The following is a 206,618-nucleotide window of genomic DNA, read 5'->3' as shown; positions in this document are numbered from 1 at the left end:
CAGGAAAATGAAAGAAATACAAAGTGGAAATAATGACCACAGAGCTCTATATCTGAATATGAATAAGAAGAGAGAAAAGGAATTATGTTAGCTACTTTAAAAATATAAGCACTGAAAAGCTGGAAAAACACAAAAAAGTACATATATACTGTATGACAGAATAAGAAGTGAAACTGAAGTGGTAAAGTTAAAATGCTTCAAGGTTGAACAAATATGTATCTTGTTAATATCCTTACGTTAGAAAACTCAATGAATAAGATAGCTATCAGTGTCTGAATATTTTTAATTGAAAATATTAATAGTTTCAAATAGTTGAACTCAAGATAGTTCTGAATAGTTGCAGAATGTTGCTGTCCTATCTTTATACTGGATTTTAATATTTTGAAACAAGCTTTCCTTGGATTACTTTTGCATGCATCACATTTCAGCTTTTATTTCTTAACATCTACTTGCGAACTCAGAATGATTTGATTAATAAAAAAACCAAAAGTTCTAAATCATATTGTCCTTTGGCTCTATTTCTCTCATATCTGCACTCCCTAATTCCACATTTCTCTGTTTCTGTTCAGGAGGCAAAAAACTCATAGAGAATTCATAGATCTAGTACAATAGAATTCAAAGGGACCTTGGACCTTGGTCTGCTAGTCAAACTCTCTGCTCGAGCAGGAAACCCTATACAAGGGGTGTCAAACTCAAGGCCCACGGGCCGTATCGGCCTGCAGGGTGCTTAGATCTGGCCTGCAGGGCCATCCTGAAAATACGAATGGACCAGCCCATGGAGTCTCTGCCAGCCAAAATAGGCCATGCGGGGGGGGGCTATGAGGCTCCTCCCGTGCCCCATTTTGTCCAGCATTGGCACTGTGGGCCAGTCCTTTGATATTTCCAGGCCAGCCCCACGGGCAGGAGGCAGAGTGCTGCAGGAGTTAGAGGCTGCAGCCTATTTTGGCCAGCAGAGTGCTGCAGGAGGGAGCACCTTCTTCACCTTCTCTTTAGGAGCATCTGCCAATTAGAACTAGATACCCTCCAAGATCTGGATGGCTTTGTTCAGAAGAGCCAAAAACATCTGGCTGTTCACCCAGATCTTCGATGAGAGAGAGTAAGCCCCCTCATAACACTGAGTTTGTCATCTTATCTTAATCTTAGATCAATCTGTGATTAATCTAATTGTAATTTTTTTTATTGATGTATTTTTTATTGTGAGCCACTCAGGGTCATTCATTGAGAATTGGGTGGTATATCAATTTTGTAAATTATTTCTAATATTAAGTCTTCCTCTAGAACTGTGTCAAAGGCCGTAACTGTTCTGACCCGGTCTTTGCAGATGCAAGAAACAGACTCTCTGCAAAGAAAACCCCCTCTTTATTTACACATTGGGAATTAACTGCATTCACCAACAGAAAGTCCAGGCAAGAGTTCTGCAAGGAAGTTAACTGAAACAATAATCCTTATCAGCTCGTTCTGATAAATGCAAGGCCGTGAGCTCCCAGCTGGGAGGCTGCAAATTAAGTTCAAACAGAGAAATAGATAAACATCAGTTCTGGCAAGGCAGTCTTTGTTGCACGAAAAACACAAGGAGCAAACTTTCCAGAAATGCGAATGGTTGTCTGTGACAACCAAACCACTCCCTTTTCCTTCTATTTATTCCTCAACCAGGGAGGAATACGTTTGTTTTGCTTCCCAAGCCGGCTCATTGTCCTCCGTTGTTCACCTCTTCTATCTGCTCTGCGCATACACGCAACTGGAACAGGCCCCAGCTGTTCCTCCTCCGTACTCATCTCTGACTTCAAAGGCAACTGCCTCTCTGGCTGGGAAATGCCAGGCGGCCCTGGCTCTATCTCTGTGTCTGACGCTGAGCATCCATCAGAGCCTCCCCCAGGCTCCAGAACTGGCCCAAGTTCTTCCCCAACCTCCTCATCTTCCGAGTCTGCCGCCAGCTCCACTGGCAGCTGGCAGGCCACAACAGTAACAAAGATTGATAGACTCTTGGACAGACAGTTTTTAGAGACATCTGGAGAAATTGTCAGTTCATTTATGCTCTGCTCCTATACAAAAGAGTCAAACCCCATAGCAGCTGGGGACTCTACATGACTTTATTCTCTACATTATGGAATTGAGACTATTTGTGCCAGAAAGTAAATCTCCCTTTGTCTGGAATAGCTGTTTTGAATACAAAGGGCAAAAAATGCATCTTGAGCCTGTGTCAAACACCCACCATGGCCACGGCCACCATAGCCACAGCCTACCCCAGCCACCCCTGCCCTCTGAGGTCAAACACACCCTGATGTGGCCCTCAATGAAATTGAGTTTGACATCTCTGCCTATACCATTTCAAACAAATGGTTGTCCAGGATCTTTTTGAAAGTGTTCAGTAATGGAGCACCCACAGCTTCTGAAGGCAAGCTATTCCACTGGTTGACTGCTCTCAATGTTAAGAAATTTCTCCTTAGTTCTAGTTGCTTCTCTCCTTGGTTAATTTCCAACCATTGTTTCTTGTCTTGCCTTTTAAGGCTTTGGAAAATAGTTTGACCCCCTCATCCTTGACCCCCCCTCAAATGTTGGAACAGTGTTATCATGTTATCCCTAGTCCTTCTTTTCATTGGATTAGATATACCCAATTTGTATGCTTTAGCCTCTAGCCCCCTAATCATTCTTGCTCTTCTCTGCACTCTTTCCAGAGTCTCAACAACTCAACTCTTTTATATTGTGGTGACAGAAGTGGATGCAACATTCCAACTATGGTCTTGCTAAGGCTTTGTAAAGTGACAGTAGAACATCACATGATCTTGATTCTATTGATTCCCTCTATTAATGCAGTCTGGGGTTGCATTGGCTTTTTTGGCCGCTGCCACACACTGTTGGCTCATATTTAAGTGACTGTCCACTAGGACTCCAAATCCCTTTCACAGTTAGTGTCATTAAGCCAAGTTTCACCTAGTCTGTACCTATATACCGTAGTTGGTTTTTCTTGCCTAAGTGGAAACCTTACTTTTCTCTGTGTTGAATTTCATTTTGTTACATAGGGCCCAATGTTCAGGTCTGTCAAGATCTTTTCGGATCTTGAGCTTGTCTTCTGGGATGTTGGATATTCCTGCCAGTTTAGTGTTATCTGCAAATTTGATGACTTCCTGTTCTATTCCCTTATCTAGATTGCTTCTGAACATATTGAAGAGTACTGGGCCTAAAAAAAGAACCATGGGATACCCAACTACTTACTTGGATGTAGTTCCATTGAAGACTACATGTTGAGTATGATTTGTCAGCCAGTTACAAATCCATCTGGTGGTGGTGCTATCTATCCCACATTTTTCTAGCTTGCCAAGAAGTAGGTTGTGGTCTGCTTTATTCACATACATATAAATATGTATATATATATATACATATGTATATGTGTGTATATGTGTACATATGTTAATACATATACATGAATACATATATGTAAATAAAGTGGTCTACTTTATTCACATACATATTCACAATTCACATATCACTATAGAAGCTCGCAAAAGAATGGTCTGTGCATACTAGCTATTCTGCGATCTTTTCACACAACCAGTCAAAGCAGTTTCTTACACAGCAGCTTGGTCAGTAGGACAGCATAAATAATTATATGCACAAGTTTGTTGAACAACCAGAAGTTGGCACCTTTCATGGCTTGTAGCGTTTCTAATTGTCTTTAGCATTGCAGTGCTCTTTAAACCCCATGAACTTAAATAATTATCCAGTCTCCAATTTTCTTTCTATGGATCAGGAATTAGACAGAATGATAGCATCCAAGTGAACTACAAAGGCTTCTTCTGAAGATGATTTGGAAGTTCTAACTGGTATGTAATACAGAAAAAAAATAAAGGCCTTTATTTGTTGAATGATCTCTGAATTTATCTCTGAATGATAACATTCAGATTATCATTCTCTGAAAGTGTTCGTCTGTGTAGGCTGCTTCATAAAAAGTATAGTCCTGAAAATACTGCTTTAATTTTAAATCAAAGACCTGTGGCCTAAAAACTAGGTAAGCTCTCTGAGTACCAATTTTGAAATCCCATAAACCTCCCCTGTATTTTCACGCTTTTAGCTTAGTTACTTCTTCATTTGGAAGGCATAGGAAAGTTTTGCAGGGAAAAAAATGTGTGCTTTAAACAAGATTGATTAAGGAAAGAAGAGTGAAGGACATAGTATTGTGATGCTTCTCCTCCTCTCTCCAGGGACAGTTCCAGATCATTTTCATATCAATTGAACAGTGTTTTGTAAATATTCCTAACAGTATTAACTATAGAAATTAGCTTCCCATAAATAATTTCACATCTAATTCTTTTGCTAAGTTTTCAAACTCTTGTTTCAATTAGAAAATCTACAACTTGTTTCTTCTTTCTTTATAAATCATCCCGTGTTGATATTGCAGTAGGCAGAGACAGTATTCAGTGCATGGTTTCCACAATTCATTTATTTTTAATGGGTCTAGGGAACCTGCCTTATACACATGTGTTTGGTGGAACAATCCATCTGAGTTCCTTAAGGTTTATTCCCAAATAAATTCAGTAGAACCATATCCCTAGTCTTGCTTGTCTGTAGCTGAATTGTATTTTATGATTCTAATTGGTTTCTCTTTCAGATGCTTCAGGTTTGTAACAAATCCGTATCTGTCCATTTTAATAGTGTACTCTAACTTTAATTTTTCTCAGCCATTTGATTTAAAACTGGTAAACTGGAAAGTTAATAAGATTTCTGGATACTTTCTTTTCTTACAAGGATTTATTTTTTTTAAAAGTAACTGCATAAGAAATCTTAAGAAACAGGCACTCTAAGATTGTTTTCTGCACTGGTTGGAAAGCAAGAAAAAAATGTGCCCAAGTAGTGTGCAGTAAAGCAATTTAACAATTTCTCTAAATTCTCTCTTCCTGATTCAGTAAGTATATATTGATGTACATCATAAAATATGTTTTCAGGAAAGACATAGCATATTATTTAATTCTTCACTTACAGCACTACTGAAAAATAAATCTCACCAAGTTCTCAAAATCCTAATAGCAAAAGTAGGTAGAGGATTAATGCAGATTATGTTAATCCTACGAGAAGAGGTACCTGTAATCAGTCTAATCGTATGCTGTTTATAAGTGGAATCTAATCCATAAAATCTTCTTCCTCATAAATTTTCTAATCTAAGGCACCAGAGGTTATGCAGAATTCATTAATATGTGAATCATGCAAGTAAACAAGATAATGTGTTAAATAGTAATGTGGGAAAATATTAAAAAACACACTCTACAAAATGTTCATGACTTTACACTAAAAATAAGATGAGGTTGCTTTTGTAAAATGTTGGGGAGTAAGTGAAGTATTCTTCCTTAAAGTAGTAAACTAGCTTTGCTCCTGAAAGCTTTGTATTGCTCTTTCAAAATCTGTCTAGGTGACTGTGGACACATATGCGTGTGATACAGTGGTGGGTTGCTCCCGGTTCTGTCTGGTTCTATAGAACCCGTAGTAAAATTGGCGGGAGACTCCGCCCACCCGCCTGGACGTCATAAATGATGATCTGCGCATGCGTAAAAGCTTCTGCGCAAGCAAAGCGAGCACACGCGCGCCCCCGTTACGAACTGGTAATAAAGGTAAGTAGAACCCACCCCTGGTGTGGCAGGAACTTACAATACTTTTGTTAGGAGTACAGCAAAGTAAAGTTATTGTGTTGGTATATACATGCAGACAATAGTGGGTTACTTTAAGACCACTTGTGTGAGCATTACATAGGATGCATCTGCTTTAATGCTTTAAAGAAGGATTTTTTGCTCATGCCAATGTATTCTGCAAATGTATGTATTCTGTTTATAATCTGAAGTAATTATCAGGGACTCAATTCTGAATCAGGAGTATTGTTCTCAAAGAAGGAATGCTCAAACTAGAAATCAGCAACCTTTCCAGATGCAAGATACACCATTGTAAGATTTCACATTGTGTTATCAGAACAAGAACTCAAAATTAAAACAAAAAACAGAAATGACAATTATACATTTACAGAAATTTTAAAAAAATCAAAATGGCCAAAATATCATGATGGAGAGACATTTCCAAATATGTGTGCATGTGCATATGTGTCTGTGTGAATATATAAACACACTTTATACACATAGGTCATAATCTAGAACAGGGCTGTCAAACTCGTGACCCACAGGCAGGATGCGTCACATACTGGCCACATCCCCGCCCAGTTTAGCGAAGGGGAAAAAAGTCCCGATATGTCACGTGACACCACCATGACAACGCAATTTTGACAGCCCTGGTCTAGAAGATATTATGAATACTTTCCAATTTTATTTCAGTTATGGATAAAAGTATTGCTGATTGACTATTAGCAACACAATAAGAGTTGGAGAAGTAACTAAAATTTATCTCCATGATGTTAATCCCTAATGTGGGATTTTACACATACTCGAGTTAGATTTATCTTGTTTATCTCTAACAATTCTTCTGGATGTGTCTTCTGAAATTTCATCTCTTCTAAAGTTCCTAAGAAAACCAAAGAATCTACCCTCCCTCCCAACTGATGTCCACAGAGAGACCACATAGCCCAATCCAAGGCCCCAATCAGAAAGTCCCTAAGACCTAAGCCAAACAACCATCAGATCCTTGGACGAAGCCCTACGTGCAATCAGAAACCCCTCCAATATTATTAATAAGACTGAACATGGTTGAAATATTCTAATAAGTGGGTTGAAGTCATAACAGCATCTAATAACAATACTCAGAGGGAGAGAAACAAAAATCATAAATCAGCTGTAGTTCATGCTGTGCGGTCTTGATTGCTTGATTTTTAGAAGTTTAGGCTGTTGTTTTGACAACGTTTTGGACTCAGCATTACTGTTTGCCTCACTATCTGGATTTCAGTTTCACTTATAATTTCACCTTTTGTTTCTGATTTCATCTGCTGCTTGATGGGATCTTAGCAATTTGCTTTTCAGATGATTACTACTAGTGTAGTTGATTTTCTCCTAGATAAGGAAAACAGTACTGAACGTTTTGAGCAGACATCAGCGAAAAATAGTGGCAAGGGCAGCTATTTGTAAAGGCATATTATTCAGTGTGGAAGGCTTGTAGATTGATTTATTTAGGATCTCACCAGCTTTAGCTGATTGTTGATGGTTTACAGTCATTCAAATCAACTCTGATACAATAAGAAACGACAAATAAAAAGCAATAAAAATAAAGGATGATATTGCATAATCGTTCTGTTGGAAGTTAAATCTGGTCTGTGTCTTATTCCAAGCCGGGGGAGAAATCCAGGCAGAGGAAAATAAGTTTGAGGCAGTCTGCAGTTGGAAATGAAGTTTATTAGGAGATAGCAGTGATAATAGCAAGCATTTCTGGGGGCAGCTGGCAAATTGGTTTGGTCAGTAGATGAGTTTTTATCTGTTTTGGGGGCTTTGAAATTGAGACTATGTGTCCTTTATTGTTTAATTGCATTGCAAGATTTCTATTATGGTCTGTAAGGTCCTGACCAGCCCTAAAGGTAAAGGAGAAATGAAAATCCTAGATGTTTGTCTTCCTGATCTAATCCTATCAGATTAATCTTGTCTGTTTCACTTCCTGGTCTACTATGCCATCTATTTGGCGATCACTTTAGCCAAGTCCAGTTTTATAATGTATACATTGTTTTATGAATGTGTTAAATTTATGTTTTATTGACAAAGACATAAAGGGAGATTAGTATAGATCTATTTCAAGCTATTTAGCTCTCATCAGCTAGCCATACCCTTATGGGATTCGAACCCGGGTTGCTTACATATTAGGTCCGTGATGACAAATCTATGGCACGCGTGCCAGAAGTGGCACGCAGAGCCCTATCTGTGGGCACACACACCATCACCAGCTGCTCTTCTGGTTTCCTGCACGCACATGTGCACTGGCCAGCTGGTCTTTGGGTTTCCGGCGCTCCAGCACACATACTCACATTCCGCTGTCGCCATCACTGGATTAGGTAGATGTATTAAACGGAAGCAGTATGCTCCATCCCATAATTGGGTAGACCAGGTTGCCCACTGGAGAAAAAAGTACTTAATTGTTTTATGAATGAAACTTAGTTTCCTTAAACTGTGCCTGCAGACTGTTTTAAGCTTAGTTTCCTCAAACTTTGCCTGCAGGAAAGACTGAAGCTGCTTTCTGCCTTTGTTAAGGAGATTTTTCTCCTCCTCTCCTTTAGGAGAAATATTCTATTCTGTTTCTTAAAATATTATGTGGAATATTTTATTCTGGGAAGGGATAGGCCTTCCTACAATTCACATTAAGGTCCAAATAGCCTACAAAAAATCTCTACTTTCGAGGCCTTTCTAAATAATGCCAATATAGATACAACCAGTGGTGAAATCTAAAATCTGTTACTACCGGTTCTGTGGGTATGGCTTGGTGGGGGTGGTGGTAATGTGACTGGTTGGGCGTGGCCAATTTTTTTTTTTAACTTTTAAACCCATTTTTTCTACAACCTCTTCAACAAAGAGGCTGTAAAAAAGTGCTTTCAAAAGGCTCTGACGATCCCAGCTGAGTTGCCTGATCATCAGAGGCTTTTTTTCTTTTAAATGCCTCTGACGATCAGGCAACTCAGCTTGGATCGTCAGAGGCATTTAAAAGAAAAAAACCCCTTTTTTCTTTTAAAAAACTTTGACGATCCCAGCTGAGCCGTGCAATCATCAGAGGCTTTTTTTTTTTTTACTTTTAAAAGCATTTTTTCAGCCAAAGAGGTTGTAGAAAGAAATGCTTTTAAAAGTAAAAAAAAAGCCTCTGATGATTGTGTGGCTCAGCTGGACATGGGGGGGCGGGGGGCAGGGATTTTTGCTACCGGTTCTCCGAACCACCCGCCTCTATCGCTACCGGATCGGGCGATCCGGTCTGAACCGGGAGCATTTCACCCCTGGACACAACTCAATCAATTCAATTCAGAGTACAACATGTGTACAATGAGATTGGCTGAGCCTCCCTTCACGCACCCCCCCCCAATGCAATACAACTAACAGTGAAAGACAAAAAGAAAATCCCTAGCCCAGTGAATCTTACTAACAAACAGTCCTATTGCACCATGTGAATTTATTGCACATTGCGCCAGCCCCACAAGTCAATCGTACTATGTTGTTGTAGAGTTATTTTTCATTCAGGAGTCTGACAGCCCACAGATAAAAACTGTTCTTCAGCCTGTTGGTGCAGCTTCCTATGCAACTGACTCTTTGGGAGAAGGATGTCCCAGAATATAAGAGTCATAACAGAAAAGGAATGCCTTCTGGCCCCAGCTTCTGATGATGCGGTATCCTTAGTTTCTCTTAGCTAGGGTATCTGTTATCTTCTGGCTGTGGGGTATCCTTAGCTTCTCTGAGGTGACTGTATTAAGTCCTTCCACCTGGAGAAAGTGGTTCTAAAAACATCTCAGTGTCAATCAATGCAGGGCTTTAAAAGCATCCCCAACTAAAGTGCATTGAAGTTGACATATAAGTAATGTTAAGGGCAGATGTTCAATTCCCAGAGTTCACTTTAGAATTCCCACTGGATTCACTAAGAATTCTGTGAGGAGTGGTAGTACCAGTGGTAGCACCAGCACAACTATAGGCATCGGGAAGGGAAAGGCCGATATAAGATATAAACATTATTGGTTAAACGTGGCTGTTAACTTATGAAAATTGTACTTAATCTGCCAGGACATGGTTACGCCTCTTTTTGTTTTTTGCTTATTAAATTAAATGTGTTATTTTTAATCATCAGAAACTAGTTCTGGAAGAATAGTGAGAGCAGATCACACAACAATGCAAACTAAGTGTTAATTGTATCATCAGAGCATTAAAATTATTCAACCAGAACTCACACAGTGCATATTTAATAAAATTTCTGCAGAGGTTTAGTTTAGCAGCTGGGTGGAGTCAAGGAAGTTTACTGGTCTTGTGTGAATTATATGCATTTTAATGGCTTAAAAAAGTGAAAGCTGAAACCCAATCCGGATCATTGTGAAGTATCAACCATGCTTCTTCCTCCATAACATGCTACTGTTTATTTCTTAAATATTGATACAACTATTCATATATAGCAACTTGTCTTGGTTGATCCAAAAAATCTAACAAATTAACTTTTATCAAAGGCTATCAACACAGAAAATATTTGATTATTTTGCCCAAAAAAAGATAACATTTACAAAGGTGGATAGGTGTTGTTCATTATAAAACTTTTATGAGGAAGCAACCTTAAAATTCTCCCTGCAAACAGTAGAACTGCAATCAACCAGCAGCTGGTATTTAAGAAAACATTTCACCAATAAGTTTATTTTAAACAAAAGCCATTAAGTCATTTGAAAAGTGAAATTCCAGTGAATGCTATATATGAAATGCAATCCTTATTTATACTAAAATGAGGAACATCTGAAGACAGAATCAGAAATCAAGACAGTGTTGCAACATGTAACTGAGGCCCTAAAACTTTTTTAGTATGTATTTGCATATGCTACATGATAAAAAAAAAATAGTAGAGGCTCCAAATGACTCCACTAGGACCATATTTTATTGAGAAAGGCTACAATAATTCCCTCTCATATCCAACCCCATTGGATAAGTGATAAAGGGGGCAGGCATTCGGAGTGTTTTTATAATAGTTTACCAACTCCCTGGACTTAATGCATATTTCTGCACCTGTTGTTGTCCTAATGGCTTCTGTATATCTTCTCTAAGACCTTCTCCGTAGCTGCTCATAAAACTGCACTTTTTGACTTTCTGTCAGGGTTCCAAGTAACATACCCACAGCAAAGAAAACTCTGAGACAGGTAGATTCCTCATAGAATAGTTTTATTGGATATGCCTTATTGGCACACGCTGGTGAAAACTGACTCTAAAGGTTCCCACAGTTTTCACCTAATTAAAAGTAGAAGTTTTTCACTTTCTCAAAACAATCAGTCACATGGTCCAATCAGGATACAGTTGCTAGGTGACCTCAGTCCCCTCCTTCCAAGCATCTGCCAGAATGTCCTTGGTTCCCAAGACAAAGTATTTTGTTTTGGCTACAAACTATCAGCTATCTCTACTCCCACTTCCCTATCCCTCAGCTCCAGTTGTGGCAGCCCTGAAACCTCAAAATGGCCTCAGTCAGGGTTGACACTTTCCATTCCAGGGGAATATCTCAAAATGAAATCAAGATTCAAATTTCACATTTTTTATCACCCAATGAACTTCTTTCACTTGGACAAAAGAGATGGTTTCTACCTCTTCCTTGGTTAGGGTAATAGACTAGTCTGGTTTCCCTATGTCTGCTTCTGACATTACAGTAATGTAATGCAAAACCTGAAAAAAATAAAAGTAAATAATTCTCAGATACTTGAGAGAACATAAAATTGTCAGAAAATAGTCATCGAGTTTTAAAATTAATTAAAGAATGAAAAGTATTTTAAAAAAGGAGTAAGTAATACACTTCCTACAAATAGAAGGGCACGGTGGCTCAGTGGATAAGACACTGAGCTTGTCGATTGAAAAGTCGGTAGTTCAGCGGTTCGAATCCCTAGTATTACATAATGGGGTGAGCTCCTGTTATTTGTCCCAGCTTCTGCCAACCTAGCAGTTCGAAAGCATTTAAAAAATGCAAGTAGAAAAATAGAGACCACCTTTGGTGGGAAGGTAACAGTGTTCCATGAGCCTTTGGCATTTAGTCATGCCAGGCACATGACTATAGAGACGTCTTCGGACAGTGCTGGCTCTTCGGCTTTGAAATGGAGATGAGCACCGTCCCCTAGAGTCGGGAACGACTAACACATCTGTGCGACGGGAACCTTTACCTTTATCTTACAAATAGATAGAAGGACTTTTGACCTCTTGTCTTTCAGCTGTTGTCCTGCTAGTAATCTGTAATAATCTATTGTGTGCTGTAAAACACTTTAGTTTATCAATATACCCTCTTTGGAAGAACCAGATGATTTTTTTCCAATATCATATTTACAATAATTGATGCTTCTTGTTTGCATGATCTTTTCAATACTGCTGACTTACAAGTTGTTATATTGATAGATATATCAATAAAAAGAAGGGGCTCACAGATACAGGGCACAGGGTACTTCATATCAGATTCAACTTCTGGTTAAATATAGCTTAATTCATGAGGATTTTACTGACTGTATTTTTAGTAAAATACTCTGAGTGCTCTATCATGTGCAGTAGTTGTGTGTGTTGTTATATGTTTATATTTAACAATTATATAGATGGGTGGCAAATAAATTATATTTGTATAAATTTATTTGCCACCCATCCATATATTTGATAAGTATATATTTCTTATATATTTGAATATATATTTGTTAAAAGTATATATTTGTAAGAGTATACATTTGGCTATACAAATTTGTTAAATAAATTTAGCAAGGTCACCCAAAGCATAAAGGTCATCCCAGCTGCCCAGCTAAAGTAAACAGGAACCTATATTGGATAGTAGCAATATAGGAAAATCCTGGATGTAAATGATCATTTTTGTGACAATGGCAAAGGCATCAATTCATACTGTACTGAAGAATGCAATAGCAAACCACTCTTGAATTTTACCAAGAAAACCACATGGATAAAGAATATAAAACGATTGATAAGAAATTGACAGAAATACAATGAAAGCATGGAATAGCAATAGCAATAGTATTTAGGCTTATATACCACCCCATAGAGCTTTACAGCACTATCTGGGCAATTTTCAATGTCAGCATACTGCCCTTAATAATCTGGGTCCTCATTTTACTGACCTTAGAAATATGGAAGGCTAAGTCAACCTCGAGCCCCATCAGAATCGAACTCCAGGCTGTGGGCAGAGTTAACCTGCAATACTGCAATTTAACCACTATGCCACCATGGATCCTGTTGAAATTTAAGAAGCATGAACATGGAAAGCTGGACACAGTAAAACATGTTGACAATTACAAATTGACATATTAGGCATTAGAAAATTGAGATGGATTGGGATTAGATACTTTCAGTCTGATCACTATGTTTATTATTCAAGACATGAAAAACAAAAAAAGAATAGCATTGCTTTTATAGGTAGGAAGGTATAGCATGAAAAATACTTGGCTACAATACAATCAAAAATGAATACTATCAATTAAATTTCATGACCAGCCTTTAACAGGATAATTATCAAAATCTATGCTTCAAGCATTAATGCAGAAGAATATGTTAATGAGTTTTATGACCACGTTCAATTTGAAAACAACAAACATGCAAGTGAGATGTGCTGTTTGTGATTGGAATGCAAAGTTGGAAATATTAAGTTGGATTCTATGGGTTGGAAAACCAAAATAAAGCAGGATAACAACGATTTCAGCCAATCCAATTATTTCTTCATTGTTAACATTGTCTTCAAGCATCCAAAACAACACTCATTGACATCACAAGATGAAGTGTATAGAAATCAAATTCTCTGCGTGATTACTAAAAGAGTGTGAAAGAGTTCAATTATAACATCAAAGAAAACGCCAGATGCTAACTGTTGGACAGATCATGAACTGCTCACATGCAAGTGAAATTAAGAAGAAGAAAGCCAACACTTTCCACAAATGATCTTAAATATATCCACTGTTTTCAAAGAGAATTTCAGGAATCACTTGGAAGTCCTGAGCCACTTTGACACAGAGTCAGAGAAACTGGAATTAACTTAAAGAACTCATTAAGCAGGAATATAAAAAGAGACTGCCAAAGATGAGAAAATAGGAAACTTGATCTCAGAATAAATTCTGGAAATTGTAAACAAGAGAAAAACAAAGTCATTAACGACAAAAAAAAAATAGGGATTTGATAAAGAATTTTAGAGTACGGTTAGAAGAGATAAGAAACAGTGTTTCAACAGCAGCGGTAAAAAACTGAAGATGCAAAGATAATGGAAAAACACTAGGTGACTCAGTAGCTAAGACACTGAGCTTGTCGATCAGAAAGGTCAGCAGTTCGGTAGTTTGAATCCCTAGTATAGGCTTCCTGTGTGAGCAGGGGGTTGGACTAGATGACCTCCAAGGTCCCTTCCAACTCTGCTACTGTTAACGTCCTCCAAAATTTTGTGAACTCAGAACTTCTACCCTTAAATTAAAAACTGTATTTTAAATATCTCTGTTTGTCTTGTTATGTGACATGATATATAAAGAAGCCATTGTTTAAATTTAGTCAGAACTTCAGTCCTGAATGTCTAGTGTTAATTTTATCATTGCTACATATTCCCGAAGTATGATTTTCCAATCTGATATTGTCAGCAAAGTATTTCTTCTTCAACACTGAAGCTAAATTGTTAATTGTTAATTAATTTACTTTTTTCACTCAAACTTTAGGCCACACTGCTGTATGAATAACTAAAGACACTTAACTAATTGACCTGATAGATGTTTAGATGGAGCTAGAATCAAAGACTAAGTAATGATAAATAGTTTGCTTAAAAAAGACATTATTATTTCCTCTATGTGTGTGTATAATATTAATTTCTTAAATTATACTAAGATATATTTGTTGTAATCTTTATACTTTAAGAGATGCTATCTGGCATTTTTTGTATTTTTCTTTCTTGTTTCCTCTGTGTGAAATTCACTTTTGTATAAAAAGCTATATAAAGATCCAATTGGGTGCAGTTGTCAGGTACAAGTAACCAGGTCCACATGTTCAAGCTCACTACTTCATTATATTCTGTCTATTATACAAGAATCTTCCCTGACTGCCAGCCTCCTCTGGGAACAGATAAATAAAATGCTATGGAGCTTAAGGGAGTCAGTTCTGGATCTCTTGTAGCTAGGAGGGTAATTCTATGGCCATTTCTCAGCAATAGTAATTAACATGCTGGCCTTGCAGTTCAAAGATACGTGGAGGGCACTAATTTACAACTTCCTGAATCATAGCCTAGCTTTAAACTGGGACACTAGAGAAAAAACTAACAACTAAAATCCTGTATGAAATAAATATTTTGAATCTTGCCTGGTTAGATGACTGAAGAGGGTGGCATTCATTTACTATAATGAAATTTCATATAAGGACTCAAGGTGACTCATAAAGTACCAAACTAATAGATTTTAGTTTAGTACAATGGAATTTCCTTATCTATATATATCACTCTGTGATTGCAAACAAATCTTTGAACAAATATGAATCTTCTAATTTATTTGATAGCTGGAAAATATGAAATTGGAGAAATGAAATAATAAACATGACAAGATATTGACAGATATGAAAATGAGCAGCAGTCTAACAAGCAGTCACATTGAAAAAAAGTATAAAGGATTCAAATAAAATCAAATCAAGTTTATTACAAAGACCAGAGACCAGAACAAATAAAAACACTCAATGAATATCCAGTTAAAAATTCTAGAATAAAATAATAAATAACAGATAAAATCTATATTAAAATCACAATTTGGCATCCAGTCTGTCAGTTACACATTTATTTATTTATTTATTTATTTATTTATTTATTTATTTATTTATTTATTTATTTATTTGGTTTATATGCCGCCCTATCACCCAAAGGACTCAGGGCGGCTCACAATAATAAAAAGACAAGCCACAATACAAAATAAAATCTAAAATCTAAAAAATTTAAAATTTACATGGCCTAACTATACTATAATATCAATCCATAAACTGTGAGGCTCATAAGTCATTAAATACTAAAATGCAAAAAATAGTACTGCAAAAGGGTTTGCTACATTAGTTGTGTAAAATAGCTATGGTAGATTAAACACATGTTTCCAACGAATCTCTAGTGCTGCTGCACAGAATTTAGCCACTTGCGCTGTAGTCATAATCTGTTCATCCTTAGGTAGCCACTGAAGATAGACAGTATAGGAACAGTTATGATACCTATCAATTATTGGGAGGATATGGTTTTTTCGAATACCTGTATAGAAAGAGCATCGAAGGAATATGTGTCCAACAGTTTCCAACTCTCCTATGCCACAGGAGCAGAATCTTTCAATTCAATGGTATCTTTTTATATTTAGAATAGAATAGAAGAACAGAGTTGGAAGGGACCTTGGAGGTCTTCTAATCCAACCCCCTACCCAAGCAGGAAACCCTAACCACTTCAGACAAATGGTTATCCAACATCTTCTTAAAAATTTCCAGTGTTGGGGTATTCACAACTTCTGCAGGCAAGTTGTTCCACTTATTAATTGTTCTGTCAGGAAATTTCTCCTTAGTTCTAAATTGCTTCTCTCCTTGATTAGTTTCCACCCATTGCTTCTTGTTCTATCCTCAGGTGCTTTGAAGAATAGTTTGACTCCTTCTTCTTTGTGGCAACCCCTGAGATATTGAAATACTACTATCATGTCACCCCTCGTCCTTCTTTTCATCAGACTAGACATACCCAGTTCCTGCAACCGTTCTTCATATGTTTTAGCCTCCAGTCCCCTAATCATCTTTGTTGCTCTTCTCTGCACTCTTTCTAGAGTCTCAATATCTTTTTTACATCGTGGCAACCAAAACTGAATGCAATATTCCAAGTGTGATCTTACCAAGGCATTTTAAAGTGATATACTTGCTATACAGGACGGCCGATGGAAGCACATGGCACCATGCGAGCGAAAATGCTTTCTGGTGGTTTGCTAACTCCAACTGGCTAAGATAACTGGCAGGAGTAACAACATATCTAATAGCATCTGGAGCCAGAAATAACAGAGCTTTCCCTAAGTCCGTTTGCCTCTCGATGTCCTCTACCTTTTGTTGCAAGGTTTGTTTTGCTTGGTCATAGTCCAACTTGAGTATTGAGGCTGGAGAGAAGCCTAGTTTGGCAAGGTTGGACTCAACAGCCTTGATCCATGAAGTGGAGAATTTGTCTTGGACGATTAATGGAGCAAGGCTTTGTAGAAAGAAATTAAGCTTTAGCCAGAGATTTAAAGAAGCTGTACAGATTCTTGCTTTGACATTTATGAATCCTGTCTCCAGGCGCAGAAGTGCACTTGAGACACAACGCGGCATCTGGAGAATTGCTGTAATAAATTTGGATTGGACTGTTTCCAATGGTGTGAAACATGAAGCTGAGGATTCGAGTAGGCTCCCGTAAAGAAGCTGTGCTAGTGACTTGGCCAGAAAGAGCTTAATTGCGGCAAGAACATAGTATCTTCCCTTATGCGAGAAAAAATTGAGGATGCGTTCACTAATTTTTGGCCAAAGGATTATATAGTCATAGAAGTATAGTTTTACTGATGAAAGCAGAGATCAATGATAAATGGTAGATGATAGATGACATAAATACAACAAAACACAACACAAAGCTTTATTATTGAGTATTTCACAATCTATGAATTAATGCTTTTTGCAAATACGAAAAAGACTTGCCATTTTCAGAACTTAGGTTTTTCATGATAATTCATGAGCACAATTAATTTAAATTGGACAGGAATTGGTCTTTTTCTCTTTTGCTGTAGTCCCAGTGAAAACCCCCATCCAAGAAAGGCAATCCAGATTAGGGAAAAAAACTATTGGTAACATTAGAGTCTCTTTTTATTTCCCTAATATTAATTATCACTAAAGGGAATTACTGTTATTGTGAATACTACTAAGGAAGAAAGGATTAACTTCTGTCCATATTCTCCAAAATCGGTTCGACTATGCCTAGCAAAATTGTTTTTTCTATATAAAAAAACTAGTTATGGCTGCTGAACATATAATGAAATTAACATCTGTTTGGTCTTTGGTGAGAATCAGATAATTAAGCATCAAAATTCTCCTTTTTAATTTCAACATGAGCTACATATTGAGACTGAGCACAGATGGTTCTAGAGCAAATATTTGGAGTCCCCTGTGAGCTGCAAGATGGCTAAGGAACTGAAGAAGACAGAAAGGAAAGCTTTTTGCTTTCCTTCTCTCCTTCAATAATACACACAAAAAAGAAATGTTCCAGTATATGCTGCTCTTAAATGTTGGGGGAAGGAAAAAAAGAAATTTATTTCTGATATAATGGAATAATTGCTACCTATATGACGTTAATCTCCACAAAACAAAATGCAAATGCAAACTATAACCCATTGTGCCACGTGCCAATTTTGCAGTGTTTATTTATATTCAATCTTCTTTTTGACAGTTCCCATAAACATATATAGAGAAAAAAGCTATGTGCCTGATCAATTATACATATAACCGATGAACCACAGCTGTTGTAAACTTTTCTAGCCAGAAGGGTTCTTTGTATATCATATTCATCACATTCTTTTAAAATTGTCAACAGGCTTAAACAGGGAGCTTGAAACCAAAATAGTTTTCTATCCTTTTTTTTCTTCTATCAAGTCTACCACCACCCCATTTAATACTTACTCATGATATTAATTGTTGCCCTTTTCTAATGCATGTTTGTAATTTAAGGTATATTGTTAGTTAGGAAGAAATGGCAAGAGTTCCTAATATTTTTAAACTGAAATATTGAATGCTACAAAATCGAATAAAATATGAACAGCAGAAGTGTTTTACTAATCAGGCTGACACAAATGTGTCCCTAGCATTTCTATATCCCACACTGAGAACAGTAGGTGAATATATCCAGAGGAATTAATTAGGCATCAGACCAGTTATTTGCTCTTCAAATATTCTTAAATGCGATCTTTGATCTCATAAAAATGAATTACATTTATTTGCTTTCCATCACCTAGAATAGATGTTCAGATCACCTAATGGTCAACAAGGGGTCTCCATTAGTTATACAGTATAAAAGTTTTAATATGTAATTCAGGATCTTCCGCATTTTATGTAATAAGACAGGCATTCTTTGCCAATAACAAACTAATGGAATATATTTTCCATAACTGTATTACAATTACATAAGTGCCCCTGATCCTGTCTTACAGACCAAAGCAATATTTCTGTTCTGCATTGCAAGACAGTTCCAACTCCTAATGAGGAAAATATCCCCAAGGCTCTTTAAGCCAACTGACAAATATCTCTTCCTAGTAACCTATGTGAGGACAAATGGTATAGCCATGGAGTTGAAGACATTCCAAGGAATAAAAAAGCTGAAGGAGCAGTGTAAAAAAACTAAGATCAGTGGAATGACTGAATTCTTTAATAATAGAATATAGTTGCAAGGATGACGGATTCCTGGCAAGAGATAGACTCTACCTGACCAGAATAAGGAAAAATGCAAAGGAACAGCACCTTTTAAAAGGATTTAACATGAATCGTGTGGGAAGAGAACTCAGAAAATAGAACACCAATACTGGGACAGAACAGGGAAGTGTATCCACAATATGGAGATATCCAGTAATGAGCACAGACTATTGGAAGGAATAGCCTAGGCAAAGAATGCAGGAAACAAACCTGAAAAACTAAATGCAGCATGGTAAAAAATATGAGTTAGAAGGCATTATTGAACCAGGCTAAAATAAAAGTTTAGTTAAAAAATAAGTCATGTGTGCATTGAAAGGTTGAAGAATATGACTTCTTCAAGGGGAATAATTCAGACAAATGAGATGTAGAGTGACATTATATGTTAAGGAAGCACACACTTATGTTGAGATCCAGAATTTGAATGTAAAAGTCCAGTTATATGGGAGCGCTTGAGTAAGAATTCAGAGAAGAGGAAACAAGAAGTCACACTATTATTAGGCAGAAGGGAGCATGCTTTGGACTACTACACCAGTCACAAATTCAACCATACCGTGTTGCAGAACCTTTAGGGAAGAGAGAATAGAAATAATGAGAGATTATAACCACCCAAATGTCTGTTGGAAAATCAACTTTACCCAGATTAGCAGGTTCCCAAATCCTTCAGTACACTTGCTGATTGTTTCACTTTCCAGTGAAATTTGAAGAAGAGGCAAAGAGATCAGCTCTCCTAGAACCTTGCCAATGTACACTGCTGGTTAAGGAGAAAAAAGCAGTAAGGAATTTGGAAGGATAGTGCCACATAATCTAGTGGGACAAGATACTATGGAAAAAGAGATTGGAACATAGTTCAGATGCTATTCCGAGTGGATGAAAGCTAATTTAAACAAATATTAAGAAATAGTAGTCAGAGACGTCTGCACAGAAATCCATAAGTCAATGGGAATACTTTAAAACTGGAAGCAAGGTATAGCTAGAGGTATGGGTACAGGTAAGGTATAGCTACTCTGTATGTCTGAGTCAATAAAAATATTAAAAAAAGAAAGGAGCATATTCTGCTGCTAGGTTAATATGGTAGGGTACTAAGGCTTGATGTCCTCAACTTTTGATGTAATTCAGTCTTCTCCTGAAACTGGAAGTGAGTTGGAATGGACCTAAACAAAACATTAACAAATTGACAAAAGGTAACCTCTTTACTTTTTCCAAGGTAATTAAAGAGATTGCTAGGGAACACCAGGCTTCATGAAGTTTAAATGTTCAGGACCAACCCAATTATGTCTGAGAGCCTTGAAAGATCTTTGCAGATGTCATTTCAGAGCCTTCTATGATGTTTAAGAAATCACGGAAGACAGACATAGCATCAGAGGAGTGGACAATGGCAAATATGGTTCCTACTTCCTATATTGAAAAAGGGGTGGGCAGGAGAGAAGACTGAGTAACTATAATGTTACTTAACCATAAACTTAATGTTACGTTGATTTTGGATACAATGTTGAAACATATTATTAAGCAGTCTATTTGTGAATATTAGAAAAAAAGGATATTGCTTGGCAACAGCCAGCATTATTTTATCAAGAATAAATCGTGCTGTGTTTAATACAGAGGCCAGTTTAGATGACCATGAGAATGCAGTGGAAAGAGTGTACTTCAGCAAAGCATTTGTCAAAGCCTGCATGACATTCTCTCAGAGATATGTCAAAATGTGCAGTGGACTATGCTATTCTTGGATGGATGGAGATAGTTGAACAATTGCTCCCAATAAGTATAAATCAGCGGCTTCTTGTCAGATTGGACAGAAAAATTGAATGATTTATGGCATGCCTACATTGTTCTATTCTGGTCCCTGCATATTTGACATATCTTCACGTTAGATAAGGGGTACATGGAGGAAGAATTAAAAATTATGTGTATCAAATTTGTGGATAGAAATAGTGGAGATAGAAAACACTTCAGAGGACTGTAGAGGTGGATCTTGACAAGTAGAACAATGGGCAAAAACCAACAAAATGATTTTTAATAGGATAAATGAGAACTATTACATTTATATAGGGGGAAAATCACAGACATGAATATAAGATATAGAGGGGGAGTCTATACATGAGAGAAGAATCTGGCTATCTTGTTGACTCATAAATCAGATTGCATTGAGAGGAGTATAATATTAAATTCAAGGTTCTCTATTCTGCATTTCAGATGGTCCTCTATTAGCAAGTACTCATGCTAATGTATACTTGTGACCATCCAAGCTTACAATGACACTGAACAAAAAATTATTATAGCAATAATAATAATAATTACAATAAAAGAAATACAAAAAAATAAAGCAACACTAAAAAAGAAAAAGGAAAAAGAAAGAGAGTAGAAGTATAACAAAAGAAGTCAAATGGATTAAGAAAGAAAATAGAGAGGGGAAAAGAAACAAAGAGAAAGATACTAAAAGAAAGAAATAGAGAGAGAGCATAGAGAAGAAAAAGAAAAAAAAGTATCTCCTAGCATTATTCAACCACCCAGAAACCGTTACGTTCATTTAAATAAAAATATAATATTTTGTTGTCTTGTTACATAATTTATTCCATTATTCCTTTCTCCAGTCTGTCCAAATATGTATCTTTTCCATTTCAATGTCATCAAAGTTATAAGTTCTACAAAGTTAATTCTGAAGCTATTCTATATATGGTATCATCATGTCCTTCTTCTATTGCCAAACACTTCTTTTGTTGCCACGTTTATTAATTCAATTTTCATTGTTCCATTTAATTTCTTCTTTTTAATCTTCAATAAATCCTCCAGTGAACAGATTATGTATCCTAAATCAAGTTCTCTGAGTCTTTTCCTCAAAATAGTTGTTTAAATAACAAGCAACAAAGTTTCTCTTTTCAAGTAACAAGCAGCCTGGAATTTACACTTTCACTTCTCAGCTGGCAACCATTTTATCCGTCTATGTTTGTCTTTTTCCTTTGCTTTTAAAGGCATGATTATTTCCTCTTCTCCTTTCTCTCTCCCAAACATAGTGCAATCTCATTTATCCATCAAAAAGTAAAGAAAAAATATATCCAAATCTGTAGTCAAACATTTCCAAAAAGTCAGTAATTTATGTTATCGTCCAACAGGTCTTTTGTCTTTGTGCCCCGATAGTACTCAGCCACTGTTAAGGCTGGGGCAAACTAATTGTAATTCAGCGTTTGTGGGCAGTTCCTGCCTGGGTTGATATCCACTCACCCAGCATGCAAACTCCCGGCTCCGCTCTCCGCTTCTCCTCTACTCCTCCTGTGCATTCTTGTATCCCGGTTGCCGCGGTTTCAGGGCAGCCGCCATGGCTGTCGTTCCACCGCTGCTGGCGCAGAGGGCAAGCTTCCAGCCCCGAGGAACCTGCAGTTCCTCTCGGCCGTCCAAGGGATCCTCTCTATTCCCCTATCCCTACAGGACAGGGTAGGTCCAAAGGCCTACCGGCGGGGGCTTGGCAGACGGGGTTTTCACGGGGCTCCGAAGAGCCCGCTAATTCCCCATCTGCATCTCCGCAGCGCCAACCGGAAGTTCCAGTATTTCCTATATTATTATTAACACGCTCTGATGCTAAGGAGTTCTACTTTCCCTCCCCACCTGAAAAGAAATCTGTTCCATGCTCTGATGCTAAGGAGTTCTACTCCCCCTCCCCACCTCAAAAGAAATATGTTCCAAATGCAAAACACAAGCAGTGGAAAAGAGTTTCAGTTTCAGTTTTACTTTCACAGCAGCAAGCAGGGGATAGATTAGGATAGGCTTCTGTGGGGCAAGCCTGAGGGAAAGAAGGGGATAGGATAGGGGAGGCTTCTGTGGGGCAAGACTGAGGGCTAGAAGGGGAGAGGATTGGAGACTTTCTGTGGGGCAAGGCTGAGGGACAGAAGGGGTGAGGAGAGGCCTATCGTAACTACTCATTAAGTTTCAAGCTGTAACTATCAATTTATCAAGCCCCATCACATAGTTTCATAGTGAAGCATGGGTATCCAGCTAGTATTAAATAATCCTGAATTCAATCTCAAGATTGCAGTACCATGCATATAAAGGTCTCTGAAATCTGTGCATGGATTTTTGAACTATTTCTCTATAAGAATTTCTTTGTTTTGGAAAAAATATCATTTCAAAGATATTTCCTTACCTAAACAGAGAAACAGAATTAGAAATAGAAATAGAATTTGCCCACATAGTGGGCAAAAAAGCAGTGGGAGTGGAAACGGCTTCTGACTTCTTGCCAGTTTCTCTATTGAGAGGAGATTGGCAGGAACATGAGAAATCTTCCTTCCTTCCTCTCTCCCTGCTACTTTTCTTTCCTTTTTTTCTTCTCTCTATTTCTTTCTTCCACCTTCAGATAAAAGTAATCCCTAGTGAATTGAAATCCCTAGTGAAATATATATTTGAGGGGGGGGAATGTTCCCATAAAATACATATCATTATGGAAGTAGCTAATTAAGAATAGGAAAAGCCAGTCACCCAAAATGATGGCATGTTTCCAATCCTTCACAACCCAACTCTTTTTGCAAGTTATGTCTGTTAAATTAAATTATTTGCTCCTTAAGAATAACAACATAGGGACTATATTTCATAGATTAATAGAAATATTGTGTAAAGTAAAATAAATCCAGAACAAATTTTGAAGAGTCAAAAGTAAATGAACTTCACAAAAAGGAGATACAAAATGTAGCTTGTTAATCATAAGCAGTTTTATAATTAAATCAGAAATTTAATTGAACAATTTAAAAAAGAATGGGAGAAGTCTGTAACTCTGGTAGGAACACATCTTACAGGTACATCTGAATATTATACTAAAATGTTGGAGCAAATGACTGATGTAGCTAAAACAAAATCCATGGAATAATTTTTTAAAATTTAAAAATACATTATTGTACAGATATTAGGACAAGTTTAACATTCTAAAGAACTGCAGCAGAATGAGCAACCTTAGAATCATGGGTTTATAGAAAAAATAGAAAATACTGATAGGATTTTTTTATATCCTTGCCAAGGGTATCAAATGTTCAAAATTATACATCACAAGAATGCAGAAGCTTAAAGTTACCATAATCAGATTTCTTAATGCTGCTACAACACACAAGATTCTTCAGAAAATTCCTAAGATAAATTAGGAAACGGATAAATCACTTTTTGAAAATGTTAAGAAATTCATTTTTCAAAGAGAAATACAAACAATTAAGTCAGTAATAGAATATAAGTGGGAATTTCCATTGACGTTTATAATTTTTAAGTCACAAACATAGAAATAATGGCTGCAATTGAAAGAATGAGCATAGTCAAAGTAGATCTCAAGAAAGCAATCTGTGAACCTAATTGAATAAGTAAATGTGGGATATTGGAAGCTTCTTCACAGATAAAAGAATAAAAGATAAAAAGGGGAAAGCAAATATAAAGCTAGTAAGTACAAAAATTGAATTACCTTTTTGTTGTGTTGCATTTTTATTTGTTTATTATGTTAATATTTCATGTTAACTTTAAACCGGTATTATTATATTTGCAGTATGCTGATGCAGTTGAATATAAGACAGTTAAAGGAAAGGGTAAAACAAAAATATTGTATATAGGAAAGGAGATGGAGGACAAGGACAATAAATATACATATATATTTTCTTTCATTTATATTTTTTTTTGTTAGTAGAACACCATATGCAAATCCTCTGTTTTAAAATACTTAGTATCATTAAGTAGATAGGGAATAGAGTAATAGACTGTAGGAAATTCCTAATGAATGATTGTTGTAAACTAATTTTTCTGAACATAAGATGTTTAGGTGGTATGGTTAAGACATATAAACATCTAAGACTTTTAGATATACAGGAGAATAATTCTGAATAGATTACGAACTTTATTTTAGGCTAGTAGTTCTTAGATCTGTCATACATTAATTATTTGAAAAGTAGTTCAAGAAAATGTGGACACAAATTTCTCGGGCTGTGCAAATCCCAAAGCCTTCTCAATCCATTCTTTGAAGTCATCACAGTTGCTTCAAGTTCGGGCATCTGTTTCAAATCCTTTCCAAAGTATTCTCCTCATGCATAAGTATAGACTATGACAGTTCCTCCAAGCTATCTAGTGAAATTAAATGGAATCAAGGAACCATTTGAAATGAGTCTGGCAAATGATTTGCACAAGTTATGCGATTTATGTATTTACTGAATAGGTATTTGTAGCAATACTTAGTGTGTATACTGAAATTGATAGATTTGAGTAGCTCCCTCAAATATTATAGAATTATAGTAAATGATAATCCCAAAGAACAACACAGTCAGGAACAGTTTCTTTAAACCAGATTGCATAATCCAGAAGAAAAATATAGGGCTTTAAAATTGCCAAAAATTTGGTCATTAAATGACCAAATAATGACTCTTCCATGAATTTCAAATTTCTCATTATTTTGAAGTGGATACAAAAATGACAATTATGCCAAAATGCAGGATGGTTTTGGATTGGATTTTGGAAGCAATCAGGCTGACCCTTGAAGCTAATTTGCCTGACCTTCAACTTTGATGATAAAAGCAGCAGGAGTCCCTCAGCGTGCAGATTCAGAAAGCTTTCCACAGTTCAAAAGACTGCACCAGACTACAGAATGCATGCTTTGCATACATATCTAAGCTCAGCTGTTGGCCATTCCAAGGCAGAGCTGAGAAAACAGTTATCTGAAAACCTTGAAAATTATTACTGTTCAGAGTCAGCAATAGAGAGTAATGTGAATTTGATATAAGGCAGTTTTCTGAAGTTCCTGTTGGTGTCTGACAGGTATTAAGTTAATATTTTTGTTGTTAATTTGCAAGCTGGGTACTGTGGGAGCCATTATGAAAGATTCTGAATTCATTTCTTTCAAGAGTGTACATTCTCTTTGCATCTGAATGAGCACGAAAGACAGAAAATCTCTAGAAAACAGACCTATTTCTCTACTCTGACCTTCAAACAAGGAGTAATATTTGTAGATGGATATGTCTTCTCAAAAGGATGTTATTTACAGTTTTATGGCTGTGATATTCTGTTTCTTGGATTATTGACTCCAATTGTTCTATTGCTCAGATTGTGAAAGAATTACTAGCCTAAACTGGTTCATACTTCTAGTATTTTCTGATTGCCTTTATAATGAGGACCTAATCATATCAAAATGACTGTCCACCTAGCAGTTTAAAAGCATATAAATAAGTACCACTTTGGTGGGAAGGTAACAGCTTTCCCTGTGCCTCAAGTGTATAGTCATGCTGGCCACATGACCATGAAAATGTCTTCGGACAATGCTGACTCCCTTGGCTAAGAAAGGGAGATGAATACCATCACCTAGAGTCAGACACAACTGGAAAAGGGAAATCTTTACCTTTACTTTATTAGACCTCTTATTGATGTCAGTTCTCACTTTGTCCTATCTGGGTCCCAAACTAAAATGTGTTCAGATTAAATTCTTGTATTATTATTATTTTACTCTGCTTTGTTTCGAGCACCATTGTACTGACTTACGTTCAAAAGCACTCCAGGAAATGTGCAAGATTTTAAAGGAACAATCAGGTAAATCCATAAATAAAAGATGAGGCTGCACACCAGAGAACAATCACAATATTTAAAAATACCTATTATTACTTCAAAAGCTTCAGCAGTTGGAAGGGACTACATCTAGTACTGTTTTAAAAAATATATTCATTGTGCATAGTGAATTGTTTTCTAGGTATTTGAGGAAGTCCATAAAGTATACATGAGAAAATCTGCATTCATTTAAAAAAGAAAAATAGTACTTGAGCACAATAGCCATTTGGCAGCATAAAAAGTGTTTTAAATGAGGATCGTGAGAAAAAAATACAATAGTCCACATTTCCAAGTTGAAGTTTAGTGGCCTTGATAAGTAAATCATGGTAGCACCAAAGGGAGATAAATATTTCAATAATTTTTTCTAGTTTTCACACATGCACTAAGTCATAAAACTGACTTATCGGTGAACACCTAAGTTCTAGAACAGCTACTCTAGCCACTAAATTTCTCCAACATTCTCTTCTCTTTTGACAGAATTTTTAGAACCAAATCTCTTTCTTCAAAGCAAATAGGAATAGATAGGAAAAATACAGAATATCTCTGCCCACTCAGGAGTGAAATCCAGCAGGTTCTGATAGGTTCTGGAGAACCGGTAGTGGAAATTTTGAGTAGTTCGGAGAACCTGTAACAGAAATTTTGAATAGTTCGGAGAACCGGTGAATACCACCTCTGGCTGGCCCCAGAGTGGGGAGGGAATGGGGATTTTGCAATATCCCTCCCTTGGAATGGGGTGGGAATGGAGATTTTGCAGTATCCTTCCCCTGCCACGCCCACCAAGCCACACCATGCCCACCAAGCCACGCCAGAACCGGTAGTAAATAAATTTGGATTTCACCACTATGCCCACTGCTATATTTTTGTCTGACAATATGTTAAAAGAAACTAGCTATTAAATACTGAGATTGCAGTTTTCTGCCCAATATCTTTTTAGATAGCAATACACAATGTTAAAAATGCACATTAGCTATTTCAACTGTTTCATGTGGAAGACAGAGAGGGAGCTACTCAAATGTTGTGCAGAGAAGGGTGTGTCATACATATACCCACACATATTAGAAGCAAAAAGATTGTGGAAAAATGAGTTTTGGTGTGTTTATTTGAATGGAAGCTGATATTTATTTATTTATTTATTTATTTATTTATTTATTTATTTATTATAGTTCTATACCGCCTTTCTCCTGTAGGACTCAAGGCGGTGTACAGTCAAGAAAAATATAGACATACAAACATCATAAAATTGCTAATTAAAATTATTACTTAGTTTGGTCAATTAAATAAAACCCAGAGTTAGATAACATTTAAATATATATAATGTATATAATATATATAATCACACAATGGTGCGTATTTTTAAAAATGAAGAGTGCTTTGAAACTTTAATTACAATTGGGGCATGCTTCCAAGCATTTGCATTCATGTACATCCACATATTCCATAGAAAATGACATGTTCATGGGCTGAAGTAATTTCATGAATCATCTTAGAAACTGCTATTAGTTGTAAAATAAAGCCATGTTAAAATAAATTGTGCATATGAGTCAGAGGAGTAAACTATTTAACAATTTAATGTTATGATCACTGAGAATAAAAGGTCCAACTAACACATCCATAAGGCAACCTTTTAGTGGCTGAGTTTATATGGCACTATTAATCCAAACTAATAAAACAAACGTGGTGTTTGTATAATATGCTATACAAAAATAAGTAAACAAAAATATGGCTGAATGAAATAGAGGTAGTCTTCGTTTAATGATATCTGGGACTAACAACTCAGTTGTTAAGTAAAGCAGTTGCTAAGTCAAAAATCACATGTTCTCAACTAGTCTTAAGATTTTAGTTCTACCTTCCATACTCAATTTCTTTTACCCTTTAATGAATTGAACAAGATTTGAAAAACTTCAAAACATTTTTAAATCTAACTTGATTATCAAATTAGTTGTGAACAGAATGGCTGATCCTGTTGTCTTCTGGCACTCAAAACTGCAAAAAAAACTGCTGTCCTATGATCTCCTCAAAAGGAGCAGCCACCCAGAGCACATATGGACCATCTTCCTTCCTCTCCTTATTCAGAGGGCTTCCCAAGAACCAAAATAATAACCAGTTCCTTGTTCTTGGCCATGGTCCTCACCTCCACTTTTGTGGAGTAGTTTTCAGTTTGGCATACCTCCCTTGGAGGTCCCAGGGGGAATAAAACAATTTGTACACCAATCTTCAAAGAGGACTTGTGTTATCCAAGCCTTCAAATTGTGTTGGTTATAAATGGCCATTTGTGTGCGCTTGCTTATGTTTTTAGAAGTATGGGGATTCTATGATTTGTGGATCAGAAATGGTTCCAGCTTGAATTTGATGACATTTCTACCTAATAGTAAGGTTACTCTGTTCTTAAATGCTTCATGTTCGGGCATTGCTTTAGTCTCTTTGTGTATATAGGTCCCCCCTCACATTATTTTTCAGGAATAACCTGGTTTTATCAACTTTGAATATCTGTTCAGGTAAATGTGCTTCTGCTATGATATCATCAAGTTCAACTTCTTTATCAGTGCTTGCAGCTTCACCTGATGTGTGCATGCTATGCTAATTAAATCTTTGCTGAAATTGCATAAATCAGCCACAGCTGGGAATGAATGTTTCTAGTACTCCTCACCTCCTTGTTTCTTCAGTGTATTGAGAAATCTGTGAGTCGTAGTCTGAATGAGGACAAGGCTAATTGGCTTGCTGTTTTATATATGATCTTCCATCCAAAGTGTAAGGATTTTTTTTTCCATTTCATGGATGAGCCCTTTTCTCTGTCTTCATATAGCTGTTTTCATTGATGGTGATCTTTTCATTGCCTCTTTAACCCTTTCCTTATCATTTACAGTAGTGGAGATGGTGGAATGGACCAGGCTTTCTTCTTATGCTACAATTTTCACCTTCTTCCCAGCATAATGATTTTCAACTGCAAATCAAAATCAAAGGTTCAACCAAACCCAACCAAATGTGAGTTTGAACTGTAATATGTCTGTGGTTCACTGTAGGTTGTTGTCAGTGCTATCCTGCTACAAATTTGTGCTACCTCACAATTATCTGGTTCCGACACTGAATATACCATGTTTGTTTAAGTTGTTTTCCTTCTGGTCATTTCTGTCATGGCAACAGCCATTACTGAGGCATCATAGTCTGTACTAGTGACACAGAGGTGGCTGGATGATTACAGAAAATGCATTCAAGTAATAGGTGGGATATTGTTGACAAATCACCAAAACATATGTCAAATTAAACTTCATGATATGTGAATCTAATTTATGTCTCATGTAATTTTATTTTATTTTTTTGTAAACAAAACCTGAGACAAGCTAAAAAAAAGATTATCAAAATGAAGATTGAAGACTGGGGAAATTTTTCCATTCTGACATCATTATAAGACTTTTTTTTCCAAATGAAGATGACACTCAGAGAAGTAAGCAAGAAAGCCAACTAAAGATCATCAATTTGGTTTTAGGGCTATCAGTACCTACAAATTATTCTTCATATTATCTTGATGTGACATTGCTTTAAAAATATTACTTTGACTTCTGGATGCTCTGGAGCCCAATGATTCAGACAAAAGGATTGTATCAGAAAGAGATGCCCTAAAGAGATTATTTTCACTGCTAATGTATTGTGAACTCTGATGCATTTAACTGGCTGGAATTCTGAGATATATGTTGAAATCTGATCCTGCTTAACAATGAATTCACAGTGCACTAACCTAAAGATTGTTAAACATGACTTTTAAAAAATCCCAACAGAATTGGCTGAGTTCATACAGTTCACTAATTCATAAAACATGATTTATACAGTAGATTAATCCAACATTTTAAGCCAAAGTATACTGTAGCTAATTATGCCTTAGTTTGTTTTGAGAACAAGGCCACAGAGGCTGCCAAAAGAATTTCATTAGTAAAATACATTCTTAAGACTTGACAGTTTAGGTAAGTAGTTCACGAAATAAGTAAGAGTTCATGAAATTCTCTAAATATCAGAAACCCTCACTTTAATGCATATAATTAGAAGCTCTACAAGCTGTCTTCAAAAATGACATTTTTAATCGGCAGTAGTTTTTTTTTTTATTGTGAATCTAAAACAAGTGAAGCAGAGTTGATGTACTCTCCCTTATTAGAAATATGATGGTGTTCTAATTTAAAAGTGTTGAGGGCACCACTTCAATTAGATAAACTAAAAGATAATGTGCTACAGTAGTCAGCTCACATCGCTAGCTGATAAATGAAGGCATAAAGGTAACAAAACAGGCAAATGAAAATGAATAGAAAAAAATATACATTACATACATTAACTTAAACACATAATATATTTTTGAGCTTCAAGCTGCATTGACTACTGGTATGCTTCCAGGTGCTATTCAAGGTGCTGGTAATCACCTTTAAAGCCTTCATGGCTTGATGCTGGTTTACTTACGGACCCATCTCTCCCCAGTGGTGCCTACCTGTCCTATTAAATCCAGCAGGAGAGTTATGCTCTCAGTTGAAAGAGAGTGCCTTCTCTCGAGACATAGGAAGAGATTATTTTTGCTATGGTGCCCACCCAAAACATCATTGCTACCCTCCCCCCAAGATCAGACATGCTCTGACCTTACTAGCCTTTCACAAGGCATTCAAATTTTAGTACTGCTGTCAAACCTGGTGCCTTGAGAGTGCGAACAAGCCTTTTTTCTAGCTATGTTAATTGTGGGACCCTATGGACGTTCTCTGTTACTAATTTATGTAACTTATTTTCATGATTATTGGTTGTGTTTTTATTTTATTTAAACCTATTTTAACTGTCAACCACCCAGAATTGTTTTTGAGAGATGAATGACCATATAAATTTAATAAATACATTCAGCAGCCACTACTTATTGCTTTTTTTTTTAATCAGCTGCAGTAATCTCTTCCAAGTAATAAAAGCAGGAATCCAATGTAGGTCGGTACTATTTTTATTTTAAAGCCATAATAACAGAAACTTGCAAGTCTGAATATGTTTTCGTCTTTCCTCTATTTTTGCAAGAACTGCGGAGGAGAGTTTCTTTCTTTCTTTCTTTCTTTCTTTCTTTCTTTCTTTCTTTCTTTCTTTCTTTCTTTCTTTTAGCTATTTACTCATGTTACATTCCTGTAGGTCATGTTACATTCCTGTAAGTCCTGTCCCTCAAAGCTTCTCCCTCTTCCCTTTACTTCCATCCAGGGTCTCATTAGTAAGATGAATCACTATACAAATCAATTTAAATGAATAATAATATTTTATCCAAGACTTTGAACACCAGCAGTGATTTTTTAAAAGAACTGCTAGCTGTTGCTATATACTTTTCCTATTCCAGATGGTTTTTGAAATGATCTATGGGTTGCATTTGCACAACACACTTGATCAGATCAATTAAAGACTTGATGGTTGCATTTGCATAATGTGCTAGCCTTGGTTAGTTTTAACTTAATTCATTTCTGCAGCTTAATGAATTGTACAGAACTTGCCCGTGTGGTTAGTTTTGTGTTTATGTAAGATGCACACTGCAAAAATGAGTTGTTAGTAACCAAGTTAATCATTCTGGATAAACTGAGCCTTAAAACTATGTTTGCATGGAAGACGAGAGAGAAAAAGCTTGATGGACAAGAAATACAAATACTGTATCCCTGGGAGGAAAAAATTGATGCATACGTCTTTAGCTTTTATTTTATTTATTTATTTTATTTTATTTATTTATTTTATTTTATTTATTTATTTTATTTAACTTATATGCCGCCCTATCTCCAACGGACTCAGGGCGACTCACAACCATAAAATCCACAATAACCACAGTACAAAGTTAAAATACCTAATTAAACCAGATAAAAGTTAAAAAACCCATATAAAACCTATATTTTAGACACAGTTCTGTTAATTGCTCTAGTAGGCAGCTAAATACACAATGGGAAAATCATAATAAGCCATTCTGACGGTCTTGTCTTAATTGAGCCAGTACAATGTATGATACATCCAGTCAAGCACAGCTCATCAGCTATGTCTGATTATTTTGGCATAAATTAGCCATTTGAATTAGAAAGAACATCTGATTCTAGGTCCTATTAGGTAGAAATGGATAAATGTCTTTCTAGGCACTGCTAAGTTTAAGCTTTGTTTCCTCTGTGTGCAATTATGCTATGTCTCTTCACAACTGAAGGCATCTCACAGAGCATTCTTTTAATGAAACTCACTCATTTCCCCACTACTACTGTCTATCTAATACTGATGCTAAATTATCTTCTTTTAGTTATGACAGAAGCATCATTAGGGCTGTAGTGAGTAGGTTGGATAAGAGAGTTAGAAGTAGCAATATTAATCGAACTGGTGGGTAGCTTTTATCAAATTGTGTTATTTACTGTTAAAAAAACAATTTAATCTGTCTTAAGCAGATTGCAATTTATACACACAAACACACACACATACATATACTGGTACATACATAAACACATACACAGATACAACATATATATGTATATATGCGTGTGTTATATATTTATATGTGTTATATATAAATAAATATATTATATATTTATTTGTATTTATATGTATTTATACCAAATGGTCATTCTATACACATACACACACACACACACACACACACACAAATGACCATTTCCTATATATATTTGGTCAACCAGATAATGTTGAGAGAAATTGCCCATAAAGACTTGAATAATTTGGCTTGGAAATCTCATCTGAATTCTGTAAAGTGTGGTTCCTTTAAAATCCCTGAACTGACAAAGTTCATTTATTCACACCTGATAATGTGATGAGTTTGCCATCTTTAATTAAATGGGCTATAAAACTGGGAAGATTAAACAGCACTATCTCCTCCATAGATTTGCAATAGGCTCATTTCCTAAAAAGATTAACCATGAGTTCAAGCCTCTTTTGTAGCAAACCATTTGGCATGAACGCAAGAGCTGTCCTAACCAATTTAATCCAATTGTTTTAAATGCATCTTCTTGTATATGAATGTTTCAAATTTGTAAGACAGACTGCAAAGCTTAGAAAACATCCTGGAAGGAGACCAGAGCAATCCACTTCTGGAATGCTGGTAAGCATTCTGGATACATCTATTATGTCATCAGAAATTGGTAAGACTAGCAAGGGCATGAATAATTTAGGGACAGAGAGCTCCACCCGGAGTGAAATCCAGCAGGTTCTCGCAGGTTCTGGAGAACCAATAGTGGAAATTTTGAGCAGTTCGGAGAACCAGCAACGGAAATTGTGAGTAGTTCGGAGAACTGGCAAATACCACTCTGGCTGGTCCCAGAGTGAGGTGGGAATGGAGATTTTGTAGTATCCTTCCCCTGCCATGCCCACCAAACTACGCCCACCAAGCCACACCCACAGAACCAGCAGTAAAAAAAATGGATTTAACCACTGGCCCCACCTAACCTTTTATCTTATAGCTATAATTTACTAATCAATAGGTGGGGACTGGACAAAATTAAATTTACCCTATTTATCTCTAAATTTAATTTTTAAAAAATAGATTCCATTAGGCTGCTCTTCTACACTTATTCTTTCCTAGCTCTGTATAATCTGAATCATCAAAAATTGTTGTATAATTGTTCGATGACCATTTTTGAAGACACATTCAAAAGAAGGCACATGACTCCTTCCACCTACATTGTAGACTCCTGGTGTATGGTTTGAACAAACTAAGACCACTTTTTCTAAATCTCTGCTACAGTATTTATAAAGTTTTGTATTAGTTTCCTGAATTTACAGTTAGCTATCTTATATCCAGTGGCACATTTGGGACATATCTAATTCCTCTCCATTTCCTCCATATCCACCACCACCACATTTTGTGGCACACACACATAAACACTTTTTTTTCTTTCTTCAACACTTTCTAAAAAGCAACACTTGTATCTTTTCTTTGTCACAAAATCATAGAATTGGAAGCCATTTAGGTCATTGAATCACCTTTTCAGTGCAGGAATTGAAAAAAGGGTTGTCTAGCTTCTATTTAAACACATTAAATAAAGGCTGATAATCCAGATCTCTGGGCCATTAGTTTCACCACCAGACTTCTCTGATAGGAAGTGTTTGCTCAAGCACTCAGCCATAATTTGCTTCCTGTAGTTAGAAGATGTCATTTTCTATCCTGCACTTTGTAAAGATGAACAAATCTTGATCATCTTCTGGGTAACATTTTTCCACGTGTCGAAAAATTGACCATAAGCAACCCATCCTGGACTTCTTTTGTCAAAGCTAAACTTTCCTAGTTCCATCTATCTCTCTTCATTTGTATTACCCTAATTATGCTTGTTACTCTTTTCTGAATAATAGGATTAGATAAGGTTATAACTTTTCTTGAACTATTTTTTTGTTTTTACCTCAGATGCATTGAGGAAAGGTGCAGTCATGCTTAGCATCTGTATTTCTCAGCCTTTAGAGATGGCAACATTTCTGTTGAATAGAAAATTGGTTTCTCTTGAGCTTGAAACATAAAGATGAAGGATGCCAATGTTTAGGTGCATTAAAATCTCCTTACAGCATCCACACAGCATTGCAGACATGTTTCACGTGACATTGGGTGATCTAGCAACAGGACGGGATTTCTTCCTAAGCATTGGGTTGAATATGCAAAGATAATATCTCAAGAAGCTTAAGAGTTCAGTTTTGGGCAAGCCTATGTTTTTGGCTTTATAAAATGTGATGGACTATTACATCATCCTCAATCAGCACAGACAATGATACCTGAAGGGCCAAAACATACTATTATTGTACTATTAGGGCATGTCAATTTTTTCAACTTTCAATTTCCAAACGTCAGAAAAGTTGTGCTCAAAAGTTATGATGTGCCTTGGGAATTGTAAAGATATTTTGATTACTTTAATATAATTTAAATGTGCTTGATAAGTAATTACATAAATATCGTAACTTTTTAACATTTTGTTTGTTTCATTAGGCCTGATTGCTCTTACTGAGATTATTTATTTTGTTGCTTTTATCATTCTTTTTTTCTTATCCAAAGATATGTTATGCCAGAGCTACTGTAGGAACTGAACACTTATCATTTAGGTTTTTGGCTGCTGTTTTTATTTCCAAATCCTGACAGTAAAGCAACACAAAGATGCAAAAAGATGATAGTCCCTTGTTCTTTTTTATAGTTGTACAGATCAAGGAGTTTCAGAGTTCTCTTAGTCCATCATGACAAGCAGAGCTTGTCAAGTTTTCTTTGTGCTCAGCTATTATAGCCTATAGAGGCACTGCATTCAATTTCAGCCTGTCACTTTCCCAGCAAATGCCTCGATTGGAGCTCTGACAAAATTTATAAGCAGTGTCAGCTAGTGACATTTTCCCTTTCACTCAGCTTGAATGGAGAAGAAATTTATAACTATCCAAGGTTTCTGGAAGATGTAATTGCATTACAAAACCGTACCAAAAATAATTTTAAAAATGTTTGTAAAGTAAACAGATTATTTCCAAGAAGATACACAATATATATGTATGCAACTGATTGTGAAACATACAATGAGCTGCTTATTAAATATAGTAAGGAGAATATTTTGTTTTTTAATTTCTGTATTGCATATTGCACTTCTCCTAGGCTGCAACTCAAAGCAGTATTCTCAAGGGCTCTGCCAACATTAAACAACGACAGACTTGTTTCAGTTCAACGGGGATGCTTGAGTGTAGACTTTCAGCTCAATTGGCAAAACGATCATTTTTGCTGTGTTTCTTGGCTTGTTTTAGTAAATGCAGATGACTAACTCTCCCCTCTGGTGTATCTGTTTAATTAGAAACTAAACTTATCTAGTATCAAAGGAGTGAACGTTACTGCTTTTTATTGTTTTTATACTAGCTTTTTACCTTTGTAAATCCCTGGGAGTCACTGACATTGAGTTGGGCAGCAATATAAATTTTCTTAAATAAATAAATGAAGCTCCTTTTTTTAAATTTCAGAAAAGCATTAATATTTACATAGGATACTTTCATTTTAGACAGAATGAAAACATATCTTTAAAAAGAGGTTGATGTCTACTGGTTAGAAACTGAGATTGTGGAAACACAACCTTACTGGCTTGAAAAATTTTTAAAAAGTTGGATCACCGAAAACTTGATAAAGGCATAAATAACTCACCAGCACCATCTTCTGGTCAGCCACATATCTAGCTGTTAATATGGACAAAGATAAAGCCACTGGCCAAATATTCACATTCATTAATCCATGATAGTGTACCAAAAGTTTATTGAATAAAGTACATTTGCTTATGCTCTCAAACATGTTGAAGCATAAATCTTGGCTTACAAACCACTTAATCAAAACATACCTCAGAATTTACAAATCCTGTAGAGGAAAAATGTGGTTTTAAATAAAGGAAGCAGAGCATAAATAGGAGGAGAAAGTTCAAGGGTAAAAGCAATGTCCATTTCCAAGCCCAAAACAAGTCAAGGTTTACTAATAAGCTACAACACAATCCACAGTAGTTATATAAATAGTCAAACGATCATACTTAAAAGTATTTGTTTGTTTGTTTGTTTATTTATGGGTGTGTGATGGCTCTGGTTTGAGATCCAGCACCATACAACAAGGTGAGCTCCCATTACTTGCCCCAGCTCCTGCCCACCTAGCAATTTGAAAGCATGCAAATGCAAATAGATAAATAGGTATTACTTTGGTAGGAAGGTAAGTGTTCTGATTGCTTCAGTGTATAGTCATGTTGATCACATGACCACAGAAATGTCTTTGGACAATGCTGATTCTCTTGGCTAAGAAACAGAGATGAGCACTGCCCTCTAGAGTCAGAAATGACTGGCCCTTTCCCTTTCCCTTCATTTATTTGATTTATATGGCCACCCACTCATTCTCAGTGACTCTGGATGGCTTACAAACAATAAAAAACCAATATAAAATAATAAAAAACAGTAATCCACCACCACCACCCCTGGTGAAAACACACAAACTAACCACCTGATAGGTGCCATCCCGCTTTGGGTTCTCTAGCCTTATTGACAGAACCTGGTCTTCAGGTCTTTGTGAAAGTGGGGGCCAGTCTAATCTCTGCAGGGATGCTGTTCTAAAGGGATAGAGCCACCATGGAGAAGACCCTTCTTTTAGGTTTCGCCAGATGCACTGAGAAAGGCCCTGCAACATTCCCTGCCTCTCCACTCTACTGGATCTGTTGGAAATGGTCTTTCAAATAACCCGATCCCAAACCATGAAAGCCCTTAAAGATGACAACTAGCACCTTGAATTGCATCTGGAAGCAAATCAGTAGCCAATGACGCTCCCACGGGAGAAATGCCTCATGTGCATATCTAGATCTGCACAAAACCATGCAGCCGCTGCATTTTGAACCAATTGGAGTTTCTGAATGGTTTTCATGGGCAACCCCACATATTACACATTGCAATAGTCAAAATGGGAGGTGACTAGGGCGTGACTGACTGTGAGCAGGATTGTTGGTCCAGAAAGAACATAACTGGCACACAACCTAGTTGTGCAAAGGCCCTCCTGGTCATGACTGCCACCTACCCTTTGACCAAGAGTCATAAGCCCAGAGAACCCCCAAATTACCCACTGGGTCTGTTTGAGGAAGTTCCACCCTATCCAAGACAAAAGATGGCAATTCTCCATTGATCAAAGAATCCCAAATCCAAAGCCAGGTTTGTCAGGATTCAATTTCAGCCCATTACACCCCATTCTAGCCCTACACTAGAAGAGAGACGTCATTGCGTCGCTTAGCTCACCATAGCCTGAGACAAACAGCTGAGTGCCATCAGCATATTGATATCTCAGTCCATGGTGGTGGATTATCTCAACCACTGGCTCCCTGTAAATATTAAACAGAAGCAGAGAAAGTACCAAGCTCTGTGGAATCCCGCAAAGCAGTGGATAAGGGATAGACCTCTCATTTCCTATCAATTCTGAGAGCGGCCGCAGAGAAGTGAACCAGCACAACACAGAACCCTCCCACTCCCAAGCCCTCCAAGCCGCTCTATAAGGATACCATGGTCAATGGTATCAAAGGTTGGCGAGAGGTCAAGCAAAGCAAGGATGGTTGCACTACCCCCATCCCATTCCTGGAGATCATTAAAAAACTTGACCAATGCCATTTCCATCCAGGCCTGATATGGTCTTAAGGCATTAAGAAGCATCTTAAAATAATTCCACTTTCATTTTCTTTGGTATAAGAAAGAGGGAAAATAATACCAGACTTTCATGACTTCTGTGACTATAGACAACATAAAACAAAATTCCAATATTTCTTGCAGGGTATGTTTCCTGGCCTGACCTACCTTGAAGGGCTAACATCAATGTTAATAGTGAAAGCTTCTCTCCCCCCGCCCTTTCCCTCTGATACCAAAGAAAGTTAAAACTGAATGTAGCTGAAAATTATTTCTAATTTTCTTTAAAATGGAAAATGAGCAGAGATAGAAAAAGGGTTGGATAGGTCTGAACAAGATAAGAGATTTGATTAAATGAAATAATGTTTTTTGTTCAAAGCATTTTTTTTTTATTGAAAAAGTTTTAAAACAATTTCCCCACAGCCCTCCCACCCAACCCCCCTCCCCCTCCCCAACTTCCCAGAGCAGAACACAAGGTATTTCTATTAACTTTAAACAATAAACTAAATTGCTTAACCAATCATTAAACTAACACCCCCTAAAACAAATTCTTAACCCCCATAGATAAAATCCTACTTCTTAGACATAAAACTTCTAATATCACTTATATAGCGCTTATACAGTTAAAAGAAATCATTCATAAGCTATTTGATATTTTTTGGTCTGATACTTATTTTGAATATAATCAATCCATCTTCTCCAGTCCTGTATATATCTTTCTTGTGTATGATCCTTCAAATATGCTGAAATTTTAGCCATTTCAGCTAAATTAGTTACTTTCAATATCCAGTCATCAATAGTAGGCAAAAAATCCTTCTTCCAATGTTGTGCTATCAGCAATCTTGCTGCTGTTATCAGGTTCAAGATCAGTTTAGTCTCTGCAACTGTACAGTCCGTAGTTATACCCAGTAAAAACAACTGTGGAGTAAATTTCAGTCTTTTTTTAAAAATGTTCTGCATCACCCACCAAATCTTTATCCAAAATGCTTTGATTTTTCTACAAGTCCACCATATATGATAATAAGTTGCATCATCACAGTCACATCTCCAACATTTAGCTTGCACATTAGGATACATACATGATAATTTTTTGGGATCTAAGTGCCATCTATAAAACATTTTATAAAAGTTTTCTCTTAAATTTTGTGCTTGTGTAAATTTCACATTTCTAATCCAAATCTTTTCCCAAGTCTCCATCATTACTGGCTCTTGAAAATTTTGTGCCCATTTAATCATACAGTCTTTAACCAGTTCTGTCTCAGAGTCTATTTCCAATAAAGCATTATACAACCTTTTAATATGCATTTGTTTTTGATCTCTAATTTGTTTTACCAAATTCTCCTCATTTTGCACGAAGCCAGTTTTTTGGTCTTCCTTCCATCTAGCTTGAAGTTGACCGTACTGAAACCATGTATAAATTATACCTTCTTCTCTCAATATATCTAAAGGTTTCAAATACATTACCCCCTTTCCATAATAAGAAGCTCTTTATAGGTAATCACCTCCTGTTTTTGTTCTATACTTATATTTTCTATTGCATGTCTAGGATTTGCCCATACAGGTATCTTATAATTTAACTTATATTGATATTTTTTTCCAAACCCTCAACAAAGCATTTCTAAGTATATGGGCCTTAAATACTTTATCCACTTTTTTGTCATATAACAAATAGGCATGCCATCCATATAACAAATCATAACCTTCTAGATTCAAAATTCTCCCCTCAGTTAAGTTAAACCAGTCACTAATTTGTGATAAGACCGCTGCTTCATAATATAATCTTAAATTAGGCATTTTGAGACCCCCTCTTTCACGCGTATCTTGTATAATTTTCATTTTTATTCTGGGTTTTTTCCCAGCCCAAATGAAAGTATTAACACCTTTCTGCCATTCTCTCAGATTTTCATCTTTCTTAAGCACAGGTATCATTTGGAACAAAAATAAAAATCTAGGTGACACATTCATTTTAATTGCTGCAATTCTTCCCAATAAAGACAACTGTAATTTTTTCCAATTCTCCATATCCTTCTGTACCTTCTGCCAAAGAACCTCATAGTTATTTTTGTATAATTTTGTATTTGAAGCTGCAATGTACACTCCTAGATATTTAACCTTTTTAGCTATTTCAAAATCTATTATTCTTGCTAGTTCATCTCTTTCAAGTATAGACATATTTTTAATTATCATCTTTGTTTTATGTGAATTAACTTTAAATCCTGATACTTTCCTGTATTGATCAATTATATCCAATATATATGGAGCCGACTCTATAGGTTGGGATGACAACCAAATAATCTGCAAATGCTCTTAATCTATAATCTTGATGTCTAATTACAATACCCTTCAATTTTTCTGAGTCACGTATCTTATTCAATAGCACTTCCAAAGTCAAAATAAAAAAGCAATGGGGACAGAGGACACCCCTGCCTTGTTCCTTTCTCAATTCTAAAAACCTCTGTTAAACCTCCATTGACTATAATTTGTGCTGTTTGCTGCTGGTATATCGCTCTAATTGATTGTGTAAAATATTCCCCAAAATGCATTTTCTCTATTATTTTAAACAAAAATTGCCAGTTCAAGCGATCAAATGCCTTCTCTGCATCCAAAAATATAAACGCTGCAGGGACTTGATTATTTTTTTCCAAATATTCCAGTAAGTTTACAATTTGTCTAACATTATATTTCATTTGTCTTCCTTTTATAAACCCTGATTGGTCATTATGAAATATTTGTTGCATAACTGGCATTAATCTATTAGCTAGTATTTTAGCAAAAATCTTGTAATCAGTATTCAAAAGTGAAATTGGCCTAAAATTCTCAGGTTTGATGGAATTTTGATCCTCCTTTGGAATTAGTGAGACAAAAGCTGTTTTCCAGGAAGGTGGTACTCCTCCTCCTACCTGTATTTTATTAAATAAGATTTTGAGTGGTTCTAACATTTCAAATTGTAAATGTTTATAATAAACAACTGTTAGTCCATCTGTTCCCGGAGCCTTACCTATTTTTAATTGTTTAATTACCCCAACAATTTCCTTGGAAGTTATTGGCTGATTCAATCTCTCTCTCTGTTCCAGCGTTAATTCAGGAATATCTATTTTTAAATATCTATCAATATCAACATCTTGAATTGCGTCTTTAGCATATAACTTTGTATAGAACTCCAAAAAAGCCTTTTTTATTAAATTCTGTTGGTAAATCTCCTTACCTCTAAATTCTATCTTGTCTATAACACGTGATTTTTGTTTTTTTCTCATCGTGTAAGCCAACCATCTCCCAGGTTTATTAGCATTACAGAATGTATTATGTCTGGCATATTGTATGCTGGTTGCTATTTGCCCAGCCATTAACATATTAAATTGCTCTCTTAGGATATTGATCATATCTTTTGCCTTTTTGTCTCCTGGGTTAGTTATAAGCAATTGTTCTTTCTTTTTAATTTCCTCCTCTATCTCTTTCCATCTGTTTTGTTGTTTTAGTCTATATTTATTGTTCAAAAAGATTAATGTTCCTCTCATATATGCCTTACTCGCATCCCATACCATCTCCATCGAGGTACCTTTATTCATATTATTAACAAAGAATTCTTTCATTTGTTTTTTAATTTCACTCAAGTTATCTTCATATCTAAATAAATTCTCATTTAACCTCCAAGACCTCCTTTCCCCTCTTTCCTGCTCTAGTTCCACCCAAACCAGGCTATGATCAGTTAAAGTTCTTGGACATATCTTCGTATTCTTCACCCTAGAAAAAAGATCATTTGTGGTTAATATAAAATCAATCCTAGAAAAAGATTGATGCCTATCTGAAAAAAAAGTAAAATCACTTTCCAATACGTTCCTTTCTCTCCAAATGTCTCTAAGCTCCATATCCTCCAAAATATCAAAAAAAGATTTAGGCAACTTAGCACGCATGGATATCTTGGAAAGACTTTTTTTATCTTTCTGGGTATTTATTACCCCATTCCAATGACCCATTAAAAGTAAAGATCTATAGTCCCATTGTAGTATTTTAGTATGTAAAAGTTTATAAAATTTGTCTTGTTGTTGATTAGGTGCATATACTCCAATTACAAGCAGCTTCCCATTCTGTGTTATTAATTCAATTGCAATATATCTACCTTGAGTGTCAGCCTCAATTAAATTGGCCAATAAGCCTCTTTTAACATATATAACTAGGCCATTTTTCTTCTCTGGTGCTGATGCCACAAAATGTGTACCTAATTTCGAATTTATCAAGTATTTTTGATCTGAGGATTTAATATGCGTTTCTTGCAAACAAATAACATCATTCTGAAATTGCTTCAAGTAGTGAAATATTTTCTTTCTTTTTTGTGGAGAATTTAAACCGTTGACATTCCAAGATAAAAATTTATTTGCCATCTCTGGGCCCTCCAAGCTTTGAGAGCATCAGCTGAACCTCCTCCGCCATTTTGGACTTCAGCCTAGCTCCTCCCACTGCTTGTGTTTTTTGGACTTGTTGGGTTGAATCTTGAGGCTGTCATGCCAGATGTTGTTTGTAAGTGGCTCTTGTCAATCGTTGATCTTTTGGCAACTCTTATCATCTTTAATGGCTCAAGGGTTGGTGGTGGATCCCCACTCAACAATAAATCTTCTTCCAAATTAACTCCTCCAGGTAAAGCTTGAACATAGGTTTGTGGTTGCCCTCCATCTTTCTCTTGTTGTATCATTTCCAATTGCTTTCTAGCACCCCCTGGTGAGGGTGGCCGTCCAGCCTTTAAAACATTGGCGTAAAAATCTTTTGCCTTTCCAACTGTGTTTAAGCGATATCTTTGCCCAGCGTATGTCACTATGATCCCAAATGGGACATCCCATCTATACTGGAGCTGCTGGTTTCTTAATTCATTCACATTAAATGAAATAATGTTGATGGATGATGAGGAACAAAGAAAATAAACCATGAATCAGCATCTTTATGAAACTAGATTGTATAAACTTTAGAGTATGCTTTTCAGGTTTTTGGGTTCTTAAATATCTTCATGTAACCAAGTGATTTACAATCACACTGTATCACCTCACATTTTTAGATGCAGAGTTGAGACCTTCAGCAGTTTCAAAGCATGTCTGTTGAGAGGCAGGATGAAATTGTATTAGGCTTGTCCAAGAGTCTACATTGCTTTCTAGATCCCATAGTAGAGTGTTTCTCAATATTGGTTATCTTAAGATGTCTAGACTTCAATTTCCAGAAGTCCCCTGCCAGCAAACCTATGTGATCAGGAAGCAAAAATCCCTTTTTGTGTAGCATGGGTTAAACAAGAATGCCTGTTTAACCCCAGATAATGCCCTATTCCTGAGGCTTAATATTATTATATTAAGCAATAAATGTATCCTGCAATATCAGTATTTTCAGTAATCTGCATTGTGAAATTTACCTTTATTTGAATGCTTTTTTCCCCACCTTCAGATCATGGTTGGTAGTTTTAGCAATTTCTACCTCCCTCATTAGTTTTAATCATTACTTTTAAAAATGTAGGTGCATCCAGTAATGTTCTCACTGTAATAGTGTCATAAATATTGTTACCATTTGATGATTCATTGAGTGTCAACACCTCTGGATAAAGTTATTTTGCAAAATATAATAACAGTTGTACAAATGCTCAACTTGGAAGTGTTTCAGACTACTCTGCATTTGTCTGAGAAGCCTGTCCCTATTCATTCTTTATTCTATTGCTCAAGAAAACCGCAGCTCCTCTTTTCCATTGTCCAGCAAAAGGTTAGGATAAAGAGTAAAATAAATCACTTAAGGATTATACACAAAATGAGATACTGCCACTCCTGCTTGAAGAAGTTAAAGATGTTCCCATTCTAAACTTCAAAGTTTATTCCTAATTGAAGTACAGAACAGTATTCTCACCACACCCTTCAACATAATAGCATTAATATTGGCAATAGGACAGAAACTACGTACTATTAACTGTAATACTTTATCCTCACATAGCAGTAATTTTTTAGCTTTATGGCATTTGAACACGTCGGCGAACCAGTGCCCCTTCTCCTTTGCCTTTAGAGATATTTTACACTGTTTATTAAAGCAGGAATATCAGTTAGATATTTATATTTACTAACTTAGATGTTTCCCTCAATATGTATGTTTGTGTTCTACACAATTTTCTTGAAATAATATACAAGGCATATTATTCAATATTGATACATTTTCAAAATGTTTCTTATCTTCAGGAGAATGTAAGCATACAAAAAACCTACACTGAAATTATAAAAGACCCAGAGATTGTGAATAAAGCTTTTTAGTGGTTAAAGATAGTTCCAACAAGGTGGAAAACATTTTTTAAGCTTAAGTAAACCCGTTTATTCACAGGGCGCCTAGCTGTATTCCTTTTATTGGTCCTCAGGGTACCATAGAGACAACTTAGCCATTTAGTAGATTATAAACATTTTTAATTGTACCAAAATCACATTACATGAGGACAGTTAATGCATAGCTCACTATTTTAAATCTATTAGCAGAAATGTTCTTTACAATGAGTAAAAAGTGCAAGATATATTGTGCAAGTTTATCTAAGAGGAAATTTGGTTTTGTTTCTTGGAATGTATTTTACTTCCACTTTTGCTGAAATGGAGGGATGTTCCTAGATAGCCAACTATGAACACTATATTCTCAAAAGGATATGATATTATAGCTTTTCCTCTTCTGTGAAGAAAACAGTCAGAAACAGCAGTGGAAAACTCTGGGTAAGTTCCTCCAGGAAAACAGTGTCATCTGGGCCCACTGTGAAACTTTAGTAAGCACTAATTGCATAATAAAAGCTTTGCCTACAAGCACCCCTGATTTCGGGCTTCTGATTTCAAAAATAAAAACACATTTATTTAAAGGCACTTTTGTCAATTTTTTTTTCAATAAGGAATGTACACATGAAATATTGGGTCCAAATTTGTTCCATTGATTTTAAATTTCAATTATGTAAAATAAATGCATGAAGCAACATAACTTTCCTGGTAAGGAAAATAATCCTACGTAAGCAAGCCAGTGCAAGAAGAAGCATCATAATATGTGACTAACAACAGTACACTGCTTCTGGCATAAAAAGGCCAGCATGGATACAAACAAGACTGCAGATCTATGTAAATGCCATATAACTGGGAAAAGGCACAAGGCATGATTTGAGATTCTGTCCTCTGTGTTATTGTAGACTTCACTAGTCTTCTCCTCCACACAGCAGCAGAAGCGCATTTCTGTAGTCACCAGATGTATCTTTCTATAAAGGATCAACCAACAATGAGTCCATATATTTTCAAAAAAGGACCATTTTTCTAGTATTGCTATTTGTATGACTATTCTCTAATCATATGATGTACACATTCTATTAAAGTATTTTTGTTCATCAGAAATCTACAGCTGCAAAACCAACACTATCTACAAATACTACTAGTAGTAAATGGTATGTACTAACAAAAAAAAGTTTAAATATGCTGTTACCCTTGATATAATGCCTACACAAGAATGAGTATTTAGGTAGGCTAAGGAGGAATGATCAGGTATGTCAGATTCAAGGTCACTCTCAGCTATAGAAGCTAATTAGGTGATTTGGGAGCAATCATTATCTCAGCCCTAAATGCCAGAGAGTTGTGGTGGGTATAAATCTTGAGCTCCTAGAAGAAGAGTGGGACATACATTTTACATATAAATAAATAAAATATATAATAAAACAAACTATGATTAAAATTCTTCTCTTTTTATTACTGTAATCTAAGCAGAAACAACTCAAAGCTTGGCAGACTGTAATACATACAGAGTCTTTAAGAAAATTATCACATGAAGCAGCAGTATTTTCTGTAACAAATAATGTGAATTAATAATCATGGTTAAGATAAAATTTACCTGAATTACATGGTGCAAACTTTTTGCAAAATCCCTTCTGAATGCCTGCCTGATATCAAGTAGATCTTTTTCACTCCTTGAAACCATAATTCTGATCAATGTTTCATCATCAGTGCCTGCTCCCTAGTAAAACAAAGTTAAGTAATCAATTAAGGGCACTGGACAGTAATTCTACCCAATTCTTTCCACTGGAGCCACTGAGACAGAATGTCTTATTCAACAAACCACAGTTAAAACTAAACGATGACTTAGCATGATATATGAAATTTTTGCAACCTAAGAGGAACAATTCATTTTTTAGCTTTTATTGCTTTAATAACAAAAGTTCTTAAACTGTTGGACCCAATGACCCTTTTTCCCAGCTTTGAATACTGTCATTACCCTCAAAAAAAGCCAGACTCTGTCAGTGTTATAGTAAGGACAATCCTAAATTGGATTCTCAACTTGCTAAGAAAGCAATTACAAATTGGTCCATTAGCTTCACTCTATGCACAAGTCAGAGTCTCCTAAACCACAAGATGAATGGCAAATAAATTTGATAAATAAAAAATATATACATTAGTCCCTTGGAGAAAATTACCTGTAGTTTTAGAACCCCTGCTGTAATGCAACTTCAATGCGGGTAAAATAAAAATTGACCAAACAAAAAGACCAACAAAACTAAAAAAATGATTACTTCTACATAGAAATTGCTGCAAATTTTTAAGCAATATATTGAAAATGGATTATATAATGAACAACTCACATCAGATCAACTAATAATTACCACTCAATACTCAAATGTACATTTCAAATACTATATTGTATACGTTACAAACACCAAGAGAGCTGAAAAATCCATAAAATGAAATGTTTTCCTCATTTTGTTTTATTATCTCCTTTTCAAGTATCTCCAAGAGTAAATTGAGGCTGAAATCCTACAGATGTGTTCTTAAAATATAAAATTCATTGAATCCAATCAGCCTTATTTCTGAATAAATATACATGGAATAACAAGCAAAAATATTTGCGTGCAAGAAAGTAGATATTGTCAGTGCGAGATTGTTTAAATAGTAGCGCTTAAAGATGTTGACTTTATTTAAAAATGATAAATACTTACTTTCATTGCATAAAAGAGACATTCAGCAAAATAGGCAGGAACACTTCGGACACACTTCACTAGAAGAAAAACAATCTATTTGAATCACAAAATATTTTAACATTACTTTATCAGAAGACATACAGCTATATAAATGGCATTTATTCTCCTAAACACAGCAAAGTAGTTTTCAAGTATTTACAATAAATTATTTGATCCACAATTTCTATCACACATTATTACCTATTTAAACTGGGAATTTAACAGAAACAACCCTTGACAATTCTCTGATCAGAACTTTAGTGCAATCTTTGACACTGGATTTGCCTAAAGAAGACACAGGTTAGTTCTTCATTTAACTGAAGGGTTTATGAGTAACTTTAAGCCAGTTGTTCTCTTAATCCAACCCTCCTTATAGTAGAGGAATTGTACCATCAATACTTTGTACTATTGGGAAGTTTAATATAAACGGATTTCCAACTCATAGCAGGTACAAACCAGTTAAATGCGTTTTTGGGAGTTAAGAAATACCAATTTAATAGAATGCTACATTCTGACTTACTTAGCATTCTTCATCTTCATTTTTGGCATGTTGCTATACTTTCAAATTACTTCTCTTCCCTTCCCCTTGTCCCCGTCCTCTCTTGTTCAGCATCCCAGGTCTGAAGAGATTAGACTTAGACTAACTTTGTTGTCATTTTAAATGTACACTAGTTGGCATACATTAAAATGAAATTTTGTTGCATACTGCTCTCAAAGGGTCACCACCTCCAGTATACACTACATAAACTTGAGAAAAAAATATGCATATACCCACATATATTATATGACACAGAGAAACAACAGTCTAGTTCAGATGTATACATGTACATGGCAAAAAAAAAAAAAAGAGGAGACCCAGCAGAGCTACCTGCAACATGCATAGCAACATGGTTCTCACCAACCCACAGCCTCTCAGGGAACTTGTCCTTTTACATGGGCCAGCCAGCTAAGAACTTCCAAAGTTCCTGGCTAATATGGCCATGTCACTACCCTCCTCCATTGACTGGCTAACTGGTGACCAAGCAGAAACTTCACAATTAAAGGGACTTTTTCTGAGCAGAAATGGTGACACTGCTTAGGAGTCATCAACTACCTGGGGGGAATTAGCTGTGCTTTGGAGCATATTTGTCCCAAAACATATTTGGAGCACACACAGCCATATGCCACTAATCATGCTACTACTGCTTAGGTGACTATGGGTGGTACCTGCTCCTTGTATGGTATTTATTTATTTATTTATTTATTGGTTTGATTTATATGCCACCTTTTTCCGGAGACTCAGGGCGGCTTACAATGTGTTAAGCAATAGCCTTTATACTTTTGTATATACCTGCTTAGTAGGGCTTTCGCCCCCCCCCCCCAAGCGGTGTTCTTTTTTATACAAAGTCAGCTTATGACCATCAATTTTACAGCTGCTCAGCCCAGTGCCTCTTGGGCTTGCAATAAGAGGCTTTAAACCATATCTATAACTTACAGAGCAATAGAACTGATGTCTATAGTGCAGATACTCAGTCCAAAGACTCTATAACTTGTCTGAAGGTCTTCCAGATTGGGCAACTTCGGAGTATGTCAGCAATCCATAAACCACCCAGCCTGGAAGTCCTTTGGTCAGAGTTGCAGGAAAAAACTGACAGGAAACTTCTCCTACAACACTGTCCTGAAGTGATTTGAGCCCAGCCACTTAGTTAATAGAATCTATCTAACACAGCCCTAGTATACAGTATACAAGTTTAAGATTAATCAAGAATAGGACTATACATTACCAATTGCCAGAAGCAGCTTTTCAAGTGGACCAGATGTTTCACGATCAATTGTTTCTTCAATTTGAAAACCAGAAATAGTCATGTATTTGTCAAAAACTGAAAGAATAAAAGAGAAGTAAAAGTAGTATCTACATTTTAATTATTACATATTACTTACTTTTAGCTTCTTCAAACAAGTTTATAAAACACACATCTAAACTCATACACATTCCTCAACATATGGGCAGGACAATTAAAGTCAACTACAAAAGGAGAAAATTTAAATATACAAAAATAACATTCTAGCTTAGTGTGTATCTATCTATTTATTAAAGTCGTTATTAAAAATACCCATCACTACTCTTCTTAGTACTACTCACCCTTCCTTAAGTGAGATATACTTCGAGTTCCCAAAATGGTGATAAATTTTTCTTCATCTGTTCCCCATTTCAGTTCCCCAGCTCTAAACAGCTCCTGTTAGAATAAAAAGAAAGTTCATTGTTATTAATGAAAAGAAATAGTAAGATTTTTCTGCGTTCTACATAAAACCAAGGGTCATAAAGACAACACTTATCTTAGATAAGGGTCCAATATTAGATTATGAGTTTACCAGAGGACTTTTGCACAATCCTTAACACAACTAGTATTTTTGCATTCATTCTTTTGGCCACTTCAATATGATTCCCAATCACAGTCTTCCCAATACTGCTGCTCTCCAAATGTGAGGGCCTTCAACTCCAATCTCATTCAACCAATCTCAGTAAGAACCATTTTTGTCCTTTCTAATTTTCTCATGAGACAACAGCTTCACATTGTGGAATGCAGATGATGCATCATGTGACGCTTCATGATAATAATTCAAATAAAATGATTTTATATACATACATACATATATATATATATATATATATATATATATATACATATACATATACATATACATATACATATACATATACATATACATATACATATATATATATATATATATATATATATATATATATATATATATATGCATGCATGCAAGTTTTGGTGTATTCGGGTCTTTTCCCATGTAAGATTGAGAGTATCTTGGCGATGTTTCGACGAGGTCCCACTCGTCATCTTCAGGCTGGTGCCTTCGGCTTCGTGCCTGTGCGAGCAAAGCTCGCCGAAGGCACCAGCCTGAAGATGACAAGTGGGACCTCGTCGAAACGTCGCCAAGATACTCTCAATCTTACATGGGAAAAGACCCGAATACACCAAAACTTGCATACCTCTACCCGTGAAAATCTACGAAAACATATACACACACACACACACACACACACAAACGTATACATATACATACATACATATGTGTGTATGTGTATGTGTATGTATGTATGTATGTATGTATGTATGTATGTACTTCTCTCTAGCCAGGTTCTTCCTACGTAAACCAAGATTTTTATGCAGTCCTAGTTCAGTGAAATCCCAATCCACTAGTTTCTAGGCTTTTTTTCAGCAGCCAGCAAGCTCCCTGCTGCCCATTGGGAGACTAAGGAGACTAAGATAGATCTATTTCAGACTTATAAGCCCTAATCAATTAGCCATACCTTCATCCCATGTATCCTCCCTGTAAAAAAAAAAAAAAAAAAAAAGCCTAGAAACTAGTGGATTGGGATTTCACTGAACTAGGGCTGCATAAAAATCTTGGTTTACATAGGAAGAACCTGGCTGAGAGAAATACACATAAAGATCTACGAAAAGGAAAGGAAAGGAAAGGAAAGGAAAGGAAAGGAAAGGAAAGGAAAGGAAAGGAAAGGAAAGGAAAGGAAAGGAAAGGAAAGGAAAGGAAAGGAAAGGAAAGGAAAGGAAAGGAAAGATATATATATATTACACAAAGAAGATATTCATGTACAATTTTTTAGCTGGCACAATACTAACATCTGTATCAAACAAGGCATCGAAAGTACAGAACAAACAATGTGCGAAGGCAAGAGCAACATATAGGTGGCCAATGTTGTCTTCTTTTTTCTGTGGGAGCATACATTTCTCAACCACCTAAAACTTAAATATCTGTTGACAGAAAACACTATCCTATGAAGAAACAGTTAAATTGCTATAATTAACTGTAAAGCTTATCTGATTTAAGAAGAAATATGAAATTCTATGAGCAACAAAATTATTGGTTGCTACCACTCCTTTTTCGCAATTGTAAACCAAATATTAACAGAACAATGGAAAACATTATTCACTGGAATCTTTTGCTTCCCTAAGATTCCTGGAACACTGTATATGCTCTGAATTAAAATTACTTCGAAATAATCTTAGGCAAGTAGTTTAGCACTCCTTCTTTTAAATCCTTCATACACTCTGAGTAATATTAATTATATGTCATACATCAAAATCAACCAGTACAATACAGTACCATCGTCTCCATCTGGTGGTTTCCCATATATATTTGACTTCCAACTCCTACAATCTCAAGCCCTTAATACTGACAATTATATAATACTGATATACCAAGTTATAAAAAAAAAAAAGTGAGACACTCGTATTTAGCAGAACCTCTCTGCAAATAAAGCAAGCCTGAACATTCCTTCTCCTTTTCCTATTTCATATAAAGATATCAACTGGAGTTACAGGTTAAAAAGTAACTAGTTTTGCTGAGTAGATGCCAGCCCCAGGTAGTTACTTAGACTTCAAGAAATTGGACCTCCAAGTCTATAACAATATGGTAATGGTTGGGTAGTTGTCTCCTGTTCAAGTACTTTTAATTATGGCTGATTCAGCTCGCCTTTTTATGATCAATTAAGGTCAGTTAGGTGCTGCCACTTACTTAGATAACAATTTATAGATTTCAGTAAAAAAAATAATGTATCCTGTGCAGATCTCCAGGGCAGCATTTCAAACTGATGTCTTTTGGAGACATGAAAATGCAAAACATATCCCTTATTTCCAATTTTTAAAAGGGGATGTAAAGTATAAACTATTTAAGCTCTTATTACCAACTTTTTCATTTTTCCAGCATACCATGTTCCAGAGATATTTTGAGGAATGGAGTCAAGTGTCTCAATTTTTAATGTTTCTAAAACTAAATGTCTGCTGTCTCAAAAACCTACTTGCAGACACACATAAACATTCAAACTAGAAATAATTTACCTCAGATAGTTTGAGAATGGAACCATACAATTCAAGGAGACACTGGGATCTAGCACTGATTCCAAAAAGTGATTCATTTATTTACTTCTTTATTGTGTATATATACTTATTTAATATTCACTTATTTATAATGCAGTAATTATACAATTGTACAAAATAGCTAGAATTCCTGGCTTCTTTACAATAGACATTTAACTGAAAAAATTGCCTGTATTTTTCCATACTAGAATCAAGCTTGTTCAATCACTTGAGATCTCTTACTTTCTAATGTCCTGATGGTGCCATTTTAGATATGTTTTGGTGAAACAGAAAGAGCGAATCTTTACCTACCTGAGCATCTTGCTCAATTAGACTTTCTTTAATTTGGCCATCAGGGTCTCTGTTAGCCTAAATGGAGTACAAAAAAAAGATCTATGACTCTGTGAATCAAGACTATAATTAGATAATATTTAAAAATCAGTGGTTATTATGTCATGGTCAAGTATATATGGATTCTTTCTTTTTTCTTTCTCTTCCTTCCTTCCTTCCTTCTCTTCCCTTTCTTCTTTCTTTCTTAGTTTATGTTCTGTACATAGCCCAAGTGATTCCTGTACAATATTGGATACTAACCTGAATAAACTATGGCAAAGTGCCCTAAACTACTAGTGCTATTAAAAATGCAGCCACAACTAGAAGATATGTATCCAAAAGGACAGAAAGATGGAAGTCAACTCAAGAGATAAAAAACAAAAATATCAACACATCCATGGTATTACTTTTGTCATAATTTGGAAAAGAAAGATACATCAGGTTAGTTATCTTGCAGCTCCAGAGAGGCATGTGACTTCCAAACCATCTCTATCCATTCACCTACCCTTCCTTTCTTCTTCCTCAACAAAGCCCCCTAGCCTGCAGTATGTTTCCAAAGTCCAGTCCCAAATATCCAAGGAACACAAGTTAATATAAGAGCAGGTCAATTTCTGACCCATTTATCTGATTTCAATCTTAGGAGCTTACTTGTAGAAGAACTACCAACATTCGCTGATAGAAGCCAGAAGTATCTGATGTGATATGATCTTCTAAATCGGCTTCATATTCTGGAAAGAAAATCAAATACCATATGCATTATTAAACAAAATTTGAAGTTAAAAATAAAAACATTCCAGTTGTTAAGAGTTATACATGACTAAATGTTTCCTTTATTCAAAGGCCATTCATTTTAAATTTCAGAATGGCATAAGCAGTTATCCCTGCATAGAACATATTGTATTGAGAAAATTGGCTAAAAGATCTAAGCCTCTACAAATTCTCCACCCCAGAAACATGCCACACTCCCACACCCAAAAGTTACCTTCCTGATAAACGTGCTTTATATTCCTGATTTCAGCAGGTGTCCGAGATGCAAGAATTTCAGTCAAGACTTGTTCATCAGTTCCTGCCCCCTGAAATCAATGCAATGAGTTCATGAAATCGTATCATTTTTCTTAGTACAGTATTAACAACCAAATTGATTTACAGTTCTTTCTACAATTCTGCTTTTATGCTGCCATACCAAATCAAAAAATTTACTTTACAACCAAAATGTAAAGAAATACTAGCATAACTCCAATATGTTTGAAATAAATCCATAACGTTCAAGAATGCTTATTTCTTAGTTCAAGAATGCCTAACCATATGATCCATAAGGGTGGGGGAACCGACATAAATAGATTCCAAATGATTCATACAGGAAATGTGGCAAGGCTTACTGCTGAAATTTGAATTTCTGTTAGTCCTTTTGTCCAACAGATTTTTCTGAGCAGTTTTTTTAGTTCAGAAAAGTTCAGATTGCCTTTCTTTCCTTTATATCTTGTTCTAAGGTATTCCAAGCGTCTAGGTATGCAATGAGACAGCAAATATTTCACCTCAGATGCAGAGGTTACTATGTCCTTAAGCCCATTTTTCATTCACTTTCTATATGTACGTCTCCTGCCAACTCTTGGAGTGAATAAGAGAAAAATTAAAAACTTTTGGCAGTAGTAGAATTTTGTTACTATTGTTTATTTGTTAAATTATAAATTAACAACTGTTTAATAAAAATGGACTTTTGTTGTTATAATTAACAAATCTGTCTGCCAGGATTGCTTTTTGAACATTTGAACATTAATTGTCATATTTTTTCAGCAAGTAGTAAAACCATCTTATGTTTAATGAAGGAAACTGTATTATTTGATCTTGTTTGGTATTCCAGTCTGCATAAAACCTATAAAAATGTATACACAGATAGAATGCAAAGAGCTATATTCAGATTAGAACTATATAAAGGATTTATTCTTAAACTATGCAGATTTCTTTCTTCTAGCATCTGGCCTTCCTAAACCATTCTTAATAATTACATTAATATATTTCCATCTTCCTGCGTTTAGTTAATTGTAACTTACTTAACTGCCAATACATTTAGTTGCATCTTTGTTCTAGTACTCATATACATACAAGGAATTCCTGTGAAAGGAATATATTTTTGGGATCAGCTTTTTCTCTGACAAGTTAGTTTTGCTCTACAACTATATAGGCAATTTCATGAAGGGCAACCAACAGCAATTTATTTTCCTGCTCTGGAAATTTTGGAGTGAAATATAAATCTCTACCATATATTGGAAACACTTCTGCGTAGAATAAGTATTTTTGTAAAATTTATAGGAATGTTTCATAACTGGCAGTTGATACAATAATGGTTATAGAAGTGGGTACAACTAGAGTAAAGAGATCAGGTAGCTGTTTTACACAACTAACAGGAAAAAAAAACTATATTCACATGGTCACTATCCTTCTATTTCATTCACTTTGGAAATAACAGGTCAGTGATATAGCCTTATTTTGGATCCAGCTGTAACCAAGTAATAGTGTAGTAACTAGAAGATACAAGTAGTCCTCAACTTATAGCCACAAAGGGGACCAGGAAAATTCATTGTTAAGTAGTGCAGTCATTAAGTGGGATATCATATGACCATGACTTGTGATACTTCCTGCTGGATTCCCCATTGACTTTTCAGGTCAGAAGCCATTTGGGAAGGTCATAAAAGAAAATCCTATGACCGAGAGGATGGTATGACAGTTTAATATCATAAGTCACTTTTTTAGTGCCATCATAATTACTAATGGTTGCTAAACATTTCAATCTTGGTTTATTTGGTAATATTAATGAGAAATGGCTGGTTTCAATAACATGCAGCATACAAAAACAAAAACACCCAATACTTAAAAATTCATATTATACAAAGCGGGATTCATTTTAACTGTGGTTGATGAACAAGGGACACTGGCTGGGTTCACATATCACACTAAGGAGAATCAAAGGCGACATTACAGCATAGCACAATTTAGAAACTTGGAAAAAATGGCTAAACTTTCCAGTGTGATCTAAGGGTTCTGGAGTATCAACGGGGTTGCCAAGGGATCATATAAAACCCATTGGTTCGAAGTCACCCACTATAGCCTTGGAAATTACTTTCAGAGAATGGGATTCCAAACAAGATCTTTACCACAGCATGTAGATAGGTTGGTAAAGGAAAAAATGGCCCCTCTTCAGGTATCCAGATAACTACCATTTCTCACCCTGTCAGGATCCCATAAATGCACCTACACTTCCAAAGAGATGGATAATAGTCATGAGCTCTCCAGATGGAAACTTCCTGACAAATGTCTAGTTCTAGTTCCTGAAGTGGAAAAGAAAAAAACTAGTGCAATTAAATGGCCCGGGACAAATAGTCAATGGCTGCTTGTTCTAAACTTCAAAAGCTAAAGAGATCTAGTCACTCAGCAATCAATATGAAATTAACAGTACATTTTTAATCATTAACACAGAGTGACTGCCATAAAATTCCTTTCCAAAGTTCCCAGCTGCTTCTGTGGGAGAGAAGAGGAAGACAAATCACCTGATTTCCCAACCTACTTCTCTTCTTTCTTGTGTCCAACACCTTCTTGATGTTGTCACTTGAATAAAATCCTAAGTGTTAGGGTTTTTTTCCACTGATTCAGTAAGTTAAACTGTATCTATCTTTCTTCAAATATTAGCATTAAAAATCAATATTTGGCTGCAATACTACATACCACGAAATTACCTACTATCACAAGGTTCCATGGAATACTTTGGAATTGAATGACAGCAGAAAACTGTCAACAAAAATATTGTTATCCATGACTTGCATATTACAGAACTTGCATATTCAGTTGAATTAACCAAATAGAAGTTTCTTGCTATTATGAGCCTTTAATAATTGGGACTGCAGCAAAATGTTTCAGCATGAAATGATTTTGTTCAGGTGTGCTTATTCACCATTTAATTCCACTTTTATCATCTTTTTTTTCACCAACCATCAAATAGCAACTATCTAATGAGCATCTACCCTCTTAAGAAATTGGGGACGGCAGTGTTTCTTCTATTTGTGAATTTATTCCTCTGAATGGGTAGCATCAATACTGCTGATTCATTCATTCTACATTTATACACTTACATTCTTGGTCAATTCCTTATCACACACTTTACTTTTGTTACTGGGATTATTCAAAATCCCAGGTCATTATGTTTTGTTTAACAAAATATAATTTACAGCAATATGTAAATATAGTCCATGTGTCTGATCCTCCCTTCCAAAGATACTTTTTTCCATTCAGTTTCTATTTACTGTTTTTTTTCTTTTTTTCTTTCTCTTTTTTTTTCTTTTCTTTTTTTTTTTTTTGTCAATTCTCTGGGCACTGACCAACTGTCATTCTTTTCCAAAATCTTCTTTCCCTTTTCAATTTCATGGGTCCTACTAATCTGTCTGTCTCTCTCTCACACACACACGCACACACACAGTTGCCATTTTAATTCAGTAAGCAGAAACATTCAAAATATCCTTCAAAATATCAAACGATGGCAAAAAAAGAATAAAAGTTGGCTATTATCTTCAAATACAGTTTGCCTTTTTCTGTAAGCATTTAACCGATTCCTATCCTGGACACAGATTTCCTCTGCCCTTTCTTTACTTCTTTCTAAACAGTGTATTTAATTAATACAAAACAGTTGTAAGCAACTGCTTAAAAACCACCCAATAGATGCAAAGCAACATAAACTGAAATTCAAACATCAATGTAACTTAAAAGGTGCATTGTTATCTGAACATTATATTATCCATAGTTTTATAACAACACTCTTATTCAAGCCCACAGGTAATGCTAAAATCTGTTGATTTGAAAATATATTTTATTACAATGAAAACTAACACTATAACCAAACAGATCAATTGTCATAACTGTTAACATCAGAATTAAAAGGAAAGAATCCATTCTAAATAAACAAACTTTTTAATTTAAAGTTGTGCCATTCATTTTACCTTAATGGCATGTTTTAGTGCATGTGCATCATAAATCCGTTCAGGTCTCATCAGGGAAACCATGAGCGTCTCCAGTTTGCCTGTAAGTTCCGATTTAAGGTCATCGGTTAAATCCTAAATGACAGAATGAAGAATGAGTAATTAATGAGAAATGCATAACAATACTATCTTTCAGTTCTAGTTATTGCATCTAGAACTTGCCTTATTAATATTCCATATAAATGGAGATGTGTGTGTGTACACACACACACACACACACACACACACACACAGTTTCTCCAAAAAGATGACCAACCTTGAAAAGGCCTATCACGTTTTTGAGCACATGAGATCAAATTAAGCCCCACTCACAAAATTAGCCCTAATTAAGACCCCACCCACCCCGGGGTGCAGGGGGTGCGACGTGGCACACAGGTAAAAAATAAACTAGGGTGGGGATGGGGGGTGGAGCTGCCCTAATTACCAGGCCTCACAGACTCCACCTGCCTTGTTTTATTCTGCGGCTGCTTCTTCTTTGGATCCAGAGCTCTGTTATCGGCTGCAGATGCCTTCCACCAGGCATCTGAATGCAAAATGGAGATAAGAGCGATGCGTGCGAGTGGTGGCAAACGGCCACAGAAGTGGACCAGCAGCGGGCTCCTGCTTGGCAGGACTGTTGGTGCCACTACCACAAGGTGAGTCAATGATTAGAACCCTCCAAAAAGAAGGCCTAGCCGTTTTTTCAGTGGTCAAAAGAAAGTAAGACCCGGCCTTCTTTTTGGAGAAACACGGTTTATATACATATATATGTATCAATACTATCTTTCAGTTCTAGTTATTGCATCTAGAACTTGCCTTATTAATATTCCATATAAATGCATGGAGGTATGTGTATGTGTACACAGAAATGAAAAGTAAGAAAAATAAACAAGTAATAACCAGCCAACCAAAAACAATAACCATCGTGAAATATCTATAATATGAAAAAGAACAAATAGAATCCTTACCCGGCCAAAAAGAGTTTTAAATTGTACTGCAATTTCCTGGCGTTGAGCATTGGTTCTGCCCGTTAGAATCTTCAAAATTGGATCTTCATCAGTTCCTTAAATTATGCAAGTTAAATAAAATCATTCATTGAAAGAACAGCAATAGTTTATGAATGAATGTAAACGAACACATTAGGTATGTCCATATAGTTCTATTCTTGAAATAATCTTTCACTTGGAAAACTCTATATTAATGTAAAGGTAGTCTTTACTTCTTAAGTGACCACAACTGGGATCAGCAACTCAGTCATTAAGGAAAGCACTCACTAAGTAAAACATTGTGATTTTACAATTATTTCAGCTTTCCTTTGCTTTACATCCCTGTGAAGGCCATAAATGCAAGGACTGGTCTCAAAGCTACCTTTTTGTCACCGCTGTACCTGTGAGTCAGTTACTGCTTTTCAAATTCACTGCCTGAGCATCTTTTAAAAGAAAAAAAAAGCAAAAACTAGCAGTAGAATTTAAAGTAATTCTGAGTGACACCACATAATTAGGTAGCCAATTGGATTTAATTATGTGACAACTTTCACAACAGAAGGCATGTGTATGTACCCTCATTCAAAAACAAAAAATAAAAAACAAAACTATGAACAAGATTGCACAGCTAACTGTATTTGAATAAGCAAGCACTACTGATTAGCAAAAACTTTCATAGAAGTGTTTCCTCCACATTTCAACACGCCGTTTGCCTCCATATTTTTTGGAGACTAAGCCAATATACGTGGTGGAATCTAGACTGAACTAGACTGAAGGAAGTGTTAAGAGGGGGCTGAGCTTGGAGTTCTTGCACTGCAGGAAGTGGCACAGGTCTGACCTCCCCTAGAGTCCTTAAAAGCCTTATCCGACCATTACCAAAGAAATGCAGTCAATCTGGCAAGATTTCTTGCAACATATGTGACTAGTGATAAAGCTTCTTTTGGAGACTGTCCCCAAGTGATTCTGGATGCTTGAGCCTGACAGTATAAATCAACAAGTTTGAATAAACCATCTATTTCCTATTCACTATCTGGCCTTCAGAATTTGTTTTGTATTAATAAAAGTTAAGATAAAGTTAAATCAATATTTCTTTTGTATGACTAAAAGTTAAGATAAAGATAATGAGACAGTCATTAACTTTTCAGGAACTCCAGTTTTTAAAAAAAACTTAAACACTGAAACAACAATTCTATTGTCTTGAAAAAGATTCTACATAAGCTTTTTTCAAAAGGCAACTGTGTTTTCTTGGGTTTTTTTCTTTGAAAATATTTCACTTCTCATCCAAGAAGCTTCTTCAGTTCTTTGGGGGAAAAACTTTTGGGACAGCCATGACCTGAATGATTAAGAATCCCCATAGACATTCTACATAGTACAATTGAAATAATGTTGAAATGTAAAGGTTAATAGTTACATATACAACTACAGATTAATATTAACATATACTATAGTTACATATACTATCCAACCTGGGTAGTATAGCCAAGGAGCCCTGGTGACACAGGGGAATGCAGTATTGCAGGCTCTGCCCACAGCCTGACATTTGATCCTGACGGGGCTCAAAGTTGACTCAACCTTCCATCCTTTTGAGGTCAGTAAAATGCAGAGCCAGATTGCTGAGGGCAATATGCTGTCATTGTAAATTGCCCAGAGAGTGCTGTAAAGCACTATGGAATCTAATTACTATTCATATATGTAAACTTTTAGGCAGCGCCATTTAATAATTCAGAAAAAATAGAACATGTTCAAAGAGCAACAGTGGCAACAAGACAGTGGTGAAATCTAAAAAAATTTACTACCGGTTCTATGGTGTGGCTTGGTGGGCGTGCCTTGGTAGGCGTGGCAGGAGAAGGATACTGCAAAATCTCCATTCCCTCCCCACTCCAGGGGAAGGATATTGCAAAATCCCCATTTTATTCCCCACTCCAGGGGAAGGATATTGCAAAATCTCCATTCCCACCCCACTCTGGGGCCAGCAGGAGGTGGTATTCGCTGGTTCTCCAAACTACTCAAAATTTCCACTACTGGTTCTCTGAACTGCTCAAAATTTCTGCTACCAGTTCTCCAGAACCTGTCAGAACCTACTGGATTTCACCCCTGCATAAGGGGACTATGAAGAGATACTGAAGAAACTGGCAATGATTTAATTTGGATTCTTATACTATATAAGGATTTGTTTCAATGGCCTAAATGGTCCCTTCCCATTCTAATGACTGTTTTCTCAATGTGTCATCCTGGGCGGCTCAAGGTTGACTCAGCTCTCCATCCATCCGAAGGTCGGTAAAATGAGGAGCCAGATTGTTGGGGACAATATGCTGACCCTGTAAACCACTTAGAGAGGGCTGTAAAGCACTATGAAGCGGTATATAAGTCTAAGTACTATTGCTATTAATGTCTGCTTACGCAAATACCAATGAAAATAATGCCAAGCCAAAGCATAAAGAGAACTTGGTGACCATACTGATATATTTCTAATCCTGCCAGTAGACCATTTTAAGGTCTATTTTCAATTTTATCTCACATCCAATCAGAATCCTGTAAAGAGAAATAATCCTACATCCTTGAACATTATTTTACTCTGTCTGTCTGTCTAATGTTCACACTGCAGCAGGAAGCCAACTCTATTTCTGAACATTCCCTGAACTAATTAGTTCCTGAGCCTAGTTCATTAGGAAGCCTACACAATGAAGAGTCTCTGCTACTGAAATTTGAGCCCAAATGCACGGTAGACAGGAAGGAGAGGGATGAGAGTTCACACTCCTTTTCACACAATAGTAACTGTATATAGTTTCAATGGGGCATTATTTTGCTTCTGCTTACCCAATCCTTTCATTGCCTTGCGAAGAGCTTCAGCATCAGCTCTGGCATCAAATCCAGAGAAGTCTTTTACAGTACCTCTTGTATACTAGAAGGAAAATAAAATTATGTTCATGCAGCATCCTTTTAGTGACCTGTATTACAAAACTGATAATCAAGAAACATGAGTTGGAAAATCTAAATATTGATCCCTTAGAAAATAATCTGCTGTAAATCTAATAGTAATTAATCTATATGATCTGGCACAATTTGCAAATTTGTGCCAGGACTAAAACACTGAGAGCAAAGCTTTCTTAAATGGTAAAAGCTTGAACTCAAATATTACAAATCAGATCTTGAGCAATACAGTAGAATTTGAAGGTTTAGGAATCTGATCTGTAACAATCCCTTAGGAAGGCATTTGTGGTCTCTTCTGTGTAACAAAATGATGTGTTGTTATGTAGGTGTTTAGGGACTCTGTTACAGACAAGAAAGAAGAAAAGAACATTTTCACAGTTTACTGATAAAACAGGTGTTGAAAATTAAAAATAATTTTCCCAGAAAGCTAATAATAAGAAACTAGTTTAACAATAGCTTCCTGGCAGCTCTTTCATAGCACAATTATATTAAAAATAATTGATATTCTGTGATTAATTTATATAGGAGCTATATGGAAAACAATTGTAAAGAGTTTACCCTTTGAAAAAAACTTTGATATGAATAAAATCAGCTACTACAATTCTGATATATAATTTATAATCTGTCTAACCTGTATGTGTAAAACACAATCCTCTATATGCAACCAGTCAGTTAATAATTCTGACAAATAGTTGCAACAATTCTAAAGAGTGTCAGGTTGGACAAACTATTTTGATATGTGGCATAATTAACAATTAACATACAGGAATCATGAAACAAGAACATATTCTTAGACCTCCATTTTCTCAGTTGTTCATCTGAATCAGTAATAAACAACCCACAATACTCCAAATGCTGAACTTAAATTCCCAGCAGCCCCATTAAGCATGCCCAATCATAAGTGTTGCTGGGACAACATGTTCCACAACATGTTTAAGTAGAACAGGATTCTCGCCTTAGCCTTAATTATTCTAGATCCCACTTTGTTACAGAAAAGTGGTAGCATAAAATTGCAATTTTTCAGTCTAAGAAGGAACATTTTCAATATTAATACATTTCACTGTATAGGGCCAACTGCTTCCTCATTCTTAACTTCTCAGAAACTAGCTACATTCTTTATTTCCGGAAAGCAAACTCTGCTATCGTTTGTTCAATTATTAAACATTCACATATTAAGTCCATAATATTGTTAAAAATTAGCAAAAGGGACTGGCATAGAAAACCAGCAAAATTTAGTGAAAAGAAAATGTATAACTGCCATGTGAACATTAGTCATTTGTAATTTGGCAACAAATATATGTCTTTTGAATCCTGAAATGAATCACCATCTCCTAATGGGATAGCTATCTTGACAAACTAAAATAACCATGCCGATAGTTCTTAGGCAAGTGGAATAAATGACTAACCCTCCTCCCTTTTAGGCTGAAGAGGTACAGTGTGAAGATTCATTCCAGCAGTTAGCCAGCAGTTCTTACTCTCTCTCCAGCTCTTAAATTGGGGGATTGCTGACAAGTGTTTGGTTGCAAAGATGGAAGCTCCCAAGAGACCTCCTTTGCTAATTAGTTAGCTGCCAGGCACTTCACAAGAAAGGCATGTATTATTTATTTGGCCAATCAGAAACTAGGTATGCTTTCCTCCCAATTCCCTATAATGTCCAACCCAGATAATCTCTGACTGGAAATCTTCTACTGGAAAGGCAGTCAGGGACCTACTTTTCTGGTGGTGGTAGGAAAACTATGCTTGTCCTAATTAACAAGGCCAACCAATAACCCAAGGAAACTAGCTATTTTGGCCAATTTATTCAGTTATATTATGAATGAAAGCAAAAACTTATATAACTTGAGTGCATATTCTAGAGGTTCAAGATGGAAAAGAAAACATGGAATCTTATCTCCTATTATTTTCATCCCTACACTTTATTGAAACACAAGGGCTAGCAAATTCCAACAAAGTATTTTAAAACAGGTCCATGCATACATGGAAATACAAGTAATTCCATGCAAAGAACTATCTGAGACCCTAGTCTTGCAAGTCACTAAATGACTAGGATTTTGTTGTGTAAATACAAAATGGAACCAGTTTGGTGTAATGGTTAAGGTGCTTAGGCATGAAAACCAGCAAGGGGACTTTGGGCCAGTCACTGTAAACCCAACTCACCTCACAGGGTTGTTGTTAATGGGAAACTAGGAAGAAGGAATATTATCTATGTTCACTGCCTTGAGATACAGTAAAATAATAAAGGCAAAATAAAGAAGTCTTAAAAATATACACTAAAGAAAAGAAACAATGGAATTAATTAACTTTTAGATCTTTGCAAGAATAACCAAGTTTTTCAGGGTTGAATACCGGTCACTGTATCTATGTTTCTATTAACCAGCCACTAATCCAATGAATACTACTTGAAGCTGCCAAAAGAGATTTCAGATCAAACTATTTGTCTCTACTCAGGGAGTAGGGAGCAAGGGGAAATGCATGGAGGAAATGATAAGCCAAGACTCTCATCTCCAAACTAGAGCCCCTCTAACTGCATTCTACAATTTCTACCACCTATGGCTAGCATGACTGCCAATGCTTGCTGTAGATGATAGCTAACAAAATGAAAGCATTTGGAAGATAATGCTGGCCAAGAGTCAAAGAAAATAATGCTGGTCACTGGGTAATGCAAAGAAAACAAAAGATTAAATTAGGGCAGGACACTCTAGTGTAATTTACTAATGTTTGTTTTACTTTTAAATGAAAGTTCATTGTTGTAAACCAAAGTTAAAGCAGGTGAAATAACTTGTTTTCCTTCCTTTATTCCCATGTTATTTGGAACTCATGGGGGGAAATTATGTTTCAATATATAGCTTCTACATAGTTGAAAGAAGAAGAAGCTGAAAAATATTTAGAAGATAACATCAGGATGACCAAAGACCCATACACCCATTCCCACTCCCCTTTTCATTAATCAACCTTGTGGGATTGGATTTTATCTTGATTAAAAACATAAGTCTTTCATGAAAGAGAGAGAGAAAGGATTAAATCACTGCCTAGATTCTCCTATCCTCTGCTTTGTGCTGACCTTGAGGGAGGAAGGCATCCATAGTTAACGTACTATGCTACCTAAGAAGCTTCTAAAATGAAAGCCCCAGAAAGGAGGGTTTTTTCTTTCAATCATATAGTCTATCCATGATTAGAGATGCTATCTCTTATGTAAAATCTACTTTCACTCTATAAATCATAGAATCTGACATCACTAACCAAATGGGGTCTCCAGACACTTGCAACTTTAGAGACTTTCAAATTCTAATGCTTAGTATTTAAAAAAATTATTACATGCATGAGTTCAGAATAATTGTTACCTATATTTAAATGTATTTCATTGTAAATGAAAGCAATTCAAAACTCTATCATGTTCTGGACTTAATTCTTTTTATCTTATCCTTTGCATGCTTCTCAAAAGCCATGTGCATCCCTCAGCCCAGGAAAGAAGCTACATGCCTTAAGAAAACATTCTGAACACCTTTACTCATTTACTCATATCAGCCCCACAAATAAGTTGCCATATTTAGTGTAATTTAGCAATTTTATTTGGGAATTGGATATATTGCCACAGATAAGTCTGTGAAAAGACAGCTTTCATTATATTCTCTTCTCCATTAGCATTCAGATTAGACTCTAAAATTATTATTTCTATTTATTATGAACATTTAGCCTTGGGAGAACCTAATTCTACCAGCTTCAAACATTTACATTCAGGCAACCTACATATTTTCTACAATTATGACCAATCTTTTAGTTATTTTCTATTTAATCAGAAACAGCATTGGATCAATTTATTTAAATCAGGAGCCAGTTGGACAACCTTGTAGAGACCAAGTGTTACTGCTATTTAACTTTTGGGACAAGTGACAGAGGATCACAAAATAGATGGATTATATCACATATCTTGAGAGGCTAAATTGGGTAGGTTACTTAGTTTTAATTACAGCACAGCTATTTTGGATCATATATTTTTCTTCACTCAGAACGTCAGGAAACTGTAGAGCAGAGATCTTCAAACTTGGCAGCTTTAAGACTTGTGGACTTCAACTCCCAGAATTCTCCAGCCAGCTGAAGAATTCTGGGAGTTGAAGTCCACAAGTCTTAAAGCTGCCAAGTTTGAAGATCTCTGCTACAGAGTGTCAATTTAGACATCAACAAGTTAGGAAGGGGCTGCTGAAGCTGCAGAGTTCTGAGGCCTTAGACTGACCACATCCAATTTAAAGGGCCATGTCAAAAGCAGCATGTTCTTGCTTTTCTAGCTAATGTATTTTGAGAATCACCTAAGATTATAAATATATTGCTAAAACTAGATTATTTATATCTCCTTTGTAATTTTTTTTTTTTGAATGACATACACATGTTCCTATTTGCAGCTACTATGGAAACGGTATTGTTAGGAAAGGCAAGTGAAGGTTAAAAAGCTCCAGTTACAAATAAGCAGGTAAGTAATGTAGAGTGTAGAAGGGAAGTTATTCTAGACATCATGTTAGTAACATAAGACTAACTAAGCATATATCTTAACTGCAATTAAGACTGACAGATGACATTACCGGCATACTCATTTCTCATACCCCACATTTTATCTTTGATGGATTTCTTTGAATATTGGATCTCCAAAATAAACATAAGGTAGGAGATGCATGGAGACCCTCCACTTGATATTCTGTTCATTTCTTTGGGAAACTATTTTAGAACAGTTGGATTAGAAAAGAAGCTGAAGAAGCTTCTTGGATGAGAAGCAAAACGTCTTCAAAGAAAAACCAGAAAGCCCAGTTGCCTCTTGAAAAAGCACCTTTGGGAGAACCATGACCTGGATAACTGAGAATCTCCATAGATATTTGGATAAGAAAAAGAAGACTTTTCCGTCTCTCTCTCTCTCAGAAATCTCACTCTATTTCCTGGACTGCAAAGCAAAATGGAAGGAATCCTGTATCCTTCTCCCTTCATGAAGAAAAAATGGGCAGGAAATTTAAAAATGGACAGAAACAGCTCTTTGGTGTGTTTAATGGAAAAGCAGACTTTGAGGAAGCAATTCTAAACAGCAGGGTGTTTTTTTTTCAAAATCCTCCTAGTAACAACTAGAGGCAAAAGGCTACTTTCAAAAGTAGCCTTTTGTTTGTGGAACACCTCCATAATGTCTCATTTAATTTACGGCAGGCATTTTTAAATTTATGCACTATAAAAGGGAAGAAACATTTATAAATGTCAAAAACTAGTTGAAAGAGTGCAATTTTATTTTTCATTTCCATTAATATTCATTTAAAAAGTATTGCTGGAGGCAGAAAATGAAAAGTATGCACATTTGAATGTTTTAAAATATGAAATATTAAGATTCAGAACATAAATCTACAAAAATTAATGACTTATTGGATTTATCAAATTAAGTTCAAACATTTAAAAAATCATCAAAAGATATTATATCTTTCTTAAGGACTTCCAAAGGCTTTAATAATTAAAGCCCCATTTCTAGTTACAGTAAAAGCAAAACAACATAATAGCAATCCTACCAAAGTTAAACATATAAAACTAAGAAATTGAGTGTTTGCTAAACAAAGTTATTTTGGCTGGCTGCCTAGAATAATGATACAAAATTATAAAATGCAAGGGATCAAAGATTAAAAACAATTAGTCACTAGATCAGGAAGAGGAGAAAGGAGAAGAGGTTGTTTGACTTCTACTAAAATATACATTTAATTCAGAGCAACAGAAGAGTAGCTTTATCTCCTAACAATAACTATCACAACTATTTGTAGGTGATGTTTACACACAATGCTACTTTTAAAGAAATAAACTGATCTTAGATAATGCAAATAAAAATTAAACGGTATATAAATCCAAGTGTTATTGCTATCAGAGTGCCCCATACATTTAAATAAAAGGGGGGCAATCAATTGTTGACAAATCTCCTTCAAGAATTAGCAATAGGGAAGAACACAGACTGTGGTTTTATGGCACCAGCATCCCAGGACCAGTGCTGAGCTTCATATGGGGTTCTGCTGTATTTTCTTTCCAAAACAATATTACTTATCTAAACTTCCTACTTCAACCTATTAAATAACAGTCTTGAAACTACTATCAAGGTAGTTTCTATTTCTATTCCAATCCAACACTGAGTATTAGAAATCTAAGATCTGTATAAAGTGGATCAAGATTTCAGATAACTCTATTATAACTATTTGTTCCATTGTATCTACCGACAAGTTATCCCCTGTATGTTCTCACTGTCCAGCCCCTACTACAAGTAGTCCTCATTTAACAGTCGCTTAGCCACCATTCAAAGTTAAAGCGGATATGACTAGTTCTGGAGTTCGGACAGCCACAATTCCTCCACCACCTGTGGTCACATGAGCGCATTTTGGGCAACGTGGCAATCAGCTTGCATTTATGGCCATTCAAAGCATTCTGCAGTTACATGATCACAACTTCTGGTGTTTATTTTCACTTTCAAGCAAAAAACCCACTCATTGAAGGAAATTGATTCATTTAATGACCACAGTGTTCACTTAACAAAAACGGTCATAAAATCAGGCAAGATCACATGGTGACCCACTTAATGACCATTACAACTTACAACAGTAATTCTGGGCTCAATTACAGTCATAAGTTAAGGACTCCCTGTAGGTCTACTCCTTCACGTTGTCAGACATATCTGAAGAAAAAAAACCCATGCATTTAGCTTAGCAAGATGGCATCTTAATTAACAATGATAAAGCAATCATTGTTAATTAATCAGAGCAGCACAGGTGGGTTCCCCTTTAGAATTTTTATGTGACATACCAAGATTAGAAGGTAGTACTAGTAAAGGTGGAGTTATGCACAGTTATGCATTGATCCACTTCATATGCAGGCTTTATAATTTCAAATTATATTATGAATATTATTTATAATTATAATTTCTGAAAGTGTCTTCAGTGTATTTTGCAAATTCATAATCTAATTCCTACATTTTGCAAATACATAATTAATTCCCACATTCATACTCATAAGCATTTATTTCCAATAGCAGTTTCTATTCCCTCAATACAGCGACTGAACTTTTTATCAAATATAATTGGCAGATATTCTATATTGCCTCTAAAGCATCTATCAAAGTAGATTATATAATCTATTACAACTCATGATGAGACACAGAGAGCTATACTAATGCATTCGAAATATTTCTTTGTTATGTTAGTTTAAATCAGTTTCTTTTCTAGCCATTCAACATAATCTTATTTGCACACAATAAGTGTACAGAGGAACCACTTATAAACCTGTCTTCAATCTGGAACTCTCCATTGTGTTGAGCTATAGCTGCTAATGTCTACCCAACACAGGCCAAGTTACTTGATATGAATTCTAACAACTCTAGACCAAAACGTGGAGGCCATCAAGTTAAAGAAGATTCACATAGGGCCCAGGAAACATACAATCTGAAGTGAGCTATGACTGAACAATATCATCCCTGCCCTTAGAGAATTTACCATAACTCTTGTAAATTAAATGACATCTGGAACTTTGAGTCATACTATGAGTAATCTCAGTTCCTCACATGTCATCATTTTTGCAAACTTCAAGAAAACTCTGCAAACTAACTTCAGATTTACTCTGATTCAAAAATATTCAAAAAGGCTATTTGGCTTGAAAAAAAAGGATATAGAATACAGGCAGTCCAAAACCAAAATGCAAAACATACAAAAAGAATGAAAAGGAAATTCATTATTTAGCTATTTGTTGACCTTTTCATTGCTAAAAAGAAGACACACCAACTCACAGCAAAAAATTTGCAGTGCAAGAAAATTTTGGCTAAAAGAATGGAAAATGGAAAAAAGCATGACGTGGAATCATTTGAGCAGGATGAGCTCATCCTGTTCCCAACTTGACCTCTTTAAATATTTAGATGAATTTGCCCAGATCAAATCAGCATAGTGTTACAAGAAAAACAGAGAGGAAGAAACTGTCCTCCCACATCCCCAAAAGGGGGATTTCTTACTCCCAGTCGTTTATCTTCAGACTATCTGGCAAATTATAAGAAAACTAACTGGTTGACTAGGAATTCTGGGAGTTGTAGTCCCAGCACAGCTGGAGAGTATCACATTAGGAGAAACTAATATAAAAGTGCAGGGAGCAGAGTCACCAGAGTTGAGTCAGAACCTTAAGAATAACTTTTTTTACCCTTCACTTTTTTTTTTCTTCATAAAGCCAAAACGTTCGTTTGGCATGACAAGATAACTGGATTTAAAAAAAAACAAAAAAAAAAACTGTTTCACAGGAATTGCTTGGGAATTAAACGAACGACAGGCCGCCCTTCGGGACTTAGGGATCTCTATGGGGGAAAGTATCTCATTGTACAAATTCCCCCACCCCCCAAAAAAAGTGTGTTGCAAAATGGCGGTAGCTTTACGATTTATTAATACTTTCATCAAATCGATTGGCTTCTTTCAAAATTTCTTCAGCCCTCTTGGTAAGTTAGTTTTCAAATTGCACAGCGAGGAGAAAGCAAGGTAGGACTTACCTTTGCCATGGCTTCGGGGATCGTTTAGGTTTTTTAGGCGAAGAGCAAAAGCTGCGAAGAAAAAGAAGGGACAGAGGGTTAACCTTGCAGAGTTCAAAAGAAAGCGGCCAACAAGTACCGCTACCCAGGAAACGAGCAAATAAACCCGACCGCTTTCTTTGGTTTCCTCCGAGCAGCTATGGCTCCCCAATAGGCACCCCCTCCAAATCGGGGGGTCTCTTCTGAACCCCAACTTTCGGCCACCGGAAAACGCCCGAGCACTTTCTCCTGGGACGTTTCCAACGCCCTGTTGCTCCAAGCTGGGTTCAGCCGAGGCCTCAGATACAAAGACCGATACGCGGAGCAATTAAGAGCGCTCCGCAATGGCTTCCTCCGCTCGATCTTTCGCTACTTTCTCAGCCTCCGTTTTACCTCCCCACAATTTAGCTGCGCTCGGAAAGCAGCCGATACGCACCGTAGCCTTAGAATGAGGGGGCGAAGCTGCGAGATGCGGTCGCCTCTCGGGAAACAACGGAAATGGAGAGAGCCGGAGAAAGTGAGCGTCGCCCTCGAGGCCTGCCACACCCAGAGCTCGGATTCCCCCAGCGCTTCCCGGCTGGAGTCGATCGTGGTCTTCCTGCCTGGGGCCCCACCCCGGATTACTCTGCTACTCCTCGGCACGGCGGGCCCTGGGTGCGGTTGAGTGGCTCTTTCCTTTTCCTCCCGGCTTAAATTATTACGACAGTGAGGGACTGAATAATGCGTGAGAGGAAGTTCTTTCTGGATCATTATTGATCCTATGCGGAACGGTTGCTTTACACCCACACGAACGCACCGCTTGCTGAACTATTAAAATAACAAAGGGCAGTTGTAACAAAGGTAGTTGTAACTGTCCTGTGATAAAAGTCTCTATTCAGGGATCTCAATCGCCCAAACAGGCATTCTTTGTCTTATCGTGGTAAAAAATCATATCCTGACTGATGCATTCATCAGGCTACATCTATCTGACTGGATCCACACAATATTTTCAGATACAAATAATGAAACCTATTGGCAAAGCTGAGAATTCAAAGAGATGCACTTCCTAGTAAATGGGTATAAAAGAAGAAAGATCCGTGGACTGTATCTGGTATAAATAAACCAAAGGACTTACTTACGAGACCGCCTTCTGCCACCAATAGCCTCCCACCGGCCAGTACGCTCACACAGAGTGGGCCTCCTCAGGGTGCCGTCCGCCAGACAATGTCGGCTGGCGACCCCCAGGGGGAGAGCCTTCTCTGTGGCGGCGCCCACCCTCTGGAACAACCTCCCCCCAGAGATACGTACAATAACAGACCTCCGGATTTTTCGTCGGGCCCTGAAAACCTATTTATTTCAACTAGCTGGGCTGGCTTGAGTTAAATTTTAAATAGATTTTAAATTGGGTTGTTTTAATTTACGGCCAAAATATTTAATTATTTTAAACTGTTTTTAAATTTTGTATGTTCTGTTTTTTACTTTGGCTGTTCACCGCCCTGAGTCCTGTTTGGAGAAGGGCAGTATAGAAATGGAATGAAGGAAGGAAGGAAGGAAGGAAGGAAGGAAGGAAGGAAGGAAGAAAGAAAGAAAGAAAGAAAGAAAGAAAGAAAGAAAGAAAGAAAGAAAGAAAGAAAGAAAGAAAGAAAGAAAGAAAGAAAGAAAGAAAGAAAGGACTTGCCTATGCAAATATGTCCAAACAGGGCAAGCTGTTTCTTTGAACAGAGTCAGGCAGTTGCATTGAATTTTGACTATTTTAGTTATTAATCATAAATAACTAAAAATTATACTTTCACCAGGTTTGTGCAGAGTTAAATTTTCAGTCTGGTGGATCACAATTATTTTATAATCTCTAAAAATATGCAAACTGTTCCAAGTGATGGCCTCCATTTGTTCCATCCTCTTGAAGTTACCCATTAAGACCAAAGGTATTTTGAATTGTGTACTTTTTCTGCACCATTTCAGAAATGAAATTCATAAATAAGAAAAACAGATTTTATGTGTGCAAAAAAAAACCCTATCACCAGAAATATTCCCAAGTTTTTTAAATTGCCATTTTAAAAGAAAAATGATTGTAAGCCATGTAATAAAATTTAAGACAACAAAGAAGAACTAGCCTTAAGATTTTTAAAGATCATATAACCTTGGAATTCCTTTGTGAGCTTTCTGATAAGACAAAACAGAAAAATCCATGTGCTGCAGAAACTCAGATGAATTAACTTAAATACTCCTTAAATCTCTAAGATAGAACCAATGGAAGTTCCATATGACAGCTGAAGTTCTGTGCTGTTCCCAGCTACACTGGGAAAAAACTTTTAAAACATTCAGTCTAAATAAAGATATGTTGGCAAAGGGGCCAGGCTGGTGCTCAGGGCAGAGTGGAGACATTGCAGACCCTGATTAGTCCTTCGCCAGATTCTTGACCCGTCCCATCTATCTTAAACTGGTGTGAGTGTGTCTATCAGTGTTCCCCTTCTCCTTTTGGGGACTCTTATTTTCTTGTTACTCCCCATTCTTTTCCTGGTTTTCCAGATGCTTACACATCGCCATGGTTTCACAAGCCTTTCCCATCTTTTGTCCCTTAGCCCTTTCCTTCTTTTTTCCTTATATATGTATGTAAATGTATGTATATATTTTTCTTACCATTTCACACTATTTAAAGCAAATGTAATATAAGGACAAAGACTACATGATTTTGGAGGCAGAAGTTAACCTGATCTTACTGGCTGGGTATTGGAATTTAATGTATTTGATGAGTATTTGTTTGGGAAAGGTTGTTATGAGTAAACAAGCACACACCATGGTATTCCTCAGCATTACCACCATCCCCATCCTGAGTGCAGGAACAGATAAGGTTCTCCCAGTTCCCTGTGTCCCCACCCTCACCCAGTCCTCCGCAAAGCTTTCCAACTTTCATTCAAAACTGTTGTTTTTCTATCCATTTTAATTTGAGTCCTTTACACTGGATGGCCTTCAAAACCTGATTCCAAACTGACAGATGCAATTCACTTGGCTGCAGTGACTGCCAGGCTCTTTTCTCTCAAGGGCTGGTCACTGTCCCATGCAACCATTTCATCCTGGGCTGCCAGGCAGCTATGTCCTCTGCTGGTTGGTAGCTGTCATTTCCCCATAATCTTGTTGATTTAAAAATGGGCTGTTAAGTCAAGGACCTATGCTCACCACTTGAAAGCCATGCTTCATTCAGTCCTTGTATCTGCCAGTGGGACTACCCAAGCTGGATGAAGCATGCTCCTCTGCCCAGACCTTTCCTTTCTTCCCTTCTTTTTCCCTTTTTTTTTTTTTACATCTTCAAATGGCAACAGGGATGCTGCTATTTTGTTTCTATGATATCCCTCCTTGCTACAAAGTTTTCATGCACCTACAGAAGAGAGGTGGGGGGGGGGAGAAAGAACAACCTTATCTCCTGTTGCTTTCATCACTGAGCAAGAATCATACCACAGAGGGGGGAAGGATCACTGTTACTATCAAAAATAATTTGCAGAATAGTGTGTAATCCAATGCATTCAAATAAGGCAATGGCAAGAGCCTAGAATAAGTGGAGGAAGAACAATATTTCAATGGCGGGCACTGGCATGCTGGTTCGCACAAGAGCCAGCCAGCAAGATTTAGTTTATTTAAAGGATAATATTTGTAGCTCAGGGTTGAAATGAAGGGTCCTTGGTGCTCTCCGAGTTTTTTTTCTTGCAGACGTCTCATTACCCTAACTAGATATCATCTGTGCTAGTAAGGAGTCACTAGCACTGATTATGTTATCTAGTTAGAGTAATGAAACACTGCAAGAAAACAAGCTCAGAGAGCATCAAGGATCCCCCATTTACTTTCTTTACATTGGTGAGAAGGGCAAATAACTGGAGAATGACCCATCAAGTCCTGTAGTGGCCTTAGTTCTGAGTGAGCACCACCATGGCCCTTTGCCAACCCACCACAGTCAAAAGTGGAACTTCTGAAGTTGCCTTCCAAAGCAGGTGGAAGGGACTAGCAGCTCAGGATGCAGTATGGAATTGCCCAGAGCAGAGGTCTCCAACCTTGGCAACTTTAAGACTTGTGGACTTCAACTCCCAGAGTTCCTCAGCCATCTTTTCTGGGAGTTGAAGTCCACAAGTCTTAAAGTTGCCAAGATTGGAGACCCCTGGCCCAGAGCATACTTTCTGCTCTTAGTTACCCATTACTGTATTAAGCTTAGCACAGTATATATTGGTGGCAATAACCATTAAAGCGAATCTGGTTACTTTTTGGAGATACTAGTAGAATAGTAGTATCTACTATTCTTGAATAGTAGACCTATTCAAGAATAGAAAATAAAATGTTTGCTTTACAAGGCAGGGCAGTGAAAGGGTAATTATTAGTTCAGAATGCCAGATGGCATAAAAAGAACAGCACAATAATCATAGACAATTGTTTCAACAGTTTATCCATTCAGAAATATAAACAAAGATGAGATATTGCTATATCTTCTCTAAAATATTCCAAGTGACAACATGCTAGTCCAATTAGAATAAAAGCTTTTCTGTTGGAAAAGATGGTTGTTTTAAAAAGTCTTCAGGTATGAGGAGAAAATCAATAAAATGGACTCTACTGTGATGGTTCAAAGCCTTAAGATTTCAACGCATTCACATCAAAGAGTCTCTAACCCCACTAAGGGCTTTTTCAGATCCAGGCATTTTCAAGAATGGATCTGTGAGACTGCAATGATTAATTCTTTGTTACATCTTTCTTCAAAGAGCCTTTAGATCTATCAGTAACGATGGGCTCAATCAGGGGCTACCCAAAAGACTAATTTCTTTCAGAATTTTAATTTGGAAATTCTCATATGGTCTCCATGAAGGCAAAGATAACTTCAAACTCAGGAATGTGTTGCCTACATATAAGGAAATGTGGGTAAGTTTCTTAGAAATTTGGACTATACAGTTTCTGAAGCACTCCAGTCTTTGAGGCAGCAAAGACAAAATATGCAAAGTATGAGAGCCCAGCATTGTTGTAGCTGTTGGAACAAAATTATGAACAAAATTACTTAGAATAATAGGAACCTTCTAGGCATGGACTGAAATGTGGAATTGATACGATACACTAAATTTTAAATAACATCCCAATTTTTTTAAAAAAAATTGATCTGTTTGATTTGAAAGCCATTAATTTGCCATTTATATAGCAAATAGAAAACCTTTATTTCTAGAATAATTAATTCCAAGTACTTTTTTATGATAAAATATTGCAAATCCTCTCAAGTGTCACCCAAGATCAAACCAGGTTTGTGAAACAATAACTGCACCATCATCATAAAGTAGATAAGATAGAATCATTACCTAAATTGAGTTAGATTCTTTCTTGATAGAATATGTCATAGTTTGACACCTTACATGAAAGTAATTGCCATTGTGAGACCTCCAGTAGCAGCATGACTAACCTGCACCTAGATATTCGTGAGCAGCATCACAATCAACTACAATAGTTGTTAGCTGATGGAGAGGCTCCCAATTTTCTCCACAAGCTCACCCTGGCAGTGGAATTAAAAGGCCTTCTGTGAGTCAATGAGAGTAGCATAAAGACCAAATGTATGCCACATTGAAGCTGTCTTGTTCCTTGTTTTAAACTTCCTCTTACATTAACTAATCAATAAATATAATGCAAGTACTATATTGTGTGAAGCAACTTTCTGTGTAGTTTGCTGGTGATACTTAGTAGTAATGTTATTTTCTTGGAACAATAGAGAAGTCAAGCGTATTGCATTCTTCAGGGATAATTTTTCTCCTTCCCAGTCTAGTCTTCAGTTTGGGGATTTTCTAGTAGTATATCATTACAATACTAATCAGGTCCAACTGTCCTTAGCTTTTCTGAAATCAGCCATGATGAGCAAGGATTTATTATTGTTTCTTCCTCCCACCAAAAAATATAAAATTGCCTTTTTAAAAAAAGCATATGAAGTCCATATAAATATGATACTTAAATGGTAGATTGCATGTGAGAACAAAGTTCATAAACTGAATACTTTGAGAACAGGATTAATGAAAGTTGGATAATTTATTGATTACATAGTACATTTTGCTCACTAGGGAGAGTGATTATCAATGATAATAAAATGCATTCTTGCAACATGTATACCCTTGTTTGGTTTCTTACATTGTCTGCACTTTGTTCTATTTCAATCCATTTTTATGTACATATGAATCAATTCAAATGACGCATGTTTAATAACTTAATATTAAAATTTAGAAATGGGATAACATTGTTACATCAAGTGCCTCCATTCAGTAAAAGGACATGCTGTTCCTGTGATATTCACAATTGCAAATAGCTGCAGAAAGAGTTTTTTTTTTTAATTTGATTTATATGCCGCCCTTCTCCGGAGACTCAGAGCGGCTTACAATGTGCTAAGCAATAGCCTTCATCCTTTTGTATATTTATACAAAGTCAGCTTATTGCCCCCACAACTGGGTTCTCAATTTACCTACCTTAGAAAGGATGGAAGGCTGAGTCAACCTTGAGCCTGGCGAGATTCGAACCTGCAGTAATTGCAGGCAGCTGGTCTTAATAACAGGGTGCTTTATCCACTGTACTACCAAGGCTCCTACCTACCAAGTTGCTATGATAATTAAAATTGGGGCAATTACATGGAAACTTATATTTCAATAAATGTGGATATTTGTAGTGTCTAGAAGCAGTGAAATAACTTGCATCATATATTAAAATATAAGTCCCAAATAGCAGCATTTGCATGCTGACATCATTTTACCTATATTGCCATTCACAGTTATTACTATTTTGGCCAAAAAGAGATTTGCAGACAGTGAAGAACAGATTCAATGAGTGTTGGTCATTTTTTATTATGTAATAAAAATCTTTTCTAATAGACTACCTTCATTTAGTATACATTTTGTTTTAGAGAGAAAAGTAAGGATGCTTAAATTATTTATATCTCCCCTTAACATTATAGAAATGTTTTACTCTAATGAAAGAAGAATAATATCTATATATACAAACTATCTTTTATTTAAAATACTTTGTATCGTTTTTTATAAAGATAAGAAACCCTGAAGTTTTAGCACCACTGAATTTGTGTTTCTTTAATTACTACAAATATATGTACAAGGAGAATTCATACACCTAAAATTTATTGAAGTTTCTTTCCAATATTTTATCTTATCGTTGCTATAGATCTATTTTTCAGTCATTCTTTGTATTCACATTTCATAAGTATTTTGTATTTGCAACTATATGAAACATTTGAGCAATTCCTGTATTAAATGATGTGGTTTATCTTTCTTAATTGTAATCAGGTTATTTTTTCCAAAATCCTCTAATTTCTTTCCAAAATCATAAGACTGTACTGAAAATTCTTTCATCAGGGAATGCTATTTTAAAAATAGACTTTATAATCCACTGATTGCAATCTATTCTATTGCTTTTAGATACTTTTTGTTTTTGTTTTTAAACAGTGAAGCATATTCATTCTAGATCAACGCATTCACATAGAATAACTATTTCTCCATTGTTTTGCATGTTATATATGACATTTGCCAAAGCAAATGTCAGATATAATAATCTGTAAAATAAAATAAATTGTACAGAATATCATTTCACAGGATTGTGTAAAACATTGCAATCATGAACCTTACAACAAGTAGTAAACCTAGGATATATCCCCATTTCCATATTAAGCAGTGGGAATTTTTCACTGACTTTAATACATTATCATAAAAGCTATTAAATAAAAGGGGTACATTTGATATATCAAATTTATATTCCATTCACAGATATTACCTCCCATTCACAATTTTTAAATTCATTCTTGAGTGGCTTTCCCAAACATAATATGGGATATTATGGAAAGATATCCCATTCTCAACATAATATGGGATGAGATATCTTTCCATAACTTCCCAGCAGAAAAAGGCTATTCTTGAATTTGATAAAAAGTAACTTTTTCTCAAAGAGATTACCATTATTATTGTCACTAACAATATAGCTATGTAACAGTGCAATTATGAAGTTCAAACTGAACAAGCACTGAAAGTTCTGCACAGTGTTTTTTAAAAGCTTAAAGGATTTTTTTTGAATAATGGCTAAATAAAACATTATGTTCTCTTTGTTATTAGTGATAAAGATCAGTGCTTTTTAATCTAGTTGTTCATATTTCAGGCTCAGAGTTTGCAGAAAGATAAGTACACAAATCACAAGAGAGTACAGATTTTATAGAAGCAAAGGAAAGACATGAATGAATAAAGACCTTGCTATCTGAAATTTCATTCTCGTTTAAATCACTCTAAAACAATATCTGCCATTCAGGCACTGTTACGGTTATATATACAGTTATATCCTGATCAGATTTGTGGGAGGAGGAGGAGAGTTTTATTTATATGTAAATTTTAATTGATATTGTTTATTACTTAGTCATATTCACAACCATTACTGATTATTCCATCACTTGCCTATTCTCCAAAGACAGCTATCTTTTTAATCAGGTTGTCTTTTTGGTTTTTTCCCCCCCAAAAAGCAGTCTCATTATATTTTTGTTTGCTTGTTTTAAGGACAAAGTGGCCCAGCTTTCAGAGATCCATCTATAAAGAAAAAATAATCTCACCTGAGCAAAAGCACTAACATATCTTGTGTAAATTAGCAGGTAGATAAAACTAGACAAATTACATCAGCACAGGCACCATGCATACCATGCTCCAGTTGCTAAATAAAGAGAAGCAGGGAAAATTGTTCTCTCTCCTCCAATACCTAAATTGCATTCACAGTTGATAACAACATCTGGCAGAGTTGATAATATTTGGCAGCCTTGAATTGGCATAACCTATTAATAGAGAAGGTGCTAGAAGAATTGAACCAAATGTTTCTGTCCTCAGAAAATTATTTGATGGTTTGGAGAAGACTGGTATAATACATTATACTGAAGCCAGAATAGTGCACTACTTGAGAATAGCAAGCTAGTTTGGGGAACACCTGAACTCAAAATGTTCTGTCCCCCAGAGAGGACAATGGCTGTTAACCTTTGTTAACAAGTTGTTAAACTTTCCAAAGTTGCCTTTGGAAGGATCCACCCCAGTGGTGGGTTCCTCCTGGTTCGGCCCGGTTCTTCCGAGCCGGTAGCAGTGACGATATGACATCACTGAACCGGTTCTGCCCGCCCCCGCACCCACCCCCCGCGTTATTCTTATCTTTTAATTGGCCCCACTCCCAATCTATTGCTGCCTCCTGAGTCCCAGCTCATGGCTAGATGGAAAAAAACTGTTTAAACTCTTGCCGCGGTGCTTCAAAGGGCCGCCCTACAGCTGATCAGTGTTAAAAGAAAACAAATGAGTAGACCAGTGCCTGCAAAAATACATGAGTAGACCAGTGCCTGCAAAAAATAAATGGGTAAATTAGTACAGCTCTGCAAGCAGTTAAAAGCCTGGTAGACCAGTACCTCTGCTAAATCTTAAATGATTGTCACATGACCATCAAGCCACACCCACAAAATAAGCCACGCCCACAAAACCGGTAGTAAAAAAATTTAGAACCCACCCCTGATCCACCCTATTCTTCATACCCCAAATCCACTATTTGCCTTTTAAGATTGGTAGAGACATTCCCTGAATCTGGGAGATATAAAGAGAGGACAAGCCCCAAACTTAGTCTAGGTCTCAAGTCATCAAATCTGAATTCTCTATCGAGGCTGTCCAGGCAGCTCTCTTTCAAATTCTTGTGAGGCTAAACTGGTGCCAGGGTGGGATGAAATCTCAATTTCAATCTTGCTACTAACTCAGTATTTAATTGTAAACAATGGGCTCCCTCAGTAATCTTTAAACAAATAATAATCCTCTTTTGTAACATTCCTGTATTTGAAAGCATCAGGGCAAAGATGCGACTAATTAATTATACAAGTCAGCTATTCATGGAGTCCAAAGACTACATTTCTCAAAGACTAGTTTACAGCAGGAATACACAAAGATTTTTGAGCCATGTTTGCGTCTTGAGTATGGGGAACATGCCAGAACTGCACTTTAAATTGCAAGAGGGGGGAAAATTGGTGGAACCATGCTATAACCTAAATTTAATTTAGTTTAGTTGGCATTTACAGTATATGTAATGAGAATTGATACATTTGAATGAAATAGTTATTTTGCTTATTCCCTAATGAATTGGTGATCATAACCTCTTGGAAGTCTTCTGGAGGTTAGGTGTTACAGAATGTCTCTCAACTTATATTGCTTTCATTCACTATAATATTGGAGAATTATGGAAGCAGAAGTCCAACCTATCTGAAAATCAGGTGCTTGGCAAAAGATAGTTAAAATATCTAGTTGCTGTGTGGACCCTATTGGTCAAGGAATTTCTGCTAGTGGAGTCCAGGAGAACTGGACTTCTCTGCCATGGCTCCTGCCCTTTGGAACATCATGCCCCATAATGAACCACACCCACCCTTTGGACCATCCATAAAGACTTGAAGACTTGGCTTTGCCAGTTAGCCTGGAGCCCCAACAGTCCATCAGTGCATCACCCTGGAAGCAGCTGATGGATTAAGGCAAGACCCCACCTCCCACTGTGTATTCTGCTCCTTCCTCCCCATCTTTTTAATTGTAAATTATTACTATTATTATGAGTATTTATTGCTTCAATGTTTTCTTGGTTTTTAATGCTTGTAAGCCATGCAGAATCACCTTTGGTGAGACGGGAAGCAAACAAGTCTAATCAAGTAAGTAACAAAGTAGAGTAGTAAGCAAATAAATAAAAGATTACATGCTATATAGCAGGGGTGGGTTCAGGGCCGGATTTTCCTATAGGCTAACTAGGCTTCAGCCTAGGGCCTCAAGATCAAGAGGGGGCCTCAAGATCAAGAGGGGCCTATATTCAAATTGTTAGCAAAATTAAAATTACACTTTCACTATAGGTGAAAGGGCCTCATAAGTGGAATAGCCTAGGGCCTCTTTTCATCTAAATCCGGCCCTGGGTGGGTTCTACTTACCTTTACTACTGGTTCGCAATGGGAGCAGAACCTTCTGTGCAGATTGTTTATTATGATGTTCAACCGGACAGGCGGAGCCTCCTGTCGCTTTTACTACCGGTTCGCAAGAACCGGAAGCAACCCACCACTGCTATATAGTCCTTTGAAAATACAGAGGGAATATTAATGGATGAATTCTTTTTTGTTTTGGTTATTAATATTTCAATTTTGTCGTGTAAGCCAGCTTCAAGGTAATGTTAGCAATACAAGTCAAGATACAGGTTTTAAATAATTAATTAAATTCACTCCATTTCATCTTAACTTAATGTAAATAAAATTAACTAATCTCTTATTTTTTTTAAAAAAAGTCATCATTTTTGAGCTCCCTTTAGTTATCAATTAATCAAGCAAGCCATCATTCTACCTATTATACCTTGTAATTTGTACCATTTTTATCATTTTCCTGCATTTGGTCAATATTTTTCTAGTCATTAGTTGCTGTTAATGATAAGTAGCAGCCCTTACTGTGAGGACATTAGAGCCAGACAACCTAGTAAACTTTTTTTTTGCTTTGAAATTTTTGCTTAGAACTGAAATGCACCTATTATCTCATTTACCATAAACCAACACTGATTCTTTGTTATCATTGTTTGTTTGTCTAGTCATCTCCAGATTATTGATCCATTCATTCACTTTGTGAAAAAGGTCTATGGTTGCAAAACTATATTTGTTATTTCATGTAACAGGCAAAACAGCTGCCATCCTAATCGTCCCAATTGTTTCAAAACAATCATCAGATGTTCCTTTGGTCCCTTTATCAAATCAGAAGTTATTTCATCTGCCATATTATTCTATGTTCTACATTACTGTGCAATTTATTAATTGCTGTTTTTGTTTTGTTCCTTTAATTATATTGTATTGTATCCTTTAATTCTGTTGCTTTTAATTAGTATGCATAATCAAATAAATTTGCTCACAGAAGTAAAGACTTAATTTACATAAATGATTATATTGCTGGTAAAAGCAATAAAATATGATACAACTTTACAGACTGGAAAAAAGTCGTATTTATTGTAAGTTATTATTGTAAGTTATTAACCACATTGTGAATAAGTGATATGCAAACAGCTTTTTACTCCTGCTTCACAGGTATTTAAACAAATTAAATAGGGAAAGGATAGTGATAGGACAATAGTGTCTAATGTTTTAAACCTGGGATGTATGCTTAATAAATTAGGCAAGATGGAAACTGCAGCCCAAGCAAGTGGTACCAGGTGAATGTAACTTTTGAACCTGGGATTGTTCAAATAAATCATAAATCAGTTTCAAACTAGTGTTTTTCATATCTTCCAAGTCCTGCTTTGTTACAATCCTGAAATGAGAGATCATAATACGATATCCCTACTGAATAAGATCCAAAATATAGTCCAAGACTTGTAAATATTTGGATCTCATGAGAATAGGTATTTGGAATTACCTTAGTCAGGTAGCATTAAACTCATATAATTCTAAGATTTTCTTAATGTCCACAATAACTTTTATTACTTTATAGCAAGGACAATTAGTTTGACTCATTGTATAGAGCAAAGGTCTTCAAAGTTGGCAGCTTTAAGACTTGTGGACTTCAACTCCCAGAATTCTCCAGCCAGCTATACTATGCTGGCTGGACAATTCTGGGAGTTGAAGTCCACAAGTCTTAAAGCTGCCAAGTTTGAAGACCTCTGGTATACAGTAACAGAAAGGCAAATTGACTCACAATAGTGTAGGTTGGCATAAGGAAGAGATGGTAAAATGGCAAAAATTGATAAAAAGTGACAAGGAATGATAAAGTCAACAGAGGCTATAGCTTAGTTGGCCCAGACATATGCTAATTCTTGATAAGTGCATTTCAATAAAGAAGAATTCCACAACATTTGGTACATGCTGAACAGGCTGACAAGGTTTCTCAAACTTGGCAGCTTCCAGAGGTGTGAACTCCAAATCCTAGAATTTTCCAGGCAGTCATCTTCCTTACATTCTACTAGGCTAGGAAGAAATAGATTAGAAGGCCTGAGATAACATGCAAAAAAAGGCACTTATGGATGGAATTGCTGGGCTATGTAAAAACTCAATGTCTTTGAGGTGAGATAAACAAGAATTCCTTGATAAATGTATCACTTATTCAAGCCAACTATTAAAACCAAATCCACTACATGTAGAGATAAGGTTGTTTTTGCTGTTGGTAGCATTGTACCATCATATACATCTACGATTAAGTGAAATTCTCACAATAAGAGGGATGATGCAGTCACATAGGAGACTTCTCATTAAACTAACTGAATCACATTTGGACCTGAGAAATTTAGGTGAAGGAGAGACAGATTTGTGTAGTGGTTGAGGCACCAGGCTAGAAACCAGGAGACTGTAGGTTTTAATTTCACCTTAGGTACAAAGCCAGCTGGGTGGACCTTGGGCCAGTCACTCTCTTTCTCAGGTCTAGGAAGCAGTCAAGGCCAAACCACTTCCACAAACTTTGTCAAGAAAACTAGTCCAGGCAACAGCTAGGAATCAAAAACTGACCTAAAGACATTTCTCACCCACCCCCCAAAATTAGGTGGCTAATTGAGCATCTTATGTACTCATATCAAATCATCTAAGTGCCAAAACCCACTGTAAACATTGCCAAAAAGGCATTAAGGGTTGTAAACCTAATCTTGAGTAGCTCCTTCTTCAGTAATATAACACTACTAAGCAGAGCATATCAAACATTTGCTAGACCAATTCTCGAATACAGCTCATCTGTCTAGAACCTGCACTGCATATCGGACATTAATACAATTGAACGTATCCAGAAATATTTCACAAGAGTCCTCCAGTCCTCCACTCGCAACAAAATACCTTATGCCACCAAACTTGAAATTTTGGGCTTAGAAAATTTAGAACTACACTGCATTCGGTATGACCTAAGCATAGCTCATAAACTCATCTGCTACAATGTCCTACCTGTCAATGACTACTTCAGCTTCAACCACAATACATGAGCACACAATAGATACAAAACTTAAAGTGAACCGCTCTAAACTCGACTGCAGAAAATATGACTTCAGCAACAGAGTGGTCAATGCCTGGAATACACTACCTGACTCTGTGGTTTCATCCCAAAACCCCCAAAATTGTAACCTTAGACTGGCTACTGTTGACCTCACCCCATTCCTAAGAGGTCTGTAAGGGACGTGCATAAGAGCACCAGCTATTGTCCCTGTCCTAATGTTTCCTTTAATTGTATTCATTTTATGTATTCAATTCATGCTTATACGTGTATATATATTATCTAATACGTACTCGACAAATAAATAAATAAATAAATAAATCTTATAGCCTGCACTGAGCCTTTTGAAAGAAATGAATTAACCTTCCTTCCTAGGAAACCTGTTGCTTCTCTGATGTGTTGCCCTGCCTGAAAATTACAACTCTCAGAACACAGCTACTGCAATTATTGCTAGGACCTGGTAAGAAGCCTCCCTACACATACACTCCATCACACACATACAAATAATGTAATCATTAACTTCTGTATTAAAAAATCAGGAGCTGTTTACAGTATACAAAATGAAACTATTTAACCATGTGGATAATTTCTCTATCAAATGCCAATTAACCTCCGCCAATTAATCTCCAACCTATTCCAAATGGCTCATTGTCACAGGTATCCTTTGGGATGATGATGATGATCCTGCTAGAAGACAAATTAAGCTGTCTAAATAAAGACACACATATATTTTAAAAATAACCATAAGTACAAAGGAACAACAATGCTATCCTCCCCAAGAAATAAAAAAGGTTAATTAAAGCCAAAAGGTTTAATAGTCTAAAGGCAAAGCCAGGTATCATTAAAACATTAGTGCCAAAGCCAATGAAAAGAAACCTGTAGACATGTACAGATTTCTTCCCTTTACCATGAAACTTGATGGAGCATAAACCTTACAGATTATGTGAAATCATTTGGACCCCAAATTGCCCAACAACATTTCTAAAGTGTCTATTTTGTGTCTATTTCATAAAATTTCATTTGAATAAAGAGATCTACTGACAACTGGGTGGAAAGCTAAGAGTCCATCAGACTGGAGTAAGATATTGGATGAGAATTAGAACAAGGCATTCATACTGGTAGTCCCACTGAAATCTTTGGGGCTGAGTCAGGATTGAAGTTTCTCATTCACTTCCATGGGATATAATGCCTTAGATTCATCCAGCATATTTTATAACTATGGGAATAGTTAAGAAGTAAACAAGACCATTGCTTACCAGGTTAAACTGGATAGCTAATATGATCTCCAATCTTAGCAGTTTGAAGAAAGGCAGTTTTATTTTTCAATGCTAAGAAAGTTCATGTCATGATAGGATTCACACCTTGCTTATATATATTCTCCAGCAGCCCTGAGTCCTGCTGGAGAAGGGCGGTATAAAAATAAAATAAAATAAAATAAATAAATAAATAAATAAATATAGATCTAAGCCAAAATTAAACTGATAGTATTGTGTAATTAATTATCTCATGTGACTAGCAGTTTGTATTTACTCAAAAACATCTTAATTGTTCTTTTCACATTTTGTTGTATAAGCCATCACTGCAAGGTTTAAAGCTGAACTCTAAAGTCACATCTTGGTTCAATGGAATCATTATAGTGTCTGCTGAGATTGTTCTTTTTATAGTATTCCAGAGGTCCTTAGCAACTTTAAGACTTGAGGACTTCAATTTCCAGAATTCCCCAGACATTCCCATAAGATTGCAGATTCCTTCATACTTATGGGAAAAAGCAATGCAATGGAGTTACCAATAGCCAAAAGAATATCTTCCTATTTTTATGTCTCTATACAGATGCACAATTCCTGGCTAGTCAAAACTATAAACCAGGGTAGATTTGATTTAAATCGAGTTGATTTAAATCACAATTTAAATCATGATTTAAATCACTAGTAAAAAGGCTTGATTTAAATTAACTCGATTTAAATCATATTTTTTAAAGAGCAACTGTCATCTCTGCTACTCCTTTGACCCACTGTTGACTCACCGATAGTCCCAGTGTTGCAGAATATACAGCCTCATGCTACATAACTAAGGTCCATTTCATGCTGAATAAACTAAATTATTTATGTATCTTAAATAGAAAACTATCTTATGATAGATTTTTACCCCAAAAGTTTTTTATTAAAATAAATTTGATTTAAATAAAAAAAATCTGATTTAAATAAAAAAATCTGATTTTTTTTATTTTTTAAAAAAAATCATTGATTTTTATCCACCCCGCTATAAACCAATATATTGATGAAAGTCCCAGATATTAATCTATTTAAGTTGAGAGCAGAGTAAATGAAATGATATATATGAATAATACTAAAGGGACTTGAGGGATCATTATGATTTTAAATTAGTAAACAAAATTAGAAAAAATAAGATCAAAAATTATTTGAGGCATTTTAAAAAATATATAACAGATGTTTAGAGTACTTATTGTTCACTTCAGTATCTCTGTAAACCTGAAACTTCAAAGATTTGCTCACGAAATTTGAACCACTTAATACCATTTATATTGGGGCTGGTTATGCATATTATTTTGACCAAAAGATACCTTAGGTAGGTTGCAGTATAAGCATGCTCTGCAATATATACAGAATTTAAAGACCCCCCCCCAAAAAAGAAGTTATGAATGCCAATTTAACTGAAGAAATTAAAGAATGACTCGAGTTGATATAAAGTTTCTTTTTATTTATTATAAGTAGAATTGCTTCTATTTATGACTTATCAAGCCTTTTCAAGAATTCCTTTTAAGCCTTTTAAGAATTCCAATAATTAAGGAACCCTAAACCTTATCACATTTGCCAGACTGGAACCTAAACCTAAGAGGAACTTACTTTGTGATTATTTAGGGCAAGTTCCTCAAAGCAAAGTCTGGAAGTTAAAGCCAGAAGATTTAGCAAGACCGTTCTGGGTCTTTTGGGCAAGGATCTCTCCAACTGAAGAGTGCAGGATGAGGCTGTTGTAACTGAAGCTAGCTTTGAGATTACTCATTTCCCAGCCCAAAGACTCACTGGATCCACACATCACAACTCCCAATATCAACTTCAACCCCTCGAGACGCACCTGTGGCTGCTCTTTGGAAGTCGCGGCGTACTTCGCCTTTTAATCCAGGCGGGGGCGTCTCGTCTCGTCTCGCCTCACAGGGTTTGCTCGCGGCAGAAGCCCCAGGGCTCTCTCAAAGAGGGGCGGCCGGGTTGGAGGGCGCCGGTGCTGGCGACGGAATTCTTCAGCTGCTTAATGACCCCGAAGAGGAGCAGGACAAGCAGGAAGAGCAGAAGGAAGAAAAGCGCGAGGTAGAGAAGCAAGTTGAATTGCCACTCCATGGCGCCGCGGAGGCCATCCCTCACGAACTGCCCCGCCAGGCCTCCTGTCCCACCAGGGAGGGGGCGAAATCGGGGTGTTCAGCCGCCCCTGGCATCTCTTCTCCGAGGGTCCCTGTTTCCCCCCCCCTCCTTTCTTCGCCTAGGCTGGGAGCCAAACGAAGGAGACGCGGGAAGGACCCGCCAGAAGGTTCTCACCGACTCCGGTTGGGAAGAGACAACAACAGCAACAACAAATCAGTTCGTCGCCGTAAAGGGCTGGAAGCTCGTACGAGCTGTTTTGCCCTCACAGATCCCGCTAAAAGGAACACGCAGAGACACACACGCTCACACGCCGCGCTTGAACGGATTGGCTCAGCACCGTCGGGATGCCCAGATAAATGTTCCGCGCCTTCAGGATCGGTTCTCCATGGGTTGACTGAAACAAGCACCGGGAGAGGGAGGGGAGGGAGCGTCGGGGGAGGCAGAAAATCCACATTAAAATAGCAGCATCCTGGCAAAAGAGTCCAGCAAGCGCGGCCGCTGCTTTTGATCAACCTATATTACCCGGGGGGGGGGGAGGGGGGAAAGCGAGGAAGTGAGAAGAAGAGGGCGGGATTGAAGGGGCAACGGACCGAGTCCCGCCACGCTCTCCCGTCAGTCCCGTCCCAGTGGGCGGCCGAGACATCTGGAGGGCATCAAATCGGGAGCTCTGCTAGCGAGTCGCAGAGGGAGAGCGGGCTTTTCTGACGTAAGACGAGGCTGCCTAGATCAACAAGTCAACTGCTGTCCTTTCAGAAAGCGGTGAAGTTTTTTTTTTGCTGTTCGGGCTACAAAGAAATTACATTTCTAGCAGACTCTAAGCAGCCCATCGTCTGTTGCACTGTTTTGTAGTACAGGTAGCTCTTGACTTACAACCACAATTGAGCCCAAAATTTCTGTTCTTAACAGAGGCACTAGTTAATTTTGCCCCATTTTACGACCTTGCTTGCCACAGTTGTTAAGTGAATCACTGCAGTTTTGATTAGTTGGTAACCTGGTTATTAAGTGAATCTGGCTTCCCGTTGACTTTGCTTGTCAGGAGGTTGCAAAAGGGAATCGCGTGACCTTGGAACACAGCAACGGTCATAAATCTGAACCAGTTGCCATGCATCTGGATTTTGATCACATGATCATGGGGATGTTGGAAAGGTGGTAACTGAAAAAGTCATAAATTTTCAGTGCCGTTGTAACATTGAACGGTCACTAAAAGAACTGTAAGTCGAGGACTACCTGTAGTATTATGTATGTTAGCCTTGAGTTATCTACAAAGTAATAAAGGTGGAATAAAAATCTAATAAATAAAATCCACTATCAGCTTCTTGTTTCAGCTGCCTTTATTCTTTTGGCTTGTGCCCACTAATAGAGAAATCCATTGAATGGTGTGTGTGGACTGCATAGCCATAGATGAGCAAAGCAACAAAGAGGAAGTCCTTAGATTTTCCTATCCATCCCACACGCTATGAAGGATAGAAGATAATGTCTCTGAAAAGGTATATATTTATTCATTATTTATTAATAGATTTATATCCTGTCTTCCTTTGCACAACTCAAGGTATCCTTCCAGTGCTCCATCTCCTATTTTTCCTCAACAACAACCCTGTAAAATGGATTTGGCCGAAGGACAGTGAGCAGCCAAAAGTTTTTCAGCTGGTGTTCATGATGAGGGAGGACTAGTTCCTTTCCTGTTTTCTTGTCCATCACCTTAACCACTTTATGAGATTCAGAATTTGTGATTCATTTATCTTACAGTAATATTCCTCCTAAAGATGAAATTCTATGTATTACTTTCATTGAATTGGTTCTGCTCTCCTGAATCTAAACCCATTTGCTTAATTATAAGCACTATTTTATCATAGGAAAAGATACAAGATACAGTGCCAATAATAAAATGGATGTTTATATTTGGGTACATATCAACTGCACCTGATTATGCCATTTTTATAAAAGTAAAAAATAAAGTGAAAAATAACAACAATCCAGACATGTTTAGTGTTCCATCATTTATCATTTGCTGCATTTTTGATTGTCACTTGGCTTCCAAGATCTGAAGTTCTTTGATACTACTGGTAAAACCATCTGGACAGATTTTAAAAGACCCATTTCTTCCAGTTCAGACTTCTGTTAACTTCTAATTCACTTTTTCTGCATATAAATTATCTTTCAGAGATTGAAGAAAGTCAAAACAGCTACCTGCTACTATTCCACAAGGTGCTGCCATTATGTAATAGCAAGATCATTCCAATCATATAGTGCATGGACAATGAGGCCACCTGGCAGGAGTTTGTGGAATTATGAGTATAATGGTGTCTATTTACATAGCACTTTTTTCCGAGAATGAGAGTACAGTGGTTAATTCAAAGAGCTTGTGAATTAAAGATTGTCAATAGGAAAATAAGCAAAGGAAATGAGGAAAACATATGCAACATTTCAGTTAACCAATAGGTTCCATGGTTACACAAGATACTCAGTTTAGTGATTAATCCATGATGCTTTAAACTGACAGTTTTGTACAAGCCTTAGTGGAAAGATTAATGGAAAGCTGCCTCTGGGAAATTTTAATCCTTAAAACTTTCCACAATGTTTATTTAGTTACGGAGGTAGATTAGGAAAGAGAGTAGATATCCACAATACTGGAATAGTAATGTTTATGCTTTTCAGTTTCACCTTTTCCTAAACCTCCAGGATAATCCAAGCTTTTAATTGATTGGTCAAGAAAACCTAATCACCACCACCACCACTAGGAAAAACAAAAGGGATTTTTGGGGGTGGGGGGGCAATGTAAAGACAATAGCATTTGTTATGACACAGCTTTCAGGTGTTCGACAAAATTTAGATCCATAATAAATTTGTTTGTCTTTAAGATACCACAATGACTTCCTTACAAGACTAGGAAACTGATTACAGAAGGATAGAACAACGTAGAGATTTTTGAGTCTGGCTATGTTATATTTATGTTCAAAATTCTAATGTTCAGCTGGAATAACTTGATGCTTATAACCTCTTAATCAGATGTTTTGATAACATACAGTATGTCTGTAAATTGGAAATGGTATTATAATCCTGATCTCACTTATTTTCAGTTGATCCTCTATCAATTGTGCAGTTCATTCCAACTCAGTGATTCTTTCATAAGCAGATATTATCCTTGTTCTATTTAAACACAATTCATCATACTGCATAAATGGAAGTATCTGCCTATTTGCATTTTATGAAATGTAAATGAAAAAGTGACTGCATTCCCATTTTTAATCCATTCATACAAAAGTTATGATTGCATTCAGATTTAAACAGTGAAATCTTGCACATTGCCACCAATAACAAACAGTTCTATGGATTTTATTTAGTAATCCTACAAACCAGGGGTGAAATCCAGCAGGTTCTGGAGAACCGGTAGTGGAAATTTTGAGCAGTTTGGAGAACCGGTAGCGGAAATTTTGAGTAGTTTGGAGAACTGGAAACTACCACCACTGGCTGGCCCCAGAGTGGGGAGGGAATGAGGATTTTGCAGTATCATTCCCCTGCCATGCCCACCAAGCCATGCCCACCAAGCCACACCACGCCCACAGAACTGATAGTAAAAAAATTTGGATTTCACCACTGCTACAAACTATCTTATTTTGCACAGGAAACCATTCAGAAACTCATTTTCCAGTGACAAAACAGAAAGCAATTTCTTTGGCTTTCTGTAAGAATAAGGTTCTTTCCAAGAGTATGGAGTAGAATTGCAACCTTTGCCCTGATATGAGATGGTTTGCAAGCAACTGAGCCTTTGTAAGCTGCTATCAATCTCTCCTCTGTGTTCAGGGACTCTCCCATTTTCCCATCGCTCATAATGGTCACAGGTTTGTTTTGTTGTGTTCTTTTCCTTTGCTAGGAAAAATACAGTATATGAGGTCATTGCAAATTTCAAATGTAAGAATATTGCAACATTATATTAGTTGTCTGCTACATTACTACAACTTAGATTGTAGTGTGTGCCTCATGGGAGTAGTGTGTGAGCTACTCAAAGATGAGACTATCAAACTTCATATTATCATCTAGCTCACAAGCTGCCTGTCTTTTGGGTTCCGTTGTCCATTAGATTATAGATATATGATCATCAAGAAATTGATTGCTGGATTGGACAGATGGCCCATCTAGCTGGAATTTTGGTATCAGGTAAACAATCTAATTTATTTGCATGGGACTTGCACATAAAAACTGCCTTAACAAAAACAGATGAAAATCTCATCTCTTTTTTTTAAGGTAGGTACTGAACAGAATAAGTTTGATTCTGTTGTCATCTTAACAAAGTTCATATTTTGTTGATTCTTTATTCTTTGCACTGATTTGCATCTTCATGTCTACGTGGAAAGCCTAGAATTTGCCAATGTTTGCTTCTTTTTATGGAAAGAGTGAGTGTGGGAAAAGATGTCCTTTTGCCTCAGGCAGCAAATTATTTTGAGTCATACTGGCATAGGAGTAAATCTAAACAGTTTATTTCTAAGATTGCAGTCAACTGTATTCTTACAATAGTGTTAAAATTTATATAATCACTGCATATTTTTTCAGTTGAATATTGACATTCCATTTGATTGAGGAGCCTGTTATTTAGAATGTTATGTGTTGCTCTCAATCTTGAGACAACCCAAGGAAATTTACTTCGTTTGCTAAAAACTGTTTCTCTTTCAACAGCATGAAGTGTGGCATCTTGATTACATCAAAACCAAAATGGAATTCTTTTATGTTAACTTGAAAAAAATTACTGCAGGCTATTCTTTCTAGGCAATCAAGCAAAAGTGCTTGCTGATGCTGAAACCATTTATTGTGGAGATGTTTCTCGTCCTGTATCTGATGGAACAGAAGCCAACTATTTACATAAATGAGAACTAAATTAGTCCCAGGCTTTCAGTAGAGCAAGGCTTGTTATTGGAGAGCAAGGCAAGTGCCTCAGGAAGCAAATATCACAGCATTCTACATCTGTGGCCCTGAGCCCAGGTGGTCATCTTCTGGATTGGATAACAGAACTGTACATCTCCCTCAGTCCTGCACCTACTAACCTAATCTAACTAAACAGTTTACTAAAGTCTCTAGAACACATAGCTGCTTCAATTGTCAGTCCAGATTGTTATTTTGAAAGTGACAGGCGCACCGCTTCATCTTCTGCAGAAGGCAGCAAAACACTTGTCTGTTGCTAAGTCAACAAGTTGTTATTCCTCATATTGCCCTGAAAAGCCAGGTGTTCACTAGGAGGTTGGTAGTGTAAATTAAATTAAAAAGATAAGAATAAATACCATTTTCAGTCCTGCATTTTGTTTTCCATAGCAATCACTCAATCTTCCTTAATTTATCCTTCAGTTCCACCTCCCATGCCCCCTGGCGTTAAAGTCATTCATCACTACATGTTCTATAAGGGAATTCCATAACAAGGTACTTTTTAATCTAGTTTCTAAATTTCTTTCTTATCAACTTCACTGGATGGATTCCTTCATTGGGCATTTTTAGAAAGGTAGAATAACCTTTCTACTTTCTCCATACCATGCATTATGTCATATACCTCAATCAACTCTCCATCCCATTTTTTTTCCCTAACCCTTTTGGTTCTCCACTTATTTCCCTCTATTTATGAAACTGTTTAGTTTTATTTTAAAATTTGTATTTTATATTTAAAAATTGTAAACGTAAGGCAAGACTCTTTTTGTTTGTAGGGTTTTTGGATTCAGATTTTTTTTTTTTAAAAAAAGTGGTTTTTAACGCAATAGGCTATGTGTATATATAACATATGAACTAACTCACTGCACTGGGGATTCTATGAGAAACAAGCAATTATGGTTTAAAAGGTCCAGACCAGTAGTGGGTTTCAATATTGGCCGCTACCAGGTCGCACGTGTGCACGATGCTTCTGCACATGCGAAAACAGCCTTCCCCCTCCCCGGACACCCTCCAGAGGCCAGAAATGGCCCATTTGCCAATTTCCGGTGGGGAAGGCCGTTTTCACCCTCCAGGCTCCTAAAAAGGCTCTAGAGGCTAGGGAGAGCAAAAAACAGGCCTTCCAGTCCCACCAGAAGTTGGCAAATGGGCTGTTTCCTGCCTCCAGAGGACCTCCGGGGGGGGGGGAAGCTGTTTTTGCCTTCCCCAAGCTGCTAGAAAGGCTCTGGAGCCTGGGGAGAGAGAAAACCATGCCATCGTGTGCCAGGAGTGGGGGGGGGAGGTGTTATGCGCACATGTGAAGGGGTGGGATGCATAGAATTATGGGTGTCAGCATGCATGCGCACAACACCCCTCGCCCACTCCTGGCACGCGATGGCAAAAAGGTTAGCCATCACTGGGCTATAGTCTGCAGCACTTTCTCCCCCTGAATGAAGCTTCTCCAGATGCTTGGTATCCAATAAGTACTCCACTTTTGTGAATGAGATACAAAATATTTAACTTTTGCAAAAACCACTCCAGGTGGTTTTCCTAGACAGTGAGGGAGTGCAGTTTGAATGTCTTGTTCTAGAAAGTCTTTTCTGTTTCTTAGGGTGTTTTTCCTTCTTGCCTGATTTTCGGGGAGAGGGGGGCTCACTTCAGAGAAATACAACTGAGAGCAACAGAAGCACTTTTTAAATATCTAAAAGGATATAACACAAATGTTACTGAGTGTAATCAATAATAATACTGAATGTAATGTAATATTGTAAGCCGCCCAGATCACTGTATCAGTCAGATGGGCAGCATAGAAATTTAATAAAGATCAAAATCTATTTCTCCTGAGACAGAATAATGGGTTGAAATTACAGGAGAACAGATTCCAATGGAATTCGCAAAGGTGCTTTTTCAGAAAGCAACTGGACTTTCTTGTTTTTTCTCTGAAGATGTTTCGCTTCTATACAGAGGAACTATTGAGTCTGTCATCTGCACCTCTATAACTGTCTGGTTTGGTTCTGCAGCCCAACAAGACAGACATGTACTTCAGAGGATAATTAGAATTGCAGAAAAAACAATTACTATCAACCTGCCTTCCATTGTGGACCTGTATACTGCACTAGTCAAAAAGAGGGCTGTGAAAATATCTACAGACCCCTGGCATCCTGGACATAAATTGTTTCAACTCCTACTCTCAAAACGACGCTATAGAGCACTGCACCAAGCCAACTAGATACAAGAACAAATAATTTCCTAAATACTGTCAAACTATTCACATTAGGCTGCATTACTATTGCTATTGTCTTCTCATTGTTTCTATCGCCCATCTCCTCCCACTTGTGACTGTATGACTGTAACTTTGTTGCTTGTATCCTTGCAATTTATATTGATATTGTTTCCTAATACGATTTGATTGCTTATTTGTTCCCTATGACTATCATTAAGTCTTGTACCTTACAATTCTTGACGAATGCATCTTTTCTTTTATGTACACTGAGAGTGTATGCACTAAGTCAATTCCTTGTGTGTCCAATCACACTTGGCCAATAACAAATTCTATTCTATTCTATTCTATTCTACTCTATTCTATTCTACTCTATTCTATTCTATTCTACTCTACTCAGCTTCTTCAGCTCTGACAGGAGAGGAATGGAAGGATTTTTCATTTTTCTTCAAAAAACAAAAAACAAAGAAAATCCAGTTGCATGCTGAGAAAGCACCCTTGGGACAACCATGACCTGAATGATTGAGAATCTCTGCAGAATTCCAATAGAATATTAGAAAAAGCAATTCTAAACAGTAACAACAGTATAACAAATGACTGTCTTCATTAGAAGTATCCAAATCAAGGCTAGGCAGGAGACACTTGGATCCAAGCTCTTCCACATCTGTCAGTCCTTTCATTACCTTGAAATCCCACCATTCCACACCTGTGCTTCTTAGGCACATTACATTTCACCTGTAGACAATGACTGGCTGAAAAACTAATTTCTCTTAACATTAACAAAGCAATACTAGAGTACGTCATAATGATCAGATGATCAAAATGCAACTGCACAAGATTTCCCAAACCCCTTCGAACTTGCAGAAAGTGACTGTAAAAAAGTGCAGCTGAGTCCAATGAGCTTCAACAGGGCTTAGATGCTGCATATCCGTCTTAATACTCGACAAAAACTTTCGCGCTTGGATGCACAGACAGTGTAAAAAAAAAAGATGGTTTTATTATGCACAGGCTCTATAGTGGGGAATCTCGACTCAAATACTCCACGTCAACCGCAGCTAACGAACCCCCAGAGCCCGCCGACCTCTAAAAACCTACGGAGTCCCCATCGCTGCTCCAAGCAGATGCCGCCAGAAACCCAAGCATCTTCCCTGCCCTCCCAACGGCTTCAATTCAGCCACTCAGGGGTTACGCTTAATCCCGCGCATGCGCACCTAATAAACCTCTTTTTTTTTTTACGTTACGTTCCTTCTATTTTACGGCTGGTTGCCAAGCAGAAATCGGAAGGCGGCTCGGCAACGCTTTTCAAATTGCGGACTCTTGCTAAGCGGCGCCCGATTATGACGTCTGCAAAAAAACCACAGGCGGCTAAAGAAAGGAAGGCGACCATTTGAAGACGGGGCGAGCCGGTAGCTGCTATGAAGGAAACGCCACTGTCTAATTGTGAGAAACGGTTCCTGCTCCGGGCTATCGAGGAAAGGAAGGTAAGGCAGGATAATATCACGTGCGCTTCAAAGTCGCGTGCGCTGAGGCGCCCGAGGAACGTATTGGTTTGCGCATGTGCGTAGTGGGGGTGAGAAAGCGGCATCTGGAAAATGAGACCAACTGCCCTTCTTTGCTCCCCACTTTTTTTTTTTTTTGTGGAGGTCTTTGCTTGAGAATGACGTCCTAGAAATTGGAAACGTTTTCTGTGGAAGGCTTTAGGCATGTAATCTTCTAAGATGGACTGACAAGAGATCCTGATATTCTTCAGTCACCTGGAGAGTCTTTCCTTGGACAGACATCCCAGAAGACTAGCTTTAGATACAAGTAGTCCTCGACTTACCATAGTTCATTTAGTGACCGTTCAAAGTTACAACGGCACTGAAAAAAGTGACTTGTGACCATTTTTCACAGTTACAGCCTTTGTAGCATTCCCCATGATCAAGTGATCAAAATTCAGACACCTGGCAACTGGTTCATACTTGTGACTGTTGCTGTGTCCCAAAGTCATGTGATCACCTTTTGGTAACCTTTTGACAAGCAAAGGCATTGGGGAAGCCAGATTCATTCAACAACTGGGTTACTAATTTTATCAACTGCAGTGATTCACTTAGCAACCGTGGCAAGAAAAGTCGTAAAATGGGGCAAAACTCACTTAACAAATGTCTCAACAACAGAAATTTTGGACTCGATTGTGGTCATAAGTCGAGGACTACTGTACTCTGGGCTCATCACAGTGTAACTTTTGGATTGTTTTAACTCTAATATGTAACACTTATATGTTCTTAAATTGCAGTCCTAAATTAGAAATGCCCAAAGTAAGTATCAACAAAGTATTTTTTAAAATGAGATACAAAGATGTCCTGTTGATTTCTGCTTGCCCTTTTCTCTGAAGTTTAAAACTCTTTAAAAGATAGTGCTATAGTGTTAGAATTGAAGTATGCAAGATTCCTGCACGAAATTTTGACTCTTCTCCCTCAGATTTGGGCAGTCTTTTCTCTATTTTTTGTTCTCTCTGTTAAATGACTCGTTTGATGTTTATAGCGTCTGGATGGGCGACAGTGCTATGATTACAGAAACCTCCGCATTTCTTTTGGTGTTGACTATGGCTGCTGTATTGTGGAGCTCGGAAAAACAAGGTATCCAGTGTTTTATAATTCTGTGTATTGTATTTAATAGACTTGCAGTCTGGTTTTTGGGGGGGGGGGCGGATCTTTACAAAGCAAATTTTAATGTAATATAAATTACAAGAGATAATGAAGCCATGCAGGTTGTTCAATACATTACTTGGTAAAATAACAATAAAGATACAATAAAATAGCAATATTAAATGGTATCTTAGTTAAAAACATATTTTTTTTTAAATAAACACAATGTTGACTTAAATGAAATAATTTTTAAACCTTTTACAATGATTATCAGAAAGGACCATATTTCCTTCCCAGGAGATGAAAGAAAAAGCTTATCGTTCATACATATTGTTCCCATAATTCTCAATGATGCAACAGATATCAATATTATTCATACTAACAATCAAATCAGGTTCATGCAGAAGTTGGATATGTAACAAAAATCTAACACTCTTAATATCTCTGGTGTGATCTGGAAAGAGTCCCCTGAAAGTTTGGAAGCAACATAAATATTGCTTATGAAGCAACATAAATGAAGAAAAGAAGCTTTTGCTTTGATCTGTATCAAACAGCTACTCCACACCTAACTTAGCTTCTACTTGATAGAACTTATAAAGGCATTATGCCATTTATTACTTTCAGCTAGGTATCCAGTGAATAGATTCCAGATATATTTCACTTCTATGTTAGTGTAGAATTTTAAAGTATTTTCTTGACATTTTTTCTATTAACTAATAAGTGACTAAGATTTGATTCTAAAGGCTGTGTCTTCTTTTTGCAGAGTTCTTGGGCAAGTGTCATGTGAACTTGTCTCCCCAAAGCCAAATCGTGCAACAGAAGGCGTACTTTTCTTTAATCTAGAGCTGTCACCCATGGCATCACCAGCTTTTGAACCTGGAAGGTATGTGTTGCCCCCTCCCCCCACCTGCAGTAACCAAAGGAGGATTTACGTAAAACATTTCTCTCCATGCCCTGATAATTGCCAAATATTAAGTTTTCAACAAGGTAACTGGAAATTACATAAATAACATAAATTTCTCTTTCAAATGTTAAAGATATTTTGGCAGTTATCCAGGCATGGAGAATCCATTCCTTAGTCCATCTGTCAATTTCCATGTAGTTCAAAAGAATGTATGTATCTGAAAATATTAAACTATACTCCAAAGTTTATGTCCCAAATTAATGTATGAACTATTTCTTCCCAGAACATAGTACATTAGGAATATGCAAAGCATGCCTTTTAATGAAGTGTTATTCTGGTCACATTTCCAGGAGTATTTCTTTTCTGTATAAACAAATTTAGATATCTAAGAAGTTTGACTTATTAGTGTAATCTAATAATGTAATCTCTGTTTCAAAGCCGAAGTGCCAGCACTGCCTGAAGACATCTCCATGGTCATGTGGCCTGCATGACTAAATGCCAAAGGCGCACGGAGTGCTATTGAGTTAGATGTGGGGATATCATCGAATTTGCAGATGATACCAAACTGGGGTGGGAGGAGAAATAGCCAATGATCCAGAAGATAGGTTCAAGTTCCAAAAGGATCTCGACAGGCTTGAACATTGGGCACTATCTAACAAAGAGCCTTGGTGGCGCAGCAGACTAAAGTGCTGTTAAGTAGCACCAGCTGCCTGCAATTACTGCAAGTTCAAATCTCACCAGGCTCAAGGTTGACTCAGCCTTCCATCCTTTCGAGGTAGGTAAAATGAGGACCCGGATTGTGGGGTCAATAAGCTGACTTTGTAAAAAAAAGACTACCACTTGGGGGGGCCGAAAGCCCTACTAAGCAGGTATATACAAAAGTATGAAGGCTATTGCTTAACGCATTGTAAACTGCCCTGAGTCTTCGGAGAAGGGCGGCATATAAATCGAACCAATAAATAATCTGAGATCTAGTAAGGTTTTTGGTATTGAGGTCAAAATATTTTCTCATTGTTTCAATAAAATGAGTCTCCTTAGTTCCTTTCTCCATTTAGTCATCTTTAACATTTGCATATTAAATTAATTTATTGACAACAAATATTAAAGGTTCACTGTGAGTTTTTTGTTTTATAAAATGAAGTGCTCCTTTCTAATAACCTAAATGTTTTTGAGACTGAAAATGAAGCTGATCCAAAATGATATACCAATAAATGTTGAAATTGTAAATATTGCCAATGGTGACAACTTACAAGTGTTTTTTTTTTTAACATAGAAAATGATAAAAAAAAAACCCTCATTGTTATCATCTACTAGTTGATATAATGTAAAGATTCCAGTATCCCTTCAGATCTTCCCCAAAACCATTTTAAACCAATTTAGAGAGCTGTTTTACTTCATAGTGTCAATTTAGTTTGAAAAAAAGTAACAATACATTTTTTTTCTGAAAATAATATTCCAGTTTTTGAATTTATATAATATTAATCATAGCAAATGTATTATGTTTTGAACCCAAAACAATCAACTGAAGATTTTTATTATAAATATTTCAAAAGAGTCCAGGAAGGGAAATTTACACTAAAATGTCTGATACTAGTGAAAAAGTATGCAAGATACAAAATCAAGATTTGGAAAACTTGATTTCCCATCTTTATCTGGCAATGGATCCCTTTTCAAAGATATCTTTGGAACTCAATAAATTTCTAGAAATTTAGAAAACAATGTACTGAAAAATATTTTGAAAATATTTTCTGGACATATAAATTGTATGGTGTTTTTTTTTTTTTTTACTCTAGGCAATCTGAATTGCTTGTAAAACTGAATCGGCTGTTAGAAAGATGCCTAAGGAACTCCAAGTGTGTAGATACTGAATCTCTTTGTGTTGTTGCTGGTGAAAAGGTGTGTAATTATATGAATTCCAGACAACAAGCATTGAAAAATCTAATGACTTTTGTTTTAGAATTTATATATTTTAAAGTAAATTGCATTCTGTTGTATATATGAGATTTTCCAAACTAGAAAATCTGATTATAATCTGATATATAATTTTACATACAATAGCAAGTAATGTTTTAGATTTTCCAAATCCCTTCTTCATAAATTTTTACTTATGAATTTTCAATCTTTATAGCACTTTGCATATAAATACTATAATACGTCATATACTATTTTTATGGTTTTTAATGTTCTTAACGCTGAGTGTTTTAATTGTTCATTACACTATTTTAATTGTGAGCCCGAGGCATGTATATGGGATGGGTCGCCCCTAAATTTACTAAATTTCCCCCCCAAAATATTTCATACATCTTTGGAAAATCAGCAGGAGTTAGATATATATATGTGTGCATGGTATTACATGCCATCTGACAGTTTTATTGTGTCATATTTTTCTAGATTTCTTTTTTCATTAAGATACCTGCTAATGTATGGGCAATGAATTAAAATAGAGAATTAAAATGAATTGTTTTTTTTTTCCCCCTGAGGTGTGGCAAATTCGTGTGGACCTGCATTTGCTGAATCATAATGGAAACATTATTGATGCTGCAAGTATAGCAGCAATAGTGGCACTATGCCACTTTCGGAGGCCTGACGTGTCAGTACAGGGAGAAGAAGTAACATTGGTAATTTTCTTTGAAAGTGGAAATTTAAAATTATCTCACTCTTGCATGCTTTGGTTTTTCTAAAATTGGAATGGGAATAGTCTGTAAATGTGTATTAACTTATAAATAATATAGTATTTTCAGATTTTATAAATCTATTACATTATTTTCCTTTGGAACCAAAGAATTATGTCAATAAAATCAAGGGAATCAAAGCAAGATGGCTATATATATATTTAGATAGTAAGCATTTTTTAATTACACAAAAGACTTCTTCCAGAAAATCGTACATAACTACTTAACTACTTAATCAAAATTACTTAATATATTATAGGTGATATTCTTTTCATTTCCTGAAAGGTTCAAAGTGCTGTTACAATAATAAATCAGTATAGTCCCTTGCTTTGTTTTAGAAAGCAAGGATATCTTTAACATTTAGGCACTGGTTATTCAAATAGTTTATGTATGTATATTTGCTTATGCAATTGGCTAAGCATAATACTGTTGTGTTTGGCTCTTTAGTATACACCTGAAGAAAGGGATCCTGTCCCTCTGAGTATCCACCATATGCCTATTTGTGTAAGCTTTGCTTTTTTCCAGCAAGGGTAAGTTAACATTATTTTCAGTTTTCTACTATTATTGTGCACCGATAGGAGTATTCTGATATGTACACCAAAGTAATTAAAGAAACTTCTTTAAAATGTGATAGTACACAAAGTTGATTGTGTCTCATTACTGACATGAGAGACTTTTTTTAAAAAGTCAAAAAATATTATACAATGAAAAATACTAAAAGACCAACATTTCACAGTTAAAGTGAATGGATTTGACTATTATTACTGTTGTTATTGTCTTAAATTTTTAAATCACCTGAGCTGAGTGATTAATGGTGCTTCACAGAAAAAACACAGAGAACAATAGAATAGTAATAGATAAAAACACAGAAAACAATAAAATAACAGATAATAAGACAGAGAACTGCAAAACCATAACAGATAAAAACACAGAACAAAAAGTAATATGTAATGGATAGAAGGAATAATCTTATGAAGCTAAGGGGAGAAAAGGGGGAAGTGTATTCAAACTTGCAAAATTTTGTTACAGTAACTGTAATAGTATTAGCCTAGATTGCTTTAGTTTTCTAGACTTGTCTCCTTGAAGAGCTGACATGAAACAAAGAACCAAAGCTGGCACAAACTGAACAACAAAGCAAACCCACATTATCCAAAAGATTCTCCAGAAACCCAGAAAGTTGGGGACCATCTGAATCTAAGGGGGAATCTCATTCTAGAGAGCAGTCACTGCAACAGAGAAGACATGCTTCCTGGTTCCCAATAGATGGCATTGTTTAGTTGAAGGAATCCAGAGTGCATTAACTCTTTGAAATGTATAGAATTAAAGCCACTTTTGAGAATATAGCTAAGTACTTCTAGTATGGCTAAGACTACTGTTTTATCTATTAGGTTCTTTCATTTACTAATTTATTTTCCATTTTGATATAAAATCTTACGGCTTTTTCTAAAATGGAACAGGACTTATTTACTAGTAGATCCCAGTGAACAAGAGGAACGTGTAATGGATGGCCTCCTTGTAATAGCCATGAACAAACACCGTGAAATCTGCACTATTCAATCCAGTGGTGGAATTATGCTACTAAAAGAACAGGTAACATGGAAGCTTTTAAATCTCGAGTATTACCTATGGTATTTTTCTTTTAAAAGGACAGTTTCTGGACCTCAATTGATTAATTTCTTCTTTTCCTATGATAAATGTTGGGTTTCAAAACCATTTTGAATTCAGCAATTTAAAATTAATCAGTTGGATTCAAATTGCTCTTAATAGAATTTTTGGTATGAAGGAAGGATACTAGGAATTTTTCATTTAATTTCATCTATGTACCATTCCCTGTAGGAAATTGTTCCTACAGCTCTGACTTGAGATTATAATCTGTAGTCATTCAGAAATTGCAAACCAGAAATAATTTGTAGGAGTGATCCTTTGTATCTAAGGTACGGATGTGTTAGCTAACAAACTATAATTAGATTTTTTGCATACTTTAATATGCATTTTGTATGACAACTTAATTGTTTCTGGTAACTTTTGTATCTGAAGTTTATTATATTTTATAAAGCAGTGTCCAATGTGAGCAGTGCCCGATGTGGATCTATGGTTATTCCCTGTCAGTAGCTTTTTATGGCAGAATTCATTTGGATGCATGTTTCTCTGTATTCTAATATACTGGAGGAAGGGTATTGGGTACCCTTACAGTTGAGTATTAGGGGAAAAAAATCTTGTACAGTAAAATCAGTTTGACAGCAGACCAATAATCCAGAGAGGTAGTGGGCTCTATATTCACTGGATTTGTTCAAGATTCACTCATTGTTTCAGAGATGGTTTCATTTGGATTCTTGCCCTGAGCCAAGGAGCTTAATCTGAATATCTATATGGCCCCTTCCAACTATTTGATTCTGTGATTCTGTATAAAGAATAAATTAATCCAGTTTAATTAAATATAAATTTTTATTTCACACTTCTGACTTTCACAAACTTGTCAGTTTATCTTTAATTAAAATTCATGTCAAATATAGAAGTCTAAATTTTTGGTACTTGAAAAGGAAAGTAAATCCTAAAAATTAATAATGAGGGGTCTTCTACCATAGTCTGAATTCTTATTATCTTCATTCTCTCCTGATTTGTGAATTGTTTTTCAGTATGTATTCCAAAACTTTTAGATTACCTACTTGCAAATACTCATGGGGAAAATACAATCTGTGATGAAATAATTTAAACTTGCATTATGATTTTCCACAGGTTTTGAGATGCAGCAAAATAACAGGAGTCAAAGTAGCAGAAATCACTGAACTAATTCAAAAAGCTTTGGAAAATGATCAAAAAGCTAGGTGAGTTTTTTAATGCTGCAGACTAATGCCTATTAATGTGGTCTATTATAAATTGATACATCCATATTTGTATAGTGCCAGTCTGGTAGGTTATAAAACAGAATTTGAATTGAATCACTGGTGCTTTCTGAGCTTGATTGTTTGCTTCCAAACATTTCATTATCTATCTAGGAACTGATGATATTGCCTAGTCAGATAATAAAACATCTGCAAGCAAGGTTCATGAGGAAAACATTAAGAAAACAAGGAAAGCTTCATAAAATTCTCTTTTCTGGAGCTGGGAAGAAAAAAAAGGGTGTATCACTCTAGCTATTGTAAGAAGTCTTTTAGTCCTATCTGTTGGAATATCTCCCATTTTTCAAGATACCCTCTTCCCTGTTTTTTGAAAAAGTTTTGAATAAATATGCCCTATTCCCATGAATTCTAGAAAATTACATATTTTTTAAAAAATGTAAATAAAAATAAATAAATAACCTAAATGTGAAGGCCACTGCAAAGTATTAGGCTTAAGAATTAATTATTTCCCACAATACTTCCGGAACCCACATTCCAGAGGAATTCTTAAGAGAAAAAAGTAATAACATATAGTTTATCTTCTAATAGTTTGCCTTGTACGTGGCTGCATCCATAATGGCAACAATTTTGTGAGAGCAATTGTAATATGCTATCAAAATTTCAAATTATATACAATAACAAAAAATTGGGGGATCCTTGATTGAGAGATATGGAGCAAAGTCTTGCTTTTATATATAATTTCATGGCTACGTTAGTCTCAGTGGCATTACCACTTCATAGTAATCGCTTATTCCTGCCAGATCATTGGCTATCACATATTTCTAGATAAATGTTTATTATATTGATTTTTTTTAAAAAAATGAAAAGATTCGGCATGCTAATTAAAACAGTTCTGATTATTATTTTTCTGTGAATTTATTATCTTGCTTGAAGATGATGATGTGAGATATTTGGAATATACTTAAGTAAAACTGTATTTTATAAAAGCTTTTTAAATGACATCTAGGCAAAAATCTTGGTCTTTCAAAGCAAAATTTTGATTCTTTTCACCATCTCATCCCTATCCTAAACATATTTATTTATTTATTTATTTATTTATTTATTTATTTATTGTGATTTATATGCCGCCTTTCTCCCTAGGGACTCAAGGCGGCTTACAAAAAGACAACTTCAATACAAATCACAATACAATACCAAATTAAAATCAGTAACCCAATTAAAACAATTTAAAATTATATCAGTGTATCCCCAAACGGATCAGTTTAATTGGCGGAAGAGCCACGTCTTCAGCTCGCGACGGAAGGAAAGAAGGTCGGGGGCTGTCCTGAGCTCAGTGGGCAATCCATTCCAGAGGGTCGGGGCTCCCACAGAGAACGCCCTCCCCCTGGGGGTCGTCAGCCGACATTGTTTGGCCGACGGCACCCTGAGGAGGCCGACTCTGTGAGAGCGCACAGGACGATGGGAGAACGGCTGGAGATGGTCCTGCAAGTACCCCGGGCCTAAGCCATGAAGGGCTTTATAGGTGAGCACCAGCACCTTGAAATGTATCCGGAGTGCCACCGGTAGCCAGTGCAGCTCACGCAGGAGAGGTGTTACACGGGAGTATCTAGACGCCCCCGTAACTACCCGCGCGGCTGCATTTTGGACTAACTGAAGCCTCCGGACACATCCCAAGGGCAGCCCCATGTAGAGGGTGTTACAGTAGTCCAACCTAGAGGTAACAAGGGCGTGAGTGACCGTGGCGAGGGCATCCCGGTCTAGGAACGGGCGCAACTGGCGCACAAGACGGACCTGTGCGAAGGCCCCCCTGGTTACGGCCGTCAGATGATCATCTAAAGACAGCCGAGAATCCAGGAGGACACCCAAGTTGCGGACCCTGTCGGAGGGAGCAAGGGTTTCACCTCCGATCATTAAGGATGGAACCTCCAGATCCCGGGATGCCGGCATCCACAGCCACTCAGTCTTGGAAGGGTTGAGTCTGAGCCTGTTCCTCCCCATCCAAACCCGCACCGCTTCCAGGCAGTGGGACATCACGGAAAGGGCATCCCTAGGGTGGTCAGGGGTGGAGATGTAAAGCTGGGTATCATCAGCATATTGATGATACCTCACCCCAAAACCACGGATGATCTCACCCAGCGGTTTCATATAGATATTAAAGAGCAGAGGAGAGAGAACCGAGCCCTGAGGCACCCCACAAGTGAGAGGCCTCTGGGAGGATCCCTGACCCCCCGCCCAAACAGACTGCAGACGGCCCGAGAGATAGGAGGAGAACCACTGTAAAACAGTGCCTCCTAACCCTATCCCCCTGAGCCGCTGCAGCAGGATACCATGGTCGATGGTATCGAATGCCGCTGAGAGGTCAAGAAGGACCAGGATGGAGGAGCAACCCCCATCCCTGGCCCGCCAGAGATCATTTACTAGGGCGACCAATGCCGTTTCCGTGCTGTGGCCACGCCTGAAACCAGATTGGTAAGGATCCAGGTAGTCAGTTTCCTCCAGGAATTGAGGGAATTGCTGTGCCACCACGGACTCAACAACCTTCGCTAAAAAGCGAAGGTTGGAGACTGGACGGTAGTTGTTAAGTACGTCTGGATCCAGGTTAGGCTTCTTAAGGAGGGGTCGAACCACCGCCTCTTTAAGCGCAGCGGGAAAGACCCCTTCCTTTAGTGAAGCGTTGACAATAGCCTGGATCCAGTCTCCAGTCACCTCCCTGGCTGCCGAAACAAGCCAGGAGGGACAAGGGTCCAGTAAACATGTGGAAGACCCCAGCCTACCCATAATCCTGTCCACGTCATCCAATGAAACAGGCTCAAACTCAACCCAGATGTCTCCACCGAGACTAGGCCCTGTCACCTCAACGGACTCTGTCCAGTCGGAGTCCAACCCGGTCCGAATCTGAGTGATTTTATCTTGCAGAAACTGTGCAAAGTCCTCAGCACGGCCCTGTAAGGGGTCCTCCCTCACTCCCTGATTAAGGAGGGAGCGGGTCACTCTAAACAGGGCTGCTGGGCGATTTTCTGCAGATGCAATGAGAGTGGCGAAATAGTTACGTTTCGCCACTTCCATCGCCACAAGATAAGACCTAATATGGGTTCTTAGTTGTGTTCGGTCGGACTCGGATCGGGAGGATCTCCAACCACCCTCCAGGCGTCTTTTCCGACGCTTCATTTCCCTGAGCTCCGCGGTAAACCAAGGAGCCGCCCGGGATCTGCGTCGGATCAGAGGCCGCAAAGGCGCGATTCGATCCAGGGCCCCCACCGCAGCCTGTTCCCAGGCCGCAACAAGGGTCTCAGATGAATCGTGGGCTAAGGAGGCGGGAAATGACCCAAGCTCCATCAGGAAACTTTCGGGTTCCATCAGGCGCCTGGGGCGGAACCATCTTACTGGTTCCACACCCCTGCGACGGGGGATGGCGGAGGAAAAGTCGAGTCTAAGGAGGGAATGATCGGTCCATGACAGAGGGTCAATAGATAGAGTCCCCTCCCCACGATCATTTATCCACTGTCCAGAGAGAAAAATAAGGTCGAGTGTGTGTCCTCCAATATGAGTTGGGCCCTGTACAATCTGAGTCAGGTCCATGGCCGTCATGGAGGTCATGAACTCCCGCACCAACTCAGATGACTCACCGGCCGATGGCAGATTGAAATCTCCCACAACCAAAAGGTTGGGGAGTTCCACCGTCAATTCGGCTAAGACATCTAGTAGTGCGGGCAGGGCTGAGGCCACGCAGCTGGGGGAGAGGTACGTGATCAACAGCCCAGACTGAACTCCAGGGTCCCATTTCAAAAGGAGGAATTCACACCCGCCAACCTGAGGAACAGTGACCTCCCTAGGCCTAAGACTTTCCTTAATAACTACCGCCACTCCTCCGCCCCTCCCCTGGAGTCGTGGCTGGTGTAGTATTCGGAAACCTGGGGGACACAAATCCACGAGAGGGACACCGCCCTCCGGCCCCAGCCAGGTCTCAGTGATACAAGCCAGGTCCGCGTCCTCCTCGTCTATAAGATCTCGGACGAGGAGTGTCTTGTTCACCACGGACCTGGCATTTAAGTACACCAGTCGGAGTCCAGGGCTCCGCACTCTGTCACCGTCGGGGGAGCAGGATGAGCTGAGGGGGCAGGAGGGCGCCACCGCTTGAACGAAGCGGCGGCGCCCTCCTAGCCCCCCCCTCTCCCGACCTCTGCGTCTCCCAACTGTCACAAGGATTGGAAGACCCTCTCTCCGCTGAGCCTCTTTGTTCCCTCCTCCTCCCTCCCTCCCCCCACAACCATCCGACGGGCCCAATTGCTGAACCGTAAGAGCCACCCCCGGCTCAACCCTTACCACCCGCCTCCCGGGGCCCCTTAAAATTTGATTAAAAACATTAATTAAAAAACCCCTCAAACCACGCTTAGAAGCATGCCACCACTCGGGGTTCCAAAACCCGTCCTTGAGGTAGGCCTTCGATAAATTCGAAGGCCATGTCTGCGAGAGGGGGGCATCTCGCAGAGCAAGGAGGGTCGCCGAAGTGTAAGCCATAATAAATATGAGAAGTGGATGGAAAATAGCAACAGGAAACCAAGATGAGAAACAAGAGGGATAATGATGGTAAAATAGGAGTCAACCCAGGCCGGCATAACCACCGCTCTCTCACAGCGGTGGAGAATCCAAGGCTGCAACGAATGAGTCCCACAGAACCAGCCGCAGCCACCCTCTCACGGTGACTAGGTGGGGAACATCCACCGGCGGAGTCATAGAGCAGTTCCTAGGAACATGATGCAGCAGCAGTCCACCAGGATTCATAGTTCATCAGTCTGTAACTCCATAACTCTGACCAATAAGGCAGTAATAGGGGTGAAAAGATAAGATGTAGCACTTTACGGTGTGAGAGGAGCCAGGAGTCAGATAGCAGTTCAAATAGGGGAGATGACAAAAGTCCCAACAGACAACTGAAGATGAGTAAAACAAACAGGCCGAACCAGGAAGGCAACAGTCCGGGGGGGGGACAAAAAATGGGGGAGGGAGAGACCCCAGGGAAGAGCAAGATGGATGGATAATTATCACTTCCCTTCCGGCCAACTCCCCGCCAATTTCTGTTGTGAATATGCTGAGAACACATTCATTTAGTTTTTTGAATTGAATTAAGGCATTTTAAACTTACTCTGACTTTAATGATCTACTGAGACCTTTAGAGGAAAATTAAAATAGAGAATGATTACACTAAGTATAGTTAAGTATTCATAAAGAAATAGTATCTTTTGGTTCTTAGTCTATGTTTCAATGCAAATGTGAACTTCTAAAGGAATTCTTTTCTTTTAATAGGAAAGAAGGTGGAAAATACGGATTTGCAGAATCTATTCCTAATGAAAGAATAACTTCCTTTAAAATAGAGCAAGCCCCAGTCAATACTAATGATGTACAAGAGCAAGCTGAAGAAATAATTGCCAAAGCATTTCCTCCTCCAGAAGTGTATCTTTTGTTGCATCATAACAAAATCAGATGGTTGGGCTTCTATGTTCAGGATCATCTTAATTTCTTTTTTAAAACATATTGTTTCAGTATTCAGAAAAGAGGAAATAAATTAAATTAAGAAAGGAAACAAAAACATTGCATATAAAATCATTCAGACTGATTTTTAAATTCATCATTACACCTGGATTACATAGCCTAATATTGATCAGCTTTCTGTTGTTTTGATAGAAAGCCAGTTCATAAATAGAAAACCACATATTGATGATCCACAATTGTATATCTTGCACTGTCTCGCCAATATTTAAAAGTAATACTTTTGCTGCTAACTGTCAATAATTCCATAACTCTTCATCAAAGAGATAACCCAATTTTTTGGTATATAATTCAAGAGTACGCTCACATTTTTAAACTCTATTGATCTTTGCAACACTGTATTTAAGTTGCTTCTGATAAGATAGGTATATACATTTGATAAATAAAAGTTAAGAATATTAAACTAATCTTAGGAAATAGTTGAATGAGCCAATACTGTAGATTTAAATGTCCCATCACCCAGTTTATACTTCAAGCATAATGAAGTTGGAAGACTTCATTAAACACCCTTTGAGGTATCCAGTAAATATGGAGGAAAACCATTAATGTTAAGTTAGCCACATATTCAGGCAAAGGAAAACATAATATTTCAGTTAGCCATTGATTTGTTCATATGGGATAGTCCAAATATTTATTCTTGAGTACAGACATACAATTAGAATCATCCCACATTCTGTGTGACATTTAACTTTGTAGAGAAGTCCCAATATACAGCAGACCTTCAGGTCTGTTGTCTGGTAACAGTTATCAACAATAAAACTACTTTTTTTGTTTGTTAATCACTTTAGTTAATATTTTTCTGTGGAATATTTGCGAAAAAAAGACTATTCAAATGCATGTGGTCAGCTGTTCAGTAAGTTCACTATATTCTTTTGTTATCATATTTAAGTAAATAACATCTTTCTCTCTCTCTTTTTCTTGTATCCTTCCTTTCCCAAAAAGAATTATAAGGCAAATTTGCAAGATTATTTCTCCAAAATATGAGAATCATTCTTTATCAAGTTACAATACATTTTAGATAAGAACTGGTTTTTCCTTAATGAAATTAGCTTGTCCAAGCCTGTATTATGGGCATCAGGCACAGCTCAGATTGGAGAAGGACTTCAGAAGTCATGGGCAGATTTTGAGGAATCTGAAATGGAAGAGGAAGATGGCCAGGATGAACCTCTAACAGCAGAAGACCAAAATATAGAAATGGGAGATGTTCATATTGGAGCCAAAAATCAAAAAGGTTAGAATACTTCTTTTAAAAAAAATATGTGAAGTAGGAAATTGCATTCAAGTTGAAATGCTTTCAGTTTAAAATCCTTTCTGGCCTTCTATATAGATAGCAGTGAACATTTTCAAAGTTATTCTCAACACTCCAAGTTATTTCTGCAAATAACTATCCAATGCAAAGGCATCACATTAGGGGATCTAAATAAGAGAGGAGGCTTCCTTGGATGTGTGTCCATACTTTCAACATAGAAATTAAACTTTCTTAAGAATGGAATAGAATAATTTTGTCACTACATGTAATTCTAAATTTACAGCAGTTCATTTAATGACCAATTGTTACAATGGTACTGAAAAAAGTGACTTATGATCATTGCAGCATCTCCATAGTCACGTGATCAGAATTCAACTTGGCAACTGGCTCATATTTACGAGGGTTAGTGTCCTTGGGTCATGCAATCACCTTTGACAACCTTCTGACAGTCAATGAAGAAGCCAGATTCACTTATCAACTGTTAGTAACTTAACTGCAGTGTTTCACTTAATAACTGTGGCAAGAAAAGCTGTAAAATGGAGCAAAGCTCACTTAACTGTCTCACTTAGCAACGGAAATTTTGGGCTCAATTGTGGTTATAATTACTACCTGTAATGTGTTGTTGTTAAAAGGATAGCAAATTGGTGCATATGCAGTTTCTTTTCTGGTGAGAAACATGTAGCATTTATTTTATTAATATAGTGAAACTTTAACTGATTAATGGAGATTATCTGTCCTTCAGAAACATCTTTTGAATCAGAGATATCTTTGACAATTCGTATGCCATGTGCAATAACATTAATTGGTGTGCAAAATTAGTCCATTCCATGTAAACCTGTTGTATTAATCTGGTAAAGTGAAAGTGCTATAACACAATTATAAACTTTGCTGCCAATATAAAAATGAGCAGTTGCTGTGGCTTAAAATCTTGTTTCATAGTTTCCTTCTTCCAGTTCCTATACATTTTCCATCTGGCCAGTAATTCTTGGAAATGTATGCTGTAAACATTTCATATGCTGTAGCATATGAAAATGTGTTTCAGAATCTGCTGAGATGATATTGCTGTTAGGTTTGGTCTGATTCAGATTATGTATCATCAAATTGGTGTCAGTCCGTAGAAACCATATAATAGTTATTCATGACAGATTTAGATGCTGTGTAGGTTTTAAAAATAACATACCAATAATTTTCTTCTGTCTTGAAGAAGAGGCAATCGTATTATCGGACAGTGAAGAAGAGGATGTTGTTATTCTAGAACCTGAAGTAACACCAAAGAACAGGTAGGGGCACTTTCTGTTTTACAAAAGGTGGGAGAGGGAATTTAACTCAGGACTTTGAAAATGGAATATTCTAGAATCTCCCAAATGTTGAATTTTTTCCTAGAACATGTTGATCAAGCCATCCTCAGATTGGCTTGTTTACTTGAAATAACTGTTCTAATATATAATAGTTCAGTATTCAACATGTGGCCTGGAACCAAAATGGCCTTTTTGTTATTTTCTGAAGAGAACTACTATAAAACTATGGTTATGATTCATAAATCTCTTTTGCTGGCCAGATCTCTTGGAGGCTTTTTTTGTTTTGTTTTGTACCAAAAAACAAAAGACAAGTGTCTCTTTCAAAGAGCGGAAGAAACTAATACTGTTTCTTACCTCAATAGAATTCAATCGAAAAAAATGTTTCTGAAAAGATGCTTTTTTCTTGAAAATTAAGAAAAAGTGATAGTGCAATAATTTGTAATATTTTGTATTAAATTATAAAATGGCTAGACATAAATAGGTTGGTTTGAAGATACTTATCATAAACCAAAGAATGCAGGTCATCTCTGTCAAATTTAAGGGCAAATCTTCATGTAAAGTTATTTTTTAAAAGGTCAAAAATGGAAGTGCTAGAGAATAGTATTTTAGTTTCAAAAAAAGCGTAATTAGAACATTTTGTGACAAAATATTTTATTAATCAAATTTGCTGTACAGGTGAAACTCAAAAAATTAGAATATTGTGCAAAAGTTCATTTATTTCAGTAATGCAACTTAAAAGGTGAAATATATGATAGACTCATTACATACAAAGCGAGATAGTTCAAGCCTTGATTTGTCATACTTTTGATGATTATGGCTCATGAAAACCCCAAATTCACAATCTCAGAAAATTAGAAGATTGTGAAAAGGTTCAATATTCTAGGCTCAAAGTGTCCCACTCTAATCAGCTAATTAAGCCATAACACCTGCAAAGGGTTCCTGAGCCTTTAAATGGTCTCTCAGTCTGGTTCAGTAGGAATCACAATCATGGGAAAGACTGCTGACCTGACAGTTGTGCAGAAAACCATCATTGACACCCTCCATAAGGAGGGAAAGCCTCAAAAGGTAATTGCAAAAGAAGTTGGATATTCCCAAAGTGCTGTATCAAAGCACATTAATAGAAAGTTATGTGGAAGGGAAAAGTGTGGAAGAAAAAGGTGCACAAGCAGCAGGGAGGACCGCAGCCTGGAGAGGATTGTCAGGAAAAGGCCATTCAAGTGTTGGGGACTTTCACAAAGAGTGGACTGAGGCTGGAGTCAGTGCATCACACACAGACGGATCCTGGACATGGGCTTCAAATGTTGTATTCCTCTTGTCAAGCCGCTCCTGAACAACAAACGTCAGAAGCGTCTTACCTGGGCTAAAGAAAAAAAGAACTGGTCTGTTGCTCAGTGCTCCGAAGTCCTCTTTTCTGATGAGAGCAACTTTTGCATCTCATTTGGAAACCAAGGACCCAGAGTCTGGAGGAAGAATGGAGAGGCACACACTGCAAGATGCTTGAAGTTTCCACAGTCTGTGTTGATTAGGAGAGCCATGTCATCTGCTGGTGTTGGTCCACTGTGCTTCATTAAGTCCAGGGTCAACGTAGCCATCTACCAGGAAATTTTGGAGCACTTCATGCTTCCTTCCGCAGACGAGCTTTATGGGGATGCTGACTTCATTTTCCAGCAGGACTTGGCACCTGCCCACACTGCCAAACGTACCAAAACCTGGTTCAATGACTATGGGATTACTGTGCTTGATTGGCCAGCAAACTCGCCTGACTTGAACCCCATAGAGAATCTATGGGGCATTGCCAAGAGAAAGATGTGACATGAAACCGAACAATGCAGAAGAGCTGAAGGCCGCTATTGAAGCATCCTGGTCTTCCATAACACCTTAGCAGTGCCACAGGCTGATAGCATCCATGCCACGCCACATCAGTAATTGATGCAGAAGGGGCCCAAACCAAGTACTGAGTATATATGCATGCTTATACTTTTCAGAGGTCCGATATTGTTCTATGTACAATCCTTATTTTATTGATTTCATGTAATATTCTAATTTTCTGAGATTGTGAATTTGGGGTTTTTATGAGCTGTAAGCCATAATCATCAAAATTATGACAAATCAAGGCTTGAACTATCTCGCTTTGCATGTAATGAGTCTATCTCATATATTAGTTTCACCTTTTAAGCTGCATTACTGAAATAAATGAACTTTTGCACGATATTCTAATTTTTCGAGTTTCACCTGTATATAGCTGCTCATCTCACCAAAGGTGATTCTGGGCAGAGAATCAATAAGAACAAAAACTGTACAATAAAAATGTTTTTGTTAATATATTCAGCCAGTCGATCAGATGACCCAGTTCCAAACCATGAAAGGCTTTGAAGGTTAAAAACAGTACTTTGAATTAGACTCTGAAGCAAAACCAATGCAACTTGTGGAGTAAAGGTGTAATATGTATTGCTCTAGGAATGCACACAATTGCTCACATCACTGCTTTTTGTGCCAGCTGACACTTCTGAATACTCTTCAAGTAGCCCATGTAGAGTACATTATTCCAATCTGGAGGCAATTAGAACATGAGTTACTAAGCAGGAGCTGCCAATCCAGTAACATATAGTTGGTACACCAGACAAGGCTGTTCAAAGGCCCACCTATGCCACAACTCCCATCTGCTTCTTGATCAGTTGTGAGTCAAGGAAGACTAGACTGTATGCAGAAACCTTTATATGAAAAGCAAGTAGAAAATGGATATACTGTATATCCATGGGTTCAAGATTGTCCAAAAATTCTATAAAGTATAGAATGAGCAAAGATAAAGTATGGAATAAGCAAAGGCTGACAAGTAGGTCAAACCAGTTTCTGAACCTATTTGTAGTCCAGAAAGCCATAGCCAATTCATGTTGAGATGATCAGTCAAAATTTAAGGCAGTAATCACATACAGTCCCATGTTATTTGTTTTGAACTCTGTGCAGTGTTAGCTTGGAAGAGATTGGGATCTGTAGATTTGCAGACTTGCTGGTTTAGGATTACTGAACTGTCTCCAATAGATAATTTTTCAAAATTGTATTAAATGAACTGTGAACCTAAATTCATATTTTAAAACTGTAAAATCTTTCAGATGAAAAACAAGTAAATATTCCTAATTAATGATTTATCATTAATAGATTTAATGCTGGAATTAGGGCCGATATATTCATGACTATTCAATTGTTGAAAGATGTTTTTACATGAAATTCCATGCTGAATGGAAAAATGCATACAATAATCATATCTACATGTATATATACACACCCTTTCATTTAGCAATTGCAAATCCCAACTAAATGGTAATTAAGCCATCATCTTCAGATAAAAATTATTTTGTACAGTGTTCTGTGCCTGACTTATTTCCTTTTTATCCCCCAAAGTAGAAATATTGGGTAAACAAGTTGTCTTTCTACATAGCAGTTTTCCAAAAAGTACTAACTACCATACAAGTTTAAAAAGTCAGTTCTGTGACCTCATTATAACCTTCCAGGGGCTAGCAATGCTACTGTACCTGAAATTGACTAGACCTTTATTATAATCACTAATTGAGGAATGGCTGTGTGAGAGATTTTGATGGCATTTGAGACGAATCAATCATTTTGAACTCAAAGTTTCAGGATACTTATCCAAATGTAATTTTTGGGACTAAGATTCTAGTGTAATCTTGTTCCTGTTGTTTAAAAATTGTAAGCAAAGCTGTAATTGTTTGCCATTAATAGAATATGTACTTTGTATTATGCATAAAATGGCTTGGTAAGGCAAAAAAATCACAAAAATATACATAGCATTGTTTATTGTCCACATTACTGGAGTCAACTTTATAGCTAAGTGTGCCTAGAGTACACACACAAAATTGCAGTCTTGTATGACTCTATGAGTTCAAATGTACCAGTGGAAATAATTGTTTTACTTAATTTCCACAGAACAAAGCAGAAATCAGAAACCACAAAGAAAAAACCAGCTGGCAAAAATAAGAAAAAACGAACAGTTCGTTAAAAGTAATGAATCTTATTTTTTGTGTATTCTGTTAAACTTTTCCTGCTTAAAAGAAACATTTGTATTATGCAATTCATAGGAATACTGTGTCATTGTATATATTAATACTTTTCTAATAAACTTTATAATGCTGAGATAAAGATTTTGCAAATTGTCTGTGATTGCTGCTCTAAACCAAGGGTAGCGAGTCCCTTGGACTGCAAGGCGAACAAACGGGTCAGTCCTAGAGGAGTTCAACCCTGATTCCTCTTTAGAAGGCCAGATCCTGAAGATGAAACTCAAATACTTTGGCCACCTAATGAGAAGGAAGGACTCACTGGAGAAGAGCCTAATGCTGGAAAGATTGAGGGCAAAAGAAGGGGATGGCAGAGAATGAGGTGGCTGAATGGAGTCACTGAAGCAGTAGGCATGAGCTTAAATGGACACCAGGGGATGGTAGAGGACAGAAAGGCCTGGAGGAACGTTGTCCATGGGGTTGGGATGGGTCAGACATGACTTCGCAACTAACAACAACAAAACAAAATCTTAAGTTTAGATTATTCAAAACATTTTGCTGCAAGAGGTGGAATAGTTTATCTTCCTTCCCTCTTCAGTTTCTCAAACAGATAACATCTATGACTTCTGATTATCACTGATGAAAAAATAATTTGGAAAAGATTAATTAAGATTGATGGTTAATGAAACACTAAGAGGAAACATACATGTTATTCATTTTTCAGAATGTGAGAAAACAGGAAAATGAGCATTAGCTGATTGGCCATTCCTTCTACAATAATAAGCTGAACTGGGCGGTATCTTCTTTAAGTCAGTTCTTTGACATTAAAATTTACTTATTGAAACTTCTCAATGAAGTAGGTTGACCATATATACCCTTTTGGTTGTTTGACCATCAGTTACCTGCCCTTAAAGCTAAGAATTTTGCTTGTTGTATTTGACTCCTTCCCTTTGCTGCTGTTTGATCATGAATAGGACAGATGTTTCACAGTACACAGGTAGCAGACTAACATTTCAATATGCAAAATACATTTTATAAGTCAAGTTACAGCCGAGATCCTTTTAGAGGATTTTATTTGCCAGCTTCTAGATGGTTACATTTAGGTCTTTCCATGTGTTTATTTACCGGGAGCGCATCTCAAGCATTAGTTGCATGTAGGAATTTAATTTTTCTCAAATATGAATATAAAAGTCTCTTCCATCCATAAAATTTAACCCTTGTAACATAGAAAATCTGGTATTTGCCCAACACACACACTGCTTTAATCCTGTATTAGAATGTCAAGATTATACCAAGAGTAGAAAAGATACTCAACCTAAGGATCCTAACTACCTGAAGCCAGGATGCAGAGCAGTGTGCTCCTCTAGCAACTTAGCTGAAATTGCCATGTAGCAGTAAGAACTCTGAACCACCCCACTAATCATGGGCATGGCCGTTTCTTTTAAGGGTCAGGAAATTGGCTTCCTCAGTTGCAAACACATTTAAGTTAGTCTGATTCATGAACTACGGTAGCAGAAGGCAGATTTTTAATTTAATTGGATTTTTTTTTAATGGTAAGAACTACTTTTACCCTCCTTGTTATTGGAGGCTCTTCTTTACATTCCAGACTCACTGGTTTGAATAAAAGCTATTAATTCGGTGTTTATAAAGCTACTTAAGTGGCATATTTAAAAAGAAAACAAAAATCACTATCCTTAATAGCTGATACAGCCTTCAAGTAGAGTGGGGGGTCTTGTTAGCAAAAAGTGTCACAGCAGTTCTCTCAAGGTCAGCTACTGAGCACTTGTTGACTATTTGAAATATCCTGTTGTAACTTTATTATATGCAGATATTCTATTGAACTATCTTGATTTGCAATTTTTAGAGTGAAAATCCTCACACTGGTCATATTATTTTAAAAAGGTTGAACAGTGCCACTCAGCATTTATACCTGCATGGTTTTAAGTCTTTTTCTGCACAGCTTTAAAGGGGCGCCATCTAAGCACATTGAACAAGATTGCATGTACAGAAGTTTACATTAAAACATTATAAAAGTATAAAACCTCATAATTAGCTATGGTAATATACCAGATTGATTGAAATCTAAATACACATTTAAAACTGTATATTTACAATGGACAATATATAGGTTTGAAATCTCACTTATATTGTTATAATAAATCTAGTGTCTCTGGTGGGTCAATGAGCGACACCGCATGGTATCTGAAAAAGATAAAAGTGACATGAATATTATTTTTGTTATCTGAGAAAGTATTTGTTTGGCTCTTTCTGTATACAAATTAGTCTAACATACCCCTGTTTCAGTTATAGAATTTGCATTCAAGGGTTAGACTTACTTTATGGTCTTGTATTTCTCTCTGATAGACTGTTGTGTATGCTGTGCTGCTCTGCAGTAGGTCTTGTGGAGGTCTAGGAGACAAGGCTTAATACTTTCAATTGTATATCCTGTCATTGCAGCAAGAGAATCTGTCTGTAAAGGAAAGTCAAATATTTAAAACCTAAGTAATTCTGTCCTTGATGTTCAATTGTCATTTCAATTGCCCGGGTAGAAGAGCCCATGCAGCCTGGATCTAATGAAAATAAAGTCTGTGGGCTTCTGGTCTGGCGTTGTGGCAGTACGGTTGATGGATAGCAGAGCTCCGCAAATCCCAGCCGCTTCATTGTTGGGGGCCCTAAGGGGCTAGTCACCCTGGAGGAGTGATGAAGAAAGGAGGGGTCCCTTGCTTATCGCAGGAGCGCGGCAGCTCTTCTGTTTGATCCGAGGTGCCTTTTTGACCAACAAAGAAGAATGACCAACTAAAACTGGGGCAACCAAAGAAAGAAATGAGCTGGAGCAGTTTGAGAACAATGGATTGGAACTGGGTGAGATGTTTTTTCATTTTTTTACTAGAGACCACTTTAAATAAAAGAACTTTTGAAAGACCCCGAAGCGCTCAGAAAGCGGCAAATTAACACATGGAGAAAAAGTAGAGACCCAAAAGAGAAATGAAATGTTAACGGAAGAATTTGAAGTTTTAAAATATTGAAAGTCTGAACTAGAACTTGTGGTGTTATGATAAGTAACCCTAATCTGCTGGAAATACTGTCTGACTGTTGGAAGAAACTGTATAATGAAAAAGGGTTATTTTGCCCTTATTATCGAACTTTGACAATCAGCTGAATTTGTTTTAGTACTGAGAACTAGAGTTGGTGCCATCTACTGGCCAAAGATATTATATTTTTACAGGGCTGAAAGACCTTGAAAGTTATAAGAGATAAGAAGAGAAACAAAGTAAAAGGTAAACAACATCTGGAAGGCCATCTTCTTGTTTTCTTTCTACTGTCTTTATCTGGTGGCCTAGGATTAACTGGCAAGCCTTTTAAAATTCTCTCCAAAGCAATGTGGATTACAAATGACAGAAATTGCCCTTGAAATTGAACACCTTATTTGGTGAATTAATGAGCCCCACGCAGGGGATAAAAAACCAGCAAACTAATGTGCTGAAGCTGACCAGACTAAGGAAGCTAGCCAGATGAATACCTGGTAGGCAGATTTTCCCCCCCCTATTTTCCTCCCCAAAAACTAAGCTGCGTCTTATACTCCAAAAAATACAGTAAATAAAAGTTACATATTTTAATACAGTGATACGCAGAACATTTTGTCTCCTGCAGTGTAAATTATAAACAAGCATTACCATTTAATAGTTATTCATGGACTGTTCACAGCAAATAACACGCAACCATTATACAGCAAGATATAACCCAGCATACAAGGCCCATTCAATCAAAATCACTGAAAAAAAAGATGTCTTCAACTGAGGCCCAAAAAGGACTATTAATGTAAATGCAAGGCAACTCTGGAAGAATGTTGTCAAAGAGGCCGACATATCTAAAGAGACTGTCTCCAGCTATCCCTTGCTTCTAATCAATAGCTCTTAAATGATACCTGGTGGTGCAGTGCTTAGAATGCATTGTTGCAGGCTTGCCCACAGCAAGTTCGATCCCAACCAGCTGAAGCCTTCCATTTTTTTGAGGTTGATAAAATGAGGATCCAGATTGTTGGGGGCATCTCAGAGAATGCTGTAAAGCACTGTGGAGCAGTATATAAGTCTAAGTGCTATTGCTATCTACACTATAGGCAGATTGATGGAGTAGACAGTCCTGTGTTAATACAAATTTCTGACAGATAAATTGGAAAGGGGGGGTATTGCTTTTATACGTACCCATATTTTTCCAGAAATTGCATAGTTTGCTATATGAAATGCTGCAGCAGCTATTACTGATGGCAAGTATTTCAGATACGTGTCTGCATCGATTAAACTTAGTTCACCCAAGTACTGTAAAAAAAATAGAAAGCATAATCTTTATTTCTAATGTTCTTGTAAATTTTCTAGCAAGTAATGCAAGATTAAAATGTAAAAAATGTTATAAAGCTATTTTTAAGTGAAAGAGTCCATTGTGAAGTTTCATATTTATTTATTTATTTATTTTTATTTATTTATTTTTATATGCCGCCCTTCTCCGGAGACTCAGGGCGGCTTACAATGCGTTAAGCAATAGCCTTCATACTTTTGTATATTTTATACAAAGTCAGCTTATTGCCCCCACAAACCGGGTCCTCATTTTACCTACCTTAGAAAGGATGGAAGGCTGAGTCGACCTTGAGCCTGGTGAGAATTGAACTCGCAGTAATTGCAGGCAGCTGGATGTTAAATGCTGCCTTAGTAGGAGGCATTAGCCTCCTACGCCACTCAGGCTCTTAATATTAATATTAATATTAATAATATTAATCAAAATATTAGTTGAAAGCCTGCCCCAGTTTTGTTACTGATGAAAGCTACAGTGTAAAGGTAGGAAAATGTCCAGTCCTTGACTTACAAACATTTGTTCAGCAACCAAAGTTACAATGGTGTTGAAAAAAATGCACTTATGACGAGTGCCCGAATTTATGGCTGTTGCAATTCTCCCACGGTCATGTGATCAAAATTTGGGTGCCCACCCATACTTACTATAACAAGTGTTTCAACGTCTCTCACTCACCTATCTCCCATGTATCCCCTTTTGGCCGCTTTGCAGGCAGCAAGCAATCCCAGAACTATGTTGGGAGTGCCAGGATTGCTATTGTAAGTCAGTGTGGTCACATGATGTCTCGTTTTATGACTGCACTGATTTACAATGTCAATCCCAGTTCCAATTGTGATCATAAGTGAAAGACTACCTATATTCTGCATATAGGAACATGAAGAATTTGACAACATGCTGAGCCTTCATTTCAGGGATTAATTTTTTTTAGCCAAACAGCCAGAGCACAATCTAAAATGAAGTCCTCTTTCTTTAGAACTATTTTTAAAAGCAGTATATTCTCAAAAGATACTAATTGCAGTAGATGAACTATCTTTTTAAAAACTACTTCTGAGATATTCAGATTTTGCTTTTTTTAAAAAAAAAAAAATCCCAACACTTACCATTGCCAAGTTTTCCACTAAGGAGCAGGCTGGCTGATGTAAGAAGTATTGAGAAAGGAATTGATTTATTGTAGGAGCTGCCAGATCAAATGACAAAACTTTCAGGACTAAGTGCTCCATTCTGAGAACTTGCTTCTTTGTGTAAGTATCATCTGTGATATAAACAAATTCTGCTACTTCTGGAGGGTAGATTTCTTCGAACTTTCTACAGTAGGATGAAAAGCACTGTTATATAACCAACTAATAGTCACCAAATGTTTCTTATTCCACAACTATATAGGTTCATACAAATATTATTTGGCAGGGGTGAAATCTAACATTTTTTACTACCAGTTCTGTGGGCGTGGCTTGGGGGATAATGTGACTGGGTGGGTGTGGCCAACATTTTTTTTTTTAACTTTTAAAAGCATTTTTTTCTACAACCTCTTCGACGATCAGGCAACTCAGCTGGGATCACCAGAGGCTTTTAAAAGCATTTTTTTTTCTACAACCTCTTTGGCTAAAGAGGTTGCAGAAAAAAATGCTTTTAAAAGCCTCTGATGATCCCAGCTGAGCCCACAATCATCAGAGGCTGTTTTTTTACTTTTAAAAGCATTTTTTTGGCTGGTTGTAGAAAAAATGCTTTTAAAAGTAAAAAATACAGCCTCTGATGATCGCGCAGCTCAGCTGGGCATAGGGGGGCAGGGATTTTTGCTACCGATTCTCCGAACCACCCGCTGCCATCGCTACCGGATCGGGCGACCTGGTCTGAACCGGGAGCATTTCACCCGTTATTTGGTCATAGTAGCTAATTTTAGCCTTTATCCTACACTGTAGGTTCTTACTGCCAAATGCTTATGTGCACATTTTAGCTGGGAAAAATATTAGAAGTAAAAATCATCAGTCTGTGGTGGATGTTTAAGTTTATTTAACTATTAACCTAAGATTTTTAAATATCTATAGTTCATATGTTGCTCTCCGAGATATATTCTGGATTTGTATTAAACATCTCTATAATTGTATCTACGAAAATGTCAGATAGAGCAGAATTTGCATATATATTTAATATAAACATCACATTAAAGACATGATAGTAAATGTAATACTCCAAACTTCTCATCTACATACGATGCAAGCAGCATAGCTGCAGTTCCCACAAGCTGAAGTTTTCCTCGTAGCACTGACATTGAAGAGAGAAACCTATCAATGTAATTTACAGCCAAATGCAAGGTTTCATTTTGTAGTTTGTATTCTTCACCAACTTCCACTAGCCAATCCACAAGAATAGCGCGCATATTATTTGTAATATCAGGCTGTTTCTTCATATAACCCACTTTGGGTTTGCATTTCACCTGTAAAAAGATTAGCATTTGCCTTGTTACTTTCAAAGTCTTATATGTAATAAAATTGATTTACAATTAACTTACTGCCCAATTACAAAAGTGCTATCAAGCTTTTAAAGTTTTATCCTAATTGGTACTTCTACTCTATTAGCATATTAAACTTTTTAAAATGAAATTCAGTCCACTTGCTCTGCGTTAGTGGCAGCCAGCCATGTAAATACACTTAAAGCTGAAAAAGAAGACATTAACATATTTAAAATATTCATGATCAAAATTGCTTGTTGATATAGGAAGAAAAAATATTGGATTACCCACTAGCCATATAAGAACTACATTTTAAAGACAAAAAAGTCAAAACAAGCTTCTTTTTGATCAGCTGAAAGTAGTAGGCTCCCACTCTCTTCATGCCATTACTTGGAGCAGGAGTCTTTGGGAGATGGTCAGTAAATCTAGACTATGGCAATGTGATTTATAAATGGCTGCCTTTGAGGCCTCCTGACAAATTCATCTGGTGCAATATATACAGCAGCCCAACTGAGCTCTATTGTAGTCATACACAACCAGTTTTGGGAACTCTATGTCTACTTCTGATGGGTGTCCCAGGTACAATTCCAATGCTTACGAAACTCCAGATAGATTGATTTCTAAATATCTCCAGGACTATCTCCTTGCACACTCTTCTCAGGAGGGAAGCTTAAATCCACCCTGGATATTCAGATGTTACCAAAATGGAACCAAAGATAGTGTATGTTATTGCCTCTTCCCTTTGGAATAGCCTCTCTCCAGTACATTGCAGATACCCTGATGGCCTTAAGAAAGGTCTTGGAAATTGTATTGAACTTTTATTAAATTTATTTGCCACCCATCTTGCTTCAAAATGAAATTTGGTAATTACTACCAAATTTTAAAATGGATGTTAGGAAATGTTTTGTTTCATTGTCCAACAACCAACATATTGGAATACAGCAATATTAATTAGACTAGAATCTTGTCCAATCTAAACAAACCCTCAATCTAGCCATTCTTGGACTAAAACTAACAAGAGAATTGAGTCCTCATTTAATGGTAGCCATTTATTTTGTCCCATTTCATTGTATAAATGCACCAAGACAAATTCCTTGTGTGTCCAATCACACTTGGCCAATAAAAAATTCTATTCTATTCTATTCTGTTCTTCTATTCTAAAGGGTGCAAGTGAGCGCTTACACTCTTTTTCAAACTTTGCTCAACCAGTTGCTCAACCCAGATAAAGAAAGATATAAGGCAATTTAAAAGAAATAAGAATTGAGTGAACCTGTAGAGAATTGAACCGCATAGGCAAGCTTCCAGCTGACATTGATTTAACCTGGTATACAGTAATTTAATGCATTCTACAAGGGAGCCCATCACATACTGTATACAAAGCAAGTAATCTGGTCTTCTAAAGAATCATTTTCTTCAGTTTATCTGGACCTTTAATATATTGTACTGAAACATTATTACTCTTATTAGTCCTACAAAGTTGATTGAACATCTTCTCTGGAAGATAGACTTTTCCTTGTTGCATGCAAATAGCTCTGCAAGATCCAATATGCTTCAGGTAGGAGTTAGAAATAGTTACATTATAACAGAGGTCTTCAAACTTGAACAATTCCAGCATAGCTGGCTGGAGAATTCTGGGAGTTGAAGTCCACAAGTCTTAAAGCTGCCAAGTTTGGGGACCCCTGCATTATAATATCACTTCTACTGACCAAGCAAAAAAGGCAAAAATCTCAGATATCCTTGCTCAACATTTCTTAAATTTGGAATAGACTAGACATAATCATATATTTAAAGTCCAACTAGATAATTCCCTCCTCACAATTATGTTAGCATACTCAGTTCTTACCTCCATTTCTCTAAGATACTTATAGATATCCTCAATATAGTCTGGGACATGGTTAACGTTAATTTTCTGTTCTGCTTCTATTGACATATCCATAATACTCAGTGACCCTAAAATGAAAGCCACAGGTAAAATGTTTAGGGGCTTATAAACCTCAAATATAAGAAAAGCAATGAATACTATAAAAAAAAAACATAAGTTTTTTCAAATCCAAAATTGCTCTTGATTGCAGTGTATGCCATGATCTTAGTATTTTAAATAGCAATATAAATCCATAATAGACTATTGTCTGGGAAGCATTTCCCATTGTAACTAGTCTTAAGACTTTCAGTGGTCAAAAGCCTTGTGAGTGACATCAACAGATAAACAGCTAAAGAATCTAGTTAAATATCACTTATTTTGAATAAGTGCTTAAAACTTTACCTTGTTTCATACAGACTCAGATCTTGATCTGTTTTATCATGGTTTTTAAAATTATTATAACTGGTGCTTGCACCAAAATCCAGAATTATCTCCTAATATCAAGGTCTTGTTCATGCAACATCTATAGCCAAAATCAAGTAACCTACATTATAGCTAAGCATTACATGCCAACCTAGCTTATATCTGTCCATTTATCAGCTTTTTCAAAATCCAGGTCTACAGTGCTTGATCCCATCCATCAGACATTCTAATCAAGTTAATGGCAGTTTCCATAATGACATCAACACTCGCCATTTTCTTCATTGTAAAATAGGGTGAGTATTCACCACCAATCTTGATGTAAATTTTAATGAGTTTTCTGCAGGATCAAACTATGATTCATTAAATTTAAGATCCTGTGTTCACCTTCTTGATTTGAATTCAGGAAATAGCAGGAGAATAGGATGGCTCCTACTTAAAGGGCCATGAGCGTCAACTAAGCTTCCTGTCCTTTTGGACAACAATATCCCAGGAAGTAGGTTGAAATTTAAAATGGCCCTCAGTAATGAAAATATTAGCTTTATGGAAATAAGGATTAGACTCATGAAGGAATAGTTGGTATTAGAGCAGCAAAGTACAGGAGACACTTATTTTATTTCATAAGTCCATTTAGTAACAGACTCTATAGAAGAAACTCCTCATATGCATGTTCACTGTGACAAAAATGGTACTACCGTATTAAAAGTATTTTTGAAACACTTTTCCATCCCTCTAAGATCTATTAATAAAGTCTGCAATATCAACAGAATACAGATTACTTTAAGGTTTACACTGCAGGTAGAATGCAATCGACAGACTCAATCTTAAAAATCAGTGACAAAAAAAGCCATTCAGGTTCAAAGCAAAACTTGAAATCAAAACATATTCTATTTTGAAGCTGCCTTCTATGTATAATACACAACTATTATATCACATAAGTAATAGAAGTCAGGAAGTTGGTTTTTCAGTGAGATGATCTTGTGAAAAATAGATTTTCACTGAAAGGAATATGTATAGTTGCCATAATTGAAATTGATTAAATCTGAATAAGCTTTTATAATATCATAGGCAAAAAGAAGCTGCATAAGACAATATATTTATCAGAGTCTTTAAGTATAATCAGAATCAATTACTACATTTACATCTATTTTTAAAGATAGGATGTTACCCTCACCAGAACTAAAATCCATTGGATTATCTATAGGAGTAAGAGGTTTTCTGGTTCCCATTGAAGCAACAACTGTCTTCAAGCCTATAGCCTCTTCACCGGGTGAGGTCTTTTTGCTGGGCATATGTTTCTTTTGTCTCCTGTTATCAGGTTCATCCAAGTGGATAGTAAAAGCTGGCTGTTTGTTTCCCATTTTACCATTGGGGACACCAAGACAATTCTCATCATTTGTACTCCAAGGTATTTGACTATGAGGAGCCTGTAAGGAGAAAAAAACCACAGCAATCAAGTCACCTACTTCGCTCTCCCAAATGATGTTTTCGCCCATATATTGGGAGGTAATCTTTCTAAGCAAAGACAGTGCATTGCAATACAATATGGTCCACATTACAAAATATAACTGAAACCACCCATTCTAAATGAAGATAATGAGAATAGACAACACCAGGTGAGGAAAAGATGTCATAAGAATTAATGGTTGGAATCACATGCCACAACAAACCAAACTGGGTTCACAAGCAACATGCCACAAACCTTGCTTTGCAAGCCACAGTGACTGGGTGAGCACAGAACACCGAGGCAAAACCAAGTTATGGCCTGGCGTGTTGCATGAAATGGATCAAATTTCTCTGCACCTCTTTAGAAGGCCCTTCAGCGTTCTGATGATTACTATTAATACCTTGCTCAACATTCCCCGTGTTGAATAATCCATAATCCTCCAGCTATGGAATTCATAAAAGCGGGTGGCATCAAAGCTATCTCAAGCTTCAGAAGAAATAATAAATGTATGATATGGCTTGTCCCAAAGGTGCTTTTTCAAGAGACAACTGGACTTCCTTGTTTTTCTTTTAAAGACATTTTGCTTCTCATCCAAGAAGCAAAATGTCTTTAAAAGAAAAACAAGGAAGTCCAGTTGTCTCTTGAAAAAGCACCTTGGTGACAAACCATGACCTGGATGACTCCATAGACACTTATGATAATGGCTTGTTTGGCTGTGGCCTGAATATTCAGAGTTTTTGTGAGGGACAAGGATGAGAACATCCATCTTTACAATTCTAGATTTTCAACCAAGATATTCTCATCCAACCTCAATCCGAAGGCGGCCTTTTCTAGGGCCTTTCAGGATGGCTATCCGCATGCTGGAGACTTTCTTTGCTAAGGGAAAAGCGCTTTAGTCCAGCAGCAAGCAGCGGCCCAAGAGTTTGCCCACCTGGATCAAATATAACCGGGAAGGCTTTCTGAGGTCCAGGGAGCAGCCTAACTCGGTCTCTACGTGCCTGCGGAAGGCGACTCGGTAGCCAAGCCAACACGCAGAAAACTCCTTCCCTCCGCTTTCGAAAAGGCCACGAAGCCTAAGAGGACCACGCTGGCTGCTCGTGGCCTTTGCCTTCGCCGAGTGCAAGAAAGCAACAGCAGCTCAGGAAGAGGAGAGTAAGAGAGCTCCAAAATGGCGGGTACCGGGGTGGAGTGGGGGGGGGGGAAGGTGTCTGGACTTCAGCTAGGGAGACGGGCATCCCGTCCAAGCCGGGCGAGAAGGGCAAAGCAGCGCCTTACCTGTGGCTGGGTGCAGCGGCGTTGATTAGCTTGCAGAAGCCCCAGCGCCAGTCGGTGTCCAGCGGCACCCGCCACCTTGGGAACCTCTTTTGCCCCCGGAGGCACATTTTCCTGGTTCTCCAGGTCCACTGAGCTGTCCGTCAGCATGATGGCTGTGCTGACAGTGGGACCCACAAAGTGAGCTGGAGGGAAGGGAGGAAGGGGGTGGGGGTGGAAATAAAACACCCGCTCGCTGGCGCTGCGGCCCGCTCCGCTCTCGCCGTTCAAGTAGCCCGCGACTATTGAATCCACCAATGGGAAGGCGGCTCTTGTACGTCACTGGGAACGTCACTGTTGAGCTTGAGAATCAAAAAAAAAAGAAGAGGCGGGGCGGAGCGGGAAAGAAGGGGGGGTGGAAGAGATCGCGTGACTCTTGGGTTTTGTGGTGTTCTGTCCTTGTTATTCTTGGGCAAAAAAAAAAAAAAAGTCCCGTCTCAAGAAATCTCGACTATGCGTAAGACTTGCGCATAATAAGTTAGGCGGGAGAGTTCAAACGTCCCTTTTCCTATTCGACGCGGGTGGACTAGTCCAGGGGTCTCCAACCTTGGCAACTTTAAGACTTGTGGACTTCAACTCCCAGAGTTCCTCAGCCAGCAAAACTGGCTGACAAGTCTTAAAAGTTGCCAAGGTTGGAGACCCCTGGACTAGACCATGCGGAACTAGGGAGGGGGGTCAGGTGTTCAGTACAGGACTCGACTCATTTTCCCACGATAGAAACGTTTTAGGGTAACGATATTTAAGTGGCTTGGCGTTACTTTCTTAGTGTGTTGTCCAATTTTCGAATGTAGTCTGTGGCCATACTGACGTTGTTTAGCTTTGCTGGATCAACCACGTGTAGGCAAAGCGTGGTTTATTCAATCCTTTTGGGTTGGCACAACGGAAAGAAAAATCAGTCAAATCCGTTTTACCTTATGCGGTTGACTTAATGGCTCACTCTGTCCTTGGTATATAATATAGTTTATATTGAATATGTTATCATATTTTTGTCGAGTTCCTTGGGCTACTGGGAGTCCATTTGTGTTGGATAAGAAGACTATAAATGAATGTTAATCATGTTATATGTTTAACATTAACGATGTTAATCTCTTTGTCCAGTATTATTAAATGGAAAAGCAGCCGGTACAGTTAGAATCACTATATTACTCTGATTTCCTACATAAATATTGAAAACCAGATATTTAACAAGCTGAGCAATTTATTCCTTCTCCAATCACGAAAAACTTACAGTATATTTTTAACCATGTGTGTAGTGGCTGGGGCTTTGTGGAATTTCTACCATGCACAAGAACATAATTTATTACCTGCTGATAGGACTCAGCCATCATTGGGAAAAGGTTTAAATTTTTATCACATCGTAGTACAGGTATGGAAAATTCTGGACTAGTATTTTTGGGACATGTTGCTCACTTTAAATTTATCCAACTTTCATGTGTACCTAAGTGAATCCTTAGCAGCTTCAGCAAAAATGCTTTTACCTGTTATAATTTGAGAAAGTGTTAAAGAGTTTTTCTCAATGGCTACAGTATAGTCTGCGGGGCTCTGCCTCTTTAAGACCAAGGGCCTGTCAATAGTGATCACACATGCCAGATTTTATAATCTCTTACCAAAATCCCTTCCAAGAAGTTTGGTATTTAACAGTAAATTGCAACCATGGAAAATAATTCAAAGGTAATCCATTTTATAAGGCATGGGAGCAGAACAACCACTTTATGTGTTACTTTATGCGCTAAAAGTAAAGAATCTTGATATTAATAAATATGTCATTATCTCTTCAAGCCTCATGATGGCAACTGGCAGTTTAGAATGATCTCTCCCTCCCTCCCTCCCTCCTACATGGTATCACAGAACACAATACAAAAATTCAATAGAAATAAAAGCACTGTAATATACATATAAACTATATAAATGAAACACCAGTTTTCTTCATTTGTATCTTGATATCTTTTCCTTAAAGAAATTTCATTGCTTTTTTAGTTCTTGTAGTTCAGGTAGCACTATCAAAAAATGCAAGTAATGTATTTTGATCATAGCTTCCTAAAATTTCCAGGAGCAGAGGAACTTTGGTTTTCACATTTGTACCTTTGAACTTAAATTTGTCTATGAACAAATCAGTAATCATACCTGAAAAATAAAACATACAAAACAATTGATCAAAATTAGAAAAAAACAATTTCAAGTACTACTGCAAATGTTTAATAAAGGACAGAATCCATGGGAGGTATTAATTTTATGAGTGAAATATAGCTGTAGATCAGAAATCTTAACAAACGGCAGTGGTAGGTTTTTCATTTTCTTCAACATATTGTGCATTCTACCCAATATTTTCACATTTCTGTGTTTTACTGGGTAGTCAGTTTTCATGTATATTTATATTAAATAGATACCTAGCTCATTACATATGTATCGTCTACTTGCAGTATTGAATATGTCCAAAGACACTAGGAAGATCTGTTCGAAGCATAGAAACAAACAGTGATCCCTAGAGTCTGGAATATTTCAAACAAGTATTTGTTAATTTTTAATGCATTAAATTGCATATAATTTTTCTATTAAATATAAAGCACTTCTATATATAATATCCACCACTTAACTATTTCCATCATTGCCTTTAACATAAAATATTTGCATTGTGTATTTTTCATTTTTAAAGGCTAAAACGTTTTTCATCAAAGGGGAACAAATATTCAACAAGAATGACACATTTGTTTTCCCAGAAGTCATCACTGCTAGAACAAGAAGTAATAGTAGAAAAAAGTTAATGAACCAACCATAAAGTCTTTCAAGAGATGTTGGCTGTTTCTTGTGTTCTATGAGCAGCTGATCGGACTCTTCCAAAATATTGCGGTATTCTGGAATCAGGAAATCCATGTTACCTTCATGAGCCTGCAATTCCTTAATCACATAGTAATAAAATGTTAAGACAATTAAAGAAGTTAAATTAAAATATGCAATAGTTGGAAGGTTATACACATATGGATGCAATTAAGAATTCAGATAAATGCATTATAGATAATAAATACTATAATATATAGATTATAGATAACTGCCAACAGTTCAGCAGTTCAAGTCTCACTGGCTCAAGGTTGACTCAGCCTTCCATCCTTCTGAGGTCGGTAAAATGAGGATCCAGATTGTTGGGGGCAATATGCTGACTCTGTAAACTGCTTAGAGAGGGCTGTAGAACACTGTAAAGCGATATGTAAATCTAAGAGCTATTGCTATTGCTGTTGTTTAATCAATTCACAATTTTCTAAGACTATAACTTGAAGGTTCCCCAATTTTTTAAAAGTTAAACTCAAAAGAGAGATGTAAGCTGTTATTTAATTATGCTACTGTTGTGCAGTATTTCAGAGCATGTAGATGTGCTACACAACATAACACCTGTTAGCAATTCCTTATAACAGCTGCAATCAGTATCTGTAATCTGCTCTTTATAGGGGCAGCCATAATCCCAGGAAAACACGTTTGAAAAAAGTGGTTTTTTTAGCTATATAAATTAATAAAATGCCTTATTGTTAACAAAGTCTTTGATTCACATATAAATTTATTTCATATAAACTTTTAAACTACGTTTATATAGTTTGCAAGGCTTGCATTAGAAACACGGTATTCTGGGATATTTATGTTTTAAGATACTTCTGATCTTCCCAATAGCCAAAATATTCTCAGACGATTACAAATAAACAAATAGAAGAGCCGTAAAATATATTTAATAGCACAAGAAGGAGATGAATGGATTAAAATATTACAATGTATTTATAATCAAACAATTGCAAATATGGGGAGGGGGCTCCTCAGTACACTCTGAGCTTGCTTGTTTTCTTGCAGACATTTCATTATCCTAGCTAGGTAACATCATCATTGCTAGTAAGGAGGGCTGTTTGCTCTTTGCAGTTTCTTGTTGGTCTGAAGTTAACCTTGGAGTTAATCTATGCTAATCTGAGTCTTGATTACTGGTGGAGAGGTGCTGGAGTCTTTTTCAATTACAAATACTTTTCTACTTGCAATTCAATATTATTATTTGCTAATAATTATCTTTTGCTAGTTACTAATCAGAACATAACTACGGTAGTAATATTTAAAACTGGAATATACAGTATTAATTCTGAATGTTTGCCCACTGACCACAGTATTGTCTGTTCTGATTTGAAGCAGTTCTCCAGATAAAAATAGCTCCTCCTATAAGGATAATTTTAATTGCAGGGACAATTTGGAATTTTCTATATATAAAAGCACTTATTCTATTACTTATTGTCACTGCATTACTGAATTCTAATTTTTTGAATTGTCAGATATCATGACTAGTTGCATATTAATGGTTTTTCCCCAGGAAAACACCTATTCTGAAACAAACTGATGCTGGAACTGAACAGACCCATTTTGTATTCCAGTTTAACGAATGATCAAATTATACCTTATCAACAATAGTGTTTAGTCTATTATCTGATTATAATTTTTATAAGTTGTCCAAAGCTATTGGATGGCATATAAATCTATTAAATAGATAATTCCTATAGTTTTGAAAACAATTAATGAACATGTAATACAACAAAAAAGATTACACAACAAGCAAGCAAAACTATCAACTAATCTATTAAACACTTACTTTTAAAGCATCTATTAGTTCAACTTTTTTAGCCAACATCAACTGGTACTCTAATTTTGGATGGATAAGGTTTAATGTATGATTCACTGATGCTTCATCCATATCTAAAAGAAGACCCAGCAAGAAAAAACTCAATAGCTACTGGTATATATTTTATGTACAGAATGAAATCATAAAATGTAAAAAAGAATCCTTACCACATGATATATTGAGGTTAATTTTCCTTTTAGTGGCTTCTTTAGAGAGTACATCCTTGAGAATGGATATTGTGGATATATTGTCAGATTTGAAATAACCCTCACCTTTCCTAAACAAACAATATAACACCCATTTAAAATAAAGATTATTGGAGAATTATTGTAATTCTAAACACCACAACTAATATTTTAAAATATTTTTATCAATTGACTAACGTTAATTAAGAAGTTTGGTCCTTAATTGAAATATTTCCCAATTGAGAAGTTTTAGATAAATTTCAAAATGTTATAACTCTTCAAAGAAGTTTGATTAAACATCAGTTTTAATTCATCTGTTTAGGACTGAAGCATACTTCCTTTTAAAAAGACAGTGTGTTTCAATAGTTGTTCCATTCTACCTGTAAGTACATTCAAGCTGAGTATCCAAAAAAGTGTTCTGAAAGTAGAAGCTGACACTCTCCCCCATTGGTGTCTTTTCAGGAACTTCAGGCAAACAAAATACAATCCAGGAATGAACTTCAGCAAAACTGAACTGTCCTTTGAGAGTCAATGTATTCATAGGTCTGGATCACAAGAAAATAAAACAAATACAGATTAAGTTCTTTAAAATCATTAAAAGAAAGCCTACTTCATTCACAAGGACGCAGATGTAATAAATCATTCAAGTCATTGCCACAGAAAATTGCTTTCAGTGCTAGAATGAGATAAGGATAGTGCCTGTAATTTTCACATTTGGAGGCTACGCACATTTATGCAGAATAACTTAAATTAAAATCAATACAGGTTTTTTTTTAGTAAAGATTTGAAATTATAACATCTTTCAAAAGTCTTCACTTCAATACCTTTATTCAAACTAACTTGCAGTTTAAATTCAATGTGCAAGAACTCTAAAACAATACCTATCATGGTCAAGGCAATGTGTCCTCTGATGAAGTGACAGAGGTTTAATCTGATACTGCCGAACTTGACAAGTTTTGGGTTGAACTCTTGGAATGACATATGCTTGCAGAGTTCCATAGCGACCTTCAATTGATAGAATCTGTTCAAGGAACACAGTATAAATGTATCTGAATTTAGATTAATATACAAAACTTTTAGTTCTATATAAAAAAAAAAATCAAACTAAAATAGTTTAGAATTTTCATATAAGAAGCGTTGGTCTTACCATGAACGCCGTTTCTCCAGGGGCTGCGGAGTAGGTCAGGAGTGGGATGATACAGTTGATCTGCCCGGATACTGAGTCAAGATGTTTTTAGCCACACTTCCTCATGTGACCGTCTCCAGTTTGTTTGACGAAGATAGGTCTGAAAGACAAGCTCTGCCAGATAGTTAGTAAGGACCCGTGTCGGGATTGCAGTCGGGAGGGGCTGATCCACTCCGCAGCCCCCAGAGAAACAGCGTTTACGGTAAGACCAATGCCTCTTCTCCCAGTAGGCTGCGGAATGGGTCAGAAGTGGAACATACCCAAGCTCGTCCGACCTAAGGGTGGGAAGCCTGCGAGCTAGGAGCCCCCAAGGCAAGGTGCACCTGTTGTAGGACTCTCCTGCCAAAGGAAGCCTCCACTGATGTAAAGACATCCAGTCGATAGTGTTTAATAAAAGACAAAGGAGTGGTTTAGGTAGCTGCCCTGCAAATGTCCTCGAAGAAGGCTTGCGTGGGCCAAGCAGCAATGGTAGCTGCACTGCACGTCAAGTGCAGTAATGTGCAGTAATGTGCGCAGTAATGTGTCTGGGCATCGGGAGAGCCTGCGCCTCATATGCCCGGGCAATACATGCCCGGATACAACAGCCAATAATGGCCAAGGAAACTTTAGAACCTAACGAGGTAGGTTGAAATGATATGAAGAGAGTCTCAGATCACCTGGAGGGCGCAGTCTGAGAGATGTAAATTTTAATAGCTCTGCGGAAATCCAGGGTGTGCCACTTGCGTTCCAAGGGATGAGCTGGCCCTGGGCAGAAATTAGGTAGGATAATTTCCTATGCCCGATGGAAGGGGGAGTTTACCTTGGGGACAAACAATGGATCTTATCTAAGGATTACTCTGTCCGAATGGATGACATAGAGGTCGGGCCTGATGGAAAGGGCTGCAAGCTCTGATATGGCCGAGCCAATGTAATGGCCACCAGGAATGCCACTTTAAGAGTGAGGTATCTGAGGCTCGAGGTACGTAAAGGTTCGAAGGGCGATTCAGTTAGGGCCAGTAGGACATGCGGCAAATCCTAGGTGGGATAGCGGTGAACCACGAGGGGGGGCGGAGATTGCGAATGCCGCGCAAAAACCTGTGGATGGACGGGTGATGAGAGAGCAGCACTCCGTCCCTGGGTGACAATACCGTGGAAAGGGCGGCAACATGGCGTTTGAGCGTGTTGTGTGCCAGTCCTTTGCGGAGTCCAGCCTGTAGGAAGTCCAGGACCTGTGGGACAGAAGCTGAGACAGGATTAATCCCACGCGCAGAACACCAAGAGATAAATACCTTCCAGGTGATGTTGTAAAGCTTAATGGTAGAAAGCTTTCTGTCCGCCTGCCTGGTCTAGATGACGTCCTTAGAGTAGAGCGCCTGCCTCAGGAGGAGCCCCTCAAAGGCCAAGCGGTCAGATGGAGCCACTGGGGCTCCGGGTGGTTGACGGCCCCCTGGCTGAGGGACACCCTCTCCGGGGGTATCCTCCAGGGACGTGATGTCGAGAGCACGACTAGGTCCGAGAACCAAGGTCTCCATGGCCAGTGGGGGGCGATGAGAATCACCTCCGCAGCCTCCGCTATGATCTTGGGTATCCCTGGTGGTTTACATGGGCTTTCACTGCGACGTTGGTAAGAATCGGGACATGGCGTCTCTGTACTGCTTGGTGGAAGGAGTGAGGGCCAGGTGGATTGCCCGAAGCTCCAGCAGGTTAATGCTTGAATATGCTTCCTTGGAGGACCAACGACCCTGAGCTACTTGAGTGCCCAGGTGTGCTCCCTAGCCATATAGGCTGGCATCCATCGTGATCACGACCCTTTGGGTGTCTGCAAAGACGCACCCTTTGTCCAGGGCTGGAGAGATCCACCAGTGCAACAACCGGCGAACCAACACAGGAACCCAGATCTTGGTTAGAGAAGTCGAGGTTTTGGCCCGCTGGTGCAGCAGCAGAAACCATTGAAGACTGCACGCATGAAGGCGAGCCCAGAGCACAATGTTTATACAGGATGCTAGCTTCCCTAGCAGTTTTGACAAGATGAGTACAGTTACCATTGGCTCCTGGAAGATTTGACGGGTAAGCAACCTGAGGTTATCCCTCCTTTCGTGAGATAAGAACACATATCCTAATTGAGTATTGATTATTGCCCCGAGATGTGTCAATTGGGTCCGGGGTTCTAGCTGACTTTTGGGCAAGTTGACCAAGAACCCGTGGTCCTGTAAGACCTGTAGGGTTAACTACCTTGGTAGTACAGGGGTTTAAGGCACCCTGTTATTAAGCTTATTAAGACCAGCTGCCTACAATTATTGCAGGGTTCGAATCTCGCCAAGGCTCAAGGTTGACTCAGCCTTCCATCCTTTCTAAGGTAGGTGAAATGAGGACCCAGTTTGTGGGGGCAATAAGCTGACTTTGTATAAATATACAAAAGGATGAAGGCTATTGCTGAGCACATTGTAAGCCGCCCTGAGTCTTCGGAGAAGGGCGGCATATAAATCAAATTAAAAAAAAAAACTGTAAGTCGGCCTGAGCCCTTGAGAGGGTGGGGGCCTGGACCAGAATATTGTCCAGGTAGGCTTGGAGCCATACTGGGACAGACCGCAGATGGGCCACCAGAGCTGCTAGGACCTTGGTGAAGCTGTGCGGGGCCGATGCCAGCCCAAATGGTAAGGCACGATATTGCAGGTGGCACCCCGCGTAGCTGAACCTGAGATAACGCCGATAGGCAGGCGATATGGCTATGTGGAGGTAGGCCTCGGAGAGGTCTATGGAGGCCAGAGTGTCCCTGGGCCGGATCTCTTCAAAGATGGTCTTTAGAGTGTTCATTTTGAACCTCCTGTAGACGAGGTGGGCATTGAGGGATTTCAAGTCTAATACTGCTCTCCAGCCCCCAGAGCGTTTCGGTACCACGAATAGGAGTAAAAACCCTGTCTCCATTGGTCGGGAAGAACCTCCTCCATCGCCTTGATATCTAATAGATGTTGTATGGCCAGTTCAATGAGGCCCCGCTTGCGGTGGGAGCTGGAGAAAGGGCATGGTACAAAGTGGGTCAGGGGGCTGGAGAGGAACTCCAGAGGAAGTCCGAATTCGATGGTATGGAGGACCCATTGGTCGGTTGTAATGAGGGCCCACCTGTCTACGAAGAGGCTCAACCTGCCTCCTATGGGAGCGTTGAGGTGTGAGTCATTTTTGGCGACGGAACTGACGACTGCCAGTTCTTTGAAGGGACCGCTTTTGTGGGCCATAAAACTTTGGTTTGTCCCAAAAGGAGCCCCTATCCTGTTGACGAAAGGAATCCTGAGAGTAAGGGCACTGGCTAATGCCTTCCGGAGGCGAAAAATGGGAAAGCTGCCTACGGTAGTATGGGGTGGCCCGGCGATCCGCCCGTCTAGTGGCGGAAGGCAGAACTTTTCTCCTGTCTTTATCCTCGACTAGTAATGGTTCGAGGGAGTCACCAAATAATTTTGATCCCGGAGCTGCGGCAAGACGCTACTTGGCTTTGATATCGGCTGGCCATTGGCACAGCCATAAAAAGGCGCTGCGAGGTGACTGAAGACACCATGGCTCGAGACGTGTAATTGGCCGAATTGAGCATGGCATCGGTGGCAAATTGGGCTGCTGCAATAATTTTGTTCAGGTCCTGATGGACCCGAACCTCTTGGGAGGGTAAACGGGACTGAAGCAGTTGAAGCCACAGGAGGGAGGAGCAGTGAAAAAGGAGGACGCGGTGGGGGCCTGAATTGCTGAGGACGAAGCCTGGTGCACTTTCTTGAAGGACAGATCGAACTTCCTGTCCTCAGGCTTAAGGCCTTCGGAGGTGTCCCCCGTAAGATAGGGAGAAGGGGACGAAAGTGCAGCTACCGGGCCATCAACCGGAGGTACCTGTAGGATGTTGGCTAACGTAGGTTCCATGTTGTAGTTGCGACAGTCAGTTCCACTGGGCGTGGGTAGAGAAACCGGGTTGGACCATTGTTTCCGAATAACGTCGGTGAATAATTTGGGAGCGGGGATGAAGAGTTGTTCCGCGACTGGTTCAGAAAATAGATCGTGGCTGGCGCCCGACGTAGAGGCCAATGTAGGATCAGTGGAGCCAGGATCCAAGAGGCCGGATGTGACCTTGGCCTTGGGTAACACGATCTGAAGTCCCCCTTTGACTGACCTTTGGAAGGCGGAGAGCAGGTATCAGAGAGTTGGTCAGCTCTCTCTGGAGACAGTGCCCTGGAGAGGTCCAGGTCTTCATTAGCCTCCTGGTTGTGAGATCCTGATCTGGCACTGACCGAGGGTTGATCCTCGAGGTCAGCTCACACCTTTTCCGCCTGCAAATACTAACGCTCAAAGGCCCTTTGACGCCTTTGGAGGACCTTCAGCTCAGCTTGGGATGGTTGCTGAGCTTTCCTGCCTGAGGCAGATTTAGAAGTGACCTTGCGGCCAAGCTCAGTCTGAGGAGCCTTGCTGGTCGATGGCTGGTCTGCCATAATGGGTGCTGAGGTCACGCTGGTGGCGGCTGTAGCCTGCGCACTAGGGGTAGCAGATGGGCAGCTTACCCAGAATCCTGGGAGACGCCAGCACCAGAAACCACTTGCTGGAATAAGCAGCGCTAAGGAGCTGTTAAAGACTATGCTGCAGTAATGGCCACCGCCGATCTCTGTTGGAAACAAAATGGCCGCCCCATGAGGTGACAAGCAGCCGCGAAAGAAAATGGCTGCCGGAAACTGTTGGGATGGCTGCTCGTTCTGTAGAGCGGCGCGCCAACGGTGCGATCCCAGTCCGAGCGATGTACTTTCGGGACTGATCTGTAGCTGGTAGGCAGCAGGAGGACCAGTGTTTTAGGGTCCGATGCGCCGCAGCTCGAGAAAGAATGGCGCACACGCTGCGTGGGTATGCTAGCACCTCTCAGCTGGCAAGCAGCGATCGCGGCTGCGTTTTCAGACTCAAACTGAATTGGCCAGCTCGCACAGTTCTGAATGAGCTGAGAAGGAAACCCAGCTATAGGAGAAAACCCCTGAACTTTGGTCAGGAGTGGATGAAGTTGATAAGCACTCAGAAATATGTCCGGTCAGATCTACTGAGTCAAATAAAACTGGAGACGAGGGTCACATGAGGAGGCATGGACAAAAACATCTTGACTCAGTATCCGGGCAGATCAACTATATCATCCCACTCCTGACCTACTCCGCAGCCTACTGGGAGAATGTCTTGTTATTTAGTGATATTCATTATATTTTAAAGCTTGTAACCAAGGATAGCAATTCAGTGGAAACACCAGCTACAATGCTATTCTGTCTATTTAGAAATTAAAAGTCTCAATGAATAATTGGAAATTACATTAATCCTAATTTAGGATTACACTAAACATTGCTTAAACACTACCATGTCATGTTTAGAGAGTGTTTCAACTGCTATATTAAATTGGTATGTGAAAAATACCTTGCATATTCTTTATATAGTGCTATATTGTGCCTATTAGATAAAAAAAATGCCTGAAACTATACTGATACATAGATATACTATGGTTACATTACAGTATTAGATTGACAAAGTGCATGCGTATCATGATATACTATTTGCAAAGAGATTTTTATAATTTATATTTTTACTTAAAAGGTGAAAAAATTATATGATCTTTAGATACAATTGTAATGCATTATTTCATGAATTTTTAAATTTATGTTCTATTCCAATAGTTTTAAACTTTGCCTATTATTTAAACATTTTGTCTTTAAATGAAATCTCATTCTACTTTAATTAGTTTTCATCTAATGCATTATTGATTATATATTGAAACTGATATCAACACAACTGCCTTCTTGAAAAATATTTCATGTAGATATACAAAAAGAAGATCTAAGAACTACTGAATTCAAGCAGCCTGTATTAAGCCAATAAGCCTCCACAAAAGAATTAGTCATTTGAAAATTGAAAGATGACAATTAATTCCATCTGAATAAAATAGGGAGGGTTAATTAACTTTCAAAGGTCAACACAGATCATTTTTATGTATAGTATCTACTTATGCCACATTAATGTTGCATAGTTGAAAATTAGAACGTAAATTCAGGAATTAGTACACAAAAATATAACTTCTCATCTATAATTTTCAGGATTACTGTTGCTCTGTTCTGAATATGTTTTGAAATTTGCAGTTTTGTAATAAAGTCAGTTATCTTATTTAAATCATTACCTTAAGTTCTATTCGGGTGGTATGTACTTGACACCGATAAGTAGCAAGGAGGAAGTTACCATTTGGCTGTGAAAAAAATATAGTTGGAACAGTAAATTTATAAACTAGACTCAAATTTGATCTAGTATGAAAATAAACAGTTAGTATAAGCATTAAAAAAATCAATTTAAAATTTGTTAACTATCACAGAACTTGAGAACATTTAGCAAGACCAATTTTCTTTTTAAAAGAAGAAATTTAATAAGTCAATAATAACTTAAATGTTATGTGCCTTAAAAGCATTATTAAAAATAAATTTTATTCAAATTTATTTTATTTTATTTTATATCCAATTTATATACCGCCCTTCTCCCTGAGGACTCAGGGCGGTGTACAGCCAAATAAAAACATAAATGACAATTAAAATAGTATTAAAAGAATATATATAAATTTGGCCCCGTAATTTAAAAACAATAACAAACCAATTTAAAACATTTTAAAAAGTTAAGCCAGCCCGGCTTGCTAAAAAAAGAAGGTTTTAAGGGCACGGCGGAAGGCACCGAGGTCTTGGATTCTCCTTATCTCTGGGGGCAGTTGGTTCCAGAGGGTGGGTGCCCCCACAGAGAAGGCCCTCCCCCTGGGGGTCACCAGCCTACATTGTTTAGCTGATGGCACCCCGAGGAGGCCTTCTCTGTGGGAGCGCACAGGTCGATGGGAGGCCGTCGGTAGCAGCAGGCGGTCTCGAAGGTATCTAGGTCCTATGCCATGGACACTTTAAAGGTGATAACCAACACCTTGAAGCGCACCCGGAAGACCACTGGAAGCCAGTGCAGCTCACGCAGGAGAGGTGTTGTATGGGAGCGCCATGCAGCTCCTGTAACTACCCATGCGGCCGCATTCTGGACCAGTTGGAGCCTCCGGGTGCCCCTCAAGGGGAGCCCCATGTAGAGAGCGTTGCAGTGGTCCAGGCGAGAGGTGACGAGGGCATGAGTGACTGTGCGCAGGGCATCCCAATCAAGAAAGGGCCGCAACTGGCGTATCGGGCGAACCTGACAAAAAGTCCCCCTGGCCACAGCCGTCAGATGTTCCTCCAAGGACAGTTGCGTATCCAGAAGGACACCCAGATTGCGGGCCCTCTCCGAGGGGGCCAAAGACTTGCCCCCAATAGTCAGAGATGGAGTCATCTGACTATATCAGGATGCCGGGAACCACAGCCACTCAAGTCTTGGAAGGGTTGAGCTTGAGCCGGTTTCTCCCCATCCAGATCCGCACAGCCTCCAGGCACCAGGACATTACTTCAAGGGCATCGTTGGGGTGGCCAGGGGTGGAGATGTACAGCTGGGTGTCATCAGTGTACTGGTGGTACTTCACCCCAAAACCACGGATGATCTCACCCAGCGGCTTCACATAAATGCTGAACAGAAGGGGCGAGAGGACCGACCCCTGAGGCACTCCACATATGAAAGGCCTCGAGGTCGACCTCTGCCCCCCTGCTAACACAAACTGCGACCGGTCGGAGAGAAAGGAGAACCACCATAGCACAGTGCCCCCCATCCCCAACTCTTCCAACCGGTGCAGCATGATACCATGGTTGAAATTGATTAACAACTTTACTTTCAAGTAGATTTGAAAGCCAAAATCAAGTTAACTCCATTGAATTAAATTGCATTACAGCAATTGCACGTACCTCAGATTCACAGTTGGTAAAACTGACCACAGCTGAATTTTTATCCACATCCTTTAGGTCTATAGGAACATCACACTATGGTGATAAACAGTATCAAATTAAAGGACAGTTGAATATATAGGTAGTTCAATTGTCTCTTTGTATAGTAATTAAGATTCTTGTAAAACCTTACAGTAAAAAGATAGTCTAAAAAAAAAGCTGCTCCTAAACTTGTTTCACAGTTTGCTTTCTTTTTAATTATTTCAGTTATGTCAAATATTTCAATAAATTAAATATTATTAATAGATATTGATCCCATGAAGTAATTATTATATACATTGCAATATATACACTTTTTTTAATACAAGAGCATGACAAATTGTCAGAAATAAATAAAATAAAATAAAATAAATAAATAAACAAAAAGAATGAAATTACAAGAAGGCCATGTCCTATGTGATTGACTAATCCTTAGTATTTAAAATCTGGCACGCGCTTCTTTATTCTCTTAAAATAATATCTGTTTTTTCTGTTTGTTCCTTAAAATAAAATATGGATTCATGAGAATATGTTAGTTAAGAGCAGGGCTGAAACTGAAGGGAAAAATTCCAAGTTAAGTGTATCAGTTAAGTGAGATAGGATTTAATAACACAGTAATTTAGTTTAAATCTGTCTATTTCGGGACGTCCAGTGAAGATGGCCAACTGACAATATATCCAGGGAGAACTCCCTGAAAGGGCTTTCTCTAGACTGTCGCTTTTTCAACTTATTAATAAAAGGAACACCGGCATTCCTTTAATTCAGTTTAGGGAAAGTTCTAGAATCGCTCCACAAGATCCTCTATACAGCAACAGTCTGCAAGTAGCTTTGGAGTGAGCTGGTGAGTTGTTCAGCTGGCAGGCAGACTGCAATCACTTTGTTGTTGAAAAAGCTATTTTGGAATTTATTTTTCAAATGGACAATAAATTGTGCCTTTCATTTTTTTTTTTTTTAATTTGATTTATATGCCGCCCTTCTCCGGAGACTCAGGGCGGCTTACAATGCGTTAAGCAATAGCCTTCATTCTTTTGTATATTTTATACAAAGTCAGCTTATTGCCCCCACAAACTGGGTCCTCATTTCACCTACCTTAGAAAGGATGGAAGGCTGAGTCAACCTTGAGCCTTGGAGAGATTCGAACCAGCAGAAATTGCAGGCAGCTGTGTTAATAACAGGGTGCACTAAACCACTGTACTATCAAGGCTCTATTTAATTGCTTTTAGGGATTATTATCTTTATTAAATTAAAAGAGGCTCTCTTCAACCATAGCCTGTTACTCCTTTTTGAAGATCTCAGCCATTGTGAGGACTTTTATTGTTAAACAAGAAAGAGTTGCTGAAGGCAAGCTAAAATAAGGAAGCATGGAGTATCTTTTTTAATTTTGATGGAGAAACATAAGGGTAGAAAGTTGTGGTTTTATTTTCCTATGTTTAAGTAATTTGTAACTTGGTTTGCTTTGCTGTGGGTGGTTAAAACGTTCTAATTTTTATGAACTCTGATTGGCCAGCAATTCTTAAATGACATACTAAAAAATTACTTTTTGGTCACAAGAGGAAGTTAGGAAGATGGAGCAGGGATTTGAGCAAATTATTAGAGATGTGCTTAAAAAGTTATTAAATAAAACTCTTCACTTTATAGTTCAATTATATTCTAAGGATATTATAAAAACTACTCAAACTACTTACCGTATCAAACCACTGAGACAATTTCACAAGTAGCTAATAATGCAAAAGATGCAATTGCAACTTTGAAATACAAATCTGACACCAATCTTTATTATGATGATGGTTTTAAGTGTCCCAGCACAATTAAAAGAAGAGTTCCAAGAAAACCTGCAATTTTCAAGAAAACCAGTTTGGGACTTTTTCTTCGTGGATACTAACAAGGTTGAGAATTGCTTGAGAAAATAGAAGTCTGTAATTCAGGGTTTCCTGGGGTACGAGTCGATAATCCAGGGAATGTGAAAACTTGGCTTTAGAAGTTTCAAAATTATAGTGTATATGCATAATCGTATGCATATAATTATTTATGTAAGGGGTGCGAGAATATATCAGAAGCGTTTTGTAAGGGGTGCGAAGTATAGAAAAGATTGGGAACCCCTGCTATAATTACTTGATAGACATTCCAGAGAAGAAAAAAGATTTTATTTTATGAAGATAAATTGGAAGGCGTGACTTAAATTTAATATTAAAGTTAATTGGAGTTAGGATGGATTTTTACCAATCTGATATATGTAATAGAAAGAAATGTAATATGTAATAGAAATAAATAGAAAGAAATTTATGTTAAGAGGATGTTAAAAAAAGATGTATTAGAATTAATTTTACAAATACTTTTAAAGAAAAGTTTAAAGTTTTAAAATGGATGTATAAAGGCTTTTTTTCCCTTTAAGGTTAGAGAATCTGAAAAAGTACAGTAAATTTTGCTAATATAAATTATAATAGTCTATAAAGATTAATAAGTGCAAATAGAAATATATATATTTTTGCAGCAAAGAAAAAACGTAAGGATGTTTAGATTGATTACTTTATTCAAAGAAAACAATATATCTACAATATATTTGTTTGTATTAGGAAACTACATCTGGATTTTGTGCTTGTGATGAAAAAATGAAACTCTGACTTTTGCTGATGAGATATGTTTGTTGTTATAGAAATGGCTAGTATATAATATTGTATAAAAGTAAAAAATTTAGTAAAGTAAAATCAGAATTTTAGTAAGTAAAATCAGAAATCAACACCTTTTTTTTCCTATCTACACCACACTTTCCCCTTTTCCTATTCCCTAGTTCCCATTATTTTTATTTTATTTTGTATTTTATACTCTGATAAACTAATAAAATTTTTGAACTTGGAAAAAACCTATCCATTTCAATCTGATTTTTCTATACTTCAGTTTTTGTCAGAATACATATCTGTCCTAATTCCACCCAAGAATAACCAGATAAAAACTGGATAATCTTAGGAATTCATCTATTTTAAAGATAAACAAGTATCCAGTTACCAATACTTACTAAGTTTCTATAAATAAAGTCTCACCTGTAACAAGACAATATCAATTGCTGCCTGGACTTCTAAAACAAGGCTGTAGCTGGCATCATCTTTGTTTAATGCAAATTTATCATTTATACTGAATGTTGGGACTGCTGAAATAGCAGTGCTAGACTGAGAAGACTGCTGGTATTTTTCACGTTCTTGAAGTACTTTCATCTGTAACTGTTCCAATTCATTCCTATAACAACACAATAATTAGCAAACAAAATTACTGTATGTGTATGTGTGCACGTTTATGTGCGTGAGAAAGGGAGAAAGAAAGAGAAGAGAGACAGAGACAAGGTAAAATGCCTAGAATAGCTCCATGAAGAGATAAGCGACAAATAAATTTAACAAATAATAACATCATCAAACATCAACATCCCAGGTCCTTGGAAAGGACTCAATAGGTACACAAAAATGCCAAATCTGGCTGACTGCGATGGACCATAATAGTGGAAATAAATTCATTAATATTAAAATTGTAAGCAGCAGAATTTTTCTTGGTGGTCCCCATTTTATGGAATATTCTCTGCCTTTGCTTACTCTAAAAGTCTTTAAAAATTGTCCAAAACACCATTATTGTGTGTTGATTCTAAGCAAATTGTGACTTTGATGTTCTATTTTCGAATTATTGATTTCAAATATTATTTTTAATTCATTGTTTTAAACATCATTGTACCCCACACAGAAAAGAGGGGTAAAATAAAGACTAAAATGCAAAAACAATACTGTAATTGAAATCGGTAGTAAAAAGTAGTACATCAAAGTCACTGTTTATTTAATCCGCAATTTACAATGGCAATTGGGATCTGAATTTTCATTGGCAAACAATGCAACTATAAAGCATGATTATATCACTTAGCAATGGCAACCCCTGTAGTACCAGTTGTCAAATCCCATGGTTGTTGGGCGAGGTTACTTCCTACTGACTTCCAACAACCAAGTCAGAGAGAAAGCTGGCAGGAAATTGCAATTGTGCTAGGATGCAGAAGGATACACTAGGCTGTGTCTGCACTATATTTAAACTGGGGAATTCTGACCTAATGTTAACCTAGGAAATTAAGCCAGCTATATGACAGGAAGCAAATCTGATTATGATATGCATAACTTCATAACTATGTTAATTTAACTTGTATTGATTATGTAGGCCATTAAATATTACCAAATAGATAAAGTGTGTTTATAAAATCTATTTTATTCTCAAAAAGCATAAAAAGTCTCCTGCAGGAGAGTTTATAAAAAAATAAAGTGATGCAAAACAACTACCGGTACTGAAAGTTTAATAACAAATTATCACAAACATTTGGCTGGTCGTTTACAAGGCAACTAAGTAGCAAGTATATAATTAGGGTGTACTGATATAAAACAACTCAAAATGTGGGCCACATTAGGGCAAAATCATTACCTCAGTATCATTTTTGCAGTTTCACAAAATTGCTACATTACCTTAAGGACAAAACTTTATTCTGCATTTCATGAGTCATTTTTAATTCATCTAATCCACATTCTCCATGAATAGGTTCTGTAGTTAATCCAGACACCCATCCTAAAAGATGAATATATTTTTAGATTTCAGATTCCTATTGTTATGCAAAATTTTAGGTATTTCTACTAGGTAGAAAATAGGTAAACTCTATGAATCCGTAAGTTTAAAAAACTGTCTACATTTTGCCAGCTAGCAATGTTTTATTTTATTTATTTATTAAATTATTTGCTGCCCGCATTGCCACAAGTCATATGCCGGATAAGAAGCATTGTTAAGAATTGGAAGTTACATGGAACTGTAGAAATTCAAGACTGGAAGATGAAAAGTCTACTAGAACTGCTCCCAAAATGCTCTACAAACAGAACTCTCACATTACTGAAAACAGCCTTCAGAAAAGGTCCATCATATAGTATTGCTTATACAGTATAACAAAGATCTGCATGGCAGAGTTGCCAGAATAAACTTTTTCTATGATTTCTATGAAAGTCATCTAAAGTATGCAAAAGAAAACCTTTGTAAGCCTGAAACTATGGGAACAAAGTGTTCTGGACCAATGAAATATGTAAAAATTGAACTTTTTAGCCACAAACTACATAAACACATTTGAAGATGGCAAACATATTTTGGAAAGTCAACATGTCCTAAAAGTTAATGTTCCAAGTCACTGAAGAAATTGAAGCCGAAAAGAGATTAGACATTTAAGCAAAATAGCGACCTAATATATCGGCAAAACAATGGAGAAAAGAAAAACAAGATTTTGAAATGGCCTTCACAGTAGTCAGACTGAAATATTTTTGAGGACCTGTGAGTATATCTAACATCTGTAGTAAATGCAGGGAGACCTAAAAATATTTCTCAACTATAGGAGTTATAGAGTGAAAGAAAAATTCCCAAAGAATCTAGTCTAAACACAGCCAAAATGAAATTACAATGAACTGACCAAATAGGTGTCCAAAAAAGAGGCAATATATGTAACAACTGTTTTTAAAAAATACTATTTTATTCTTGTTAAATTGAAATTAAACTGAAAATCTCTGAAAGTAAAAGTAAAATTAACCTGAAAAAGTTGATGTTACAATCTCATCATAGCCCTCTTTTCCAACACAGCCACCTTGGATGGATGTGACACTCTCTGACAAGGCCTAAAACAACAAACAAGAACTTTTAACATATATTTACTTTTCCATGTTGTTTAAAATCTTACAAAATAATTCTGAAAAACTCAGATTTCAAAAAAGTTGAAAAAGCAGATAGCAAGAAAGTTATCTAATACAAAACACTTGTAATTACTTATAAAATACTTATAAAAATGAAAGGAGGATAATTGAATAAAATTGAAAACATGATTTTAATCACTAACTCTTACATTTCAAAAGGATTGCATAAAATAGGTATTATTTGCTTTTTGTTATTGTATATTCTTTCTCTACATTTCTCTTATATTAAGTCTATGGCACTTCTGCCTCTAGACCAGGGGTGTGTCATGTGCTGGCCACGCCCACCCAGGTTTAGCAAACGGGGGGAAAGTTGTGATATGTCATGTGACAATGTGAGTTTGCTCTAGACAGTATAATTTTAGTTATCACATTTAAAAAAGGATATACAGGTAGTCATTGACTTATGACCACAATTGAGCCCCAAATTTCTGCTGCTAAGCGAGGCATTTGTTAAGTGAGTTGTGCCCCATTTACAACCTTGCTTGCCACTGTTCTTAAGAGAATCAGTGCAGGTGTTAAGTTAGTAATACAGTTTTAAGTGAATCTGACTTCCCCATTGACTTTGCTTATTAGAAGATCAGAAAAGGTAATCACAGGATCCCAGGACATGCAACCGTCATAAGTATGAGTCAGTTGCCCAGGATCTGAATTTTGATCATATGACCACAGAGATACTGCAATGGTTTTAAGTATGAAAAATGGTCATAAGTTACTTTTTTCAGTGCTGTTGTATCTTTGAACAGTCACTAAATGAACTGTTTTAAGTGGAGAACTACATGTAATAGAATCTGAAAAGGTGAAAAAGTAGGCAGTCAAAAGAACTGGGGTTTTTAACATCTAGGATTTTTGAGAAAAGGAAAAAAATATAAGGCAGTTGAAGGAGAACATGACCAACACAATTTGTAAACACCCTCGAGAGGATGCTAGTTGACTATTATGGGAAACAAAATGCAGGACTAAGATGAACTCTGCCTTGATCCAACAGTGGTATATTTTTATTCAGATAAAGCAGCCACCTTGCTAAAACTAAATAGGTCATTTTTTTCTTATTTATTTATTGAAGGAAGAGGGAGAAAGAGAGAACAAACTATTTAGGAAAATAAACATAATAAATTGTTTTATTATAATTGGAAACAATAGATTTACACAATATACTTACATATTCATATTTAAAAACAGGGCTCTTTTCAGTTTCAAATTTATAGATCTCTAATATTCCATCATCTCTACCAATGAGCAATTCTTTAACCCCATCTCCCAAAATGTCAAAACTATCCATACATAAGATGCCTGACAAAAAGAATAAACAGATATCTATATCAAACATTTAATTTCATAGAAAATAGTTATTTATACTTGTTGTCATAATAAGTTATATTATATTAGGTACTAGATAATGCCTAAATTTCAAACCAATTTGATTGAAATTTTTACAAAAATAGTAATGAAAAACATTACTAAGATAGAATCTTATGTACAGAATTTACTGTTTTTTTCCTATTTTTAAATAATATATTTTTCACCAAATTGTACTAAAAACTGTTACAAGACACTTAGGAAAACAACACAAAACACTTACCACCTCTTTTTTTCTCATTTCCAATTTTCCACTTTTCTATTGGAGAAACACCAGTAATCTGTACCAAGCCAATTTTGCCATCAGATGTCCCAAACAGAACATCTTCACCAGAATCGCCTAGAAATATAAATGAAAACTATTATTAGAATAATTACTGAGTAGAATTCTACTTTCTATTCAGTGGATTCCAAAATGTTTAATTTCAATTTTAGGAAATAAAAAAACCCACTTTGCTTCATTTCCATCACTTTATATAAAATGGATCAGAATAATTCTGTTATAGAAAATACCCATGATAGCATGTGGAATTATTAAAACAATAATTTATGAAAATCAGATTCATAATTTTAATAACATTTAAAAGACTTCTAAACCTTCTACTTACCACCATTTCCATTGTTCAAAGCCAGAACAGCAGGGGGACCTGGAACTTCCATTTCATACAGTAAATCTGAACCCTCAAAAAAATGAAATGGAGATACTGTTACTTGTAATCCCTAACATTTAATTTTAATTTAGAAGAGATATAAAGAATTTTTTTTAATTTCAAAACTGCATTCCTGCTTTTAGAATGGAATGAAAACTGCAGCCGATTGTCAACTGCATGCCCCTTTTAAACTTAGATATTTAAAATCCCTACTTGAAAGAACAGTACACTAGGACCTGAATTGCAGACTGTCCTATTTCCTCCTGGGCTCTGACGTATACATTACTAGCAGAATTGTTAAATTGATAGATAAGGCAGTTCATCAAAGAATCCATTATTCTGAATAGATCAGAATATTATGGAAAGGCAATACATTTATTTGAATGTTGGTTCTTTGTATTTAGCAAATATGTATTTTACTACTGTATTTTTTGCCTATTACTTTTCTGGAAACAGACTTTGTATTATATCTTTTTTTTTTTAATATGATTGTAAGACTAATCAATCAATGAACGATCTAAACTATCAAATTATCAAAAATGGAGCCTAATTCATCACAACCAGGGATGGGTTCTACTTACCTTTACTACCAGTTTGCAATGAGAGCACACACGCATGCGCAGATCATCAATTATGACATCCGGGCGGGTGGGTGGAGCCCCCCCCCGCCACTTTTACTACCGGTTCTAAAGAACCGAAGAGAACTGGGAGCAACCCACCACTGATCCCAACACATACATTTATTCCAAACTAGACTGCAGACCCAATCAAAGAACAAATGATTTCTCAGCTGCTCCAGAATATAAAATTAAGTGCCTGCAGCTCAGTTAAGCCTTTTTGAAGTTTCACTTCTTAAATCACTGCCTAAAACAGAATTTCCAGAATCAGGAAATCTTTCTTCTTCTCAAAACTAATTTAGTACTTTCTACCAATTCCTGCAGACAAAGAATTAGAGTAGCATTAAACTTGCTGCTCCTAAGGCTCATCCCTAACTTCCAATTTACAGAGAGCTGTACAATTACCCCAAACTGAATAATAATCTTTCATGAAAAAGGAATTTTCCAAATATACATTAGCTTTTATTCAACTTACCAGAATTGCTGCAAGCAGATAAAATTTCCTTGCAAATGATTATATACAATTATTAGTATGAACAGATGAACAATCTTCTGTTTCATTGTACTAACTTATCTTTTCACTAATAAATAATGGTTACTACTAATAAATCAGGCTTCAATAATGGCAACAAACAAAAAAGGTTTACCTGCAAAACTCTAAGAACTCTATCTTGACATGCTAATACTGGTATAATGCAAGACAGTTTATCTGGTGGAAGACAGAGAACATCGTTGATTTTATCCCCCGATAGATAATAGTGCTGATCTTTACAGTCACAGTAATGGTTATAAATGTAGCTTGCACCAAGAAAGAGATCTGATCCAGATATATACCTAAAATAATAACAGCATTGTAATTAAAACTTTCAAAAAAAGTAAAGCACTAATTTGGGAACATTATAATTTGTTAAGTATTCATACACTTGGAATCAACATAACATCACATCACCATCATGTGACGTATCACAACTTTCCCTTTCGCTAAACTGGGGGTGTGGGTGGTCAGTGCGTGACACATCTAGGCCACTGACCGTGAGTTTGATACCCCTGCTATAACATATCAATAAAGCATGGTTCCAGTCAAACCTGTGCAGTCTGTTTCCTGTTTTGACCTAACCTGAAAGTCAGAATGGAGTTTTACTTTCCCCCTTAGACATGGTCTGTAATTTTGAGAGTTCTCCTAGATATTCAGCAGGTGACATCTATGGCTAGGAAGGCTTTTTCAGAGGTATATGTAGCCATTTGCAACTAGTCAGGAATCAGAAGATCCTGCTCATGGTCAATCCTTCCCACAGTTTAGAAACCTTTTAAAAATGTTCCTCTTATGGGTGACAAAGAAAGAGGTTCTTTATAATATGCAAGTGAAATTTGCAGCATGATGGTTTAATTAGATGCATTTTCTTTTTGTCTATATGTTTCAGTCAGTTTTAAGTTAAATATAGTAAGTAACTAAGCACCATTAAGTCAATGTTTAATATACACACATAGCTTTGATGTTTTCAGTGAGGTTGGTGTTAAACGAAAGAAATTGTTTCCCTTTTTTTGTGAAACCTCGAACCTCAGAACCAGCAGCCACGAAAATTTTCTCCTGAAGAGTATTAAGAGCACCTCCCAGTTCTAGTCTTGCAATCTTTTCTCCTGGCAAAGTCTTGAATACTGGCTAAAATACAAAAAATAAAGTATATTCTGTATCATTACAAAATAAAGATAAATAGGATTTGAGTCACGGAAAATATAGGTTTTTCTTTCTACTGTCATAGTGCATTTGAAAATGTGATCCTTCAAAATGGTTATCTTTATAATTACTTGACATTTTACAATAGTAAGTTATTTTGTTAATTTAAGTGTTCATCTATAGAAATCAATAAATAAAACTTACAATAGCTTCTCCTTTTTTTATTCCAAAGCAGGTAATAACACCATCATGGTCCCCAGTAACAACCTTTAAAGTAAAATAAGAGGATATGTATATACTATTGTTTTAAGAGTACAAAGGAAAGCCAATCCTTTTTGCTGGGTGTATAATTATACATTCGGATCTAGATTTTTTTCCTCTTCTATTTAATTCTTCCTCTTAAAATGCTGTGTGATACTTCAAAATGGTTTGCTTGTGAAAAAAGAAGTTTTGTGAAACCATTTAAATGGAATGGGTGCAAATATAAAATATCACAGGCAAATATTCAAGGAAGGAATTCCAGTAAATAGCCAATTTAATATACTAAACCTGGAAGAATTAAACTCATGGGCAGAAGAGATATAATTGTACTTAAAAGGATAAAAAAGAAAAGATACTAAGGCTACGGAGACTGGGAAAAAAGGACAAGTAATTTATGTAGAAACTAGAGAAATAGTGTATAGTCAGGATGGATATTATAGAAGAAACCTCAGGAAAATAATGGAATGAAATTAAATAATTGATTCAAATTGTATAAACTTCTGTCAAATGATATATGAGAAAAAGTAAATATTTATTATGTTGTAAAAGTAGCATGACTTGCTGCCAAATTACATATAAAAATAGGAAAATTAAGAGGTAAATTTAAGCGTTTTAAACAAACATGAGATTAAATCACAAGATCATTATTTGTAATTATTTGTAATTTGTAATTATTAATTTGTAATTAATAATGATCACAAGATCATTATTTGTAATAGTACACACATAAAGTAGACACATTTTTTCTATACTATTTTTCCTTTTTAGAAAAAGGTACAATTTTTAAGTGTGATCTTTATGACATACAATTATTTTAATAAATACATTTCTATATAGCCTTGAGCTCCTGAACAAAGTATAGAATATGAAACCAAATAAATAAATACCTTCTGTGTAGCTTTGCGTCTTGATGCAGGGAGCAATTTCATGGTTTTCTGAGATGTCACACCCACCTAGTTGCAAATAAAAAATGTTAGTATTTATATTTTACTCATCCATTTTAAAACCAATTTTCATTTATCAAAATGTCAGTATACTATAATTATAGAGAAAAACAAATATTTAATTATTAAAATGCATGCTTTCCAACATGATATTGGCTTTCCAACATATCATTGGGTACGCATACATATGCTTTCGCTTTCTTTTTATATGTATACAGGCAGTCTTCAACTTAAAACCATTCATTTAGTCAGTTTGGGTTATAATGGCACTGAAAAGAAAATGACTTATGACCATCTTTCACACTTACGATTTTGCACAATCCTTGTGGTCACATGATCAAAATTTGGATGCTTGCCACTGGCATATATTTATGGCAGTTGCAGTGTCCCAAGGTCATGTGATTACCTTTGCGAACTTCTGTCAAGCAATGGGAAAGCCAAATTCACTTAACAACTGTGATACTAACTTAACAACTCCAGTGATATAAATAACAACTAAGGCAAGAAACAACTAAGGCAAGAAACTCACTTAGCAAGTGCCTTATTTAGCAACAGAAATTCTGTTCCCAATTGTGGTCATAAATTGAGGGCTACCTGTTTATGATACTAGGTAAAAGAGTAAGAGATTATGATTAAATTGTAAGCAGGCTAAATAGAGATTTCCCCTCCACCCTCAGTTGTGTCTGATTTTCATCAGCTAACTGGACACGTCCCTGCATTTTTCTTGGCAGGTTTTCAAAAGTGGTTTGCCACTGCCTCCTTCCCAAGTTCGAGAGAAAGTGAGTGGCCCAAAGTCATCTGATTTCGTGCCTAACGTAGAATTAGAACTCAAAGTATCCCAGTTTGATGCCTTAACCACTACATCAAACTGGCTTTCTCTCTTTATCCATTTTAATTTCAAAATATCCAGCCTCAAAATATTTTACCTTGCAAATATTGCAAACTCAAAACTCTTCTAAATCTTTAAAGCAGTGAGTTCAAAATGATTTGAACACACTCATTAAGCGTAAGCCTCCCTGAAAACAGTGGAATTTAATGGCAATTAGGCACAAATCTTTGGATCCGCTTGCTCAAAGAGCAAGCAGCAACCATGGCTAGCTTTCTTTAGTGCACCAACTCCAGGTGGTATACTGTACAACCATAAAAGCAAATTACAACACCCTAACAAAAAAGTAATAACAAGAACAAAAAAGCCAGCCAAATTTTGAGGGAGATCATGCCACAAATCAGGTACCACATCAGTGATGGGTTCCTACCGGTTCTCCCCGGTTTGGGAGAGCTGGTAGTGGAAATGTTGATGTTAAGAGTGAACCAGTTTGCTCCGACCGTCAGCTGGGCCCTCCTGCCCGCCCCTGCGCTATACCTACCTTTATTCCTTCGATTTTAGTCCATCTAAAATCTAAAAAGGCGCGGCAGAGCGGATTGCCATGCCTCAGCTGTTATGGACTTCAATGCGCTTGCACAAAGCATGTGAGCAAAGCGAAGCGGTGGCAACACCGGTTAGAACCCACCACTACATCACATCCAAAAAAATATGCTTTCTAAGTCTTGACAGACAGCATTGTTTCAAGGAAGAGAACTAAACAGTGCCTCTTCTACTGGAACACGTGGAATACAACAAATAAACTACTTCTATGTGCTAAAGAGCTTTACAAACACCTTGAATGGAATCCCACTGTAAGCATGTGCACTCAGATAGCGGTGTTAAATGGACATACTGAGGTTTCCTGATAACTACTCATTCTGTTACATTTTGCACCAATTGCAACCTTTAGGTCAGGGGTGTCAAACTGGCAGCCCATGAGGCGGATGTGTCACGTGCAGGCCACGCCCATCCCAGCTCCGCAAAGGGAAAAAAACGTAGAGAAAGTGACATGATGGCAACGTGATGCCGCAAGTTTGACACCTGTGCTCTAGGTGGTCTTTAAAGGCAACCCCACATAATATGCACTTGCAGTACTCCAACTGTGAGGTGACTAAGGCATGAGTCACCACAAGCAGAGCCTATTTCAGCAATGGTCACCATTAGCACACTAGAGTTAGCCACAGCTATCACTTGTTCCTTGAGCAGGAGTTGCAGATCCAAGAGAACCCTACCCTCACTTGTGAACTGGGTTTAAGTGAGGGAATGCTGCTGAAGGAACAGGAAACGGGCCAAAAACAGAACCTAAGAATAAAGTATAGAAATATTGAAATATGAAGTAGTATTGAATCTTTTACATAAGGTCCATTTTAAGAAGTCTGTTAATAGTTTTATGATGATACTAGGGTTACCAGATCTGAGTTGCAGAAATATGGACACCCAGGAGAGGGTAAAAAAGAAGTCTGATCTTATTAGTAGTCATCAAGACTTCTGCAGCCCAGATGTTTTTAGTCCCAGTGATAAACAGAAATACAAAACCCCATATTTTTCTGTATTCCTGGTATTCCTTTGTGGACCCAGATTCTGAAAATAAGAAATTAAATGTACTTGTTTAATACATGGGATTTATGTCAAGACATCTATATTCCAAGCAAGTAAAGTACTGGATTGAAGCCAGAGTATCCCTGGGATTAAAGCAGTCGGGAGGGTGGGCAATCCAAGTTTCAACTTCTCTGTGTGTGTGTGCGCGCGGGCAACTGATACATGATAAATGGGGCAGGGATTTGATTAACTAACTTGATTTTTTGATCCACCCACCCCTTTTTCTGATATGTTTGACTGCGGCTGCACATTATTTCATTTTATAATAATGCCTCTTGTAGGGCCTATATTTGATTAGATGCATTCTTTGATGTATAAGCTATGCCTTCTTTGTTTTGCAATATACTAAATTCCCTTTGTCTTAATTAGAAGTTAGAAACAATTAAAATTAGATAATCATTTATCTCTCGAATTAGCACTCTCGGAAATTTTCCTTAAAGCTTCCTTACTAATAAAACAACCTCCAATGATGGAAGTTTAACTAACAAAAAAGATAAAGGGTAACTCTGCAGGTTATAAGTTATTTTTATACCCAAAAGACTGATCTCATTCTTTTTTCTCACTGGATTTATTAAACTATTCAAAAAAAGAATATAGACTTCTCTTCCTGCAAATCATTGGTAAAATTGCTCATTCCCAAGCAGGAATTGTCAAAATGGTGTCATCCAGATGGGTTGGGCTGCAACTCCACCTCCCGGCCAATACTGTCAATAGGTCAATCTTTTTGCGGGAAGGCTGCCATAGAAGTACGGGTAGGGGTGGTCTGCAGTAACAACTACATAGAGAAGGAAGACTCAAAAAACAATGCTTCCGAGGGAGAGGGGCGCAAAACAGCCGACATTCGCCGTCACAGGCATCGCGTCCGGCCGCTGTACCTGCAGGTAATCCATCCGGTTCAGACTCAGTTCCATGGCAATGGGCAACGGGCAAGTTACCAAGGCTGGCTTCGGCTTCCTCTTTCCAGTACTCCGCGGGCATCAGTATCGCGAAAACTTAGGGCCTAAAAACTATCTCCGGACCTCTCGTTACTATGGCGACGAGGCAGGTTTGCGTTAACCCGACAATGCCCTGATTTTTTATTGGAGGCGGTGCGCTCGTGGGCGGTACGCTTCGCTTTAAACGCCCTTCGTGATTGAAGAAGGAGCTGTCACTCAAGCAGAATAAATAAATAAATCCCCAGCTCGGGATAAAAGCTCAAGAGCATCTGAAATTTGGAGGCGAGCCCAAGAAAGAGGCGAAGTTTCCCAAGCGGAGTCTTGGATTTAGCAGGGGAACAAGGTTGGCTGGGCGATTCTGGGGGTCTGAAAAATCTACACATTTCAGAGTTGTCAAGTTTGCGAAACACCGGGTTAGGCGAAGGCATTTTATTATCACATAATAATTCGAGGTGTGTGTTCAGGCGGGCTCTACCTATAATTAACTGACAGGTGTTCTATGTAGTTAGCCAAGAACCGTGGTTTACTCAATTAATTCACGGGCTTATTATTTATTTACCAGAGCCTGGTGGTGCAGTGGACTAAACTACTGTTAAAGTAACACTTAACTGCCAGCTGCCTGCAATTACTGCGAGTTCAATTCTCACCAGGCTCAAGGTTGACTCAGCCTTCCATCCTATAAAATGAGGATCCGGATTGTGGGGGCAATAAGCTGACTTTGTATAAAATAGGACACCGCTTACGGGGGACAAAAGCCCTACTAAGCAGGTATATACAAAAGTATGAAGGCTATTGCTTAAAAAGCATTGTAAGCCGCCCTGAGTCTCTGGAGAAGGGCGGCATATAAATCAAACTAATAAATAAATAAATAATAATATTATTAGAATTCTTTATTGGCCATGTGTGATTGGACACACAAGGAATTTGTCTTTGGTGCATATGCTCTCAGTGTAGATAAAAGGACAAGATACATTCGTCAAGAATCATAAGGTACAACACTTAATGATAGTCAGGATACAAATAAGTAATCAAGTCATACTAGGAAACAGTCAGTATAAATCGTAAGTTACAGCAGCAAGTTACAGTCATACAGTCCTAAGTGGGATGGATGATGGGAAGATTAATAGTAATAGTAATGCAGACTTAGTGAATTGTTGAAGGAATTATTTCTTTTTTTATATTATTATTATTTATAATAATAATAATTATTATTATTATTATTATACAATTCACTACAATACCACTAACAAATTGGTATAACATGTCTGTTAGTGGTCATCTAGTTTGTGGTTCATCCTGCTGGGCAAAATAATAATCGGTGTATGCAGTATTTTAATTGAAAGTACATAGAGAAAAATGTGAACAGATTTGAAACAGTAACATGCAAAAATATCGTGACAATTAAGTTGAATTTTGAGTAGAAGAAGCAGAGTTACCATGAATGCTTGTCACAAAGGTGCTTTTTCAAGAGGCGACTGGACTTTGTTTTTTCTTTGAAGACGTTTTGCTGCTCATCCAAGAAGCTTCTTCAGTTCTGAATAGCAGCTTCTTCAGCTTCATAAATGCTACGATTAGTGAATACGTATAGTGCAATTTGTATCGGTTAAACTTGTGGTTCCACGTGGCTTGGCCTTAAATCAGTGAGTACAGGTAGTCCTTGACTTATAAGTTATGACCATTCATTCAGCAGTCCAGCATCATCACCACCATCACCCTGAGGCAATCCATGTTCTGCCTAACACTGAAACGTGGAAAGCCTCAATTGCATGGCTGCCTTGGTTAATGACAGCAATAACTTAAGGATCGTAATTCTGGACTTAATTTGTGGTCGTAAGTCAAGGACTACCTTACTGGACTATATAAATTAGAATATTGTAGTCACCTCTTACCAGGTTGCAGTAGAGATATGGGAAGCCATTTAGCCCTTCTCTCAGCTATTCCTCAGCAGCAAGAATGTTTAAGGTATTTTGCTGCCAAAGATCTCACATAGTTAGCTTGTGTGACCTGCACCCAAACAACTGCATTGAATAAATCATTGGAAGTTGACCACTAGAAGTAGGTCATGCAAACACAGCTAATTAAACATTCAATGATGTTTTAAACATTCAATGATGTTTGAAGTTATTGCTTTCTTCTTTTCTAATCCTTTTTTCCTTGGGTGATGCACATTAATCTTTATATAGTAAACCTTTTGGGTAGAGGTGATTTGAATATTATTTATTTTATATTAGCCACTAAGAACTTTTTCAGCTAAATTCAGAACAAAAAATAAATTAAGACAGATAAACTGAAATATAGAACCACTTCTTTTTAAATAATACTTAAATCAGTTTAGATCAAGCTATTTTATACTCTTCATTTGAATCTTACATAGTACTGAAAAAGTATTCTAGAAATGAAAGTTGAAATCTGAATTAGGGCAAATGCCATAGATAACTTGGAGATTTGGATGTAAATAAAATAAACTCCAAAGCACTTGTCTGCATTCCATAGATTTTTAGGGTTTTTTTTTTTTTTTCCAGATAACAGGAGTGCAGCAGCCTTCCTATCTCCTCATTCCTTTAGATCAAACTCGGACATAAACTTTCTTTAGCCTGTTGTCTTCATAGCACTTCACTTCATCCTTCTTTTTAAAGTTCATACTTGTCCAGATCTTTTGCCTATTTTAGGCTTACATACTTTTTATAATCTCTTTCAGAGAGAGAGAATGTAGACTAAGGTTGCAGTTGTACAATTGCATGCCATTTCTAGCTTTAAAGCAAATCATTCCCACCATAAAATCCTACAATATGTCACTGTATAACTTTCCACTGGTTTAACTAGATAATTTTGGCTTATCCTTCTTCCTATAATCTTCCCAGTCTTCAATAACAGATTTTTTTTAAAAAACCATTATTCATGAACAATGACCTCTTCTGAGGAATTATAGCTGGAGAAATACAGGTAGTCCTTGACTTATAATAGTTAATTTAGTGACCGTTCAAAGTTACAAAGGCACTGAAAAAGTGACTTATGACCCAATTTTTCATACTTATGACCATTGCAGCATCCCTATAGTCATGTGATCAACATTTGAATACTTGGCAACTAATTCATATTTAAGATGGTTGCAATGTCCCAGGATCATGTGATCACCTTTTGCAACTTCTCACAAGCAGTCAATGGGAAAGCCAGATTCACTTAGCAACCCTGCTACTAAATTAACTTTAGTGATTCACTTAATGACTGTGGCAAGAAAGGTTGTAAAATGGGGCAAAATTCAGTTGACAAATGTTTCACTTGGCAACATCAATTTTGGGCTCAGTTGTGGTTGTAAGTCAAGGACTATCTCTATAAAGACATTTATCAAAATATAGATAGTGTCCTTTTAACAGTATTCAGGAAAAATCTCCAAAACAATTTCTTAAAATTCCTTGAAAGTCCTTTACATCTTAGTAGTGATTTATTAATAAAATGTTTGTCTGCTTAGTAAAGATTAAATATTTATTGGCTTTGCAAAGGATAAATATAATGGTATATAAAATAAAATCCTAGGTATCAAATTTGTATAACAGTTTTAGAATATGGAACTGTAGCCTTTGCTTATTTGAATGAAAGGATTTCTCTTCTATCACCTACCCCAAACCCACAGATAAAAGTACAAGAACAATATAAGTCCATAAAGTATGAATATTTTATTTAACAAGTAAGCATCAGAGGCATTATTTAGAACAATGTAACAAAACTTCAGCCCTGCATAGGATCTGAGATTTAAAAAAAAAAAAGTACATGAAAAGTGTGTTTTGACAGTTTGCATTAACTAGAAGTAAAAAACAACAGCAACCTTATTTCAAATTCTGAAAGCAAATATGATACAAAATATATGAGATAAATGTAAAGGCGTTAATAATATTATAATTACAGTTTTATCTTCACTGTCAGACATTCAGTTCCCATGGCATAGCTTTGAGCTTTCTCAAAAAAAGAAAGTAAATAAGTGGACATGATTCAGTGAAATTAAACTAGAGGTACCAGATCTGGACTGTAAGCACTTAAGATTTTCAGTATCTTTTTCTTGCCATCTTGTAATCATTCAGATTTTTGCAACCCAGATTTTCCCCCCCTTCCTTCCTTGAAGTGTGTTTGATTCTCAGAGAAACGGCCTGCACAAATCCCTGCATGTTTTTTTCCCCCAGAAGTTGTTTGCCATTACCTCCTTCCTAAGTCTCAGAGAAAGTGACAGGCCCAAGATTGCTCACCCAGCTTTGTGCCTAAAGTGAGACTAAACCTTACAGTTTCCCAGTTTCTAGACTGTCCTAACCACTACATCAAATTAGCTTTCATAGTAGCCCTGGATAAGTAGTTAAAACATTTTCAGTTCTGTACATAGTAGTACAAACTATTAAACTTAATGGCCAACTTCTAAGTAAGCATGCATAAGATCAGACATTACAATGGACTCACTGAAATCAGTGAAATTCAAAGCAGTTCTAGCAAATTTCAGTGGATTATTCTAGGCATGACTACTTCCTGAAATAATCCATTAATTTTAGAAAGCTTACATCTTTAAAATGATCATGCTTACCTCTTGATAATTCATTTCAAGTAATCCCTCCTGAGCTGGCTGAACTTTTGGTATTGTATCTCATAAAAATTGTTCACAGCAATAAGATGAGAACAGACATGCAGTACAATCCTAAAGTTTTAATCTACAGTATTAATTTTTTTCATTTGCTACAAATATTATTCATTTTACTAATAGAACTATTAGCAATGAAAAATTATTTAGATACAATAGTACTGTATTAAATAAATGCAAAATATGTTTTATACCTTAAATAAACTTAAATTGTTTGTGTGTAAATTCATAAAATTTTCTAAGAGTGTATTTCAAATGAAGCTGTACATAAAGTCATATAGTACTAAAAATCTACATATTTTTCAAGTATGAATCACTCAGAAATATTATTGCCAATGTTTGTGCTATAGTCAAAATCCAGGTAATAATCTTGAAAATGTCATTTGGGATCATTCACATCTTGATATATTTGGATTGAGCTTTTCACTTAATTTATGTATGAGAATTGCCAATTCCTCTGTTGCTTGAGATTTGTCTTCCAAAAGTTCATAGCGAAGACTAGAAATATCTTGTTTAATTTCCTTTAATTCACCTGTGTAAAAACAAAAAGACTTTTAACATATCTTGATAAAGTATCATCTGCTACATTGTTCATAGTAGTTCATAAAACTAAGCAGTTGAAGTTCTTCCATTTATACTGAACAACTGAAAGCTTTGAAAAAATGTAAAGTGACTGAAAGCTGTACTGTAACCTTCACTTTTTTCAATTTGTCTTCCAAACAAAAAGTTTCACAGTCAAGCAATGATGATACATCTCTGATGGAATGGGACAACTCTCCACAGCCAACTTTCTACGGGCAACTCTCCGTGGTCTACTTGCCACAACCAACATGCTATGGCCAACATGCCACTGGCAAATTCAGCAATTCAATTTAATTATTTCGAATAATTTAAAAAATATTCTAATTTTTGTCATTCACATTTTATTTTGTCCCTCCTTTGGCATCCTCTCTTTAATGATTCTATTTGACTATTTCTTTGATATTAGTGTAACTCTTGTACTGTGGCGAATTGTCCTCAGGTGACTTGGGCAATTGGCCATGGAGAGTTGACCATGGCAAGTTGGCTTTCCAGAATTTTTAACAACCTGCAGACATGGAAGTCTCTTCTTGAGGTAAACTTGTGGAAACTAATCAAATGTACTCATTTGTCTTTTCATATGGGCATCTAAATGAACCTATATAAATGGTAGCTATATAGCTATTTGAACTCTACATATTTTGAATATATTCTTAATTTAATAAATGTTTATTGGAATATGATTTATTCAAGCCAGTCAAAATCTCAGCAACATCAATCTTTCTAATATAATTTTTCAGATTTGGAATTCATATGAAGTTGTCAATTCAGTATGTTGCACAGTCCTATGAATTATTTGACAAAAAACCTGAGTTGAAAGAACATTTACCAAGTAAGAATTCATAATATTATTTACTTAAAAAGTAAACAGCAGGCAGCTTGGCTTGATTTTAACTTTCAGTGTAATGTGTACTCAATATGCATTATAAAACTATACTAAAAATCCTGACTTTCATTTTAAGAGCATGCAATTTGAATAAAAGATCAGTAATCTTAAAACTGCACAGAACAATTAGTTCCAAAATTTGAGTTTTTTCTAATCTATTCTGAATACAAAATAAATTAAGATATTTTAAAATGAATTTAAAGAAAACCTGGGATCTTATTTTTTTAATGGGGAAGGGATTCAGGTTTATATAGGAAGAGTAACAAAAAACCTAAAAAGAACCCACACACCTCCAAATATAAAATGTATATTGTGTGTATGTTTATATGTTTTACCAAAATATCAAGTAACTTGTTTTTTTAATTATTTTTCTGTTGTACAAACTTCTCATATCTTAAAGCACATCAGTACCCTAGAGAGATTTAGGTCATGTGTTGTATCAGCTAATTTTAGAAGTGAATCCAACTCATGGATATTTCTAAAGGTTAAGACTACTGCATTTTGAAGATTTAATATTTTTAGTCATTTTCAAGTATTTTTATAATTTGGCCCATACAGTAGTTAAAACTTTATTTTTATAAAACTAATTTATCCAAATGCAAATCATTTTTAAATTTAATTAGTTTAGTTTACTAAGAAAAACACTACATCTAATATTAGATACACTATTTCCCCCACTTCATTATTTTTATCCGTATTTACAGTGTTAAATATCTGATTTGAAGCCCAAAGAAGACAGAATATTTCCTCCCATAATTGAAACCTCTGGTTTCTCAGACAGCAACACTTTTATTTTTCTTTTGCATTTATAATACTGTATGAATAACTCTATAGGCTCTTACCTTCATTGACTTCATCATTTTCCTTGTCTACCTGGGCTTTCAAAACGTAACGTTTTATAAGTCTCTTCATGATTTGCTATTGGAGGGAAAAACTTAATCAAATTTTTATTTATTTATTTGCCATCTTAATTTTAAATACATGCTCCTCAAAGTCCTGAAAAAAAATATCTGAATCTTCATCTGTAATAAGGACGAGCTATAGGATACAAGTTACAGGATTTAGTTTCTCTGAAGTAACTTCCATTTTAGTGCAATCAAACATTCATTTTCAAGTTTTTACACCATAAGTAGAGCTAGACATTCAACTGTATGATCTTAAATTCCTTTTTAAACTATGATTTTTATAAAATTATTTTTGTATAAAAGCCAATTAGCACAATAAAGAACAGAAGTCATGGGCAGTTTTGTATACTCGTTTTAAAATTAAGGGCATTATATGAAACAAATTAGAACAATATGTTGGGAAAGAAGCAAAACAAGAAAAAACAGCTTCGTTTGAATGAATTACCTGCCCTGATGCAATTTGTGTACTCTGCTAACTATTCTTACTGTTTAACAAACACTTATCTAAGCAGTTTTTGTGGACAGGACTCCATGGATAGATGAATACCTCAACTCTCCCCCAAATTTCATTCAAAAGGAGATATGGATTTGCACACATGCACGTGCCCTAACACCACTAATTTTTTATATGCTCCAACAATATTATATTTATCTTATTCATAATTCACAAGTCAACAGTCTTAAATTGGTACTATTGGTACTGATATAAAAGTAATATTTTCTTATTTAACATAATTGCAATTTCAAGTTTGCAGAATTTCCTCTGGGTTTCTACTCAATATTTGGAGGCAAAGTCAGGTGACTATATTATGTCTCGCTAGTAGTGTTCTTTGGGAATTTTTGGGATGCTTACTTGTTCTAACCATGCCTGTTCCACTGACCTACAGTTTGTTTTTGACACCAATTTCCCTCTGCCAACAAGACAAAAAAATACGATAGAAGACCTGTATTTCCTTTAGACAGGAAAAGGCACATCTGTGTTAACCAGTGGCTTAAAATGCAACACAATATTTTTTTCATTGCTTTAGTTTGTCATTGTAAGATGATTGTAGAAGATATTTAATTGCAAAGTCATGGCAGTATTAGTCTCTCTTCTCATAGGCTATTTCTGTTCTTTTATCTTCCTGTGTATTATTTTATTTTGTATTATTTTAACTTTGGAGTGGGACTGGCACAAGACCATCTTAGAGAAGTACAGAGAAATTTCTGAAGTCATCATACCCATTTCAAACATTTTTCCACTTCTGCAGACTTCTAGAGCAGTTGCAGTTTAATAAAAGCAAGAGAGCTTTTAACCTTAGGCTATACTTTAAAATATATGATACTGAAGTATGTTAAATAAAATGCATAAAGTACGGTACTCTGAATTATCTGCTTTCACCCTGGTACCATTTACATCAGTATCTGCAGGATAGAAGATAGGTTGGTTTTTAGAGGATTCAGCATCTGAGTTATAACTCCCATAGCAGCCAACACAGATACAGGTGCATGCCCACAGTCTCCCTCCAGCAGACAGTTGTAGTGAATTGTCTACAGGAAGTGGTCATCATTTAAGTGATGCCAACAAGGAAGAGGGATTGTCTGGAGTGTTCCCAAGTTATGCTCTGCTTTAGTAATTATATAGTGAGGGAAACAAGTACCAGTTTTTGAACAAGCAGCAATATAATGGACAACTGGAATTTTATCTCCCAAGAGGATGTAAGAAAACCTCTTACAGTTAAACATACAGAGCTCTAGGTATGTAATATGCCTGATTTCTACCATAAATGGAAACAATCTTAATGCATTTCATAAGAGTTTATAATGAATGCACATTATCCAAGTAACTGCTTACCTGATAGCGTGAAGGTTGATTGAGAATGCTGTTAAAACTGTGTGATTCAAAAACTCTTGAGTTGGACTGAGAAAAGAGATTTAGCTAGAAAACAATATAGCTGAATTAAAATATATTCCATAATATTTGCAGCTACTATATAAGATGCTAATACTTAATGACTGATAATTCTGAAAGAAATATATTTCTTTATATATATTTAATATATATATTTAAATATATATATTAAATATGACAAATAAATATATTTGTCATATTACTAAAATACATATCTATTCCTAGATTAAACAATGCACTTAAATAGAAATATATTATTTTAACTGTTTCCTAAACCAAGCACATAAAAAAGAATGCATATTCCTGAAAAACAATTGTTACTGTACACATCTTACACACCTAACAACTCCCACATGTATAGCTTGTGCTTGCACTGAACAGGAAATTAGAACTGAACAATATTTATAATAGTAAAATAAATAGTAATGCAATGAATCTGAGAAAAAATGTGATTAGATTGTCAGAAGTAGAGCTTATTAATTTTTGTTATTTTTCATGCATCTGATAGCATAATAAAAGAAAACTTAACATTATTAATAGTGAGGTTCAGTTACTGCAGCATAGCAAGAGCCTGCTAGGATAGGAGCCATTGACTCAATCAAGACAAAGAAGAGGCAGCATAAAGGATGAAGGCAGGGATAATTCAAACTGATTGATGACACAGTCTCCAGTCATCCAGTAAGCCAAGGTATTGCATAAAAAAACTAAAATAAAACCCCTTTTCCTTGAAAAAGGATATTAAATACCAACATATGCATGAAATAAGGAACAATGTATGTAGTCTTTGTCCTTGATACTGGTTATGTCTTAATATATCCTTCATACAAGCACAATTTTTTGCTGTTGAAGTGACATAAGACTTGCACACTTAAAAGCATTTCTATGCTAAAAGGAAATTATATAGACGAGGACCTGAGATAATGGGAAAAGGTAGCATTCCTAATGTCTGAGCACTTAAATTTATTTAGCTGAATTTAAAAGAGCTCTTGCACTCTTTGAAGTAAACATGGAGGTTCATGGGTTTCACTCCCCTTGCTGGTACATAGAAAATTCCAAAGATGTCTGTCAATGAAATGTTCATTCGAAGTTTTCTAATCCATCCATATTTCGGGTGAACACTTTTGATAGTGTGGCATGCATTAATCAGCATTTCATATTATTTTAGCTACTTATAAAAGGACACAACTATTCTAGAAATCTCCTTTGAAAACAGGAATAGTAAAAGATCATTATTGTCATCAAGTTTCATTTGTCTTCTGCTTAAAAATAATCCACTGAAGAAATATACTGCTCAAAAAAATAAAGGGAACACAAGCAGAAGACATCTGAGATCTGAATGAATGAAATAGCCTTATTAAATACTTAGTTCTTTACATACAGTAGTTTATACACTGCTCAAACAACTAAAGGGAACACAAAACTACTGTATGTAACAAACAAAGTATTTAATAAGGCTATTTCATTCATTCAGATCTCAGATGTCTTCTGCTTGTGTTCCCTTTATTTTTTTGAGCAGTGTACTATTCCACATACCGAATGTACTGTATCATTTACACTGCAATATATTTACATATAGTCCTATCTATATTTCCTAATGCACTAAAGCTTCATCTCTGGAAGAGATATGGAAGCAGGATATCAAATCTATCCCATTATGTCATAACAAAGGCATCTCTTTCTCTGGAATGTTCCCAAGAGCAGGAACCTAAGCACTTAATTAGCGAATCATATTTTATAAATATAACATAAATAATAAATGCATTTAAGTGAAAACATGATAGGGGTATGCAAAAATTAGCATTTACCTAATTACAAGAAAGAGAATTAGAGAATAAGTGCTTTTTACTGAAAGTAAAAATAGAAGTACAGGTAATCCTTGATTTACAATAGTTCATTTAGTGACCAAAGTTACAACAGCACTGAAAAAGTGATTTATGACCATTTTTTACAGTTATAAACTTTGCAGCAGCCCCATGATCATGTATCACATTCAGATGCTTGGCAACTGGTTTATATTCATAACCATTGCTGTATCACAAGGTCATGCAATCACCTTTTACAACCTGACAAGCAAAGTCAATGGGAAAACCAGATTCATTAACACCTGGGTTACTAACTTATCAACTGCAGTGATTCACTTAACAACTGAGGCAAGAAAGGGCAAAACTTGTTAACAAATGTATCACTTAACAACAGAAATGTTAGGTTCAATTGTGGTAATTCAAGGACTACCTATACCATAAATAACACTGACATTAGACAAAGAGCAGGACAGTGATAGACACTTAAAGCTTAACTCCCTATACTTCACTGCCCCTTGTGGTCAATACTGGAGGTAATGAAGAGTCCTAGCCACTGAAGTCCCACTACATATAGTCTTCACTTACCAATTGTTTGAAGTTACAACAGTTACAACCTATCCTTGAAGTTACGACTGCTGCACACACACACACTTGCGATCACAGAATAGCATTTACAATAGCATTTACAAAATTATAGAACACTGGTTGCAGTGTTCCATAATCACATGACCATGATTTAAAACATTTTTGCTAGTTTTCCAGCAGAAAATGCTCATTCAGAAGAATAATTTGGTTAACAATCATGTAACCATGTGGTTAACAAACATGCTTAACAAACATGTGATTCACTTAATAATGATGATGATTTGCTTTTCTACCATTGTACAAACAATCATAAAATCAAGTCAAGTTATGTGGTGAGCCATTTAACGACCTCAATGATTTATGACCAAAATTCCAGGTCCTGATGTCATTAGGTGAGGACTACCTGTAGTCTCTTTTTGCACTCATTTAGGTGGGTAAATGGGTAAATGGATATGACTTCAGATACTGACATTGCAAATATGTAGCATTTAAACCAGGAAAGCATGTCTTTTACGTGAAAACCATAATTTAGGATTCAGCAAATTAGTCAAAAATAAAAAACACTCTTTTATATATAAAAAAACGGGTGAACCTACCCTGGATTTTGAGTTACCTATTTCCATTTCCATGTCTTTTTGTAATCTTTTCCTTCTGCACCTCAATAATTTAATGATCTTCATGAAGAGATAAAAGAACGATTTTGGACTTGGTACAAGACTGAATGGTGGTGGTAGGGTTTTTCCATCATCAAAGTATGATAACCAGAGTTTGGAACGAGCAAATTTCCACTCCACATCACTGTCGTCCTTTGTCAGAAACAAAAAAAAAAAATTCCACTCACAAGTAATTTCCTTTTTATTATGAAGTAAATGCTGCTACTTTCTCGTCTTTTCAGAATTTTGACAGTGTAAATATATAGATCCACTGTTTTACCTGAAAAATCTACTTATACCGTATTTCCCCCAAAATAAGAACTCCCCGGATAAGCCCCCTGAAAATAAGCCCTCCCCCGAAAATAAGCTCTCCCCAAAAATATTTAATAATAATATTAAATAATTATTAAATAATAATAATTATTATTAAATAATAAGACCTCCCTGAAAAGAAGGCCAAGCGTTTATTTCGGGGTTCAAAAAATATAAGACAGGGGCTTATTTTTGGAAAAACATGGTAGAAAAATATATTCTAAGCACTTCCAAAAGCTTAGGTAAAACAAGTTAGTTTTTTATTATCTTCCATTAAACAATTGACTTCTTTTGATAAAACAATAGAAATAGAATTTTACTAATATTAATCCACATCTTAATTTGATTGGTAGGTAGTACATATTAAAAATTGTACATCTAAACAAAAAACAAGAAAAATTAGATATAGGGAAATCATTTGGTTATATCAATGGTTCTTAACCTTTTCTTCAGGATGGATCCCCTTTAAATACTTTTTGCGGCCACGGACCACCAAGACTTAACTCAAGATTTAAATCATAATATTTCTTCAAGCCTTTGTGGAAGCTCTCTGACAACATCGTGACCCTCCCAGAGGTCCGCAGACCTCAGGTTGAGAACCACTGGACTATATCCATTTTCACAACTGAGCAGAGGAAACTATCAAAATCAACATGATTTCTTAGTTCTAGATATATGAACACTATTGAGACATACCTCTATTTCTTGGTATGAACTGTTAATCATCGCAATCAGCATGTTGAGTAAAACCACAACCATTGTTACATTATATATTCCATACAACACATAACCAATATTTTCTATGAATTTATGATCATATTTGAGGACAACTGATGTAACTTCTGATAAGCCAAATATTGACCAGAATAAAGTCTTAAAGCTTTCTTCAACACTGCATGAAAAGAAAAGAAAAAGCATTAGCTGATTATTACAAGTTTTATAGTTTAATTACCTTAATAAACAAAATTATAGAGGGCCTAATGTGCAGAACATAAAATATTTTCTGCTCAGTTCTGAAACTGATTATGCTATGCCCTATTGTATATGTAAATTAAATTTGTGGATGTGGAGCTACATTGTTTAACATAGTAAGTCACTATTTCTGATAACTTAAATATTAGATATTTATATTATAGCCTTACAACTTGTATTGATCATTGTCAAACAGAAAATAATTCTTAATTCTAAAAAATTACCAACCAGCACCACAAGAATTAATGGAGACAGAAATCTGGCTTGACATTATACAAAACCAGAATTGAATGATGCTTTACTAAATATCATTTAGTTGGATTTCTGCAATATATACAGTCATAAACCAAAGTTTCAAGCCACAATAGCTGGGTTTACATATGAGCATTTACATATGAATTTACACATGAGCATATACAGACATAGTGCAATAACCAATAACTACAAAGGTAGACTTCTCCCAAATGATTTGGAAACTAAAAAGAGGTTCTTAACTGACAAACTGCTATAGAAGTACTGTCATTTTATAATTATTATTATAATATTTATAATAATAAAATAAATATATGCCAATAGAAGACTTTCATCTAAACACAACATTAATGTCAGCCCATGAACCCAATGAACTCTAATGTTATAGTAGTACTATACTGTACTATATGTTGAAATTCAGAAACAATTACAGCAAATAAACATAACAGAAAATATTAGGTAATTGCAAACATCAATTTAGAAGTAGTCTCAGTTTTTCTGTCATTCTTTCTATTACTTTACAGTTCAAGGTGAACAAACTAGTGCCCTTTTATATTTTAACAAGTTGTACAATTCCTTACTATTAATTATTCGAGCTGTATCTAATGTGTGTGGAAGTCCAAAACATTTCAAGGACCCCAGGTGTCCTTATACGATATTATGTCTTTGAAACAACCATGGTGTGGCTCCTAGTCAGTCTCTTTCTCAAGTGTTTCTAAAGCTTTTTACTCATGTCTGTGTTTTTACATATCCCACTCCTTTAACCTAGAATTACCTTTGCTTAATTTTATCATTGTCAAATATAGTTTTAATTTCCTTTCCTTTCTTTTTCTTACACATCTTTGTAAAAAAAAAAAAAAAACCTCCCTCCAAACTGTTTCTGTATAATTGCCAAGCAAACTCCATAAATGTACCTTCCTGTGTATGTAGTCATCAAATCTTTCAGCAAATTTGATCAGAAATGATACAGTAATAATTGTTTCTGCACTTGTTACTTACGTAGTAAATGCTGCATTTACTTTGGCTCCAAGATAGTAAGAGTATAGTATGAACATCCCAATCATAAAAGCAAGAAATACCATAATAAAAAGAACCATAAATTTGAAAATGTCTTTAACAGTTCTTCCAAGTGAAATCTGCAGTGGTCCAAAACTCTCATTTGCAGGTAAAATATAAGCAATTCGAGAAAAACTAAGCACAACAGCAATTGCATAAAGACCTTCCGATATGATTTGTGGATCAGATGGAAGCCATTTATCTCTAGCTAGGGGAAAAATGACATAAACAAGAAGCTTGTTAGTTTTATCTATTTGTTCATTGTGTTGTCAAAACAATAACACAATTAGCAGTTTTTTGAATCTCTTTCCGTATGCTGCATGTGCCTGTGACTATGTATATATGGTTTAAAGATTGATGTAAATATTTTCAAATAATTAGTGGTCAATAAATATTCTGAACAGTATTTTCTCTGGACCAATCAAACAACGAGTATTCTCTTTAGAAATTCAAACTATGTAACATTTTTGCTTTAATATCTTTTTTCAAATCAAACTAGTTTGTTTTTTATAAATTAAAAAGCAATCGGAGCAAACTTGCCTCCAGAAGTTGTGGGTGCTCTAACACTGGAAATTAAGAAGAGATTGGACAACCATTTGTTTGAAATTGTATAGGGTTTCCTGCGTGAGCAGAGGGTTGAACTAGAAGTCTCTTCCAACTCTGTTATTCTATTACTAGTTAGAAAAACTAATTAACAACATCCTAACAGCAAAAAATATATAGCTAATTTTTATAATAAATCACATTCAATAGCAGAAGTATACAGTCTATGACTAATATTCAGCCGCAGAAAGCCTTTTATAAAGTATTGCTAAATCTGCCATGTGAGATAAACATGAAATGTGTTCAGATCCTGGCCAATTGTGAGTTAGCTACCTGTGCTTTAAAGAATATTAGCCATTTTAATATGCCAAAGACACGGCAACGTGTTTGAACTTACCAAAAGTAAAATACTCTATATCTGGTGGAAGTGTGACTACAGAGAGATCTGTCTCCTGGATATATTTGTCCACATAGTTTTGTGCTTTTGTAGCTTGTAAAAAGGCCAACAATCTAGCTGTGAAAGCAGCAATAAAAATAGATAACATTCCAAAATCAAGAACATTCCAAAGCTGCAGAATATATTCACGGGGTCCTTCTAGCCAGAGCTCTTTACACTCAGACCACATCATACCTGAAAAAGAAATGCAATGAAATCCAGTTAAATGTAATTAAGGATGCAACCCAAACAAAACCAATCTGAGATAAGTCACATGACTAATTTGACTTTTTTTAAAAATACACCCGTATATGACTATACTTTCAGATCAGAAACAGAAAGCATACTAAGAATGATGCAGGTGTTTTTAGGCCTACTCACACTGAATAACATGCCAGTGCATACTATTACGAATACAATAAAAGGTCCTTAAATATTAGGCTAAATCCACTGTAATATCAGTTACCTAAAAACTTAATGATTGATATGTGGGGTGCACTGTACTGTTCGACAGTGTTCCTCAACATACTATTGCTGTCACTGTTCCCAACATAGTCTTGAGTTTAGAGTTTCTATTTTGCATTGAGTATTACAAGCTATTTAGATGAGCATTCTGGGTAACTCACCCCTCAAAAAGATAAGGTCAGACAACTTTTAAAACTCAAAACATCCAGAATCAAGATTGAGAAGTTCTTTGGTTTGAACATATGTAATCTGAATCATGATTTCTTTTGTTGTATGCTTTCTATATTAACAATTCCATATGTTCTAGAGTAGCGGTCCCCAACCTTTGCTGCTTGGGGATCCAGGAGGGGGGCGAGAGGAGAATAGGGTCATGTGAGCAGTGGGCCAGTGTGCATGTGTGTGCATGCAGTTTGACTCACGCAAGCGGTGGGCCGGCACGCACATGCGCAACTCGACTTGGAGTGGAGATGTGGAGTGGAGATGTGTGTGCATGCACAGCAGCCCATTGCTCACATGAATCAAGCTACATTCACATGTGTGCCAGCCCACCATTCATGCGGGTCAAACTATGCATGTATGCATCTGCACCAGCCCATGGTTCGGTTGCGAACAGGCCATGACTCAGTAGTGGGCCCCAGTTTGGGGGTTGGGGACCACTATTCTAAAAATATGCTGTGATTTATTTATCATTATAGCATCATGCAGAGATGTCTAAAAAATATACACTGCAATAAGGAAATAAGGAAATATATACATACCAAGCACCCATATCATGATAAGCATCTCTGTCCAAGTGAACTGAGTTGTCTTAACTCGAAAGATCTGTTTTGGGTAATCAATAACTGTTTCGTTTGGTAATACTGAGATGCCTTCAAATCTATCTGAAGCATTAAATACTAGTAGTCCCAAGAAAATAATGAAGGAGGCCGCATGTGCCACAAATTTCATAAATGGACTCCGGAGAATTTTCCCAAGCTAAGAAAGCAAATAAAAGTATGGTTGTTAGCTTTTTTTTCGTCTATACATGCTTTCGTTTTCAGCAAATAGCAATAGCAACAGCATTTATATACCGTTTCACAGTGCTTTACAGCTGTCTCTAAGCAATTTACAGAGTCAGCATATCACCCCAATAATCTGGATCCTCATTTTACTGACCTCGGAAGGATGGAAGCCTGAGTAAACCTTTAGCTGGTGAGAATCGAACTGCAGTAGTCTGCACTACTGCATTCTAACCACTGCCACCATAGCTCTTTGTGTCTTAAGGTATAAGATATATTGGGATTTCCAAACTTTTTTATTTTGTCCATATATATAATTAAATCATAGTTTTTTTCTCAATACATGAGCTCACTTATTATGTCTTAAGTTGGTACCAGATGAGACAGCTTTTTCCAAAAAAAAAAAAATCAAAAACAATGGGTTATTTGTATTAGTGAAAGCCACTTTATTTTCATCATTACGGCCAACAAAAAGTACACAAAGTTTGAAGAAACATTTCATAAATTTTGCAAACAAAGCAGACCCAGTTTGTCCATCTTATTATACAGTAGGTATGTGTGCATTTAAATAAGCAAACTCAAAATGAAATGGAAACAGCTGTTTCCAGTTTGAAATGGCATTTTCTCACTTAACCAGGAGTGTTCCAAGTTAAAACAGCCATTTTTGTCAGCTTGGGAATCATCTGGGTAAGGAATTAAAAATTGGAATACTTCTAGCGAAATCAAAAGAACCCATTTTGATTTCAAACATTTAAAGAGGTTTTTGACCACTCCATTTTAGTTTTCTAAAACAATACATCTTAGATTAGCCCTTTAGTTAAGTCCAATGACAGATACACTGCACAAAAACCTTTTATAAGAGGGAAGTGCATAAGAAGTAAATCATGTTTTACATGTTAAAACATGTTACTGTTCCTCAGCAGGTGTGATGGGATACAGAACTAGTATAGATGGAATACAAGGTAAGGTTGTGCTCCCTAATTCATGGAATGTCAACTATGTGCTCCCTAGCCATACTACAGCCTTTCTAGTGGCATACTGCAGAAACTGTCATTGGAATATATCTATGATTCTCTCTTTATCTGCTTAGCTTTCTTTAAGCATACTGTTGGTCTGGTGGGATCTAGTGGGATTTTGCAAGCACTGCCCAAGAATTTGAGATGAAGGCATTCCCTGGTAAACCAGGAACCCATTCATACTGGGTGAATTAAGGAAATTAATATATCCTACTGGATAGGGAAAATAAAGCATTAGCAAGCATCATTTATAAGGCTTTGATATGTCTATGATCAGTTCTCTTTTCCAAATTTAAAGATACTGTAGCATCTCCGGATTGTACCAACAATGGGTCTTCCCCATGTCCCATTATTAAAGGAGCTTTCTTTTCCCCCTTTTCCAGTGAAAAAAATAGGCATAGTTATTTGTCTGGCAAATATGAATGGACAAAGTCCCAGAATATCTTAGAACTAGCCAAGTTTCAACTCAAGTTTGCTCAGAAGTAAAATTCTATCAATAAGTCTAAGTTCAAACAGAACAAGTTTGTGTGTACATGGTGTGCCACCTTTTTATTATTACTAAAAATAATGCCAGGTTGCTTTCATCCTTTATGAACAAATGTGCTGCTAAGGTAAATACAGTGTGACTCATTGCCTTTAGCTCTGAGGAAGATGGAAGAGATTTCTATCCATGTGTAGAAACATAAATATAAATAAGCCTATATATATTCCAGAATCATCTGTGAACAGAATAATGATAAGGTAAGGAAAGTAACTTATTCTGTTCACTATATTAAGTGAAAGAAATCAATAATAAATATCATGATGGTTTCTACTGTACAAAACAGTAATTTGGTAATCAGAATAGTTACATTCTTTTTAAAGAGAAGCGTTCATACAAAAGCATTTTCCCTAGAGTTAATTTAAATGTAAGGAAAAAATATAAGGGGGAAAAAACTCTGTACCCTGCTACATGGTGCAATCCAGTATCCTGTGGCAAGAAATGGAAGGCCCAGTGCAACAACCAGCACAACTAGACACTTGATAGCTATGGTCTGTTCCCGTAATCCTGAAAGGTTTTCATACCAGATGGTCAACAGCTGTTGCTGACAGTTAGGATGGGCTACAAACTGTGGGAAAACAGAAGAAAAATCAAGTTACACAGCACTATAATTAGTGTTTTGCATCACTGCAAATTTCTTTAAAATACAAGTAGTTCTTGACTTATGATCACAACTGAGCCAAAATTTCTGCTGCTAAGCGAGACAGTTAAGTGAATTTTATCCTATTTTACGACCTTTCTTGGCACAGTTAAGACAATCACTGCAGTTGTTAAGTTAGTAACACGGTTGTTAAGTGAATCTCAGTTGCCCATTGACTTTGTCAGAAGGTCACAAAGGGTAATCACATGACCCCAGCAATGGTGGGTTTCAAAAATGTTTACTATCGGTTCTGTGGGTGTGGCTTGGTGGGTGTGGCATGGCTTGGTGGGCATGGCAGGGGAAGGATACTATAATATCTCCATTCCCACCCCAATCCATGGGAACGTTACTGCAAAATCCCCATTTCCTCCCGATCAGCTGGGACTTGGGAGGCAGAGAATAGATGAGGGTGGGGCCAGTCAGAATTTTTACTACCGGTTCTCCGAACTATTCAAATTTCTGCTACCGGTTCTCCAGAACTGGTCAGAACCTGCTGAAACCCACCTCTGGACCCCAGGACACCACAACTGTCATAAATATGAGTCAATTGACAAGTGTCTGAATGTTGATCACATGACCATGGGGATGTTGCAATGATCATAAATGGTCATAAGTCACTTTTTAGTAACTTTGAACTGTTGTAAATCGAGAACTACCTGGTACAGATAATCCACACACTTTTTAGGGAGGTTTGGCTTTGTTTTATGATTGTATTTATTGCTTTATCAACTCTAAGCTGCTCAGAGATGGTTTTAAGATAGGCAGGGAGGGAGAGGGAAAGGAAGAGAGATTTTACCTTTGACCAAACAAAAAAAGTAGCTGATCAAATCAATGGCAGCAGATTTTTAAACTTTCATACCGCATCCAAATCAGAAGCAGCCAAGGGATGAAATGCTACCGGTTCGCTCTGGTTCAGGCAAACCAGTAGTGATATAAACTACCGGTTCAAGTGAACTGGCAGTAAAAAAGAGCTACTGGTTTGGTCAAACCGGTAGTTAGCTATCATTTCGGTGGAACCGGTAGTTTAAAAAAGCTACGATCCGAGAATCACCTGTGCTGCACGGTTTAGCTTTGCTAGAAAGCAGGATTTCCTGCTTTCTAGCGGAGCTAAACTGCGCACCACAGCTGATCCCCCCCCCTCGCTGTTCTACTTACCTTCCCAAGCCTCCTTTTGGGACGTACTGGGTGCGCATGCACACAGTACGGGGCCTAGACACTTGATTAACACAAAAACAAAGGAACACGTTGTTACTAAACAAGTAAAAGTATTCTAAGTTTTAAAGTTCTACTTTCATAAATCAAAGCTCTAGCGCAAGATATAAAGTGTTGTACCAATGAAAGGGTTTGTTTCAAATTCTGTAGCTGGGTAAGAGAATACATATTTTGAATGTAGAAAATTCTAGCACAGCTGTCCACAGTATAGTGCTATCTAGGCAGATTTCTGTGCTGGCTGGAGCATACAATCTCAGTTCAGCAAAGATAGCACTTACAGTGTAGCACAGGAGCTATTTAGGTCCATTTAAATTAACAGTCTAAAAGATAGTTTGTTCTTGCTTTCAGAATACTATACAAATTAAATGAGTCTGTTTTTAGCAAAAACATCAGAACAGAAGCAGCCTAACGAGAAAGCATTAGCTATTATAATTTTGACAGATTCATAATCCAAGTTTGACTATAACTAAAACAAAGTCCAGTAAATACAATACCTTCCATCAAACCAATAATGAAATGGCTAACAAGTTTCAGGTATTATTTTTAATTTCCATCATACTTATAACTCAAGGCATCTATAAAAATTAGAAAGATTTCAAGGTCTATGCTCTGCATATTAAGTAATGTTGACAGTGTTACTGGGAATTATGCATGACAAAAAAAGTGTGTCTTTTGATTATGTTGCCAGTACAAGTTGGTGGTTTTATAAGCTTATCAGCTTCCAAAACTATATATTAATAAATCTGCATGTTGCTACTTAAATCTAACACTGTTAGATTTAACATCTAACACTGTTCTTTGAGGAAAAATCCATTAAATTATAAGGTTCTCCAAACGGGATATTTGAAGTTATTAAAGACTTCTTACTGTATTAATTCTTATTGTTGTACCATTCTATCCTATTATTAGATATTTTATTTAGCATGTTTCAAAGTTGCCAACATCACAGTAACACTTTCTAAAAGCTCAAATGAGATTGGAGATAACGCACTAAAATATAAACAGTTGTTCTTTCTTTGGGTGCAAATGGATTTGTTATTTTGGTCATCAGTCATTATGTGACTTTTTTTCTCATATAAGGGGGAGTAATTGCATATAAATATATTAATAAAATTGGTTCATGTGCAGTAAAGAGATATATCTCAAAACAGCAGGTGAGACCTCAAACAAAATGATGCAATACAGAGTACATCTATTTAGCATTCTAGACAGCTGTGCCCTATTACTGGCTTCATCTCCTATCCATGATACTTCATTTTATGGCTGTTCTGTAAAGAATCTTCTTACAGACAGGTAAGTGTGTGTGTACATGCGTGCGTGTGTGTTTCTTTTTGCAAATGTTCAGTAGATGAGTTTCCCCAATGTCAGAAAAGAAGCACTGGTTATAGATATCTAGTCTGGTAATGAAACATCTGCAGGCAAACAACCAAGCTTAGAGAGAACCAAGGACTCCACAGACAGATGTGTGTGTTTGTGTAGATGAACATGATACCGTAAATAGATGATAGAAGATAGATAGATAGATAGATAGATAGATAGATAGATAGATAGATAGACAGAGCTTTCCATTTAATTTAGCTAACTCATGATTTCAGTTTAACTATTATGACAACTTTGATTAACAGCAACATAATACTTATAAATCAAGAACTGATTTTATAATGAAGTCAGAGATCACACCATTCCTTTTCTCAGTCTGGTGTTTTCCAGTTGTTCCAGACTACAATCCCTGATATCCACACCCAATTTACATCTACCTTTTTTAAAATGTTCAAGTAAGCAGTAAAACTCTTTGTTACCCTTATCAAGAACAGCACACACTGAAAGAAGACAATTGAATCTATTAATCTTCCACTCTCTTTCTATGGCAAAATCAATTCCGTTTCACTTACGGTATATAGCAGTTCTAAAATAAAGATAAAATTCCTTTGGGATCACTTGATTTTTTTTTTCTTTTTAATCCCTCGTACATCAGGGAGTCAACTTTTCTGAGCAGGTGGCAAACATAGCTTTTAGAGTTCCACTAACTTGTCCCAATCCCAATAATTAGGTTTAACTAGCATAAACAAAAGAAAAAAACATCTCCCTGACCTGTATTAACATGCCATGTAATATAAGCTTCAGTACAGGATATTAGCAGAAAAGACAGAAAGAAGAATCATCAATGGATTCAACCTGTCTTCTCAGAGCATTCAAACTGAATCTAAAACAAATCAGGACACTTTCTCATTTCTGACAGTGGAACTTCCTTCTTTCCTCCTGCATACCTTGTTAGTATTTTCAAGCAGCAATTATTACATTTTTTTTGCCATCTACCACCTATTCTAGGGACATCATTAGGGTTTCTGCTGTGGGTCTTTTCACAAATATGCCTTTAACTACTACCATTCAAAACCACTGTCACACATAGAAAGTCACAAGTACACACTTGTATTTCCTTCCAAAACAGCCCCAGGGTGGAAAAGAAGAGGAAGGGAGCTGGATAGCTATGAAGCAAGGGAAAGAGATAACTAGACAGGAAAGGAAGGAAAACAGTGAAACTTGGTTCAGCTACAGGTAGTCCTTAACTTACAACTACAATTGAGCCCAAAATTTCCATTGCTAAGCACAAATGTTTTTACAACACTTTTTGCCATGATTGTTAAGCAAATCACTGCAGAATCATGAGGTTGTTATCTGGTTTTCCGCCCCCACCCCCCGGCTGATTTTGCTTGTTGGAAGCCAGCAGAAATGGTGATCATGTGACCCCGGAACAATGCAATTGTCATAAATACGTAATGCCAGTTGCTAAGTGACCAAATTTTGATCACGTGATCATAGGGACACCACAATGGTTGCTACCGTGAAAAACAGTCATGTCATTTTTTTCAATGCCATTGTAACTTTGAACAGTCACTAAAATGAATGGTTGTAAGTTGAAGACTTCTTCAAATTTACTAAGATTCACTGGTAGTCTATCTTAATGAGCCTAGTTCATTAATCCATCCTTATAGTCCTATCTACAGCTATTCTCACCTCCATCAATGAGATCCTGAAAACACTGAAAGAAACTGAACCACCACAAACGTTTTCATTGAATTCCAGAAAATTGACTCATTCATTCTTATCAATTCAGATATTATTGGGAGGAAAGCTCTTTTTTTCTACTGAGAAATATTGAACAGTATTACTCAAACTTGAAAGACTCACAAGCTCATAGCATTAACTGCTCTGAGGCATTTTTTTTCTTAAGGGTAATATTAAAGCATCACATTTAACAGCATACTTTCTATATAGTGACTTCACTGGATTATGAACGTGCACATAATGCAGTTTAAAAGATTCTCAAGTATTACAAAAACAGGACTTTAGTAATAAAATATGAGGACCAAAAAAGGCTGCCTGCTAATTTGTGCCTGAAGAACATATATTTATTTTTTTATGGGAAAGACAATGCACATTTATACTGTATCTTTCAATGTTTATGTTATAGACCATCTCATTGTTAGCTTTGGAAGCCATATTAACGCCGGAAGCTTCCACCCTGCCACCTTCTTGCGCTTGGGAAAGTAGGAGGGGGATTTAGTAGAAGGATAGTAGTTAGATATAATAGCATTCTTTTTGGTCAAGATCAGTGGTAGGATTCAAATAATTTAACAACTGGTTCTCTGCCCTAATGATTTCTTCCAACAACCAGTTCACCAAACTGCTCAGAAAGTTAACAACCGGTTCTCCCAAAGTGGTGCGAACTGGCTGAATCCCACCACTGGTCAAGATCATGGTGTTCCTGAATCTGGAAGAGGAGTGGTTGAAGTGGTGGCTCAAGTTGGGATGGATGGTGATTGGGCCATGTGATGGACTGAGGGGTGCAGGGGATTTTGATTTTCTGAGGAAAACTCAGAACTGTCAGATTCGGGTTTTCCCAGATTTGCCAGTATACCTACTCTAATAAATGGGAACTTGGTAGTACAGTGGTCTAAAGCACCCTGTTATTAAGACCAGCTGTCTGCAATTACTGCAGTTTCGAATCTCGCCAGGCTCAAGGTTGACTCAGCCTTCCATCCTTTCTAAGGTAGGTAAATTGAGGACCCAGTTGTGGGGGCAATAAGCTGACTTTGTATAAATATACAAAAGGATGAAGGCTATTGCTTAGCGCACTGTAAGCCGCCCTGAGTCTCCAGAGAAGGGCGGCATATAAATCAAATTAAAAAAAAAAACTTTGAGAAGATGTCTGTCCCAGAGTTTTTAATTGGAGTTGGGGTTTTCCAGAATGCTGACACTCAAATTATCTTACTGCTGCCTAAACTCTTAATTTTACCCTATTTTGCCAAATGCAAACCATTCAGAAATGATCAGCATTTTTCCAGGGAGTTCCAAGCCAGCAATAGGAAGTCATTGAGTACACCATTAAACTTAGCTTCCTATAGATCATTTGTACTCTAAACATATGACCGGAAAGAAACAGAATAGGATGAGGTGAAAAAAATACGCTTAGTCAAAGAATCAGAGGTGTTCCATTAGCACACTTCCTCTCAAAATAGAAAGTCCTTGAACATCACATATATAATCAAGAATTTAAAAATGCATCAAATGTAGTTTTAACAATGGTTGAGACTAAGGATATTATCCACATCATTTAATCAGAGTTGGGCATCTCAGAAAGCTCTCTTTAACAAGTGATTGGCTTTAACACATTGAGATTTATATCAGAAGCCATGAAAAAGCATGCAGTCTCTGAGAATATACTGTAATGATGAATGCAGACCCATTCAAGTAAAAATAAATCTAGATGTCGTTGTAGTTTTATCCTGTAATCATCTGCCAGTAGAGTATCAGGAGTGATGACCCAAGGTAATCTTCCATCAATAATGTGATCCAGAAAGCATTGGCACTTAATTTTTTTTAAATAGTTGTTCTTTTTTTAAAAATAGAAACCTACCCTTAGCAAGGATTTGTTTCTCAATTTTCATCTAGAAATATTCCATACATCTCATCATAACAGATACAAATACAAGATGATCTACACCATCATTTCACTCCTGAATTTTTTTCTGGAAGTAAATTGGAAATAATAATGCTACATTTTGGTATGGGCATGATGCAGCATTCCAATCTGAAAACAGTAGCACAATACTTGCTACAACAGTATTGGGCATTTTTCAAGACAAGTACCATTTTGGATATAACAATAGTATTATTATTATATGATATATAGTTAAATTTAAGCATAGTTTACACAGACAAAATGTCAGCTCAATATAAGCAAATGCATGCATGTGCATATATGTATGGGTGTATTTGTATATTATTATTTGGGATTATATTTTATCTATATTTTATTATGTATTTTTATTGACTGAGTATTGATGATGAATGCTGTCCTGATCATTTGTTACTGTGTGATGAATAAATAGATACAGATATGAAAAATAAATAATGAATAAAACTGTAAGATCCTTGTAGTGAAAAGATTTAAAGAAACTTCCTCATTGCTAAGAATTTACATTAATGATTCCACAGTTAATAATCCTAGAAAGGAAGCAGGAGGAGGAAAGAAAAGAAGGGTGGTGAAGATAAAAAGCTACAAGCTTGGTCTTCTCCAATTTCAGTTTAAGGCAGCAAGAATATTCCAATCTGAATATCCCAATAAAATATTTGGAAAGCAAAAAATAAATTAGACAACCCAGAGACATATTACGCAAAGTGAACCAAAGTGTAAAACCAAACCCAGAGAAATATGAAGTATATAGGGAAAAATTGAGGGTGAATAGCCATTTACCCATCTTATCTGTTGCCTTTGGCACTTGTATTATTCTGACATCTAAGCCCTCTGCATTTAAATGGAATAGAAATACACAGTATGTACAAATCATTGCCTGTATCACATGCAAATATTTACATCTGAATTAAATGGCAATGGAATTAAAAGCAAAATAAGAATACAGCATCCTCTTATTTATTAAAAAAATACAAATCCTGTTATTTATCCTAAAAGTAGAAACACAACATGGTTGTTTCTTATCTTTAAAGGTTTTAATAGCCAAAAACAGACATACAGAGCAGTATTAATTGGATTATGTATGAAAGTGCTATCATCTTTTAAAAGGCCAATGTCACTCCTATCTTTGACATCAGTTTAGCAGCATATTATTCCAACAGAGGACAAAGATAAAATTGTCACTAAAATGTTTAAGGTTATTAATGCATGCAGGTTTATGACAGAGTCCACTAGATACATTGTTTGAAATATAATTCTTTACCTTTTTGACTTCGTATTTAATTGCCAGTTTGACACGACTCAGTGAAGCTCTGTGCCTCTGAATTTCAACTGGCTCTGCTTCCAAATCTCCATTTAGAATGGCTTCTACCTCTTCAGAATCCCGACAGAGATCAAGGACACCAACAACAAAGTCTTTGCATTGCATAGACAACTTACGGTAATCATTCTAGAAGACAGAAATATAACAGCTTCTGAGCCCTTAAGTCACATACAAGCATTGCCCTAAATAATTTAATGGTTATCTATCTTCCTAACTTCCTAATTTATTTTCATAAATTAGATTATATGTTTATAAACGATACCATGCCTGCCTTTTTCGTGTTATTTAAATGATATTTTACAGTGCAGAGAAATGCATATACATATGAGATATAATTAAGAAAAACATCTACAGGTAAAATAAATTATTTGTTAGTGGAAAAACTTCAATAATTGCAAAAGAATGATGTTTCAGTAGGTGTGAGAGATTATGGCACATACAGTGATGGAAGTTTTTTTGGAAAGATAAACATGGCTTCAGCCCTGCAAGGATTTTTAGCTTAGAAGTTTATACTGTAGACCAAATATTAAGGAAAGCAAGAGAGACATGACAGGCTCAACATGTCCATTGTAAAGCATTTACATTAAATGATGAATCACTATATTTGATAACCAGGTAAAGGTTCTTAATAGCACCTTACAGCATATTGTAGAAATACACTCTAATAAATTCAACTGTACCATAGTCATGTGTTAAAAGATTATTATGGGACTGGAGGATAAAACATATGAAGAACAGTTGCAGGAACTGGGTATGCCTAGTGAAAAGAAGTAAAGGCTATATGATAGCAGTATTCAAATATCTAAGAGACTGCCACAAAGAAGAGGGGATCAACCTGTTCTCCAAAACACCAGATGGCAGGACAAGAAGCAATGAATGAAACTATCAAGGAGAGAATCAACCTAGAACTAAGGAAAACTTTCCTCACAGTTAAAACAATCAGTGGAACAGTTTGCCTCCAGAGGTTTTGGGTGTTCCAATACTGAAGGTTTTTAAGAAGAGATTGGACAGCCATCTGTCTGAAATGGTATTGGGCTTCCTGCTTGAGCAGGGAGTTGGACTTGAAGACCTCCAAGGGCCCTTCCAATCCTGTTATTCTGATAAGTAGGAAAGCCATGACTTTGACAATGTACAGTATATCTTTGTGTTGTGTTTCTGCACTTTAAAACTTTAAGCTGGTTAAAGGTAAAGGTTTCCCTTTCCAGTTGTGTCTGACTCTAGGAAGTAGTGCTCATCTCCATTTCTTAACAGAGAGTGCCAGCATTATGGAAAGACATTTCCATGGTCATGTGGCCAGCATTACTATAAGCTGAGGCACATGAAATGCCGTTACCTTTCTACCAAAGTGGTATCTATTTATCTACTTGCATTTTCATGCTTTCAAACTGCTAGATGGGCAGGAGATGGGACAAGTAACAGGAGCTCACCCCATCGAGAGCACTCGGGTCTCAAACCCAGGCTGTCAGTTTTCCAGCGGACAAGCTCAGTGTGTTTAACTGCTGAGCCATCGCATCACTATAAACTTGGTTACAGAATAGCAAGTGGTACTGTCTATAGAAGGTTGAAGATTAAGAAATTAGTACCACCCCTCCTCCAAAAAGATTAAAATGTGTGCAGATTATATCCAGATCAGTTCAAAATGTCCAGTACAACTTTATGTTCAACAATTGTTTCACTTTAAGCACCCTTTTGTGCTTTAGTTATATTCCCTAATATTACCTCATACACTTGGCAAGAGGAGAAACCTGGCAATGAATCAGCTTGTAAACTCATCTCAGACTAAAGTGCTGTGGTCAGCTCCACGTAGCCTTATTTGTCATAAGTTATAAAGCTCTAAATGATGGATTGCAGGAACTGAATCTTTAAGGAAAACTCACGGCTGTCAGGTCTGGTGTAATTTTTGGATCCCACCCCCCATTTGTTCCTTATCTGCAGCATTCTATAATATTTGACCCGATGAAGGGTTTGGTAAAACTCAAGAGTTTACACTTTTGTTTCATTTTGGGTGATGTTAAAGATATTGCCCAAATGTACATTTTAAATCTTTTTATAACTTACAGTCACTCTGGCTTATTATGAGAAGTTAAGGCTAAAGGAAAGTTCATTTTCACAAACGTTGCATGAAGTTACAGAAATAAAATGGATAAATATCAATAGCGCTTAGACTTATATACTGCTTCATAGTGCTTTACAGCCCTCTCTAAGTGGTTTACAGAGTCAGCATATTGCTCCCAACAATCTTGGTACTCATTTTACCGAGCTTGGAAGGATGGAAGGCTGAGTCAACCTTGAGCTGGTCAGGATCAAAGGAATCAAACTCCTGGCAATGTGAGCAGAGTTAGTCTGCAACACTGCATTTTAACCACTGTGCCACCACGGTTTTTCATTTTCTAAATGAAGTAAATGAAAGCTCCCAAAGCAGTGTTGGATAGAGAGAACATCCACTTGATGGCTACTTCGAAGATACAGCCGGTTCAGAATGCAGTAAGGCAAGTACTTGTAGGCATGCCTCAGTATGCCAATGTGACACCTTTACTTAGCTAGTTGACTGGTTACCAATTGTCTTCCAGGTGTGATTCAAGGTGCTGATTCTCAGTTATAAAGGCTTTCATTGATTACAACAATGGATATTCATAGGACCATTTTTCTCCAATCATTTCTTCCCATTCTGTAAGATAGGTTGACATGATTCAGTCTCAATAAAAATCTTATGGGACCCCAAAGGCATGTCTTCTCTGTTGTCATTCTTGCACTCTGGATAGCATTCTTGGAAATCCCTATAGTTCCAGCCATGTTCTTTATGATAGCTTTAAAAACCTGGTTTTTATAGCAGGTCTAGGCCAGGTCACTTATAAATTTTAATTTTTTAAAAATGTGTCTGAAATATTGATTTTATGCTTAGGGTCTCCTTGAATTACTTGCTGTCAGGCAGCCTTATAAAATGGAAAAAATAATGAATGATTATGTGCTAGGCTTAGCAACAGCAGTACATTTTATTTCCAACAAAACAAATGATTTTTCTTTAACATTTCTCCTTAATATTCCTTAATTCCTCAATTTTTTAAAAATATTTAAATCATAAAGGCCTGTTCTCAATGACACTTATATTATTTAACGAATATAGCCTGCAGCTTTCCTTTTAATGTATAATCATAAAATTATCTGTAGCTTTTTTAGATTAAAGAATTTAATCTGTCTGTCTTCAAATGAGTTTTAATCTTTTAAAAATATTTTCATCTTAGTAACCTAATTTAAGGTGCTATATTAAATCTTGCATTTCTTAATATTTTTCACTTCTCACTCTGAATCCAAGCTTTTAAATGGCAGAAAAATACTGCAATTCCATGTACTGTTTCTAAAAAGTTAATAGCACCAAAATAATTTGGACTTGTTTCCAAGAAAGTAGAATTTGAAAAAATAAAATAAAATGAAGTCATAAATATTAGCTTCTTCATTTTATTTCAATCACATCCAGAATCTTTCAACATCTCTGAATCCTGCAGCATTTCGTTCTGAACATGCCCTAAAAGCCTAAACACTGCTTAAATTATTTTTAAAATATATCTGCAAAATCCAGATCCCATTCAAATCAGGAGTGAATTTCATTATAGCTGCTACTGGACTGTAATCCCCCTACATATTGCTCTAATTGGCAGGGGGAGAGAAACAGAACAATACAGCAGTCACCTCTGTACTTAATGTTTAATGATGCTTTTTATTGAAATTTCAACTAATAATCTTAGAATTTTAATGCTATATTGCCATTCGTGTTTTAACTGTGATTTATCTGTACATTGCAGTGGGTATTTACAAACTATAACCTAGTTAGAGGTTTATAAGCCACTATAGTTGGGTTTATATATTGCATTAAGACATACAATAATGTAATTGCTTATTTTTGATATAGGATGCTGTCTAAGCCCACCCACTGAATAAGGAAAACATTTTCACAATGTTGAAACAAAAAGGAATTTCCACCCCAGCACTGAAATTATGAGGATGTCTCTTTCAGTACAGCCCACAGATGAATGCCAAATAGATTGAGATAATAAAAATACATGGAAAAGGAATGGTGTTTTTGTACATGCTGAAAAGCTGAGCTGAACCTGGCTCTCCAGTACATATGGGAAAGTTCTAATAATAGCCACAGCAGTAAATAAGAATGTAGGAGATCTGAAGCAGTTGAAATGACAATTAAGTATGATCTTACAGTTCTGCCTACTTACATACATGTCATTATATCTAAAGTGGTACAAAGGTTTCCTTACACCATAGCTGCTAAATCAAAGCCACTTGATTTAAACTGCCCAGAAATTACTATGCTACAATAAAGATGCCAGAATGTATAACATATTACCATAAATTCTATACATACCTTGCTATGTTCCACAACAGGAGCCTAGTATCAACTCTCAATCAAGCAATTACATAAAGCAAGGATCTTTGTAAAATGGCTAATACATTTTAAAATTACTTTGCAAATAATATACTGAGAAGGCTCACCTACAAGGCTTATAGAAATTTAGAGTTGGTTGGTTAAATTGCTATCAACAGTGACAATTTATTTCTAACTGTTATGTTATCATGTTCCTATAGCAATGGATCTAGAAACTGAGACCAACAACTTCTCCTTCACTTAGAAAATGGTTTGAAAGCGGCTTCAAAGGGCCTGCCACTGAGTTGGATCTGCTTTAACTAAAATGTATAACAGGTCAACAAAAAGCCATTGCATCAGACTTGGGCATTTTATGGCACACAGGAAAGCTGTATTTACCCTAGCAAGAGAAAGAGAACACAGGAAGAAATTGTAATGCTCTGCCACTGACATGCCTGTTTTTTTTTATTTTCTCCAGCAAAAGGCTTCAACTCAGCCAAGAGCCTTATTTTATTTATTTAGTTTGTATAATTTATACAGCCATCTCATACAGCTTACTTGGGCTCTGGGCAGCTTACAAGATTGAAAATAAACTTTCTATGTCAGTTAGCATCTGCAGTATATGAAACTGCTGTTGCTTTAAAGTCATTGTAGTTTTAAAAAATAGCCTTGCTAAGCACAATATATAGGGTGAGAAAGGAATGATAAAAGCCAATTAAAATGTACAGTTAATTAGTACAAGAGTATGAAGCAAATTAAATTCTCCCCATCCCTAATTGATTCTGCTTCTTAATCAGAGTTCTGTCAGTAATTGCTCTTTTCTATAGCTCTCGTAAATTTAAGATCTAATAATCACAAGAAATACCCTAGTGGACAGTTACTGCTATGCTTGAGTTTTGTACAGTAAGAACAACTTGAAGGTTAGTATATCAACAGAAGATGAAAACTTACTAAGGCTTTGTAAATATAATTAGCTGCACTCGGCTGAACATTTTCTGGATTCAAATATGACATTTCTATATCACAGTCTGTGAATAAATAATTACTGCATTCATATATCAATCTAAGCATTACTTTAAACTAAGGCTTGTTCATTCAGCTAAAATAGTTGGATTCACTATCCATTCATGTCAAACCAGAATGGCCAGGTTCACATATTACAAACAAACCATATTATGCCTGTTTGAATCCATTTTTTAAATTTATTTTAAAAGAAATAGCATATTTCTTCTAAAAAAAATTTTTGTTTAATTTCATAATTTATCCATTTTTATTTCTTCAACTGAGGAAAACCTGCTTTATTTGAACTGCAGTACCAGATCATGGGTTTGTCAAAAATAGATCATGACAAACAATTCTTATCTCTTGACAAAATTAATGACCAGATAAATGCTGTGGACATACTGGTAGTATACTTGTATTTCAATAAGGCATTTGACAAAGTAAACCACAGCCTATTTCTAGATATGAGGGATATGCAGCATCACCACCAGCTGGATTTGTAACTGGCTGACAAACCACACTCAACATGTAACCCCTAATGGAGCTACATCTACATGGAGGGAAGTGTGCATTGGGGGTACCCCAAGATTCTCTCTTAGGCCCAGTACTCTTCAAAATCTTCATTAATGAATTAGAAGAGGGAATAGAGGGAAACTCATCAAATTTGCAGACAACACCAAGCTGGCAGGAATAGCCAACACTCTAGAAGATAGGCTCAAGATCCAGAAGGATCGCAACAGAGTTGAACATTGAGCCTAACAAAATGAAATGCAATGCTGAGAAAAATAAGATATTAAATTGAGGCAAGAAAAACCAAATGCGTAGGTATAGAATAGGTAGCTTTTGGGGTGACTTTAGCACACTGCTGACTCAATAGCAGTAACTGCAAGAGGGATCTAGGAGTATTACTGGACAATCACTTAAACATAAACCAGCAATGTGCTACAATGCCAAAAAAAATGAATTAATAGAGGGATATAATCAAAATCACATGAAGTGTTAGTACCAGTTCATAATGCCTTGGGAAGACCACACTTGGAATACTGCATCCAATTATGGTTGCCACAATATAAAAAAAGATGTTGAGACTCTAGAAAGAATGCAGAGAAGAGCAACGAAGATATTAGGGATTTGGAAGCTGAAACATATGAAGAACAGTTGCAGGAATTGGGTATGTCTAGTCTAGTGAAAAGAAGGTCTAGAGGTGACATGATAGCAATGTTCCAATATTTGAGGGGCTGCCACAAAAAAGCCCCTGAAGGCAGGACAAAAAGCAATGAATGGGAAACTATCAAGGAGAGAAGCGAACAAGAACTAAGAAATTTCCTGACAGTGAGCACAATCATAGCTATGTCTCTTTTTCACATGCAGCACAATGAATATTCAAAAGGGCAAGGTCTTCGTCTTTGAGCCCTTGACTCCCTTTCTCAACTAAGTTTTAGGTTTTTAGGTTTCAGGTTTTTAGCACTTCCTTCCAAAACTATTCTTGTAATTCTAACTATTGTCAGATTATACAGTATCTAGACACATAAATTATCTAACAGGGAAGGCAGTTCCAAATTACATACACACAATAATGGATCACCTTAGCACAATATATATAATAAGAAAAACTGCAAAGCTGCTATAAACTGACAACGCTCACCATATTGCAGAAAGGTCATCCATATATACCTATTGTTCTATGAGAGTATAATATAAATCATATACAATCATACAAATCATACAAATTTTTAATCATACATAACGAAATGATTAAACATCAAACTATTTAATCTGAATATAACAGTAGTCATAGAAAATATCAGATTTGCAAATAGGTCAAGTTTTAATTTCACAGCATTTGCTCCACATAATGTCTTTGAAACTGAACTGAACTGCATAATATGGCTGGACTCTGATTTATTAATTTCTATGTTTTAAGGCAGTCCAATAAACATATGCCATGACCACCAATTTTTGCTCCTGCATCATCCCACAAATACATACTCATACACAAATCAACATGTATTTTCTTCACAGTTCTCTAGGCTTGGAACAGTTTCACACATTAATGTGTCTTATATTAATAATTTAAGGGAAAGTTAATTTAAAAAGTGTAATCTAACACTGACCCGGAAAGACCCCAGTGAAATGTTTGTTACAGTTGGAAAGATGTGTCATTTGTTATAACTAATTTTGTTCACAATCTGTCTCTTCTGACCCATTTTTTTGTTTTTCAGTAAATAAAGATTTTCAGGGGGTAGAATTCTTATTTTATATACTAGTAGATAGGGAATCTGAACAAAAACTTATAAAAAAGGAGCCAAATAAACAATGAAGGAAAACAAATCCAGAAAAATAGTATAGTCAGCATTTTGTGATATTAAAATATATAGACATGGGGAGGGAATGAAAAGTAGAACAATTATACAAATTTTAATAGAATCATAGAACTGTAATATATTTCTATCATACCAGTGACCATAATATTATTGAGATGGGAAAATGATAAAGGCATTCAGAATTCTTATTATATAAACCACAATGTTCAAAAGCTTGGAATGGGCATAAGAAAACTCATTTATTTGCTGGATTTGCATAATAGAGCTCAACGCAATTAACAAAGCATTTCCTCTTATTTCCCTTACAACAACTAACTTGCAATGTAGATTGGACTGGACTAAAGTCACCCAGGGGCTTTTATGCTTATGGGTGGATTTGAACCTGGGTCTCTTAGGTACCCAAGTCCAACATTTTAATCATTAATCATTTAGGACTTAAAATTTGGATACTCATTTGATTTTCAGAGAGCTCATTTTTCATTACTTTATTTCATACCTACCAAGCATTATTTTCATTTCAAGCAAAGCTATTTTTCAAAGGAATCTTACATCATTATAGCAGGACAAGTAGGATTAGATAAGACTTGAGTCTTGGATGTACGGCAACTGCCAGGGTCTGTACTCTTCTTTGCTTTACTAAAAAAAAAAAAAAATCTGCAACTAGCATGCTAAAAAGCAAAATACCAAACTCATCTATCCAGGTTAAAAATAATGCTTTTTTCCCTGCATGTACCTCAAGGGCATTCTTAGAAAATTAGAATGTTTGGGGCTTCAGTCCATTGTCCGATTTAGAAACCTAACCACTTGCTAGGAGAAAAAAAAGTCTGGTGGAAGCACCCTAGAGTAGAATTTAACAATCAGTACAAAGCAATCATACCAACTTAAAATTTGGTAAATGGGGAGCTGTTTGATTCAGAAAGCCCAGCATAGCCCTCATTTTATACGAGTTTCTCAAAATTCCAAATATGCTTATTGACCCAAAAGAAAGTAAGGGCCTTCACTTAAAGTGCAGAAAAATAATGTAAAGTCAGAATAGTGTAAAACCAAGAAAAGAGAAAGGATGAAAAGAGACTTACCTTGAATTCTTTTTCAATATTAGCCAGTTTGGCAAGCTCATTGCTAAGTTCTAGAGCAGTGAGGACTGGATCTTCACTAGACAAGGACAGATAGGCTGGACTGGCCAACCCTTTGTATGCATTTATTCTTGATCTAGAATGACTAAAAGAATCAATCTTCTGTTTCTCAGTGCAATCATTGCACTTACAGAAATAATCATGGGGCCTCTCTATCCTTGCCCCTTTCATTAGCAGCATGTGTACCACCTCATACTTCTGACAATGAGCAGCTAAAATGATGGGTGTGATGTCTGGGGAGAAGCGGGTGCCATCTTCATCATAAGAATAAAAGTCATCGTCTTGTAGTTCCTGCTCACAGGGGCTCAGAGTCAGCCGCTTACTAGCTGCAAACCCAGGATGATTCAAGATTGCTTCCACAATCCGGATATATCCTTTGCTGATTGCAAGTAACAGAGCATCTCCAATTCGTGCCAGATTCTCCTTTTTTAACAAAAGTTCTGTCACTTCAAGATGTTCATTCCCTACAGCAAGCTGCAAGGCATTTTGGCCCATATAGTCAACACAATTCACGTTTAATGTTTTTGACTCTTCCAACATTTTGCGCACCACAGGAATGTTCCCATATTCTGCAGCATCCAGAAAACGCTCTTCTTCCGCTGTGAGGCTCGTGCCTCTGTCGTTAAACATAAAAGCTGGACCTCTGATGGCTTGCCGTCTTCCCTTTTCTCTCATCATAGTCGTTCGTCTCAAAGAAGGGCTTCCATCAATGAACCTACAGAGCAAAAACAGTCATTATGGAAATTTTTCATGGCAGCATCTCTACAGAATCTAAATCAGCTTCCCAAAACCAATTCCTTTACCCAATTATCTACTGTTCACACTTTATTTTGACAGTTGGTCACCTCTAAATAATATTTCATTGTAATGGTAATTATTTTAAGATCCTATGTAAATAAAAGATCTACCAGAAATAATTGTCCAAAAGATCTATTTACAAAGACAAACATATTCATATGTAGGATATTCATAAATGTAATTATATATATATATATATATATATATATATATATATATATATATATATATATATCGCTCTCTCCCATTAGCATATTTTCTCAAACAAGATTAAATTAGATATTTCAGGAAATCGGTGGAATTATATCCACTATGGTGGTCATAATTAGTTTATCTGTCCAGAAACATCAGTTTTATAATTCTGTCAATTAGTTTTAACATTTATATTCTGTAGTATTTTTATCTGTGTTTATAGAATTAATAGTGAATTATTTCATTTGCTTCTATTGGTTTTAGAAAATGTCTAGGCTTTTTGAATTTGCGCTTTGTAACATACTATATTAGTTGCATAAAATGTTGGTTAGTGACTGAATTACAGTTTAAAAGATTTTTTTTTAACAAATGGTATATCGTTGTTATTTGACTCCAGATAGAAAATATTTAAGAAACAAATATTAATTAAGCCTAGGTTTTCTTTTAGGTATTATGGATAAACAAATCAAAAAACAGTTTGGAACACTATTTCTTTCTTTGATGACTGCTGCATGGATTGTATATGCTAAACATTGGGGGGTGGGGGAAGGGATGTTGACTGTTGTAGAATGGATTTTAAAATTGACTAAATTAGCAGAGATGGCAAAACTAACTGCTTTATATTAGAGACAACAGATTAAACAACTTTATAAGAGACTGGAAGCTGTTTGTGGATTTTCTACATGTTAATTACAATGACAGATGGTAAAGAGAGAGATTTGAAGATTAGTGTAATGTTTGGGATAACTTGTTGACTGTTTTATTTTCTTTTACCCGTGTTTTCCCAAAAAGAAGACCCAAGCTTATTTTCTATGGGGGCCCTGAGTTAAGCTGGTGCATGGGGCAGACCCCCCCCCCCAATACCTCATGTCGGCAGCACCGCAAGCAACCAGATGGAATGGACAGGCATCCAACTGCGCAGGCGCTCAAGTAGGGCTTATTTTGGGGCTATGGCTTATATTGGATGCATGCATAAAAACATGCTAGGGCTTATTTTTGGGATAGGTCTTATTTTCGGGAAAACGGTACATATATATTGTGATTAGATGTTGGGTCAATTTGATTATTAGGCAGATTTCCACATCTGGAATATTTGTATATTTGCAAAATATAAATGGGAAAGTTTATAACTATTTGAAGACCTGTTACATAAGGAGAGAAAAACATATTAGATTTTTTTAAAATTTATTTTTCAGCATCTAGACGGGGTAACTTTCCAACTGAAATTTTTTTTAAAAGCTAAAAAATTGCATCTATCTATGGCATTTCTCTCCTTTTGCAGTTAAAACATGAAAATACAATTCTCAAACTGTCATACATTATCAAACAAAACTAACGGATTACAAAGCAGGACATTCAGTTTTCATACTGCTACAATCAAAAGATTCTTAACAGTATATAAGATAAGACATCCTGGAGTTTGAGAAGTTCCCTGAGGATGGACTCCAAGATGAATATAAAAGCTTGGGATAACAAATCTCTGATCTTGGTGACCGACTCAGATTGGATCTTGCAGTATATAAGATACTTTAAAGGACCCATGACAAATAATGTTTAAAATATCTAGGTTAAAAATAAATAATAAGAACAAAGAACATCTTTACACATTAAATTCCAATCAGTCACAAAATGGCCTCCTCTTTATTCAATTAATTACAGGACTTCTGGAGGGAATCCGGCTTCACTATCTTCCAGAAGGTCAGGAAAGTTCCACCTCATCGAGTAAGATGATACATAGCAGAAGATGACTGACTAGCCTTAGTCCTTGTCACATCACAGAAGTGATAGCCCACCACCAATTTTTCTTAGCATGGCCATACATAAAATCTTAAAATATTTTGCAATGGATGAAAGTTTTACAATAAAAGTATTTCTATTTACTCCAATTTAAAATGTAGTAGAATCCTCACAAAGGGCACAAAAAGATGTAATAGCACTCAGGCTGTTTCAAGTACGGAAAAGTTTTTCATCAAAAGAAAATATTTAATTTGCTCTCTGACAGATAATACTGCATGATGCTTGCTGCCTGAGTAATAAATCTGTTAGGTATTCCTTCTGTTCTTATGGATTGTTTATTGTTGTTGTTGTTGTTATCATTGTTATCATTCATTATTATTATTATTCAGACTCAATTCTAAACTGGCCAAAGTCTTCTTTCTAATGACTTCCAGTAGAAAGAGACTTACATTTAAATCGCACATATATAACCTTTACTGAAAGTTTAATAAAATTAACTTATGAAAACAGGAACTGTAACTCTGTTGGAAATAAATGGCAATTATCCACTATCATTACTTTTTTATGATGGTGTGAAATTTTATGTATCAAGCCAGGAGCACTTCCATTTTGTACTCCTATATCTTTCTGCATGGTTCCTTAAACAAGCATTACTGCACATCAAAGGTGGAAAACATCTTCGGCCTTGAGAAACCCTGAAAAATATAAAGGGTCTGTGACAGAGACTAGAAAGGGTTGGAATTTTAGTCCCCTCTGATGTAACGTTTCTGCTTGAGTTTTCATCTATTCTGACACATTGTGGTGTATTCACCTACATTTACTTCCTTGAAAACTGACCAAAAAAACTTTCTAATTTGGCAATTTGCCACTACGTTTTGGCAGCATAATATCCAAGCAATCTGGGGCCAAAAAAATCAAAGAAAGAACTACAGCAGCTATGTACAGACTATGGGCTGCTTATTCCAGATGCACTTCTTTATATACCCTCAAGTTTGTTTCACTGCTTCCTTCATTGTAACAAATGTTGGCTATCTAAAGAAATATACTTTTTAAAAATTAAATAATATGATCATAATATTTTACTTTTGATAAACAAACCAAACACATACCAATCTATCATATGGTACAAAATTAGATAGCATAAAAAAAAAGATTGTACTAAATTTGTAAATATTTTCATATATGGACTTTTTAAAAAAGTACATTAGTATTTGAAATGATAAATATATAAACTATGTTCTATTTTAAAGGCTAACTAATACGATTTTATTATTCTACCATATGACTGCAATCCTGAAATCATTTATTACTGATAAATAGCTGCCAAATATATTTAATAACACAATAATGCTACAATAATTAAATTGCTCTCAATTGTTGCCAATAAAACATTAAAGTAGGTTGATGCAACATGGTACCCTCCAGATATGTTGGATTATAATCTCTACCATGAGGAATTATTAATTCTGATTGAATATTGAAATCCCACATTTCTTGTGGGTACTGAACTAGGAAATATCTTCAACCACCTTTTAAAAATCCACTTTGAAGAATAATCTTATCTTATTGAATATAACTGTGAGATATTACTTTTAAATTAAATTAAATAACCCTTAAACTGACAATAAAACTAAGTCATTATATATAATTTGCCTCTGATTAACCATCAATAATAAAGAAAGGCTTAAGAAAACTTTTGCCCTCAAAGTCTTCTTGTCATTCACTATGGGACATGATGTTGGATAAAACAGCTTTGATATGAGTCAGGTTTATTCCTTTTTTATTGTTAAACCAACTATCACATCCAATAAAGGATTCGCTATCTGGTTCCTTCTCAAAGAAAACCTGATAATTTTCAATAAGAGCAAATGCTAAAAAGTGCAGCAGATCCTGCGAAGGCATTTAAATACATGGTTTGATAGTAAAGGAATGTAATTCTGGAAATGAGTTAAAGGTTTCATCATTTTAGGATGTTTATAAGAAACCTTCAACTTTGAGCTTAGTTTAGCTAAAAAGTAGATTATGAGCTTTTAAATAAATTAGCAATATTAGTCTAATGCTAGCAATGGAAATCTTTTTTGGGATTTGAGCCAGCTTTAGAATTTCCTACAGTGGAGACGATACAAGATGGATTGTACAATTCTTTTTACCAGGAACTTTCTATGCAATACCAAATCATTAGAACCCAACATTGCTATGATTGCTCTTTTATATTTGGATGAGTATCACCATAAACACAATCATCAGGAATTTAATCACCATTTAATTGGTACTGCTTTTAGTATTACGTTTTGCCATACCAGCTTCATTAGCATGTAGTACATGCTTCTAAGCACGAGCTGCAATCTAAGAAGCTTCCAAACTCCAGCCATCAATTTCCCAAGACTTTAGAATGCAAGACTAAATTAATTTGGAATAGTTCCCAGTTCTTGTTACGTTTTGTGTTTTGAAATTCAGAGCATCATAATTATGGACATTTTTATATGTTTGAAAATTTAAAATTGTCAGAAAAAGCCCCTCAATTTACCAACAACTCCAATTGCTGAGGTCACCTGTGGAACTACTGTACTATCAATTAACATTGATAGAAAAATGAAATCAAGGAAAGTTGCTACTGTCACCTGTCTTCTCCAACCCTTGATTGCCATTTCTATACATTTGCCTGGTAACCTGTTAAACAAAAATGCCTCTAAGAGAACAAGAGGAGATGTTGAGAGAAGATGAATGGTAAAAATGCAAATGAAAAACCTGGATATAATAGCTCCATTATAACGGAGCAGCAAATGCACATTCAAAATCCTTTTACTGTACAGCTGAGGCAGGAAGAGAGAAAGAGAAGAATGAAAAAATATAGCAGTTATAAACAACTCATGGCAAACTCATCGCAAGATAGAGGAATTTCCATGAACAAATCTAAACTTTTATGAAAAGGGGAAGTCAAAATTTATTGTAAATGCTGTTTAATTCAAAGATAAAAATTTAAAGCTATGTACAGGTACAGAGAGGCAGGAGATTCTTTGGGGAGGGTGGGCATACAAATATGATAGATAACTAAAAGAAAAAGAAATCTTTTCTTAAAAAAGCCTATTATCCAATGGGCTGCAAAGGTGTAGCAGAATTTTAATTCCAAAAATAATGACATCTCAAATGAAAAGAAAGCAATGATCATGAAAAGATTTTAAGTTGTGCAAACTGCCAGTAAGGAGGGGCATGTTGCTTTGTATGGAAAGAGAATAATAGAATGCCTCTAAAATGCAGTTCTGGAAGAAAACATTTGTAAGAAACAGAGCTGATTCTTTAAGGGACTATTCATACAGTAATGCAAAATAGTAAAGATAACATAAAAATCTACTAAATATTTGACTCTAATTTATTCCTGAGGACATAAAGGAATATTCTTGAGGTTTGGGGTACATCATTTTTACAACAGTACACATCAATTATGAAACAAACTTCTAACTGGTATTCATCCAGAATCCCAATATCTCTGACATAGTTCAGTACATCCTATTACATAGATTGAGAAGCAAGGATACTATCACATCTGTTGTCGTAGCAGAACTTATCAGAAGAGACAGATTTCAGAAAATGCATTTCGGTAAACAGCCTTCAAGAAACTGAAATACAAAATACAAGCCCGAAATTAGTATTTGGATGGGAATTCACCAGGATTCCTCAGGATTAAAGCCCAGACTCTTAACACTGGGAGAGGAGGATGAAGAGAAGAAAAAAGGATGACAGGTACAATTATTTTTGTATTGTCAGCAAGAAAATTATATGGACATGTCACTAGGACTTGACTATACTTGAAACAAATTTCACTATTAGTCCTCCTTCACATATAAATCATATCAGACAATCAAATAATTTCACTATGATTTTATGATTTTATTGATTAGCTGGGATTTCTGAAGCACACATGCATACACATACAGTACTTAAACCATAATCATTAGTTTTCCTAATTACTTTAAAAAACTAATAATGAATGATAGTACCTGTCATTGTTCAGTATCTATCATGGTTCAGAACATTTAAAGCAATTCACATGCCAGCTGCACTAAGTTTTAAACAATTGCTTTTCTCTTAGAATATAATTACTGCATATGGAGTTAGATTAGAATAGCTTGTCTATGATCCCACAGCCAATCAAGATTTTAATCTGCAACTTCCATTTGACAGTTGTATTTTGGAGTGCTACACTATCCCAGATCACTGCAATAATGCCTAATTCTTAAACGGGCTATGCATATTCCTTTTCTAATACTGTCATAGAAGAAATAGTTATAACATAGCACCTCTTAACATTAAAAACACAGTGTTATAGAAAAGCCGAACACCAATATATGGGTGCAAGATCTCAGAAGAGCAACTGACCTAGTTGATCTGATTTATTAGGTTCCCATAGCTGGGAATAGTGCTTCAGAGGCTAGAATCCAGCACACAATGTCACTATATCTTAGAAGTAATTGCTTTGCATAACTGCAATCACTTTGGCAAATGACAAAGAGTGTCTGTCAGCTCACACTGTGACCCATAAAACATGAAGCCTCTCTATAGTGACAAATTACAGGTATTCCCTGACTTACAACAGTTCATTTAGTAACCATTCAAAGTTACAACAGCACTGAAAAAAGTGACTTATGATTGTTTTTCACATTTACGACTGTTGCAGCATCTCAAGCTCATGTGATCAAAATTTGGACTCTTGAAAACTGGGTCATATGTTGCTGGCTGCAGTGCCCTGGGTCATGTGATCCTTTTGTGACCTTCTGACAAGCAAAGTCAATGAGTAATCCAGATTCACTTAACAACCGTGTTACTAACTTAACAACTGCAATGAGTCACTGTGGCAAGGTCGTAAAATGGAGCAAAAGTCACTTAACAAATGTCTCACTTAGCAACAGAAATTTTGGGCTCAATTGTGATTGTAAGTTAAGGACTCTCTGTACAATATATAGTCTTTTTATCACTAAAATAAACCATTATCTCTAGAGGTAAGTGTTGCAAATATGAATAGCAACAGAAATCTGACTGTCTTGCCACACAAGACTTCTTTAAACTAAAACACTATACCTCATACATATAAAACACCTCCTCATATTAGAATGAAGCTTCAGAAATCCCAGCTAATCATTAGTTATCCTGGCTAGGAACTGTAGCTTTTGTCATTTGTCAAAGATACATTATTTCTATTTGAATTGCTGTCATGTTCTGGAAAAATGACTCCTTAAATGCTCTTTAAAATGACAATATAGAAAAGATTAGATCACAAGTCAACTTTTTAAAATCTCAGGCCCAACTGTGAAATAATCTAGAAACTATCTCCTTCCTATCCAAGTATCACCTTAAATATTACAACTTCTCATGTATAAATGTCAGAATCTCATATAAGATTTTATCTAGTCTGTCTTTCTACACATTCGTGTTTTTTTTTTTTTTTTAAATCAATTTCATTTTGGAAATTTGTGGTTATCACTTGAGGCTGGTGCTTCAACTGCAGCTGTCCCCAGCCCCTGCTCATTGGTGTCATCCCGATTTGAGAGCACAGTAGGTTTTTTAGGCAAAGTCCCTGCTTTTTCTCATGTAGCTTTGCTGCTGTTCTGTTTTAACCAACAAGGAAAGCATCTACTAATGAAGCCAGGGAAGAAGAAGTGGGATGGATCTGATTTCAGGGCATTACCGGAATTCTCAAGACTGTTCTGTCTGCATCTCCTCCCACATTTGGGCAACTCCCAGTTTAAAATAATGTGAAGGAAACAAAGATACAGATAGGCAATATAAGAGAAGTAGCCCCAGAGAGGACAGAGATACACACTGCTGGGATTGGGGATAATTAGCTGGGGTCAGTAGAATTAGCCAAAAATGACTAATTCCTGGGCAATCATTCTCCTGCTTCAGGGAAAAGAAGTAACTGAAACTGACAAACACAGGGAAAGGGGCAAATAAGCTACAAAAGTTTGAGAAAAGTGGGGATGCTAAAACTAACATTTCAGAGCAGTGTAAAATAGAACAACCCCCCTCCCTATTTTTTCCCCAAACAGAAATAGCAAAACTTTTGGGAAACTGAACAAGAGTTGGTATCAAAAGTGGCAAGGTGAATATGAAAGGAAGACAAAAAACGATGTGCTAATAAATAGGTCAAACGCTGTGAGAAATAATTGTGATGGGGGACGATAATGCCCTCACTTTCAAGCACTCTCAAAATAGGCCTCCAATCTCACCTTCAACATGTCTTATCTTCATAATGAATGACAAAGTATTACATATTTTCCAAATCTTGCATCTTTAGTGGGATTGTGTTAGCTTCACAAAAAAGGTAATACTTCCAAAATGGTACACTATGACAACCAAAGGATGTTTCACTTATAGGATGTGGCTGAGATGAAATTTCCCAAAGGGAAATTGGTGTCCTTTATATACAACAGTAAGACTTAAATAGTGGCAAGATTCTTTACTACTCCTTAATTTGACAATATCAATTCAAAAATTAGATAGATAGATAGATAGATAGATAGATAGATGGATGGATGGATGGATGGATGGATGGATGGATGGATAGAAAGAAGATACTGTATGTACACATATTCATCATACACATATACATAAACACATACATATATGTAATATATATGTAATCCTCAACTTACAACCATAATTGAGTCCAAAATTTCTATTGTTAAGTAAGACATTTCTTAAAGTGAGTTTTGCTCCATTTTATGACCATTCTCGCTACAGTTGTTAATTGAATCCTTGCAGTTGTTAAGTTAATCGCATGGTTCTTAACAAGATGATTGCATTATCCCAGGACACTGCAAAAGGTGATTACATGATCTTGGGACACTGTAATCATCATAAATATGAACCAGGTGCCAAGCATCTGAATTTGGATCACATGATCATAGGGATGTTGCAACGGTTATAAGTATGAAAAATGGTCATAGGTCACTTTTTTTAGTGCCATTGTAACTTGAATGGTTACTAAATGAACTGTTGTAAGTTGAGGAACACTCACAACCCCGCGCGCGCACACAGTTGTTAAAATCTTTCTAATTATAAGTTACAATCATGGCTACAGGATCTTACTGTAATTCATTTCATCACCGCTGATTAATTTTTCTTGCCATATAGTAATACAGGCAAATTGAAGGAAAGGTAATTTATTTTGTAACCAGAAGCATAGCAAAATGATTACATCAATTCAAAAGCCTGAACTGACACAGTAACTGGAGCTTCTTTCTTGGCAGCTATTCTTGGGGCTTGAGAAAAACACCCTTGACTCATCTGTTCCTATTAAATAAATGTTCTCATTGTCAATTAAATGTATTCAGTAGAATATTAGAACTGAATTAATGTCTCACAATTCCATAAGTACAGAAAATTTGGAGAAAAGTTTTATGAATCCTTCTCACTTGGACACTTCATATATATTTTTTACAATTATTTTATATGGAGAGCCAGTGTGGCGTAATGGTTAAGGTGCTGGCCTAGAAACCAGGAGTCTGAATTCTAGTCCCACCTTAGGCAGAAAAACCTGCTGGATAACTTTGGACCAGTCATACTCTCTCAGCCCAATTCATCTCACAGGGTTGTTGTTGTGGGGAAAATAGGAGAGAGGAGTATTAGGAATGTTTGCCACCTTGAGTTACTCTTAAATAAAGGTTGAATAAAAATAATCAATTTAAATTTTCAAACCCAATATATATATATTTAGCTTCCCTTTAAGTTTTGTTAGAATAGAAAATCATTTTCCATCCCATTTAAGTCCTCTTGCTAATCTTCCATTTCAAACCCTAAAGAATTTTCAGAAAAGATCTTATCAGTTTAGGCATCATTTCACTCATTCAGCTCTTTAGGTTATTATTCTTCATTGTTCTATTCTTGAAATCTTAATGCTATTGGGGCGCCTAGATTTTTAATGTGCAATGACCTTCTCTTACTGTATTTGTAGATTTTTACAATGAACCCAAGTAAAACTGTGTTCCATTAAGTTTCCTGTGGTCCCTCCAACTTCTTTTTGCCCTAAACCCAGAAAATTGACGTTAAATTTTCCAATGTCATTTGACTGGCATACCCAGGAAATACTCTGACTGGGTATATCTAAGCCAGTAACATTGTCTCTTATAAGAAATTGCAAAAGAAGATTCATAGCCAAATTGCCCCATCCAACTCATGATTCTATTCCAAAATCTGTATCTTCCATGCTTGATTTCTCAGCTGCCTTTTCTATTGTTTTCATAAAGATGTATATTTGGATATATCCTGATACAATGATGGAGTTCATTGGGTTGGGCTTAGTGGCTTATATAAAGCCCATTATGGTAGTTTCATGGCTTAATTTGATACCATCCAATTATGATCCAAGATTTAAAAAAACATGGCTATATATGTCATGTGAAAAGAAGTGTTTGAGTGATCTCACTAATGAATCATACTACTTTTTACCCAGAAACTGTAAAGGGACAGTACTGATCCTTGTAGAGATACCTGCTTATTCCAGCCTGACATTCAAAATCAGTAGACTGGAACTTTGAGTGTGTGTGCTAAATTACAACTCGTTAGCCAACCCCCCATCTCTTTCAATTTTAAACATTTATTTTCTGGAGTTTATATTTTCAAAACTTATATTTCACCATTTCTTGTTGACTACTTTGTTAGTCACCGCATGACTGAAACCATTGCAATCAGATATTTTGAGATTTGTTGGTAACAGACCTACCTGTTATTTCCATTGTTATTGATTCTCCCCTCCCCCTTCCTTGCAAGATATGGGATCCCAGCATCAATACATTGAGAATTTAGAACCTAAACTTTGAAAGTTCTCTCAAAGTTTCTCAGCCACACATAGTTGAGGGAGGGGGGATAAATTATATTGTGCGTAGTTTTTGTTTGTTAGGACGGCATCTTAAAAAAAAAAAACAGCCATTCTATGGGAGAAAAATATCTACAACTGTAAAAAATTATGCAAGGTTCCTTCATCTAAAGGGGCAACCTGAGCATTGTTAAAATAGGCAAGTCCAGTCCGTCTGTGCAGAAAAGACAAGAGTCAAACTTCGGGGCGCCAGAATTAAATAAGGAGACTACAAAAAAGGGATGGACAATCCCACAATAAAAAGCGTTATCAATTCCCAATTACTGAATTTCCTAAAGAAACAACAAATCGCGATTTAGGAATTCCCGCGCCCCATAACACACACACATACCGCCCCAACTCCTAAACATTTCTTCCCCCATCAACCACACCAGGCGCTTTCTCTCCTTGAAAGGGCTAATATTTATTCTTCCCCTGACTTTAAAACCTGCTCTCGACCGACTAACAACGGCATCCTCCTTTAGCCAAAGTCGTTCTACAGCTGCCCCCCAACTCCCGGTAGCTGCCACGGCTGCTTTTCGCGGACAGAGGGCGACCGCTGTCCGTTGCGACAAAGGGGGAACCATAGCCCGCTACGGGATCTCCCTCCCTCCGAGAAGAGACGCTCTCCCAGCCCTTCGCCCAGGCAGGCTTTAAAAGCTTACACATTGCCCACCACGGGCAAGGGCGGGTGGCAGCCGTAGGTTTCTCCCTGGGTTTTCACCGCCTGGTGCTGGGGCGGCTCCAGCCCGCCATTGACCCCCCTCCACCCTCGACGTGCTCGGGGTTGCTGTGAGGGCGGCGACAACGGGGGCTCTTCTTCAGAGGTGCCTTCTTCCTCTCCCTCCTCCTCCTCCTCCTCCTCCTCGTCGTCCTGCTGCTGCCGCTGGGTGAAGGTCACGCTTCCCCGCTCCTCAATTCTTTTGCCCGTGCCGGACATGCCGCGACGACGCTTTGGCTTCCGCTCGGTAGGCACCGGCCGCCTCTCCGCTCAGTTGCTGGTAGCCGCTGAGGGGTAAAAGAGGAGCAGAAGGCGCTGCCGGCGAGCGAGCGAGCGAGCAGCCAGCCAGCCGCGGGAGAAGCTGCAAAAAAGGTTTTCCTCCCGGCCGCTTTCCGACCCCTGTAGCGCAGCGAATCCGAGAGGGAAGCCGAACAAGAGTCCGACCGGGGACCGAGAAGAAGCCAAAGCAACTCGAGAGGCAGAAACGAGGCTCCGCTGTTACCGCCGCGCCTTTTCACCGCCTCGTGCTCGAGCTGAGCTGAGGGGCGGAAGACGCAGGAGGGCGTCCGCCATCTGAAGATAACGGCCCGTCAGCGGTCGGAAGGCGAGGAGCAGGACTTCTTCGTCCCCTCCCGATCAACGCATCCGCACCGAGGCGAGGAAGCGCGGCGCCGGGCAGTTAAGAGAAGCGGCGGCAGGCGCTGCTAGAAAAAGAAATTCCGGCCGCGGTGCAACTTGGCCGCTGCTTGCAAATGCTCTCCGAGCAGCCCGTTTCCAGCGCTTTAGCCTCCGAGGCGTGCATTTGCTAATGGAATCGGCTCACCCACGTGTACTACTTTTAAAGAGGCGAGCATCCCTTCCAGCGCGAGACGTGATATCACCTGCCTGTCAGCGGTGCCCTTCCGCCTTTTCCCTCAGGCGAACAGGCACCCTGTGCAAATCAACAAATGCAGCTTCGATCCGTCACGAGAAAGAGCCCGTTCGGCATCTGCCCGGCTCCGCGGCCGTTTTTTGGGTAACCGTCCTTGAATGAAGGAGGAACTTTATGCGTGTAACAACCCATGGAGAATTTCAGTTCTGTCTCCTTTATTTTTTGTACTGTAGGCGGTGCAGGAAGCAGTTGTACGATGCTGGAGGACAAAACGAACCCTGCTCTGCATTTTGTCCTTGGGTTCTGCTACCTTGCTGTCCTCCCGCGGTTGAGGAGCACCAGCTCACCGTCAGTGGGACTCCTTTATCTCGCCCATCGTTTTCTGGATGTGCAATGGGGAAAGCACAAGTGTATCCTTCACTATGAGCTGCCAAATTCCCTGGGCCAGACTTCTGTGCCATGAATTTTAAAAATAAGAATTAAAAACAAACACTCTAATGAACTCCATATAGCAATATGCTGAACCTTAAGCTGTCTAACCAAACTTTAGTCTAGCAGGCTGTGGAAAGAAACTCAGTTCGTATATTTTTTATGGTTCAGTGCATCATAAGAACTCAGACATTTGGGTTCATTGAATCAACCATCATTCAGTTAACTGAGGATAACCATATCATAGGAATACAATCTATATATATTAAATAACCTTCCAATACTTGTTACCTTAATGAATGGTCTCTACAATGATGCATATTAAGCTTTACCATACCACTTTACCATACAGCATTTTATTACTGTATGATATTACTGTTATTTCCCAAGTTTATTTAAAAACACTTATCAAGTGAAAGCTCCCAATTCATGCATTTGATGAAATCTTCTCAGGTCCATTAAGTCTGTACTGTAATGGTGTGTTAGCCTTTAATGGGACATTAGTTTAATTATATCAAGTACAATTATTACAGTAATAAATAATTATTATAAAAGGTTCAAGGATCAATTTAAACATGGTTCAGTTGGTCATTCTCAAATCTAGGGATTTAAAGCCTTCTTATAGCTCTTATATGCAGGCAATGTGAGATAGAAAGTACATTCTAAACTGAAAATTATAAATCAAAGATGAATAGTTTTCAGTTTTATTTACAGTATTTACATATATGTATAATTTATATGTATGGAATTAAAATAAATTATCAGACATTATAAATATTTTATTTAATCAATTTTATATTTTTAAATATATACTGTAGTATTTTCCTAACATAGTGTATAAATTTGGTTTTTGCTATAAACTTATTTCCTGGTCTTAATAAAATTACACTTTTAATTGCATTATAATTAATACTTAAGAAGGGAAACATTCTTGCTATAATACTGATAATTTTTATTTGAAAATATGCTGCATCACAAAGTTATAAATAAAAATCTTTATAAATGTGAAATTAGCATAAAGCTATCATGCTTTACTCCCTTTACTGCAATATTAAAATATGTTTGATTTTTATTAATTTTGATTTTTGATTAAATGTGAATCATGGGCTTGTTGAAATCTCTTATTGATTGGTGTGTGTATGTGTGTGTATATGAATGAACATATACTTGAAATGTATTCCTTCTTTCCTTGCAACAGATAAGATCTTTGCCAGGTTGCCATCTGCAGCAGGTATCATATGATGTAATCAAGAGGGGACTTTGAGGCAGAGATCCAGTTCTCTTTGAGCAAAATGAAAAGGG

The 206,618-nt window shown here is 36.7% G+C and overlaps 7 protein-coding genes and 1 long non-coding RNA gene across 12 annotated transcripts; 3 read left to right on the top strand and 5 right to left on the bottom strand.

Moving 5' to 3' along the window:
• Positions 1-45,089: 45,089 nt before the first annotated feature.
• ANXA5 (annexin A5) lies at positions 45,090-72,322 on the bottom strand. The gene is made up of 13 exons (XM_034401409.3): positions 70,776-72,322; positions 70,322-70,372; positions 61,690-61,774; positions 58,858-58,952; positions 57,872-57,985; positions 53,869-53,959; positions 53,535-53,614; positions 52,869-52,925; positions 49,790-49,883; positions 49,431-49,526; positions 47,647-47,705; positions 46,548-46,670; positions 45,090-45,924 (listed from the first exon to the last, which is right to left on the bottom strand). The coding sequence occupies exons 2-13, from the start codon at positions 70,328-70,330 to the stop codon at positions 45,865-45,867; spliced, it is 963 nt and encodes a 320-aa protein (XP_034257300.2). The 5' UTR covers positions 70,331-70,372; positions 70,776-72,322; the 3' UTR covers positions 45,090-45,864.
• Positions 72,323-87,455: 15,133 nt separating this feature from the next.
• On the bottom strand, positions 87,456-87,776 carry SMIM43 (small integral membrane protein 43). Its single transcript, XM_060686814.2, has one exon. The coding sequence runs from the start codon at positions 87,639-87,641 to the stop codon at positions 87,456-87,458; it is 186 nt and encodes a 61-aa protein (XP_060542797.1). The 5' UTR covers positions 87,642-87,776.
• An 8,207-nt stretch (positions 87,777-95,983) lies between these two features.
• EXOSC9 (exosome component 9) lies at positions 95,984-116,056 on the top strand. Of its 3 annotated transcripts, none has more exons than XM_034442673.2 (12): positions 95,984-96,248; positions 97,291-97,385; positions 98,158-98,277; positions 100,092-100,194; positions 100,779-100,916; positions 101,418-101,500; positions 102,428-102,560; positions 103,707-103,795; positions 109,112-109,258; positions 110,404-110,585; positions 111,808-111,883; positions 115,844-116,056. In XM_034442673.2, the coding sequence occupies exons 1-12, from the start codon at positions 96,183-96,185 to the stop codon at positions 115,914-115,916; spliced, it is 1,305 nt and encodes a 434-aa protein (XP_034298564.1). In that variant the 5' UTR covers positions 95,984-96,182; the 3' UTR covers positions 115,917-116,056. The 3 variants fall into 3 exon arrangements, with proteins under 3 accessions (XP_034298564.1, XP_087730724.1, XP_087730722.1); XM_087874598.1 differs by lacking the exon at positions 95,984-96,248 and adding an exon at positions 96,314-96,468; XM_087874596.1 differs by lacking the exon at positions 95,984-96,248 and adding an exon at positions 96,331-97,064.
• A 911-nt stretch (positions 116,057-116,967) lies between these two features.
• Positions 116,968-128,171, bottom strand: CCNA2 (cyclin A2). The gene is made up of 8 exons (XM_034442755.3): positions 127,705-128,171; positions 126,157-126,409; positions 124,545-124,651; positions 122,463-122,686; positions 121,356-121,560; positions 120,114-120,227; positions 118,248-118,381; positions 116,968-118,113 (listed from the first exon to the last, which is right to left on the bottom strand). Exons 1-8 carry the CDS (start codon positions 127,849-127,851, stop codon positions 118,062-118,064), a joined length of 1,236 nt encoding a protein of 411 aa, XP_034298646.1. The 5' UTR covers positions 127,852-128,171; the 3' UTR covers positions 116,968-118,061.
• A 1,432-nt stretch (positions 128,172-129,603) lies between these two features.
• BBS7 (Bardet-Biedl syndrome 7) lies at positions 129,604-156,368 on the bottom strand. Its single transcript, XM_034442753.2, has 19 exons — positions 156,163-156,368; positions 152,767-152,832; positions 151,823-151,885; positions 151,428-151,603; positions 150,591-150,777; positions 149,285-149,357; positions 148,900-149,016; positions 148,480-148,610; positions 147,161-147,245; positions 146,064-146,163; positions 144,621-144,813; positions 141,565-141,639; positions 139,899-139,964; positions 133,446-133,585; positions 132,945-133,109; positions 132,547-132,656; positions 132,350-132,453; positions 130,512-130,635; positions 129,604-129,864 (listed from the first exon to the last, which is right to left on the bottom strand). The coding sequence occupies exons 1-19, from the start codon at positions 156,196-156,198 to the stop codon at positions 129,728-129,730; spliced, it is 2,148 nt and encodes a 715-aa protein (XP_034298644.1). The 5' UTR covers positions 156,199-156,368; the 3' UTR covers positions 129,604-129,727.
• LOC148112594 (uncharacterized) lies at positions 155,998-186,953 on the top strand. Of its 3 annotated transcripts, none has more exons than XM_087874600.1 (4): positions 155,998-156,168; positions 162,160-162,251; positions 177,736-177,877; positions 186,791-186,953. In XM_087874600.1, exons 1-4 carry the CDS (start codon positions 156,092-156,094, stop codon positions 186,813-186,815), a joined length of 336 nt encoding a protein of 111 aa, XP_087730726.1. In that variant the 5' UTR covers positions 155,998-156,091; the 3' UTR covers positions 186,816-186,953. The 3 variants fall into 3 exon arrangements, with proteins under 3 accessions (XP_087730726.1, XP_087730727.1, XP_087730725.1); XM_087874601.1 differs by lacking the exon at positions 186,791-186,953 and adding an exon at positions 181,538-181,662; XM_087874599.1 differs by lacking the exon at positions 186,791-186,953 and adding an exon at positions 182,851-185,033 and having other exon boundaries at positions 156,001-156,168.
• Positions 159,878-205,736, bottom strand: TRPC3 (transient receptor potential cation channel subfamily C member 3). Its single transcript, XM_034442752.3, has 12 exons — positions 203,961-205,736; positions 191,661-192,432; positions 182,824-183,009; positions 175,136-175,300; positions 172,936-173,152; positions 171,674-171,907; positions 170,677-170,941; positions 169,150-169,345; positions 168,085-168,294; positions 165,045-165,128; positions 163,148-163,223; positions 159,878-161,372 (listed from the first exon to the last, which is right to left on the bottom strand). Exons 1-12 carry the CDS (start codon positions 204,233-204,235, stop codon positions 161,230-161,232), a joined length of 2,823 nt encoding a protein of 940 aa, XP_034298643.2. The 5' UTR covers positions 204,236-205,736; the 3' UTR covers positions 159,878-161,229.
• Positions 193,499-194,593, top strand: LOC148112593 (uncharacterized). The gene is made up of 2 exons (XR_015729093.1): positions 193,499-193,637; positions 194,367-194,593. It is a non-coding gene; the product is annotated as an uncharacterized LOC148112593 (long non-coding RNA).
• Positions 205,737-206,618: the final 882 nt, after the last annotated feature.

Source organism: Pantherophis guttatus, chromosome 8 (genome assembly GCF_059756535.1).
Source record: "Pantherophis guttatus breed Tessera chromosome 8, ASM5975653v1, whole genome shotgun sequence".
NCBI classification, from domain to species: domain Eukaryota; kingdom Metazoa; phylum Chordata; class Lepidosauria; order Squamata; family Colubridae; genus Pantherophis; species Pantherophis guttatus.
This window is presented reverse-complemented; position numbering and strand designations above follow the sequence as displayed.

What these genes read in the sequence shown, in the direction of transcription:
- LOC148112594 (XM_087874599.1), top strand. Translation starts at nt 156,092, where the DNA reads ATGCTTCCGAGGGAGAGGGGCGCAAAACAGCCGACATTCGCCGTCACA. An exon ending in GTTGAAAGAACATTTACCAA is followed by an intron (nt 162,252 to 177,735) that starts GTAAGAATTCAT and finishes ATCTCAAAACAG; the next exon opens with CAGGTGAGACCTCAAACAAA. An exon ending in AAGAATCTTCTTACAGACAG is followed by an intron (nt 177,878 to 182,850) that starts GTAAGTGTGTGT and finishes TTTAATTGCCAG; the next exon opens with TTTGACACGACTCAGTGAAG.
- SMIM43 (XM_060686814.2), bottom strand. Translation starts at nt 87,641, where the DNA reads ATGGAGTGGCAATTCAACTTGCTTCTCTACCTCGCGCTTTTCTTCCTT.
- ANXA5 (XM_034401409.3), bottom strand. An exon ending in TAATTGAGCAAGATGCTCAG is followed by an intron (nt 49,884 to 52,868) that starts GTAGGTAAAGAT and finishes TTATTCTAACAG; the next exon opens with GAGCTGTTTAGAGCTGGGGA. An exon ending in TATATCTCACTTAAGGAAGG is followed by an intron (nt 49,527 to 49,789) that starts GTGAGTAGTACT and finishes TTATTCTTTCAG; the next exon opens with TTTTTGACAAATACATGACT.
- BBS7 (XM_034442753.2), bottom strand. Translation starts at nt 156,198, where the DNA reads ATGGAACTGAGTCTGAACCGGATGGATTACCTGCAG. An exon ending in CTGTTTTTAAATATGAATAT is followed by an intron (nt 147,246 to 148,479) that starts GTAAGTATATTG and finishes TTGTTGTTTTAG; the next exon opens with GCCTTGTCAGAGAGTGTCAC. An exon ending in ATCTCTTGAAAGACTTTATG is followed by an intron (nt 129,865 to 130,511) that starts GTTGGTTCATTA and finishes TTTATTTTTCAG; the next exon opens with GTATGATTACTGATTTGTTC.
- CCNA2 (XM_034442755.3), bottom strand. Translation starts at nt 127,851, where the DNA reads ATGCTGACGGACAGCTCAGTGGACCTGGAGAACCAGGAAAATGTGCCT. An exon ending in GCCGCTGCACCCAGCCACAG is followed by an intron (nt 126,410 to 127,704) that starts GTAAGGCGCTGC and finishes TTCTCCTTACAG; the next exon opens with GCTCCTCATAGTCAAATACC. An exon ending in CAATTTCTGGAAAAATATGG is followed by an intron (nt 118,382 to 120,113) that starts GTACGTATAAAA and finishes TTTCCTTTACAG; the next exon opens with ACAGATTCTCTTGCTGCAAT.
- TRPC3 (XM_034442752.3), bottom strand. Translation starts at nt 204,235, where the DNA reads ATGTCCGGCACGGGCAAAAGAATTGAGGAGCGGGGAAGCGTGACCTTC. An exon ending in GTAAATGCAGCATTTACTAC is followed by an intron (nt 169,346 to 170,676) that starts GTAAGTAACAAG and finishes CTTTTCATGCAG; the next exon opens with TGTTGAAGAAAGCTTTAAGA. An exon ending in AAATGATGAAGTCAATGAAG is followed by an intron (nt 161,373 to 163,147) that starts GTAAGAGCCTAT and finishes GTTTTTACACAG; the next exon opens with GTGAATTAAAGGAAATTAAA.
- EXOSC9 (XM_034442673.2), top strand. Translation starts at nt 96,183, where the DNA reads ATGAAGGAAACGCCACTGTCTAATTGTGAGAAACGGTTCCTGCTCCGG. An exon ending in TTATGCTACTAAAAGAACAG is followed by an intron (nt 102,561 to 103,706) that starts GTAACATGGAAG and finishes GATTTTCCACAG; the next exon opens with GTTTTGAGATGCAGCAAAAT. An exon ending in GAAAATGATCAAAAAGCTAG is followed by an intron (nt 103,796 to 109,111) that starts GTGAGTTTTTTA and finishes TTCTTTTAATAG; the next exon opens with GAAAGAAGGTGGAAAATACG.